At 42.3% G+C, this 232,647-nt stretch overlaps 4 protein-coding genes across 5 annotated transcripts; all 4 read left to right on the top strand.

Annotated features, from left to right (window-relative positions):
* Nucleotides 1–12,169: 12,169 nt before the first annotated feature.
* Nucleotides 12,170–53,274, top strand: LOC138649088 (mucin-5AC-like). Of its 2 annotated transcripts, XM_069739222.1 has the most exons (43): nucleotides 12,170–12,281; nucleotides 15,977–15,994; nucleotides 17,390–17,449; nucleotides 19,433–19,486; nucleotides 19,627–19,680; nucleotides 19,770–20,031; nucleotides 20,303–20,420; nucleotides 21,537–21,627; nucleotides 21,705–21,814; nucleotides 22,170–22,386; nucleotides 23,036–23,161; nucleotides 23,268–23,385; nucleotides 23,966–24,104; nucleotides 25,319–25,429; nucleotides 25,536–25,605; nucleotides 25,702–25,839; nucleotides 25,997–26,161; nucleotides 26,664–26,758; nucleotides 27,428–27,554; nucleotides 27,718–27,973; nucleotides 28,154–28,209; nucleotides 29,597–29,697; nucleotides 29,926–30,080; nucleotides 30,162–30,300; nucleotides 30,381–30,491; nucleotides 30,602–30,781; nucleotides 30,959–31,198; nucleotides 31,479–31,635; nucleotides 32,161–32,289; nucleotides 32,926–33,070; nucleotides 34,369–34,409; nucleotides 34,726–35,094; nucleotides 35,491–39,733; nucleotides 39,812–43,959; nucleotides 44,361–44,603; nucleotides 45,530–45,628; nucleotides 47,626–47,666; nucleotides 47,955–48,083; nucleotides 48,471–48,623; nucleotides 49,457–49,585; nucleotides 50,498–50,552; nucleotides 50,777–50,909; nucleotides 52,771–53,274. In XM_069739222.1, the coding sequence occupies exons 1-43, from the start codon at nucleotides 12,209–12,211 to the stop codon at nucleotides 53,009–53,011; spliced, it is 13,839 nt and encodes a 4,612-aa protein (XP_069595323.1). In that variant the 5' UTR covers nucleotides 12,170–12,208; the 3' UTR covers nucleotides 53,012–53,274. The 2 variants fall into 2 exon arrangements, with proteins under 2 accessions (XP_069595323.1, XP_069595322.1); XM_069739221.1 differs by having other exon boundaries at nucleotides 35,491–43,959.
* A 46,001-nt stretch (nucleotides 53,275–99,275) lies between these two features.
* On the top strand, nucleotides 99,276–100,127 carry LOC138648612 (integumentary mucin C.1-like). The gene has a single exon (XM_069738400.1). The coding sequence runs from the start codon at nucleotides 99,276–99,278 to the stop codon at nucleotides 100,125–100,127; it is 852 nt and encodes a 283-aa protein (XP_069594501.1).
* A 1,262-nt stretch (nucleotides 100,128–101,389) lies between these two features.
* Nucleotides 101,390–195,798, top strand: LOC138648611 (mucin-5AC-like). Its single transcript, XM_069738399.1, has 28 exons — nucleotides 101,390–101,424; nucleotides 101,873–102,054; nucleotides 102,527–102,788; nucleotides 103,357–103,471; nucleotides 108,315–108,405; nucleotides 109,784–109,890; nucleotides 117,985–118,201; nucleotides 118,399–118,524; nucleotides 119,275–119,392; nucleotides 138,625–138,763; nucleotides 140,523–140,633; nucleotides 140,736–140,805; nucleotides 155,447–155,584; nucleotides 156,232–156,396; nucleotides 157,644–157,738; nucleotides 158,872–158,998; nucleotides 161,358–161,613; nucleotides 171,684–171,733; nucleotides 172,856–172,956; nucleotides 175,793–175,944; nucleotides 178,992–179,130; nucleotides 179,218–179,328; nucleotides 179,706–179,885; nucleotides 180,019–180,258; nucleotides 180,890–181,046; nucleotides 190,997–191,125; nucleotides 192,427–192,577; nucleotides 195,705–195,798. Exons 1-28 carry the CDS (start codon nucleotides 101,390–101,392, stop codon nucleotides 195,796–195,798), a joined length of 3,858 nt encoding a protein of 1,285 aa, XP_069594500.1.
* A 214-nt stretch (nucleotides 195,799–196,012) lies between these two features.
* On the top strand, nucleotides 196,013–225,994 carry LOC138648610 (mucin-2-like). Its single transcript, XM_069738397.1, has 12 exons — nucleotides 196,013–196,190; nucleotides 197,459–197,707; nucleotides 199,501–207,963; nucleotides 210,558–210,929; nucleotides 211,078–211,176; nucleotides 211,386–211,426; nucleotides 213,788–213,916; nucleotides 216,037–217,074; nucleotides 217,312–217,440; nucleotides 221,712–221,766; nucleotides 223,227–223,359; nucleotides 225,624–225,994. The coding sequence occupies exons 1-12, from the start codon at nucleotides 196,013–196,015 to the stop codon at nucleotides 225,793–225,795; spliced, it is 11,058 nt and encodes a 3,685-aa protein (XP_069594498.1). The 3' UTR covers nucleotides 225,796–225,994.
* The last annotated feature ends 6,653 nt before the right edge of the window (nucleotides 225,995–232,647 follow it).

Raw genomic sequence — 232,647 nt, 5'->3', positions numbered from 1 at the left:
ATTATGAAGGCATCTGCAAAGCCAAATGCAGAGACCTTCTGCAGCATCTGACACACCCGTGACAACAAATCAATGAACTGCTTTGGACCTCAGCTATAGCTAAATAGTCAACATCAATCAGTGACACTACAAAAAGACGCAGTATGGCCCAGACCTCATAGAGATAATTCTACCAAATACAATCTAAAATGAACATTGTTGTATTCAAATGACTCCAGGGCATATCCCAACTCACTAAGTGTGTTCTTTAATCTCTCCGATCCTCTCCATGTCTTTTAACTGTTGTTGACGACACAACCCACCAACCTGATGATTCAGAACACCCCCCGATGAAGCTTGATGCAAAACTTGCATCGGGTGTGGTTTCCTAATAGGTAAAGTTTGCTTGATGCCACTGTGCATTCATATAACCATGTGACATCAATCCTTTATTCTAATCTCCCTTACATTTATATTGTCTGGATAGTATTGATTATTTTCAGTTTGTATTCTCTCTAGTATCCATGTCCAATGCTGAGACTGTGTATAATATATATCTGTACTGATTTATTCTACTATTTCCTGGGAGTGTGAAGTCATTGTTCACCTATCTATACTATTTTAAATGTCTGACTTTTACGTGTAGCTTATTGTTTTTAACTATTTTGTAATAAAATAAATATATATTTTTATTTATATGTTGAGCCTTACACATCTCTTTATATAGGTTTTCTTGATTCAAAGCACAGCTTAAGATTGGATCATGTATTGAACAAAAAATTATTTTTGCTGACAAAAGAGCAAGTACACATCACATGTGCTGGTATTCAGCTCATGAAAGAGTAACATTTTGCGGAGATCATGGATGAGGTTGACACAACATCCACAGAACATTGTCGCAGGGGCGGGCACAGACAGAAGACCCACCATATTGAAAAATTCTATCTACTTAGCTCGTAGGTCCCTGAAGGACTACACAGCTGGCACCGAAGTCATGTCCACCACTGTACTATAGTCTTCTATTGAGAGTTCTATGAAGATAGAAAAAATCTGTTCCGGTTGGACATTGCGGCAGTGGTTTATTGGGGGTATTCCTGATGACTCTTTCCCTTTTAAACTTAATTTTTCCTTTCATGTATTTACATAATACAGTAAATCAAATAGAAAGTCATCATGGACTTTGTGTACAGTTGGAGCTTATATGATACTTCAGATGTAGTGACGTTAACAGTTGTGGTCGAGAATTTTGTAACAATTTCCATGACTTCAATCTGATTTTTGCTTTTCTTTAGCAAATATCACGTTTATAGGAAATGTCAGCTTTTAGTTGACTTATTAAACATCAGAATTTTTTTCTCACGGTGAAAGTATAAACAGAATAAAAAAAGATAGTAGAATGAAACAGTCATATTTACAAGGAAATAAGATAAGAAAACTATATTTTGACCTACACTCATGGGAGAAAAATAGGGAAACTATTAACTATCAAAGTATAACTTTAAGCCAATAAAATCTCAGGGATATCAATCTGTTCAATTATTAAGCATAAGTATTGTGAATAAATTTCACCTGCTATGGTGCTAATGAGGGGGGACATAAGGAGCGCTGGAGAGGTGACAGCATGACAACTCTTAAAAAGAGAATGGTTTTCCAAGTGGTGTAAACTCTCTCCATTTTTTCTTAACTGATTCTTCTTTGTGTTTGCATTTTTTCTTGTATCCTTTTCAGTGCTGGTAGCATGAGAAAGTACATGTAGCCCATTCATATCGTATAGGTAAAGCCAAAGAAATGAGCCAGAACACATGTTGATGTAAGTGCAATGGGTGGGAGCACATTCACATTGTGGCCATTACCAAACATAACCTAGGATAAAAATAAAATTAGCAAATACCCTGCAGTAAAAAAAATAAATAAAGATGCATGTAAATAATATAGGGCACTTAGTTGACAATATTTTGATAAAAAGAGTGTAAAAGCCATAACACCGCGACAAGGTGCACCCATCAGGATGGTCCCTAGCTCTTGTAGGTCACCTTGCTATGTGTCAGCAGACCTCAAAATAGAAGGGGTCAGAGCAGGACTTGTCTGTTTTTGATCAATCTACTGTAGTGTCAGCTAATTACCCTATGTTATTTATCAACATTCATTTAATTAATGCAGGGAATTTGCTCATTTTGTTTTTACCCTAGCTTATGAAGGTTTTACATGTAGTCCAGCTCCTCCAGGATGGTACATCCATATGTGCCATTACAAAAAGAGTTCACTGTGTATCCCAACCCAGCCTCAAGAGCACGAAGCATATTCTAAGACATGGGCCATAACATAAAGGGAGATGGACAGGGCCATGCAAAATCGTCAACGCAGCAGAAAGATCGGTATCTATTCCTTTGTATAAGCAGGAACTGGAGGAGCACGCCATATCCCTACTTTATGATGACCTCCATTGGTCTACTGGTGTGTATGTTCCTGAGCAAACTGTCAGACACATACTCAAAGAGGGTGACATGAGAGCCTAGCATCTTGTAGTGAGATCTACATTCATAACCTACCACTTTTTAGTTGAATTGGAATTTGCCAAAGTACGCCACAATTGACAGGTCTGCCATTATTGGCCCATTAGCTTCATAGATAGCAGGTTTACATAGATGTGAAACAGATTGGCAATAGAGTGGTGAACAACACTATGCTGCCTGCAACTTTATCCAGCATGACCAGTTTAACAATGTGTCAGTGATGGTCTGTGGAAGTAGATTTTTGGAGAATTGCATGGTAATGGCAGTTGTCATTAAAGGAAATTGAAGGCACTGGCGCAATAAGATATCAGGATGAAATCCTCAGAGACACATTCAGACCTTCCTCTAGTGCAGGCCTGTGCAAAGTACGGCCCGAGGGCCACATCCGGCCCTCTGGCTATCTCAGTCCGGCCCGCGGACTGAGACAGCCGTTGGGCTTAAAACTCGAGATTCGCGGGCCGCACCATGCCCGCCCGCTCACTGTCTCCCGCAGTCAGCATTGGTGGAGCACAGGCCCTCTGGCCTGGAAAGCTCCCAGGCTCGAGTTCATATGAGGACATCCAGCAGAGGGCGCATCACCGCGAATGAAGGTAACTATAGGTCATTGATCTACATTACCTTCATCCCCCGGGGTTTTACAGGCACGAGCACAGCTGCATTATAGCAGAGCTCCTGCCTGTAAAATATTTTAACCCCTTCAGATGGATTTACAGCGTGGGACGTTACAGATCAACGGAAGGTATGTATATTGTTGGTTTATTACTTTTAATTTGTTACAGAACGAGGGTCTTCAGGTGGATTGAGAGAGCAATAAAATATTAAAACAACCTGTGTGTTTATTTCATTAAAATACTTTTTAATAATGTGTGTGTGTTTTTTTTAACCCTTTCATACAATTGGATTAATAATGGATAGGTGTCAGAATTGATGCCTCTCCATTATTAATCTGGTTTAATGTCACCTTACAATAGCAAGGTGACATTAACCCTTCATTACCCCATATCCCACCACTACACGGGAATGGGAAGAGAGTGGCCAAGTGCCAGAATAGGCGCATCTTACAGATGTGCCTTTTCTGGGGTGGCTGGGCTGGGGGCAGATGTTTTTAGCCAGGGGGGGGCCAATAACCATGGACCCTCTCCAGGCTATTGATATCTGCCCTCAGTCACTGGCTTTACTACTCTGGTGGAGAAAATTGCGCGGGAGCCCACGCCAATTTTTTCCACAATTTAACCCTTAAATTTAATAGCTAGAGCGCCAAAATTTTGCACATACACACTACTAACATTAGTAGTGTGTAATATGCAAAAAAAAAGGGGGGATATGACATGGTTTACTGTATGTAAACCATGTCTCATATCATGTCGGGTTTAGGCAGGAGAAATGAAAAGCCGGCAATTGAATTACCGGCTTTTCAACATTATCGTGCTGAAGTAAATATAAATATATATATATATGTGTCTCTATGATATATATATATATATATATATATATATATATATATATATATATATATATATATATATATAAAAACGAAACCTGACTTTGGAGTAAAGATCGCCGACCGCCGACCCGGTGGGATCGGGTCGGGTTTCACGAAACCCGACTTTGCTAAAAGTCGGCGACTTTTGAAAATTGCCGATATATTTCGCTCAACCCTAATGACCACTTATAAAATTTGTTCAAAGTGCTGCCCATTGCGTTGGATTGTCAATGCAACCCTCTTCTCCCACTTTTGACACACTAATAGCAACAAAGCAGAAGAAATGCTAGCACAGACTTTCAGTATCCGTTGTTTCAGATGCTGCACATCTCGTATCTTCACAGCATACACAATTGCCTTCTGATGACCCCATCTTGGTGGATGGAGCGAGACATGATGTCCCAGATGTGCTCAATCAGATTCAGAACAGGCGCATGGAGTCGATTGTGCAGACACATGCACATTTGTGGACTGCTGGATGTCATTTTGCAGGGCTCTGGCAGTGTTCTTCCTGTTCCTTCGTGCACAAAGGCAGAGGTAGCAGTCCTGCTGCTGAGTTGTTGCCCTCCTACGGCCCCCTCTACATCTCCTGGGTAATGGTCTGTCTCCCGGTAGCGCCTCCAGCCTCTGGACACTACGCTTACAGACACAGCAAACCTTCTTGCCACAGCTCGCATTAATGTGCCATCCTGGATGAGCTGCACTACCTGAGCCACTTGTGTGGGTTGTAGAGTCGGTCTCATGCTACCATGAGTGTGAAAGCACAACCAACATTCAAAAGTGACCAAAACATCGGCCAGAAAGCATTGGTAGTGAGATGTGGTCTGTGGTCCCCACCTGCAGAACCACTCCTTTATTGAGTGTGTCTTGATAATTAGCAATAATTTCCATCTATTGTCTATTCCGTTTGCACAATAGCATGTGAAATTGATTGTTAATCAATGTTGCTTCCTAAGTGGACAGTTTGATTTCACAGGCGTTTGATTTACTTGGAGATATATTCTGTTGTTTAAGTGTTCCCTTTATTTTTTTGAACAGTGTAGAATACAAAGGACAATTCCTACTGTGAGTATACAATGATGCAGTATTATCAAAAGGGTAACAACCACACCAGAATGGACAGAACCTGCAAACTAATCATAGCCCAACCAGTATGTAAATGATGTGATAAATATGCACCCTCATAACTGACAAAAATGTCACATAAACAACCGCACAGTATGTGCTGGTATAATCAGACACAATGAGAGTATTGAAAAACATACACTGCAATGTATGAAGCACTGTGAGCACACACTCCAGTAGTGTGGTACAGACATATTGAAGGGAATGCAGGGATAAGAAATAAGGTGCATTAAAGGAAGGATACCTCACAAGACATAAGTGGACCCATAGTCCCGCCTGAATAAGAAATGAAGTGCATCAGAAATGAGATACCTCACAAGACATAAGTGGGTGGGTACATGGTTCTGCCTGATTAGAAAAGTCACATGAAGAGGGCTGAGAAGATGTCCACTTATGTCTTGTGAGCTATCCTTCCTTTAATGCACCTTATTTCTATGGAGATATTCAGAGAGGCCAGGTTGGGCCCCTCCGGTCACTTGGACCCCATGGAGAAGTTTGGAGAAGCCAGATTGTGACCCTTCGGTCACCTGGCTGGCCCCGTGCCTCAATGAACTGTCAACTTCCTAAGCTTGTAATTACCTCTTCTATGGGGAAGTATGCCAAAAGCGGCGTGCCACAGATGGGGGTAGTCGGACATGGTGGGCCACAAAGTCACAGCTGCACTAATCCCGGTGAGTCAGCTGAAGGATGAGACTGTAATGAGAATGTAATTTTACACCATCTTGGGTATTTGACTGGGACTATTCTATATATTAGTGTCTTTTGGTAGTTCAATAAAGTATTGATTACCTTCACCCTGTATTGTATGAGTAGTGTTCTGCCCATGGAAAAGGAGAGCGGACATTCAGTGGGATGAGCCCTGGACCATGCGGTCTCGGGAGAGCGGATGAGAGCACCCATTGACCTTTGTATCTCCACAATCCACAATTGCAAAGTGAGCTGCCAGCAGCAGATTTTGATGATCTGTATGCTAAAGTTTATTCAACGTGGCAGAACATTCATCAGACAACTATTAACCTCACTGACGGTAGCCAAGGTATGTAAGTGCATGTGTGTCTGTACATGGCACTCATACTTGATACTGAATAAATCTAGATGTTTTGAAAATGTACTTTACATATTTTCATAATTTGCATATAATTAACACGACTCTCAATCCTGTAATTTCCATAATTTCACACCTTATCCTTTTTGGTAAAGCAATTTCAATGTTAAGGAATGTAAAAATAATATATACATTTATTTGTCTTAGTATAAGAAAAAAAGGCTGTGTCTACAGTTGCAAAATGTAGTCCATTAAATAAAAAAAGAAAGAAAGCAGATCTACTCAAACTACCGTATATACTTGAGTTTAAGCCGAGATTTTCAGCCCATTTTTTTGGGCTGAAACTCCCCCTCTCGGCTTATACTCGAGTCATACCAAGGGGTCGGCAGGGGAGGGGGAGCGGGGACTGTCTAATTATACTCACCTGCTCCTGCTGCGGTCCCTGCACGTCTTTTCCCCGACGCTGACAGCTTCTTCCTGTACTGAGCGGTCACATGGTACCGCTCATTACAGTAATGAATATGCGGCTCCACCTCCCATAGAGGTGGAGCCGCATATTCATTACTGTAATGAGCGGTAACGGTGATCGCTCAGTACAGGAAGAAGCTGCCGGTGCCGGGGAACGGACGTGCAGGGACCACACCAGGAGCAGGTGAGTATAACGGGGAGGGGAGCGCTGCGCTGCGCGATATTCACCTGCTCCTTGTTCCAGCGCTGCTCTGTCTTCACCGTCTTGTGCAGTGACGCTCAGGTCAGAGGGCGCGATGACATGGTTAGTGCGCGCCCTCTCCCTGAACGTCAATGCTGAAGATGGAGCTGCGCCAGAACGAAGTCAGGTGAATATTGAAAGTGCCGGGGGCCTGAGCGAGAGGTGAGTATGTGATTTTTTTTTTTTATCGTAGCAACAGCAAATGGGGCAAGTGTCTGTATGGAGCATCAATGGGGCCATAACGTTTGTGCAGCACTATATGGGGCCATAACGTTTGTGCAGCACTATATGGGTCCATAACGCTTGTACAGCACTATATGAGGCCATAACGTTTGTGCAGCACTATATGGGACCATAACGTTTGTGCAGCACTATATGGGGCCATAACGCTTGTGCAGCACTATATGAGGCCATAACGCTTGTGCAGCACTATATGGGGCCATAACGTTTGTGCAGCACTGTTTGGGGCCATAATGTTTGTGCAACACTGTATGGGGCCATAACGTTTGTGAAGCACTATATGGGGCCATAACATTTGTGCAGCATTATATGGGGCCATAACATTTGTGCAACACTGTATGGGGCCATAACGTTTGTGCAGCACTGTATGGGGTCATAACATTTGTGCAACACTGTATGGGGCCATAATGTTTGTGCAGCACTATATGGGGCCATAACATTTGTGCAGCACTATATGGGGCCATAAAGTTTGTGCAGCACTATATGGGGCCATAACGTTTGTGCAGCACTATATGGGGCCATAAAGTTTGTGCAGCACTATATGGGGCCATAACGTTTGTGCAGCACTGTATGGAGCCAAAACGTTTGTGCAGCACTATATGGGGCCATAACGTTTGTGAAGCACTATATGGGGCCATAACGTATGTGCAGCATTATATGGGGCCATAACGTTTGTGCAGCACTATATGGGGCAAGTGTCTGTATGGGGCCATAATGTTTATACAGCACTATATGGGGCAAGTGTCTCTATGGGGCCATAACGTTTATGCAGCACTATATGGGGCCATAACGTTTGTGCAGCACTATATGGGGCAAGTGTCTGTATGGGGCCATGATCAACGTTTGTGCAGCACTATATGGGGCAAATATCTTTATGGAGCATCTTATGGGGCCATAATCTACATTTGTGCAGCATTATATTGGGCAAATGTGTCTATGGAGCATCTTACGGGGCCATTATTAACCTTTAAGCAGGATTATATGGGGCATATTTTAATATGGAGCATCTTATGGGGCCCATCATAAACTTTATGGAGCATTATATGGGGCTCCTGATTCAATATGAATATTCAAAAACACTTAACCTACTGATGTCTCAATTAATTTGACTTTTATTGGTGTCTATTTTTACTTTTGACATTTAGCTGTGGCATTTCGCACCCTACGCTTATACTCAAGTCATTAAGTTTTCCCAGTTTTTTTTGTAGCAAAATTAGGGGTCGGCTTATACTCAGGTCGGCTTATACTCGAGTATATAAGGTACTTTAAAAACAGAAAATATAGTGACAGACCAGTTAGGGAAGATGTAAATGAAGAGAAGCAAAGCATATAAAGATTATTGTGTTAAAAATAAATATATTTGATGAATATGTCTAAGAACATGAAAAAACTTCTACTGTATAAATTTGTAGAACATCCATGTAAGAAGTGTTTAATTTTGGAGTAAGAACATGTTTAGGTAGTCAATGCTCCCTGGGAAAGAGGTCCAAGAACAGTCTTTCAAAGAGGAAGATAATAGTGTGCCGAGTTTGTCCACTAAGAAGAAAAAGGTATACCCGCACTGCTGCCTATGCGATCACCTATCTGCGTGCTGTAGAATGCTGTACCAGTACCTTTACCTCCTACTCAATTGCATGGGCACTGGGGGTGCATAACCAAAAGAGTGCATGACATCCAAAAAAGAAGAAAAAAAGTAGTTAGCACTCACCAAGCCCGTTGCTGTAAAAGTCTTTATTAGGACATGGACAGGGAGAACATGATGGTCCAGGGATGACAGCTGTTTCGCGCTACATGCGGGATCTGTGGAAGTGCATACTGTAATGAGGCTGTGGTGGACCATCATACTATGTTTGGTGACCATCGTACTGTGTGCGACAATGTGGGGGAGCCATAATTCTGTGTAAGGGGCTGTGGAGACCATCATACTGTGTAGGGGACTGTAGTGGACTCATCATACTTTGTGGAGGGCTGTAGAGACCATCATGCTGTGGGTTGACAATCATACTTTGTGGGGACCGTCATACTATTTGGTGAGATGTGGAAGGACCATCATAATATATGAAATGTTCAATCATACTTTATTGGGACAGCGTGAGAACCTTCATACTGTGTGTGGGCTGTGGATACCATCATACTGTGGAGGGAGCTTCATACTGTGTGAGGAGCTATAGTGAAAATTATACTGTGTGGGGATAACTAGTGGCAATCATAATTTTGTGGGGCTGTGTTGACTATCATAATAAGTGGGGGGCTGGGTGACCATCTTATTGTGTGAGGTTTGTGGGGCCATCATGCTGTGTAGGTGGATGAATGTTGGAATATCATTCTGTCTGGGGGGATTTTGGGGGAGCATCATACTCTATGGGGGCCATGGAAAGGGTGTCATAGAGGGTGAGAATTCTAAGGGGCTTCAGTAGGGGCAAAATAACTGTGTAAGTCCGGTAACACATTTCTCTCTCCATGTCTGAAACACTTGGAGGTATGATCTGTGACTGCGACTGTGTGCTGTCATAAGACTTTTGCAAAGGGCTCATGTATATATTATACGGAGATCGAGAAGGAGAGATGGATTTTTTGAAGGAGGCTCAGTGGGGAATCATTATCAGGAGGACACTGGAGGCATTATTATTATTATTACTACTACTATAATACTATATAGGACTTTGTCTTAGTATAAGGAGGTTCATGGTCTTTATTATAACATGTTAAAGAGGATTATTATATTATTATACGGAGGCATGGGAAATTATTATTATAAGGAGGCAAAGGAGGACATTATTTCTATAGGATGCTATATAACTATAAAGAGACACAGGGGAGCATTATTACCATGAAGTATTACAAAAGGAACATTATTACTGTGTCGGAGCACAGATGGGGCACTGTTATTGTGTGGGGCACAAAATGTGGGTACTATTACGGAGGGGGCATTATTACTGTTTAGTGCACTGGTTATAGTGCTATATGGTTTGTGCACAGGTGGTGGAATGTGAGGAGGGGGCTGGAAAAGCAGGAAGCCACAGATTTTGCTGTTACATTTTGCAGGGATGAGTTATGGATAGGAGAAGAGGTCATAGAGTTCTGGGCCATATGAAAAAGAAAAAAGAAGATGAATGACTATAGTCAGCAAGAACATCTCTGGTGACAATCTGCACAGTATACACATATATGGTCTGCAGAGCAATGGTTTAGGACTGATATTGCCATTATATGGTCACTATGGAACTAGAGGTAGTAGTAAATCTTGACGAGATCCCTGAAACTGCTGTCTGTAAATGGATAGCTTTTTCCTTTGGAGAAGATTATTGGTTTGGCTTTATAGCATAAGTCACGAGGCAAGACTTTTTAAGGGGTAAGATTAAATATATACTTCTTAAGTAGTTTGTAGTTACTAAAAAGAGTTGTTATTTATCTATGCTTCTATGTATATTTTTGTGGGCAGTAAAGCCCCCGTCACACATAGCGAGATCGCTAGCGAGATCGCTGCTGAGTCACAAGTTTTGTGATGCAACAGCGACCTCAGTAGCGATCTCGCTATGTGTGACACGTAGCAGCGACCAGGCCCCTGCTGTGAGATCGCTGGTCGTGTCGGAATGGCCTGGACCGTTTTTTGATCGTTGAGGTCCCGCTGGGTAGCACACATCGCTGTGTTTGACACCTTACCAACGACCTCGTTGACAGGACGTCCCATTGAATCATCATGAAATAGCATCGTTGTACAGGTCGCTACAGGTCGCCGCATCGCTGCTGCGTCGTTGGGGAGATCTCACTGTTTGACATCTCACCAGCGACCACATAGCGACGCAGCAACGATCCCTGACAGGTCGTATCGTTGTCGGGATCGCTTAAGCGTCGCTATGTGTGACGGGGCCTTAAGAACAAATTCTAAATACTAAAATTACCATCTCTGACTTCTTTTAGAAAAGAGAAATAAACCTAGCAGCAAACAGCAGCTTAAATACAAATATAGTTGAAAGTTACACACAATAACAAGTTGAACAAAACATGGACCATTTGCTTCACACTTATGAGTTGTCAAAGAGCTAAGTTGAGTTATTTCTATATATGTAATTGATTGGAATCCAAAAAGTAGAGTCACTGGAGCTGAGTATTAGCAGTTGTGTAATTTGAAAATGTTTTTTGCACATATCCTGCTATAAGTACATTCTGGTTCAGTGTTTCTCAACTCCAGTCCTCAAGACCCACCAACAGGTCATCTTTTCAGGATTTCCTTATAAGGCTGGGTTCACACTGTGTTCTGGCAGTCTGTTAGATGGACTACGTTACACCGCGGCATTAACGCGGTGTAACGTAGACCGTTAAGGCCGCCATTAATTCCTATGTCGGACGCATCGCTAGCGCATGCCCACAATGGGCGTGCGCTAGGGATGTGCCGTCATTGAGTGATGGACCCTGAGACACGGGCTCCAGCGTTTCCGGGTCTGTCACTGCTAGCGCAGATAGAGCTAGCAGATGCTCTATCTGTGCTAGCGCGATGGATAATGTCGGCACTTGCGTCAGCAGCCCGTTCACATATGTGTTGAACGGGCTGCTGTCTAACGCAATGTAAACCAGGCCTTAGTACTGCATAAGTGATAGAATTAATGCTTTAGCAGGTGATGAAATTATCACCTGTGCAATAGTAAGGAAATTCTGAAAACTTGACCTGTTGGTGGGTCGTGAGGACTGGAGTTGAGAAACATTGTTCTAGATAGAGGTGGTATTCTCAATGAGGTGATCTTTTTGGAGAGGTTTTACTGTATATGCCAAATACAAACGGTCATTACAAATGTACAAAGTCAAAAACAATGTAGATACATTTTCTTGTAAGGTTCATTAATTAGATTCAATATGTCTTTCATACCTTAAACAAACCACCTCCCGTAATACAAACATCTCTAGACAATTTCTCCGTAGTCATTATCCCCAACACGGTAAGACATCTCATACATTGGCAGTGCCAATATCCTCCACACTGACTCCACCCCGTTTTATACAAAAATATCCCCACCATATCTAAACTTACTCTATAAAAGGATCAGATAAGGCTCCTGTCATCTGTTCCTCCTACAACAACCCTCAGTTCGGTGTCCAGTAACCGAACTGCAATCAACATGGGGACAAATAGGAGGCTGCTGATATCGATAGGAAGCCTCCTGCTATTTCTTACCTGTATCCATGCAGAAGGTAAGTGTCCAGTGGTAACAGGAACTTGATACACGGTTTGCATGGTCCTTGTTTATGAGGTTTTTTTTCCCAAAGTCCAATGCCTATGTTGGAAATTAAAACATATTCGGGGAGATATAGAGGAATGATAACGCAACTGAATATCAAAAGTCAAGTTTCCACCTTTTAGAAGATGTATTGCCAAGAAACCAGTTCTACCTTTCAATTGTAAAAAAATATCACAGAAAGAATCGGAATTAGAAAAGAAGTCTTACACACAATAGGGATTAATGTCTTGCATTTTTCCAAACTAATTGCTCTAGGTAATATGTCAAAATTTCTATGCAAAATGGTTCCTTCTCTACTACAATAATGTTGACTGTGAGCTGCTGAACAATCTGTTATGTCTGTTGAGTCACATATTGGTAGAGGTTACGAATAATATATACTACATGGGGACATCTGTAAAGTCTACATTCAGTGTTCACCCCTAATTTAGGCAATTTAAAGTGACAACCATTCTGGGCCACCATTTTCTGAACACCTAAAGGGAAGTCACTCTGTTTTGATAATCAGGCAAATGAAGAGTGATAGTTAAAGGGATTGACCATTGGAAAGAAGTTACCAGGTATCCACAGAATAGGTGATAACTTACAGATCATTTAGGATATAACTGCGGGAATGCCCACTAATTGCCAGAAAGGGGCACTTCTGTTAGAAAGGATAAGCAGCTGACCACTACTCCATTTATTCTCTATAAATTGATGAGTGCTACACTTGGCTTTTCTGGCAGCCCCCTAGAGAATGAATGGAACGGGTGTTAAGCATGTGCTATGCTGTTTCATTCTAATGGAGATAAATTGTCCCGTTATGGTGATCTTTAGGCATCTGTCTAGTCAGACCCCAACAATTTACACATTTTCACCTATGCTGTGGATAAGTGATAGCAACTCTTCACTGGAAAGCCCATTTAACCTGCAACAGGAGTTTCTGGAAAGCCTTCAACGCTAGTTCTTGCCAGCCCTAGAGCTGGGCGACATCATCGCAAATTCCTTACATACATCTACAATTCAAAATTCTCTGATTATTAGACTTTATCTGCCTTTCCTTGCACATTGTAAAGACATAATCATGTCAAGTCAATATCAATGTTCCGGAAACTTTTATAAATCATTGATTTACTTATGTGTTTGGTCGTGCCACATATACAGAGAGGAAATAATTTTTAGAAAGAAATAAGAATATTTTCCATATTTCAAATTATTATTTGGTGGTCCAGTAACATGCAAAGCACAAACATCATCCAATTAGGTCCATTAGTCATAAATAAAGCAACATGTGTAGATGCTACTGGATCCAAAATATGTTTTACAGCAAAAACTCTATTTTTATGCTTTTGTCATGCAAAATAAGCAGATCGGGTGAAACATCAAATCATGTGTAGTCAGCTTTGGACATCCTTCGAATTGGAAAAGTAGATTAAAGAACTACTCCAGAGAGTGTTTTAGCTCACCTTCATTAACCATCAGCCCTGTATATACAGTATGTGTATTAAAGCACTCATTCCATCACCGTCTTCTTCCAATTTCAGTACTGCTCCGGTCATCTTCTGCACCGTGTGATCAAAGCTCTGTCTTGCTGGCGGCACAGCAAACCATTATTTCCTCTCTAAGGCCATGTTCACACGTTCAGTATCTGGTCAGTACTTTAGATCAGTATTTGTAAGCCAAAATTAGAAGTGGAACAATCAGAAAAATATAAGAGAAAAACGTGCACCACTTCAGCATATTTCACCCATTCCTGGTTTTGGCATAGAAATGTTGATGTAATAAACTGAAGAAATACTCAACGTGTACACGTGGACTTAAGGTACGTCTACGAGAGGCTTTGTCTTGAGTCTCATAGACTTATTTTGAGAAAGTGACTTCTGGTCCACATAGAGGATGGTGTATGAGCCGACCGGCCACAACTGAGGCACATGAAGCAGGAGAGGAGTGGAGCGGTGCTGTGGATGGCAGAAGACTGCGATGGGTAAGTATTTTCATGCACATTACTCTACATAGATTACTGATGGCTAATGGAGGAGGCAATAAAAAAAAGCAAGAGGGTGTTTTAAATGTGGTATAATTATGGAAAATATGAGATATCAAACTATGTAACCCATGGGATGAAATGAGCCATTACACCAATGCATGATAAAAACGATGATGAGATTGTAATAATGCTGGATTAGCAATGTTTAACTAGTCAAATCTCGTGTGGATTACATAGAAAGGCAAAGTTTGTTTTTTCCTTAGGCAAACTCCGATTTAAAAAGTTCAAAACCATCAGTAGATTGTCAAAGATGTTCCACTGCACTAAGTAAATATGCTAAGGATTACAGTGAGCTAACAGTGCGACAATCGGCTTATATTAAGGGATTACCTATGAGAATGTAACGCTAACGACAGTAATTAAAGCAACAGCAGATATAAAGCAATCTAATATCTTTATATCAGCCGGCAAAGAATATTTATACGGGATTGGGTGTACATGAAGGAAATGCAGACAAGCATTAGGAGAATTTACAGATTTCGTGCAGGTGTTGTTCAGGTCACATAGGGACCGGGAGAAAATTGCTGCAAGGATAAAGGTGCATCCAATTTTGCAAGCATTTTTTATTAGTGTTCCAATATAGATAAAATTAAAAAAATGAAATGACTAAATACATTTTTATAAAGTCACAGTAAATAAATATTCTACTGTTTTATGTCTACACCCTCTATGCAGAATGATGTTTAGTAGTGATGAGCGAGTGTGCTCGTTACTCGAGTTTTCCGAGCATGCTCGGGTGGTCTCCGAGTAATTTCGGCGTGCTCATAGATTATGTTTGTCTTCCCGCAGCTGCATGATTTGCGGCTGTTAGACATCCTGAACTCATGCAGGGATTGCATGTTTGGTAGGGAATTCCCACATGTATTCAGGCTGTCATGCAGCTGCGGCGACACAAACATAATCTATGAGCGCGCCCAAAATACTTGGAAAACACCCCAGCATGCTCGGAAAGCTCGAGTAACGAGCACACTCGCTCATCACTAATCTTTACGGTAAAAGACTATAAAACAAATGTTAATGTTGCAGTCATGTTCCCTTCCATCTGTGCCCCACTTCTTACATTCAGTACTTCACTAAGAAGTAATGAATACGTAAGTGGTGATGTGGCTACAAGATCAAACTAAATTGAGTTTGTGTGTAGGCTTCATAGAATCTGTAGACACAAAATGGAAAGTAATTTTCATATCTGTATTTCAAAAGTTACTGCATTTTTCATTTTAGATGCATTATTGCGCCAGTGGTGGTCATCATGCAATGATGATAGAGTATGGACACACTCAAAGAGATCGTCGTGATGTGGCGGGGCGCTCACCCATTTTGATCAATTTCTCAATTAAGAAGCTTGTCTTAATTATTTGAAAATTTTGTTTAACTGTTCTAGATCAATGTATAAAATAAGGACGTGCAGTCTATTTCTTTTTCTAAAGTTGAGTTGCAATGAAAAAATTGGTTGTGAAGTTAGAAGCATCGTTTAACAATTGAGCTAGTGGTTTTCATCAACCACTTTACTTAATAAATATTCAAACTGATCCCTAAAAATGATTTATTCTGTGATAATTTCACTAGTATACTTTATTTTTATTTACTTTCCTAATTTTTTTTTAATCTTGTTTATCCTACAGTTCAGACAAAGGTTTCAGGTGAGATATTTTAATTAGTTTTTTTATCTCTTTTTTGAATTCTTTCAAGGTGAAACATACATATTTATTTATAATATTTACCTTTGGACCATCCTTTATACAATGTTGGTTTCCATAAAAAAAAATCATTGTGCGTGGCTGCGCTGCTACACAATAATTCATAGAGAAAATTGGATCTAATTTGGAAACGACCCTTTGCTAGCCCACTATACTCTATATCAGTGGTCTCCAACTTGTCTTACCATGTGAGCCACATTCATCTCTGAACAATGGTCTTGAGCCACATTCAACCTCCCCCCTGAACTGACACCCAGAGCCCCCCATTATTGGCATATTGGCAATCAAAGCTTGACCACAGAAAACACAACAAGATCGTGTGCCCCCTCTCATATGGGCAGAATCCTAACATCTAGAGGTTCTTATTTTACCCCCATGGTATATTCTCTCGTCACGCACACAAGCGGCTCTGTAACAGGCGGTAGCATCCTATCTCAGTCTATAATTTTTAACCTACCACTGACCTCTGCGTTCATATGCACATTCAGATCGGCTCTTCTATGTGGGGCTACGCAAAAAAGTCACCATCTGAAGACCCTCCCTAATGCACACAGCAGTCAGACAGCCACGAGTCACAGATCATGGGCCCGCAAGCCACATATGGCTCCGAACCCAAGATTGGAGGTTATCTGAAGCATTATTTAACAGTTACTTCGTCCTATTTGCCTTTTAAGATATAGTTTTGGACAATTACCTTGGGAAATACTCTAGCTTTGGATATTATATAGATAAAACTATCCTTAACTACTCGATTAACATGCAAGTTCAGTGTGGTCATACATCGGTCAGATCAATATTTAGGGGGTAATATAAGAATATAAACTATAATAATGAAATGCGAGTTTCCCCGAATTTATAGAATAATGTCACAATAAGACTCATTGGCCAATCACTTTGACAATAAGTAAATATTAACATACTGTTTTCGGCATAATCTGTGCTGCTTTTCTTAATCAGATGTAATCAGATGTAAGCTAATAACCTAGGTTTGCATCTACGGCCTCTTTATATTGATCTAATTATTTATATGTTTGATCTGTATTTTCATTGCCAAGTCAAACAAAATAATCACTTGGCATTTATGGTTTTATTTACTTACATTGTGACACATTCCTCGATGTATTGATCCTTCCTGTTCTCTTTAGTTAATTGTAAGGACTGATTTAGAAAATGTGTCAAAAAGTAATAAAAGAGAAGTATTATTATCAATGCAATGATAGTAACAGCTGATATACAGATGGAAGAAATTATTTCTCTGCTCCCTCCAAGTACAGAAAAGATAAAGACTTTTCTGCAAGTCCTGTCTTAATATTTTTCTGTTATTTTTTTTTTTTTCAGAAGATTGGGATTCTTTTAGTCAAGAGTATGAGGATTTCAATGTGGAAGACTATGAATCATGTGAGTACTTTTTATTTCCCATTTGCCATATTTTCAATCATGATTTTGTAGATTGAGCTTAGATCCGAGCAGTATTGTAGAGAAGAGAGATATATGAATTTCTGATGATGGTGGATATAACACATTAAAAGATTGAACAATTATAAAAACTGCATTTTTGTATTTATCCGTGTAGAACATAGAAAAAAAATGAGTGAAAGGGGGTAACCCCCTTTGGGAAAGCCCTTTTGATTATATGTATTCCCTAAGTGTAAACTAATTATAGTATCTTCTGCTTTTGGGTTGCCCAGTGATCAGCTGTAATTCAGGGGGATTGTAGCAACGTTTATTCAATTTAACTGGATCGGAAGATCTCAGTACTTGCACAATGTCTAGTAAAGGGATTTTCACCATATATATCTATCACTTATACACAGAGCAAATGTATGTTCTCTGGTGGCCCCACAGCTATGCTCACCACAATCACAAGAATAGGGATCTTCGATTCGCCATAACTTCTCCCCATGGTCATGAGATTGCCATTGAGAGCTTGCATTCTAACGTTCTATGTGAACGAAATGGGGTTGATAGGAACATGCATACATTTCATTTTGCTTAATTTAAACGTCTCAACATGGTCAAGAGATTGTAGTTGACCCTTGTTCTAGTGATTGTGAGGGGTCACAGTGGTGGGATTCCTAGTAACTATTTATCTTCTATATTGTGGGAACTAAATGAGAAACCTATAGAATTCTCAAATAGAGAATTTGGAAATGAGTTTTCTTAATCAGGTCACTCCCTTTGATAGTGGAAGCATGACTAGTTACAGGTGGGAAAACTTTTTACTAGTTATCAAAGATCTGAAGATGCATTTTCTAATCATCATCATCTACAGCTATCTTTATAGCTTTATAGCGAGGACCTGTCAGCACAATTTAGCAATGTAAAGTATTGACATTCCCATGAAGGCACTGTTATGCATATTAAATTGATGTCTTTGGTGACAAAACTCACTTTATGGTTGTTTATTCAGCGTTTGAAGTTTTCTTATAATGAGATTTTGGTGCACAGGGGCTGAGCTGTGGGTAGGGTCTTCTCCTCATGCCCGGCATCTCTTCATGCCTCCTGTTTGAAATTTCGTGCATTGAAGTCAACAATTAAAAACAGGAAGAAGGTCACTGAAAAATCAGTGACCTGTCATTAAAACACAGGAGGCAGATGGAGGGGCCAAGGCAGGAGTGGAAGACCCTACTGACGGTACTGCACCGAAATCTCATTAGAGGAAAAGTGGAAACGCTGATTAAACAAGAACCATAAAGCGGATTTCTTCATCAAAGGTATCAATTTAATCAGTATAACAGCATCATTATGGCCATGTCTGCACTTAACATTGTTAAATTGTACTGACTGGTTCACTTTAAGTTGACATAAAAAAACAGACTTTGGTTGGCCAAAAAGTCATATTTATACCATCTTCTCCTACCTGTCAGAGGTTTTTTGAGATGCCAGCATTATAAATGCCTCTTGAATGCATATATATATCTGTCCAAGACTTGATTTAGCATGTCGGCTGCGTTACTTGAAAAACCAATCAAATCTAAAACCTCCATGAACAACCTTCACAGACCAGAATGGAAATTTAAAATCTGTAATGTACGGCCATCTTTACATGTAAGATCAATGCCTAGATGTAGGTACATACTGTAATGTTTAAGGATGAGCAATGTATTAGGGCGCAGTCAGACAGCTGAATAACAAGTATGATGACCCCATAGCAGTGCGCGGACTGACTGATGGCCTCCTCACCCAAGCGTGAAAGCTACCTAGAAATACATGCTGTCACGCTTGGGGCAGGAGAGCCATCGGCCAATCCGAGCATTGCGATGCAATCATCATCCGTGTTATATGGCAGTCTGACGACACCTTTTGAAATAAGACAACGATAAAGGGCTCAGACTGTTTATTAGCTATTATTGATAATGCCAATTTTTATTGTCTTTTTAGCCAATACGGAGCAGACTGTAGGTGAAGATTATGAAGATGTACAGCAGCAGTCAGGTGAGAAATTATCATATATCACATTGCATGCATGTATAAAGTAATTAATGGTCACTTTGTTCCTTTATTTCTTTGCCTTGTCATTTTTAGATTGTGTCACTTGTCAACTAAATACTGTCTATGATGCTTTTGTTTGACAGATGGCGGTCCTTCGCGAGTGAACATCATCACATCGCCTTCTCCGGTTTACCGAAGTACGTAAAAAGTAAAGTAGGTAGAAATACTATTGCCAATTATGAAAAATCTTTCCTATAATATTCTATCAACAAATTTATATCCACAGGTCTGAATCCATCTCACAACGAAAAAATTTGCAGCACCTTTGGTAACCACAACTACAAAACCTTTGATGGAGACATCTTCCATTTTAATGGGCATTGCAGTTACCAGTTTGTTCGTCACTGCAAGAGCAATTATGAGGACTTCTTTGTGGGAATCACCCGTGAGGTCAAGAAAAATATTCCTGTTATCTCTGGCATTACCATGAAAATTGAAGGTGTTGATATTTTTGTGGCTGAGAAGATTGTGACTGTGAGCAATAAAGAGTAAGTTATTGCGTTTATTTTTAATATTATTATTACTTATTATCAAGTCTAATGAAGAAATAGAACATTAGAAAGTAAATTAAGAATCTAATGTATCCAGTCCTTCTATACCTTTGACTTATATTTTTATTATTGCATTGTGGCGTTATATAAATATATTTTTCGGATGGCATAGGCATTGAATCATTTTGCAGTTGTTACATCGTGTGATCAATTACCTTTGAATGAATTTGAAATACTGTACTGTATAATGCATTTCATTCCCTCGCAGGGTGGATGAGCTGCCATTCAGTATTGGTACAACCCAAATCTCAAAGTCTGGTACTTACATAAAAATTACCTCTAAAATTGGATTTGAATTGTCCTGGAATGAAGAAGACTCCATCACGGTAATCAAAAAGAAGGCTATTTAGTCGTTTTTAACATTGTATTGTTATTATTATACATTTTTTCATGATTAGTTGAGCTTTACTTACGGTACATTATTTTCAGCTTCACGAAAGCACAACTCACATTTTATTTTATTTCTTCACTGGAATGGTGCTCCTAATCTAAGTTTCCTGATCCTAGTATTATCCTTACCTGCCGACATCTTCCGCTCTTCCCGGAGCACCACCATCTTGTGACCGCAACTTCTAACTGACCGGACGTCAGAGGTAACAGTCCCAAGCTCTCAGCGTAAGTCTATGAGGGCCTTGTTTGGGCCTCATTTTGGCTCTCATAGACTTACATTGAGCTGTGACTTCAGAAGCGATCCGACAGGTCACAACTGAAGCAGAGCTGATAAAAGAGGATATCAATGGCTGGTAAGAATATTATTAGGGGCAGGGCACTTTAATTGGTGGCACTACCCCAGCGCTGCAATAAAAACAAATGCTGGAATGTTGCTTTAATTTCCTATTAAAATTCCTTTGTGTTACCAAGAATGGTGGAATATTTAATCTCACAGTCTACTACTTGTTGCCTATGCAACTGCCTCTGCAGTCTATCAGCGGTGGCCGGTTTCCTAGGCAAGGAGTGCAATGCTGGATCCAGGCAGCTTCATTGCCCCTGTGTCCCTCCGATGCTGCACGGGCAAAGCTTCTGCTTCCAGCTTTGGTGAGTGTTCAGTTTTGACTAGCGTCTCAACCAACCTGCTGGTCTAAACTGTCAATCTTCAGAAGCTATCCCGGGCAAGCAGACAGCTCATAGGGTGGAGAGCTATGCACTCCTGAAAGAAAAAGAAAACCCCTTTGTGGTCAGTTTTGGAAACACAATGGAAAAGTTAAACACTGACAATATTTTAATGAAAGTCATACTATCAACATAAAAAGTATAGAACCAGTAAGACTTAGGAACTCTGTGTGAAAAGATCTTTGGTGACTTTCTCCAAGCATTTAAAATTCCATTATCTCTACTAAATTATTTAAGCTAAATCGTAGATTAAGGGATTTCTTCTACATTCTTTTAGACGTCTTCTTTACTAAGTCACGTTGTTAGCAATTCACTAATTTTCTACTTTGTAGCTGGAATTGAGCGCAAAATACGCCAACCAAACCTGTGGTCTTTGTGGTGACTATAATGGAATTCCATTCTACAATGAGTTTATCATGAATAGTAAGTAAAATACAAATATTGAATACACATTATATTTACTATATGTACTGGAAATCTAATTTTTTCCTTTTCTTTAGATGCCCATCTGACTCCTCTTCAGTATGGAAACCTTCATAAATACCATAATGCAGAAGAAGAAAAATGTGAAGACCCTAAGGAAGAAGCAGACACAGAATGCCCTATAAATGTAAGTTGCTAAACTTTTTAGAGTTTTCTGACAATTATAACAGAATATTTTTTTAATGGTTACTTTTTAATGTCTTCTAATGGAGATGTCCTTTAAGTGCTGTAAGGAATAGCAGCCAGTCAGGTTTAAACTTTTTTATCAGTTGAATAAAGGTTAATTCATATACTGTAATTATTACATATAGAGGAAATTTTACTAAGCTAAATCTGTCCGAACTTTGGCTTACTTGCCTTGTGCTATATATATATATATATATATATATATATATAAGATATATTTAAAACATGTGTAAAATTTAAGATTATGCTGTTTTCCCATGATATTGACTGAGAAATCTCACATTTTTATCTCTCAGAAACATATATGTAAATCCGTTTTGACTGGTGCAGCGTTTCAGGACTGCAATAAAATTGTGGAAGTTCAGCAATACATTGAACTCTGCGAGAAAGATATCTGCAGATGCACAGGAAATTCAACAGGGTTCTGTATTTGTAACATCTTTACTGAGTATTCCAGACAGTGTGCTCATGCCGGTGGTAAACCAAAGAACTGGAGAACATCTAACATCTGCCGTAAGTCACAATCTACTAAAATCAGAATTCTTGTTATTTAAGACTGAATAGGTTTTATAGTTCTCAAACATGTGTTTGTGTTTAGTTATCCTGAGTATCTGGTGGCATAAGAAATGTCAAGGGTCAACTGTGTGAGTCAAACCATGAGAAAAAGAAACTAGGGGGCGAGTGACTGGCTTCAAATATGGACAAATTAGCTCAAAATGTGGACTTTAAGGACAGATTATTACATTAGACCTTGGGTGCATTGGAGGCTCCTCTGGTGGCCCAGACTCTATATTGATAGAGTTCTGCTCAGTGCTTGGTCTGGACACAAATCTAATAATTCAGAGTAGTGATTGCTATCCCATGGCTCATTCCCCTGTCATCATGTTCTTGCTCAAGTTTTGCAAGAGTAGGTGAGTTGCAGGATTGAAACCAATGAAAATAAAAGATCATAGGCAACGTTTCCTTCCTGGTTTCCTAAAACAACACCTATCCATTTATAGGCAATTGTGTTACATGATATATAGTGCACAGTTAAGTTGCAGAATTTAATAAATGTATGGATATCGGGGTTATCAAACATTGTGGCATGACAGGACTACATATGATGGTCAATAAAATGTAATACTCCAAGAAATTAACATGCCAATTCTGCACTTTTTAGCTCTGAGATGTGCATTCAATCTACAATTCACGGAATGCGGCACTGCCTGTCCAGACACATGTACCAACTCTGAACGTTCTTCGGTCTGTGATGATCACTGCACAGATGGCTGTCGTTGCCCTGCAGGTAATATACTATAGTTTTCTACATTTTCGTACATGATACTCGCCCATCTGAAACATCAGCCTCTCCAAATAGAACTATCATTTGACGTTTTCTTTTCATTTTTAAGGACTGGTGTATGATGATATCAGAAAAACAGGTTGTATTCCAAAGGAGCAGTGTGCCTGCACCCATAATGAAGATGTTTACCCATCAGGAACAGGATATTCTGAGAAATGTCAAGATTGGTAACTACTACTAGATTAGCTACCTTTACTGTAAAACCTGGGCTCCCAACCAGTGGTACATTTACATCAGGGCCTTCATGGCATGCCTCAACTGGTATGCTCACAGCTTTTATCTTCATTTTTAGAATAATTATTAGTGATGAGCGAGTGTGCTCTTTACTCGAGTTTTCCGAGCATGCTCGGGTGTTCTCCGAGTATCTTGGGCATGCTCGTAGATTATATTTTTGTCTTCGCAGCTGTATGATTTGCATCTGTTAGACAACCTGAACACATGCCTGCTTGTTAGGGAATCCCCACATGTATTCAGGCTGTCTAGCAGCTGCAAATCATGCAACTGTGGGGACTCAAACATAATCTATGAGCACGCCAAAGATACTCGGAGAACACCCGAGCATTCTTGGAAATCTCGAGTAATGAGCACACTCACTCATCACTAATAATTATTGAATATTGCTTAACCAAGTTCAAGGAATTGCTAAAATTGTGTCTTCATTAAAATATTTTTCTATTCAAGACTAATAGGAGCAATGATTTTGGATTACAAAAATATTTTGTATCTGATTTTAACTTTCCTTAACAGCACATGCAAGGGAGGGAAGTGGAGCTGCGTGAAAAAGCCATGCTTTGGTGTTTGCGCACTTGAAGGAGGTTCTCACATTACCACTTTTGATCTTACCCGCTACAACTTCCATGGAGACTGTATGTACACACTAGCTAAGGTACTAAACAAGGACATATCATAGAATCAATAAATATACTAGTAAGTGCATAAACAGGAGATGAAGATAATGCACTCATCTATGGATGAAGACAAGGAGACATTAAACATTGAAATGCATTATGGCTGCATTCGCACTTATGTTTTGATATTCCTTTTGACTTTTTAAAAACAGACAAACGTAATTCATATCTAAAGTTAATCCATTGCCTAAATAATGCAATTGGAAGAAGTGAGACATCAGTGATTATCATGGGTTCATCTTGGTTTCTTTGTGTGGCTGTTTTCAGAACGAACAAAAAAGCTCATCATGTAGACCAGGGGTCTCAAACTGCATTCCTCGAGGGCCTCAAACCATGCGTGTTTTCAAGATTTCCTTAGCATTGCACAAGGTGCTGGAATCATTATCTGTGCAGGTGGTTAAATTATCACCTGTGTAATACAAGGAAATCCTGAAAACATGACCTGTTTGTGACCCTCGAGGAATGCAATTTGAGACCTCTGATGTAGACCTTTTACAATCTAAAAGTTGATACATAATAAAAACGAGACTGCACCTATAATCAAAGAGGTTCCTCTGCTTCCATTTGCAATAGCTATGCACATAATTTCTCTTTCCTTGCTGCTAAAAAAAGAAAAGAGATGTCAAAACACTGTAACCTTAGCCAAGGGTTTTATTGCTAGATTGTAAAATGAGCAATGCAATTTAGAAACCAATGGTCAAAAGAGGATTATGAAGCTTAGAAAGCTGTTACGACCAAGGACTTCCTACAAAGGAAACCAATGCCGCTACTATTGGATGTAGAAAAAGGTATTTCCATCCCAAATTGGACTTATTCATATGTTCATAAACCGCAAAACCTCCTCCTCTCCATAGTTTCTAACATATTAGAAAAGGGGGGAAAAATGTGATAAGATACAAAAGTGACATTTATGTCTAGCGATTGTGGATTTGTAAGAACAATATTAAGAAAAGGGCCCTGTTTTCTTAAGCTGGTGAATGTAGTAGTGTGAATCAACATTAAGGAAAGGTCTTAAATTTGATTTTTGCAATAAGACTGCAGAGCAGACCCTTCCAAGCACTAATATGCCATCTACTGTTACCTAAACGTGAACCTTTTAACAGCATTGGATTCATGTCAAATGTGCAATACTCTTTGAGTTTATGTGACGATATGTGAAGTAACTTTTACCAACTTTGTCTCTTATTTATAGACATGTGATTCCAACCAGTTTAGTCTTATGGCAGATCTTAACAAATGTGGGTATACAGACACAGAAACTTGCCTTAAGGGCATTACTCTAAGTTTGAATGGCGGAGATGAGGTAAGTATAGCACCTGTGGAAATTAAAACCCTACATGAATTGGAAAATGTAGACTTTACTGCAATTTTATTCAGAATATAACTATATGTGTAATCCTCCTATTCAGATAATCCTTGTGAAGAAATGCGGCAGTGTATATATTAACTCTGTCTATACCCAACTGCCAGTCTCAACCGGTATGTAGGATAAGTAAAGCTGTGGGTCATTCTATGGGTCAACTAAAAACTGCCATTTGTCATTCTCTATAATGTACATTTCTTTTGTTTTCACAGCATCTGTTACTATCTTCAGACCAACATCCTTTTACATCATGATACAAACTAAAATTGGCCTTCAGATTAAAACTCAACTGACGCCCAACATGCAAGTTTATACATCACTTGATCCAAAATACAAGGACAAAACTTGCGGTAAGACCACTTTTGTTTCTTTTGTGCAATGACCAAGATGAATATAGATTGTAAAGTCATTATTGATGCTTGGTTGACCATTCCATGACGTCCACCTGGTAGAATAACTTCATAAAGAGTAGATAACTGTTTTTTAAGCAAACTGATGTCTTTGCAGGTCTTTGTGGCAATTTCAATGACATTCAAGCTGATGATTTCAAATCTCCTGCTGGAGTTATAGAAGGAACTGGATCATCATTTGGTAACATGTGGAAGTCTCAGGTTGACTGTCCAAATGTCAGAAACAACTTTGAAGATCCTTGTGCCCTTATGGGTCAAAACGGTGAGTGACTACAAATACTTTAAGGAAATACTAATAACTTGAAATAAGCTAACCTGAACTTTTCAGGGTTTGTACCAGACACCTAGTCTCCAGTGCTGAACTCCGAACATGGACTTCTCGTGGAAGTCCCTTTCAGTGTTTGGAATTTGGGTGCTGAAAAGAGAATGAGACTTTTGCAGCCACCTAGCCCTTACTACGACCATTTTACAGCACTACATGTTGAGTTCCTATTGACTTCTATGGGATTTGGGTTCAAGCACAGGTAGAGCTCTGGTACCTGAACTGAATTTTGGACTTAAATTAGCTCAAACCTGAAAAACCAAAACATCCACGGGCCCTCTCATCTCTACTGATGACATAACACAACGACACAATTGACAATTGTTCTAGAAAATGATGATACAATCAACACTATCATTGAATGTGTATTTGGCATCCATTGAGTGAAGACTTTTCAAAGGTACATCTCACTAACTAAATGGACTGCACATTTTGTTTTTAGAGCAATATGCATCTCACAATTGCGATGTTCTGCTGGCCAGTGATGGACCCTTTGCCAGCTGCCACAAGACTGTTGACCCCGAAGCCTATCATAAGGTAAAACTAAAGATTTTATAATGTAATAATTCCAGATTAAAAATCACAAAAAGTTCATCTTTTTTTCTTTTAAATAATGACAGTAACCCATTAAAAAAGCATCAAAGTAACTAATTCAGTAACCAGAAATCCTCAGAAGGAGTCACACATAACGTATAAAAAATCGGTCCATTTTTCATGGACGAGAATTGCACAAATGGTCTCGAACAGTGATCTGTAGGTAATCCATATGCAATGCGATGATGCAATTTCCTCGCATCTATGTATCCGTGTGTCATCCATATGGCATCCGTATGACATGCTTATTTCTAAGTGCTTTTCCCCATTGAATTTAGTGGCTCAATGGGCTCAATGGGCTGAAATGAGGAAAATGTGTGTCCTTTTTTCGCAAGTCCCACTGATGGTCCGTGTGTTCTCCGTTTTTTCTCGTACACATAGACTTGTATTGGCGAGTCTCGGCTGCGATTTCCTCCGCATGTATAATACGGCCGAGAAAAAAATGGATGATGGGAGCTGTCCCATAGATTAACATTGGACCTAGTGCTATGTGATGTTTTCTCACATATCACTCGTCCGTATTCCTCCTAAGTGTGACTCCGGCCGAAGACAGAGATTCACATCTACAGTTACATTATAATTTTCATAATAATTTATGGACTCTCTCAACAGGGCTGTATGTTTGATGCCTGCAACTGTGATAAAAAAGAAGACTGTATGTGCACTGCTCTCTCATCCTATGTTACCGCCTGTTCCAGGCAAGGAGTTGACTTACGTGGATGGAGAACAAATATTTGCCGTAAGTTTTACAAAGTAGTACAACATATAATTTTTTTTTTACAAATGTATTTTCTAAAATTTTCTCATAAGTCCTTATCACAAAATAAGATATCTAGAAACATTAATATATTCAAATATTAATAAACAATTATAATATTTTTTATTGTATGCTTTACTTTTAGACTCATACACAACCAACTGCCAGCCTGGTCATACCTACAGCTACTCTGTCACTACTTGCATGCCTAGCTGCCGTTCTCTCAGTGAACCCGATGTCACCTGTGAATTTGATTTTGGCACTCTTGATGGTTGCATTTGTGAAGATGGAACATACCGAACTGACAATGGGGAGTGCGTCCTCCCTGCTCTTTGTCCGTGTTACTATAAGGGAACTGCCATGTCACCTGGAGAAACCTTTCATGAAAATGGGGCAATGTGGTAAGATCTTACTCTCAAATTCAAACCCTAGAGTACAAGGAACCAGCGTTTAATCTTACCACTCTCATTTACCGAATGTGAGATCACGAGACATTTTGTTACATATTAATTGTATTTTCATAAATTCTGGAGCATCGTTCTTAATAGAAGTTGTTAATTTTTTTGTCACCATTTTCGCAGCACCTGCACAAACGGAAAACTGGAATGTATGGGCGTAAATCAAGTGGTGCAAAAAGGTAACGTAAGATTTTTTGGCTTCTGTATGAATTGTTTTAGTAAGTATCAGAAATGCTCTATACAAATGTTCTATGTGGTTTTACTTGGGTTTTCATCAGGCCTTCAAGGTGTTGTCCGGTCAAAACTGATAAGTCTGCAGTCACAACAGTGGTCGTGGTCCGACTAGAGGGCGTGGCCTTGCTCCGTACAAGTGTATGGAGAGCGAAGCCGCACCCACTGGACGGAGGCATGTATAACTCATACATACCCTTCGGTTACGGGTCTGAAACCGGCAAATCCCAGCAGCTCACAGTGCAAGCGCTGAGGGGATTCATAAGTCTGCAGTTACACAGAGCGACTGCAGACTTATCGGTTTTAACCGGACAACTCCTTTAAGTGGCAAGGATAGCACAGGATACCAGATGCTAATACCCTAAAATAAGCTAAGGCCAACAGCATCTGTTTAGAGATTTGATCCTTTTCTTTAGTAATTATTTTATTATAGAGAAGAAACATAACGCAATACACCAATCCTTTCTACAGAGTAGCCATCATTTTAATTTTAATGTTGTAAATCAACAGTATACCATAAAATACACAACTTTGTAATATTTCTTGTAAGAAAAAACAGCTTCTTTCTCCTATTGGACTGATCATGTATTCTCAAATTATGGAAATCTATATTCAGTGAAGACAGACTTTCCCATTAATAGGTTAGAAAATGATGACAGTAGGTGGTTTTTTGGAGGGTTGATGGAGGAGGGAAGAGCTGCACGTTCTCCTGAAACATTAGCTACAGCTCTCCATAGAACTTTATTAACATTTACTATAATCTTTCAGCAAATGAGAACATCTATATCCACTATAGACAGATGTTACCCATAAATTGAGAATTTTGAGAATAAATGATCAGTACAAGGAGTTTGTATGTTCTCCCTGCGTTTGCATGGGTTTCCTCCAGGTTCTCCGGTTTTCTCCCACATTCCAAAGACCTACTAATAGGGAATCTAGATTGTCCAATGGGGACAGTGATGACAATATCTGTAAAGTGCTGTGAAATATTATGGCGCGATATAAGGGAAGCATAATTAAAACAAAAATCAGTCCATGAGGAGAAAGAAGAGCTTTTTCTGATATTTTACATTTCTAATTTTCACGTGTATTATTGATTTATGAAAAAAAATGAAAAACGATGGATACTCTTTTAAAGCTTTGATATATTATTTAATAATCTGATTACCAGTATTGATTCTATTCCTGTTATGTTTGTTATTTTCTTGCATCTGTTAATAATACATACTAATCACTCTCTGTTATTGCTAAGCCTCTCAATATTCTATTATTCTAGATTTCTAGATAAATGAAGTCATTTATCTGTGTACCATAACGATATATTTCTTTCGTCAGAATGTCAACACCCGATGGTCTACTTCGACTGTGACAATGCCACCACAGGTGCTAAAGGCTCCGAGTGTAAGAAAAGCTGTTCAACCTTTGAAAACGACTGTGTAAGTTGCTATGAATTTCTTATGTTTAAAAAGGTTTTTGGTGGCTAAAAAAAACGGTGGACTATCTTGAGGATGAGCTGCCAATGCGTGATCAGTTTGGGTCCTACCACCGTTGTCTACTTCTTGAGAAGAATCATTATTCTTTTTCATGGTATATATATCTGAGATATAGCTCAACCCCATAAGGTTTCAGTTTGTTTGATCAGTTTTTTTCTTAATATTTTACAGTATAGCTCTGGTTGTGTATCTGGCTGTGTATGTCCCGAAGGACTGGTTCTTGATGATGAAAGAAACATATGTATTGCTGAAGAAGACTGTCCTTGTCGACTCAATAATGATTACTATGCAGCAGGAGAAACAGTCCAGGTCAAATGTAACACTTGGTAAGATAATCAAGACCATGTTGGCTTTGTTTTTAGACTTTTTACAGGTTATTTTTATCTAATTGCGACCTTCTTGTACAGTACCTGTAAGAACAAAAATTGGGAGTGTACCACAGAAACATGCCTGGGGACTTGTGCTGTGTACGGAGATGGACACTACCTTACTTTTGACAACAGAAGATATCGCTTCAACGGAAATTGCGCTTACACCTTGGTTCAGGTACATGTTTTATATGTCTTTTTTGGTTGCAAAAATAATCACACTGCTGTCTCACAATTTGTTTCTCTGTTTATTTCTAGGATTATTGTTCTAACGACCCTAATGATGGTACTTTCCGAGTCATCACAGAAAATGTTCCTTGCGGTTCACAAGGCACCACATGCTCCAAATCCCTCAGACTTTTCCTTGGCGTAAGTGTTTTATTATTCAAAAATAATATGTAGTAACTACCCACTTTCTTGATTTTATTTAGTTATTTTTTTTATTACAAAAAGTTTTCCTCTTTCCTTTTCATTTCTAGAACTACGAGCTAATGCTTGATAATCAGAAGTTTGATGTGGTTAAGAGAGATTCTGGAAAATATGTACCCTTCAAAGTTCGGCAGATGGGCATCTACCTCGTGGTCGACACAGTACATGGTTTATCTTTGATTTGGGATAAGAAAACCACTATATTTATTAAGATGGATCCAGCATTTGAGGTGAAGATATAACTCATAGTAAAGTCCTTTAATTCCCAAACTATACAATAAGATTTCTTTTTATCATTTCGAAGTCTTAGCTTTGTCTTTTTGGAATAGCAAACTAATAAACTGTTCGCTAATTCCATAAAACCAAATAATGTCATATTACTCATTCTTTTTTTTCTAATCTTCCAGAGAAAAGTTTGTGGTCTCTGTGGTAACTATGATGGGAACTCTGCCAATGACTATATAACCAGAAGTCAGTCCGTAGTTGGAGATGTTACTGAATTTGGTAACAGCTGGAAACTTTATCCGAGTTGCCCAGATGCTGTGGAAATAAAAGATACATGTGCTTCCAACCCATACAGAAAAGCATGGTCCCAAAAACAATGTAGTATCATCACTAGTGGGGCATTTGTTTCTTGTCATGGTCTGGTAAGAGCTTTTTTTTTTAAGTTAAAAAATTAAGTCTACTTAATTTGTATTTTTCTGTTTCTATTTAACTGCTTTTATTTTGTTTTTTACCTTTAGAACTTTCTTATAGTTAAAAAATTTGGCGCACTTAATTTTTAGTATTTTTGTTTTTCTACTTAACTGTTTTAATTTTTTTTTACCTTGTACACACTGAAACCAAAATCTTGTCCAAAATAAACCTTAAAAAATAATGAGGTTTTCTTACACAATTCATAATTTTCTGGGTATTTTCTGTAATCAGGTGGACCCTGTGAAGTACTATGAAGCTTGCGTCAACGACGCTTGTTCTTGTGACAGTGGTGGAGACTGTGACTGCTTCTGTACTGCTGTAGCAGCTTATGCCCAGGCTTGTAGTGAGGCCGGACTGTGTATTCATTGGAGGACTCCAAATATTTGCCGTAAGTGATATGACAGCGTCAAATATTTTATTTATTTTATTATTATTATTATTATTACCGTTATATAAAAAACGATTATTATTAAGAATAATTATTAATAATAATAATAATAACAATTATTATTTCATTTATATAATAGAACAGTTATCTGTTAATAAAGATTTTTGCAGAACTAGTCTTGACCATGAATATTGTCAAGTATTGCTGCTTATTCCTCACTAAAGTGTATGAAGCTTAGCTGGCTTACTTGTCTCACCCTATAAAAAGTGTCACTGATTCTGGGGAAAAAAATCAGAATAGTTTTACCAATGAAAACCAACCCCCTTAAAACAACTGTATATGCAAAATAGAAATTAAGATAATTGGATTGGTTGATGCTTGCAGTAAGAGTTTTTTACTTTCCATTGATTAAATAGATGTCGGGAAAACTATACAGTATAGAAATGCAATTTATTTTCATTACTGCTTCCTTTTTCGAATACTGTGCACCAACTAAAACTGCTTTATTATTTCCACACTCTACAGCTGTATTTTGTGATTTCTACAACCAACAAGGACATTGTGAATGGCACTACCAAGCATGTGGTGCTCCGTGCATGAAGACTTGTATGAATCCAACTGGTGTTTGCTATAACAAACTCAATGGTTTGGAAGGTAAGTGTATCATTCAGTTCAATAATGGCGGTATAACTTGGACAAGGATCATAACGTAATGCTCGGACTAACCAGTGGCTCATCCAACCCGAACGTGACAGCATGTATTCCTATGCAGCTGTCACGCTCTGCTCGGGGGAGCCACTGGACAGTCTGAGCATTGCGTTGCGATCCAGGTCTGAATTATATGGTTGCCTGATTCTTCCCTTAAATTGACAAGTGGGCAGTTGAATGTCTAGAAATTTGTCCATATTATTATCAGCAATGCTTGCAAAACATGAACCTTCCCACAAATAATGCAATAAATGCAAAGAAATATTTGGGGAATAGAAAAAAGTTCACTCAAAAATATTAATGTTCATATGCCCTTAGAGTCATGAAAAAAGGTCCACGCGTATGAAAACATGCAGTTTAACAAAACTTTAATTGAATCTTTTATTATCTAAAGTTTGTAAGTTTTATAAAATATCTTATGTTGGTCACTGGTTAATGAGTTCCAACATTGTGCTGACAAACTGTGGTTTAGAAAAAAATAAAGTTAGTTTCATGTATCAATTTGCCAATAATTTATTATGTAGTAGAATAAGCATAACATGCTTATGTTTTATTACACCTATATTACCTTTTTCCCTGTAGGTTGCTACCCTACATGTCCTGAAGATAGACCATTCTTTAATGAAGAGTCAATGCAATGTGTTGCATCATGTAACTGTTATGATGAATATGGAGAGGAGTATAAACCAGGATCAAAGATGCCAGGTTCAACTAGATGTTCAGTTTGGTAAGGGTATTAACTCCTGTATAATTGAATATCAATAAATATATGCATAAATATTTGGTTTTACGTCTGATCTTTGATAGAACATCTGATTACAAATAAGCGAATCTATAACAGTTACATTTCATAGCTGAAATTAACAGATTTCTCTCTGAAACAGCCTAAGCTCAATGGTGACGCCATTGGGTTCCCAAGTCTTGTATGTACGTTAAACGGAAGGCAGCTTCAAAATCTTTGCTTCTTTATCTGGATTTTGGGTTCATGTGTTATGAATCATTGGTATATGACTACACTAAATAAAACAAAAAATTGTAACTAGAGATGACCAAATTTGTTTGCGTGGAATTGAATTCTCGTCAATTTTTTTTTAAAAAATCCATATTCTTTAAAATGCAGATTTTTTTTCTACAATTCACTCAATGTGAATTCTAAAAAATTGCATCCGGCTGTGACTGCCGATTTACTGAACCTTAGAGGTCTGGCAAATGGTTTAAATAAAGAAATATTACTCATCTCACTGATCACCTGCTTTGGCGACCCTGCAGCCCACCATCTAGTCCTCCGTATCTCTTCTTTTGCCATTACCATGTCTTGAGCCTTTTTCTTCAGCCTCTTTACTGTAGCCTGGAATTTACGACTCAACTAGGCTTTGGACATCACAACTTTTTGACTTGCGTCTCCCGATTGAGGGCACAACAGGATGTCTGAGCCATATTTGGGCCAGAAGAGAATAGGAAAAAGAAGAGATGCGCAGGAGTGGACTTTTGGCTGCCAAGGCAACGTGAAAGGTGAGTGGTTAGGTGAGTATTATATTTATTTTTTTTCCTACATCCTATGTATATTATGCTCTGGGGTCTGAAAAGAGCATAATTGTGAACATTAAATTCTCAGATAATAACTTATCTACAATTTAAATTTCAGTGTGAAATTTGCAAAATTTGTCGAATTTGATCTTGGCAAATTTGATCATCTCTAGTTGTAACTATTGTGTGTGCAGAATTATAAGAAGCTCTATCTGGTCCAGAAATCACTAGATTGTTTGATAAGTTAAAAGCAGCTGCATTTTAACCAAAAGTTATTGGTTATAATATGGTTTTCTTGTGTCAACCATGCACCTATTAAAAAAGGCATCAAAATCACACAAAAGATTTTCAACAAAGGGTTGTCTCAAGAACACCAGTGCATCTTTCATGATCTTCATGCTCTTCATGGCCTTCTAATATGACCATGTGAGCTTACCATAGCAATCACAATACCTAAGCATGTAACACGCCTATAGTAATACATGTGTTTTTTTATAGCACATGCACGAAAGACGGAAAAGAGTGTACCCAAGCGCCAGGTATGATGTATGACAATATATGCTATAAGCATCATACACTATATTTTGTATATACGTTCACCTATTTTTTTTTATAATGTTACATTTTCTAACATGAAACAATAAAATAATCCTGCTGCTGACATTTGAATTAATGTTCTATTTAATTACCCAGTCTACTCATCTTGGAAAGTTGTAGAGATATATGTCTGCATTTTTGAGTTATTACATCCAGCCGAAAGAGGCTACATTTATTTCTCGGAACACAATTTTTTTATGTAGTTGCTGAAGGACATGAATATAATATTTATATTTATTTTATTTTTTAAAAAACAAGCTTGCTGCGAATACCAAGGCAAAGAGTTTCTCCCTGGTGATGTAGTTTACTACACAACTGATGGAATTGGTGGCTGTTTAAATGCCATATGCTCAGAAAATTCAACAATAGAAAGGATGATTGGCATTTGCCCAACTACTGTAGCTCCAAAAACAACATTTGACTTCACTTCATCAAGTACACACGAAGGGCAATCAACACCATCAACTCCTCAAGAAGGTTCCACTACATCTTCTACACCAACTGAATCATCTCCTGATGCTACAAGTGGTGGAAAAAGCACAGAGCTACCAGTTACTTCCACTGCCAGTTCTGAAACTCCACCTTCTTCCACTGGTGATTCTAATACTTCAAAAGAATTACCAACAGGTATTTTGTCTACGGACATGAATGCTTTATACTACTTTCAACATGAATTCTGCTCTCTTGTTGATACACACTGTTTTTTTAAGTTAGTTTTATTAACTGCAAAATTGGCATAGAAACTATAAACTAATTTTGCTTTGAATCCATAGTTAAGCCTTATATAAACTGTAGAAGTGATTGATGTGTATTACTTTCTACTATGCTAAGATATACTTATTTACCCAATCTGTATTGTTTGCATGTACTGCAACCTTTCCATAGTGCAGTATCTTTTAATTTATCCATCTTGCACTGTTTAAAAGATTTTAGGAAATGTAGCAAATATTTTCTCATTATATTTACCGTATCTGGGTATATTTAATTGTAACTAGTTCTCCCACTTTTTATCATATTTTTCAGTTTCGCCCACTGCTTGTGTTGAGGCACATGATTGTACTTGGTCAGAGTGGTATGATGTAGGCAAACCAGAAAATAATGAAGGAGATTTTGAACGTTTTACGGATATTGAGAGCCAAGGTCACAAACTGTGTAAAAGTCCAAGGAATGTGCAATGTAGAGCAAAAGATTACCCTGACGTAGACCTTAAAGATTTAGGACAGGATGTAACATGCAGTCGAAGAACTGGCCTAATTTGCCTTAATAGCAAAAATCCAGAAATGTGCTACAATTATGAAATGAGAATAGAATGTTGTAAATACAGTGAATGCACAGCTACATCTTCATCAACAAGTACAGAACAGACATCATCTCAGACAAGTTCTGTTTCAATAGAACATTCGTCTCCCGCAACTAAAGAACAGCCAACATCTTCGCCTGTTCAGGTAACATCACAAACCCCCAGTACAAGTTCTACTTCTTCTGAAACATCCCATCCAACTGACACAGCAACATCATCTGAAATGACGCCTTCAGAAACATCAACACCTAGAACAAGTGGTGAAACAACCACACAACAGCCAGAACCCTCAAAATTTCCATCAACCACATCATCAGGTACACCTGCGACATCTAGCCCAGTGACTGACAAAACATCCAAATCAAAAGAGACCACAAAGATTCCTACACCCTCTCCAACAACACGTTGTGTGTACAAGATGGAATGTCGTTGGACTCCATGGTATGATAGTAATGAACGCAATACCAAAAGTGATGGAGGAGACACTGAAAAAATCGATGACATTAAAATGAAAGGTTATGAAGTTTGTACAAATCAGGAAGTTGAAAACAAGATTGAATGTGAAGCTATAAATGAAAAAGGACTTGCTATTGCTAATAACAATCAAAAATTCAGTTGTGATCTGAAAGATGGGCTAAAATGTAATAACAGAGATCAAAGTAATAAAGTAAAGTGTTATAACTATCAAATACGAATAGAATGTTGTCAAAAAGTTTGTGAAACTCCTGAAGTAATAACAACTGAAACTACAGAACCAGGAACCACCAGTATTGAAACGACAACTCAAGGGACAACTAGTCAAAAATCAGAACCTTCACAAGTTTCTACAAGACCTCCATCATCAACACCTTCCACACCATTAACAACTGAAAAACCATCTATTGAAGTCACACCATCACTACCAACTCTCTGTGTATATAACATGGAATGTCTCTGGACAGAATGGTTTGACGATAATATGCCTAACCTAAAAAGTGATGGTGGAGATGCTGAAAGCATATCAATGATTAAGTCTGATGGCAGGGAAGTTTGTAAAACCGGGGGAGTTGAAGACAAAGTTGAATGTGAAGCAATAGACAATAAAGGTGTACCCATTATTAATAATAATCAAAAATTTAATTGCAGTTTGAAGGATGGCGTTAGCTGTAAAAACAGAGACCAAGTAGGCAAAGCAAAATGTCATAACTACAGAGTAAGGGTTTTGTGCTGTGAAGAAGTTTGTGACGCTGTGCCAACACCTACAATATCAACAACTGAAATTACTGAACCTACAACTATTCCTGGTGAAATTACAACTCATGGGATATCTACCACAACACCACCTGAACCTGGGTCTACAGGTATATCATCTACCGAAAAGCCTGATATATCTTCCCCATCAGAAAGCACATCCCCTCCATCAACATCAACGTCATCTGAAGTTACAACCACATCAACAACAGCAACATGCATATACAAAATGGAATGCCGCTGGACTTCTTGGTATGATATAAATAAGCCTACAGATGAAAATGATGGTGGAGACAGTGAAAGTCCAGAAATTGTCAAATCAAAAGGATATGAGATATGTAAAAATGAAGAAGTGGAACATAACATAGAATGCGACGCTATAGATGAAGAAGGAGAAACAATTGCTAATAATCAACAATTACTAGCCTGTGCCCTGAACAGTGGATTAACTTGCAAGAATAAAGATCAGAAAAAAGGAGAAAAGTGTCATAATTACAGAATAAGAGTTTGGTGTTGTGAATCATATTGTGAATCAGATGTAACATCCACCAAATCAAGCCCTGTAACAACTCAATCATCTAGTGCTACCACAAGCTCATTTACTGAACCTACTTTGACTTCTCTAAAGGACTGTAACAATGAACGAGCACTAGAATGTAGGTGGACTCAGTGGTATAATGAAAATAAGCCATCTATAGAATTTAATGGTGAAGAAAATGAAAATTCTGATAAAATAAAATCTGTAGGACAGGAAATTTGTAAGCAGGGTGAAGTTCAAAATCAAATTGAGTGTAAAGATGAACAACATTCTGAAACAGCATCAGAACAATATCTAGCCCAAATAACTACTTGTAATGTGAAAGATGGCTTGAATTGTAAGAATCAAGATCAGTCTGGAGAAATCTGCCATGACTACAGTATAAGATATGAATGCTGTTCTGAGAACTTTGTGAAAACTTGCGGTGAATCCACAACACCTTCATCTACTGAAGTCACAAGTGTAACAACAACTGTTTCTGTAACCCAGCCTTCATCAGAAACTTTACCACATTCAACATCAGTTACTGCCACTAAAGTACCTGACACTTCCTCTGAAACTACATCAGGCAGTAATACTGAAGTACCCTCTTCTCCAAGTCCTGCCTCATCTGAAGTGACATCTGCCACAACATCGCCAACAACAAGTTGTATAAAAAAAATGGAATGCCGCTGGACATCATGGTATGACAACAATTCTCCGAGTTCAAAAAGTGATGGAGGAGATGCAGAAAATGCTGAAGATATAACCGCTAAAGGACTTCAGATTTGCGATCAACATGAAGCTAAGCACAACATTGAATGTGAGGCTATCAATAAAGAAGGTGAAGTAGTATCAGGCAATCAACAAAAAATGATTTGTGACCTGAAAAATGGATTGAGCTGTTTGAATAGAGACCAGAAAAAGAAAGAAAAATGCTATAATTATAGAATACGGTTTGAATGTTGTGCAGAGGTCTGCGATAAAGAAACACCCAAAACTACATTAGCTACAACAAGCTCAACAAGCAAAACTGAATTTACATCAGAAGAATCTACACCACCAGTTAGCACTGAATCTCCATCACCTAGTGATACAAAATCTCCAACCAGTAGCACAGGTGTTTCATCGACTCCAACAACATCTTCTACAACAAAAACAGAAACTACTTCTCCAACCTCTGCTACGTCTACTAGCTGTGAGAAATTCAGACAGAATGAATGTCGCTGGACAAAATGGCTTAACACAGGTAAACCTTCACCAGACATCAGTGGTGAAGACATTGAAAATTCTGAAAAGTTGAGATCTCTGGGAACTGAAGTTTGTGAAAATGACGAAGTTGAAAATAAAATTGAATGCAAAGCTGCTCAATATCCATATTCAAGTTATGAAAAAATTGGACAAAAGGCAACATGTAATTTAAAAGAAGGATTGGTTTGTAAAAACAATGAGCAATCAGGAGAAATAAAAGAATGTCTTGACTATGAAATCAGAATTGAATGCTGTTCTAAAAGGTTTATTGAAGTTTGTGGAGAACCAACACCTTACCCTACTTCACCCTCATCTAGTAAAGTTACAGAAAGTCCCTTAACAACATCAGTAACAGAAGCTGCTTCACACAGTTCTGGTGAATCTACAACAGGTCAGCCAACATTTTCTCAGAGACCAACAACTGGAGAGCAACCAATAATAGGCACAACACCTGGTCAGACCTCTCCTTCTGAAGGACAAACATCTGGTGAAAAACCAACCACAGGCACATCTGGCCAAACCTCCTCATCTGAAAGACCAACAACTGTTAAACAGCCAACAAGTGGTGAACAACCAATTACAATCAAAACAACTGGTCAAACCTCATCATCTGAGAGACCAACAACTGGTGAACATCCAAACAAAGGTACAACATCTGTTCAAACCTCATCACCTGAGAGAACAACCTCTGATGAACAACCAACCATAGTCACAACATCGAGTCAAAAGTCTTCCTCTGAGAAACCAACTGCTGAGGAACAACAATCTATTGGAGCAACAACTAGCCAACCCTCATCTTCTGAGAGACCAACCTCTGAAGAACAGTCAACAACTGGTGAGCAACCAACCAAAGGCACAACACCTGGTCAAACCTCATCTGAGAGACCAACCTCTGGAGAGCAGTCAACAACTGGTGAGCAGCCAACCAAAGGCACAACACCTGGTCAAACCTCATCTGAGAGACCAACCTCTGCTGAGCATTCAACAACTGGTGAGCAACCAACCAAAGGCACGACACTTGGTCAAGCGTCATCTGAGAGACCAACCTCTGGAGAACAGTCAACAACTGGAGAGCAACCAACCAAAGGCACGACTCCTGGTCAAACCTCATCTGAGAGACCAACCTCTGGTGAGCATTCAACAACTGGTGAGCAACCAACCAAAGGCACGACACCTGGTCAAACCTCAACTGAGAGACCAACCTCTGGTGAACAGTCAACAACTGGTGAGCAACCAACCAAAGGCACGACACCTGGTCAAACCTCATCTGAGAGACCAACCTCTGGTGAGCATTCAACAACTGGTGAGCAACCAACCAAAGGCACGACTCCTGGTCAAACCTCATCTGAGAGACCAACCTCTGGTGAGCATTCAACAACTGGTGAGCAACCAACCAAAGGCACGACACCTGGTCAAGCATCATCTGAGAGACCAACCTCTGGTGAACAGTCAACAACTGGTGAACAACCAACCAAAGGCACGACACCTGGTCAAACCTCATCTGAGAGACCAACCTCTGGAGAACAGTCAACAACTGTTGAGCAACCAACCAAAGGCACGACACCTGGTCAAACCTCATCTGAGAAACCAACCTCTGGAGAACAGTCAACAACTGGTGAGCAACCAACCAAAGGCACAACACCTGGTCAAACATCATCTGAGAGACCAACCTCTGGTGAACAGTCAACAACTGGAGAGCAACCAACCAAAGGCACGACACCTGGTCAAGCGTCATCTGAGAGACCAACCTCTGGAGAACAGCCAACAGCTGGTGAGCAACCAACCAAAGGCACGACACCTGGTCAAACCTCATCTGAGAGACCAACCTCTGAAGAACAGTCAACAACTGGTGAGCAACCAACCAAAGGCACGACACCTGGTCAAACCTCATCTGAGAAACCAACCTCTGGAGAACAGTCAACAACTGGAGAGCAACCAACCAAAGGCACGACACCTGGTCAAGCGTCATCTGAGAGACCAACCTCTGGTGAACAGCCAACAACTGGTGAGCAACCAACCAAAGGCACGACACCTGGTCAAACCTCATCTGAGAGACCAACCTCTGGAGAACAGTCAACAACTGGTGAGCAACCAACCAAAGGCACGACACCTGGTCAAACCTCATCTGAGAAACCAACCTCTGGAGAACAGTCAACAACTGGTGAGCAACCAACCAAAGGCACGACACCTGGTCAAACCTCATCTGAGAGACCAACCTCTGGTGAGCATTCAACAACTGGTGAGCAACCAACCAAAGGCACAACACCTGGTCAAACATCATCTGAGAGACCAACCTCTGGTGAACAGTCAACAACTGGAGAGCAACCAACCAAAGGCACGACACCTGGTCAAGTGTCATCTGAGAGACCAACCTCTGGAGAACAGCCAACAACTGGTGAGCAACCAACCAAAGGCACGACACCTGGTCAAACCTCATCTGAGAGACCAACCTCTGGAGAGCAGTCAACAACTGGTGAGCAACCAACCAAAGGCACGACACCTGGTCAAACCTCATCTGAGAAACCAACCTCTGGAGAACAGTCAACAACTGGAGAGCAACCAACCAAAGGCACGACACCTGGTCAAGCGTCATCTGAGAGACCAACCTCTGGTGAACAGCCAACAACTGGTGAGCAACCAACCAAAGGCACGACACCTGGTCAAACCTCATCTGAGAGACCAACCTCTGGAGAACAGTCAACAACTGGTGAGCAACCAACCAAAGGCACAACACCTGGTCAAACCTCATCTGAGAGACCAACCTCTGGAGAACAGTCAACAACTGGTGAGCAACCAACCAAAGGCACGACACCTGGTCAAACCTCATCTGAGAAACCAACCTCTGGAGAACAGTCAACAACTGGAGAGCAACCAACCAAAGGCACGACACCTGGTCAAGCGTCATCTGAGAGACCAACCTCTGGTGAACAGCCAACAACTGGTGAGCAACCAACCAAAGGCACGACACCTGGTCAAACCTCATCTGAGAGACCAACCTCTGGAGAACAGTCAACAACTGGTGAGCAACCAACCAAAGGCACAACACCTGGTCAAACCTCATCTGAGAGACCAACCTCTGGAGAACAGTCAACAACTGGTGAGCAACCAACCAAAGGCACGACACCTGGTCAAACCTCATCTGAGAAACCAACCTCTGGAGAACAGTCAACAACTGGAGAGCAACCAACCAAAGGCACGACACCTGGTCAAGCGTCATCTGAGAGACCAACCTCTGGTGAACAGCCAACATCTGGTGAGCAACCAACCAAAGGCACGACACCTGGTCAAACCTCATCTGAGAGACCAACCTCTGGAGAACAGTCAACAACTGGTGAGCAACCAACCAAAGGCACGACACCTGGTCAAGCATCATCTGAAAGACCAACCTCTGGTGAACAGTCAACAACTGGTGAACAACCAACCAAAGGCACGACACCTGGTCAAGCGTCATCTGAGAGACCAACCTCTGGTGAACAGCCAACAACTGGTGAGCAACCAACCAAAGGCACGACACCTGGTCAAACCTCATCTGAGAGACCAACCTCTGGAGAACAGTCAACAACTGGTGAGCAACCAACCAAAGGCACAACACCTGGTCAAACCTCATCTGAGAGACCAACCTCTGGAGAACAGTCAACAACTGGAGAGCAACCAACCAAAGGCACGACACCTGGTCAAGCGTCATCTGAGAGACCAACCTCTGGTGAACAGCCAACAACTGGTGAGCAACCAACCAAAGGCACGACACCTGGTCAAACCTCATCTGAGAGACCAACCTCTGGAGAACAGTCAACAACTGGTGAGCAACCAACCAAAGGCACGACACCTGGTCAAGCATCATCTGAAAGACCAACCTCTGGTGAACAGTCAACAACTGGTGAACAACCAACCAAAGGCACGACACCTGGTCAAGCGTCATCTGAGAGACCAACCTCTGGTGAACAGACAACAACTGGTGAGCAACCAACCAAAGGCACAACACCTGGTCAAACCTCATCTGAGAGACCAACCTCTGGTGAACAGTCAACAACTGGTGAGCAACCAACCAAAGGCACGACACCTGGTCAAACCTCATCTGAGAAACCAACCTCTGGAGAACAGTCAACAACTGGTGAGCAACCAACCAAAGGCACAACACCTGGTCAAGCATCATCTGAGAGACCAACCTCTGGTGAACAGTCAACAACTGGTGAGCAACCAACCAAAGGCACGACACCTGGTCAAACCTCATCTGAGAGACCAACCTCTGGAGAACAGTCAACAACTCGTGAGCAACCAACCAAAGGCACGACACCTGGTCAAATCTCATCTGAGAAACCAACCTCTGGAGAACAGTCAACAACTGGTGAGCAACCAACCAAAGGCACGACACCTGGTCAAGCGTCATCTGAGAGACCAACCTCTGGTGAACAGTCAACAACTGGTGAGCAACCAACCAAAGGCACGACACCTGGTCAAACCTCATCTGAGAGACCAACCTCTGGTGAGCATTCAACAACTGGTGAGCAACCAACCAAAGGCACGACACCTGGTCAAGCATCATCTGAGAGACCAACCTCTGGTGAGCATTCAACAACTGGTGAACAACCAACCAAAGGCACGACACCTGGTCAAACCTCATCTGAGAGACCAACCTCTGGTGAGCATTCAACAACTGGTGAGCAACCAACCAAAGGCACGACACCTGGTCAAGCATCATCTGAGAGACCAACCTCTGGTGAGCATTCAACAACTGGTGAACAACCAACCAAAGGCACGACACCTGGTCAAACCTCATCTGAGAGATCAACCTCTGGTGAGCATTCAACAACTGGTGAGCAACCAACCAAAGGCACGACACCTGGTCAAACCTCATCTGAGAGACCAACCTCTGGTGAGCATTCAACAACTGGTGAGCAACCAACCAAAGGCACGACACCTGGTGAAACCTCATCTGAGGGACCAACCTCTGGAGAACAGTCTACAACTGGTGAACAACCATCTACAGGCACAACACCTGTTCAAACCTCATCAGCTGAGAAATCAACCTCTGGTACAACAGCTCATCCCACCACAGTTGCTTCAACAACCAGTGGTATCTCAGAAGATTTTACAACAACTGTCTCATCAGACCACACATCTGAAACCTCAACTTCACAACCTCACAGCACAACAGGCTGTTTCTGCAAAGTGAACGATGAAATATATTATCCAGGTAAGACTGAATATTTTAATTGCCATAAAGTATTTGTTTTTATTTGCTTCTATACATAATGACATTTAGGATTGCGTTTACTTTTTTATTCCACTTTATTAATTTACATTTAATGCATGGTAAAATTATCCAAATTAACATCTAGACCTGGGTTAATCTGGAAAATTCAGCAATCTACCATCCATTTTTTGCCTTTTATTTGCACTAGAACAGTATCTCTTTACAAATGGTCTTTTCAAGACCGCTTTCTGCATAGGTCGATATATATAGCCTACTGGAAACATCACTTTAATTTATATCCATCCTTTTTTAGGTCTACCTACATAGTAAAGCTAGAAAAATTAAATGTAATGTGTTTGCACTTTTTACAATCTAAATGCTTTACAATTTATATGTTTCAGGTGAACATATTTACAAAATAAAAGATCATGAAGGCTGTGAATTCCACGCAGTTTGTAGCAGCGAATGTGATGTGGAATGGTCTTTAGGGGAATGTTCCACAAAAGAACCTGAACCCACCTCAGGAGAATTGACTTCAATAAAGGATGTCAGCAGTACTAAACCTTCAATGACTAGACCAAGCAGGAGACCTACTACTCATTCAAGTGGTACAAGTTATGAACCTGAAACATCAACAGAATCCAGTAAGTACAAACCTAATAACCTGACATTACCTGAATACCACTATGAATTGAAATTTTAATGCATGATAAAATTCTGTAGGCTCACAGACAAATGAAATGACTATCGGTTGTATGTGCTTAAATAAAATTTGGTAAGTTGGGTCCCTCCTATCAATGTCACACACTGCAAAAAAATATATAGCGTTAACCTGAATTTAATTAATTTTATTCTAACTGATAACTTGTATCTTCTCATAAGAAGACTAAGTAATATGTAAATCCACAATACAAGTATCATCCACAGTGCCAATATAAAAATCCCAGCCACAGCATCCATACTGTATGTTACTGCTAGCCATAGTGCTTGTCGTAATAGTGTTCTCCTGGTTAGGCCCCTCAATTTGGCCAGGAATAGAGGACCTGAAGTAATGTTGTCCTTAAGGGTAACCTGACATCATCAAAAACTCTATTAACCTGCAGATATTGGGTTGACCTGCAGATAAAAATATTATTATTATTATTATTATTATTATTAGATTCTGCAAATCACTACTCTGGCTGTTTTGACCAAATACAACATCACAACCAGTCGGAAGAAGATGTTATGAAATCAAAATTAATTAGGAAGACACATTTATTTTATTTGTTTCAAATTACTGTTCTTGAATATAGTGGCTTATATGAGTGTGTTACTTAGGACATGATCTGGTTAAAAATACTAACACTTTCCTTATACAGTAGGAAGTTTGTTTTAATAGTCCTCACCATAGATTTAGGCAAAGTCTTCATAAAAAGTCAAAAACACTATAGAAATTTCATTCCATGTGATCAACGGTGGCTAGTAAATTCGACACTAAGAAATTAAGACACTAAGATAGCTGTAAAAAACCTCTAAATGCTAACTTTTATCTAAACGTGTATTGAGAACATGTTTGTATCCTTTGCAGCATGTGGACCTTGTGAATGTCTAATGCCAAACTGTGGTACAGGATATCGTGTGGTGTCACATATGCCTCCTGGTGCTTGTTGTGCCAGTATCTCATGTGGTAAGTACTGTTTTACTTTTTACTATTTATCATGAAAGACAGTAAAAACATGACTAAAATTTTAGATAAAATTAGATATTAATTCCATTTACTACACAAGGCATGTTGGCAGAGTTAAAAAAAACCCTTAAAAGATACTTTTTATTAAATATGCATTAAAATACTACTCAAAAAAATTTCAAAAGAAAAAATATTATAAATTACCAACACCAGGACTGGGTAAAGTTGCCCAATGGGGTCAAAAATTATACAAAATGAGGGTGAAAATTCCTAGAGTGACCCTGAGGGGCTCCTAATAGACTCGCCCTTCCTGACAGTGGAGGTTGGCACCCTAAAATCGATATGGCGCCCCCACTCCTCGTCGGCTGTCCCTCCTAACCCTCAAAAATCCCTACCAACTACTCATGCCCAAACCCAACACCATTCACACACAGCTCTATCTAACTAGAACAAAGCTGTAAAAAATTGCAGGAAGAATACAATAAATATCATTACATATCACAGATATCAAACTCTGGTCTCAAAAAAGAATTTTTTGATGATTTGGTGATTGAAATAAAGTCACCCTAAATGCTTAGGCCAGTGAAAAAATATTAGGTTAGATAGAGACTAACTGCGTTAATATCACAATGACCATGACATAGCCCAATATCATTAGGGTCTCACTAAATGTTGAGATCATCATTAATATCACAAAAAAATATATTGGATGAATCAGCATCAATATCAGTGCATCATTAATCACGGTGCCCTAAATTGGTGACAAGATGATACCGCGCTATTGCGGAAAAATAGCTTGCTGAATAAGCCACAGAATCCCATTCATCTTAGGCTTAGTGTCCACATATCCAACAACAGGGCAGCCTGATACCATAGTATTCAAGTCATGGTTCATAATGCAGTGAATTAACTTGCAGAAAACCACCATAATGGCTCACTTATCTGGTCGTTTGTCTGATCATATCTGGTCACTTGTCCCAGTGTTCTTGTGCTGTCCCTAAGTGTTTCGCCCTCTCCCATGTGAGCTCCTCAGGGGACTGTAGATAGGAGCACGCTGAATTGACTATAATGATGAATGAACAGTGATCACTGATTTAGTAAGGGTGGATATAAGCAACTTTATAATATATCTTACTAGTGAATTCTGCTTCTTTCTCCACTTATGAGCCACTTCTGCCTCTCCACTTACTTCTTGAGCTCAAAATTCACTCTGAAAAACCAGCTCATCTCAGTTTTGCTCAGAAAAGATTGATTGCTAGCTCACTGTGATGTCGAGTTACATTTTCTACCATACTCTATGGACAGGACGAGGAGTGAGGAGCAGAGTGATGAAACAGGAAGAGGGAGACATAGGCAGATTGTGCTGAGCTTTCTAACAAGTCTTTTATTTCACCCCAGAGCTGAATTGACCTTCATTCAGCATTGCTGCATAATTTCCCTCATGCTGCTCCTGCTTCATTCTGTCTGCTTTCCACGGAAGATGAGCAGGAAGCTGTCTCTGTGTGCTGTGTATGTGAGACATTATAAAAACTAGTCTCCTCCCACTAGCTCAGAGTCAATTGCAAATTTCGAGATAGAGCCTACATAGGGGAAAATTGTTGGAAATACAAGTCTTATAATGGGCAGAAATAGAGTTATTCCTCATGTACATATATGCATGACAGACATTACGGATATAAAAAGTTACTTGAAAGTACAGTTAACTTTTAAATATTAGGAATGTTATAAATTAGTGGCAGAAAGCCTACTTTATGGTGATTTCCAGGTTGCAACATTTTTTTTTTATACCTACACTTCGAAGTTCAAATTGTGAAAAGTATGAACAATACAGTACAAAATGTCCTGTATTTTGTATGATGAAATGCTCCTTTTAATATTGCAAAATCTATAAGTGAAAATTATGCAATATGATAGGGACCTATTTACTTTTTACTAAATTTGGAAAATATGGGAGATCATTTATTTGAACAATCTTTATTTTTTTTTTTCCTTTCCAGAACCTGATGATGTCTGTGTAGCAGACAATACCATCTATAAGGTTTGCATACATCAAAAACGTACAACAACTATATCTTTCTATTAATGTTCTGGGAACAATTCGGCATAGTGTTGAAGACCTAAGCTGGGCATTGTTCACATTTTTATGTTTCCAGGACATTTATTTATTTTACTTTTAACCAAAGTTTGGTCTTTGTGGGTGATTTGTACAAGTGTCTGAGCTTGGAAACTGGTATGAATGCAGCCTAAATTCCCTCTGTAAGGGTTCGCCAATAGTAACACAACATTAGGACTATTTTCTTGACCTGAATTTTGTATTTTTGCACAGCCTGGATCCACCATCCCACAAGATAAGAATGCATGTCAGAAATGTGAGTGCTCCAAGGGTGAAAAAGATGAATCTGGTTTCTATGCAGTAAAATGTGAGGAGCTTGTCTGTGACAAGGCCTGCGAGAAGGTGAGTAAATATACTGTATTATTATGGTATATGCACAGCAGAGACTGGCATTGCATAGTAGGCTCCACACCATACGTTCAGACAAAAGGTCCATCAGTTCTAACCAATGTACCAGCCACCATACTATCCAACAAATCACAAGGTGACTAATGCATCCATAAAGTGCCATTAATAACTGCGACCATTAAAGTAGAGATAAACAATCAGGACCCCTACAATTTTCCCATTTTTACCCAAATCCAGTTTAATAAATGGAATATGTACAATATATGAGATATATGTTGATTTCGAGAACTTACACAAAAGTTCAGCTTTATTTTGCTCTTGCATCTCTTTCAAAAGATGACATTTACTTTAAAAGTTTGCTTTGATGGCTTTTTCATCTAGGGCTTTCAATATGCTGAAAAGGAAGGCGAGTGCTGTGGTGAATGCGTACCCAAGCAATGTACCATGAAGAAAAAGAACGTAGAGAGTGAAGAGAATACAGAGATTACCCAAAAGGGAGAAAGTGGAGAGGAAGACTCACAAATTCTAATCCAGGTACGTGAAAAATATCAAGCCTAGAACGAATGTATGCTGAACAAGAATTATAACTAGAATGTCCTATTAAGTTATAAGCATCTGGGGGCTAATTCATTAAGACTTGTGTTGTGCATGAAAATCTTAGTGGAAGGGCTCGATGGACTACGATGTGCCTAATCCATTACGAGGCTCACTCCTCTTAATGAATGAGGTTCTTCTCTGAACTGGTGCATGACTATTGCCAGAAATATACCCCAATCGAAGGCTAGAGTACATGTCTGGTGTAAGCTACTCTACTAAAGTGGCTTAACTTTCCATGAATTTGACCAACGGATGCTGCCAGATTAGCATAGCTGGCCTGGACTATTGTGTTAATGGCAAAAGTCCCACTATTTTGGTTCAGCTTCTGAGACTTCTGGCGTAAACACCTTAGTGAATAGATCTCTTAGTATCTTTTTTTGAAAAAGTATAGAAAGGAGACCTGGACAGCAAATCCAAAACATGCACATGCATCTATTGTGGTTAAGCAAAAATTTACAAAACTGATCACGAGGTTCTTAGTTAACTTTAAGATTAGAATTTATGATGCCTACTGCCATATCATGAAGAGCATCTTATTGGATCCCTAACCTTAAATGTGAGGTGCCATAAGGCAGCCAACGCCAAAATGATTTCGCAACAGCAAGGAGAGCGACCCAGATTCCCCACAACACCAATGCGGCAAGGCAAAGCCCCATAGCTCCGCGTAACACCACAGAAGCAATAGCTGCCATACAGTACCAACACCAAGTGAGTAGATATTTTTAATTTACCAGTATTTACCCCATTGCAAACTTTTTTTGTATTATTAGATTGGAGACACTTATCGTCCTGAAGGCAGCACTTGCAGCTATTATGAGTGTGATGAGGAAGATGGTATACCTGTTTTGACTAAAGTGAAGAAAGTTTGCCAAGAGCTGGATATCTCCAAATGCACCGAGGTAAGGTCATTTACATGCAATGTTGCAATCCATATGTATTGGAAGTTGTAATTGTATGTTAGGTGTGTAACATATTGTACATGTATTTTATTGTATCCTGACTCTTTCTGGATTCCCAAATTAAAATATTTTAAGAGCATCTCATATTAAGAAAAATGCTCACCTAGCCTTTGTGCCTGGTGGCTTCCGTTCTTCACTTTTCATGTAGGGTTGGCGAGAAATGGACAACAATGGTATCATCAGCATTTCTCCTATATCTCTATAGCTATGAGTTTGCTAGAATTAAAGAAGAATTTAACATTAATAGCCAATCCTTGGTGGTAGTCAAAAATATGACACTTATCACCAGGGTTCAGATTTTCAGACACGCATTTTTTGATGACCATTTTTTGAAGGACCATCATTTTTAAAAAGTGTCAAAAGGAGGAGCACACATTTTTATATAGCTACTGCAATTAAATGGCAGTCTGATGACATTGGAATAGCCATCACCTTAACTACTATGAACACGTAGCTAGAGCACCGTTCTACAAATTGTAGCGGGGGAGTTTAGAGTGTACCTTCTCAGGGATCCTGGGTGCCAACCCATACAAGAAACAACAATGGCAAAGTCTGTCTCAGAAAATAGACCTGTAGTAGCGCATAGCAGCCGTCGTCTGACACAAGACTCTCCTGCCTCTGTTTTTTAATGTGATTCCAAATAAAGGACATTTCACCGGGACGGTGAGTGCCACCCTTATTCCTATTTTTTGATACAGACCTTAACTACTATTGGGATCACACTAGTAGCTTTTCGTAACACAAAGACCCCTTTAACTTATTTCACAAAACTTTGAGATAGCTATTTGTTGTTATGAATACGTAGTCATAGACAAGATTTTAAAAAATGTATTTTTCCCTTTTTTCCCATAGGGCACAGTTAAATATGACGAAGATGGCTGCTGTCAGACATGCACATATGAGACAGGCAAGTAAAATAACGAAGCACATACAGTATAGCATATAACGACATGTTGATCTGATCACATCTTGAGACAATTTATATTGTAAAACCTACAAAACTCCTTAAAAAATCCTAACCACACAACAGTATACAGTAGTCCAAATCAAGAGTCACAATCGATAGTACCGTAAGAATGAGAATGGCTAGTGAATTTCTGCCTATAATTCCCATTTCTATTTCATTTGTAGAAGTTCAGATAGTAGAAAAACCAGTGGTTGAAAACTGCAGCTCTAGAAAGAACGTAACTGTACTGAAAGAAGGTGACTGCGAAGTTGAGGTGGAGCTCACATTCTGCGGAGGACCTTGTATGGGAACATCAATGTAAGTGACATGACCATGATACAGACATAGATTACCATATACGTTAATTATGCAAATTGTCTCTTCAGAGAGGAAGAGAGCTAGAACTCTAGCGCCACCATTTAGAAGGTAGCAATCCCACAAGTCAATGTTGACCCTTTATCGAACCTTGTCACATGACTTAGGATAATATCCAAACCAGAATCTCCTATAAGTTAAGACATGAATATTAGAGACAATATTTGTATGCACGTGATCACTATTCCAGGAATTTGTAATGAATTGTCTTTCTTAAAAAATGTAAAAGACCTCCAAGTAGTATAGATTCATATATACATATATCATTTTTTGGAATTTTTATTTTGCTTCCCTATAAAAAAAAATATGTTAGCTGTATGTAGCAGCAACATATCTGATTTGCCAGCATAACAAATAATCGGTGCAAAGGGAATCCGTCATTAGATTTTTGCTATTTAATCTCAATACGGCAAAATGGACAGAGAGACCCTGTGTGATGGCGGTGGGTTTGGACCCACTGGACCATTGGTTGGGCTTAAAATTCAAGGGCATGATTAAGTATCTACCTGGTTTTGGATAGAGCTTATGGTGGTGAGGATAGACTTGGTTGAAGGTAGTCATCAGGTGTCACTCCAGGGCAGTTCCCTGGCCTCCAGCAGCTGACCCATGGGTTAAAGCAGTAAAGCAGAGCAAAGAGGAGTGAAGACAGAAGCATAGTCAGATAGTCTGAGGTCAATGCAGGCAGCAGCGATTGCTGAAACTAAGCCGAGGTCAGGAGTGGAAAGGTCAAACAGAACGGGTAAACAAGCCGGGTCAGAAACTGGAGAAATGAGACAAAAACACTCAACTGAATGCTGGAGATGGCCACCTTAGTTCAGTCTGGGAACATGAGGAGGAGCAGCCTAATATATACCCTGCTGGCAGGGCATGAGATGGGGAAACCAAACCCTGCAGGACACAGCAGAGTTAAATTCCTGCAGGATCTGGCCGCGCCTCCCTATAGGCAGGTACAGACAGGAAAAATGTGCAGCAGATTTCTGTCTATGCACAGTGCACACAGAAAGCTGCCAATCAGTGGTGTGGGAGGAGCTATATAATGCACAGCATTCAGAAAACTGGTAGATCTGCAACGCGTAGTAATCAAAACTGCAGCACTCAGTAAAGTAAGTGATACAGCGCTAGAATCAGGGTCTCTGCCCTTACATTATGCTGCTTTCAAACAGAGCAGCAAAATCCTGGTAACAGATTCCCCATAAGGCTCAAATGACATGACTTTATTATGTCACAGTGTAGTTTAATGAGTCCCTACTATACTTCCATATACCTTAAATATCATACAGAATTATTTTTTTGTTGGACCCTATTACTCCTAAAGGAGAATATTAAATACAGTAGAACCATATGGGTGGATGCAGAATGCATGTGGCAATTATAGTCCAAGAGGTCTGTATTTAGTTTCTGGTGTCTAAATCGCTGCCCCACCTCTACAACTAATTGGAAGCCTACTAGAGTTAGTGCCAGTCGATTCACTTGTCCCAGTCCATCAGCCATGACAGTGGTCTGTTGCTGCTGTAAGGGAGTGGGAGAACCACCTCTTACCTGATGATGTCTGCGGCTCATCTTTTTATTAGTTGGCCTGGTGCAGTGTTGCATGTGGACCATGTCACAATTTTGATGGCCCACCATGCCGGCTAATCAAAAGATGAACCATGGATGCTTTCAGGTAAGAGTTGGTTCTTCTGCTCTAGTATAGCAGCCACAAACTACTGTCTTGGCTGATGGACTGGTAATCGTGAAACAAAGCCTACCAGTGGTAATTATGTGGCTATCTGACTGTAATAACATTGTGTATGTGACTTTTCAGGTACTCAATGGAATCACAAGGAATGGATCACAAGTGTTCCTGCTGCACAGAACTGGAGGTGGCTGAAAGACAAATAGAATTGCTATGTGCCAATGGTCAGCGCATAACCCACTATTACCAAGATGTGGTTCGCTGTGGCTGTTCAGTAGCGACCTGTGAACCAGTGACATCCGATGAAACTCAAGATTCACAGCAAGTAAATCAGAAATACCAATCCATCTCTAGACGAAGAAGAAGATGAACGAGAAACCAGAGAGCAAGACAGCAATAGAATGCTTTTTGAGTAGTCAACTTGACAAAAATTCCCTAATGATTTCCCTTCTAATGTATTCTTACTGCTACCCCATAGACTGATGCTGGATAGAAGGAAGCATGTGAAGGTCATACAAATCGATATGGACGTCCAGCATTTCTTGCAAAAAGCTTTATGCTGTTACTTGCTTTCTAATGCTTATCACTCCTTGTATATGTGTATGTCATTAAACTATACAAATCAATATGCAATCATTTGCAATCATTGTTTTACTGGAAAAAATTGGGGCTATTTATTCATATTTGTCAAAAATGACAGCTGGTTAACCAGTTCCTGACCAGGCACATTTTTATAGTACATGCGCATTTCATGGCGCTAAAATGTTTTCTCTTTGGACATTCAAATAATATTTGCCTCTTTTTCACAATATTTCACAATTTTAGTTGCTGATATTGGGGAAGAGTGTAAAGATAAATACTATATCCATGTCCATTTTACATTTTTATTCCTTTTGACAACCAAAAAGGACAGCTGAAAACATTTGAAATTGCATTCCTATTTCTTTAGAAATAGTTTTTTTTATATTGGGCATATTTTTGAAAGGGATGGGACTAGAAACGGCAATTCAGACTGGCAGTATCAGTATCACTTTTTTACTTACTTAATTTTTATTTGCATTTTTTTCCAATTTCATTTTTTTTTCATTTATTTGATATACTGTGCCCCCCATGAGGACCTTTTGGAGGGACATTTTAACATATTAATACACTCTGTTTTTGGTGATTTCTCTTGTAACTGTTGCTGATATATTAGCTAAGATTCAGCAGCAAAAGCTCCCTCCATACACCCAGCGATAACCTGATCACTGGGTCCGGAGGAGGAGGCACTGACAGTGGTTCATAATCTGTATGCTAAAAGCTCTGGTTCAGCTTCTGTATATAGACTGGAAAAGGAAATATGGTAACTAGTGATGGTCGTACCCGTGGATGTACAGGTCCGGCGGGTTTGCCAGTACAGTTAAAAAAAAGTTCCAGAACAGTACCTGAACTAGGACCCCTTTCATTTCAATAAGGGGCCCAAAGATTCAATGTTTGCCATTCTGTCATGTGCATGACAGTGTGGCAAACGCTGCCTCTGATCGGTGGTAAAATCACAACCGCCAGTAAGAGAGCCATGGCTCCCACGCTGTCAGTTGAGATCGGAGATAAAAAGTTTACCTCCAGTCACTGGCACTGGCTGAAAGGACTGCTACTCTGATCAACCTATGCCTGTTGCCACTAATAACAGCAACAGCAGGCGACAGTTGGTGGGAGTATTCATCAGCCAACGCCTGCGCTCTAAATAAATAGTTAAACAAAACTGGTATGGATTCCCATGTATTTTTTTGCACTGCAGCTCTTAGCTGTCAGCTTAAGCAAGGCTGGTTATAGAACAACATATGGATTGAGTTCAGTGGGTAAAATCCTGGATAAAGGCCATTTTGCATCAGTCAGATGCTTCTACAGGTCCAAGAATGGTGAGTATAACTGTGCTTATTATTTTTAAATAAACAAGTAAGTTTGTTTTTTTATTTCAAATAAAGGACTTTATTCTGGCTGTGTGTTTTTTTACATTATAACTATAGGATTAGTAATGGATAGGCGTCTTATAGACACCTCTCTATTACTGAACCTTGGGCTTGATGTCACCGGATAATACAAAGGTGACATCAGCCCCACAAATATGAACCCCATTTGCCACAGCCACACGGCAAGCGCCAAAACTGGTGCATCTAATACATACACCATTTAAGGGCAGCTACAGACTGCTATTTTTTAGGTTGGAATGGCAATATCCATGGCCCCTTACCAGCCCGAGAATACCAGCCCCAAGCTGTCTGCTTTAGATTGGCTGGTTGTCAAAAATCCTGGTGAAGTCTGTGATCGGTGTCCATGCTCAAGAGTATGGTAAGGATTCCTGACTTTATTGTTTGGGTTTGTCCATCTCTAATTGTAACAAACCATGCTTATCTTTTATATGGGGAGTCTGGCTGTCTCTGACAGTCAACTCACCACCCACACACTGCACAATCTTGTGCAAGCTGCTTATACAGCATTGATGCCTTACATCAGTGCAGAATAAAGTGTAGATCACCTGGACATTTATAGTCGATGGGGAATCCAGAAGTAGTTAAACATCTTACCAATGTTAGAATCTTAGGAAACGCTAAAGCAGTAGAAGTTCATTCCTTCACTTTTCTTTGAGAAATTTTTTTCGATTTCTGTGATTGTCAGGAACATGTGGTAACACACTGAACAAGATACTGGACTCTTATAGTGACACAATTCAGCTTTCTGAGATGCTCACGAGCGATATGGATAAGTTATATGGATATGGTTGGAATTTTGTCAGAGAAATTAAAGGCAGTGGGCTGAAATGCAGTATTAAAATATTTGGGTAGTACAGATTAAAAATGATTGGTAATGTATAATGAGTGTTTGCCAGTGGTTCATCATACCAGTCCAGAGTAGACATACGAGTAAATTGATCTTTTGAAATATTAATTCACCAACTTTTTTAAAAAATGTGACTCTCTGTGAATAAGTTTGCACTAATGTCAATACAGGAAAGCTTGTAATTGCTGTGAAAATGTACATGGATGATTGGAGAGAGAGAACCCCACTGAACATAAGATCTTACACTTTACAAGTGAGAGAGAGAGGACCCCACTGATCATAAGAGCTGACACTCTACAGGAGAGAGAGATGCAGAGCACCCGGCTGACCATAAGAATTACTTTTTGCAGGTGAAAGACAAAGATAAAGAGGACCCCACTGACCATAAGAGCTCACACTTTACGGGAGAGAGAGGACCATGCTGACCATGAGAGTTTACACTCTACAGAAAAGAGAGACAGAGAGAGGACCCTGCTGATTACAAGAGCTCACATTCTACAAGACAGAGAGAACCTTGCTGGCAATAAGAGCTTACTCTACAGGAGTGAGAAACAGAGTGAACCACATTAACCATAAGAGCTTACACTTTTCAGGTGAAAGACAAAGAGAGAAAGAGTGCCCCATTTATTATAGGAGCTTACAATTTACAGGAGACAGAGAGGATCATTCTGATTATAAGAGCTTACATTCTGCAGGAGAAAGACGACCTTGCTGGCCATAAGAGCTTACACTCTACAGGATTGAGAGACAGAGTGTACCCCATTGTTCATAAGAGCTTATACTTTACAGGTGAAAGAGAAAGGGAGAACCCCACTGATCATAAGAGCTTACACTCCACTGGAGAGCGAGAGAGGGGACCTAACTGACCTTAAGAGCTACACTTTACAGGTGAGAGACAGAGAGAGAGGACTCCGCTGACCATAAGAGCATACACTCTACAGGAGAGAGAGGACCTTGCTGGTCATAAGAGCTTACACTCTACAGGAGAGAGAGAGAGGACCCCGCTGACCATAAGAGCTTACACTCTACAGGAGAGAGAGGACCCCGCTGATCATAGCAGCTTACACTCTACAGGAGAGAGAGGACCCCGCTGACCATAAGAGCTTACACTCTACAGGAGAGAGAGAGAGGACCCCACTGACCATAAGAGCTTACACTCTACAGGAGAGAGAGGACCCCGCTGACCATAAGAGCTTACACTCTACAGGAGAGAGAGAGAGGACCCCGCTAACCATAAGAGCTTACATTCTACAACAGAGAGAGGACCCCGCTGACTATAAGAGTTTATATTCTACAGGAGAGAGAGGACACAACTGAGCATAAGAGCTTACCCTCTACAGGAGAGAGAGGACCCCACTGACCATAAGAGCTTACACTTTACAGGAGAGAGATGATGCCGCTGACCATAAGAGCTTACACTCTACAGGAGAGAGATGATGCCGCTGACCATAAGAGCTTACACTCTACAGGAGAGAGAGGACGGACCCCACTGACCATAAGAGCTTACACTCTACAGCAGAGAGAGGACCCCGCTGACCATAAAAGATTATATTCTACAGGAGAGAGAGGACACAACTGAGCATAAGAGCTTACACTCTACAGGAGAGAGAGAGGACCCCGCTGACCATAAGAGCTTACACTCTACAGGAGAGAGAGAGGACCCCACTGACCATAAGAGCTTACACTCTACAGGAGAGAGATGATACCGATGACCATAAGAGCTTACACTCTACAGGAGAGAGAGAGAGAGAGAGAACCCCACTGACCATAAGAGCTTACACTCTACAGGAGAGCGAGATGACCCTGCTGACCATAAGAGCTTACATTCTGCAGCAGAGAGAGGACCCCGCTGACCATTAGAGCTTACACTCTACAATAGAGAGAGGACCCCACTGACCATAAGAGCTTACACTCTACAGGAGAGAGAGGACCCCGCTGATCATAGCAGCTTACACTCTACAGGAGAGAGAGGACCCCGCTGACCAAAAGAGCTTACACTCTACAGGAGAGAGATGATGCCGCTGACCATAAGAGCTTACACTCTACAGGAGAGAGAGAGAGGACCCCACTGACCATAAGAGCTTACACTCTACAGGAGAGCGAGAGGACCCCGCTGACCATAAGAGCTTACATTCTACAGCAGAGAGAGGACCCCGCTGACTATAAGAGTTTATATTCTACAGGAGAGAGAGGACACAACTGAGCATAAGAGCTTACACTCTACAGGAGAGAGAGAGGACCCCACTGACCATAAGAGCTTGCACTCTACAGGAGATTGAGAGAACCCCGCTGACCATAAGAGCTTACATTCTACAGCAGAGAGAGGACCCCGCTGACCATAAGAGCTTACATTCTACAGCAGAGAGAGGAGCCCGCTGACCATAAAAGATTATATTCTACAGGAGAGAGAGGACACAACTGAGCATAAGAGCTTACACTCTACAGGAGAGAGAGGACCCCACTGACCATAAGAGCTTACACTCTACAGGAGAGAGATGATGCCGATGACCATAAGAGCTTACACTCTACAGGAGAGAGAGAGAGAACCCCACTGACCATAAGAGCTTACACTCTACAGGAGAGCGAGAGGACCCTGCTGACCATAAGAGCTTACATTCTACAGCAGAGAGAGGACCACACTGACCATAAGAGCTTACACTCTACAGGAGAGAGAGGACCCCACTGACCATAACAGCTTGCACTCTACGGGAGACAGATGACCCTGCTGACCATAAGAGCTTACACTTCACAGGAGAGAGATGACCCTGCTGCTCATAAGATCTTACACTCTACAGGAGAGAGAGGGCCTCGCTGATTATAAGACCTTACACTTTACAGGAGAGGGAGAGAGGACCCTACTGATTATAAGAGCTTACTCTCTATGAGCGAGTCACTATGTGGTGTGATATCATATGATAATCTGCTAGATTTTATAGCTGCAAGGCATTATGGGGAGGCCCGCATGGCAATGCAAAATTACATTAGCCCACTCTCTGCAGTGTGGAAAAAGGTAGGTGACCGGCAAGTTTTCTTTTTTTTAACTGCAAATCGAATCTCAAAGTGTTCAAATTTGTGCGAAACCATGAATTTTAGAGCGTTTGACTCAATCTTGATCCTCCGCAGATTACCAAATTTTGAACATTAAAATCACCATTTGGCCATGACTTGCTGACCCTTCTTCTATTGTATAAATCAATTTTATTATATAACAATTATGAAGGAGAGAGTAACATCATGATCAAAGCAATATCGAGGATGGCAGACACATGTTTGATTGTGATATTAAATGATCTTGGAAGAGAAGAAAAATAGGAGACAAAAGAGCAAATAGGGTCTTATCGGATGACAACAGAAGAGTACAAAAAGTGAGACCACTCACCTGGTGTAGTTGCATATTAGCAACATGAGATAAGCACGCAAACCTATACAATAAAATTCTATTGATTTTATCCTGCTATCGAGTTTTCATCAGCAGCGCATTGAATGACACCTCCTTCCTGCTCTTCACAAAATGATCTTACCATATTAAAGGTAGGGTCACACGAACGTATAAAAAAAATCATAAGCTTTTCCTCCAGAAAAGTGGGACAATTTGTTTCCCACTTGTCATCCATGTGCAATCTGTTTATTTTTTTACTGCTATTAATCCTTTACAGGACCATTTACAGTTTCCTATGTTACAGAATCTATCTACAGTATATAATCATCTAAGTGGTACTTCCGTCTGTCTGTCTGTAACGGAAATCCCGCGTTGTGACCAAGTTTTTACTATTGATGCTGCATATGCAGCATCAATAGTAAAAAGATCTAATGTTAAAAATAATAAAAACATTTAAAATCATTATATTCTCATCTTCCGTCGTCCACCGATGCGCGCGATGCTGCCGTCAGCTTCCGTTCCCAGAGATGCGTTGCGAAATTACCCAGATGACTTAGCGGTCTCGTGCGACCGCTAAGTTATCTGGGTAAATTCGCAATTCATCACTGGGAACGGAAGCTGGCGGCAGCATCGCGCACATCAGGACAGCTTCGGTACACGCCGGAGGGTGAGTATATAACTATTTTTTAGTTTAATTCTTTTTTTAACAGGGATATGGTGCCCACACTGCTATATAGTACTTGGGCTGTGTTATATACTGCGTGGGCTGTGTTATATACTGTGTGGGCTGTGTTATATACTATGTGGGCTGTGTTATATACTACGTGGGCTGTGCTAAATATTACGTGGACTGTGTTATATACTACATGGACTCTGTTATATACTGCGTGGGCTGTGTTATATACTACATGGGCTGTGTTATATACTGCGTGGGAAGTGTTATATACTGCGTGGGCTGTGTTATATACTGCATGGGCTGTGTTATATACTGCATGGGCTGTGCAATATACTGCATGGGCTGTGTTATATACTACGTGGGCTGTGTTATCTACTACGTGGGCTGTGTTATATACTGCGTGGGCTGTGTTATATACTATGTGGACAGTTATAGAAAAATAGGAGACAAAAAAAGCGCAAATAGGGTCTTATCCCCAGGATTGTTTCTAATCAATAGTGAGAGAACTGCTCACCTGGTGGTACACAGTACAAGCGTGTAGTTTGTCAGCTGCTGCAGATCCACAGGTCGGCGCTGCGACCTCTCAGAACCGTTATAATAGATGAAATGTGGATTACATCCGCGCTGCTGCCCAGATCTTAGAACAAAAAAAAAAAGTTCTAAGATCTGGGCAGCAGCGCGGATGTAATCCACATTTCATCTATTATAACGACTATGTGGACTGTGTTATATACTGCGTGGGCTGTGTTATATACTACATTGGCGGTGTTATTTACTACATGGGCTGTGTTATATACTACGTGGCTGTGTTATATACTGCATGGGCTGTGTTGTATATTACGTGGGCTGTGCTATATACTACGTGGCTGTGCTATATACTACATGGCTGCTATATACTATGTGGCTCCTATATACTACGTGGCTCCTATATACTACGTGGCTGTGCAATATACTACGTGGCTGTGCAATATACTACGTGGCTGTCTGTGTTACCTGGGCTGTGCTATATACTATGTGGCTGCTATATACATACATACATACATACATACATATTCTAGAATATCCGATGTGTTAGAATTGGGCCACCATCTAGTTTATACTATAACACATCAACACATCATAGTATGTTGCCAATCAAAAACATAGGGTTCCTAATACAAGCTATAGCGCTGAGGAATGTGTATGTGGCTCTAATATCGGGGGTCTACAATCCAATGATCTGAGGAGTTTGAGCAACTGCAAGTATTGAATTAATGGATAGGAAATCTGTACTGATGCTTGACAGTTGTTACCAATAGAGAGGAGCGAATCCAAACATGCCATATTCGTGCTGAATTTATGTTTGGTTACAAGTTGTAATTAGAGATGAATGAATATATTCAGAAAACGATCTCCAAACATAAATCCGGCACAAATATGGCACACTCGGATCCGGCGACCATTTTCCGAACATATTCGCTCATCTCTACTTACCAGACACATAAAATGAGAAGTAACTGAATTTTGAAGACTTTGGGTGCAGATACCATAAGCAAAATTCTACAGAAAATACAATTTTTGTGTACCCAGTCTAAACCTACTTATCCACCGTAAGTAACAGATGTGTTTTTGAATTTGCAGATTTGCTGCCGTATTTCTGAACCAATTAGCTAACTTAGGCAACTTGCGTTTTTTCATTGCTTTCCTGAGTATGTTTTATTACGTGTTTTAATCTATTTTTTTCAGCTGCAGTTTTCATCTCTTTTTACTATGTTATGTTTTAAATAAAGCTGTTTTGGATACTTCCTGTTGTTAGCTTTGATAAAACTTTATTGATAAAGTCACGTGTGGATTACATGCATTTTTAGTGCATTTCTGTTTATGGAAATGTAATAAAAATACATCTGTGCTTTTTCACTTGCAGATTTTTCCCATCTCATTCAAGTGTTTGGGAATAATGCACAAATAAAATGCATGTTTACATCAAGAGAAAACGATGTCGTCGATTTGAAAATCATACCGCAGGTCATTTTACCTGCTTACCATTTCTTACCATTCTTAATAATCTACAATCTTTAACTATATTTGTGGTTAAAGGTTTTTTTTAATGAGATATACAATGAGTGATTTAACAACACCCCCCTTAAACTTAGTTTGAGGTCTAATGTTCCTAGTTGTATTAGGAATCTGTATCACATGATCCCATATTGATTACTGAAATTTGAGGCAACTAGGACTCCAAGATACATAATGTCTGATTCATTAAGACCAATGTTGTTCACGTCAGTCTTAATGAAGGGGTGTGCCGGAGTAAGACGCACCGAATTCATTTAAGGGGTTGTCTGGGACTTTAACATTAATGGCCTATCTTTAAGGATAGGTCATCAGTGTCTGATCGGTGGGGGTTTGACACCCAACACCATCGCCGATCAGCTGTTCCCTGTTCTGGCAGCCATTGGAACTGTTCAGTAATGGAGCTTCCTTCCACCCCTATTGATTTGAATAGGGCACGGATATGCAATACCTGGCTTGGGCGACTATACAGTTGACGGAGTTCTGCAGCTCCATGATTCAGTTCCGCCTGCCGTCACCACCATAAGCATCTGATCAGCTGGGATGCCACGTTTTGCACCCCCACTGGTCAGATATTGATGACCTATCCTGAGGTTAATGTTAAAGACCCGGAAAACCTGAAGGGATCTAAAGGGATGTCAAAGTGTAGAGGTATCATCATTATTCTCATTTGCACATGGAAGCAACAGATGCAATGGAATAAAAGGCAAATGAAGAAAATAAAGAGTAGATATTAGAAAAAACTTTTTGACAGTGAGGGTGATCAATGCCACTAGAGGTGGTGAGTTCTCCTTCAATGGAAGTCTTCAAACAGAGGTTGGATGGACATCTGGTTGAGACGGTTTGGTTTAGTGAATCCTGCATTGAGCAGGGGGTTGGACACGATGACTCAGAAGGTCCCTTCCAACTCTAACGTTCTATGATTCTATGAACCCCTTTAAGAGGGGCATGCCACCGAACGAATTAAGTGCATCTTACAAATACTGTGCACCTCCATTCAGGGACTTGAGCGCATTTCTCGCGTATGACACAACACTAAAGTGGTGCAGATTTTAATTAAATAGATGGGTGTGATTAGCCACACCTTGTCCCATCGATGCTCCACCCATTTTTGAGGAGTTGGTTTGAACTAGTGTGAAAACATTAATAAAAGTTGCAAAGTTTTCTGAGTTGCACAGAAATTGTGCGACAATTGAAGGTGTTTTTCAACTGGAAACTGGGATTGACACCTTCATGAATTGGGCCCATGGTCCTTTCTGGCCAACATACTGTATACACTAACTTTACTGAATACATTGGAGCTACGTGTTCGCCTTACTGTATTTGGTTGCCATGCTTCACTTCCAGCATTTTGAAACAAATTGGAAAATAATGTCCTCAGCAACACAGAGTCACTGCCCATAGAGATGCTGTTGACTATATTACTATTTTAGGTCACCAGACTAAATCTCTGGAGATCATATGCTGTCTTGTGATAACAGTGACATTGCATTACCTCAGTGGAAAATCTTTCACATTTCGTGAAGAGTATGCCTGTTTATGAAAAGTGTCTCTTTGATTTGTCATGGGTGGTTTACAACAATATAAAGTATTAGTGGGAAACTAAAAAGTAATATGTCACCTAAAATGGACCTATCATCAAGATTGCCCGATGATGTGAATATAACCAGATGTTATACTTATCAATCAATTATATAATTCCTTAGCTGAATATAGGCTGTAACAGGAAATCCTAATCTGTCAATCACCAAAAATTTTGATCCACAGGGAAATCACTAAAGTTGTGATACCTTTCACTGCTGTATTATGTATTACCCCACTGTCCCCCCAATTGACTTCATCCAAGCACAACACAGTTCCTCAACCTGATATATCTAGAGTTGCCATTTGGTTAATTATATTTTTGATACAGTCGGTATATATAACTTAAAAAGGAGTCTGTCGGCCCACATAAACTGAGCTCGTATCATTATAGGGGATATCACCTCTAGAAAAATCCCACTTTTCATGTTCTCTGCCTTGACTCTGTAGAAGTTTAATCCAATGTGTTTATTAGGTGCTCAGTGCACCCTTGGTGTGGCCAAGAGACAAGAGGCTCAGTGCACCACTCCACCTACTGCCTCTGTCCCTGACATTACTGGCTTTCCTGAGCTTTCTATGCAGATAGCACTCGCATTATGCAAGCCAGCACTGTCAATCACAGGTAGTAGAGACAAGGGCATGTAAAATCAGTGGGCAGAAGGGTGCACTGAATCTTTTGGTCTTATCATGAATGCACCAAGATCCTAATTAGCATATTTAATTGAACTAACTACAGTTTCTACAGAAAGGAGGTAGCAATTGGAGCTGTAAACCTGCCATGTTGATCCGAGCTATATTCTGAAAAAAGACTACATTGTATTGTCAGTTTGTGCTGATGCACTCCCTTTAGTTTACCAACAAAAGCAAAGTACAGTCATATTTTTTCTGCTATAAAACAGTGCTTGTGAAGTTAAGTTTTTCCTATTTGACTCGAATCTTAGAGTTCACTTTAAACATTAGGGAAATCTCTCAGGGATTATATTTATTTCCCTCCAACAGGGGTGACAATCTCATTCACATAAGAACCACAAGGCTGACACGATCTACAGCAATGACCCTAACGAGAATGTTCGGTTCTGCTGGCTAGGCCACAAGGTCCTTCTTACCAAGTCTATTAAAGCAGGGTCTGACTAGCAATGGCTGACACACAGCAATCCATGTGGTACATCCAGCAGCTGGAGGGTAGGTTGGCGGCTCTCGAGTGCACAACCTCAGCTGTGGATGTTACCGCAGTTGCTGTTCAGGCTGCCAGCGTGGCTGCAGCAACCTTGTCCATTGCCACCCCTGTTCCGACTCTATCTCACCTCCCGCTGCCAGAAAAATTTTCTGGTGATAGTAAATCTTGTAGGGGTTTCGTGAGCCAGTGCTCTATACATCTTGAGCTTCTGGCCGCACGTTTCCCCACAGAGTGGGCTAAGGTGGGATTTATTGTGTCTCTCCTGTCGGACATTGCGTTGGAGTGGGCTACGCCGCTGTGGGAGCATGGCGATCATGTGGTGCAGAGTGCTCCATTGTTCCTGAGCACTCTGAAGCAGGTCTTTTTGGGACCTTGTGTCACCCATGATACGGTGCTCCAACTGTTGGTATTGACTCAGGGCTTGTCCTTGGTCAGCCATTTTGCCGTCCACTTTTGCACCCTAGCATCTGAGCTGGAGTGGTCGGATAAAGCCCTTATTCCGATATTTTGGAGGGGGCTGGCTGACCATGTGAAGGATGCTCTGGCCACTAGGGAGATTCCCGCCACACTGGAGGAGATAATAGCAGTGTCCACTCGTATTGACCTCCGTTTTCACGAGCGGAGTTTAGAGCGAGCCCAGTGTAGGCAGAGGTTTCAGCTGGCTCCCACCATCGCCAAACTTTTGTTTGGAATCTATAGTCCAGGCCCCTGAGTCACATGAGACCAATGAAGTGTCACGAGCGGAATCTAAGTCCCGGACCGCTTGTGCACTCCAGTTTTGTCATGTTTGCCAGCAGTCAGGACGTCTTGCCACCAGATGTTCCCAGCGGTCGAGGAATCGAGGAAACGTCAGCGTCTATAGGCTCATTTACCCACTCGGTAGAGCTGTGCGTGGATTCTGGGGCAGACGGCAATTTTATGTCTTCTGCCTTCACCCAATGTCACACAATTCCCCTGGTAATGTTAGCTCAACCAGTAACCGTACGAGTGGTAGATGGGTCGACACTGCCCTCACAGATAACACACCAGACCATCCCTTTTTCTCTGTCCAGGTCGCCATCTCATCAGGAAATTATATCTCTGCTTGTCATTCCTGAGGGAATTGATGAGGTCCTGCTAGGGATACCTTGGATACGGTACCACTCTCCTCATATTGAGTGGTCCACATGCAGAATTTTGAAATGGGGTGAAACTTGTGGGGGTAGATGTCAGAGGGAATGTGTTCAGGTTGCTACTACTGAATTATTCCAATGGGGACAGGGAGTTGCTAGCCCTGAAGTTGGCCTTCTCAGAGTGGAGACATCTCTTGGAGGGGGCTCGTTTTCCCTTCCATGTCTTCACAGACCACAAGAATTTGGTGTACTTGCAGACAGCCCAGTGGTTAAATTCTCGCCAGGTCAGATGGTCCTTGTTCTTCTCCCAGTTTCATTTCACCCTCCATTTTCTTTCAGTGGAGAAGAACATTCGTGCTGACGCTCTCTCTCGCTCCGTTGTATTATCTGAGGAGGAGGAAGAGGAGCCTCGGTTTATTGTCCCTTCCAAGAGCCTGATAACTGTGGCCCTGGTTTCGCTAGAGTCTGTGTCTCCAGGCAAGACTTTTGTACCATCCAGTCTGAGTCTGGAGGTTCTCTCTTGGGCTCACTCGTCCAGGGTGGGTGGACATTTTGGGTCCAATGGAAATCTGAGCTACTGGCAAGGACATACTGGTGGCGGCATATGGCTTGTGATGTCGCAGACTATGTTCGGGCGTGTGTCTCTTGTGCCAAGAACAAGTCTCCTTGGCAACAGACAGCTGGGTTGCTTTACCCCTGCCGGTGGCGGACAGGCCCTGGGAGATGGTCGGGATGGATTTTGTTGTGGGTTTACCCAAGTCTCGTAGCTGCACCATTATCTGGGTGATCACAGACCATTTTTCCAAAATGGTGCACTTGGTGCCTCTTCCACGGCTACCTTCTGCACGGGCTCTGGCAGCGTTGTTCATCAAGCATATCTTTTGCCTAGATGGTATACAGGACAAAATTGTCAGTGACCGGGGTCCCCAGTTTGCGTCTCGATTCTGGAGAGAGCTTTGTCGTCTACTCAGCATATCATCCCGAGACGAATGGGTTGGTTGAGAGGGCCAAGCAGACCCCGGTCATATATTTACGACATTTTGTTTCTGCTAGGCAGGATGACTGGGCATCCTTACTACCGTGGGCGGAGTTTGCGCTTAACAGCGACGTAGCCGACTCCACCGGTCAGACGCCATTCCTCCTAAATTACTGCCAGCATCCGCGTGTCCCTGTGCCCATGCCCGTGTCTTACGCTGACTCCAGGGTGGCAGACTGGGCTCTGGAGGCACGGAACATTTGGGACCGCACTCAGGATGCCATTCGGGCCTCCAAGGAGAGAATGAAGTCCTCCGCTGATGCACATCAGCGCCCTGCTCCGACTTTTGCTCCTGGCGACTTGATGTGGCTCTCCGCCCATAACATCAGGCTGCAAATTGAGTCTGCTAAGTTTGCACCTTGCTACTTGGGTCTCTTCAAGGTTCTCAAACAGGTTAACCCCGTGGTCTACCGTCTGGCCCTTCCTTCATGCCTAGGTATCATCGACACCTTTCATGTGTCCCTCTTGAAGCCTGTTTACATGTTCCAGTTTTCTGAGTCATCTACCGGAACATCGGGTTAATCTGCGGACAATTACGAGGTGAATGCTATTTTGGGGTGCATGGTGGTACGTGGCAAAAACTTCTATTTGGTGGACTGGAAGGGTTATGGCCCAGAGGACAGGTCCTGGGAGCCTGGTGAGCACATTCGAGCTCTGCAGCTCATTGCTGCTTTCGAGCGTAGTGAGGCCTAAGGAGGGGGTAATGTTAGAGGTCGAGTTCCCACCTCTGCACAGGGGGAATCTCGAACCATCTCCACTGCGGTCTCCCATTCTTCTCCAGCCGCAGTGGAGCCTGCTCAAGCGAAGACGTCGGTCCCAGCGTCAGGCTCAGCCTGATACTGTGCGGATGGTTACTGCTGCCTTTTCAGGCTCAGCCATTGTAGCCAGTACTGGTCAGCGGCGAGCAGACGTCTCTGGGACTAAGTCCTGCTTTTCCCCTTCTGAGCATGCCTGGGGTAAGACCTCTCATTGGAGGTCGGGGGTCACATGCTAAGGTACTGTGGCAGCTCCCATTGGTCCTTTAGGAAGGTCCTGAAGTTGCTCAGATACTGTAGCATCTCCTTTTGGTCCATTAGGAAGGTCCTGAAGTTGCTGCAGCTATAAAAGGTTCCCATGGCCGCATGGCCATGCGCAAGTATCAGCTTATGTTGTGAGCTTTTGCTACTCAGTGGTCTTGTTTGCTTATGGTCATGGTCTGGCTGAAATAAGCCACTAGAATACTGGCACCTCCGGTGAGGAGTTTGTATGGTGAATTCAGGGCTGGCGTAAAGCCATTAGAATTCTGGCTCCACCGGAGAAAAGGTGTTTGTGTGCTTGCTACTCCCTGGCCACTGATTGCTTTTGCTCTGTTAGGCAGCTGTGTTCCCCTGTGACGCTAATAGGGTACAGCATTTTCCCTTCTGTGCGACTCTGTGAAGTAACAGAGTTCGCTTCTACTGCCATATTGTGCCACTATTTTGCTAGCAGCAGATTGGTCTCCTGCACGGTAGACCCTGGGCTGCGAACGCACCAATAATAATATCTAAATATACTCGGTGCGTTCCGCCAGCCCTAACTGGGTGTGTTGGGGTTAGGGTTGTGGTTAGGGATGGGATTAGGGTTAAGGGTGTGTTGGGGTTAGGATTGTGGTTAGGTGTGTTGGGGTTAGAGTTGTGATTAAGGTCATGGTTAGAGTTGGGATTAGGGTTAGGGGTGTGTTGGGATTAGTGTTGGAGTTAGAATTGAGGGGTTTCCACTGTTTAGGCACATCAGGGGGTCTCCAAACGCGACATGGTGCCACCATTGATTCTAGCCAATCTTGCATTCAAAAAGTCAAATAGTTCTCCCTCCCTTCCGAGCCCCGACGTGTGCCCAAACAGTGGTTTACCCCCACATTTGGGGTACCAGCATATTCAGCACAAACTGGACAACAACTTTTGGGGTCCAATTTCTCCTGTTACCCTTGTAAAAATAAAAAATGGCGGGCTAAAAAATTATTTTTGAGGAAAGAAAAATGATTTTTTATGTTCACGGCTCTGCGTTATAAACTTCTGTGAAGCACTTGGGGGTTCAAAGTGCTCAACACACATCTAGATAAGTTCCTTAGGGGGTGTAGTTTTACAAAATAGAGCCACTTGTGGGGGTTTTCTACTGTTTATGCACATCAGGGGCTCTGCAAACGCAACGTGACACCAGCAGACCATTCCATCAAATTCTGAATTTCAAAACGTCACTACTTCCCTTCCGAGCCCCGACGTGTGCGCAAACAGTGGTTTACCCCCATATATGGGGTATCAGCGTACTCAGGACAAACTGGACAACAACTTTTGGCATCCAATTTCTCCTGCTACCCATGTGAAAATTAAAAAATTGAGGCTAAAAGAAAATTTTTGTGAAAAAAAGTACTTTTTCATTTTTACGAATCAATTTGTTAAGCACCTGAGGGTTTAAAGTGCTCACTATTCATCTAGATAAATTCTTTGGGGGGTTTAGTTTCCAAAGTGTGGTCACTTGTGGGGGAGCTCCAATTTTTAGGCACACAGTGTTAAGACTGGCGGAACGCACCAAGACAGATGGTATAGATGCGTTCGCAGTCCGGGGTCCACCGTGCAGGTGAAAACCTGCTGCTAGCAATTAGCCGACTATATGGCGGTACACTAGAGTATACACGCGTGGGTTAACCTCACCCAGCGTGAAAGAAGCAATCCTGTTAAGGCACAGGACCGCGGTACCGCACCTAAAGCGCGAGCAAGTAGTCAGCGAACTCAACCCCAACTGGGATTGAAGTCCGATTAGACCCTTGCTGGCGCAACACCGCAACTGGGTGTGAAATGAAACAGAAGAGCATGCAGTGCCGCACTGACGAACGCCACTAACCACCCAGGCTTGGGTAAGGAAAACACAGAGGAAGTGCACGGCGCCGTACTGGCGGTCACAGCAACTGGACGCTATAATGTGTGACTAGTGCTGTAGGATAAGTCGGGCGCTAGGTAGCAGCCATACACCTTCCGCGAACAGTCATACTATAGGGTAGGGGTATCCAAGGACGACTTGCACTCACAACATACACACATTAGCAATTGTTTGACAATACTAGCGCATGGCCGTGCAGTCATGCGCAGTTTATATAGCAGCAGCACAGGAAGTGGCCACAGCACTTTTGCCCTTCTAGGACCTGCCAAGAGGACCAATGGAATGTGCTGCAGAGCCTGAGCACATGACCCGCGATCTCCAACGGGAAACCTTACGCTGGGCATGCTCAGTACGTGCAGACAAGGACTTAGTCCCAGAGAAGTCCGCTCGCTGCTGACCAGCACAGACTTTAATAGCAGAGACTGGAGAAGCAGCAGTAACTCTCAGAACAGAGTGAGAATGAGCAAGACGCTGGGACCGACGTCCTTGCTGAGCAGACTCCACTGCAGCTGGACAAGAATGGGAGACCGCAGCAGAGGTGGCTCGAGATTCCCCCTGTGCAGAAGCGGGAACTCGACCCCTAACATTACCCCCCCTCCAAGGGCCCCCCCCTCCTTGGGCCTCGCTACGTTCGAAGGCAGCAATGAGCTGCGGAGCCCGAATGTGCTCAGCAGGCTCCCAGGACCTATCCTCAGGGCCGTAACCCTTCCAGTCCACCCAAAAAAATTTTTTGCCACATACCACCTTGCACCCCAAGATAGCGTTCACCTCGAAATCGTCCGTAGACGAACCCGATGTCCTGGCAGATGACTCAGAAAACCGAGACATGTATACGGACCTAAGGAGGGACACATGAAAGGTGTCGGTGATACCAAGGCGTGGAGGAAGGGCCAGACGGTAGACCACAGGATTAACCTGTTCGAGGACCTTGAAGGGACCCAAGTAGCGAGGAGCAAATTTAGTGGACTCAACTCGCAGCCTGATGTTACGGGCGGAGAGCCACACCAAGTCGCCAGGAGCAAAGGACGGGGCGGGGCACCGATGAGCATCGGCGGAGGACCTCATTCTCTCCTTAGAGGCCCGAATGGCATCCTGAGTGCGGTCCCAAATATCCCGTGCCTCCACAGCCCAGTCTGCCACCCTGGAGTCTGCGGAACACACGGGCATAGGCACAGGTACCCGTGGATGCTGACCATAGTTGAGGAGGAATGGGGTTTGTCCAGTGGAGTCGGCTACGGCGTTGTTCAGTGCAAACTCTGCCCATGATAGCAAGGATGCCCAGTCATCCTGCCTGGCTGAAACAAAATGTCGCAGGTATGTGACCAAGGTCTGGTTGGCCCTCTCTACCAACCCATTCGTCTTGGGATGATAAGCAGAAGAGAGATTCAACTCAATACTGAGAAGACGACACAGCTCTCTCCAGAACCGAGAAGCAAACTGGGGACCCCGGTCACTGACAATTTTGTCAGGCATACCATGTAGGCGGAAGATGTGCTTAATGAACAACGCAGCCAAGGCCCGTGCAGAAGGTAACCGTGGTAGCGGCACCAAATGCACCATTTTCGAGAAATGATCGGTGATGACCCAAATGATGGTACAGCCGCGAGACTTGGGTAAACCCACAACAAAGTCCATCCCGACCATCTCCCAGGGCCTATCTGCCACCAGCAAGGGATAGAGCAACCCAGCTGGCCTTTGACGCGGAGATTTATTTTTGGCGCAGGAGACACACGCCAGAATATAATCCCTGACATCCCGGACCATATGCGGCCACCAGTACGTCCTCGCCAGTAGCTCAGATGTCCTCTTTGTCCCAAAGTGTCCACCCACTCTGGACGAATGAGCCCAAGAGAGAACCTCCGGTCGCAAATTAATGGGCACAAAAGTCTTGCCCGGAGGCACAGACTCAAGCGAAACTGGCGCTACGGTTCTCAGGCTCTCAGAGGGAACAATAAGCCGAGGCTCCTCTTCCTCCTCTTCAGTTGACATAAGGGAGCGAGAGAGAGCATCAGCACGAATATTCTTCTCCCCGGCGAGAAAATGAAGAGAAAAGTGGAACCGGGAAAAGAACAAGGACCATCTGGCTTGGCGAGAATTTAGCCGCTGGGCTGTCTGTAAGTAGACCAAATTTTTGTGGTCAGTGTAAACCTGGAAGGGAAACCGCGCACCTTCCAGAAGATGTCTCCACTCTGAAAAGGCCAACTTCATTGCTAGCAGCTCCCTATCCCCGATGAAGTAGTTTCTCTCCGCTGGCGAGAAAGTCTTAGAGAAGAAGAAGCATGGATGCTTCCGACCTTGAGCATCCTTCTGGTAGAGGACTGCTCCAGCACCAACGGACGAGGCATCCACCTCCATTAGGAATGGCTTATCCACATCGGGACGATGTAAGATGGGAGCGCTAGCAAAGTGGGACTTAATAGAAGTGAAGGCCTTGGAGACCTCTTCCGACCACAATTTAGGATTCGCTCCCTTCTTGGTGAGGGCTACCAAGGGAGCTACCAGAGTTGAGAAGTGGGGAATGTACTGGCGGTAATAATTAATGAACCCCATAAAGCGCTGCACCGCTTTAAGAGAATGGGGCTCTTGCCAGTCCATCACAGCCTGTAGTTTGGCAGGATCCATAGCCAATCCCTGGGCGGAGATGATATAGCCCAGGAACGGCAAAGACTCCTGCTCAAACATACACTTCTCCAACTTAGCGTAAAGAGAGTTTGCCCGTAGGAGGTCGAAGACTCTGCCAACATCTCTCCGGTGGGAGTCAATATCTGGAGAAAAGATGAGAATATCATCCAGATAGACTACAACTGAGGTGGAAAGCATATCCCGGAAGATGCCGTTGACAAAGTCTTGAAAAACGGCTGGGGCATTACAGAGCCCGAAGGGCATCACCAGATACTCATAGTGCCCATCTCTGGTGTTAAACGCCGTTTTCCATTCGTCCCCCTCACGGATGCGAATCAGGTTGTAAGCACCCCGCAGATCTAATTTAGTAAATACCCTTGCTCCCCGAAGCCTATCGAAGAGCTCAGATATCAAGGGCAAAGGATACTTGTTCTTAACGGTGATAGCGTTAAGACCCCTGTAGTCTATGCATGGACGTAGCTCCCCATTCTTCTTCTGCACGAAGAAGAACCCTGCCCCAGCAGGTGACACTGACTTCCTGATAAACCCTCTTGCCAGATTCTCTTGAATGTACTGAGACATGGCCTCCGTCTCCGGGAGAGATAATGGATAAACTCGACCCCGGGGAGGCTCCGCACCAGGCAAGAGATCAATAGGACAGTCATAGGGGCGATGGGGCGGAAGGGTCTCCGCCGCCTTCTTGGAGAACATGTCTGCGTAAGACCAATATTGCTTTGGGAGAGAGGATAGATCTGCGGGTACCTCAGTAGTAGCAACCTGAACGCACTCTCGGTGACACCTACCCCCACATGATTCACCCCATCCCAGAATTCTGCCTGAGGACCACTCGATGTGAGGAGAGTGGTACCGTAGCCAAGGTATCCCCAACAGGACCTCATCAATACCCTCAGGAATGACGAGCAGAGAAATAATCTCCTGATGGGATGGCGACAGGGACAGAGTAACAGGGATGGTCTGATGTGTTATCTGTGTGGGGAGTGTCGACCCATTCACCACTCGTACCGTTACTGGTTGAGATAGCATAACCAGGGGTATTGCGTGACGTTGGGCGAAGGCAGAAGACATAAAATTGCCCTCCGCCCCAGAATCCACGCAGAGGTCTACCGAGTGGGAGGATGAGCCAAAGGTAATTGTCCCCTTAAAAGACAATTTGGAGGCAAACGTCGCAGTGTCTAGTGCACCTCCACCTACTACCACTAGACGCTGACGTTTCCTCGACCGCTGATGACATCTGGTGGCAAGATGTCCTGACTGTTGGCAAACATGGCAACCCTGGAGTGCACGAGCGGTCTGGGACTTAGATCCCGCTCGTGACACCACCTTAGGTTCCTGGAACTCAGGAGCCTGGACTGGAGATTCCAAAGGTTTGGCGAAGGTGGGAGCCAGCCGAAACCTCTGCCTACACTGGGCTCGCTCTAACCTCCGCTCGTGAAAACGGAGGTCAATGCGAGTAGATACTGCTATTAACTCCTCCAGTGTGGCGGGAATCTCCCTAGTGGCCAGAGCATCCTTAACGTGGTCAGCCAGCCCCCTCCAAAATATAGGGATAAGGGCTTTATCCGACCACTCCAGCTCAGATGCCAGAGTGCGGAAATGGACGGCAAAAAGGCTGACCAAGGACGAGCCCTGAGTCAGTGCCAACAGTTGGAGCGCCGTGTCATGGGTGACACGAGGTCCTAGAAAGACCTGTTTCAGAGTGCTCAGGAATAACGGAGCACTCTGAACCACATGATCGCCACGCTCCCACAGCGGCGTAGCCCACTGCAACGCCCTGTCCGACAATAAGGAAATTATAAAGCCCACCTTAGCCCGCTCTGTAGGGAAACGAGAGGCCAGAAGCTCGAGATGTATTGAGCACTGACTCACGAAACCCCTACAGGACTTACTGTCACCAGAAAATTTCTCTGGTAGCGGGAGGTGAGATAGCGTCGGTACAGGAGCGGCAGTGGACAAGGTAGCTGCAGCCACACTTGCAGCCTGAACAGCGACAGCAGTAACATCCTCAGCTGAGGTTGAACGCTCAAGAGCCGCCAACCTTCCCTCCAGCTGCTGGATGTACCGCTGTAAACGCTGGTCATCCGCCATTTTACTAGCCAGACCCTGGCGCTAGTATTCTGTTAGGACTGGCGGAACGCACCAAGACAGATGGTATAGATGCGTTCGCAGTCCGGCGTCCACCGTGCAGGTGAAAACCTGCTGCTAGCAATTAGCCGACTATATGGCGGTACACTAGAGTATACACGCGTGGGATAACCTCACCCAGCGTGAAAGAAGCAATCCTGTTAAGGCACAGGACCGCGGTACCGCACCTAAAGCGCGAGCAAGTAGTCAGCGAACTCAACCCCAACTGGGATTGAAGTCCGATTAGACCCTTGCTGGCGCAACACCGCAACTGGGTGTGAAATGAAACAGAAGAGCATGCAGTGCCGCACTGACGAACGCCACTAACCACCCAGGCTTGGGTAAGGAAAGCACAGAGGAAGTGCACGGCGCCGTACTGGCGGTCACAGCAACTGGACGCTATAATGTGTGACTAGTGCTGTAGGATAAGTCGGGCGCTAGGTAGCAGCCATACACCTTCCGCGAACAGTCATACTATAGGGTAGGGGTATCCAAGGACGACTTGCACTCATAACATACACACATTAGCAATTGTTTGACAATACTAGCGCATGGCCGTGCGGTCATGCGCAATTTATATAGCAGCAGCACAGGAAGTGGCCACAGCACTTTTGCCCTTCTAGGACCTGCCAAGAGGACCAATGGAATGTGCTGCAGAGCCTGAGCACATGACCCACGATCTCCAACGGGAAACCTTACGCTGGGCATGCTCAGTACGTGCAGACAAGGACTTAGTCCCAGAGAAGTCCGCTCGCTGCTGACCAGCACAGACTTTAATAGCAGAGACTGGAGAAGCAGCAGTAACTCTCAGAACAGAGTGAGAATGAGCAAGACGCTGGGACCGATGTCCTTGCTAAGCAGACTCTACTGCGGCTGGACAAGAATGGGAGACCGCAGCGGAGGTGGCTCGAGATTCCCCCTGTGCAGAAGCGGGAACTTGACCCCTAACACACAGGGGCTCTCCAAACACGACATGGTGTCCGCTAACGATTGGAGCAAATTTTTCATTCAAAAAGTCAAATGGCACTCCTTCCCTTCTGAGTCCTGTTGTGCACACCAACAGTGGTTCCCCCCACATATGGGGTATTAGCTTACTCTAGACGCATTGAACAAAAACTTTCGGGGTCCAGTTTCTCCTTTTACCCTTTTGAAAATAAAAAAATTGTTGCTAAAATATAATTTTTCAGACTAAAGAGTATAATGTTCTTTTTTTCCTTCCATGTTGCTTCTGCTGCTGTGAAACACCTGAAGGGTAAATACACTATTTGAATGTGTTCATGTGCACCTTGAGGGGTGCAGTTTTTAGAATGGTGTCACGTTTGGGTATTTTCAGCCATATAGACCCCTCAAACTGACTTCAAATGTGAGGTGGTCCCTAAAAAAATGGTTTTGTAAATTTTGTTGTAAAAATTAGAAATCGCTGGTCAAATTTTAACCCTTATAACTTCCTAGCAAAAAAAAATTTTACTTCCAAAATTGTGCTGATGTAAAGTAGACATAGACAATAGGAGAAAAAAGGAGCAAACTAATTACATCTAGTAAAATCAATCATTTCATTTTATTATTTCATTATATAGTAGAAAAATATATGTAAAATATCACAACAATACATGAAGTGCCATGAACAATGCAGATAGCTAAATCTCCCACCCTCACCATTCCTCCCACCCCAAATGTATGTCAGCCCCTTCAATAACCATAAAGGTCCAGTGACCCTAAGGGTACCGTTACACTAAACGACTTACCAACTATCACGACCAGCAATACGACCTGGCCGTGATCGTTGGTAAGTCGTTGTGTGGTCGCTATGGAGCTGTCACACAGACAGCTCTCCAGCGACCAACGATCAGGGGAAAGACTTTGGCATCGTTGAAACTGTCTTCAACGATGCCGAAGTCCCTGGGTAACCAGGGTAAATATTGGGTTACTAAGCGCAGGGCCGCGCTTAGTAACCTGATATTTACCCTGGTTACCATTGTAAAAGTTAAAAAAAAAAAAACAGTACATACTCACATTCCGATCTCTGTCACGTCTCCTGGCGTCAGCTTCCCGCACTGACTGTGACAGCGCCGGCCGTAAAGCAGAGCACAGCGCTGACGTCACCGCTGTGCTCTGCTTTACGGCCAGCGCTGACAGTCAGTGCAGGGAAGCTGACACCGGGGGACGTGACAGAAATCGGAATGTGAGTATGTACTGTTTTTTTTTTTAACTTTTACAATGGTAACCAGGGTAAATATCGGGTTACTAAGCGCGGCCCTGCGCTTAGTAACCCGATGTTTACCCTGGTCACAAGTGAACACATCGCTGGATCGGCGTCACACACGCCGATCCAGCGATGACAGCGGGTGATCAGCGACCAAAAAAAGGTCCTGATCATTCCCCAGTGACCAACGATCTCCCAGCAGGGGCCTGATCGTTGGTCGCTGTCACACATAATGAGATCGTTAGCGGGATCATTGCTACGTCACAAAAAGCGTGACGTTGCAACGATATCGTTAACAAAATCGTTATGTGTGAAGGTACCTTAAGAGGCAGAAGAGACAATGCATTCCAGATAAGCATCTAAAGGTCAGCATATTTAAATCAGATAACTGGGAAGAAAAACTCCCAATGTGTCTTATTATTTAAAGTGAGATAATAGTCAGAAAGTGTACCCAGTGAGTAGGTGGGGACGAGAGGTGTCGGATAGAGGATCCTGAGACATGCGTTTCGTGGCAACAGCTGTCTTACATAGTTACCTTTATAAAAAGACTCCTGTCCACAGACTCAATTAATCATTAAGACTCTAACCTTTACAACATGAGCAAGACTAAAGAGGATAAATAAGCATGTCAGGGACAAGATCATAAACCTGCACAAAGCTGGAATGGGCTACAAAACCATAAGTAAGATGCTGGCTGAGAAGGAGACAACTGTTGGTGCAATAGTAAAAAAAATGGAAGAAATACAAAATGACTGTCAATCGACATCGATCTGGGGCACCATGCAAAATCTCACCTCGTGGGGTATCCTTGATCTTGAGGAAAGTGAGAGATCAGCCTAAAACTACACTGAGGGAACGTCTTAATGACCTCAAGGTAGCTGGGACCACAGTTGCCAAGAAAACCATTGCTAATATATTATAGGTTTAAAATACTGCAGTGCCTGCAAGGTCCCCCTGCTCAAGAAGACTCATGTGCAGGCCTGTCTGAATTTTGCCAATGAACATCTGGATGATTCTGTGAGTGATTGGGAGAAGGTGCTGTGGTCATGTGAGACAAAAATTGAGGTATTTGGCATTAACTCAACTCACCGTATTTGGAGGAAGAGAAATGCTGCCTATGACCCAAAGAACACCTTCCCTGCTGTCAAGCATGGAGATGGAAACATTATGTTTTGGGGGTGTTTCTCTGTTAAGGGCACAGGACTTCTTCACCCCATCAAAGGGAGAATGGATGGTGCCATGTACTGTAAAATCCTGAGTGACAACCTCCTTCCTCCGTCAGGACATTAAAAATGGGACGTGGCTGGGTCTTCCAGCAAGACAATGACCCAAAACATACAGCCAAAGCAACAAAGGAGTGGCTCAAAAAGAAGCACATTAAAGCCATGGAGTGGCCTAGCCAGTCAACAGACCTTAATCCCATAGAAAACTTATGAAGGAGTTGTAGCTTATAGTTGCCAAGCGACAACCTCAAAATCTTAATGATTTAGAGATGATCAGCAAAGAGGAGTGGACAAAATTACTCCTGAAATGTGCGCAAACCCCATCATCAACTACAAAAACATACTGCCTAGGCAACAAAGGAGTGGCTCAAAAAGAAGCACATTAAAGCCATGGAGCGCCCTAGCCAGTCGACAGACCTTAATCTCATAGAAAACTTACAAAGGAGTTGTAGCTTCGAGTTACCAAGCGACAGCCTCAAAATCTTAATGATTTAGAGATGATCTGCAAAGAGGAGTGGACCAAAATTCCTCCTGACATGTGCGTCATCCTCATCATCAACTACAAAAAACATCTGACTGCTGTGCTTGCCAACAAGGGTTTTGCCACCAAGTATTAAGTCTTGTTTGCAAGAAGAATCAAATACTTATTTCTCACTGCAAATGCCAATAAATTTATATAATGTGTTTTTTTGGATTTTATTTTTGATATTCTATCTCTCAATGTTAAAATTAACCTACTCTTAAAATTATAGACTTTTCATGTCTTTGTCAGTGGGCAAACTTACAAAAGCAGCAAGGGATCAAATACTTATTTCCCCCACTGTATTGCGCCATCATATTCCACAGCGCTTTACAGACATTATCATCGCTGTCCCCATTAGGGCTCACAATCTATATTCTCTATCAGTATGTGTTTGGAGTGTGGGAGGAAACCGGAGAACCTGGAGGAAACCCACGCAAACACAGAGAGAACATACAAACTCTAGCGCAGCACAGAAACAGTGCTAACTACTATTCACCCCTTTTGCAGTAAAATTCTCCTTATGCTCTCACAAATATCAGCATTATCAACATCCCAGACATCATCCAGCAGGTGTTGCAAGTTAAAAGACGAGGCATGATTTATTAGTGGATCTTAGATGAAAAGTTAGTCTAGAGTCAAATGACTATTTTTCTCTTATGCGATAAAATTGGTTCAATTATCGTAATCACACTTTGATCAGACTCTGATCAGAGTTTGACTGAATTGTGATCCGATTTTCTCAGATATGGAGAAGAAATGAAAAATAAAAAGTTTCTCCATCTTCTCCATTCCATCTGTCCATGAAAATTGGACCTCACTTGAAAGTCATCCGAGTGTGGTCCATTTTTTTTAAATGGGCTCATTGACTGGAATGGCAAAGGAAGTTCTGATTATAGGAGGCAAAATGTGAACATCCCCATACAATAACATGGGGACGAGTGCTATACTTCAAAACAATGGATAGCACTCGCTTGATTTTTACTGTCATGTGCACAAGCACTTAGTATGAGGGCACACAATTAGATTTTTGGGGGGGATTTTGAACCAAAACCAGATGTGGATCATAAAGGGAGAGAAAGTATAAAAGATGAACAGTACTATTTTTTTTTTCTCATAATCGATTCCTGGTTTTACGTATCAGCATTTACTGTCTCAAAGGCTTAACACAAACCTGAACATTTGGCGACACCCTGGCTCATCTTTCATCTTAGAATAGAAGTGGATTTTTACACAAGTGAAGCTAAACATAGGCTTCTCATTTGTTATCCTTGTCATTCACAACGTCATTGACACATTGTCACCTCCAAGACTTTCCTTGTAAAAGTAAATTTCATCCATCCAACGAAGAGCAAACATCCTGGTCACAATTCTCCATGTTCACATAGGGTGAGAAACATGCTTGCTTCCATTGGTCTACACAAAAATCCACCCACAATGCATTTTACCACCCTGTTAAGTAATGATGACATAGGTAGGGCTAATTGTCTTCTATAAAAAGGCACTGAAGAAGAGTTGAGGAGCTTCCCCATCACTTGATATAGTCAAGTTTCTATATCTAATGTGTTGGCTGAACCCAACAGGAATGGGGACTTGGAGAAATATGAGGCTGGCAACATGCTTCATCCTTATAGCATTGCTAAGTCAGTTTAGTGTTCAAGGTGAGTGTATGTATTAACATCGTAATGAAGGCTCTACTTATCCTGGGCAAAAAAATTAAATTGCTGCGTTAATTTTATAACAAAACTTCTGGCCAATACAGTGTGGCTTGTTGGTGTCCCGACTGGCACTCAGCATCTTAGGCACATGTCCCGTCAGGAATGTCTGTTTTTTTTCCAAAGTGATTTTTATCCTTGGTTAATTGTTCAAAATTATTCTTTATGTTTTTCTTTTTTTTAAAGCAGGTATGATGTCATCTGACATTTCAGTGGAACAGATGTCTGGTAAGGATCCACTTTGATTTTAGTGCTTAGACAAAAATGTAAAAGAAAAGGAAAAAATTGAGTTGAGCAAATGTCTCCAAAGTTTGATAGATACAGATTTTCTCACTTCGGGGGTGAACTGGAATCATTTAGGAAGGGGCTAAATTATTTTTATAATCACCTCTTTAGAGTAATTTCCTTACTTGTCCTGCTGCCAACAGACCAATGATCAGCTCTTCTATCTTCTGTCTTCTATGTTCCTTCTGGCTAGGTCTCCATTAGGTCGAAATAGGGCACGATTCCTCACTTTGAAGTGCGTTGTGCCCCATGCTGTCACATGAGGTGCAAAGCTTGATGCTGACGTGTCTCAAGCCCCAGGTGACGTGGTGGGATTTAGAGAATGGGAGTCACTACGAGAAGGAAGAAAGAAGATATATTCACTCATTTCTCGTTATTCATCATCATTGTTTCCAGTTATATATAATGTGCAGATAACAAATGAATCTCAATTTGAATGGCCATTTATTCACCAAGTTCACCAAACTCAAATAATCGTCTCATATTTGAAATTGGAAGTCCGTTCTGTAGCTCTTGTTGACATTCCTAACTATAGGCAAATATCGGCTTTGTGTGCTCAACAGAACTGATTCAACAAAACATAATTAGAAGTATACAGAACACTTGGGTTCACACAACCCTATGCTGACAAAACAAGTGTTTACCGTGAAGATAACAGATTACGGTTTATTGACATTGCACTTTCTCCGGTCACTCAGTTATTACTCATGAATTGCAATTGTTTATTGATATTGAACTAGAACATAGCAAGGATTCTAGAAAGCCACCCTTTTCTTCAAAACAAAAATGAAAAATATATGAAATATGCTTGAGTTGTAAAGATAATTTAATACTCTGTTCATGGTAATGTCAAAGCTTCCATAATTATTGGGTCATGACCACTAGACCAGATCCATTTTACCAACTGCTACGAGCAAAAAAAAACTGTTTAGTTATTTTGTAATGGCAAGAATAGATATTGCGAATTCTTGCCATCAGTAATACTGAAAGCCTGATGAACCCTCTGAACACAATGGTATTATATTTAATGATATTTCTGGATTTATAAAAACATCAACTTGAGCAGTGACTATGTTACTTTCGAAAACTATACTCATCATTTCAATACCCTACTGCTCCAAAGGTGCTGTTCTGGATTTCTACCCCAGTCTCTACTGACTTCCTGCAGTAATCATGTCCTGTATATTATTCATGTAACCTCTGTAGCCAATCACTGACCTCAGTGGTCACATGTTGTACATGCTAGAAACCTAATTGAGGCCAGTGATTGGCTGCAATGATCACGGAAATGATGTACAACAAGGGATTCCTGCAGAAAGTAAGCAGAAAGGTCAACCGATATTAAAATTGTCAAAAGTATCTGTCTGGAGTGAGATGCACACAAATATCAATAAGTAGACCAACAAGAAAAAGAAACGGTGCTGAAAAATATCTCACACAAATATATACACCTTTGTTAAATATAAAATTATACAAGAATTTTGTTAAAAAAACTAAGTAACTCTGGAGGGCTAGCAACAAACCACCCAAGGCTGTACATAGTATATCATTGGTATAAGCGTATACCTCTTACAGTGCATTCCCTGGTGGTATCCCTAGTGGTAACTACATAAATCTATAAAAAGAGTATAGGGCACAAATTTACATTACAATGATGTGGAGCCCTGTGAGGTGAGTAGCCCTGTGCTCCAAGGATGGTTTCACCCAGCTTCATCAGAGAGCATCAAGAAAGTAAGCAGAGACTAACAGAGACCACAGAAAATACAGTACTGGAGTTATAGAAAATTAAAGAAATTAGAGAATATATATATTTTTTTTTTATGTGACCGATAGCTTGCTTTTGCCTTCATTTTATACATCCAAAAAAACTTTAAAAAAATGTTATTTACTTAGCATTTTATTAAGAGTAGAGGTTTTGATAGTATTTTACACCTTACATATGCTTTCAGTCTTTGTCATTCTAAAGTTCCGAAAAATGTTCAATCAACTAATGACTTCTGTGTTCCTTCTGTAGGCACACAAGTGACCCTTATTGGAACTACAGCTCCAGTAATGAGAAGTAAGTACATAATATCCTAAGAAGAATATTAAAATTTGATAGCACTAGCTATAAATATATGTGTCGTCACTGTACAAAGGACTGGCGCATGACTTATTGATACCAAGCACCACACTTAGGCCCAGTGGGCACTCATTACGGGTGGAAGAGAGGCGATTCCGACAGCTAAATAGGAAAGGGTTCTTTACAGATAGATCAGTCAGACTGTGGAATGCCGACCACAAGAGGTAGTAATGGCCGACACTATAACAGCTTTTCAAAAAGGGCTGGATGATTTCCCCAGTACACATAACATTGTGAGTTAACGATAATGTAATAGCAAAATGAATATTTGGTAGATAAAGGCTGAACTTGATGAACCTAGGTATTTATTCAACCTACGTAACTAAATATACACTTTCAAAATGAAGTGACCTCTACTAACCTCTCTAAAGAATGAAAAAAAACAGAACTTGAAATTTTCTTTTTGGAAATATCTGTATTTTGGCACAAATCGCAAATAGTCTAAGTGGCCGGTAAAGATGTGTATAATGCTATGAGGTCTCCTAGGCCTGCATCCAATCCTTTTCAAGCTCCTTTTCTCCTTCTTAACATATGTTGTACAAGTTACGTCATATGCCGGGTCCATGACTTTGATACGGGTTTGCAAGCCAAGCCCACGTGTTTCCCAGCAGATGATGACTGTGTTACTCAGCCATCAACTGTCTGTAAAAGCCACTGGAGGAGAGGCGCTCCATCCTTGGTTGTTAGCCTATTAAATGCAGCTGTCAATCTTCGTCAGCGGCATTTAAAGGGCATGTGATTCAATGAGCCCATTGGCGTGCCTCTGATGTGATCGCAGGGCAGCGATGGGTTGCCATGACAACCAGGGTTCTACTGAAGCCCTCCTTGCTTGTCATGACAGTACTCCTGTGAAAGCCAGCCTGTGCAATGTTCAATGATTCAAGTCCCAAACAAACAAGTACAGCAGACAGTGAAAAAAAATGTTTTTAAAATATGAAAAAAAAACCCATAAAAGTTCATATCACCCCCTTTCCCTCCTTTATAAATAAAGAAATAAAAAAATGAAAAACACATATTTGGCATTGCTACATCTGTGGAAGCCTGATCTATCAAAAATATAAAACAAAAAACTCTGATCGATAAATGGCGTAATGAGAACAATAATCAAATCACCACAATTATGTTTTTTTGGCCACCACAAAGCTGCCAGAAAATGTAATAAAAGGTGTTCTACCCCAAAATCAAACCAATAAAAACATCAGATCAGTGCATAAAAGATAAACCCTCACACATCCGCATCAACCAAAAATTAAAAAGGTTACAGATCTTGGAAAATGGCGACACATGAGAATTTTTTTTTTTTTTTAATTTTCAAATTTTTTTTTACCACTTAAAAAGAAACTCTGTATGTTTGTTATCTGCACAATCGTACTGACCTGGAGAATAATGTTGCTAGGTAATTTTTTCTGCATAGCGAACACAGTAAATAAAAACCTAAAAACTGATTGTGGAATTGCATTTTTTTTTGGCAATTTTGAAACACACTGAATTTTTTTCCGCTTTCCAGTGTGTCACATGATAAAATTAATAATGTCATTCAAAAGTGCAGCTTGTTTAGCCAAAACAATCCCCCATACGGTTATATGGACAGAAATATAAAAAAGTTATGGCTCTTGGAAGAAAGGAAGAAAAAAACGAAACAAAAAGAAAAAAAAACGGAAAATTGCCTGGTGATGGTTACAAGATTATTTCCACAATATTATTCATAGCTCAAAGGCTTAAAATGCTAATCATAAACCACTAATGGTTTGTCTCAATAAAGGGATTATGTAAGCTTGAGTTAAAAGTCTGCAGTCATTTTATAAAGCTGTCACGATTGGATAGTCTGCAGTGACAATGATGGGTTGTCCCAAACCTGGACTAACCCTGTAAAAGTAGGAATATGTCCATATCTATTTATATAATTACCTTAAATTGTCTGTCATGCATTTCTGTCTGGACGTCCTCGAATCCCACAATCCACCGCTCTGCACCACAAGTAAGCCGACCACAATTGGAATACCCAAATGATGGGTAATCCAATATGGCACCCGTTGGTTGGTACCAGGCCCTTGCACAGTACCACCAGCGGGTCATCACCGGACCCCCCGCTGCTGGCACTCCCCCACCACAAGAACTCCCTGCCGCAAGGACCCCTCCCCACCGCCCGCCGCTTGGATCCCAACCACCGCTGGGATCCTGACCACCGTTGGGATCCTGGCCTCCGCTAGGATCCAGACTGCCGCTGGGATCCACACCACCAGGGCACCCTCCTTGCTGGGCAGCAAAGCCTGCCCCCATCAGGACGTCACCACCCTCCCGATGTGATAGCATCGGGCCTCCATCTAGTTTGTTATAACGGACGCCTCCTACCCATTGATGCAATAGAAATACACCAAGGCTTTTAGCTACATTGGCTAAAACAGAAAGTGTCTTTGTTGCCTATAGCAACCAATCACAGCTTAGCTTTAATTTTTTAACAGCTCTGGCAAAATGAATTCTGCACTGTGATTGGTTGCTAAGGGGGAAAGCAAATGCATAAAATGAAGGATTAGAACATGGTATTGGGGACGAACAAGAATTACTTGCATTGATATGATACAAAAACTATGCACACAACCGTGTCTCAGCTCTGTCCTGGTGGCCACCAGCAGATTACAGAGCAGTTGGAGAAGTAGCTAAAGTCAGGGGTGTAACTATAATTGGTACAGGCATTGAAGTTGCACCTAGACCCTGGAGTCCATGGGGCCCAAAAGTATTTTTTGGCCCACATGAGATAAAGAATACTTTTAGAGACCAGTAATAGTTGAGAGCCCCATTTGAGGTTTTCCATTTGCTCCCAGAATCTTCAAGTTCCACCACTTGACTAAGGACACCTGTGTATCGGAGAGAGCAAGGAACTAGAGAAGAAACAGGGGTTTGTGGATGGGGAGCTTGAAAAAAAATTATAGATTCTGGAAAGGTCCCTTTACATGAAAAAATAGTAGCTGAACCAAAATCCTTGCAACATTTCATAATAAATGATGGAATTACAACATCTACAGATAGGTCTCTCTGGTCCGATATCACTTTTTCTTTATCACCATATACAAATTTTAAGTAAATAGAGAAGGGAACAGCACTGTAAGAAATCAATAGTTGGGTACAGTGATTTTAAAGAAAAGGTCACTCAATCAAAAAAAGAAAGAACAGCGCTTCAATACTTATCAGTGAGAATAATGGAATTTATTCACCCATTGTTCACAGAGCAGCAATATTTTAGCTCCTCCATAAATTGTAAGGTTGCAGTCCAGGACAGCTTAATATGCAACTTGAGATGGGTAGGGTAACTGGGAATGGGTAAGAAGGGTTTTTAAGAAATTATATCATTTTATAAACATTAAAAAATGTAAATTATTAAAAAATATTACAATATACAGTATATGCCTCATGTACCAGTACAAAAATAATCATGATAGTATACAATATATTTATGGATCCACTGCTTCTATACTTCTCAAATCGCTATTATAACGCATTCATGCCTCGTGATACAATTGGGTACCTTTCCTAGAAAAGTTATACAGCTGTGGCAAAAATTAAGAGACCAGTTCAGTTTGTCTGACTTTTCTCTTTATAGGTATATTTTTGAGTAAAATGTAAATGGTTCATTTATTCTATAAACTTCTGGCAACATGTCTCCGAATTTCCAACCAATAAATATTGTATTTTTTTCTGAGAAGGAGAATTGGTCAAATTAAAAAAAAAAAAACAGTGCTTTCAGACCTCAAATAATGCAAAGAAAACAAGTTCACAATCATTCAGAAACAACAATACTCATGTTTTAACTCAGGAAGAGTTCATAAATCAATATTTTGTGGAATAACCATGATTTTTAATCACAGCTTTCATGTGTCTTGGCATGCTTTCCACCAGTCTATCACACTGCTTCTGGTGCAAAAATGTAAGCAGTTCTTCTTTGTTTGATGGCTTGTGACTATCCATCATCCTCTTGATTACATACCAGAGGTTTTCAGTGGGGTTCAGGTCTGGAGATTGGGCTGCCCAGGACAGGGTTTTGATGTGGTAGTCTCTTAATTTTTGCCAGAGCTGTATACACATGTTAAACAGCAATAGCTAAGAACTTCCAACGATCTTAACCCCATCACCCCGAAGCCTCTTTTTCACCTTCCTGACAAGACCAATTGTTTCAATTCTGACCAGTGATTCTGAGAATGTCTTTTCATGACATATTGCACTTCATAATAGTGGTAAAATTTGTTTGATATGATTTGAGTTTATTTGTGAAAATGTCCAAAATTTGGCGAAGACTTTGAAAATTTTACAATTTTCAAACTTTTTTTTTGTCCTTAAACCTGAAAGTTACGTCATACAAAATAGTTAATAAACAAAATTTCTCACATCTGCTTTACATCTGCATCATTTTTGACACAATTTTTTTTGTTAGGAAGTTAAAAAGGTTAAAAGTTGATCAGCAGTCTCTCATTTTTCTAGCAAAATTTACAAAACCATTTTCTTAGGGACCACATCAGATTTGAATTGACTGTTAATGGCCTATTTGACAGAAAATACCCAAAAGTGACAACATACTAAAAACTGCACAATGCTCAAAACCACATTCAAGAATATTTTTAACTGTTCAGGTGCTTCACATGAAACAACACAGAAGGAAAAAAAAGAACAGTTTAATTTTTTTTCACAAAAATGTCACTTTAGCCCCAATTTTTTTTATTTTCACAATGGTAACAGGAGAAAATGGACCTCAAAATTTGTTGTGTAATTTCTCCTGAGTACACTGATTTCCCATAAGTGGGGGAAAACTACTGTTTGGCCACACAGCAGGTTTCAGAAGGGAAGGAGCACTGTTTGACTTTTTGAAATTGGTTGGAATCGAAAACAGACGCAATCTCAAGTTTGGTGTTCTCCTGATGTGCCTAAACAGTGGAAGAGTGACATTTTGAAGCGCTGACTTTGATGGAATGGTTTGCGGGTGCCATGTTGCGTTTGAAGAGCCACTGATAAACAGTGGAAATCCCCCCAAAAATGACAGCATTTTGAAAACTACACACCTCAAGGAATTTATCCAGATGTGTGGTGAGCACCTTGAACCCCAAGTGCTTCACAGAATTTTATAACTTTGTGTTAGGGCTAACGGAACGCACCAAATAATAAGACAGATGGAGTAAGGTGTGTTCGCAGCCCGGGATCCACCGTGCAGAGATGGAACCTGCTGCCAAGTAATGACGGACTATATGGCGGTACAATATGAATACACACATGGGTTAACCTCACCCTGTGTGAAGGAAGCAAACCCTGTTGCGTCACAGGACCGCAGTACCACACCAAAAGCGCAAGCAAGGAGTCTTAGAACTCAATCCCAAGACACAGGATTTGAGTACGTATAGACCTCATGCGCTCGACACCGCAACTGAGGTGTCAGAGTGACTGAAATAATTACAATAAAGAAGCACAAGAGTGCATGCGGTGCCGCACTGGCAAACGCCACTAACCACCCAGGCTTGGGTCAGGAAAGCGCTGTGAAAGTGCACGGCGCCGCACTGGTGGTCACAGCAATTAGAGGCTGTAATGTGTGTATCGTGCTGATGGTTAAGTCGGGCGCTAGGTAGCAATCATCCACCTTCTGCGAGCAGTCATACAATAGGGAGGGGATTTTAAAGAACGACTTTCATCCATCGACATACATCCATCAACACACACACATTATCAAGACTATACTAGCGCATGGCCGTGCGGCCATGCGAGCCTTAAATAGTTGCAGCACATTTAGGACCTTCAGAGAAGGACCAATTGAGTTGCTGCAGTACCTGAGCATGTGACCCCAGATCTCCACTGAGAGATCTTGCCCTGGGCATGCTCAGAGTGCAAAACAGGACTTAGTCCTAGCACCCACAAGGACCTTCCAAGAAGGACCAATGAGCTAGCTGCAGTATCTGATCATGTGACCCTCGATCTCCACTGAGAAATCTCACTCTGGGCATGCTCAGAATGTGAAAAGCAGGACTTAGACCCAAAAGCGTCTGCTCACCGCTGCCCAGCACTGACTACAATGGCAGAAGCAGGAAATGCAGGAGTAACTCTATTAACAGAGTGAGACTGAGCAAGATGCTGGGACTGACGTTTCTGCTGAGCAGACTCCACTGCGGCTGGAGAAGAATGGGAGACCGCAGCGGAGATGGTTCGAGATTCCCCCTGTGCAGAAGCGTGAACGCGACACCTAACATTTTGCGCTATGAAAATAAAAAAAATTTCATTTTTCCTCCAAAAAATGTTGTTTTAGCTCCAAATTTTTTATTTTTTACAAGGGTAATAAGAGAAAATGGACCTTAAAATTTGTTGTACAATGTCTCCTGAATACGCCGAAACCCCATGTGAGGTGGAAAGCTACTGTTTGAGCGAATGACAGGGCTCAAGGATTGATGTTTTGGACCGCAGACTTTAATGGAATGGTCTGAGGGTGCCATGTTGCATTTGGAGAGCCCCTCATTTTCTTAAACAGTGGAAATCCCCCTACAAATAACCCCATTTTGAAAACAAGACCCCTGAAGGAATTTATCTAGATACCTTGAACCCACAGGTGCTTTACAGAATTTTACAATGTTGAACTGTGAATAAGAAAAAACTATATTTTTCCCACAGAACAGTTTGATTTAGCTAAGAAAAAAAAAATCATTTTCACAAGGGTAATAAGTGACCCCATTTTTGGAGACTGTATCCCTCAAGAATTATCTAGTGGCATAGTTATAGTAATGGTTATAATGCTTTTGGCTTTACTGGTGTATGAATTTATAATGTGGTGGTATGTGTAAGTTGCGTGGAGTAAATCAGATTATAAAAGTGTTTGTGTCAGCAGTGTAAAACCAAATATTATCAATTTATGGATATGTGGTACTTTGAAGCAATCGCTAATGCAAAGGCCAGATTCCTTAGGGCAGGTTTCACAATGGAAAATTGTGTCTTTTTATATATCCCTCTTGGAGCATACTCTGAACCTTTTTTTATGTTCGTCCCTTCTTCATTGCTTGGGGAACCTCACCAGGAAAATGTTGACCTAGTACGGTATTGGCACCATCAGTTTCAGAAATACTGGGACCCTCACCTGCAGCGCACCAGAGATCTGGTATGACATATGCAGTATGACACTCTGCCACTAAGGGGAGTGATGGTACGTCTGATGGCACTGAAGGAATTCTACTGACCAGGTATCACCAGCACACATTACACTTCACACTCCGGCCACTAGGGGGAGCAAAAGGCTTTATTTATTGGGCCACTCCTCACACTGGTAAAACTAGGGGCTGGGGAGGAAGTTAGTCAGAAGCTGAATGGGTTGGATTCAGGCAACATCCCGTGGCAGGGGGTATTGCAGGGAGAAGACACAGGGGGGTCCCTGTCAGGCGTGGGAACCTGGCAGGTGCCTAGCGAACAGAGCAGAACGTAACGGAACCACGCCTGCACACCCCGCGGCGGTATCCTAAGAGAGAGACATGAAGGGAAGGATATTGTGGAACAGTGAGAAACGAGATCAAGCACAAAGGAGAACCAGTAGGAGTCGTGCCGTGAGACCGAGGCAACATCATACTGAGGCACGTAGCCGGTGGCCGGAACACCGCGGGAGTAACTGACTCTAGGCCTTACTTCGAACTCCGCAGGACAGTTAATTATAGGTTGGCTGTCTACCTTAAATTTCCTATGAAGACAAAGGGGGCAACGCGTGGAGAGGGGCGTCTCTAGGGTCCCGGAAGAGCTCCGAGCCTTCCCGTCATACGGGTGCGTCCTAGCCATAACATACTGGGGGATGAGAAACTGGTAACATCTGGAACAAGCGAGAGAGAATTAGAAAGAACGAACGAACGAGAACAGAAGTTGTGAGGACTATTCCGAATGCTCATCAGGTTAGGACTACAACACACAGGCGCTAGTGGTAGGCACTGATTTCCACCTGCAAAGGGAACTCTGGAAGTGCCCATCGGACCGGCCGGTCTCAGATAGCCCTGTTAAGCGTGCTCTGGATTGAGGATCCTGAAGTCTTCAGTAAAGAGGTAAAGAGACTGCAACCTTGTGTCCTCGTTATTGACTGCACCTCACACCATCACCATCCACCTTACTGGGAAGCCCTGGGGACATACTTCACCTGTGGGAAGGTATACCATCCAGCTGCCATTCCATCACCCCAGCGGACCCCACAGCAGCGTCGGTCACCCTGACCGAACACCACAGTTGGCGTCACGGAACCTTGACAGACTCCTATCACCTTTTATTGGACGCCCCTTAGCAGGGTCACGGACCGGGTCTAGCCACCGTGACAGCCTCAGAACCGAATCAGAGAGGCCCGTTACCGAGATCTCGTAGCCCTGTGTCTGGGGGCGCTCCACACCATTTCAAAGTGTACCAAACATTAGGGCCTTGATGACTGCCCCCTGACACTGAAGGTTGATCTCCATATTGAGTGCTCACTGAAATGACACAAAACCAATTGTACAATGTGCATGGTCAATTTTTCCTACCATACTTTACGTTTTCACAGGGCACAGTACAGTTTAAGGACCTGATCTGGGAAATCTACACCACATTAGTTTATTATAATCCAGTAATCCAGGATGCAATCTCGTTTTGGGACGTCTGTTGTGGTACACTCGGACAGTGACAGGTGACCTGTTGTCACTTTTTGGTCAACATAAGGACATTCCTTTTGTCCTTATACTTGACCACCAGCATGTTGTCACTGCATTGATCTCTGCAGTTGCCCAAATTAGTGGCTTAGGGAGGCCTCTCTGACTTCTATGCACTATCCCACATGCAACTGTACCTCTGACAGAGAGGCTCTTAAAGAGCTGCTAGTGTAAAAGTTATTTACATATAGGTGATAATAACCCTTATCCAGCAGTGGGTGCAGAAATTCCCACACAATTTTCCCACTCACTCTCAGGACAAGGAGGCATTCAGACATGTCAATCTGGTTGTCCCTCCCTTCATAGACCCAAAATCTGTGGGTGTACCCTGAAGTATTGTTACACAGCTTGCACAGTTTAATTCCATACCTTGCCCTCCTACTGGGAAGGTATTGTCGAAATTTTCGCCTCCCTTTGAAATTAACTATAGATTAATCTACACAGATCTCCCTTATGGGGGTTGTATGCCTCAGCAAATTTTCTGATGAAGTGGTTAACTACTAGCCAAATTTTATATAGGCGTTCAAAGTTAGGATCATCTCAAGGAGGACATTGGGCATTATTGCTATAATATAAACATTTTTGGATTGCTTCAAATTGTGTCGTTTTCATGGCCATTCGGAAAACTGGTGTGCTGTAAAGTAGTTTTTGACTATGCCCATATTCAGTATAATCCCTCAAAATGTCATAAATACTGCAGGATTTACAGGGGTCCATCTGGCATGTGATAATGTGGGATTTTGTGCAAAAAATGAATGGGCATAAAAATTTGTCTGGACCACCATAAGATTTATTATATCCTCGCTGAAAAATAATTTGAAGTCAATTTTAGTGAGGCCTATAGCATCAAATTGGATTCCTGAGCTGCCCATGATATCCAGAAAAACAGGTTGATAATTTTCAGGGGATGGAGTCCAAATGGGATTGATTGCTGAAGTGACGCCTTACTGGGGGTCCCTCCTCAGTAGTTGAGGAGAAGGAAGAGAAATAGAGGAATGTGGGATCTTCCTTATTGCCTGGATCCGTGTTGGAGGCGAGGAAAGCGTATGCCTCCTCTGGTGAATAGCGTCTTCTTGACGAATGGGTCATTTTTATTTTATTTTTCAAAACACTGGGGATGTGTGTGTAAGTCTTGCTTTTACATGTGTATTGTGTGGGGCGTGTGTAAAGAGTACTTTTTGTTATTGAATTTACTAAAAAAAAAGTAGAGAAAAAAGGTAAAGAAAAAGTAGAGAAAAAAGAAGTAAAAAGGAAAAATTTAGAAGAAACATTTAGAAGAAAAAAAAGAAAGGAAATATCAGAAGAAGTAAAAAAAAGTTTCTTTAAAAAAAATTACAGTGACGTTAACTACACTAATGCCCTACCTATTTTTTGTGCAAAAGAAAAAACGGATGACACTAACACTGTGACATACACTCCTCTAAAGCGCTATCTAAGAAGTTACCCGATGCCATTATTATTTTCCTGCAAGAGAAAAATGGACGTCACTAACACTGCATACAAATAATAAAAGACTGACTGCCACTTCCAAACAGAAAACCTGTGTGCACAAATACGTACTAAGAATACTCATCTCTATGCACAACTCACAAGTAAAGTTGTTCTCTGCAGTGCTATAGCATGTAAACATGATGAAATATATGAAATTTGAATTGCAGCAGAATCCTCCTATCTACCGATGTAAATGATGGCTTCAGCCTAGGAGAGGATTCACATCAGGTGAGTTCCCAGCAACAGGAGATCGCCTTGTCGTTGGCTGCTAGGCATGCATTAATTGGTCAAATGATGTGCTAGGAATCTGAATTTTTTCCTATTATCTAGAGCAGTAACGCTATTAAAATTTCATATGTTTAATGTACACATGCTGTAGCACTACAGAATACAGCTTTATTTGTTAGTCACTAACACTGCAGCATACGCTCCCCTAATGCGCTGCCTCCCTACCTATAAAGCTACTCTGTACTAATTTAATGCGCTACCTCCCTACATATAAAGCTACTCTGCAGTAACTATAGTCTGTTATAGTAACTATAGTATGCAGTAAGTCTGTAAACACAGACTTGTTCACTGTGCAAGTAGCCCATGTGTTCCTGTTTCCATAATTGTTCTCTTGTGTCTACAAGACTGGGGAGTTCCACCACTCCTCTTGGGCTATCTGCACAAAAGCTGTTCTACCCTGTATGCACACATGGATTTTTCCTCTCTGAACCCTGTTCACACAGGTAATATACAGATGATCAGGTTTTTAAATACATCAGATAGGGATTGCATACATTAGTTAGGACTGCTCTGATAAGGGTATACCGTGAAGATTGGTAGAGCAGCTTAGTATACATTTTTTGCAAAAAACGTATCAACCAAATACCCTGTTATTTACATCTTTTACTAGCACTTGCGGATTACTGCAAAAAAATTTTCAAACTGAGTGTTTTTGGTTTTACTATTCTCTTTTGTGTCTTCAGGTTTCTTGGTGGTGTGTGAACATGTTCTTACAGACTTGTTCACTGTGCAAGTAGCCCATGTGTTCCTGTTTCTGCAGTAACTATGTAACTTTTTTATACAAGAAAATCTGACTTCATTTACACTGCAACATCCGCTGAATTACCTAGTTAAAAAAAGAAAAAGTCCCTTGGCGCAGACTCTGATCAGCAGCGATAATGATTAGGCTACGTTCACATTTGCGTTGGTGGGCGTTGCGTCGGCGACGTAATGCACAACGCATGCAAAACGCATGCAAAAACACATTGTTTTGTGACACATGCGTCCATTTTTGGTTTGATTTTGGACACAAAAAAATGCAACTTGCTGCGTCCTCTGCGCCCTGACGCTTGCGCCAAAAATTATGCATGCGTCACAAAATGCAAGACAACGCATGTCCATGCGCCCCCATGTTAAATATAGGGGCGCATGATGCATGCGTCGCCGAACCTGCGCCTGACGCAACGCAAATGTGAACGTAGCCTTAGAGAGCTGCAAACACAAGAACAGCACAAATGCTGAGCGCAGGACACTGTGCACACACTAAAGGCGTAAAAAAAGTGCACCACAAAATACAATTGGGGAGTGGGGTGATTGGGGTGGGGGAAGCTGGAACAGAAATTTTGTAACTGTTACTGCTGTGATCACAGATCTGTCCCACAGAGAGCACACTGCAAAGGGTCGCAGGAGACAGATTGCACTGGCCATCAATACAAATTCCTTATTTTATTTAACAGAAGATCTACACAACCACTCTGCGTTCCAGATCTGAGGAAAAGATGGTGTGCAGAGTGGTGTTCACTATTTTAAATCCACCCTTTGGGCGCCGATTGGTTAGTAACTATTGTTCAACCAATCGGCGCCAAAATGGTTAATCAACAGAGGTCACGTTGCGATCACCCAATTCATTTTGCTTGGATTGTTGCGGTCTCAGATAGTACCAATCACAGCTTGTCACATTGATTTTTTACTGTCACATCGCTGTGATTGGCTGGTCAGACTTGATTGGCTAAGCACAGCAAGCACCGATGCTGGGGAGCGGTACAGAAACTATCTTAATTCGGTCACTGCACGATGCAGCATGGTGACCTTACATGTACGGCAGTTTGTGAGAACGCACTTCCCGCAGTTCCGTGCATTTCGTGAAGGGGTTAAAGGGGTATTCCCATCTCCAAGATCCTATCCAAATATGTAGTAGGTGTAAAAATAATAATAATAATGTTAGTTAATACCTCCAAATAGAAATGTAATGTAGTTCTTCTGACATGCTATGCTACCCAATGTGGAGCACATTGTAGTAGCTTAGGTATCCATGCTTACGACCACTAACAACTAACTAACTCTCACTATATGAGTGTTCGTAACCATGGATACTTAAACTACTGCAATACCCTGCACATGGGGTAAACGACATAGCTTATCAGAAGAACTACTATGTTACTAATTCTAAGTATTTGCTTATATTATTAATATTACACCTACTACATATTGAGATATAATCTTGAAGATGGGAATATCCCTTTAAGTTTTTGGTCATATTAACCAATGAACAATACATAAAATATATATCAAAATACACAATGCGTACAAGGAACAGCAAACATAAATGTTCACACAAATTTTGAAATATAGTGACACTGTGCAAGAGACAGGAGCCGGTCCAGGATGTAAAACATTAAAGCAATTATTGGACTAGGTAAGCTATTCTTTCCATAGGTCAACATGACATATAAAGGTCCAAATTATTTATTGTAAAATATTAATTCAAAATGATATCCAAAATAATTTTGAAAAATTAACCACGATAGCCTTGGAAATTAAAACATTTCACAGATCACAAAGCAAATGTATAACTATCGAGTTAGATTGAAATTTAGGCTAAGTTCAGATCACTGAAACAGATAAGGCAGCACTCTGTAGCGCCATAGCATGCAAACATAAAAAATGAAAATCGAATTGCATTACTGCACTAGAAATATGAAAAATAGAGAGGGCTTAGTGCATAAATTGGTCAATTCATGCGTACTTGGCATCCACATTACAGCGATTCTCATTGCCAGGACATAATCCCAATCCTCTCTTAGACAGTCTACGTCTCTCTGGGAACCTAATGTGAATCCTCTCTTGGACTGAAGTCTATATCAGAGATATAAACTTCAGTCCAAGAGAGGATTCACATTAGGTTTCCAGAGAGATGTAGACTGTCTAAGAGAGGAATGGCATTGTTAGGTCCCGGCAATGAGCATCGCCTTTACGTGGCCAATTTATACACTAAGCAGTTTTTTATATTTTTAGAGCAGTAATGCAATTTAATTTTCATATTTCATATTTGCATGCTATAGTGCTACAGAGTGCTGCCTTATCTGTTTCATTGTATATGAGTTGGCGACTCTAGGTAAGCATCTGTTCATACCTGATTTATGTTTGGATGTGACGGTCAGTTTTTTTGATATTTGTATGTTCAGATCACTGTCATGGCTTGTATCCTTAACGGGAACGTGTTAGCTACAAAAATGATAGTTACTTGCAGATATAGTTGTAATCTGCAAGTAAAGAGCATGTAAATCCTATATATTTAGTTTACTAAAGCATGAAATTTCATTTTCCCTGCAGCTGCTCGCTTCCAGTCATTGGGGTGGTGCAGGGAGCAGTTACAGTCACCGCTCACTATACAGTGAGCACAGTTGTCATTACTCCCCAGCACTTTTATAGGTAACTTGCTCAGAAACCTTTGTGTGCAAAGCAGGTTGTCAATCAAAATCCACAGGAGTGATGACAGTGCACTCAGTGTACAGTGAGTGGTGACCGTAACAGCTCCCTGCACCACCCTGATGACTCGGAGGGACTTGCTGCAGAGAGAATAGAACCTAATTTTTTCCCTGTAGACCATAGATGTCAAACTCAGGCCCACAGACAAAATCTGGACCGCAGTATAATTATATTTGTCCTGTGAGAAAATACCAAATGTCTACTTGAGCTGGCCCGCCGGTAGCACTCACCACTAATGCTACAAATCCAGCACACTCCCTGGTTACTATGAGGCTGTTTATAACACACCCCGTAGTAATGCGCTCCACAGCTATGACGCACTTCCTACATCAGCGCACACTCCCCTTGTTCTCTCCCATACAACTCAGTGCACATAGCCCCTATTACCCCATATCTCCTCCATGAGTTCAGCACAGGTATGCTATTGAGCCGGTGCGCTTATGCCATGATTTATTGTATTTCACTACTTATTCTTTCTTTTTTTGTGTGCATTGTTACCATTTCCCTATGCATTGAGAGCTTACCCTTTTTTTCACTCGCTACCATCCTGACTCTGTGAATATTATTGTTTTCAGTGTTGTTAATGTACTTCTAATATTCTTTAGTTCCCTGTATTGCCTTCTATTGAGTCACCATACCCTATTCATTCCCCGTATACTGCTATCTACCATCCCCACAACCCTAACTCCCCCTGTAGTGTTGGGGTTCTCTCTACCCTAAGCGGATTACTCCAACCTATTTTTTCTCCCTCCTTCCTTTTTGTCTGTTGCGATTAATGTTGTAAATATCAAGGTTGGCCGTGACTTGTCCACATTCTAATTTTGGCCCACTTTGTATTTGAGTTTAACATCCCTGCTGTGGATGCTGCTCTAGTAAGCTACAGTAGCTAGACAGAATTGAAATGCATTTTTTGAAGTAAATAGCATTTTTGGAGGTGATAGGCTCCTGTTAACAGAGTTTCTATGTGACTGACCCATTTAGTGTGAACATAGTAATTCCCGTTACTACTACAGCTACCAAATATTAGTCCTAAAAGTATTCCAATTTTTTTTTCTGCTGCTACTACTACAACTATTACTTATACTACTACCACTATTACTACTTTTAGTAATATTACTACTTTTACTACAACTACTAATACTAGATCTACTATAACTACTACTTGCACTACTACTGCTATTACTACTACAACTAAGGCCGGGTTTCACCAAGCAGACACAAAATTTAACCTGACGATTTTTCATTGGTATGCAAGGTGTATGGCATCCGTTTTTACATGAACAAGTTCATAAATCATAAAGGACAAAAATACTTTCCTATTTTTAAAATTGTTGGTTATACAGGTCCTTCTCAAAAAATTAGCATATAGTGTTAAATTTCATTATTTACCATAATGTAATGATTACAATTAAACTTTCATATATTATAGATTCATTATCCACCAACTGAAATTTGTCAGGTCTTTTATTGTTTTAATACTGATGATTTTGGCATACAACTCCTGATAACCCAAAAAACCTGTCTCAATAAATTAGCATATCAAGAAAAGGTTCTCTAAACGACCTATTACCCTAATCTTCTGAATCAACTAATTAACTCTAAACACATGCAAAAGATACCTGAGGCTTTTATAAACTCCCTGCCTGGTTCATTACTCAAAACCCCCATCATGGGTAAGACTAGCGATCTGACAGATGTCAAGAAGGCCATCATTGACACCCTCAAGCAAGAGGGTAAGACCCAGAAAGAAATTTCTCAACAAATAGGCTGTTCCCAGAGTGCTGTATCAAGGCACCTCAATGGTAAGTCTGTTGGAAGGAAACAATGTGGCAGAAAACGCTGTACAACGAGAAGAGGAGACCGGACCCTGAGGAAGATTGTGGAGAAGGACCGATTCCAGACCTTGGGGAACCTGAGGAAGCAGTGGACTGAGTCTGGTGTGGAAACATCCAGAGCCACCGTGCACAGGCGTGTGCAGGAAATGGGCTACAGGTGCCGCATTCCCCAGGTAAAGCCACTTTTGAGCTACGGAGAAGCAGCACTGGACTGTTGCTAAGTGGTCCCAAGTACTTTTTTCTGATGAAAGCAAATTTTGCATGTCATTCGGAAATCAAGGTGCCAGAGTCTGGAGGAAGACTGGGGAGAAGGAAATGCCAAAATGCCTGAAGTCCAGTGTCAAGTACCGACAGTCAGTGATGGTGTGGGGTGCCATGTCAGCTGCTGGTGTTGGTCCACTGTGTTTCATCAAGGGCAGGGTCAATGCAGATAGCTATCAGGAGATTTTGGAGCACTTCATGCTTCCATCGGCTGAAATGCTTTATGGAGATGAAGATTTCATTTTTCAGCACGACCTGGCACCTGCTCACAGTGCCAAAACCACTGGTAAATGGTTTACTGACCATGGTATTACTGTGCTCAATTGGCCTGCCAACTCTCCTGACCTGAACCCCATAGAGAATCTGTGGGATATTGTGAAGAGAAAGTTGAGAGACGCAAGACCCAACACTCTGGATGAGCTTAAGGCCGCTATTGAAGCATCCTGGGCCTCCATAACATCTCAGCAGTGTCACAGGCTGATTGCCTCCATGCCACGCCGCATTGAAGCAGTCATTTCTGCCAAAGGATTCCCGACCAAGTATTGAGTGCATAACTGAACATTATTATTTGTTGGTTTTTTTGTTTGTTATTAAAAAACACTTTTATTTGATTGGATGGGTGAAATATGCTAATTTATTGAGACAGGTTTTTTGGGTTATCAGGAGTTGTATGCCAAAATCATCAGTATTAAAACAATAAAAGACCTGACAAATTTCAGTTGGTGGATAATGAATCTATAATATATGAAAGTTTAATTGTAATCATTACATTATGGTAAATAATGAAATTTAACACTATATGCTAATTTTTTGAGAAGGACCTGTATATCAACAAAAAATGCATGCCATCCTGATGGTAACCTGTATCTGATCTGTTTTTTACTCACCTTTTGACATATTAATGGGTGAGTCTGATCCAGAATACAGGTCAATGTACTGTGTGCTGTGATTATTTACACGCAGACCATTGGTACATGTTTTAAAACATTCATTTGAACTACCACATTGACTTGCATTGGTAGCTGTTCTGTGTGTATGCTATCAGTTTTGCATACGGACAGCACATGGATGCTTAATACGTTGAGCCTTTATGCTACTCCATCTATTGCAACTTCTACTAATACTTCTACTACTATGACTACTACTACTAGTTTTACTACTTCTACAACTTCTACTACTACTATGACTACTACTTCTACTTCTAATATTACTACTTCTACTACTTCTACTACTACTATGACTACTACTTCTACTACTAGTATTACTACTTCTACTACTGCTTCTACTACTACTATGACTACTACTTCTACTTCTAATATTACTGCATCTACTACTTCTACTACTACTTCTACTACTACTATGACTACTACTTCTACTACTAGTATTACCACTTCTACTACTTCTACTACTGCTTCTACTACTACTATGACTACTACTTCTACTTCTAATATTACTGCATCTACTACTTCTACTACTACTTCTACTACTACTATGACTACTACTTCTACTACTAGTATTACTACTTCTACTACTTCTACTACTACTTCTACTACTACTATGACTACTACTTCTACTACTAGTATTACTACTTCTACTACTGCTTCTTCTACTACTATGACTACTACTACTATTTCTACTACTAGTACTACTACTTCTACTACTACTTCTACTACTAGTATTACTACTTTTACTACTACTTCTACTACTACTTCTACTACTAGTATTACTACCTCTACTACTTCTACTACTACTTCTACTACTAGTATTACTACCTCTACTACTAATTCTACTACTACTATTACTACTTCTACTACTACTTCTACTACTACTATGACTACTACTAGTATTACTACTTCTACTATAGAATGTAAGTCTGCAAGGACAGGGTCCTCTCCCCTCTGTACCAGTCTGTCACTGTAAACTTGTTTACTGTAAATGATATCTATAACTCTGTATGTAACCCCTTTCTCATGTACAGCACTATGAAATTAATGGTGCTATATAAATACATAATAATAATAATAATACTATGACTAGTATACTACTTCTACTACTACTATTACTACTTCTACTACTACTTCTACTACCTCTACTATGTCTACTACTACTTCTACTACTACTACTTCTACTACTAGTATTACTACTTCTACTACTACTACTGCTACTAGTACTACTACTTCTACTAGTACTACTACTTCTACTACTACTATTACTAATTCTTCTACTACTACTTCTACTAGTACTATTACTTCTACTAGTATTACTACCTCTACTACTTCTACTACTACTTCTACTACTAGTATTACTACCTCTACTACTAATTCTACTACTAGTATTACTACTTCTACTACTACTTCTACTACTACTATGACTACTACAAGTATTACTACTTCTACTATAGAATGTAAGTCCGCAAGGTCAGAGTCCTCTCCCCTCTGTACCAGTCCGTCACTGTAAACTTGTTTACTGTAAACGATATATATAACCCTGTATGTAACCCCTTTCTCATGTGCAGCACCATGGAATTAATGGTGCTATATAAACAAATAATAATAATAATAATAATAATACTATGACTACTACTTCTACTACTACTATTACTACTTCTACTACTACTTCTACTACTTCTACTATGTCTACTACTACTTCTACTACTACTATGACTACTACTTCTACTACTAGTATTACTACTTCTACTACTACTACTTCTACTACTACTTCTACTACTACTTCTACTACTACGATTACTAATTCTTCTACTACTACTGCTACTAGTACTATAACTTCTACTTGTACTACTACTTATACTACTAGTATTACTACTTCTACTACTATGACTACTACGTTTACTACTAGTATTACTACTACAACTTCTACAAATATTACTACTACTACTGCTGCTACTATTTCTACTACTACTTCTACTACTACTACTACTGCTACTAGTACTACTACTTCTACTAGTACTACTACTTCTACTACTACGATTACTAATTCTTCTACTACTACTGCTACTAGTACTATTACTTCTACTAGTACTACTACTTCTACTACTACATAGACGCTTGAAAAACGATGATCCAAAGGCAATGGTTTCATATAAAAGCCAAAATTTTATTAATACATAAATTGAATCGAGGCCCCTTGAAAAAGGAGTTCGAAACGCGCGTCGGGGCAGACGCATGGTGTCCAGCAGTGGGGACCCCTTTTCCATACGGTAATTACCATGTTCCCTTCTATTATTTAGGCCTATGATAGGTTCGATAGGGGTGGTGCTAGGGGGTATGCATATTGGCTCAATTAGTGGCACATTGAGGCAGGTATCGGCCGGTATTCTGTCTATATGTACTATCGCTGGATATTGTTATCCATAATTTAAGTATGCTGGAGCACTATGCGTGGACATTGGTGTTGGTGTGATGTTTGTCGGTTGTTCTGTTTCCCCAATGATTGGCAGAATGTGTCTTTTAAATCAATTTATGTATTAATAAAATTTTGGCTTTTATATGAAACCATTGCCTTTGGATCATCGTTTTTCAAGCGTCTATGTAGTAGTTGATGATAGGCTATAGTAATCCGTTATTTACATGGTGACTAATTTATGAATGATTATTATATTACCATGTTTTTTTGTCATATATCTTTGGTGATACTTCTACTACTAGTATTACTACTTCTACTACTACTACTGCTACTAGTACTACTACTTCTACTAGTACTACTACTTCTACTACTACTATTACTAATTCTTCTACTACTACTGCTACTAGTACTACTACTTCTATTACTAGTATTACTACGTCTACTACTATAACTACTACGTCTACTACTACTACAACTTCTACAAGTATTACTACTACTACTGCTGCTACTACTTCTACTACTACTACTACTTTTACTACCACTACCAGTAGTACCGCTACTACTTCCACTATTACTGTTACTACTATTACTGCTACTACTACTGTTACTATTATTACTACTACTACTACTACTACTGCTACAACTTCACAACTGCTACTAAGGCTATTACTATTACTACTTACGACTATTTCTTTTCTACTTTTTCAACTACAACTTCTACTAATTATGCTATAACTACAACTACTACTAAGGCTATTGCTACTACTACTAATTACCACTACTATTTTTCTACTTATACAACTACTCCTATAGCAACTACTATTTATAATATTAATATTTTTAGAAACTTATGATTTATTAGTTTACATTTTTTAGGAAATTACCTTTATTTTTGCATACGGCTATTATAAATGTCAGATGAATATTATATATAGACTCTTTTCTATTTTCAACAGGCACAGTTTCTGCTCACAATGGACAAGTTTGCAGTACGTGGGGCAATTACTATTTTAAGACCTTTGACGGTGATATATTTTATTTCCCGGGAACATGCAACTATCTGTATGCATCAAACTGCAAGAGCAACTTTGAGGACTTTAACATCCAGATAAGGCGGGAAATCAAAAATAGCCTTCCAACTATCAGCCATATCAGTGTAAAGATTGATGGAGTTTATATAGAATTACAAAATGGCACTATAGCTATTAATGGACAACCGTGAGTATATATCATGATACAAGTTTACAGTTGTATTATCAATATTTGCTTAATTAGACAGCGCTGTCCGGGATACAATTTTTATCTAATGCTTTCAGCCTTTGAAAAGAATTAACTCAGCTGTACCCACATTCCATCGCCCCAATTTTACCTCTCCGCCGCTGCTCCATTCTTTGTAGACAGGCTGCAACGGTGAAATCACCATTACAACAAATGTGACCGCTGCAGCTAATCTCTGCATTGAGTGGCTCTACCAATAATAACAATGATTGGCAATAATATTTTATTGATTGTTTGGGCAGCAGAAATATAGAATTAGAACATAATAAGTACAGCTTAATGGATACGTCAACCTTTGGAATAATGTTTGCATTGCTCAGTTCTATTAAAAATTGAAACGCGACCTTGTAAATTCTCTTGATTAAAAAGTATCACACTGATTTGTGTGTACAATTCCTGTACAATCAGGTGTATACAGCTCCTGCGCCAATAATTTAATAAAATGTAGGAAAGATTCTTGTATATTTATTTCTTGAATTTACTAACCTTTGTGTTATGCCTTGTGCAGGGTAGATCTTCCCTACAGCTTTTCTGGAGTCCAGATTGGCAGGAGTGGCATTTACATTAAAATTGCTACACGTTTAGGTTTTCAGTTTATGTGGAATGAAGATGACGCTCTTTTGGTAATTATCACAGTTTATTTGTGCAGCACATGTAGAAACATTATTAGAAACAGGAATGTTTTTTATTAAAAAAAGTCATCATCCATCTTCAGTGTGTTAAACATTAAAGGGGTTATCCTGGACTACTGTAGTTAATTATTTTTTACTATGGGCCTAAGAGCTGACAGGCAGGTAGTTGTTAACTAGCTGCCTATTGTGTCCGGTGCCAATCTCTGCTAGCACAGAGTGGTCACAAACAGCTCATACGTCATGCCGATTGACTGCCGACTCCCCGCCATCAATCAGCATGATGTTGACAGTCATGCCCCATCAACAGAGCAGCATGGAAGAAGAACTGTCGCTCTGTTGATGCGGAGCAGCTGAATCGCTGGCAGGAGTGGTCAATGAAAAAGCAGGTAGGTACTTCCCTCTCTTACCAACTATCTGCTTCCTACTTTTTATGCCGATAGTAAAAAAAAAAAGGTCTTGGATAACCTATTTAAGGAAATCATTCATCTGCAATTAGGGAGATCAGGACTTTCCAGACAGAAGTCAGAGATGGTATACTACACTTAAGAATGGAGTAAAGTGGTCCAGCCTTGTCAATGACTAACGTTCATATGGTCACATTTTCTTACAAACTTTTTAAAGTAAAATTTCAAGAAAGGATGAAAGGAATGTAAATTAAGTTCAAAACCTAGGGGAGTTCTTATTACATGAAAACTCCTCCTGTTAACAGTTCACATTTAGGTGGAGCTTACTAAATACTGCTTCAGATGCATTAGAGCAGTGTTCCCCAACCTTTCTGACCTTGATAGCCACATCCAGCTCTGCGAGAGGGTCATAAGCCACATCCAGCTCTGAGAGAGACTCGTGAGCCATATTCAGCTCTATCCCAGCTTCCAGTAGTGGCAATCAAAGCCCCCATTACGGGTATAATGATAACCAAAGCTTTTCCACAGAAATCACCCCGAAGCAGTACACCAAGATCCAAGGGTTCCAACAATATCCCCATTAGGTATTCTCCCTTCAAGCACTACCTACACACTGTCGTGTCCAGCTTCAAGCACCTCCACTAACAGGTAGTATGATCCTGTCTCCAGCGTTCCATACTTAAATTATCTCTAAACCCCTAAGATCAGTATATGTGCATCCAAATCTGATCTTCTGTTTGCTAGACCTGTAACTTTTAAACAATGAGTGTTAGTAACTTTGCAATTTAACAGTAGAAGGAATAACAACAAGTTTAGAATAAACAAGGAAGTCTTTCCCTACTTAATTTTAGAGTTCTTTTCACTAAGGTGGAGTGCCCAGTGTTGGGAGTCACCACGTGAGTTCTCACTCGAAGCCCTGGCCCTAGCAGGGGTCACCGAGTTTTCCTACTTGGCCTCAAGTCTCTCACTGCCGTAGTCTATTACAGCCCGTTGAACCTCCCATGCACCAACCATCCCCCTCCCAACCTGAACTCCCATTCCCAGCCGACCCCGGTACCATTGATGATAGCCGGAAGTGGCCAAACCTATCACAAATATATATATATATATATATGTATATATATATATATATACATATTGGAGATGGCATGCAAGACAGCTTCTGTAACCTGATAGGCTCAGTTCTATGTCGCATATAGTTCTAATACAGTCACCATACAATGGTCACACTCTATCCTGCTGCATCCCCAATTTATTTTTCAGTTCCTTACACCAAGTTCCTTGGCACCCTATAAAGTAATTTTTACCCCAACAAACAGTAATTATTCCAATATTGTCTCTACCATTAGTAAGTAACAACACAATTCTTTTTGCTCTCTCGCAGTAATATGCCCTATGTGCTCTCCACTCAGTAAAAAGTTGCAACTTTCTATCATGCTTCTGAGTCGCCCGCCAGGGCAGTGGGGTACTCGGTACCGGGTCCGGTACTTAAATGGTATGTCACGGTGGCTGCAACACGGTCCATGGCCCTGCGCGCTCAAGTAAAAGGGGAAAGGTCTTTAAAAGGGGATTTTGTAATAAAGTTTGTGTTCGTGACGCCACCTGTTTTTCTTGGTCAGAGGTGACCGATGCTGCTTAAAGGGGTCCTCTGAGGTGATGTTACTGCAGCAAAGATGGGCTCCCAAGGTATATGGCAAGGCTGGTGTAGTGGATTCTGGCAAATAAATGGATGATACAAAGTTGTAACGTCTTTACCTGGTTTACTGGTGGTAGCAAGTCACAGTCCAGGGTACCAGGAATAGGTGGTGATAAGGTCCGGCCGGCCTGGAGGCAAAGTTGATCCATCTCCCAGGTGAGGTATGTAAGCCTTCCTACTCGCGCTCGTATGCAAGGTCCTTGCTGCCTGTGGCTTGCTGACAAAGTCCTCTCTCTCCTTTCCTGGGACAGTTACCCGTATGTTGGGCAGTGTGAGACTTTTATAGGGTCTCTATCATGACCCGGCCTCTTCGTGTACTGCTACACCTTCAAGTGTGGGTGTGGGAAAATTACATAAAGTCTTTTACCTTCCGGTTCTACCATGTGATCTGGAGTACAACACAGCCTCAGTCTCCCGATGCGTGGTTCCTGCGCTTCGGCTTAGAGGGTGCCCAGTCACAGTTCCCCTCTAAGCCTTTTCCTTCTCCGGTGCTTCTTTCCTCAGATGCTCCCTACATTCCAACCCTTCAGGGTCCGGTACTTAAATGGTATGTCACGGTCGCTGCGACATGGTCCATGGCCCTGGGCGCTCAAGTAAAAGGGGAAAGGTCTTTAAAAGGGGAATTTGTAATAAAGTTTGTGTTCGTGACGCCACCTGTGGTGCTTGGTCAGAGGTGACCGACGCTGCTTAAAGGGGTCCTCTGGGGTGATGTTACTGCAGCAAAGATGGGCTCCCAAGGTATATGGCAAGGCTGGTGTAGTGGATTCTGGCAAATAAATGGAGGACACAAGGTTGTAACGTCTTTACCTGGTTTACTGGTGGTAGCAAGCCACAGTCCAGGGTACCAGGAATAGGTGGTGATATGGCCCGTCCGGCCTGGAGGCAAAGTTGATCCCTCTCCCAGGTGAGGTATGTAAGCCTTCCTACTCACGCTCGTATGCGAGGTCCATGCTGCCTGTGGCTTGCTGACAAAGTCCTCTCTCTCCTGTCTTGGGACAGTTACCTGTTTGTTGGGCAGTGTGAGACTTTTTATAGGGTCTCTATCATGACCCGGCCTCTTTGTGTACTGCTACACCTTCAAGTGTGGGTGTGGGCAAATTACATAAAGTCCTTTACCTTCCGATTCTACCATGTGATCTGGTGTACAACACAGCCTCGGGCTCCCGATGCGCGGTTCCTGCTCTTCGGCTTAGAGGGTGCCCAGTCACAGTTCCCCTCTAAGCCCTTTCCTTCTCCTGTGCTTCTTTCCTCAGATGCTCCCTACATTCCAACCCTTCAGGTTATCTTCCTTTCCTGGAGCTGCAGCTCACACGTGGCTGCATTGCCCCACTCTCTGCTCTCTCTTCCACTGTCTGCTCCCGACTGTCCTCCTTGGTCTCCCTGGACCAACTGTCTGACTCCGCCTCCAGACCAGAATACAGAAAGTTGGGGAAGCTCCCATGAATCCGGGTTCAGAGATCCCCCTTCTGGCCTGGATTCAGAATGTGTTGCATGTAGTTATCTGGTAAAGGGAATCCTTACCTCCAAGCATGATGTTACCCTTCCCGAAGGGAAGCAACATCACTGTAACAACCGGTTACCTGGGGTATTATACTTCCTTATAGTAATAATATCCATTTGTACCCCTCACGTGACAATATTGCACCCTTTGAATCTTGTAAGGCCACATCAAGGACTCATGAGTCTTCCATGGTTTTCTTAAACGAGTGCTTTCCTTTGTATTCACGGATAGCACTCATATCTATGATATTCTCCTGGATTGTGCACATGGCCAATTTTTCCTTGGACCAAGCGGAAAAAACATGTCCAATTTTGATCCAAATGTTGGATCAAAATCAGCAATGCAAGTCTATGGGTCTGTGAAAATAATCGGACAACACTTGGATGACGAGTGCAGTCTGATCTTCACGGAATGACAGAATGGAGAAGGTGAAAAAACTCTTTTTTTTGTCTTTTCACGTCCATGCAAAACTGATGCCAATCTGATAAAAGCTTAAACAGAACAGTTGAACTGTTTTTCTTGGTTGTGGAGAAAATGATCGTGAGATCCTACCCTTACAATGCCTTTCTTTGTATTCTGAAACAGTATGTATTAACATTTTTTGCCTTTCACAAATTAATCCTCCACTGTGTTGCACCCATAAAGTCATAGTGTCCCCTTTGTGCACCCATAGTAATAATCTTCCTATGTACCCACACAAAATTATAGGGCCCCATCCATGCCCTACTGTATTACAAGGCCAATATCTCCTTTCCTTTGCTCACCCCTTGTATTTACCACACAATAGCAGAGAGTGGCTAAAATCTCATGTCACCAGCCTTTGATCGGCATGCTCGGTGCAGGCTGCATGATGCAGTTACACTATGTCTCTCTCTACTTTGGACCTGTGGAGCTTATGCCCTAGATTCCTGGTTCTAGAATCGCCCCTATACTGATTATTCGATGCAATGAGCTCTCCTTGCAGTAATGGACACATAGCATTTGAAGCTGCGCCATAGGCACCAATGCATTCAAAAACGCCTCTTAAAAGGTCGAAAAGAAGTGGCTCATAAGTGGAGAAAGTAGCACAATTTTTTATAAAACATAGTGCAACATTTTTTATATTCACTTTTAAAATTGCTTTATGCAAAATTTGTTGAACAGACAGTGAAGTTTTAAGAAGGCCTCATCATTTTTTCCAGGAAAAAAAAAAACCCTCAAATTTAATTGTATATCTGATATTCTACATTTTAGTTGGAGCTGGATCCAAAATTTGCCAACCAGACATGTGGTCTCTGTGGAGATTTCAATGGAATTCCAATTTATAATGAGTTCATCACCAACAGTAAGTTATCAGTAATATGACACACGCATCATTCATACAACATTTTGGAAGGGGTTACTGAGGTGTCACAAATTTAACCCCTTCACTATCTTTGACATGCTTGTACTTAGTGTCTCTGCCTTTCATGCGGGCTCATATGCTAAACCTGCATATTTCCCAGACACTTGCCTCTAATGGCGCTAACAACCGCGGGTGGATCGGTGCTCCGCCACGGCTGTTAACCAGTTAAATGCTGCCGTCAATTAGTGACAGCGGGATTTAACACGTGCTGGTCGGAAGCACTGCATTCATCCCTCCCATCGGCACGCCCATCACGTGATCGCGGGGTGCGGATGGGTTGTCATAACAGCCAGAGGTCTGCTGATGACCCTCATACCTGCCATTACGATCCTCCTGTGAATGCCGGCCTGTGACCGGCTTTCATACTAGATCATGATTTCTGCTATACAGAGCAGGACTGAAGCGCTGCTATGTCTAGCACCGGCAATCAGACAATTGCAACTTCAAGTCTCCTATGTGGACTATTAAATATATTGGAATCAATGGTGCTATATAAATAAATAAATATTATAGTAATAATAATATAGCAAAAATTAAAAAAAAGGTTTTCAAATTTGAAAACAAAAATCAAATACACAAAAGTTCAAATCACCCCCTTTCACCGCATTAAAATAAAACAATTAAAAAAGAAAATAAAATTAGACACATTTCGGTATCGTTGTGTTGGGAAATCTCTGATCTATCAAAATATAAACAGAATAACGAGAAAGAAAAATCAAAACGGCAGAATTATGCTATTAAAAATGCAATAAGAGGCAATGAAAATATCATATCTACCCCAAAATGGCATGATTCAAAATATCAGCTCATGGCACAAAAAATAAGCCCAAACGCAGACCCATATCCCAAAACTTAAAATGTTAAGGGTCTTAGAAAATGGCGACAAAAGCAAAATTATTTTTCTTACCAATTTCCTAATGTTTTTTCACCACATAAATATAAAAAAAAACTATAGATATTTGGTATCTGCGTATTCATACTGGTAAATAAAAAACAAAAAACAATTATGGAATTGCACTTTTTTTTGCTATTTCAATGCACTTTTTCCTTTTCCAATACACTATATGGTAAAATGAATGGTGTCATTGAAAAGTTCAACTCGTCACGCAAAAAACAAACCCTCATATGGATACCTGGTCAACATTATAAAAAGTTATGCGTCTTGGAAGAAGGGGAGGAAAAAATGAAAGCGAAAAAAATGGCAGTAGCTAAAGGGGTTATACAGCGCCAAGTTGTCAAATTGGTGTTTTTCCAATGTATATAATCAGGTATTTTATGACACTAATGAAAAATCTCATAATTATATTATTTTTAACAGATGTTCAAGTGTCTTCTAATCAGTTTGGAAACATGCAGAAACTAAATGGACCCCAGGAAGCTTGCCAGGATGTGACAGAAGTGCGCCAGAGTAACTGCAAAGACTCCGTAAGTAAAAATGACAAATTGTGGCAAGATTATAAAAAGGTGCGTACAGGAGGGTGGATACCGACCCAGCGAAAATCTCTCTCTTGTGAGTTTTTCTCTTGGCTCCTGCCTGCCATCTGCAGGTGAAAAGTCAACATCAGATGTGAGATTTATAACTTTTATATAGAACTTTCACTAGTAAATGGCCGGCAGTATTACATAAATGTGTGTTTGTGCGTGTGTGAGTATATAAACTATGTGCATTAGTTTATATATATATATCTATATATAGGTATTTAGATATATATATATATTTAAATATATATTTATGTATATATAGTGGGTGAAATAAGTATTGAAAGCTTATATAATATATGTATTTATTTAAATATAGATTTATATATATAGTGGGTGAAATAAGTATTGAACATGTCACCAATTTTCCAGGTAAATATATTTCTAAAGCTGCTATGAACATGAAATTCTCACCAGAGGTGGTAACAACCCATCCAATCAACACGGGCAAATAAATGAAACCATAGATGTCCATAAATTAAGTTACAGAATATGTATGAAGCTACAGACATAAATGATCAACTACGTATTATATGTAGACTTTCAGTCCTACAGCACTTGGCACTTCCGTTTCTAGACAGGCGTCCTGCCATGCATATACACTTGTAGCATAAATGGATAGGGTTAGCCTAAACGAGGCATCCCACTTAATTTAAAGGGGTGCGATAATCTTTTGCCTTCAGGAGCACACCGCTCCCCCTGCCTCCTGGCTTCTTGGTAGGGCTCCTAAAGATTGACAGTTTGGACCATAGGCAAATAGCTTACAAGCGTACGTCCCTTTCCTGCACGACCAGCCAATCTGAAGTAGTCGGAAAGGCTAGCAACAGGCTGTATACAATACAGCTAAAAATTACTGAGCATGGAGAAGATTTTTTTAATAAGATTTTGCACTTTGCAATTATATCCTTCAGTGAACGTGAGGAATCCCTTTGATCTTGGCTTCTTGAAAAGCTTTCATACTCCATCAGAGCTGAAAAATTCAAGCTGATCCAAACAAAATAAATGTCAGTAGCTTCAATGGTTCAGTTTGACAGTATCTCTTATTTAATATTTAAGGGGTTTTCAAGGACTGCACTATTCACAACCTATCCTTAGGTCATCAATATCGGATTGGTCTTTCATCTAATCCTCCCTGTTGTGAATTCTGTTGTCAAGCTCCCTCCTGTGGTCATGAATGGTACTTCGGCTGGTTCTGTCCATGGGCTTCCTCTGGTGGATGTGAGTGGGGCTGCGGCTTCTGAGTTTCCTTCCACAGGTGACGAGGTTAAGTCGTTAGGTGCTGCTCTATTTAACTCCACTTAGATCTCTGCTCCAGGCCACCAGTCAATGTTCTAGTATTGGTCTTGCTCTCTCCTGGATCGTTCTTGTGACCTGTCTTCCCTGCATAAGCTAAGTTCTGCTTGTGTTTCTTTTGTTTGCTATTTTTCTGTCCAGCTTGCTATTTTGAATTTTCTTGCTTGCTGGAAGCTCTGGGACGCTGAGGGAGCGCCTCCGCACCGTGAGTCGGTGCGGAGGGTCTTTTTGCACCCTCGGCGTGGTCTTTTTGTAGTATTTTGTGCTGACCGCAAAGTTACCTTTCCTATCCTCAGTCTGTTCAGTAAGTCGGGCCTCACTTTGCTAAATCTATTTCATCTCTGAGTTTGTGATTTCATCTTTACTCACAGTCATTATATGTGGGGGGCTGCCTTTTCCTTTGGGGAATATCTCTGAGGCCAGGTAGGCTTTATATTTCTTTCTTTAGGGCTAGCTAGTTTCTCAGGCTGTGTCGAGTTGCATAGGGAGCGTTAGGAGCAATCCACGGCTGTTTCTAGTGTGTGTGATAGGATTAGGGATTGCGGTCAGCAGAGTTCCCACGTCTCAGAGCTTGTCCTATGTTATTAGTAACTATCAGGTCATTTTGTGTGCTCTTAACCACCAGGTCCATTATTGTTCTAACCACCAGGTCATGACAGTACTGGTGGCCCAAAGTACTAATGCTTCTCAATAGAGGGAAAAGAGAAGTTCTGAGACCATTTTTTTTTCTTTGCACTGTGTTTTGTCTTTCTTTTCCCCTAGACATTTAGGTGGTTCAGGACACAGGTGTAGTGATGGACATTAAAGGTCTGTCCTCTTGTGTGGATCATCTCACTGCAAGAGTACAAAACATTCAAGACTTTGTGTTTCAGAATCCTATGTTAGAACCTAGAATTCCTATTCCTGATTTATTTTCTGGAGATAGAGCTAAGTTTCTGAATTTCAAAAATAATTGTAAACTGTTTCTAGCTTTGAAACCCCGCTCCTCTGGTGATCCAGTTCAACAAGTAAAAATCATTATTTCCTTGTTGCGTGGTGACCCTCAAGACTGGGCATTTTCCCTTGCGCCAGGAGATCCTGCATTGCGTGATGTTGATGCGTTTTTTCTGGCGCTCGGATTGCTTTATGATTAACCAAATTCAGTGGATCAGGCAGAGAAAATCTTGCTGGCTCTGTGTCAGGGTCAGGATGAGGTAGAGATATATTGTCAGAAGTTTAGGAAGTGGTCTGTGCTCACTCAGTGGAATGAATGTGCTCTGGCAGCAATCTTCAGAAAGGGTCTCTCTGAAGCCCTTAAGGTTGTCATGGTGGGATTTCCCATGCCTGCTGGTCTGAATGAGTCTATGTCTTTGGCCATTCAGATCGATCGGCGCTTACGTGAGCGTAAAACTGTGCACCATTTGGCGGTATTATCTGAGCATAAACCAGAGCCTATGCAATGTGATAGGACTTTGACCAGAGCTGAACGGCAAGAACACAGACGTCGGAATGGGCTGTGTTTTTACTGTGGTGATTCCACTCATGCTATCTCCAATTGTCCTAAGCGCACTAAGCGTTTCGCTAGGTCTGCCACCATTGGTATGGTACAGTCGAAATTTCTTTTGTCCGTTACTCTGATTTGCTCTTTGTCATCCTATTCTGTTATGGCATTTGTGGATTCAGGCGCTGCCCTGAATTTGATGGACTTGGAGTTTGCTAGGCGTTGTGGTTTTTTCTTGGAGCCCTTGCAGTATCCTATTCCATTAAGAGGAATTGATGCTACGCCTTTGGCCAAGAATAAGCCTCAGTACTGGACCCAACTGACCATGTGCATGGCTCCTGCACATCAGGAGGATATTCGCTTTTTGGTGTTGCATAATCTGCATGATGTGGTCGTTTTGGGGTTGCCATGGCTACAGGTCCATAACCCAGTATTGGATTGGAAATCTATGTCTGTGTCCAGCTGGGGTTGTCAGGGGATACATGGTGATGTTCCATTTCTGTCTATTTCATCATCCACCCCTTCTGAAGTCCCAGAGTTCTTGTCGGATTACCGGGATGTATTTGATGAGCCCAAATCCAGTGCCCTACATCCTCATAGGGATGGCGATTGTGCTATTGATTTGATTCCTGGTAGTAAGTTTCCTAAAGGTCGACTGTTCAATTTGTCTGTGCCTGAGCACGCCGCTATGCGGAGTTATGTAAAGGAATCCTTGGAGAAGGGTCATATTCGCCTGTCGTCGTCGCCATTGGGAGCGGGGTTCTTTTTTGTGGCCAAGAAGGATGGTTCGTTGAGACCTTGTATTGATTACCGCCTTCTTAATAAAATCACAGTCAAATTTCAGTACCCCTTGCCGCTGCTGTCTGATTTGTTTGCTCGGATTAAGGGGGCTAGTTGGTTCACCAAGATAGATCTTCGTGGTGCGTATAATCTTGTGCGTATTAAACAGGGCGATGAATGGAAAACAGCATTTAATACGCCCGAGGGCCATTTTGAGTACCTGGTTATGCCATTCGGGCTTTCCAATGCTCCATCAGTATTTCAGTCCTTTATGCATGACATCTTCTGAGAGTACCTGGATAAATTCCTGATTGTATACTTGGATGATATTTTGGTCTTCTCGGATGATTGGGAGTCTCACGTGAAGCAGGTCAGAATGGTGTTCCAGGTCCTTCGTGCGAATTCTTTGTTTGTGAAGGGGTCAAAGTGTCTCTTTGGAGTTCAGAAGGTTTCATTTTTGGGTTTCATTTTTTCCCCTTCTACTATCGAGATGGACCCTGTTAAAGTCCAGGCCATTTATGATTGGACTCAGCCAACATCTCTGAAGAGTCTGCAAAAGTTCCTGGGCTTTGCTAATTTTTATCGTCGCTTCATCAGTAATTTTTCTAGTGTTGCTAAACCGTTGACTGATTTAACCAAGAAGGGTGCTGATGTGGTCAATTGGTCTTCTGCTGCTGTGGAAGCTTTTCAGGAGTTGAAGCATCGTTTTTCTTCTGCCCCTGTGTTGTGCCAGCCAGATGTTTTGCTCCCGTTTCAGGTCGAGGTTGATGCTTCTGAGATTGGAGCAGGGGCTGTTTTGTCGCAAAGAGGTTCTGATGGCTCGGTGATGAAACCATGTGCCTTCTTTTCCAGGAAGTTTTCGCCTGCTGAGCCATGAAGTGGGCATTCGAGGAGTGGCGTCATTGGCTTGAAGGAGCAAAGCATCGTGTGGGGGTCTTGACTGATCACAAGAATTTGACTTATCTCGAGTCTGCCAAACGGTTGAATCCTAGACAGGCTCGTTGGTGGCTGTTTTTCTCCCATTTTGACTTTGTGGTTTCGTACCTTCCAGGCTCTAAGAATGTGAAGGCTGATGCCCTGTCTAGGAGTTTTGTGCCCGACTCTCCGGGTTTGCCTGAGCCGGCGGGTATTCTCAAAGAGGGGGTAATTTTGTCTGCCATCTCCCCTGATTTGCGGCGGGTGCTGCAAAAATTTCAGGCTAATAGACCTGACCGTTGCCCAGCGGAGAAACTGTTTGTCCCTGATAAATGGACGAGTAGAGTTATCTCTGAGGTTCATTGTTCGGTGTTGGCTGGTCATCCTGGAATCTTTGGTACCAGAGATTTGGTGGCTAGATCCTTTTGGTGGCCGTCTCTGTTGCGGGATGTGCGTTCTTTTGTGCAGTCCTGTGGGACTTGTGCTCGGGCTAAGCCCTGCTGTTCTCGTGCCAGTGGGTTGCTTTTGCCCTTGCCGGTCCCGAAGAGGCCCTGGACGCATATCTCTATGGATATTATTTCGGATCTCCCTGTCTCTCAAAAGATGTCGGTCATTTGGGTGGTTTGTGATCGCTTCTCTAAGATGGTCCATTTGGTACCCTTGTCTAAATTGCCTTCATCCTCTGATTTGGTGCCATTGTTTTTCCAGCATGTGGTTCGTTTACATGGCATTCCGGAGAACATCGTTTCCGACAGAGGTTCCCAGTTTGTTTCGAGGTTTTGGCGAGCCTTTTGTGCTAGGATGGGCATTGATTTGTCTTTTTCCTCGGCTTTCCATCCTCAGACAAATGGCCAAACTGAACGAACCAATCAGACTTTGGAAACATATCTGAGATGCTTTGTTTCTGCTGATCAGGATGATTGGGTGTCCTTTTTGCCTTTGGCTGAGTTCGCCCTTAATAATCGGGCCAGCTCGGCTACTTTGGTTTCTCTGTTTTTCTGCAAATCTGGTTTCCATCCTCGTTTCTCTTCAGGGCAGGTTGAGTCTTCGGACTGTCCTGGTGTAGATACTGTGGTGGATAGGTTGCAGAAGATTTGGACTCATGTGGTGGACAATTTGACATTGTCCCAGGAGAAGGCTCAACGTTTCGCTAACCACCGGCGCTGTGTGGGTCCCCAACTTCGTTTTGGGGATTTGGTTTGGTTGTCGTCTCGTTATATTCCTATGAAGGTTTCCTCTCCTAAGTTTAAGCCTCGTTTCATTGGTCCGTATAAGATTTCTGAGGTTCTTAATCCTGTGTCGTTTCGTTTGACCCTTCCAGCTTCTTTTTCCATCCATAATGTATTCCATAGGTCATTGTTGCGGAGATACGTGGCACCTGTGGTTCCATCCGTTGATCCTCCTGCCCCGGTGTTGGTTGAGGGGGAGTTGGAGTATGTGGTGGAGAAGATTTTGGATTCTCGTATTTCGAGACGGAAACTCCAGTACCTGGTTAAGTGGAAGGGTTATGGTAAGGAAGATAATTCCTGGGTCTTTGCCTCCGATGTTCATGCTGCCGATTTGGTTTGTGCCTTTCATTTGGCTCGTCCTGGTCGGCCTGGGGGCTCTGGTGAGGGTTCGGTGACCCCTCCTCAAGGGGGGGGTACTGTTGTGAATTCTGTTGTCAAGCTCCCTCCTGTGGTCATGAATGGTACTTCGGCTGGTTCTGTCCATGGGCTTCCTCTGGTGGATGTGAGTGGGGCTGCGGCTTCTGAGTTTCCTTCCACAGGTGACGAGGTTAAGTTGTTAGGTGCTGCTCTAGTTAACTCCACTTAGATCTTTGCTCCAGGCCACCAGTCAATGTTCCAGTATTGGTCTTGCTCTCTCCTGGATCGTTCTTGTGACCTGTCTTCCCTGCATAAGCTAAGTTCTGCTTGTGTTTCTTTTGTTTGCTATTTTTCTGTCCAGCTTGCTATTTTGAATTTTCTTGCTTGCTGGAAGCTCTGGGACGCTGAGGGAGCGCCTCCGCACCGTGAGTCGGTGCGGAGGGTCTTTTTGCACCCTCGGCGTGGTCTTTTTGTAGTATTTTGTGCTGACCGCAAAGTTACCTTTCCTATCCTCAGTCTGTTCAGTAAGTCGGGCCTCACTTTGCTAAATCTATTTCATCTCTGAGTTTGTGATTTCATCTTTACTCACAGTCATTATATGTGGGGGGCTGCCTTTTCCTTTGGGGAATTTCTCTGAGGCAAGGTAGGCTTTATATTTCTTTCTTTAGGGCTAGCTAGTTTCTCAGGCTGTGTCGAGTTGCATAGGGAGCGTTAGGAGCAATCCACGGCTGCTTCTAGTGTGTGTGATAGGATTAGGGATTGCGGTCAGCAGAGTTCCCACGTCTCAGAACTCGTCCTATGTTATTAGTAACTATCAGGTCATTTTGTGTGCTCTTAACCACCAGGTCCATTATTGTTCTAACCACCAGGTCATGACAGTACTGGTGGCCCAAAGTACTAATGCTTCTCAATAGAGGGAAAAGAGAAGTTCTGAGACCATTTTTTTTTCTTTGCACTGTGTTTTGTCTTTCTTTTCCCCTAGACATTTTGGTGGTTCATGACACCTCCCCCAGTCAAGTGAATGGGACTGTGTTACATTAACAGGGACAGGCACTTGTAAAATAATGGATTTCAAACAACAAAAAGCACATGGAGCTAGCTCGAGTGATGTGGTCAGGTATTTAGTGGAGGTCCTGAGAGTCCCACGCCCATGGATAGGGAGTGTTGTACCACATTGGCAATAAATTACAGCTTGCTTTACTATGGAAGCTTGTTTGCCTCAAACAGTTTTTTTTTCAGTCCTCGGAGACATATTTCAAATTATAATTGATCTGTTAAAAAAGTTGTTAAAATTTGTTTATCCATAGTTAAAGTTTGAAACTTTCATTCTCATGCTGGACAGCTTTTATCTTACATAGTGCACAGCTTGTTTCCAAGAAGCTCAAAGAGCCTGGTTGAGTATGATTAGGGGGTACATTCCAGGCGAGGAGTTAACTCCTAACCTCCTAGCCACCACTTCCCAGCCTATAGATTTCTATGCAGCAGTTAACTGTTCACCTCCCTCCCCTTACTTCTCAGCTGCCTTGCTCTTACTAGTCCTCTAAAATCTTGTAGCCCACTACATTGGCATCTTCCAAAGCAGTTCTCCTAATCACTGCTCTTACTTTCCTAAGCCATGTGTTTCTTCAAATGCTCTGTTAACTCTATATGCAAATATAGTGATAACCATGAAGACTCAGAATAAACACTGACTGACTGTTACTGTGTGGTAGCAGGATGAAGGTCCTGAACAGAACTGTCTTTCAAAAAAAAGTTCTTCCCTTTCCCTAAACAGAAAATGTAGAGACTGCAGAGCTGCTCATGAGATAATTTGAGAATACCTCTTAGTATTCAAATATGACCAAATTTACCCCAATCCAAGCCCTTATGGACATAAACTGTAAATACACCTCCGGACATTTCAGTACACGCAGCAGATTCTGATGGCGTTATGAGTTGGTGCCTTATCATGCCATACTCCTATTGTGTCTGTATTTTTCTCAACAGGGTAGAATATGCGAGATGGTCTTGAGAGGCACAGCCTTTACACAATGTAACTCTATGGTGGATCCAGCTCAGTATATTGATGCCTGTGTCCAGGATCTGTGTAGATGTGCAGAAGATGACTTAGGCTTTTGCTTATGTAACACGTTTTCTGAATATTCCCGTCAATGTACCCATGCTGGTGGAGTTCCAGAAAATTGGAGAACTGCTCAACTCTGTCGTAAGTGGCATTACATTCACTTTCTAGATCAATTTAAAATGACACAGAGACTAATTAAACTTGCCGAAATAATAATACATAGTTGATAAGGATGATATGCTGATTTTTGTTTTTTATTTTTTATTTTTTTTCTGGGGGTTTATTGAGGTTTAGTAAATTAACTACCATTCAGACTGATCATGCTTTTCTTTTCATAGCATTGTCATGTAACTATAACATGGAGTACAGGGAATGTGACAGTGCCTGTCCCAATACTTGCACCAATCCTGAGCGGTCACTAGTTTGTGACAGTCATTGTACAGATGGATGCTTCTGCCCAGCAGGTAGGTTCCTGTGCATTGATTAGCATTTACTATCAAAAGATATAATCATTCTATGCCATACACATAAACATTAGGTTAGTAAAAGTATTAAATAAACCAAGAAGTGACCTTTCTTTTACAATGGAGATGGGATGGAGGTGTCATACAAAGTGCTTCTGATGAAGGATCCAAAACGAAATATAGTTAGAAGGATTGAATGTGCAGGGTTTAAGACTAAACGCGTTTCGAGGTCATGCATGACCTCTTCATCAGGACAAAAATCTAAGTCCTGCGTGACCTCGAAACGCATTGACTCTTAAACCCTACACATTAAATTCTTGCAAGTATATGTCGCTTTGAATCCATCATCAGCAGCACTTTGTACGACACCTCCATCCGGTCTTCATTTTCAAGTTGGTCCTTCTGCGACCGGTGTCCAGCAGCAGCTGATATACATTTGTTTTAACGTTCCTCTGTGCAACCTTATCAGGTGAGTTGTTTTCACTTTTCTAATAATCCTGTTACATCAGATAAGACTCTATTGCGCTTTCTCGTTCCCAAGTTCTTTCTTCCAACTTTGTTTTAAATTGTGGTTTTAGCATCTATATGCATCTATTCTATGGCTCCGGCTACAAGTAGCACACGACCATCGCAGTCAAAATCATTACATTGACTTCAAATTTTGAAATTGTTATCTAATTTTTAAAAACTGAAATTCTAGACTGCAAAAACTAATTTAATCTTGATACTGATATTCCTTTTCTCTTTCAGGAATGGTTTTTGATGACATAAACAACTCTGGATGTGTTCCTGTACAGCAGTGTTCTTGTACTTACAATGGACAGGTTTACGCATCTGGCGCCGGATACTCAGCCCAGTGTCGCTCCTGGTAAATTATATTTAGTTTCTTCTAGTTATTAATCTATTACTGTATCTTAATCTGTGGAAGAAAAATTCATGGAGTTATTTAAATCACGGGATGGGTAGACTTGTTACTGATATGCAAATGGTGAAGAAATGGGAACAAAGTTTTCAAAACATCTTGAATTATTCAGTATGGAGTATGAGCACCACGTACACAAATCCCCACACTTACACAACTTGGCTGCTATCAATTAGGTTATTAATGGTTATCTCTGAAATGTTCTGCTACACTGAATGAACTTGGGAAAATCATCAAGATTTGCTGCTGGCAGTTCCCTATGCAATTGCTGACCAATGACATCCTGTGCTTGATGGCAGACAAATCAGGAAACGCCGCTGCAGGCTTTGAGTAGCATGTTTAACCCACATAGCTGCTCACAGTAACAATATACGACCTGACATTGTAGTGTTGAAAAACCTCTGTTGGGAGACTTTGCATAAGTGGCTGTACCATTGTGTCCACAACCAAACCAGTGTAAATGCTGATTGACTACTGTACATTATGCCATATCATCCCGACAATAAGGTCAGTGTGATGTTCCCTCGTAAAGGTTTCCTCATGGAGTTACCCATGAAGTCTCCAGACCAATCTTCAGCTACCATTACCTTCAAGTCAAAAGTGGGACTCATCATTTTCATGTCATTAACATGTCTATTGAACCTGTGATTTTCATAATTCAACTGATTTCCCTTCTCGGTATATTGATATAGCAACATATATATTGTAGGGATTCACACTCACCTGTTGTCACTTAGCACAGACAAGAGTCTTGGTGCAAAGCTAGGTAAGGTTTTTTGCACTCCTCTGTATTCCAAATGAAAATGCTTATTCTAGCGTAGGAAAAAAACATAATAGCTTTTCTTCAGTCTAAATTGTATAATAAACCACACTGACCTTTTCTCAAAGTAGGCATAGTACATTAATACAGTTGTACTCACAACACAGTATGGACATTAGTTGCTGCACAGCTTCACTACCACAGAAAAGTGTTCACTCCCTAGACAGCTAATATTTCCCTGTCACTCAGCAGGTACAACACACAGACTGCTCAGCTGACTGACTAACCATTGACACAGTGTTAGGGTTGGCAGAACGCACCGAGTATATATATATATGTATTATTAGGTATGTTCGCAACCCGGGGTCCACCGTGCAGGAGAGGAACCTGCTGCTGGCAAATGGCAGCACTATATCACAGTATAAGCGAACTCTGTTAACTCCACAGAGTAGCTAGGAACAAGATGTTGTGCCCTGTTAACCTCACAGAGGTACACAGCTACCAACCAGAGAAAACTGTGGTCATGCAGTCAGAGAAAACAGACAAACAACTCCTCACCAGAGGTGCCGGTATTCTAGCGGCTTATTTCAGCCAAGGCCCTGAACACACTCATACAAACTCCTCACCGGAGGTGCCGGTATTCTAGGGGCTTATTTCAGCCAAACCCTAACCGCATCCAGACATGACCACACAGTCGCTGAGCTCATAGACATTGGATTGATACTAGTGCATAGCCGTGCGGCCATGCGAACCTTTTATAACTGCAACAACTTCAGGACCTTCCTAGAGGACCAATGGGAGCTGCATCAGTACCTGAGCAACTTAGGACCTTCCTAGAGGACCAATGGGAGCTGCTGCAGTATCTGAGCATGTGACCCCGACCTCCAATGAGAGGTCTTACCCTGGGCATGCTCAGAAGGGGAAAAGCAGGACTTAGTCCCAGAGATGTCTGCTCGCCGCTGAGTAGTACTGGCTACAAAGGCAGAGCCTGGAAGAACAGTAGTAACCAGTCACCCAGTATCAGCCTGAGCCAGATGCTGGGACCGACGTCTCCACTGAGCAGGCTCCTGTTATGGCTTGTAATTCAGTACCACAATGGACATAGACGTCAGTGCACATACAGTGACCTGGCAATAACCCAAAAAATAAGAACGAGCTCTGAGACGTGGGAACTCTGTTGACCGCAATCCCTAATCCTCTCCAACACAACTAGAGGCAGCCGTGGATTACGCCTAACGCTGCCTATGCAACTCGGCACGGCCTGAGAAACTAGCTAGCCTGAAGATGGAAAATAAGCCTACCTTGCCTCAGAGAAATACCCCAAAGGAAAAGGCAGCCCCCACATATAATGACTGTGAGTTAAGATGAAAAGACAAACGTAGAGATGAAATAGATTTAGCAAAGTGAGGCCCAACTTCCTGAACAGAGCGAGGATAGAAAAGGCAACTTTGCGGTCAACGCAAAACCCTACAAAATCCACGCAAAGGGGGCAAAAAGACCCTCCGTACCGAACTAACGGCACGGAGGTACACCCTCTGCGTCCCAGAGCTTCCAGCTAGCAGAAAAAACAAACAGACAAGCTGGAATAGAAAAAACAGCAAACAAATAGCAAAGAAGAACTTAGCCATGCAGATCAGCAGGCCACAGGAACACTCCAGGAGGAAACAGGTCCAACAGTAGAACATTGACTGGAAGCCAGGATCAAAGCACTAGGTGGAGTTAAATAGGGTAGCACCTAACGACTTCCCCATATCACCTGAGGAAGGAAACTCAGAAGCCGCAGTACCACTTTCCTCCACAAACGGAAGCTCACAGAGAGAATCAGCCGAAGTACCACCCGTGACCACAAGAGGGAGCTCTGCCACAGAATTCACAACAGTACCCCCCCTTGATGAGGGGTCACCGAACCCTCACCAGAGCTCCCAGGACGACCAGAATGAGCCATATGAAAGGCACGAACAAGATCGGGAGCATGGACATCTGTTGTGAATTCTGTGGCAGAGTTCACTCCTGTGGTCACAAGTGGTACTTCGGCTGATTCTCTCTGGGAGCTTCCGTTTGTGGAGGAAAGTGGTACTGCAGCTTCTGAGTTTCCTCCCTCAGGTGATCTGGTGAGCTCGTTAGCTGCTTCTCTACTTAACTCCACCTAATGCTTTGATCCATGCTTCCTGTCAATGTTCCAGTGTTGGACTTGTGTATCTCTGGATCATTCCTGTGGCCTGCTGCTCTGCATAGCTAAGTGCTTCTTTGCTATTTGTTGCTATTTTTTCTGTCCAGCTTGTCTATTTGTTTTGCTGGAAGCTCTGGGACGCAAGGGGTGTACCTCCGTGCCGTTAGTTCGGTACGGAGGGTCTTTTTGCCCCCTTTGCGTGGTTTTCTTTAGGGTTTTGTGTAGACCGCAAAGTTATCTTTCCTATCCTCGTTCTGTCTAGAATATCGGGCCTCACTTTGCTGAATCTATTTCATCCCTACGTTTGTCTTTTCATCTTACTCACAGTCATTATATGTGGGGGGCTGCCTTTTCCTTTGGGGTATTTCTCTGAGGCAAGGTAGGCTTATTTTTCTATCTTCAGGCTAGTTAGTTTCTCAGGCTGTGCCGAGTTGCATAGGTAGCGTTAGGCGCAATCCACAGCTGCCTCTAGTTGTGTTTGGAGAGGATCAGGGATTGCGATCTGCAGAGTTCCCACGTCTCAGAGCTCGTTCGATTATTTTGCGTAATTGTCAGATCACTGTATGTGCTCTGATCGCTATGCACATTGTGTTCCTGAATTGCCTATCACAACAGTACAGGAAGCCCAAACTACTAATGATTCTCAATAGAGGGAAAAAGAAGTTCTGAGACCATTTTTTTTCCTTTGCACTGTGATTTGTCTTTTTTTCCCCTAGACATTTGGGTGCTTCAGGACACAGGTGTTACAATGGACATTAAAGGTCTGTCTTCATGTGTAGATCAGCTCACGGCAAGAGTTCAAGATATTCAAAATTTTGTGGTTCAGAATTCTTTGTTAGAACCGAGAATTCCTATTCCAGATTTGTTTTTTGGAGATAGAACTAAATTTCTGAGTTTCAAGAATAATTGTAAACTGTTTCTGGCTTTGAAACCTCGCTCTTCTGGTGACCCAGCGCAACAGGTTAGGATCGTCATTTCTTTTTTGCGTGGTGACCCTCAGGACTGGGCATTTTCTCTTGCGTCAGGAGATCCTGCCTTAAGTAATATCGATGCGTTTTTCCTGGCGCTTGGATTGCTGTACGATGAGCCTAATTCAGTAGATCAGGCAGAAAAGAATTTGCTGGCTCTTTGTCAGGCTCAGGATGAGATAGAGCTATATTGCCAGAAATTTAGAAAATGGTCCGTGCTCACTCAATGGAATGAATCTGCGCTTGCAGCCATTTTCAGAAAGGGTCTCTCTGAAGCCATTAAGGATGTCATGGTGGGATTTCCTATGCCCGCTGGTTTGAATGAGTCTATGTCTTTGGCCATTCAGATCGGTCGACGCTTGCGTGAGCATAAATCTGTGCACCATTTGGCGGTATTACCTGAGATTAAACCTGAGCCTATGCAGTGCGATAGGACTATGACCAGAGTTGAACGGCAAGAACACAGACGTCTGAATGGGCTGTGTTTCTACTGTGGTGATTCCACTCATGCTATCTCTGATTGTCCTAAGTGCACTAAGCGGTTCGCTAGGTCTGCCGCCATTGGTACTGTACAGTCAAAATTTCTTCTGTCCGTTACCTTGATATGCTCCTTGTCGTCGTATTCTGTCATGGCGTTTGTGGATTCAAGCGCTGCCCTGAATTTGATGGACTTGGATTATGCTAAACGTTGTGGGTTTTTCTTGGAGCCCTTGCAGTGTCCTATTCCATTGAGAGGAATTGATGCTACACCTTTGGCCAAGAATAAACCTCAATACTGGACCCAGCTGACCATGTGCATGGCTCCTGCACATCAGGAGGTTATTCGCTTTCTGGTGTTGCATAATCTGCATGATGTGGTCGTGTTGGGGTTGCCATGGCTACAAGCCCATAATCCAGTATTGGATTGGAATTCCATGTTGGTGTCCAGCTGGGGTTGTCAGGGGGTACATGGTGATGTTCCATTTCTGTCAATTTCGTCATCCACCCCTTCTGAGGTTCCAGAGTTCTTGTCTGATTACCGGGATGTATTTGATGAGCCCAAGTCCGATGCCCTACCTCCGCATAGGGATTGTGATTGTGCTATCAATTTGATTCCTGGTAGTAAATTCCCAAAAGGTTGACTGTTTAATTTATCCGTGCCTGAGCACACCGCTATGCGCAGTTATGTGAAGGAATCCCTGGAGAAGGGGCATATTCGCCCGTCATCGTCGCCATTAGGAGCAGGGTTCTTTTTTGTAGCCAAGAAGGATGGTTCGCTGAGACCGTGTATAGATTATCGCCTTCTTAATAAGATCACTGTTAAATTTCAGTACCCCTTGCCATTGTTATCTGATTTGTTTGCTCGGATTAAGGGGGCTAGTTGGTTCACTAAGATAGATCTTCGTGGTGCGTATAATCTGGTGAGAATCAGGCAAGGCGATGAATGGAAAACTGCATTTAATACGCCCGAGGGTCATTTTGAGTATCTAGTGATGCCGTTCGGACTTGCCAATGCTCCATCAGTGTTTCAATCCTTTATGCATGACATCTTCCGTGAGTACCTGGATAAATTCCTGATTGTGTACTTGGATGACATTTTGATCTTCTCGGATGATTGGGAGTCTCATGTGAAGCAGGTCAGAACGGTTTTTCAGGTCCTGCGTGCTAATTCTTTGTTTGTGAAGGGATCAAAGTGTATCTTTGGTGTCCAGAAGGTTTCATTTTTGGGGTTCATCTTTTCCCCTTCTACTATCGAGATGGATCCGGTTAAAGTGCAAGCCATCCATGATTGGACTCAGCCGACATCTCTGAAAAGTCTGCAAAAGTTCCTGGGCTTTGCTAATTTTTATCGTCGCTTCATCTGCAATTTTTCTAGTGTTGCCAAACCATTGACCGATTTGACCAAGAAGGGTGCTGATTTGGTCAATTGGTCTTCTGCTGCTGTGGAGGCTTTTCAGGAGTTGAAGCGTCGTTTTTCTTCTGCCCCTGTGTTGTGTCAACCAGATGTTTCTCTTCCGTTCCAGGTCGAGGTTGATGCTTCTGAGATTGGAGCAGGGGCTGTTTTGTCACAGAGAGGTTCTGGTTGCTCAGTGATGAAACCATGCGCTTTCTTTTCCAGGAAGTTTTCGCCTACTGAGCGAAATTATGATGTGGGCAACCGAGAGTTGCTGGCCATGAAGTGGGCTTTCGAGGAGTGGCGTCATTGGCTTAAAGGAGCTAAGCATCGCGTGGTGGTATTGACTGATCATAAGAACTTGACTTATTTCGAGTCTGCCAAGCGCTTGAATCCTAGACAAGCTCGTTGGTCATTGTTTTTTGCCCGTTTTGACTTTGTGATTTCGTACCTTCTGGGCTCTAAAAATGTGAAGGCGGATGCTCTGTCTAGGAGTTTTGTGCCCGACTCTCCGGGTTTATCTGAGCCGGCGGGTATCCTCAAGGAAGGAGTAATTGTGTCTGCCATCTCCCCTGATTTGCGTCGGGTGCTGCAAAAATTTCAGGCTAATAAACCTGATCGTTGCCCAGCGGAGAAACTGTTTGTCCCTGATAGGTGGACGAATAGAGTTATCTCTGAACTTCATTGTTCGGTGTTGGCTGGTCATCCTGGAATCTTTGGTACCAGAGAGTTAGTGGCTAGATCCTTTTGGTGGCCGTCTCTGTCGCGGGATGTGCGTACTTTTGTGCAGTCCTGTGGGATTTGTGCTCGGGCTAAGCCCTGCTGTTCTCGTGCCAGTGGGTTGCTTTTGCCCTTGCCGGTCCCGAAGAGGCCTTGGACACATATCTCTATGGATTTTATTTCTGACCTTCCCGTTTCTCAAAAGATGTCAGTCATTTGGGTGGTCTGTGATCGCTTTTCTAAGATGGTCCATCTGGCACCCTTGTCTAAATTGCCTTCCTCCTCTGATTTGGTGCCTTTGTTCTTCCAGCATGTGGTTCGTTTGCATGGCATTCCAGAGAATATTGTTTCTGACAGGGGTTCCCAGTTTGTTTCGAGGTTTTGGCGAGCCTTTTGTGGTAGGATGGGCATTGACTTGTCTTTTTCCTCAGCTTTCCATCCTCAGACTAATGGCCAGACCGAACGAACCAATCAGACCTTGGAAACATATCTGAGATGCTTTGTTTCTGCTGATCAGGATGACTGGGTGTCCTTTTTGCCTTTGGCTGAGTTCGCCCTTAATAATCGGGCCAGCTCGGCTACCTTGGTTTCGCCGTTTTTCTGCAATTCTGGGTTCCATCCTCGTTTCTCTTCGGGACAGGTTGAGTCTTCGGACTGTCCTGGTGTGGATACTGTGGTGGACAGGTTGCAGCAGATTTGGACTCAGGTAGTGGACAATTTGACCTTGTCCCAGGAGAAGGCTCAACTTTTCGCTAATCGCAGACGCCGTGTGGGTCCCCTACTTCGTGTTGGGGATCTGGTTTGGTTATCTTCTCGTCATATTCCTATAAAGGTTTCCTCTCCTAAGTTTAAACCTCGTTTTATTGGTCCGTATAGGATTTCTGAGGTTCTTAATCCTGTGTCTTTTCGTCTGACCCTCCCAGATTATTTTTCCATACATAACGTATTCCATAGGTCATTGTTGCGGAGATACGTGGCACCTATGGTTCCATCTGTTGAGCCTCCTGCCCCGATTTTGGTGGAGGGGGAATTGGAGTATATTGTGGAGAAGACTTTGGATTCTCGTGTTTCTAGACGGAAACTCCAGTATCTGGTTAAATGGAAGGGTTATGCTCAGGAAGATAATTCCTGGGTTTTTGCTTCTGATGTCCATGCTCCCGATCTTGTTCGTGCCTTTCATGTGGCTCATCCTGGTCGGCCTGGGGGATCTGGTGAGGGTTCGGTGACCCCTCCTCAAGGGGGGGTACTGTTGTGAATTCTGTGGCAGAGTTCACTCCTGTGGTCACAAGTGGTACTTCGGCTGATTCTCTCTGGGAGCTTCCGTTTGTGGAGGAAAGTGGTACTGCAGCTTCTGAGTTTCCTCCCTCAGGTGATCTGGTGAGCTCGTTAGCTGCTTCTCTACTTAACTCCACCTAATGCTTTGATCCATGCTTCCTGTCAATGTTCCAGTGTTGGACTTGTGTATCTCTGGATCATTCCTGTGGCCTGCTGCTCTGCATAGCTAAGTGCTTCTTTGCTATTTGTTGCTATTTTTTCTGTCCAGCTTGTCTATTTGTTTTGCTGGAAGCTCTGGGACGCAAGGGGTGTACCTCCGTGCCGTTAGTTCGGTACGGAGGGTCTTTTTGCCCCCTTTGCGTGGTTTTCTTTAGGGTTTTGTGTAGACCGCAAAGTTATCTTTCCTATCCTCGTTCTGTCTAGAATATCGGGCCTCACTTTGCTGAATCTATTTCATCCCTATGTTTGTCTTTTCATCTTACTCACAGTCATTATACGTGGGGGGCTGCCTTTTCCTTTGGGGTATTTTTCTGAGGCAAGGTAGGCTTATTTTTCAATCTTCAGGCTAGTTAGTTTCTCAGGCTGTGCCGAGTTGCATAGGTAGCGTTAGGCGCAATCCACAGCTGCCTCTAGTTGTGTTTGGAGAGGATCAGGGATTGCGGTCTGCAGAGTTCCCACGTCTCAGAGCTCGTTCGATTATTTTGGGTTATTGTCAGATCACTGTATGTGCTCTGATCGCTATGCACATTGTGTTCCTGAATTGCCTATCACAACAGACATCAGAGGCAAAGACCCAGGATTTATCTTCCTTAGCATAACCCTTCCACTTAACCAGATACTGGAGTTCCCGTCTAGAAACACGAGAATCCAAAATCTTCTCCACAATATACTCCAACTCCCCCTCCACCAAAACCGGGGCAGGAGGATCAACAGATGGAACCACGGGTGCCACGTATCTCCGCAACAATGACCTATGGAATACGTTATGTATGGAAAAAGAATCTGGAAGGGTCAGACGAAAAGACACAGGATTAAGAACCTCAGAAATCCTATACGGACCAATAAAACGAGGTTTAAACTTAGGAGAGGAAATCTTCATAGGAATATGACGAGAAGATAACCAAACCAAGTCCCCAACCCGAAGTCGGGGACCCACACAGCGTCTGCGATTAGCGAAACGTTGAGCCTTCTCCTGGGACAAGGTCAAATTGTCCACTACATGAGTCCAAATCTGCTGCAACCTGTCCACCACAGTATCCACACCAGGACAGTCCGAAGACTCAACCTGCCCTGAAGAGAAACGAGGATGGAACCCAGAGTTGCAGAAAAACGGTGAAACCAAGGTAGCCGAGCTGGCCCGATTATTAAGGGCGAACTCAGCCAAAGGCAAAAAGGACACCCAGTCATCCTGATCAGCAGAAACAAAGCATCTCAGATATGTTTCCAAGGTCTGATTGGTTCGTTCGGTCTGGCCATTAGTCTGAGGATGGAAAGCCGAGGAAAAAGACAAGTCAATGCCCATCCTACCACAAAAGGCTCGCCAAAACCTCGAAACAAACTGGGAACCTCTGTCAGAAACGATATTCTCTGGAATGCCATGTAAACGAACCACATGCTGGAAAAACAATGGCACCAAATCAGAGGAGGAAGGCAATTTAGACAAGGGTACCAAATGAACCATCTTAGAGAAGCGATCACAGACCACCCAAATGACTGACATCTTTTGAGAGACGGGAAGATCTGAAATAAAATCCATAGAGATATGTGTCCAAGGTCTCTTCGGGACCGGCAAGGGCAAAAGCAACCCACTGGCACGAGAACAGCAGGGCTTAGCCCGAGCACAAATCCCACAGGACTGCACAAAAGCACGCACATCCCGCGACAGAGATGGCCACCAAAAGGATCTAGCCACTAACTCTCTGGTACCAAAGATTCCAGGATGATCAGCCAACACCGAACAATGAACCTCAGCGATAACTTTATTCGTCCACCTATCAGGGACAAACAGTTTCTCCGCTGGGCAACGATCAGGTTTATCAGCCTGAAATTTTTGCAGCACCCGCCGCAAATCAGGGGAGATAGCAGACACAATTACTCCCTCTTTGAGGATACCCACCGGCTCAGATACACCCGGAGAGTCGGGCACAAAACTCCTAGACAGGGCATCCGCCTTCACATTTTTAGAGCCCGGAAGATACGAAATCACAAAGTCAAAACGGGCAAAAAACAACGACCAACGAGCTTGTCTAGGATTCAAGCGCTTGGCAGATTTGAGATAAGTCAAGTTCTTATGAACAGTCAAGACCACCACGCGATGCTTAGCTCCTTCAAGCCAATGACGCCACTCCTCGAATGCCCACTTCATGGCCAGCAACTCTGGATTGCCCACATCATAATTTCGCTCAGCAGGCGAAAACTTCCTGGAAAAGAAGGCGCATGGTTTCATCACTGAGCAATCAGAACTTCTCTGCGACAAAACGGCCCCTGCTCCAATCTCAGAAGCATCAACCTCAACCTGGAACGGAAGCGAAACATCTGGTTGACACAACACAGGGGCAGAAGAAAAACGACGCTTCAACTCTTGAAAAGCTTCCACAGCAGCAGAAGACCAATTGACCACATCAGCGCCTTTCTTGGTCAAATCGGTCAATGGTTTAGCAATACTAGAAAAATTGCAGATGAAGCGACGATAAAAATTAGCAAAGCCCAGGAACTTTTGCAGACTTTTCAGAGATGTCGGCTGAGTCCAATTATGGATGGCTTGGACCTTAACAGGGTCCATCTCGATAGTAGAAGGGGAAAAGATGAACCCCAAAAATGAAACCTTCTGGACACCAAAGATACACTTTGATCCCTTCACAAACAAAGAATTAGCACGCAGAACCTGAAACACCCTTCTGACCTGCTTCACATGAGACTCCCAATCATCCGAGAAGATCAAAATGTCATCTAAGTACACAATCAGGAATTTATCCAGGTACTCTCGGAAGATGTCATGCATAAAGGACTGAAACACTGATGGAGCATTGGCAAGTCCGAATGGCATTACAAGATACTCAAAATGGCCCTCGGGCGTATTAAATGCAGTTTTCCACTCATCGCCTCGCTTTATACGCACAAGATTATACGCACCACGAAGATCTATGTTGGTGAACCAACTAGCCCCCTTAATGCGAGCAAACAAATCAGATAATAATGGCAAGGGGTACTGAAATTTAACCGTGATCTTATTTAGAAGGCGGTAATCTATACAAGGTCTCAGTGAACCATCCTTCTTGGCTACAAAAAAGAACCCTGCTCCTAATGGCGACGATGACGGGCGAATATGCCCCTTCTCCAAGGACTCCTTCACATAACTCCGCATAGCGGTGTGCTCAGGCACCGATAGATTAAACAGTCGACCTTTTGGGAATTTACTACCAAGAATCAAATCGATAGCACAATCACAATCCCTATGCGGAGGTAGGGCATCGGACTTGGGCTCATCAAATACATCCCGGTAATCAGACAAGAACTCAGGAACCTCAGAAGGGGTGGATGAGGAAATAGTCAGAAATGGGACATCACCATGTACCCCCTGACAACCCCAGCTGGACACAGACATGGATTTCCAATCTAATACTGGATTATGGACTTGTAGCCATGGCAACCCCAACACGACCACATCATGCAGATTATGCAACACCAGAAAGCGAATAACCTCCTAATGTGCAGGAGCCATGCACATGGTCAACTGGGTCCAGTACTGAGGCTTATTCTTGGCCAAAGGCGAAGCATCAATTCCTCTCAATGGAATAGGACACAGCAAGGGCTCCAAGAAAAACCCACAACGCCTAGCATACTCCAAGTCCATCAAATTCAGAGCAGCGCCTGAGTCCACAAATGCCATGACAGAATACGATGACAAAGAGCAGATCAAGGTAACGGACAGAAGAAATTTTGACTGTACCATACCAATGGTGGCAGACCTAGCGAACCGCTTAGTGCGCTTAGGACAATCAGAGATAGCATGAGTGGAATCACCATAGTAGAAACACAGCCCATTCAGACGTCTATGTTCTTGCCGTTCAACTCTGGTCCAAGTCCTATCGCACTGCATAGGCTCAGATTTAAGCTCAGGTAATACCGCCAAATGGTGCACAGATCTACGCTCGCGCAAGCGTCGACCAATCTGAATGGCCAAAGACATAGACTCATTCAGACCAGCAGGCATAGGAAATCCCACCATGACATCCTTAAGGGCTTCAGAGAGACCTTTTCTGAAAATATCTGCGAGCGCACCTTCATTCCACTGAGTGAGTACAGACCACTTTCTAAATTTCTGACAATATACCTCTATATCATCCTGACCCTGACACAGAGCCAGCAAATTCTTCTCTGCCTGATCCACTGAATTAGGCTCATCGTACAGCAATCCGAGCGCCAGAAAAAACGCATCAATATTACTCAATGCAGGATCCCCTGGCGCCAGGGAAAATGCCCAGTCCTGAGGATCGCCACGCAAAAAAGAAATAACAATCCTCACTTGTTGAACTGGATCACCAGAAGAGCGAGGTTTCAAGGCCAGATACAGTTTGCAATTATTTTTGAAATTCACAAACTTCGCTCTATCACCATAAAACAAATCAGGAATAGGAATTCTTGGTTCTAACATAGGCTTCTGAACCACCAAATCTTGAACCTTTTGTACATTTATAATGAGATTATCCAATGAAGAGCATAGACCCTGAATATCCATGTCCACACCTGTGTCCTGAATTACCCAAATGTCTAGGGGAAAAAAAAGGCAAAACACAGTGCACAAAAGAAAAAAAAATGGTCTCAGAACTTTTTTCCCTCTATTGGGAATCATTAGTACTTTTGGCTTCCAGTACTGTTATGGCTTGTAATTCAGTACCACAATGGACATAGAGGTCAGTGCACATACAGTGACCTGGCAATAACACAAAAAATAAGAACGAGCTCTGAGACGTGGGAACTCTGTTGACTGCAATCCCTAATCCTCTCCAACACAACTAGAGGCAGCCGTGGATTGCGCCTAACGCTGCCTATGCAACTCGGCACGGCCTGAGAAACTAGCTAGCCTGAAGATGGAAAATAAGCCTACCTTGCCTCAGAGAAATACCCCAAAGGAAAAGGCAGCCCCCACATATAATGACTGTGAGTTAAGATGAAAAGACAAACGTAGAGATGAAATAGATTTAGCAAAGTGAGGCCCAACTTCCTGAACAGAGCGAGGATAGAAAAGGCAACTTTGCGGTCAACACAAAACCCTACAAAATCCACGCAAAGGGGGCAAAAAGACCCTCCGTACCGAACTAACGGCATGGAGGTACACCCTCTGCGTCCCAGAGCTTCCAGCTAGCAGAAAAAACAAACAGACAAGCTGGAATAGAAAAAACAGCAAACAAATAGCAAAGAAGAACTTAGCCATGCAGATCAGCAGGCCACAGGAACACTCCAGGAGGAAACAGGTCCAACACTAGAACATTGACTGGAAGCCAGGATCAAAGCACTAGGTGGAGTTAAATAGGGTAGCACCTAACAACTTCCCCATATCACCTGAGGAAGGAAACTCAGAAGCCGCAGTACCACTTTCCTCCACAAACGGAAGCTCACAGAGAGAATCAGCCGAAGTACCACCCGTGACCACAAGAGGGAGCTCTGCCACAGATTTCACAACAGGCTCCACTGCGGCTGGAGAAAAATGGGAGACCACAGCAGAGGTGGTTCGAGATCCCCCCTGTGCAGAGGGGGGAACTCGACACCTAACACACAGGGCCTGGCTCTAGACATAGCCAGCCAGGTGCACATAATCAGAACCTCTAGTGATAGTATTTAAAATGCATAAAAGCACAGTTTGACAGTTTTGTGCAACTCTGAAAAGAAGGACACCACTGAACAGATGCCAGATGGAGTCCAGAGTAACTCTACTGCCTCATGAAAGTGAATGGATCCCTTGGGGGGTTTATCTGAATCACATCACTCAAGAGATTTAGATGGAAACCCCAAAGTAAAGTGCTCACTATAGAATGCAGGATATATGTGATCCCAAATGTTATGTAAAATGTTCCCAATAAAATCATCAACTCAATCCACAAAAAAAACAAGTCCCCACCCAGGTCCATCATTTATTAACAGAAATATAGTGGGCTTTCACATTACTGGTAGTACAAAGGCTCTGTAAAAGTGCTATGTCTCCTCACCCCTAAAAAAATGCAGCAAATTCTTCACTCCCAAGTCCAAACACTTCTCCCTTCTGAGCCCCATGGTGTGCCAATACCACATTTGGCATTTCTGTAGCAATAAGAGCATGCCTAATTTACTGGTGCATGTCTCCAGAAGCATGAGCTGTGCATAACGTACTTGTCACTGCAATGTACTGGTCCCTTCAACGACAGTTTGCAATTTTCACTCTGCAACATCAGCTGCTGCTTGTTTCTGGAAAACACTTATGGAGTCAAAATCATCACTACACCTGTAGATAAATTCGCAAAGGAGTGCAATCTCCACAATGGGGTCACTCATGGGGGGATTCTGCTCTTCTGACATTTATGGGCTCTGTATATGGAGTCCGAAAATTATTCTACAATACTTTGTTCTCCAAGAATAGGGCTTCATCCCTCTCGAGTGTCTAAGCAATGTAGCTAAGCAGTACTGAACAGCCACATATAGGGTATTGTCACATTCAGCAGAAATTGTGTGATACATGTTGGCACCATTTTTACCAATTTCTCCATGAAAATGTAAAATCTGAGGCTAAAACAATTTTTTTGTTGTAAAAATGTAATTATTTTTTCTTTACTACCCAAAGGTATAAAATTCTGCGACCGACCTGTGGTGTCAATATAACAACTGCACCCCTAGATGAATTTATTGAGAGGTGTAGTTAATAAAATAGGGTCACTCATGTGGTTTTCTGCTGTTCTGGAACCCCAGGGCTCTGCCAATGTAACATGGCCCCCTCCAACTAGTGCAGCAACATCTGCAGTGTAATATGGCACTCTTTCCCTTTTGAGCTTTGCACTCTGCCTCAAAAAAGTTTTCAACCAAATATGAGATATTGATATACTCAAGAGAAATTGCATAACAAATTGTAATGTTCGTTTTCTCCTATTACCCCTTTTGAAAATTGCAAACGTGGGGTCAAAGCAACATGTTAGTGGAAAAAATAGTAATATTTCATCTACTTAGCTCAATTTTATACAAGTTTGTGAATCGCCTGAGGTTTAAAAATACTCACTGATCACCTGTTAGGATTTCTGCTGTTTTGGCATCTCAGGAACTCTTCAAATATGACATGGTATTCGCAACCTATTCAAGTCAAAATAGAGTTCATTCACTTTCCAGCCCTACCATGTGCCCAAGCAGTAGTTTTCTGTTTTTTTTTGTTTTAAATTGATGCTAAAACAACATTTTTGTGGGAAAAATTTGATGTTTTATTCTCATGGCTCAACCTTATACATTTCTGTGAACTACCTGGAGGTTCACCACATACCTGGATAAATTCCTTGAGTGGCGTAGTTTACAAAATGGGGTAATTTGAGGGAGTTTCCACTGTTTAGGCACCTCAGAGAATTTTCATATGCGATATGGCGGCCACTATCGATTCCAGCCAATTTTGGAATTCTAAAAGTCAAATGGTGCTCCTTCCCTTCCAAGCCCTGCCGTGTGCCCAAACAGTAGTTTTCCTCCACATATGTGGTATTGGTGCATTGAGTACAAATTGCTCAACTGATTTTGGGGTCCATTTTTTGTTGTTACCCTTGTGAAAAAAAATTGGGGCTAAAATAACTTTTTGTTGGAAAAATGTGTTTTTTAATTTTCACAATTCAACGTTATACAATTATGTGAAGCCTCTGAGGGTTCAAGGTGCTCAAAACACATGTAGATAAATTCCTTGAGGGGTCTAGTTTCCAAAATGGGGTAATTTTTGGGGGTTTCCACTGTTTAGGCACATCGCGGCCCTACAAACGCGACATCGCATCCGCTATCGATTCCAGACAATTTCCAAAACTCAAACGGTGCTCCTACCCTTCCGCGCTCTGCTGTGCATTCAAACAATAGTTTTCCACCACATATGGGATATTGGCGTATTCAGGAGAAATCGCACAAAAAACTTTTTGGTGTCTTTTCTCCTGTTACCCTTGTGAAAATGAAAAATTTGGGGCTAAAGTAAAATTTTTGTGGGAAAAAGTTAAATGTTCATTTTTTTCCTTCCACATTCCATTAATTTATGTGAAGCACCTGAAGGGTTAATAAACTTTTTGAATGTGGTTTTGAGCACCTTGAGGGGTGCAGTTTTTAGAATGCTGTCATTTTTGGGTACTTTCTGTCATATAGGCCCCTCAAAGTCACTTCAGTAAAAAAATGGTTTTGTTATGAGAAATGAGAAATTGCTGATCAACTTCTAACTATGCAAAAAAAACATTAAGTTTAAAAAATTGTGCTGATGTAAAGTAGACATGTGGGAAATATTATTTATCAACTATTTTACGTGACATAACTCTCTGGTTTAAGGGCAAAAAAAGATTAAAAGTTTGAAAAATGTGAAATATTCTAAATTTTATCCAAATTTTCAATATTTTCAGAAATTAATGCAAGCTATACAGAACAAATGTTACCATTATCATGAAGTACAATATATCATGAAAAGCAATCTCAGAATCACTGTGATACGTTGAAGTGTTCCAGAGTTATTACCGCATAAAGTGACGTTGGTCAGAGTTGTAAAAATTGGCCTGGTTTACAAAGCCAAAAACAGGCTCTGGTGGAAAAGGGTTTCAATTCCCGGCATTTATATCTTATACTATGGGGCCGTGGAAAAGTCTGATATTTTTCTCGGGCAAAGCCAGTCTGGGGAAAAATTGCTGCATTCACGAGTTATGTCCGATATTTGAATAGCACTCGGTTATGAAAGTCAATGAGTGCGTGGAAAACATCGAACTGCGCACAAATGTCATCTGAGGGTGGTCCGATTTCCACAGACTGACAAAATTGAGAAGATGGAGGAATTAATTTTTCCATCTTCTCCCCATCCAGGAGAGTCAGATCACCCGATCAGAGTTTTAGTAGAGTGTGATGTGCATAATTAACTTGATTGTCTCTGATGAGAGAATATACAGCAGTGTGGCTCTAGCAATAAGAGAAGTCTGGCAACAGAGAGAAAATTAAGTTTTATTTTCCCTGCAGCCACCCGCCTGCAGTCATGGGGTGGAGCAGGGAGCAACTACAGTTATTGCACACACGCTGCAGAGCAATCTGTCAGTCAATATGCTAGGAAGTGGTTATAGCAACTGCTCACTGTGTAGTGAGCAATCATTGTAGCTGCTCTCTCCATTGCCCCAGTGATTGGAAGCAAGTGGCTTCTGGGAGAATAAAACTTCATTTTCTACTTCTAGAATGCCGATCTACTAGTGTTTAAATGCTATTTACGTGCAGGTCAACCCAATATCTGCAGATAAATAGTGTTTCTCTAAGTGAAGGGTTCTCTGGAAATAATGATGGTCAAACAACCTGCAGTTTCCACTAGAGGGAGTGTTCCTCATACTATAGAAAAATTATCTCCATCATGAAATATATATGGTATGCGGTAATCATGTTGGTGGCTGCAAGTAGCCAGAATGTAATATCTTAGCAGGATATTTGGAGCTTTGTTTCAGATAAACAATGCTCAAACAATTATAAAGGTTTACTAAGAAAGCCTTTCCATACAACACTGTACTGGTCAAAGTTTTACATTCATGTTAAAGAGGTTTCCCCATGAACAAAGTACACTTTAATCAATTGATCTTGGAATAATAAAAAGTTCCACAATTGGATGTGTTTAAAAAAGTTCCTGTGCTGAGATAATCTTATAAATGTGCCCCTTCTGTGTACTGTATAATGGCTAGGTCTGACCGTACAGGATCATCATAGCCTGATCATACCACAACTTCTGGGCAGGGGAGAGAGAAAGAGTATAGAGACACGACAGCATAGGATCACAGCTGATTCTTTCTGTGAGGTAACACAATGTGCAAAAACAGGCAGTGAAATGTTTTACCTCACAGAGAGAATGAACTGTGACCCCATGCTGTCCTGTCTGTGGAGCGCCCCCATGGGGCCGTGGGGCACTCGGTAGCGGGTCCTTCGGTTCACAGGGGGTATGTCACGGTGGCTGACCCGGTCCGTGGCCCTGGGACGTCCGTCTAAAAGGGAAAGGTCTTTAAAGGGATAAAGTTTGTGTTTGTGACGCCACCTGTGGTATTCGATCAGGGTGACCGACACTGCTTTAAGGGGTCCACTGGGGTGATGTTATGGCAGCTAGATGGTATACCTTCCCACAGGTGAAGTATGTTCCCAGGGCTTCCCAGTGTGTAGATGGTAGTATGGTGAGAGGCGCAGAGAAGAACGAGGACAGAAGGTTGCAGTCTCTTTACCTCTACTGAAGACTTCAGCATCCACAGTCCAGGGCACGAGATTACAGGGCAGGCAGATTCCGGTATCGGTGTTATGTCTCTCTCTCTGTCCCCCGGATAAGATAGGGCAAACCCGTATGTGGCTTGAGGCGGTTTATAGGAACTCTATCATTCCCCAGCCACTAAGGGGTGCCAACTTGGCTCCTGGGTGTAGGGCGGACAGGTAACGTGAAATTAGCTGTCCTGCCGGTCTCTGGAGCAAGGCATAAAGGGTCATTGCTCCCTCGGTGTTCCGGGTACCGGGATTAGGCGCCTCAGAAGGAGGCAGCCTGTGTAGGGCTGGTACCCTTCTGATATCCACTCCTTTGCTACGACTTCTTTGCACGCTCGCTGCAATACAGTTCTGCCTTCGATGTCTCTTTCTAGGAGCTGCAGCTCTGAGGGCATGCACAGCTCCATGTCCTTCTGTCTCGATCTTTGACAGGATCCCACCCCTGCCAGGGACTAACTACCTGAGCGAAGCTCAGCCAGCAACTAACTAGCTTTCCCTACAGGTCACCAGTTTTATCTAAGTGTGGGGAGTGACCTAATAAATAGGAGTAAGAGCTCCCCCTGGTGGCCTGGAGTGTGAAATGTGTTGCATGTTTGTGATACCTGGATGCAGTTGTCCAAACGTAACATCACTCTCCCCTAGAGGAGAATGATATTACTGCAACAACCAGGACCCTGGGGCACTGCATCTGTATACTCTTTTCGGCCCTTCACTGTCCAGGAGATGTGGTATTATCAAACCATGTCCATGTATGATCAGACACAGCCATTACACAATACACAGCAGGGGACACATTTATAAGATTATCTCAGGAGAGGAACATTTTTTTAACACATCCAATTGTGGAAGTTATCATTATTACAAGACCTATTGATTAAAATGAACTTTGGTTATGGGACAATCCCTTTAAGTGTTTTGGATTGTAAGAGACAGTATAAAATGCTGTTGTTTTCCCATCAGCACTTGCTCAGCTGGCAAATGGAGCTGCTTAGAAAAGGCTTGTCCAGGATCCTGCTCAGTTGAGGGAGGATCTCATATCACCTCTTTTGATTTTACACATTACACATTTCACGGAGACTGCAGCTATGTTCTATCTAAGGTAAGGAAGAAATTATCAAAATTCAAGATTATGTAATTATGCATTAAAGGATCACCAGAAAATAAAAATAAAGGTTGATGGGCCTTCGGATCAACACAATGATGACTTACAGAAGCACCCCTTGTCTCATCAATTTTTTTTATCCTCTTGATATAGTTCAGTCATAAACAGCACTGTGTTCTTACAATTGCTCTTTTTTGCCTTTCTACCCAGTTAAGTCTTCTCTTTTCTATTAAGTCTATGACATCACGTGATTAAAAACTGATTAGCTGAATCCTTCTAAGCTCTATTCAGAAACAGGAGGTCAATATTGTCTGCACAAGTCAAGTGTCACGGCAACAGTTTATGACAAGGGGAGGGATAAACTGGTTCAGAAGTGAAAGAGGGGAATAACAAATGCAGGAACAAGATATTTCCTGTTTCTAAATAGAGCAAAAAAAATAGATTATCTGGGTAGAAAGACAAAATGAGCAATTGTGAGTACACAGATGGGGATGTCGAGAAACACATTGGTAGATCAGTAGAGCAGAGTTTATTTTCCCTTGAATGGAGTTGAGTACAAGGCAAAATGTACAAATAATCTTTTGTGCCTGAACACGCAAGAGGCCACAGAAATCCTAGATGTACCATGGCTTCTTAGTTCTCCTGATCAGTTGGAGTCCTCAGGTCAATTGGGCACGTCAGTAGTCTCTGGCCACTGGGCAGCAGATTTATGAATCTCCTAACTTCTAGAATTCCTGGCACGGCTTTTCATTAGCCAGGCTGGTGCGACTTCAGAAAATAAAAAATTCACAAGCTCCCTTCCAGTGACCAGAGGACCTTGCCAATGGAAAGGAATTCCGCAAATCGATCTGCCTATCTCTACTTGGACATTACATGACTATAATCACTATGGTTAAGGGCAGACCTGAGCAAACTACAGTTTCTGGTCCACATGCGGAGATTTGGCTGTTCATGACTGACCAATAGACCAGGAGAGCCAAAGGGTGGAAGATCAAAGATAAAATGTAGCTATAAGCAGCAGTGCAGCTCCTCATCATAACAGTGCATTCCTGACCTCCGTAGACACATACACCTAACCCTTAGACACTGGTCAGGTGGGTATATCGCATTGAACGACAATGGAAAAGGCAAGAGAAGAGGGTGAGAATGGAATCAAAACAAAAGGCGGGAAAAAGATGGTGGGATTGTGACAAAAAAATAGATAGAGAAAAGAATCAGGACTGTGGTAGAGAACACGGGAAAGATCATAGTAACTATCACATCTGATCAAGGTACATCTATATATATGATTTATATGATACCTAAAGGGGCCATTTTATCTCAAATGTAATTCATTCCTCACTGCAATTTGTTTGTAAAAAAACAAACCACGCTGTACTCAACGTCCGGGGATCCACTGGAGAGTCTCTGCTACTCCTGATATGTGGCATTAGCTGCCGCAACAATGTCATCTTGACAGCACAGCAGCCAATCAATGAGCTAAGTGGGACATTCCCATAGAAGGATTGTCGAGCTCTGAGTGGCTGAGATCATTGATTGGCTACCGCGATGTTGACGTGATGCCAGGACCAGGCACTGAGACCTACTAGTGGATCCAGGGAAGGTGAGAACAGTGGGTTTTTTTACAAAATGCTGCAACAAATTATGTTTGAAAGTGAGCAAATCCTTTAAGATTATGAATTATATTGTTTTAACCAAGTTTCTTGTGTACACCACATCTTCATCCTCGGTGCTTTGAGTATTTCTCTCTCGTTAGACATGTTATAACAGCTCATTCAGTGTGTTGGGAGAACTTCGCAAGTGTGGTCTGACAGACACCGAGACCTGCCTGAAGAGTGTGACCCTCATCTTAAATTACGGGAAAGATGTAAGTTGAGCTAGTCTACATAATAGTGTAAAATTAAAGATTAATGGAAATTCTTATTAATTGTATTTTTTGTACAATAACATTTATACTCTGTTGTTGCAGTTGATTTATGTAAAGCCCTGTGGCAGTGTATATGTGAATTCACTCTACACACAGTTGCCAATCTCATCAGGTATGTTGGACCTCTGTTCCAATGCCCAGGCAGACACTTACTGAATAGAGACCATACTCTCAAATAAGAATATGTTTAAAAGACTTGTCTCAGAACAAGCATTCATGGCATGGAGCTTGGATATTTTATTTATTTTACTTATAATATAGTTCCATCATATTTCAGAGCACTTTACAAACAGTTTGACTGTCCCTATCAGGGCTCGCAATCTAAATTCCCTATGAGAAGGGTTGGACTGGCCTACAGGAGAAGAGGTTAATCCTCTGGTGGGCCCCTATACAGAAATGGGCCTTTTACTTATTTTTTATAAGTAGTAGTTGGCACAATAAATTTATTCACTATAAACAGACATTAGCAGCATTTCTTCTTCATCATCATTATCATCATCATTATTATTATTAGCATTTATTTTTAGAGCACCATTGGTTTCATGAGAACCAACGGTGCTGTACAACAGAAGGGGGTTACATTCAGCATACAAATATAAATTACAATGAATAAATTAGCAATGACAGACTGGTAAAGAGGGGGAGAGGACCCTGCCCTTGAGGGATTTCAGTCTACAGAGTAATGGGGAAGGAGACAGTAGGTAGGGGGTTGCGGCAGCTCCATTGGTGGTGAGGTGACAGAGAGGTCACTGCAGGCGGCAAGCTTTTTGGAAGAGATGGGATTTCAAGTTCCATCTGAAGGTTCCACATATGGTAGATAATCCGACATAATTCCAGAAGATGGTGGATATTCGAGAGAAGTCTCGGAAGTAGAGTTGAGCGACCTTGACCTTTTTAGAGTCGAGCCGGGTTTTGCGAAACCCGACTATGTCCAAAGTCGGGTCGAGTGAAATCGGCCGATTATGACGTAAAGTCGGGATCGACCGAAACACGAAACCCAATGCAAGTCAATGGGGCAGCATAGTCGGCAGTGAGTGGGGGCCAGGAAAACACCTAGAGTGGCCATTTTAATGTCAAAACCATCCATTCTTCTTAATGAAGCTTGTCAAGCGTAATTTACCTTATAATAATTGGAAGGCATTTGAAATTGGGGGTCATTTGGCTAAAGTTGTGGGGGGTAGGGCTGGTTCAAGTAATTAGTGGGCCCAGGAAATCTGGACCACGTCACGGCAGTGGAGCAGGGAGAGGTAAGTATTTCAACTTTGCAAGTGCTGTGAACCTGAGCAAGCAGGGGGGGCCCACTCGTTGGCATTGGCACTGGCACAGGGCCCCTCAAAGTACAGCGGTGTGTTTGCACGGCGGGGGCGCCTCCCACCGGCAGCAACACTTTTGCGTACTATGAGAGGCCCTGTGCCAGTGACGTCGCCAACTAGTATTCCTCCCCCCACCTGATGAAGGAACCTGCACTTTCATCTGCACCTTCCTCTTTGTCCCCGTGTAAGGTGGTATGGTATGCGGGAAGAGCAACCTGACTTTCAGCAGGGTCACAATGTTGTTGTGTAGCGTGCACGGGGAATGTTGCGTTATGGGTCAATGTACCAGCAGACTCATCTATCACTGGCTGGGCAATGGGCACGATGAAGTGGAAACACAGATATAGGCCCAAAGAAGAAAGTGGGCTAAATGCAGTTCAAAATTGGTAACACAGGAATAACCAGGGGGCATTGCAGTGGAGGACAACTGGAATGAGAGGCTGACACAGAGAGTAGGGCCAAATCAGTAAGTAGTCGAAATGCAGTTCAAAATTGGCAACCGTAGTAAACAGGCGGCACAGCTTTGTTCAGTGGAGGAGAACAGCAAGGAGTGGCAGACACCGATAGTAGGCCCCAAACCAACTAGTACGCCAAATGCAGTTGTTCCATTTAACCACAATTTAATGAGAGCCTGAAGATAGAAGCTCAGGAAAGGCAACCTGGGGAACACCTTGGAGTGTAACACACCATCTCTCTCCACCCCATACCCATTTTGTATGGCCTAATGCAGTGTACTTTTCTACAACTACTAAACGAGAGTCGGAAGACCGAAGCAATGGCAAGGAAACCTAGGGAACACCTTAGAGTGTAACACACCCTCTCTCTACACCCCATACCCAATTTGAAGGCCTAATGCAGTGTAGTTTCCAAGAACTACTAAACGAGAGCCGGAAGATCGAAGCTCAGGAAAGGCAACCTGGGGAACACCTTGGAGTGTAACACACCCTCTCGCTACACCCCATACCCAATTTGAAGGCCTAATGCAGCGTAGTTTCCAACAACTACTAAACGAGAGCCGGAAGATCGAAGCTCAGGAAAGGCAACCTGGGGAACACCTTGGAGTGTAACAAACCCTCTCTCTACACCCCATACCCAATTTGTAGGCCTAATGCAGCGTAGTTTCCGACAACTACTAAACGAGAGCATGAAGATCGAAGCTCAGGAAAGGCAACCTGGGGAACACCTTGGAGTGTAACACACCCTCTCTCTACACCCCATACCCAATTTGTAGGCCTAATGCAGCGTAGTTTCCGACAACTACTAAACGAGAGCCGGAATATCGAAGCTCAGGAAAGGCAACCTGGGGAACACCTTGGAGTGTAACACACCCTCTCTCTACGCCCCATACCCAATTTGTAGGCCTAATGCAGCGTAGTTTCCGACAACTACTAAACGAGAGCCGGAATATCGAAGCTCAGGAAAGGCAACCTGGGGAACACCTTGGAGTGTAACACACCCTCTCTCTACACCCCATACCCAATTTGAAGGCCTAATGCAGTGTAGTTTCCAAGAACTACTAAACGAGAGCCGGAAGATCGAAGCTCAGGAAAGGCAACCTGGGGAACACCTTGGAGTGTAACACACCCTCTCGCTACACCCCATACCCAATTTGAAGGCCTAATGCAGCGTAGTTTCCAACAACTACTAAACGAGAGCCGGAAGATCGAAGCTCAGGAAAGGCAACCTGGGGAACACCTTGGAGTGGAACACACCATCTCTCTACACCCCATACCCAATTTGAAGGCCTAATGCAGAGTAGTTTCCAAGAACTACTAAACGAGAGCCGGAAGATCGAAGCTCAGGAAAGGCAACCTGGGGAACACCTTGGAGTGTAACACAACGTCTCTCTACACGACGGAAGGGCTGATTCTTAGGAAGGAAGGCTGTTGGAAATAAGCATTGCGCGTCCGAGGGTGATTATATTCTTATTAGGTATATACTCACCCTCGGACGCGCCCTGCTTCTTTATTTGGAATGAATGTTTATTTGCAATGTGGTGTTGACTTTCTCTATTATTTTGGTAATTAATGATTTTATTATTTTCATTATTTTGCATCTTCTCGGCAATAATATAAAGAAGACGCGACAGGACAACACTCGGTGGATGCCATATGTGTGTTTTCAATTTAAAAAAACTTTCAGTTAACTACTTGCAGGAGAAAGTAATTGTAGCTGGTGGCCATTTTTAGTACTGTACCAGATTAGAGTTGTGTGTTTGTTTTTAATGTTAAAATGTCTGCATTTGATATCTCACCAGTATTTTCTTTTTTATAAGCAAAATACTTATTTTTATATTTTCTGATGTTGGTTCCAGGGGTACACGGCCAGCAGTGCCCTGGTCAGTGTAGTAGTAGTTGAAAGAATGGACCGCAGACAGGCATCGAAGGCCTAAAATAATAACACATGGCTGTAGGCAATTTTAAATTGGTTCCAGGGGTACACGGACAGCAGTGGTGTGGTCAGTGGAGGCCTAGTGGAAGGAGTGACCGCAGACAGGCATCGAAGGCCTAAAATAATAACACATGGCTGTAGGCAATTTTAAATTGGTTCCAGGGGTACACGGGCAGCAGTGACCTGGTCAGTGTAGTAGTAGTTGAAAGAATGGACCGCAGACAGGCATCGAAGGCCTAAAATAAAAAAATTGGGCTGGCTGTAGGCAATTTTAAATTGGTTCCAGGGGTACACGGGCAGCAGTGGTGTGGTCAGTGGAGGCCTAGTGGAAGGAGTGACCGCAGACAGGCATCGAAGGCCTAAAATAATAACACATGGCTGTAGGCAATTTTAAATTGGTTCCAGGGGTACACGGGCAGCAGTGACCTGGTCAGTGTAGTAGTAGTTGAAAAAATGGACCGCAGACAGGCATCGAATGCCTAAAATAATAACACATGGCTGTAGGCAATTTTAAATTGGTTACAGGGGTACACGGACAGCAGTGACCTGGTCAGTGTAGTAGTAGTTGAAAGAATGGACCGCAGACAGGCATCGAAGGCCTAAAATAAAAAAATTGGGCTGGCTGTAGGCAATTTTAAATTGGTTCCAGGGGTACACGGACAGCAGTGGTGTGGTCAGTGGAGGCCTAGTGGAAGGAGTGACCGCAGACAGGCATCGAAGGCCTAAAATAATAACACATGGCTGTAGGCAATTTTAAATTGGTTCCAGGGGTACACGGACAGCAGTGACCTGGTCAGTGTAGTAGTAGTTGAAAGAATGGACCGCAGACAGGCATCGAAGGCCTAAAATAAAAAAATTGGGCTGGCTGTAGGCAATTTTAAATTGGTTCCAGGGGTACACGGGCAGCAGTGACCTGGTCAGTGTAGTAGTAGTTGAAAGAATGGACCGCAGACAGGCTTAGAAGGCCTAACATAACAAACTTGGGCTGGCTGTAGGCACTTTTAAATTGGTTCCAGGGGTACACGGGCAGCAGTGGTCTGGTCAGTGGAAGTCTAGTGGAAGGAGTGACCGCAGACAGGCTTCCAAGGCCTAACATAACAAACTTGGGCTGGCTGTAGGCACTTTTAAATTGGTTCCAGGGGTACACGGGCAGCAGTGGTCTGGTCAGTGGAAGTCTAGTGGAAGGAGTGACCGCAGACAGGCTTCCAAGGCCTAACATAACAAACTTGGGCTGGCTGTAGGCACTTTTAAATTGGTTCCAGGGGTACACGGGCAGCAGTGGTCTGGTCAGTGGAAGTCTAGTGGAAGGAGTGACCGCAGACAGGCTTCCAAGGCCTAACATAACAAACTTGGGCTGGCTGTAGGCACTTTTAAATTGGTTCCAGGGGTACACGGGCAGCAGTGGTCTGGTCAGTGGAAGTCTAGTGGAAGGAGTGACCGCAGACAGGCTTCGAAGGCCTAACATAACAAAATTGGGCTGGCTGTAGGCACTTTAAATTGGTTCCAGGGGTACATGGGCAGCAGTGTATGGTCAGTGGAAGTCTAGTGGAAGGAGTGACGGCAGACAGTCTTCGAAGGCCTAACATAACAAAATTGGGCTGACTGTAGGCACTTTTAAATTGGTTCCAGGGTAACACGGCCAGCAGTGGCCTGGTCAGTGTAGTAGTTGTAGAAAGAAGGGACCGCAGACAGGCTTCGAAGGCCTAACATAACAAAAATGTCAAAACAATGGTATTGTCAGTGCCAGGCATTGAAGGATGTCAGCGGCTAGACTACACATTGGTGAAGCTGTGAGAGATAATTTTGCTAGTGGTAGAGCACTGTTTGAGCTGGGGGGGGGAACTGTCTTGTGGCCGGCGGTACAGGCACAGGGCCCCTCATATTACAACGGTGTGTCTGACGTTGGGTGCGCACCACCACCGCCAGAGACACTTTATTGTACTATGAGGGACCCAGTGGCAGTGCCGTCGACCAAAAGCGGCCACACCCACCTCTTCAGACAAACAGCACTCTCAAGGGTCCAAGCGCAAAGTGGCGATAGCACGGCCCCGTGTGGGGAGTTTGGCCATTTCGTGAGGTGGAAACATGTCGTATGCTGGACAATCAGGTGAAGAAAATTACGAGATTGGAAAAGTCATTCAGAATAGTCCACAGGCAAGACCTTTTCATAGGAAAGCTAGGTGTCAGCCGGGCAGGGTGGGGCAAAAGATTTTGAAATCCAGTTGTGGTTCATTTTAATGAAGGTTAGATCATCTACATTTTGGGTAGCCAGACGAGTCCTTTTTTCTGTTAGTATTGAACCTGCAGCACTGAATACTCTTTCTGATAGGACACTAGCTGCCGGGCAAGCAAGCTCCTGCAATGCATATTCTGCCAATTCTGGCCAGGTGTCTAATTTGGATGCCCAGTAATCAAATGGGAATGACGGTTGAGGGAGAACGTCGATAAGGGATGAAAAATAGTTTGTAACCATACTGGACAAATGTTGTCTCCTGTCACTTTGAATTGATGCTGCAGTACCTGTCCTGTCTGCGGTCATAGAAAAATCACTCCACAACCTGGTCAGAAAACCCCTCTGTCCAACGCCACTTCTGATTTCTGCCCCTCTAACACCTCTGGTCTGCTGGCCCCTGGAGCTCGTGTGAGAACGATCACGGGCGCTGTGTGCAGGGAATGCCAGAAGCAAACGGTCAACAAGAGTTGATTGTTTTGTTGCTAATATTAGTTCCAAGTTCTCATGTGGCATAATATTTTGCAATTTGCCTTTATAGCGAGGATCAAGGAGGCAGGCCAACCAGTAATCGTCATCGTTCATCATTTTTGTAATGCGTGTGTCCCTTTTGAGGATACGCAAGGCATAATCCGCCATGTGGGCCAAAGTTCCCGTTGTCAAATCTGCGGTTGTGCTTGGTTGAGGGGCAGTTGCAGGCAAATCTACGTCACTTGTGTCCCTCAAAAAACCAGAACCCGGCCTTGCCACGCCACCAATTTCCCGTGCCCCCGGGAAAGCTTCCTCATTAAAAATATACTCATCCCCATCATCCTCCTCATCCTCCACCTCCTCTTCGCCCGGTACCTCGTCATGTACACTGCCCTGACCAGACAATCGCTGACTGTCATCAAGGCTTTCCTCTTCCTCTGGTGCAGACGCCTGATCCTTTATGTGCGTCAAACTTTGCATCAGCAGACGCATTAGGGGGATGCTCATGCTTATTATGGCGTTGTCTGCACTAACCAGCCGTGTGCATTCCTCAAAACACTGAAGGACTTGACACATGTCTTGAATCTTCGACCACTGCACACCTGACAACTCCATGTCTGCCATCCTACTGCCTGCCCGTGTATGTGTATCCTCCCACAAAAACATAACAGCCCGCCTCTGTTCGCACAGTCTCTGAAGCATGTGCAGTGTTGAGTTCCACCTTGTTGCAACGTCTATGATTAGGCGATGCTGGGGAAGGTTCAAAGAACGCTGATAGGTCTGCATACGGCTGGAGTGTACAGGCGAACGGCGGATATGTGCGCAAAGTCCACGCACTTTGAGGAGCAGGTCGGATAACCCCGGATAACTTTTCAGGAAGCACTGCACCACCAGGTTTAAGGTGTGAGCCAGGCAAGGAATGTGTTTCAGTTGGGAAAGGGAGATGGCAGCCATGAAATTCCTTCCGTTATCACTCACTACCTTGCCTGCCTCAAGATCTACAGTGCCCAGCCACGACTGCGTTTCTTGCTGCAAGAACTCGGACAGAACTTCCGCGGTGTGTCTATTGTCGCCCAAACACTTCATAGCCAATACAGCCTGCTGACGTATGCCAGTAGCTGCCCCATAATGGGAGACCTGGTGTGCAACAGTGGCAGGTGCGGATGGAGTGTTTGTGCGACTGCGGTCTGTGGACGAGCTCTTGCTTCTGCAGGAGGACGAGGAGGAGGAGGAGGAGGGGGTGCGAACGGCTACAGACAACTGTTTACTAGACCGTGGGCTAGGCAGAACTGTCCCAAACTTGCTGTCCCCTGTGGACCCTGAATCCACCACATTTACCCAGTGTGCCGTGATGGACACGTAACGTCCCTGGCCATGCCTACTGGTCCATGCATCTGTTGTCAGGTGCACCTTTGTGCTCACAGATTGCCTGAGTGCATGGACGATGCGCTCTTTAACATGCTGGTGGAGGGCTGGGATGGCTTTTCTGGAAAAAAAGTGTCGACTGGGTAGCTCGTAGCGTGGTACAGCGTAGTCCATCAGGTCTTTGAAAGCTTCGCTTTCAACTAACCGGTAGGGCATCATCTCTAACGAGATTAGTCTAGCTATGTGGGCGTTCAAACCCTGTGTACGCGGATGCGAGGCTAAGTATTTCCTTTTTCTAACCATAGTCTCATGTAGGGTGAGCTGGACTGGAGAGCTGGAGATCGTGGAACTAGCGGGGGTGCCGGTGGACATGGCAGACTGAGAGACGGTGGGAGATGGTATTGTTGCCGCCGGTGCCCTAGATGCAGTGTTTCCTACTACGAAACTGGTGATTCCCTGACCCTGACTGCTTTGGCCTGGCAAAGATACCTGCACAGATACAGCAGGTGGTGCGCTAAATGGTGGTCCTACACTGCCGGAAGGGATGTTGCGTTGATGACTAGCTTCATTGGCCGAGGGTGCAACAACCTTAAGGGACGTTTGGTAGTTAGTCCAAGCTTTCAAATGCATGGTGGTTAAATGTCTATGCATGCAACTAGTATTGAGACTTTTCAGATTCTGACCTCTGCTTAAGGAAGTAGAACATTTTTGACAGATGACTTTGCGCTGATCAATTGGATGTTGTTTAAAAAAATGCCAGACTGCACTCTTTCTAGCATCGGATACCTTTTCAGGCATTGCAGACTGAGCTTTAACCGGATGGCCACGCTGTCCTCCACCAGGTTTTGGCTTTGCCACGCGTTTTGGGCAAGATACGGGCCCGGCAGATGGAACCTGTGGCGATGTTGATGCCTGCTGCGGCCCCTCCTCCTCCTCTGCTTCAGAACTGCTGCCGCCTGCACCCTGTTCCCCCAATGGCTGCCAATCGGGGTCAAGAACTGGGTCATCTAATAACTCTTCTTGTACCTCCTGCGCAACTTCGTCTGTGTCACCGTGTCGTTCGGTGGTATAGCGTTCGTGATGGGGCAACATAGTCTCATCAGGGTCTGATTCTTGATCAGCACCCTGCGAGGGCAATGTTGTGGTCTGAGTCAAAGGACCAGCATAGTAGTCTGGCTGTGGCTGTGCGTCAGTGCACTCCATGTCAGATTCAATTTGTAATGGGCATGGACTGTTAACTGCTTCACTTTCTAAGCCAGGGACGGTATGTGTAAAGAGCTCCATGGAGTAACCCGTTGTGTCGCCTGCTGCATTCTTCTCTGTTGTTGTTTTTGCTGAAGAGGACAAGGAAGTGACTTGTCCCTGACCGTGAACATCCACTAACGACGCGCTGCTTTTACTTTTACCAGTTTCACGAGATGAGGCAAAAGAGCTAGAGGCTGAGTCAGCAAGATAAGCCAAAACTTGCTCTTGCTGCTCCGGCTTTAAAAGCGGTTTTCCTAATCCCAGAAAAGGGAGCGTTCGAGGCCTTGTGTAGCCGGACGACGAACCTGGCTCCACAGCTCCAGACTTAGGTGCAATATTTTTTCCCCCACGACCACCTGATGCTCCACCACTACCACTACCCTCATTACCAGCTGACAATGAACGCCCCCGGCCACGACCTCTTCCACTAGACTTCCTCATTGTTTTAAAAACGTAACCAAACTAACGTTATTTGTTGCAGTCACACAACTTACACGGTGAGCTATAACTTCAGTATGATTTAGCTACCCCTTTACAGGTTGGTGAGACCACAGCGAAAATCAGGCCCAATGTTACACACTCTTTTTTTGGTGGCTGCAAATTAGAGAGATGCCCCACACGCAGGACTGTCACTGAAGCACAAATGTTAATATTAATGTCACACTATTATTTTTTTTTTATTTTTATTTTTTTCAGGAACACTTTAGAAACCCCCCAAAAAAAAAAAAATAGATTTTTGCAGGGAGAATTTAGAAAACAAATGTAACAAACTATATGCTTTCTATGGGCCACTGAGTGAGAGATGACGCACACAGGAATCAGGAGTGGCACACAAGCCCAGAGGCCAATATTTTTCTACCAATGATTGATGGAGTTATTTTCTCTGGTAGATTTTGGAACCCAAATCAAGGAAAAAAAATGTAGGCTTTCTATGGACCACAATTGGAGAGAGAGAGAGAGAGAGATGGCACACCCAGGAGTCAAGACTGGCACACAAGCAGAAAGGCCAATATTAATCTCCCACTGTTTTTTTTTTGTTTTTTTGTTTTTGTTTTTTTTTCAGGGAGACTTTAGAAAAAAAAATAATAAAAAAAATATGATTTTATCAGGAAGAATTTAGAAACCAAATAAAATAAAATGATTTTTTCAGGGAGAATTTATAAAACAAATAAAAACAAAAATAGGCGTTCTATGGCCCACTGACTGAGAGATGACGCACACAGGAGTCAGGAGTGGCACACAAACCCAGAGGCCAATATTTTTCTACCAATGATTGATGTAGTTATTTTCTCTGGTAGATTTTAGAACCCAAATCAAGGAAAAAAAATATAGGCTTTCTATGGACCACAATTGGAGAGAGAGAGAGAGAGAGAGAGAGAGAGAGAGAGAGAGAGAGAGAGATGGCACACCCAGGAGTCAAGACTGGCACACAAGCAGAAAGGCCAATATTAATCTCCCACTGTTTTTTTTGGTTGTTTTTTTTTTTTTTTTTTCAGGGAGACTTTAGAAAAAAAAATAATAAAAAAAATATGATTTTATCAGGAAGAATTTAGAAACCAAATAAAATAAAATTATTTTTTCAGGGAGAATTTATAAAACAAATAAAACCAAAAATAGGCGTTCTATGGCCCACTGACTGAGAGATGACGCACCCAGGAGTCAAGACTGGCACACAAGCAGAAAGGCCAATATTAATCTCCCACTGTTTTTTTTGGTTGTTTTTTTTTTTTTTTTTTCAGGGAGACTTTAGAAAAAAAAATAATAAAAAAAATATGATTTTATCAGGAAGAATTTAGAAACCAAATAAAATAAAATGATTTTTTCAGGGAGAATTTATAAAACAAATAAAACCAAAAATAGGCGTTCTATGGCCCACTGACTGAGAGATGACGCACCCAGGAGTCAAGACTGGCACACAAGCAGAAAGGCCAATATTAATCTCCCACTGTTTTTTTTTTTTTTTTTCAGGGAGACTTTAGAAAAAAAAATAATAAAAAAAATATGATTTTATCAGGAAGAATTTAGAAACCAAATAAAATAAAATGATTTTTTCAGGGAGAATTTAGAAAACAAATAAAACCAAAAATAGGCGTTCTATGGCCCACTGACTGAGAGATGACGCACACAGGAGTCAGGAGTGGCACACAAACCCAGAGGCCAATATTTTTCTACCAATGATTGATGTAGTTATTTTCTCTGGTAGATTTTAGAACCCAAATCAAGGAAAAAAAATATAGGCTTTCTATGGACCACAATTGGAGAGAGAGAGAGAGAGAGAGAGAGAGAGAGAGAGAGAGATGGCACACCCAGGAGTCAAGACTGGCACACAAGCAGAAAGGCCAATATTAATCTCCCACTGTTTTTTTGGTTGTTTTTTTTTTTTTTTTTTCAGGGAGACTTTAGAAATAAAAATAATAAAAAAAATATGATTTTATCAGGAAGAATTTAGAAACCAAATAAAATAAAATGATTTTTTCAGGGAGAATTTAGAAAACAAATAAAACCAAAAATATGCGTTCTATGGCCCACTGACTGAGAGAGAGAGAGAGATGGAACGCTTAGTACTGGCACACAAGCCCAAAGGGCAATATTAATCTCCCTTTTTTTTTCCAGGGAGAATTTCTGAAACCCAAAAAAAAAATAAAATAGGCTTTCTATGGCCCACTATTTGTGAGAGAGATGGGACGCTCAGGACTGGCACAGATGGCACGCTCAGGACTGGCACAGAAGCCCAGAGGCCAATATTAATCTCCCTTTTTTTCTGGGAGAATTTATAAAACCAAAAAAATATTTAAATAGGCTTTCTATGGCCCACTATTTGTGAGAGAGATGGCACGCTCAGGACTGGCACAGATGGCACGCTCACAACTGGCACACAAGCCCAGAGGCCAATATTAATCTCCCTTTTTTCAGGGAAAATTGATAAAACAAAAAAAAAAATTAAATAGGCTTTCTATGGCCCACTATTTGTGAGAGAGATGGCACGCTCAGGGCTGGCTGGCACAGATGGCACGCTCAGGACTGGCACACAAGCCCAGAGGCCAATATTAATCTCCCTTTTTTTCTGGGAGAATTTATAAAACCAAAAAAATATTTAAATAGGCTTTCTATGGCCCACTATTTGTGAGAGAGATGGCACGCTCAGGACTGGCACAGATGGCACGCTCACAACTGGCACACAAGCCCAGAGGCCAATATTAATCTCCCTTTTTTCAGGGAAAATTGATAAAACAAAAAAAAAAATTAAATAGGCTTTCTATGGCCCACTATTTGTGAGAGAGATGGCACGCTCAGGGCTGGCACAGATGGCACGCTCAGGACTGGCACACAAGCCCAGAGGCCAATATTAATCTCCCTTTTTTTCAGGGAGAATTTATAAAACCAAAAAAAAAAATAAATAGGCTTTCTATGGCCCACTATTTGTGAGAGAGATGGCACACTCAGGACTGGCACACAAGCCCAAAGGCCAATATTAATCTCCCACTGTATTTTTATCAGGGAGAATTTATACACCCCACAAAAAAAAATACAGAAAAATGAAAAGGCTTTCTATGGCCCACTATGTGAGAGAGATGGCACACACAGGGATGGCACTCTAGCAGAAATGCCAAATTGCCAATCTTAATCTCCCACCAAAAAAAAAAAAAACAGGGAATGTCCTACAATTACTATCTCCCTGCCTGCAGTAATCTCAGCCAGGTATGGCAGGCAGCTACTATCTCCCTGCCTGCAGTAATCTCAGCCAGGTATGGCAGGCAGCAATAAGGAGTGGACTGATGCACAAATGAAATAAAAAGTGTGGACAAACAAAAAAGATAGCTGTGCAGAAAGGAAGGAACAAGAGGATTTGTGCTTTGAAAAAAGCAGTTGGTTTGCACAGCGGCGTACACACAGCAATGCAGCTATCAGGGAGCCTTCTAGGGCAGCCCAATGAGCTACAGCGCTGAGGGGAAAAAAAAAAAAAAAAAAACTTCCACTGTCCCTGCACACCGAGGGTGGTGTTGGACAGTGCAAATCGCTGCAGCACAAGCGGTTTTGTGGTTAATGGACCCTGCCTAACGCTATCCCTGCTTCTGACAAAGCGGCAGCAACCTCTCCCTAAGCTCAGATCAGCAGCAGTAAGATGGCGGTCGGCGGGAACGCCTCTTTATAGCCCCTGTGACGTCGCAGACAGCAAGCCAATCACTGCAATGCCCTTCTCTAAGATGGTGGGGACCAGGACCTATGTCATCACGCTGCCCACACTCTGCGTTTACCTTCATTGGCTGAGAAATGGCGCTTTTCGCGTCATTGAAACGCGACTTTGGCGCGAAAGTCGCGTACCGCATGGCCGACCCCGCACAGGGGTCGGATCGGGTTTCATGAAACCCCGACTTAGCCAAAAGTCGGCGACTTTTGAAAATGTTCGACCCGTTTCGCTCAACCCTACTCGGAAGTGATTGGGTGAGGAATGTACGAGTGTGGAAAAGAGAGGGATGTCTGGAGAGTATGTGTGTGAAGATATCGGGAGTAGATATGGGAAACTAGGAAAAACAATAGTGCAATAGGGTCTTAACTGATAACACAACAAGGTGCAGAGAAAAAAGGAATCTGCTCACCTGATGAAGTTGCACCTAAGCAACATGTTTCGCAAATATCCGCAGACAGGTCCATAAGGAAAGAGTGGCACAGGATCCGGGTGAAGTGTCAGTGGATGCGCTGCTGATGAATATATTCAGATAGTCGATGATAGTTTCAAAAGCTTTATTGGACAGGTTTCAGGTCAACCTATGTTTTGTCCTGATGAAGAGGTATAGACGACTTCAAAACACGTTGACCTGAAGCCTGTCCAATAAAGCTTTTGAAAATATCATCGACTATCTGAAAATATTCATCAGCAATGCATCCACTGACAAGCTATCGGGAGATTAATTCAGAGATATATGGAGAGGATAGATTATGGATGGGCTCGTAGGTCAATGTGAGTCGTTTGAACTGAATTCTTTGCAAATGAACGGATTTGTACAGGAGCGAAGTGGAGGAGTAGTGAGGAGAGAGTTGAGTTAATCAGGTGTTAATCAGGCATTAACCTCATCATTTTCTTAACAAACTGCCGGAGTATTATTATATAAATTTGTGAGTGAGGAGAGTATAGTATCTGATTATAGCTGAACAGTGGGCACCCAAGGTCATGTTACTGTTAGGAACTTGGCGCTCCAGCTCGACACACAAACCCACACAAAGTCGGGAAGGACATACAAACTCCTTGCAGATGTTGTACTTGGTGGGATTAGGACTAAAGACCCCAGTACTACACAAAAATAATGGTAACCACTGAGCCACCATTCTGCCTGCCAATGGCTATCTCGAAGAGAACCTCTGCTGTTAGCCCCACCAATCATTCAAACAAAGTGAAACATTATGCCCTTTCATCTCCTGTAGGTATTTTGCAGGTGGCCTCGTGGTTGGCCACCTCCTTATCTTCCAGAACAAGCTGAGTGTATTTGAGTAGCGATAAAGTGGTCAGAATCTCAACAGTAGGATATTTGTGACATATTCTAGCCATATGCCCCTTATGTCTATTTTGGGACAAACTTTTAAAAGATATATCCATCATCTTGCTGGTTTCACTGCTACCGTAGTAGAGAACTATAGTAACTGACTCTATTAATTCAGAAGTTCAGTTCTTGCAGAACCACCATGTTTCCAGCAGGAGGCGATGTTGCCAAGCTTATTTTTTTTCTTTTCTTGGTTCACAGCCAGTGTTACAGTCTTCAAACCTTCGACATTCTTCATCATCGTGCAAACCACCTTTGGCTTACAGCTACAGATCCAGCTTGTGCCCACTATGCAGCTCTACATCAATCTGGATCCATCTTATAGAAATGAAGTTTGTGGTAATTATAAATGTATTATCTTATACAGTCCTAAAACTGTGCATCATGTGTGACAACACCGTATCACAGCCTCGGAAAGAGCGAGTGCCGACACCGTGGGAACGACGCCGGCACAGGAGGTGAGTATAGGCTTTATTATTTTATCAGGGCCGAACATGTAGTCTAAGAAGGGGTTGTCCTAGTAGTGGACAATCCCTTTAATTCAAATAGTGCCTCCTTTAGAAAGTACCAATGCACCAATTAAAAAGTAATGATGCTCCTTGAGCGAATCCTCCAAAGTAATGAAGCCTCTTTTGTGTCAATCCATGAAAAAAAATAAAGTTTATACTCGCCTGATCAGGCAGACTGAGTCGTCTTCTCCCCATCACAAGCAGCACAATGGAGTGCTACTGACATCTCCTAGGACCTATCCTCTAGGTCTAGAATCTAGGCCAAGGCCGGGGCCTAAATGACGGAGAATGGTGGAGCAGGAAGCCCATGGCTCCATTCAACCACGTGACCCAACTGCATTGGCGTAATGTTGATGCTTAAGTGACTCTCGCCCAGAGATCGTCAACACTCCGCCCGCAGTCTGGGACATGTGCGTTATTTTACATTAGATACAAGATGAAGTAATGGTAGTTTCTTACTAATTCCTCGATTTACAGGTCTTTGTGGGAACTTTAATGACATACAGGCTGATGACTTCAGAGTTCTTAGCGGTGTGATTGAAGGAACAGGATCTTCTTTTGCCAACACTTGGATAACCCAAGCAGACTGCCCGGTGGTTTCAAACAGCTTTGAGAATCCATGTGCCCTCAGCATTGAAAATGGTAAGCTACTAACGGAACAAATATGGGAGAGCTTAAATATAAAACTATTCATCAAACACATCAAATTAATAGTCATTACCTCCATAAATAATGATCGATATTTGTGTGCTACAAAACTGGTTATACATAAAAAGGTTTGGAGTTGGGAACCTGTCTCTTTGTGCATACTGTCCTAGCTATGGGCCGCATACTACGGTATAGCACAGAAAAAGTAGAACAAATTGATGTAAAGTTTTATAGAAAAAGTTTCAGTATGATTATAATCTATGTACATTTTTACATTTTAGGAGTCCAGTGGGCGGTCCTACATGGTTGTTGACCGCTAATGATTTTTGTGCAGTCATGCAAGAAAGACCGTTAATCACTGAATAGGACCGCCCACTGGACCCCTACGCATAGTAGGGATTTAAGGGGCAATCATTAAATAGAACCGCCCACTGGACCCTGATGCATAGTAAGGAATGAAGGGGTAATCACTGAATAGGACCACCCACTGGACCCTTACGCATAATAGGAATTTAAGGGGCAATCATTAAATAGAACCGCCCACTGGACCCTGATGCATATTAAAGATTTAAGGGGCAATCATTAAATAGAACCGCCCACTGGACCCTGATGCATAGTAAGGATTTAAGGGGCAATCATTAAATAGAACCGCCCACTGGACCCTGATGCATAGTAAGGATTTAAGGGGTAATCACTGAATAGGACCGCCCACTGGACCCTGATGCATAGTAAGGATTTAAGGGGCAATCATTAAATAGAACCGCCCACTGGACCCTGATGCATAGTAAGGAATGAAGGGGTAATCACTGAATAGGACCACCCACTGGACCCTTACGTATAATAGGAATTTAAGGGGCAATCATTAAATAGAACCGCCCACTGGACCCTGATGCATAGTAAGGAATGAAGGGGTAATCACTGAATCGGACCTCCCACTGGACCCTGATGCATAGTAAGGATTTAAGGGGTAATCACTGAATAGGACCGCCCACTGGACCCTTACGCAAAGTAGGGATTTTAGGGTTTTTCTGTTTTTAAAATGTAATATCTCAAAGTAAAAATGTTATTTTCAACTAGATCAAGGCTTTAGCCGAAGCTCTTTAAATGCATGAAATGAAAATACAAGTTATCCTAAATCTTTTCCCAAAAATACATTCATATGAATAATTTAATTTCCAGTAATCCATCTATAAAGATGCATACGTTTGTTTAGATGTAACATTCTGTATTTTTCTTCCTAGAACTTTACGCTAAACATTGGTGTTCAATGCTAAGTGATGACGCAGGACCCTTTGCAGAATGCCATCCGAAAGTTAATCCAGATATTTACACTCAGGTAAATGTATAATTCATCACAAAATGTAGAAGGGAAATACAAAAATACCTTAATACAGGGCTGTACATACAGTAATACAGTAAGTGCATTGTACAGCGTTACTTAGGGGTAACAGTGTGTCAATAGGCTGGAGTTTTCTTTTACACACAGAGCCATCTATTATTATAGATTATTGGCCATCTATTATTATAGATTATTGGCAATCTATTATTATACTGAGCCCGCACAAAGTCATATCGTGCCAGTAGTGTCCGCTCAGCGCCATATTTGCCCAAATGATGCACACCGTACACATTCAATGTAAAATAATGCATCACTATGTGTGTCTAGCACGGAGTTTGCATTAAAGGGGTATTTTCATCTCTAAAATCCTATCCCAAAGTGTAGCAAGTGTAATGATAATAACATTAGCAAATGCCTCCAATTAGAAATGTAGTATAGTTCTTCTGATTACCCCATGTGCAGGGGATTACAGTAGCTTAGGTATCCATGGTTACCATCACTCATATAATGACAATGAATAAGTTAGCTGTTAGTGGTCATACCATGGATACCCAAGCTACTGCAATGACTGCACATGGTGTAAGCGACATAGTGCATCAGAAGAACTATACTACATTTCTAATTGGAAATATTTGCTAATATTATTATTAATACACATATTGAGATAGGATCTTGGAGATGGGAATACCCCTTTAAGTTACTTCTTTTATGTTCCTATGTTGAGGAAATGTGTGCGCAGCGGCCAATACTTGACATGGCTGTGATTGAGCCTGATGTGCCCACAGAGTGTTCGGACTGCCGAACTCGAACAGTATCATGGACTTTCTGGAGAAGTCGGGGTCCATGCTCGGACACTAGGTGTTCGGTACGGACCGGGAGGCGAAAGTGTCTTATAAGTAGAGCAGATTTCTTTGATGAGATACATTACAAATCGTCTTATATTTGCATGTACTATTTATTGATGCAAAATTTGATGACAGTGATAATTTGATAACTCAGCATGATAAGGAAATGAATCCCACCAAAGATCCAATATTAATTGAGGACAAGACTTGGGCCACGTCATGCTTACATTGTAAATACAAAGGTTGGCTATTATGCTCAGTGTTTGTTATTTACTTTTTTTCTAGAACTGTATGTTTGATTCCTGCAACTGTGCCAAGAGCGAGGAGTGCATGTGTGCCGCTCTGTCCTCCTATGTGTACGCCTGCGCTAGCAAGGGGATTATTTTAAAAGGATGGCGTCAAAATGTCTGCAGTAAGTAAAATGCTATTCTCACAAAGAGAAGTATAAGATATTCATATTATTGCTTGAATCAATTAGTCAGTAAACGACCTTCATAAAATAATTGCTATACAAAATTGCATTTATGCTTTTATTTATGCCTACTTTTCAGTTCTAAGCTAACCGTATAAATTGCGACATATAGAGCGGCCAAACATCTCAATATCCTGCACCGTATACTGTACCATAATATATGTGACTGTGATTGCAGTGTAAACAACAAGTTGCAAAAAATCCTTTATTTGTTGTTTGTTTTTGGCAACTTGCTTATGCTCGCGACAACTTGCTGCTCATAAAGAGCCACATTCACGTAGGTCAGGGATCAACAACCTTTTTCTATACATTACGCCTATTTAAAGAAAAAAAAAAAGAAAAATCGAAGATGAAGCAGTCAATGAGCCAAACAAGTGAAAAGTCCTAGAAAACAATCTGTTACGGGAATTACAGGCATGGGTGTAATTATAGCCAAAGCTGACCTAGAAACTGTTACGTGGCCTAGAGGTTGACGAGGCTCGCTCAGGAGCATAAACACTGTACCTTTTTAAAGGTATTAACATTATGGAGCACAGATGATAACATTGATTTGCAGGACCCTGGTCAAGCAACCATGAAGACCAGATCCCTGAAAACTTCCTTCTACCTGCCGAGATCCCCAGGGGCTCATCTGACTTGTAGGCCTGGCAACATGTTATTTAGCAGCGCTTGCTGTTTCCTCCATTTTTTGGACACCTGAAGGATGTTGGGTCTTTAGAGTGATAGAATGTGAAGTCTTAAATGGATTTCATAGCTCGGGCATATCCATATCAGTTAGGCCCTATATATAGTTGCTTAGTAAAGAAGAAACGTAGCGCTCAGTGGCGGTCATGCTGTGAGGCACAGAATCCCTTCATGAATGAGCGCTGCACACCTTAGCAGCACAGACTCAGACACAAGTGTCTAATACATTACCTTGGCATTTTATTATTAAAGAGAACCTGTCAGCTGATACTTGGTGCCCAAACCGTAGACAGCATGTATCGCCAGTGGCTGTAGTATCCCAGACATGTATGTTTGTCTCTGAAATGTTGGGGCATTTCAGAGAAAAACATAATTTTCACAGCTGCCCGGGACCGGGCTGCACTGTGCACTAGTCATACAGGCTCCTCCCCTCCCACCGATAGCCAATGAAAAACCTCTGCCTATACACATCACGGTTTTCATTACTGTTACAGGGTTCTTTTTTATTTTATTCCCTTATGCTTATTTATATTTTAAGCTTATATAGCACGATTAATTCCACATCGCTTTACAGACATCATCACCATCTCTGTTCGCCCAATAAGTCTTTCTAGGGTAGGAGGAAACCCCCACAATCGTGGGGAGGACATACAAACTCCTTGCAGATGTTGTCCTTGGTAGGATATGAACACAAGGCTCCAGCACTGTAATGCAACAATGCTATAGCCACTGAGCCACCGTGCTTCCATGGGTGGCCTTTGCCTATGCTCACCAATTTGCTTTTCTGTCCGTGAAGGGGAGCATACACAGTATTTAGGAGTCTACCAGTATTTCACTGTGATTACTTCCAACATGCATTGCATCTCTCTCGTAAGGGGAGCAAGGACTGGGTTATGTCGCTCCGAACTATGACAAGCAGAAGAATAATAGCTATTATTCTTTACAAGCATAAAACGCTGACCTAGTAATAGAATATCAAAACCTCATAAATCATCACACGGGCGGACAAAAAGAGTTTATTACAGAAATTATTAACTCAGAGATTTATTAACTCAGGAAAGATGTTGGACATGGTAGCAGTGATCTACCCACGACACAATCTGTCTCTGCAGCTCTGTGGTTAAAGATGGATTTACCTTAACAACGGGCAACATACTGCAGAGTTGATAGGAAGGGAAACACCTTGTGGTACAACTACTTTAGAGAGGTTTTTCAGAGTTAAAAATGCAAAGTGTGTAATAAAAGTGAGTAATAGCTTTTTATAGACATCAAATGAGAAAATGTTGTTCGAAATGACTATCTAAAGAACAGGAAATCCCCTTTACGGTGATTTTCTTTAAATCTTCAGATAAAATGCAGGATTACATTAACTAGCTTAATTGTTCGGAATATACCTAAAAGTTCCCTGCAGAAGAAGGCTTGTTGGATTGTGGCCAAATGTTTTTGTATATTTGGCAAGTTTCATACAATGATCATTTGTGTGTGTCATGTGTGACCCATTTGTCTCATTTATGGGTAGACATTAATTAAAGTTTGAAGGCCAAAATACATTTGTTCTTCTGCTAAGAAATTGTTTTAAAAACATTCGTTGACATTTTCTACTTCTATATCCCAGGTTCATTTATGTCTACGTGTCCTGCATCCTTGTCCTACAGTTATTCAATAAGCACCTGCCAGCCAACTTGTCGCTCTCTCAGTAGTCATGATATTACTTGTGACATCTCCTTTGTCCCGATTGATGGGTGCATATGTCAGAATGGAACCTATCTGGATGATAGCAGTAGATGCGTGCTACCATCAGCTTGTTCTTGCTACTACAAAGGTACAGCAGTGCCACCTGGAGAAGTGGTTCACGACAATGGAGCTATATGGTGAGTGCCCTCTAATAGTTTTATTAGAATACAGAAAACCTTCTCTGAGTATTGTTTAGTCTATAGTAGTGATGGATGGGCCCATGGATCTTCGGGTCCATCGGGTTCGCCCAAACATTTTTAAAAAGTTTCATTCGGGTACCAGAACAGTACCTGTACTTGAACCTGAACCTGGACCTTATTCAAATTAATAGGGTGCCCAATCATCCAGCATTTTCCATGCGGTCATCTGTGTGACAGTGCGGGAACACCAGCTATGATCGATGGTAAGTTTGTTACCGCCAACAAGAGCGCTGTGGTTCCCATGTTGTCACACAGATGGTTGTGTGCATGCCAGTAGCTCTGAATGGTGGTGAAAAGTTTACCACCGGTCATAGGCATCGGCTGATGAGAATACTACTCTCATCATTGCATGCTTGATTTCGCTGATAGCAACGGGTGTACGATGCTGAGACTATTCATCAGCCGGCACCTGTGCAATAAGTAATTAAATAAAACAAAAAAATTACGTGTGGTCCCCTCTGTTTTTGCTAAGCAGTGTATATAAAGCTGACAGCTTCAGGCTAGAGCCCCCAGGTTGTTAGCTTTATATTGACTGGCTGGTTATCAAGAATAAAGGGGTCCTACGCAGTTTATTTTTTTATTGATTCTTGCACTTTGCCTGGCTATTCCCAATTAGCCTGGTGCGGAGGCAGGTGGGGTAATATTTATGGGGTTGATGTCCGCTTTGTGTTGTCAGCTGACATCAAGCCCATGGGTTAGTAATCCAAAGGTGTCTATAAGACGCCCCCATTACTAACTCCATAGTGAAAATTAAAGGGAACCTGTCACCCCCAAAATCGAAGGTGAGCTAAGCTTACCGGCATCAGGGGCTTATCTACAGCATTCTGTAATGCTGTAGATAAGCCCCCGATGTAACCTGAAAGATGAGAAAAAGAGGTTAGATTATACTCACCTGGGCAGGCGGTCAGATCCGATGGGCGTCGCGGTCCGTCCAGCGCCTCTCATCTTCTTACGATGACGTCCTCTTCTTGTCTTCATGCTGCCTCTCTGACCTTTCCCCGAGCCTGCGCACTGCAGTATTTTGCTCTGCCCTCAACAGTGCAGACGAAGTACGCCTGCGCCGGAGCTGCAGCATGAAGACAAGAAGAGGACGTCATCGTAAGAAGATGGGAGGCGCTGGACCGGACCGCGACACCCATCGGACCAGACCGCAGCGGGAACGCCCCTGGGTGAGTATAATCTAACCTCTTTTTCTCATCTTTCAGGATACTTCGGGGGCTTATCTACAGCATTACAGAATGCTGTAGATAAGCCCCTGATGCCGGTGGGCTTAGCTCACCTTCGATTTTGGGGGTGACAGGTTCCCTTTAAATAAAGACGCACAAAGAAAAACTCCTTTATTTGAAATGAACACTCCCCAATCTCTTTTACCCATTTAGTAATATAAAGCTAAAAATAATAAAACACCATTATCCTCAACTTTTCCGACGACAGTCCATTTATCCCACAAAGAGAAAAACTCTGCTTCATTTGGACTGCATGGATGAGCGGTGACATGATTTCACCGCTCAGCCATGTGGATTCGCTGAGCTGAGCCTGAGAATTGCTGCCTGTGATTGGTGGTAGCCTCAATGATGTCATCACAGGTCACTGAAGCTGCACTCAGGCTCAGCTCAGTGTCTTCTGGATTCACAGTTGAGCGGCTGCATCATGCCAATGCTCAGCCATGCAATCCAGATGAAGCAAAATTGGCCTCTTTGTGGGACAAAGTAAATGGGTAAAAGAGGGTGGGGAGTGTGTATTTCAAAAAAAGGATTTTTTTTGTGTGTTTTGTTCAATTAGAAGGCTTTTTCATGTGTGTGTCTTCTTTATTTAATTTTCACAAAGGGGTTAGTAATCAGGGTGTCTTATAAATGCTTCTCCATTACTAAGCCCTGGGCTTTCTGTCAGATGACAAAAAACAGTTGACATCGATCTCAAAACTCTTACCCCACTTGCCACCGCACCAGGGCAAGTGGGAAGAGCTGAGGCTAAGCTCCAGATTTGGCGCATCTAATGGATGAACCTAATCTGAGGCTCTTGATGACTGGTCTTTCTAGTCTAGATGGGGGCCAACATCCATGGCCCCTTCCCAACCTATTAGTATTAACCTATAGCTGTCTGTTAAGCCCTTGCATTTTTTTGGCATTTCTTTGGGTGGTCATTACTTTACTAACTAGTAAAGGCTACGCAGATAGCTGTGAGCTGATTTTAATAGCCTTAGAAGCTTCATGGATATTGGCTTCTTCCGAGAATAATAACACTAGCCCCAGCTGTTGGCTTTCCGTTAGCTTCTCCGGAAAATTAAGGGTGACCACACACCATTTTTTTCAATTATTTATTCTTTTTATACATGTACAGTAAGCTCCAGCTCAGTATGTAAAAAAATTGTTAAAAAAAGACATGGGGTCTCCTCTGTTTTTCACAGCCAGCAAAGGTTAAGCTAACAGCTGTGGGCTGCAGTCTCCAGCTGTCAGCATTATATTGGCTGGTTAGCAAAAATAAGGGCGTTACATGGCATTTAAAAAAAATGATTTAAATAAATAATTTTAAAAAATGACTTGAGGTCAACCCCATGTTTGACAACCAGCCAAGCTAAAGCAGACAGCTGGGGGCTGGTATTCTTAGGCTGAGAAGGGTCCATGGATATTGGCCCTTCTCAGCCTAAAAATAGCACCCCACAGCCGCCCCAGAAAAGGTTCATTTATTAGATGTGCTAATACTGGTTTTTTGCCCAGCTCTTCTCACTTGGCCTGGTGCGATGGCAAGAGAGACAAGGCAAATGATGATAACAGTAGCACTCTCTTTAGCTGTCACCTGTGACCAGTGGTAACCTTTTTACCGCTGGTCACAGCTGCTGGCTCACACACTGTAATCTGTATGACAGCGTGGGAACCACAGCGCTCTGATAGTCGGTAACAAACTTACCACCAATCAGAGCCAGCACAGATGACAACTTGGGAAATGCCAGATGTTTAGGGAGAATTTCATGTTCAGGGTCCATGCATGGACACTAGGTTTTTGGTACGTACCCCAAACTTTACCATTCGGGTTTGCCAATCCCATGTCTTTACCATTCATACTGTTGCTTTGATGAAACTGATATGTACAAAGAAAGTTATGTGTCATGATCCCAATGGCAGGGGATCACAAAAGGACAAGCACACAAAAAACAGAACAAGCTCTAGGGTGATGGAAACTGAGCTGACCGCGATCCTGAACCTAATTCACAACACTAGCAGTAGCCGGGGAACGTGCCTACAATGATTCTAGACGTCTCGCGCCAGCCGAAGGACTAGCTTCCCCTATTAGAAGAAACAAAGACCTCTCTTGCCTCCAGAGAAACACCCCACAGAAATAGCAGCCCCCCACATGTAATGACGGTGAAATGAGAGGAAAGCACATACGTAGTAATGAAAACAGATTCAGCAAAATGAGGCCCGCTAAAACTAGATAGCAGAGGATACAAAAGTGAACTGCGCGGTCAGCGAAAAACCCTACAAAAAAACCATCCTGAAATTACCTGAACTCATGTGCCAACTCATGGAACATGAGGAGTAATATCAGCCCACTAGAGCAACCAGCAACAAGGAATCAAATAACTGCAAGCTGGACTAAAACAAAAATAAAGCAAAACGTGGAACAGGAAAATCAAAAACTTAGCTTGTCCTGAAGATTACAGAAGCGGAAAGCAGAGGTAACAAGACACACTGATTACATTGATCGCCGGCGAGGAAATGACAAGAAAGCCAAGTTAAATAGGAAACTCCCATATCCTGATAGAACAGGTGGACACCAGAGACCGCAGAGAACACAAGTCACCCAGTACCATCTGTAACCACCAGAGGGAGCCCAAAAACAGAATCCACAACAGTACCCCCCCCTTGAGGAGGGGTCACCGAACCCTCACGAGAACCACCAGGGCGACCAGGATGAGCCCTATGAAATGCACGGACCAAATCAGCAGCATGAACATCAGAGGCAACCACCCAAGAATTATCCTCCTGACCATAACCCTTCCACTTGACCAAATACTGAAGTTTCCGTCTGGAAACACGAGAATCCAAGATCTTCTCCACAACATACTCCAATTCTCCCTCCACCAGCACCGGAGCAGGAGGCTCAAGAGAAGGAACAACAGGTACCTCATACTTCCGCAACAACGACCGATGGAACACATTATGAATAGCAAACGATGCCGGGAGATCCAAACGAAACGACACAGGGTTAAGAATTTCCAAGATCCTATAGGGACCGATAAACCGAGGCTTGAACTTAGGAGAAGAGACCTTCATAGGAACAAAACGAGAAGACAACCACACCAAGTCCCCAACACGAAGTCGAGGACCCACGCGGCGACGGCGATTAGCAAACTGCTGAGCCCTCTCCTGGGACAACTTCAAATTGTCCACCACATGACTCCAAATCTGATGCAACCTATCCACCACCATGTCCACTCCAGGACAATCAGAAGGCTCCACCTGACCAGAGGAAAAACGAGGATGAAACCCCGAATTACAAAAGAAAGGAGAAACCAAGGTAGCAGAACTAGCCCGATTATTAAGGGCAAATTCGGCAAGCGGCAAAAAGGTAACCCAGTCATCCTGATCAGCAGAAACAAAACACCTTAAATAAGTTTCCAAGGTCTGATTAGTTCGTTCCGTCTGGCCATTCGTCTGAGGATGGAATGCAGACGAAAAGGACAAATCAATGCCCATCTTAGCACAGAACGTCCGCCAAAATCTAGACACAAACTGGGATCCCCTGTCAGAAGCAATGTTTTCCGGAATCCCATGCAAACGAACCACGTTCTGAAAAAACAGAGGGACCAACTCAGAGGAGGAAGGTAACTTAGGCAAGGGGACCAGATGAACCATCTTAGAAAAGCGGTCACACACAACCCAGATGACGGACATTTTTTGAGAGACAGGGAGATCCGAAATAAAGTCCATGGAAATGTGCGTCCAAGGCCTCTTCGGGATAGGCAAAGGTGACAACAATCCACTGGCCCGAGAACAGCAAGGCTTAGCCCGAGCGCAAACTTCACAAGACTGCACAAAAGAACGCACATCCCTCGACAAGGAAGGCCACCAAAAAGACCTGGCCACCAAGTCTCTAGTACCAAATATTCCAGGATGACCTGCCAACGCAGAAGAATGGACCTCGGAGATGACTCTACTGGTCCAATTATCCGGAACAAACAGTATTTCAGGCGGACAACGATCAAGTTTATCCGCCTGAAACTCCTGCAAAGCACGTCGCAAGTCTGGGAAGACAGCCGACAAAATCACCCCATCCCTAAGGATACCATTGGGCTCAGAATTTCCAGGGGAATCAGGCACAAAACTCCTAGAAAGAGCATCCGCCTTCACATTCTTTGAACCTGGCAGATATGAAACCACAAAATCGAAACGGGAGAAAAACAGTGACCAACGAGCCTGTCTAGGATTCAGACGCTTGGCAGACTCAAGGTAAATCAGATTTTTGTGATCAGTCAAGACCACCACACGATGTCTAGCACCCTCAAGCCAATGACGCCACTCCTCAAATGCCCACTTCATGGCCAAAAGCTCCCGATTACCAACATCATAATTCCGCTCAGTGGGCGAAAACTTTCTAGAAAAGAACGCACATGGCTTCATCACCGAGCAATCGGAGCTTCTCTGTGACAAAACCGCCCCCGCTCCAATCTCAGAAGCATCAACCTCAACCTGAAAAGGAAGCGAAACATCTGGCTGACGCAACACAGGAGCAGAAGAAAACCGGCGCTTAAGTTCCTGAAAGGCCTCCACAGCCGCAGGAGACCAATCAGCAACATCAGCACCCTTCTTAGTCAGATCCGTCAAAGGCTTAACAACACTAGAAAAATTAGTTATGAAACGACGATAAAAATTAGCAAAGCCCAAGAACTTCTGTAGACTCTTAAGAGATGTAGGCTGCGTCCAGTCACAAATAGCTTGAACCTTGACGTGATCCATCTCAATAGTAGAAGGGGAAAAAATATACCCCAAAAAAGAAATCTTCTGGACTCTAAAGAGACACTTTGAACCTTTTACAAACAAAGAATTGGCCCGCAGAACCTGAAACACCTTCCTGACCTGCTGAACATGGGACTCCCAGTCATCAGAAAAAACCAAAACATCATCCAAATAGACAATCATAAATTTATCCAGATATTCACGGAAAATATCGTGCATAAAGGACTGGAAGACAGAAGGAGCATTAGAAAGTCCAAAAGGCATCACTAAATACTCAAAATGGCCCTCAGGCGTATTAAATGCAGTTTTCCACTCATCACCCTGCTTAATCCGCACAAGATTATACGCACCCCGAAGATCAATCTTAGTGAACCATTTAGCCCCCTTAATGCGAGCGAACAAATCAGTCAACAATGGCAAAGGATACTGATATTTGACCGTAATCTTATTCAAAAGACGGTAATCTATACAAGGCCTCAAGGAACCATCTTTTTTGGCCACGAAAAAAAAACCTGCTCCCAAAGGAAATGAAGATGGACAGATATGTCCCTTTTCCAAGGACTCCTTAACATAATCCCGCATAGCAGTATGCTCTGGCACTGACAGATTGAACAAACGACCTTTAGGAAATTTACTGCCAGGAATCAAATCTATAGCACAATCGCAATCCCTGTGAGGAGGAAGCGAATTGAGCTTAGGCTCCTCAAAAACATCCCGATAATCAGACAAAAATACAGGAACCTCAGAAGGAGTAGATGAAGCGATAGAAATCGGAGGTGCATCATCATGAACCCCCTGACATCCCCAGCTTAACACAGACATCGTTTTCCAGTCCAAGACTGGGTTATGAGTTTGTAACCATGGCAGACCAAGCACTAAGACATCATGTAAATTATACAGTACCAGGAAGCGAATCACCTCCTGATGAACGGGAGTCATACGCATGGTCACGTGTGTCCACTACTGAGGTTTATTCATAGCCAAAGGTGTAGAGTCAATTCCTTTCAAAGGAATAGGGACTTCCAGAGGCTCCAGACTAAGCCCACAGCGGTTGGCAAATGACCAATCCATAAGACTCAGGGCAGCGCCTGAATCCACATAGGCATCGACGGAAATGGCTGATAATGAACAAATCAGAGTCACAGACAGAATGAACTTAGACTGTAAAGTACTAATGGCAACAGACTTATCAACCTTTTTTGTGCGTTTAGAGCATGCTGATATAACATGAGCTGAATCACCACAATAAAAACACAACCCATTTTTCCGCCTATAGTTTTGCCGTTCACTTCTGGACTGAATTCTATCACATTGCATTGTCTCAGGTGCCTGTTCAGAAGACACCGCCAAATGGTGCACAGGTTTGCGCTCCCGTAAACGCCGATCAATCTGAATAGCCATAGTCATAGACTCATTCAGACCTGTAGGCGCCGGGAACCCCACCATAACATCTTTAATGGCCTCAGAAAGGCCATCTCTGAATTTTGCAGCCAGAGCGCACTCATTCCACTGAGTAAGCACCGACCATTTCCGAAATTTCTGACAATATATTTCTGCTTCATCTTGCCCCTGAGAGAGAGCCAATAAAGCTTTTTCAGCCTGAATCTCTAGGTTAGGTTCCTCATAGAGCAAACCCAATGCCAGAAAAAACGCATCCACATTGAGCAACGCAGGATCCCCTGGTGCCAATGCAAATGCCCAATTCTGAGGGTCACCCCGCAGGAAAGATATTACAATTTTGACTTGCTGAGCAGGGTCTCCAGAGGAGCGAGAAAGAAACAACTTGCAATTGTTCCTAAAATTCAGAAAACTAGATCTATCTCCAGAAAAAAACTCTGGGATAGGAATTCTAGGTTCAGACATAGGAGCATGTACAACAAAATCTTGTATATTTTGAACCTTAGCAGCAAGATTATTCAGGCTGGAAGCCAAACTCTGGACGTCCATGATAAACAGCTGAGGTCGGAGCCATTCAAGGATTAAGAGGAGGTAAGACGCAGCCAGGCAGCAATTAAGGCTAGGCAGCAAACTCTGAGGGAAGGAAAAAAAAAAAAAAAAAAACTTCCTCAGACTACTTTTCCTCCTACTTCAGCCAATACGATTACCACTTTTCGGGCCGGCGATACTGTCATGATCCCAATGGCAGGGGATCACAAAAGGACAAGCACACAAAAAACAGAACAAGCTCTAGGGTGATGGAAACTGAGCTGACCGCGATCCTGAACCTAATTCACAACACTAGCAGTAGCCGAGGAACGTGCCTACGATGATTCTAGACGTCTCGCGCCAGCCGAAGGACTAGCTTCCCCTATTAGAAGAAACAAAGACCTCTCTTGCCTCCAGAGAAACACCCCACAGAAATAGCAGCCCCCCACATGTAATGACGGTGAAATGAGAGGAAAGCACATACGTAGTAATGAAAACAGATTCAGCAAAATGAGGCCCGCTAAAACTAGATAGCAGAGGATACAAAAGTGAACTGCGCGGTCAGCGAAAAACCCTACAAAAAAACCATCCTGAAATTACCTGAACTCATGTGCCAACTCATGGAACATGAGGAGTAATATCAGCCCACTAGAGCAACCAGCAACAAGGAATCAAATAACTGCAAGCTGGACTAAAACAAAAATAAAGCAAAACGTGGAACAGGAAAATCAAAAACTTAGCTTGTCCTGAAGATTACAGAAGCGGAAAGCAGAGGTAACAAGACACACTGATTACATTGATCGCCGGCGAGGAAATGACAAGAAAGCCAGGTTAAATAGGAAACTCCCATATCCTGATAGAACAGGTGGACACCAGAGACCGCAGAGAACACAAGTCACCCAGTACCATCTGTAACCACCAGAGGGAGCCCAAAAACAGAATCCACAACAGTTATGTACACATGTAAAAAAACAAAAGCTACCTTCACCCTTGCTTCCATGTTTCCTGAAATTACCACTTGGAAGCTACATTTTAACAATCAAAATGTCTTAAACATTAGGCTTCAAACATTATTTGTTAGTTACATCTTTAAAAAAAACAAACTTTAAGGGGTTATCCAAGAATATTTTTTTTTTGTACTATGAGCCTAGTAACTAACATGCAGGTAGTTAATACTTACCTGCCTGTTGTGCCTGGCACCAATCTCTGATGGCACAAAGCAATTACTGACCGCTCTTACAGACGACTCAGTGGCTTCTGCTGATGTCACTTTGACAGGGCAGCAGCTACTCTTATGCTCTGCTCTGTTGATGGGGTGTCACTGCTGACATTATGCTGACTGACAGCAAGCTCACTGTTACCTACCTGTTGGGAGCTTAGTGTCAATCAGCATGACGTCGGCATTCATGTCCTGTAGAACAGAGCAGCCTGGGAGAAGAAGAGCTGCTCTATTAATGTGCAGCAGCTGAATTGCCAGGTAACACCAGGTAAAACAGGCAGGTAGTTTACTCTGTTAGCTACAACCTACCTGTTAGTTTTTAGGTGCATATTGAAAAAAATGAAATCATTCTGGTCAACCCCTTTAAAGCGAGACTGACAATATGAAATGTCTGTGGAAAACAAGCACAGGTGCTAGATGCACCCTTGATAGGGCCAGAAGTTTAGTGCATCTACTCATTTACTTGTTTCTCATCTCCCTCGACCCTCTTCTTCTTTAACTGACAGCTCTGTCTTTAAAGGAACAAGAGAAGTGATGCAATGAAAAATAAGAAGGTGAGAAGGTCTTCTGAAATGTTTGGCGAATCCAAGGCTGCACCCATTGCCTGTGCTTGGTGCGAAAAGTTATCTGGCTTTAACAAACTTTCTTTAAGAACCTCTGTAAGGAGCTAATCTAGAATTAGAAAAAAGGTCAGCTTGTTGTACAGAAATAATAGCACCAAACCTGTTCATGGGCTGTATCTTAGATTTATCCCAATGAATAGGGTTGAGTTGTGGTAACAGGTACAACCCATGGACAAGTGTGGAGTTGTTTATGAAAAACTAAAGCAGTTCCCCTGTTTGTTATCACCCTACAATGCCCCATAGATGACTCCTTGCATGCTCATACATACATATATTTTTCAGCACCTGCTCTTCTGGAAAACTAGACTGTATTGGAAGAACAGAACAAACAGGTGTGTATTCACCATTTCCTAGAAGGTGAAAAACAAACAAAGGATTGAGTGCATGTCAAAGAGAGGACAATAGAACGTACTGTGTGTTCTTCCTTTGTTAAATATAAAAGCTGTTAAAGGAATCTTACACCAGAATAAAATGGTACACCAGAGGTGTTCTACTGAGTCAAAGAAAATGTACATTAGAGGTCTTCTACTGATTCAAAGAAAATGGTGCACCAGAGGTCTTCTACTAATTCAAAGAAAATGGTGCATTAGAGGTCTTCTACTGATTCAAAGACAATGGTGCACCAGAGGTCTTCTACTGATTCAAAGAAAATGATGCGTTAGAGGTCTTCTACTGATTCAAAGACAATGGTGCACCAGAGGTCTTCTACTGATTCAAAGAAAATGGTGCACCAGAGGTCTTCTACTGATTCAAAGAAAATGGTGCACCAGAGGTCTTCTACTAATTCAAAGAAAATGGTGCACCAGAGGTCTTCTACTGATTCAAAGAAAATGGTGCACCAGAGGTCTTCTACTGATTCAAACAGAATGGTGCATTACTTAGAGGTCTTCTACTGATTAAAAGAAAATGGTGCACCAGTGGTCTTCTACTGATTCAAAGAAAATGGTGCATTAGAGGTCTTCTACTGATTCAAAGAAAATGGTGCTTTAGAGGTCTTCTACTTATCCAAAGACAATGGTGCACCAGAGGTCTTCTACTGATTCAAAGAAAATGGTGCATTAGAGGTCTTCTACTGATTCAAAGAAAATGGTGCTTTACAGGTCTTCTACTTATCCAAAGACAATGGTGCACCAGAGGTCTTCTACTGATTCAAAGTAACCCCAACTTTGTGACAGCATCCCCAGCATCTGACATATGGCAGCACAGATTCTCAAGTCGTAGATACATAGGGAAAAAGTCTGAATATTGAGCCATTAGGGATGCAGGGTAGTCTACTTTTTTGCTAATCTGAGAGAAATCATTAATTTTCCTAAGAATGTCCTTGAAAGTTCACTTACATACTTGTTGGCCAATAATGTAATTTTAAATGATTTTTTTTATATTTATTGTTCTATTCTTACAATTATTTTGCCTGCTTTTCATAAACTAATTTTTATTTTTTATGTATTTTATAGTGTGTGCTGCTCCTAAAGTTTACTTTGACTGCACAAACAAGACAGCAGACACTAAGGGGGCAGAATGTCAGAAGAGTTGCCAGACTTTAGATATGCAGTGTGTAAGTTTTTTTTTAATTTTATTAGAAAATATTGCAAGTCCATTCAAGGTGTTGAGCAAAATTAAGATGCTGATGTCATATCCTTAAGATTGGTCAACACGCTTTAATTGGTGGGCACTATTGATGAGCGAGTGTGCTCGTTACTCGAGTTTTCCGAGCACTCTTGGGTGTTCTCCGAGTATCTTGGATGTGCTCGTAGATTATGTTTGTGTCTCTGCAGCTGCAATACCCACATGTATTCAGGCTGTCTAGCAGCTGCAAATCATGCAGCTGCGAAGACTCAAACATAATCTCTGAGCATGCTCAAAATACTCGGAGAACACCCAAGCATGCTCGGAAATCTCGAGTAACGAGCACACTCGCTCATCATTAGTGGGCACCAAAACCAATCAGCTGTTATCAAGTCCTGTGGCCACTAAAATGATGCACTGCATGAAGAAAAAGTATGGCAGCTTCTTACACTGAGTAGTGGCTGACTTGGGGTACTGCAGCTTAGTTCCCATTGAAGCGAATGGCAGCTCGGTTTCAGGACCCCCAAACGGCTACAACAATATGTAAGGAGCTACGATTCGGTGCTTCTTGTTAGACTCCCAGCAAGCTGATATTTTTGACCTGTCCTAAGGAAACTGCTCGATGAATCAGGGTCAAGATGTTGTCGCATATCAGAAATTTGAGAGGAAAGTGGCCAACCCCTTTACATTTATACCTGTATGATTTCAAATACAAGACTAATGTTAGTCAATAGTAGAGATGATTGGATCCAAACAAAGCAAATCGAGTTTGAGTCAAATTTCCTGAAATTCTTCTCTCATTCTACTCTCTTCTCCTTCTCACCTATCCAAGGCAATAGCAATAAACTATACAACATTTTAACAATGAAACAGATTAAATACATTATTGAGTGTGGCCAAAGAGTTTTATACACCATTCAATTGGACTACTTGAGATTTCCCGAGAAAAAATTTGCATACAGCTTGCTCTAGTCAATGGAGCTACTCACACTGGCGTCGTTTTATACAGCTGTGTCTTTATGCCCAATAAAAATTCCTAAAAACTCCTAAATATTAAGAATGCTGTGCTGGAAGTCATGTAATGTCCAGTTGTTCATTATTGGTATCGGTGGTTCCTCAAAAAAAACAAAAACTACATTCACATCATATTCATATTAGATCCTTGGTTTTATCTATTATATTGGAGAAAATACACCTAACAGTACAGATAAAGCAAAATAAGACAATCCAACGATATACTTTATAGTGGTGCCGTCTGCCTTCATTGTGGTTTAAGTGGGCTTTACTGTTGTCATTGCAGTGGAAATGTTGAAATTTACAGTAGTCTCATCGGCTTTTACTCTTGTCCTACTTGTATGCAATGATGTGAAACTGTGAAGTGGTTGTCATTTATGAACATTTGCTTTCCATCATTTTGCCTCTAGCAGTATTTGCAGTAGTCTTAGCTTGCTTGTTTTCATTCTTATAGGCAATGAAGTGAAGCTGTACATGGCATTGTTAAAGTTGTAAGTGGAGGCCATATGTAAAATGACTGTACTTTGTACAATAGTTGAAATTATTATTCTAGCCACTTATTTTGGCATTACCAAGGCGAATACAGTGATGTTACTCTTCACTGCTGTGCAGTGGTGTAACTAGGATCCGATGGGCGCTGGTAAAAAATTTGGACCTTGGCTTCCACCTCCATGTTGGTCAGATGTAAGGACCTTTGTAGCGCTCTAGATCCTATAAAGACAAGCAGTACATGTTCAGCCTCCAAGTAATGATGTCCCCATCCTGGCACCTTTCTCTAATATTGTCCCCCATCTGTAATAATGGACCCATTTCTGGAATAATGTCTCCCATCCTAGCCCTATCCTGTAATAATGTCCCTCATCTTGGATGCCTTCCTGGAATAATGTCCCCTATCTTAGGACTCTTCTTGTTATAGTGTCCCCCATCCTAGCCTCTTCTTGGTACTGGGCTCCTTCCTTATATAATGTCCCCAACCCTTGTATAATGCTCCCCCTCACTCAAGACAGTCACACCGATGTCAGCTACAAGCCTGTGATTGGCCATCAACATCTATTGCAGTGCAGGGAGCTGGGGGATCTCTACACTGAAATACACTACAGCTGAATGTGGGTCTTCGGTGTTGGTGGGCCTCCCTCTCCTATGGGCCTAGTTGCACCCTCTGTGGTCATGGTCATTATGCCCCTTCTGCTATGCTGCGGAAGTGTGAGTGCCACTACTGGTCTGACCTTCTTTTAAGTACTCCAGGTGTCACTACGGTTTTCAATAAGCTATACCCTCCGGAAGTGATAGAGTTGGAAACTACCATACTCTTCAGACAGGTCTATCTGAAATGGACTCGGTGACCTTGTTAGTTTGTTCCTTTAGCTTTCCCTTTCCAGATTGCTCAGCTTAGAGATAATACTGGGTGTCCTCAGAGTAGAAGTGTACAGCATTAAAGAAAGGAAACATGTCCAGCATAATTTTCCGTGGAAATGTTCCATCCTTGTTTGCACGCTTATCTTAGAGCAAACACAAGATGAAGCTTCAGAAGAACATTTCCATCTTCAAGACTCCTTCTCATATATCTGCTGTACGTTCATGGCCTTCTGATCAGTCATAGCTACTCCCAAATCTGTTTGTTTTGTACAGTGGACGCTAAACACCCATGACAGTTAGGCTTGAATGAGGTTCTTACCACCAGTGATTTGTAGTATTAGGACACATTTGTGCTGTGTCACGCAAACCGTAGGTTAATTAAAGTTCAGTTTTAGAACATTGAAGATAATTAGGAAACTAAGACTTTTACATTAATATCTCCATGGCTTTTACAGTACAGTACCCAGTGCTTATCTGGCTGTGTTTGTCCTGATGGCCTTATATCTGATGGGAGCGGATCGTGCGTGTCAGCGGAGCAGTGTCCATGTATACACAATAATGAAGTCTACACACCAGGCTCAAAAATAAAAATGCTCTGCAACAGCTGGTGAGTGCTTCAGCCTCAATGTATCATTGTTATTATTTATTGTTATAGCGCCATTTATTCCATGGCGCTTTACATGTGAGGAGGGGTATACATAATAAAAACAGGTACAATAATCTTGAACAATACAAGTCACAACTGGTACAGGAGGAGAGAGGACTCTGCCTGCGAGGGCTCACAATCTACAAGGGATGGGTGAGGATACAGTAGGTGAGGATAGAGCTGGTTGAGTAGCGGTTTGGTCAATCGGTGGTTACTGCAGGTTGTAGGCTTGTCGGAAGAGGTAGGTCTTCAGGTTCTTTTTGAAGGTTTCGATGGTAGGTGAGAGTCTGATGTGTTGTGGTAGAAGGTTCCAGAGTAGGGGTGATACGCGAGAGAAATCTTGTATACGATTGTGGGAAGAGGAGATAAGAGGGGAGTAGAGAAGGAGATCTTGTGAGGATCGGAGGTTGCGTGTAGGTAAGTACCGGGAGACGAGGTCACAGATGTATGGAGGAGACAGGTTATGGATGGCTTTGTATGTCGTGGTTAGGGTTTTGTAGTGGAGTCTCTGGGTAATGGGGAGCTAGTGAAGGGATTGACAGAGGGGAGAGGCCAGGGAATAGCAGGGGGACAGGTGGATTAGTCGGGCAGCAGAGTTTAGAATAGATTGGAGGGGTGCGAGAGTGTTCGAGGGGAGGCCACAGAGCAGGAGGTTGCAGTAGTCAAGGCGAGAGATGATGAGGGCATGGACTAGGGTTTTTGTTGTCATGCAAATTAATCTTTGTAATCAAATGTTATTGTCACATAAAATTGTTCCCTAACAATAAGCCAAGTTAAAGCATATGGATAAAATACAGGATAACTCTCCATTAGCCAAAGTGGTGAACCCCAGTAGCCGTGGCATATTTTTGCAAATTTACTTTTCCATTGCAGGAGAAATAATTACTTAAAGTGGTTGTCAATGATTACAGTATAGAACAAAGCTATTCTTCTATAGAAACTTTACTTTTAATCGTAAACTACCTTATTAGAGGAGTTGCTCAAACTTGGGCTTAAGTCTACAGTTACTCTATGTGACTGCAGACTTGAGAATTCTCACAGCCCACACAGTGCACACTCTCAGGATTCACCTGTGATGGCGCTGGAAGCGGGCGCTCTTGTGTGCAAATGTGGGAATTGCATACTTCCAGTTCCAGCCACAAACCTACTAGACTGTCTCCGGCCTCACTCACTTCACTTGTAGTGAGCGAGGCCAGGCATGTCTAGTCTGCATGTGACCACACGCCTCCTGAGGAAGCGACATTAACGCAAAACGTTTCACAGGATCTACAAACACTATGGGTGATTACTCTTGTAATTGATTGCACCCTATCCTAATACATTGCGTGCAGCATATTTTCATTGACATTTCATGATAGACATCGTATCACAGCTCCTCTGTTGGATTTTTTTCTATTATCATTATGCACATAGCAGTAACTGAAATTGAGAGTATCAGCTGACATAGATGTCTACTGTGAATTCTTGCTTGACAGATTATTTTTCCTGCTCTCACATTGTCACTTTTTTCTTTATTAATTCTCCAGCCTTTTTATTCACCTATAAATCAAACTATATTGTACCCATAAAAATCTAAGATTACTTATGTAGTTTTCTGCAATTTTGTGCAACATTAATAAAATCTTTACATTTTTTAGTATATCTTGACTCTGTTTCTCCTTGTCTTGAATATTGTTATGAGTCATTAACTGTATGCGTACATTAATATTTTGGAACTGGTATTTCTGTTTACACTGTTTTACATAGAATTAGTAAGTTCTGTTTTTGTTGCTTGTGCAAAATTGCCTGCAATTTTGCAATAATTGCAGAAGGGGTCCCCATTTAATTTTAGCTGTAAGGCACACCCTCTTTGTGTATGCCGTGAAAAGTAGAGAATCTGTAACCAGGTTTTTGCTACCACATCTGAGAGCGACATTTCACTGTTTTATCATCTGCAGATCTATCAGTTAACTGAATTTTTAGGTTTGTATAACTTCACCCACACCACTGATTAGAAGCTTTCTGCCTATGCACAGTGTACACAGAAAGCCGCTCATCGTTGGTGGGGGTGGGGCTATAGAGATTTCATGAATATGGAGGACTACCTGGCAACAGATTTACTAGTCATCTAGTGATAATCTCCTGCTGACAAAACAGTGATTTTATCAAAACTACAGCAAGCAGCCCAATAAGTGACACATTGCTGGATTCAGTGTATCGTCCCCTTCATTATACTGCTCTCAATTTAGGTGGCAAAAGCCTAGTGACAGATACCCTTTAAGAACATGTGTATATACCCGCTTATAACTCCAGGTGTTCAGGTTACTATCTAAAGGGCTTCCCTATTTGATTGATAGAAGTTTGGGGTGTAATGCAACTGTAAGGCAGTTGCATGTAACCGCCACCAGGGGACGCAGGTAAGGGGAAAAAGGTAGCACTCACCGTGTAGCACCACAGAGCAAAGCGCAGAGCGCCACTAGGAGGCGGCAGAGTAGTCAGACAGGCCGGTCAGCAACAAACAGGAAGACAAAGTACCAGAGGTCACAGAAATGCACGTGCTCCGAGACAAGCCAGGAGTCGGAACCAGACGGGAGCGCGGGATCCAAAACATGAGACAGAAGATGTAGTCGGGGTACAAGCCAGAGAGTCAACGACAGAAAGGAAACATAGTAACAGAGGCGGAAAGCAGGAGGCAACGTTCAAAATACAAACCAAGTCATACACTGTAGGAAACCATCAAACACACACTAAGTCAGGGACAGGGAACGCGTTAGGCACAAATACGGGTAGTCAGAGGCAGAAGGATCACTAGGGTATACGGGTCATCTGCACAAGCCAGAGACTGGAACTATCACTGACAAATGCTATAAGGAGTGGCACTAATAAATAGCCACCCACAAACCAAAGAGAGGCAGGAAAGGTTAATCCTCCATGACCAGGACGGGGAAGGAAAAGCAAGAAGCAAACCCTGACCTGGATCACGACGGGGTTTGTAAAATGTTATGACTACTTGTTATTTGTCCCTGCAGTACTTGTTTGAACAGAAACTGGGAATGCACTAGCGATGAATGTATGGGAACCTGCACTGTATACGGGGACGGTAATTACATCACATTTGACACTAAGAGATATGTCTTCAGCGGTGACTGCGAATACACCCTGGTTCAAGTGAGTGCTGGTTTTTACCGAACTACAAAACCTAATAGTCTCCATTCATAAAACGATACTTACAAATTATTTTTTTTGGATATCCAGGATTACTGTAGTGATGATTCCTCCAAAGGAACATTCCGGGTTAACACAGAAAATATTCCATGTGGATCCACAGGTACCACCTGCTCCAAAGCAATCAAGGTCTTCCTTGGCGTAAGTGAAGTTTTATACAATTAGGGCAGAGACAGACTGTGCGAGAATCGCATTGCACTGAATGGACTGTCCGGCTCCTCTCCTGACCTGAGCAAGACGGCGTGATGGATTACTATGCGACTGTCAAGCTCGGGTCAGGAGGATTACTATGCGGCTGTCAAGCTCGGGTCAGGAGGATTACTATGCGGCTGTCAAGCTCGGGTCAGGAGAGCCGACAGCCAGTACGTTGTTTTACAATGCGATTCTCACACGAGAAATACAGCAGTGTGTCTCTGCCCTTAAACCTGCAACATTTCGGAAAATGCATTTGATGCTCAAACAAAATGCAATGAAGGTAAATGTCTCTTGTAATGAATTACACTTTTTTGTTTCTTTAGAATTATCAGCTAATTCTAAGCGATGAGAAATTTGAGGTTGTAAAGCTTGATGTTGGAGTGTATGTCCCTTACAAGGTGCGGCAGATGGGCATCTACATGGTTATTGAAGCCCTCAATGGATTGGTTTTGGTATGGGACACAAAGACTACCATTTTTATCAAGCTAGAGCCAAGTTTTCAGGTACCTTAGAAGAATATTTGTAAAATGTAACAGCTCTTGTCTGTAGACAAATTGTCTCAACTATATTCAGTATATCTGTTTTTTAGTCTATTTAGTGGTTTGATATTAATTTATTTGGTATCTGTAACTACAGGGTCAAGTGTGCGGATTGTGTGGTAATTATGATGGAAATGCAGTCAATGATTTCACTACTAGAAGTCTTTCAGTAGTAGGAAATGTGGTTGAGTTTGGAAACAGCTGGAAGCTATCATCAAGTTGCCCAAATGCAATGACCCTCAAGGATCCTTGTTCCCTCAACCCTTACCGGAAATCATGGGCCCAAAGACAATGTAGTGTCATCACTAGCTCCACATTTGGTGCTTGTCACGCTCTGGTAAGACTTTCTGAAATATGTATTTTTTTATGAAAAATTAAATTAATAGTTTTAACTGAAACTGTAATCATTCGGTAAGTGTCTTTAAAGCAGTGTTCCCCAACTCCAGTCCTTTAGAGCCATCCACAGATCGTATTTTCAGGATTTCCTTTGTATTGCCCAGGAGATGAAATTATTGCCTGTGGAATACTAAGGAAATCCTGCAAACATGATGCGTTGGTGGCGCTTAACAATTGTTGTTGGAGAACCTTCTTTAGACCTCCTTCACACGTCCTTTAAAAACTGGTAAAACCATACTGGTGAGATCTGTGGTCAGTGTCCATGTGACGTCCATGTGACATCCGTGTGAAAAACCTGACATGTGCGCACCACCATTGAATAATATGTGTGTCACCTATTTGTGGTCCTTAAAAAAATGGACCAGATCCGCACATAAAAAATAGATGTGTGAAGAAGGCCTTAGAGTCTACTGGGTAAGCTATGAATCAATGTGCTTGGCTCCTTCTCTTAAAACGTGATACCCATCGATCAGACTGGATGGTCAACATGACAGGTTCCCTTACAACAGGAAAAAATATCTGACGTTCACAAAGCTGAACACTGACCTACACGGATTTTTATTTTTATTTAGGTGGATCCCCTAAAGTATTATGATGCATGTGTCAGCGATGCTTGTGCCTGTGACACTGGCGGAGATTGTGAGTGCTTCTGTACCGCGGTGGCATCATACGCCCAAGCCTGTAGTGAAGCCGGAACTTGCGTCAGCTGGAGAACCCCAACAATGTGCCGTGAGTTGGACCTTACCCTATGCTGCTTCCCATGTAGAAAAAAAGGATTCAACTTTTATTCAGAATTTGGAGTGGTTGTCTTAATGCAACAACCCCTCTTTATTAGCACTATTTTGGCTTATACTCATTACTAGCTATTGAACCCGTTCTACGCCCGGGTGGCGAGCATTTATATTGGTATATGGTCTCCATCCTGGTATGTGCTGCTCCATCCTGCGCCCCCATCCTGTCATGTGCTGCTCCCATCCTGCGCCCCCGTTCTGTCATGTGCTGCTCCCATCCTGCGCCTCCATTCTGTCATTTGCTGCTCCCATCCTGTCATTTGCTGCTCCCATCCTGCGCCCGTTCTGTCATTTGCTGCTCCCATCCTGCGTCCCCGTTCTGTCATTTGCTGCTGCCATCCTGCGCCCGTTCTGTCATGTGCTGCTGCCATCCTGCGCCCGTTCTGTCATGTGCTGCTGCCATCCTGCGCCCGTTCTGTCATGTGCTGCTGCCATCCTGCGCCCGTTCTGTCATGTGCTGCTGCCATCCTGCGCCCGTTCTGTCATGTGCTGCTGCCATCCTGCGCCCGTTCTGTCATGTGCTGCTGCCATCCTGCGCCCGTTCTGTCATGTGCTGCTGCCATCCTGCGCCCGTTCTGTCATGTGCTGCTGCCATCCTGCGCCCGTTCTGTCATGTGCTGCTCCCATCCTGCGCCCGTTCTGTCATGTGCTGCTGCCATCCTGCGCCCGTTCTGTCATGTGCTGCTGCCATCCTGCGCCCGTTCTGTCATGTGCTGCTGCCATCCTTCGCCCGTTCTGTCATGTGCTGCTGCCATCCTGCGCCCGTTCTGTCATGTGCTGCTGCCATCCTGCGCCCGTTCTGTCATGTGCTGCGGCCATCCTGCGCCCGTTCTGTCATGTGCTGCGGCCATCCTGCGCCCGTTCTGTCATGTGTTGCGGCCATCCTGCGCCCGTTCTGTCATGTGCTGCTGCCATCCTGCGCCCGTTCTGTCATGTGCTGCGGCCATCCTGCGCCCGTTCTGACATGTGCTGCTGCCATCCTGCGCCCGTCCTGTCATGTGCTGCTGCCATCCTGCGCCCGTTCTGTCATGTGCTGCTGCCATCCTGCGCCCGTTCTGTCATGTGCTGCTGCCATCCTGCGCCCGTTCTGTCATGTGCTGCTGCCATCCTGCGCCCGTTCTGTCATGTGCTGCTGCCATCCTGCGCCCGTTCTGTCATGTGCTGCTCCCATCCTGCGCCACCATTGTATTATATGCCCCCCGCTCCAGTGTGTATGCCCCCGAATGCTGCTGCCATATAAAAAAAAAAATAAATACCATACTCACCTATCGTCCGGCTCCACTGCAGGTATGTCTTCAAGAAAATGGCGCCGGAAAGCGGGGACTGCGCAGGCGCCGATTCCGGCAGCAGGAATCGGCGCCTGCGCAGTCCGCGCCCTCTGGAGCCGGGAGCAGAGGAGTCGGGAGACGGAGCCGCAAGCAGCGCTGGAACCGGGAAAGGTGAGTATACTTACCCTCCCTCCTGGCGGTCCCTGACTCTCCGGTGGAGATGGCGGTATGCGTTCAGTGCTTACGCATACCGCGATCTCCCGGGAGCGTCGCTCTGTGAGGCCCAGACTGCGCCGGCGCTTGCGCTTGCGCAGTCTATAGAGGCTTCGGACAGAGTGACGCTCCCAGCGTTATATTATAGATACCAGGGGTCCCATCCTCATATTCGCCTCTATTTGCCAGAACAGGGTATTGATAACAAAGGGAAGCTTTCACTCTAGTAGGCCATGTCCAACCACATATTGGAAAGTAGCAGCTTCCACAGCAATATAAGCTGGCTTCATTAGTCAACATAAGCTGATCAGCTGATCACTAGGTGGATTTCATTTGAAAAAAAAAACCAATAACAATTAAAACATTAATAATTAAAAGAAAACACAATTAAGTGGTTTAGGTAGTTTCAAAATGTGTCCCAACCCTTGTCTTAACGCCTAAAATTTTTTAAGTTCCATCTAGCCTTACCCTCTCAACAAGTGCAGTTCTTAAAAGGAATCTGTCAGCAGGTTTTTGTTATGTAATCTGAAGACATCAGGGGATTGGGGCCGAATCACAGAATTCAACGATATGTCACTTATCAAGCTGTCTTCTGTTGTTTACTTATAATAAAGGTTTTCTCACTATGAGATTATCATTGCCAGGTTTGATTTTTATGTGACTACAAAGTCAACTGCGCCCCCTCCTGTGATAAGCACATTATTATCAATATACTTTGTACACATAAAGCCTGGTGTGGGCGGGGGAAGCTTTGTCAGCTCTGCTTTACATTTGAAAACCCTGTCTCATTGTCAGGAGATGGATATACTGCCCATGTTCCCCCTTGAAGACATGCGTATTGTTGTAATATGTTATGCATATTGGGACATGTGTTATCAGTGACAGTGTTTTATTTTGCTCAAGTGTAGGGATGGTTAAGGTTAATGATTTGGACTAGCCCAGAGTAGGAGGGGATAAAGTGAAAAGACAGAGACAGTTTCCTGTCAGGAAGTCAGATAGGGCCCAGCCTGTAACAGAAGCAGACCTATGGTCTGACAAGTGAGCAGAGTCATATGATGTGGGTGTCTTGAAGTGAGCAGAGACTGAAGGAATAGGTAACATGATGAGGAAAGGAAGGAACATCCAGATATTGAACCTTGTAAAAACCCTTTTTTTATTGTAAATCCATAAAAACTCCAGACATAAAGTAAGCGCAGACGCATTTCAGACTAACCTTCCATAGTCATTGCATACAGTACATATGGAGAGTGTGATTCTGAGTAGAGAAAGGAAAAGTGACAGAAGGTGGATTGTTATGAACAGGTAATTCAGAACCACAATGGACCTTGAAGTTCAGAGCACACAAAGTGACCTGACAATTACCAAAAACATAGGACGAGCTCTGAGACGTGGGAACTCTGCTGACCGCAATCCCTAATCCTATCCAACCACACTAGAGGTAGCCGTGGAGCGCTCCTGACCAGTCCTATGCGCCTCGAACACAGCCTGAGAAACTAGCTAGCCCTAAGAAAGAAAAATAAGCCTAACTTGCCTCAGAGAAATACCCCAAAGGAAAAGGCAGCCCCCCACATATAATGACTGTGATTTAAGATGAAAATACAAACGCAGAGATGAAATAGATTTAGCAAAGTGAGGCCCAACTTACTGAACAGACCGAAGATAGGAAAGATTGCTTTGCGATCAACACAAAACCCTACAAACAACCACGCAGAGGGGGCAAAAAGACCCTCCGCACCGACTAACGGTACGGAGGTGCTCCCTCTGCGTCCCAGAGCTTCCAGCAAGCAAGAAAAACCAATATAGCAAGCTGGACAGAAAAAATAGCAAACAAAAATAACACAAGCAAAACTTAGCTTATGCAGGAAGACAGGCCACAGGAACGATCCAGGAGAAGGCAAGACCAATACTAGAACATTGACTGGAGGCCAAGATCAAAGCACTAGGTGGAGTTAAATAGAGCAGCACCTAACGACTTAACCTCATAACCTGAGGAAGGAAACTCAGAAGCCGCAGTACCACTCTCATCCACCAAAGGAAGCTCGTAGACAGAACCAGCCGAAGTACCACTCACGACCACAGGAGGGAGCTTGGCCACAGAATTCACAACAGTACCCCCCCTTGAGGAGGGGTCACCGAACCCTCACCAGAGCCCCCAGGCCGACCAGGATGAGCCACATGAAAGGCACGAACCAGATCGGCAGCATGGACATCAGAGGCAAAGACCCAGGAATTATCTTCCTGACCATAACCTTTCCACTTAACCAGATACTGGAGTTTCCGTCTCGAAACACGAGAATCCAAAATCTTCTCCACTATATACTCCAACTCCCCTTCAACCAAAACCGGAGCAGGAGGATCAATGGATGGAACCACAGGTGCCACGTATCTCCACAACAATGACCTATGGAACACGTTATGGATGGAAAAAGAAGCTGGAAGAGTCAAACGAAAAGACACAGGATTAAGAACCTCAGAAATCCTATATGGACCAATGAAACGAGGCTTAAACTTAGGAGAGGAAACCTTCATAGGAATATAACGCGATGACAACCAAACCAAATCCCCAACACGAAGTCGGGGACCCACACAGCGCCTGCGGTTAGCGAAACGTTGAGCCTTCTCCTGGGACAAAGTCAAATTGTCCACTACATGAGTCCAAATCTGCTGCAACCTATCCACCACAGTATCCACACCAGGACAGTCCGAAGACTCAACCTGCCCTGAAGAGAAACGAGGGTGGAACCCAGAATTGCAGAAAAACGGCATAACCAAAGTAGCCGAGCTGGCCCGATTATTAAGGGCGAACTCAGCCAAAGGCAAAAAGGACACCCAATCATCCTGATCAGCAGAAACAAAACATCTCAGATATGTTTTCAAGGTAAGATTGGTTCGTTCAGTCTGGACATTTGTCTGAGGATGGAAAACCGAGGAAAAAGACAAATCAATGCCCATCCTAGCACAAAAGGCTCGCCAAAACCTCGAAACAAACTGGGAACCTCTGTCAGAAACGATGTTCTCTGGAATGCCATGTAAACGAACCACATGCTGGAAAAACAATGGCACCAAATCAGAGGAGGAAGGCAATTTAGACAAGGGCACCAAATGGACCATCTTAGAGAAGCGATCACAAACCACCCAAATGACCGACATTCTTTGAGAGACGGGGAGATCTGAAATAAAATCCATAGAGATATGTGTCCAAGGCCTCTTCGGGACCGGCAAGGGCAAAAGCAACCCACTGGCACGAGAACAGCAGGGCTTAGCCCGAGCACAAATCCCACAGGACTGCACGAAAGAACGCACATCCCGCGACAGAGACGGCCACCAAAGGGATCTAGCCACCAAATCTCTGGTATCAAAGATTCCAGGATGACCAGCCAACACCGAACAATGAACCTCAGAGGTAACTTTATTCGTCCACCTATCAGGGACAAACAGTTTCTCCGCTGGGCAACGGTCAGGTTTTTTAGCCTGAAATTTTTGCAGCACCCGCCGCAAATCAGGGGAGATGGCAGACAAAATTACCCCCTCTTTGAGAATACCCGCCGACTCAGGCAAACCCGGAGAATCGGGCACAAAACTCCTAGACAGAGCATCCGCCTTCACATTTTTACAGCCCGGAAGGTACGAAACCACAAAGTCAAAACGGGAGAAAAACAGCGACCAACGAGCCTGTCTAGGATTCAACCGTTTGGCAGACTTGAGATAAGTCAAGTTCTTGTGATCAGTCAAGACCACCACGCGATGCTTAGCTCCTTCAAGCCAATGACGCCACTCCTCGAATGCCCACTTCATGGCTAGGAACTCTCGATTGCCAACATCATAATTTCGCTCAGCAGGCGAAAATTTCCTGGAAAAGAAGGCGCATGGTTTCATCACCGAGCAATCAGAACTTCTCTGCGACAAAACAGCCCCTGCTCCAATTTCAGAAGCATCAACCTCGACCTGGAACGGAAGCGAAACATCTGGTTGGCACAACACAGGGGCAGAAGAAAAACGACGCTTCAACTCCTGAAAAGCTTCCACAGCAGCAGAAGACCAATTGACCACATCAGCACCCTTCTTGGTTAAATCAGTCAACGGTTTAGCAATACTAGAAAAATTATTGATGAAGCGACGATAAAAATTAGCAAAGCACAGGAACTTCTGCAGACTCTTCAGAGATGTTGGCTGAGTCCAATCATAAATGGCCTGAACTTTAACAGGGTCCATCTCGATAGTAGAAGGAGAAAAAATGAACCCCAAAATTGAAACCTTCTGAACACCAAAGAGACACTTTGACCCCTTCACAAACAAAGAATTAGCACGCAGGACCTGGAACACCATTCTGACCTGCTTCACATGAGACTCCCAATCATCCGAGAAGACCAAAATATCATCCAAGTATACAATCAGGAATTTATCCAGGTACTCCCGGAAGATGTCATGCATAAAGGACTGAAACACTGATGGAGCATTAGAAAGCCCGAATGGCATAACCAGGTGCTCAAAATGGCCTTCGGGCGTATTAAATGCTGTTTTCCATTCATCGCCCCGTTTAATACGCACAAGATTATATGCACCACGAAGATCTATCTTGGTGAACCAACTAGCCCCCTTAATCTGAGCAAACAAATCAGACAGCAGCGGCAAGGGGTACTGAAATTTGACCGTAATTTTATTTAGAAGGCGGGAATCAATACAAGGTCTCAGCGAACCATCCTTCTTGGCCACAAAAAAGAACCCCGCTCCCAATGGCGACGATGACGGGCGAATATGACCCTTCTCCAAAGACTCCTTCACGTAACTCCGCATAGCGGCGTGCTCAGGTACAGATAAATTAAACAGTCGACCCTTAGGAAACTTACTACCAGGAATCAAATCGATAGCACAATCACAATCCCTATGCGGAGGTAGGGCATTGGACTTGGGCTCATCGAATACATCCCGGTAATCAGACAAGAACTCTGGGACCTCAGAAGGGGTGGATGATGAGATAGACAGAAATGGAACATCACCATGTACCCCCTGACAACCCCAGCTGGACACAGACATTGATTTCCAATCTAATACTGGGTTATGGACTTGTAGCCATGGCAACCCCAAAACGACCACATCATGCAGATTATGCAACACCAGAAAGCGAATATCCTCCTGGTGCGCAGGAGCCATGCACATGGTCAGCTGGGTCCAATACTGAGGCTTATTCTTGGCCAAAGGCGTAGCATCAATTCCTCTCAATGGAATAGGACACTGCAAGGGCTCCAAGACAAACCCACAGCGCCTAGCAAACTCCAAGTCCATCAAATTCAGGGCAGCGCCTGAATCCACAAATGCCATGACAGAATAGGAAGACAAAGAGCAGATCAAAGTAACGGACAAAAGAAATTTTGACTGTACCGTACCAATGGTGGCAGACCTAGCGAACCGCTTAGTGCGCTTAGGACAATCAGAGATAGCATGAGTGGAATCACCACAGTAGAAACACAGCCCATTCTGACGTCTGTGTTCTTGCCTTTCAGCTCTGGTCAAAGTCCTATCGCACTTCATAGGCTCAGGTCTATGCTCAGATAATACCGCCAAATGGTGCACAGATTTACGCTCACGCAAGCATCGACCGATCTGAATGGCCAAAGACATAGACTCATTCAGACCAGCAGGCATAGGAAATCCCACCATGACATCCTTAAGGGCTTCAGAGAGACCTTTTCTGAAAATAGCTGCCAGCGCACATTCATTCCATTGAGTGAGCACGGACCACTTTCTAGACTTCTGACAATAAATCTCTATCTCATCCTGAACCTGACACAGAGCCAGCAAATTTTTCTCTGCCCGATCCACTGAATTAGGTTCATCGTACAGCAATCCGAGCGCCAGAAAAAACGCATCAATATTACATAATGCAGGATCTCCTGGCGCAAGGGAAAATGCCCAGTCTTGAGGGTCGCCACGTAATAAAGAAATAATGATCTTAACTTGTTGAACTGGGTCACCAGAGGAGCGGGGTTTCAAAGCCAGAAATAGTTTACAATTATTTTTAAAATTCAAAAACTTAGCTCTATCTCCAGAAAATAACTCAGGAATAGGAATTTTAGGTTCTAACATAGGATTCTGAACCACTAAATCTTGAATATTCTGTACATTTATAGCGAGATTATCCATCAAAGAGAACAGACCCTGAATGTCCATGTCCACACCTGTGTTCTGAACCACCCTGATGTAAAGGGGAAAAGAAAGACAGAACACAGTGCAAAGAAAAAAAAAATGGTCTCAGAACTTCTCTTTTCCCTCTATTGAGAAGCATTAGTACTTTGGGCCTCCAGTACTGTTATGAACAGGTAATTCAGAACCTCAATGGACCTTGAAGTTCAGAGCACACAAAGTGACCTGACAATTACCAAAAACATAGGACGAGCTCTGAGACGTGGGAACTCTGCTGACCGCAATCCCTAATCCTATCCAACCACACTAGAGGTAGCCGTGGAGCGCTCCTGACCAGTCCTATGCGCCTCGAGCACAGCCTGAGAAACTAGCTAGCCCTAAGAAAGAAAAATAAGCCTAGCTTGCCTCAGAGAAATACCCCAAAGGAAAAGGCAGCCCCCCACATATAATGACTGTGAGTTAAGATGAAAATACAAACGCAGAGATGAAATAGATTTAGCAAAGTGAGACCCAACTTACTGAACAGACCGAAGATAGGAAAGATTGCTTTGCGGTCAACACAAAACCCTACAAACAACCACGCAGAGGGGGCAAAAAGACCCTCCGCACCGACTAACGGTACGAAGGTGCTCCCTCTGCGTCCCAGAGCTTCCAGCAAGCAAGAAAAACCAATATAGCAAGCTAGACAGAAAAAATAGCAAACAAAAATAACACAAGCAAAACTTAGCTTATGCAGGAAGACAGGCCACAGGAACGATCCAGGAGAAGGCAAGACCTATACTAGAACATTGACTGGAGGCCAGGATCAAAGCACTAGGTGGAGTTAAATAGAGCAGCACCTAACGACTTAACCTCATAACCTGAGGAAGGAAACTCAGAAGCCGCAGTACCACTCTCATCCACCAAAGGAAGCTCGTAGACAGAACCAGCCAAAGTACCACTCACGACCACAGGAGGGAGCTTGGCCACAGAATTCACAAAAGTGGATGCACTGAGGCGAGTCTTAGGATTGAACGCCTAGTAGTACAGGCCTGAGTCCACACAAAAGGTAATGGTCCAGTACAGAGCAGGGAACATGTGAGGAAGAGATGAAGAGAGTGCCCCGGCGGCAGTTCCATGGCTTCAGCAAGCCAAGAAGTTAAAGGGACTCTGTCACCTGAATTTGGAGGGAACAATTTTCAGCCATAGAGGCGGGGTTTTCGGGTGTTTGATTCACCCTTTCCTTACCCGCCGGCTGCAATATTGAATTGAAGTTCATTCTCTGTCCTCCATAGTAAACGCCTGCGCAAGGCAAGATTGCGCAGGCGTGTACTATGGAGGACAGAGAATGAACTTCAATCCAATATTGCAGCCAGCATGCAGCCAGTGGGTAAGGAAAGGGTGAATCAAAAACCCCCAAAACCCCGCCTCCATGGCTGAAGATTGTTCCCTCCAAATTCAGGTGACAGAGTCCCTTTAAGTAATGGCCATAGTGGCAGAAGTAGCATCCCTAAGGGGTAAAGGACGCTGAATCGCGAGTTGAAGTATAGGACTCTCATCTACTGGACTGTTACACCAGGGAAGCTCCTGAAGGTCTGTGCTGGATTGTGGTGAAGGCAGAGGAACTAGTTGAGGCAGAAACAAGTGAGCCTGGAGAAGAAAAGAGAGAATGTGTTTGAAAATGCTCCATGAACTAAAGGGAACATTTGTGCAGTTATGCACCCGCTATCTCTTATACATCATTTCCACCAAATTGTTGTTTAGTAAAAGACTGTTTACGTTCGATTGGTGGTCTCCCTCCTTGACCCTCTGGTCTTCATCAACATCTGGTCCTGGCCAACCGAAATCTCTGGTATCATGTGGCCTGCAAGGGCTTATTACCTCCATAGATGAAGCCTACACACCCATCCAGGACCCCCAACTTCATGTAGGGTGCTTGGGCATGAAATATAAGTACCTCACTCACAGCTGCTGCCCCTCGCCACATTACATCACAACTGCTGCACCCAGTAAACTAAGTGAAACATCATTGGAATCAGGGTCCCTTTTCTTGCATCATGCTGCTCTCAGATTAAGTGGCAAAAACCTGGTAACAGATTCTCTTTAATTCAGAACCAACCACTATACAAAGTAACTGTAATATATATTTACAACTAACTTAAACTTCTAAACATCTCTTTTGGTTGTATATTTTTTTTTTAATTGAAAAATTGCGTCAACTCCATATTGGCGCCCTATGCATCCACCGACGCCATGTTATTAATCATTTCTATTACTTTTAAAACAGCTGTGTTTTGTGATTTCTACAACCAAGAAGGGCACTGTGAGTGGCACTACAAAGCCTGCGGTGCCCCATGTATGAAAACCTGTAGGAACCTGGGAGGAACCTGTTACCATAATCTTCCTGGTTTAGAAGGTGAGACATTGACTTAAAGGTACAATATTTGCAAAATGTACAGTACTTGGTTTTAAAATCTGGTGGACTGCGCGCAAGAAGTTATTATTTTATATAATTGTATTACTGGCTAGTGCAAAAAGTAATCGCACAAATATATATATATATATATATATATATATATTGTTTTACTTTATAGACCTGTAGACATGCTAATGATTAAATAGGTTGTCCCGCTAATGAAAAAGAAACTCCCACAATGCTGTGAAAGAATGCAATAAGTCATCATACTCACTTTATCAAGCAACTGTTGCTTCACTTCCGGGGATTCCTCAGTTTCCCTTTCTACACTTCCTACTCCACCAGGATGGCGTGTGACTGCCGCTGCAGCCACTTGTCAGTCTGAACAGAGCAGGCGGTATGGTGACCGGCAATGAGGGGGAAGGTGTTGGATCGAGAGTTGCAGGGAAGGTATTACTTGTTTATTTTGCAGCATTCTTAGGGTTCTTTCTTTAAACCTTTTTCTGTGGCCGAATAACACTTTAACCTGTTGGTTAGAGCTTATTATCAACCAGACGTACCTGCGGTCGTGAAGCATGAAGATCTTAAATTGTCCTGCTTCCCTCCAACTACAGGAGAACGCTAGTGCCATGAACCACAAATATACCCCACATTTAAGTATGTGATTTGCACACATCCGGACACATTCTGACTACACGTGTCCGCCCTCCATCAAATTTTTTGTGTTCATTGAGGTTGCACACGTCTAGTAAGCTTGTGACCGCATGTAGGCATTTTAGAGGTCACACGCCCGCCCGCTCCTGGCTTCGGCACCAGATAATCCTGACAGTGCACATTGTGCGCCGTGAGGATTCACAAGTCGGAGGTCATAGAATGACTGCTGACTTGAAGCTTTGGTAGCCCCTTTAAATAGGTAGCTAAGCACATTTACTGTGTAGAAGATGCAAGTAGAGCTGATTAAAATATGAAAAAAGTCAAGTTTAAAAAAGCTGTTAGCACAGCTGTTGACGCATTTCAAGCTGCACTAGCTCTTAATCCTGAGAACCATGGTTCACTTGCTCAGGAAACCAGCCTGAAGCCTCCATGCGCCATATCCTCCATTTCAGGCATTTCTCAACCTGGTGAGCTGATGGTTGCTTCATTGTGTTTTTCTTACTGACAGCTGAGTGTTATACATATCATACCACAAAATAAATGGTAAAAACAGACAAGTAAAGTATATGGCATCCAAGTGACCAGACATGGACATGATCAAAAATGTATCTCTTCCCACTGACTGTGATTATGTTCTAACTATATAGGTTGCTACCCGAACTGTCCCGAGGATAACCCTTACTATAATGAAGAGACGAGGCAGTGCGTCCCAGAATGTGACTGTTACGACGAATATGACAACAGATATCCCATAGGATACATAATGCCGTCTTACAGCAATGACACTTGCACAGTCTGGTGAGTATTCTCATACAGAATCTTGAAGATGGAACAGACTTACCATCACAACTTAACCTCATGCAAGCAGAATTACCATTTTGTCTTGGATGAGCAGCTTTTATTAGACAGTCCCACCAAAAGTCCTATGATCGCATATTGGTAATGGTGTAAGGGGAGCCAGGGCCATAGTTGTGGCTGAAAGTATTTGTTTATACGCGCCCTGGTCTCCCGCCACATGAAAACAATGTCCCTTTGTCTCTCCATTCTCCGAACCATCAGGGTCTCCTCTGGTCTGCTGCAGGCTCCTGTTGTGAATTCTGCTCTTGGGCTCCCTCCGGTGGTTATGAGTGGTAGTGCTGCGGTAGTTGGATCGCAGCATTTATCAGGTGTATCCATTTTTTGCAATTTGGGCTGGGCTATTTAAGTCCTGCTTTATCCTTTAGTCAGTTCCAGCTGTACATTGTTTTTGGAGGATTCACATCCATACTTGGTCTCTCCTGGTCTGCTGTTCATTTCTTCAAAGATAAGTTCTGGCCTTGTTTTTTGCTGTCCACCTGCTGTGGACCTTATAGTCTGTGCATTTTCTTGTTTTGTTTTGTCCAGCTTTGTCTGTGAAGGATTTTTTGCAGCCTAGCTGTGTCTCTGGAGATGCAGATATACCCTCCATGTCTTTAGTCAGATGTGGTGTTTTGTATTTTCTGTGGTGGATATTTTCTAGTGTTTTAATACTGACCGCATAGTACTCTGTCCTATTCTTCCTTTTTAGCTAGTATGGCCTCCTATGCTAAATCCTGATTTCATGTCTGCATATGTTATTTCCCTCTCCTTTCACAGTCAATATTTGTGGGCGGCTGTCTATCCTTTGGGGATTTTCTCTGAGGCAAGATAGGTTTCCTGTTTCTGTCTTTAGGGGTAGTTAGTTCTTAGGCTGTGTCGAGGGGTCTAGGGAGTGTTAGGTACCCCCCACGGCTACTTCTAGTTGCGCTGCTAGTTCAGGGTTTGCGGTCAGTAAAGGTGCCACCTTCTCCAGAGTACGTCTCATGCTGCTCCTAGGCCACCAGATCATAACAGGCTCCCTCCCGATGATGGCACACAAATATCTTTGCAACCCCCTTACACTGGCAGAAAGGCTTCTTAACTTTCCATGCTCAACTTTCCTTAACTATTCAATGCATCAAACTTGTTTTTCCCTCAACTTTTCTCTGTGGGAGATGTAACCTTTGCCAGGATTTGCTTAGTCCTATTTTTCAGTCTTTTGAAAAGATTTTTTATAGATGAAGTCTGCATCACAAAATAGAAAGTATAAAGTTCCAGCTATTTAAAGAGTGAATTTATGACAAGGGTTGTGAGGAGCAATGAATTATAGAGAATCTGTCAAAAGGTTTCTCCTACCTCATCTGAGAGCAGCATAATGTAGGACAAGAGACCCTGATTCTAGAGATGTATCATTTAGTTTACTAAGTGCAGCAGTTGTGACAGAGTTTTTAGTTTTAGCCTTTAGAAGAGCTCAGAAAGCTGCCTCAACCCACACCAGGCTCTCTGTGCACACCGTATACTGACATTAAGATGCTAATCAATTCTTGTGGTGTGGCCAGACTATTTGGCACGTGGGAGCTAGTCTGGCAGAGAAATCTCCTGCTGATAAAACTTTCATTGTATTGAAACAACAGCACACAGCTTAACCCCTTTCTGGCATCGGGTGTAAATGTACGCCGATGTCGGACTCCCCCTGTTTGGCGCAGGCTCTGGCACTGAGCTTGCACCTTTCTAGGCACATGTCAGCTGATTTATACAGCTGACATGGGCCCACAACAGCCGCGGGTGGAATCGCGGTCCAACCAATGTTGTTAAACTGTTAAATTCAGCGGTCAATGTCTGACACTCGCACTTCCGGCAAGAGTGGCAGAAATCCCGCCCATCGGTGACCTTGTCACATGATCGCGGGTCACCGATGGGTCGGCATGACAACCAGAGGTCTCCAGTAGACCTCTATGGTTGTCACTGCCGGATTGCTATGAGCGTTGCCCGGTGGTCGTTGCTCCTAGCAAGTCAGCAATTTTGCTACATACAGGCGATCTGATCATCGCCTGTATGTAGCAGTGCCGATCGAGTAATGGCAGCTTCTAGTCTCCCATGGAGACTATTGACGCATGCCAAAAGTAAAAAAAAATGTTTTTAAAAATATAAAAAAAATATATATGAAAGTTCAAATCACCCCCTTTTCGCACCATGCAAAATAAAACAATTAAAAAATCAAACATACACATATTTGGTATCACCGCTTTCAGAATCACCCGATCTATCAATAAAAAAACAAATTAACCCGATCGTTAAACAGGGTAACGAGAAAAAAAGTAAAAACTCCAGAATTACATTTTTTTTGTCGCTGCAACATTGCATTAAAATGCAATAACGAACGATTAAAAGATCGTATCTGCACCAAAATGGCATCAATAAAAATGTCAGCTCGGCATGCAAAAAAATAAGCCCTTATCCAACCCAAGATCATGCAAAATGGAGACGCTACGGATATCGGAAAATGGCGCATTTTTTTAATCAAACTTTGGAATTTTTTTTTTTCACCACTTAAATGAAAAAGAACCTAGACACGTTTGGTGCCTATGAACTCGCTCGTAATGACCTGGAGAATCATAATGGCAGGTCAGTTTTAGCATTAGTGAACATGGTAAAAATAAAAAAAACTCCCAAAAAACAACTGTGGGATTGCACTTTTTTTATAATTTCACCCAGCTTTCCAGTAAATTATATGTTATAACCAATGATGTCATTCAAAAGTACAACTTGTCCTGCTAAAACCAATTCCTCTCATTGTCATATTGACAGAAAAATAAAAAAGTTATGGCTCAGAATTTTTAGGAACTATTCACATTGAGTGTGAAGTTTTTTTTTTTCTACAAATCACTGCGAATTGGTGAGTGTTGTTTTTATATACAATTAACCTGCTCGTAATAGAGGGAAATTGTGATGAAGTGTAAGGCTGTAGTATGATCCTTTGGGCAGAGTGGTCCTGCTGATTTATAGACTATATTTAATAGATCATCCAATTATGCTAAATCGCTTACCATGCTATCATAGGCCCGTTTCAATATTCATAGTCTCTTTCCATTTTTTTTTTCTTATACAGCAACTGTACAAAAGAAGGCAAAACATGTTACAACCTTAACGGTAAGCAAGTCGAAATGTCCCGTTTTACAGTGTTACAGATACATACTGTGTGAAAGCGCATTCCCATGAAGATCTATTACACTTTATATTCCCCTTTTATGGCATATGGACATCATAAAGTAGGGTTCCTCACTCTGGAGCCAAAAATGGGAAATACTCTCTGAGAGCCGCATTCATTCTTACAGACTCAAAGTATACTTGTATTACACGGATGGCTATTCATCTATATCAGAGGTCTCCAACGGACCTTGAGAGCCACATTCAGCTATGAAAGAGCGTTTCGAGCAACATGCAGCTCCTGCCCCACTCATAGTAGTGACACTCAGAGCCTCATATTACCAACACAATGACAGCCAAAGCTTTTCCACTGAAATCACACCAAAGGAGTATGCGAAGCTGAAGGGTTTCCTATCTTACCTCCATCCAGATCTGCTCTTCTGTGCAGGTCTACACACAAAAGTCTAGAGATCTACTCTAAACAGCTGTTTGCTACACCTGGTGCTAATGCACCAAGCTGGCAGGCACATATGGCTGTCGAGCTACAGGTTAGGGTCACCTTGTAATCTTACTTGGGAAATGCCTGGCTCCTGGCTAGCCAACATTTGAGGTGCCTATATTCTGAATAGGGTTGTCTATGAAGGGACAACCCCACTTTAATGTCTCGGACAATCCCTTCTAAATACATCTTTTAAGACAACCTCTCAAGAAGAATAATCCCAATCTCTCAATCAACTTGAGCTGAAATGCTTAGTCTACAACTCCTCAGCTGTCTGGCATCCTGAAATTGAATGTTTAAATGAGTAGTAACTCAGTGTTTGGCTCACCTAGTGAGGTGGATCTACTAAGTCTCAGATCAGGGAGGGCACATGGAACCCAGCCGCTGGTGTAGCAGGCAGGAAGGCAGAGTAATGACTTGGCGCACTGAAGACCACAGGAGAACAGGCATGGAGAAATTACAGGCAAGTCGAAAACAACAAAGGCAGCAGATATGCAGGGTCCCAAGGCAGATGCAGACCTGGAGTTGATAGAGGAGCACAGCAAACAAACAGAACACAGGACAAGGAGTCTTAATAGCGAGACACAGGTGAATGCCTTAGTGAACTTCAAATAGGCCTAGGCAGATAAAGTTATGGAGGCACGCCGAGCCTCTTGTAAAACCCAACGTGGATCACAGCAAAGGGCAGCAACCAAAGAGGAAGGAGGTGAAGTCATGTCAAGCCAAGGCAGGTGCGTAACACTCCGAGGAACACATTGTTCTGGTGCTGTGCTCTCACAGGAAACTCTGTCCTATGAGGAGCACAGTACCAGAAGTGCAGGGGCAGTGACCCAAGACCAGACCAGTTACGAGAGGAGAGGGACACTAACCACTATTAGATTAATTTATAGAATTTACCAATTTAAGCTGCCTGAAAACCTCTAACGACTATAGAGTTGTAGTTTATTAATCAGTATACTAACGCTGATTGATGCAATTTTACTGCCATAACTAGATGGATTTTCAGCTGTACCGCAGCCACACTGTCTAGCCATACCTTAACCGCTGCACAGGTAAAAGATACTTCAGTAGTAAAGATGCAAGCTTACTTGTACAGTATTGCTGTAGAAAACAATTTTGCAGAAAAATATCACGTTATACAATCATAAAACAAGTCAGGGAAAGTATAATGTTTCAAAATACACAATATTGATTAACCTTATTCTGTTTTCCAACAGATTGCTGCCTGTATGCTGGAAAGATGTATAAGAATAACGACACAATCTACAACACTACTGATGGCATTGGAGGTTGCATCACAGCCATATGTTACAATGGAGAGGTCTCCAGAATAATTGAGCCTTGCAGTACAGTGACAACACCACCCTCTACAACATTCCTATTCTCTACGACATCACCAGTAACAACAACAGTCAGCTCTACTACCCCAATAGTCACCACTCCAAGCACAACCACAGTGACAACTGGTGAGTTACCCTTATGTCAACAATTTCAATTTACATTGAAATCACTACGAACGGGTTCTATGTTCCTACCTGGCACATCCACCCTTCATGATCTCGCTATACAAAATGTGAATGTCCACCTTTTGCCACCATGTGACACTTTGTGATGATTTTATGGTCTGATCATTAAAAAAATATATTTTGATTTCCTAATATAATTATAAAAAAAAGTTACTAGTAGAGATGAGAGTAAGTGAAAAAATTAAAATTTGCCAATTTGGGCAGATTTTTCCAGGAAAGTTGATTCGCTCTGTGAAATGAATGTCCCTTATTATGCTCTCCAGACACCAGAGCATGAAAACCGTAAGATGTAAACACCAATAAAAACCTCGGACTCACTTCACCATTTACCTCTCTTGCCCCTACGTTGCTCACTGCCCACCATCCAGTCCTCATGTCATATTCTTTGCCCCATCGCAAGCCACTTCTCCCAGCCTGTTCACTCCAGGCTTCTGCTGACTACCAGACCTCTTAGGTCGATGTGTGTCGCACGTCATTGTCTCTATTTTCAATCATCATCTCCCATCCTGTGTTAGGCAGTTCCATGTCCAGGGTTTTGCTTGACAAAGGAAATCATTTTCTGTGTTGGCATATCCTCTATGAAGTGTATGAAGGGGGTTGGCCAACTGGCTCATTTCAATAACTAACGTAAGGCCGGTTTCACATTTGCGTTTGTGTCCGCAGCGTTTCTTCCTCAATTATCCACATGCGTTGTGTATTCCTATACAGTAGGGACGCATGTGTCTGTGATCGGTTGCGTTTTGCCGCGTTTGACGATGCATGCGTCGTTTCGTCATCTGCGGTTTGGTGCGGTAAATGCAGCATGTAGTAATTTTAGAGGCTTCAATTTGCTGCCTAGAAACGTATGCAGTTGTTAGGAATGCGGCAAAAAAACGCATTACTGTCTATGGGAATGCATACGTACACATGTCTTTGCATACGCATGAGTTTGATGCGCTTGCGTACTTCGGACTGCACATGACCAGGAACTGATTTAGACATGCCCATTAAAGACACACCCTCCTGGAAATACGAAACGCATGCGCATAAAAAGCGCAAACACATGTAAAACGCATGCAAACACTGCATTTTTTTTACAATCATGTGTAAGCTGATGCGGATAATAAACGCTGCGTTACCAGACGTTTGCATGCGTTTGTGCATGCGTTTGCGGTTGCGGACGATAGGCTGCGGACTTAACCGCAAATGTGAAACTAGCCTAAGCCAGTTCTCTTCTTTGCCACGAGCATTGCATAGATGAAAAAGGAGGTTTTCATTGGCTATGGAAATAAGCCAGTCAGGTAGCCCCCTTAGCATACAGCGCTGATAATGTACTGACACTGAAAAAGTTCTGCTACGTTAACAGGTGCGGCCTAATAAAGGACTGAATTGATATTTGAAGGTAGAGACACATTTGAAAAAAAAAGTATATTCGTAGGTTCTATATAATTACCGCATATTAGGAACAATTCTAAAATATTTTTTTCTTGAAGTGTACAACCAATTTACTTTTTACTTTTGTTGTTTTCTGTGCTTTTTTTGCATGAGGACAATATGCACTTTACTGCATATTGTTTTATTATTCATGTTGATATATATATATATGCAATAATGTTCCCCAGCACCTCTCCAAGTGGTCGTGGCATGTTGCATGTGCTATCATATAGCGAATTAGTCTTCTAAGTATTTCAGACTTATTAATATGATCACTGCACTTTTTATATCTGATTCTAATGTATTATTTTGCCTTTCAGTGTATGCAAAATGTGCTTGGTCACAGTGGTATGATGTAACATATCCAATTTTCCAGTCTGGAAAAACTGACACTGGAGACTTTGAAACCTTTGACAACATCAGAAAAGCTGGCTATAGTATTTGCGACTCACCAAACAATGTCAGATGTCGAGCAAAGGCATTTCCAGAAAGTGACCTAAAGGATCTGGGACAAAAAGTAACATGCAGCAAGGATATTGGCTTGATTTGTTATAACTCTTACAACCTACCAATCTGCTATAACTATGAAATAAGTATAGAATGCTGCGACTCTCTAACTACTGAAAGTCCAACGACAACCAGTCATCCAACCTCAGCCACCGAGCTACCTACAACCACACCAACTGCTCTGCCCTGCACAAAAATGGATTGCAGATACACCGAATGGTTTGATTTACATGCACCTACTTCAAATATTAATGATGGTGATAAGGAAAGCTTGGAAGAAATTAAGACGAAAGGTTATGAGGTTTGCACCGCTGATGAGACTGAGACAAGCATCCAATGTCAAGCTATAGTACTTGGTGTACCAAGTAGTAAAGTCTCAAATCAGACATACCAATGTGACCTCAAAAATGGCCTAGTATGCAATAATTATGATCAAAGTGACTCACAAGTGTGCTTTAATTATAGAGTACAATTTGAGTGTTGCTCTAAGTTTTGTGAAAAAACAACTCCATTTACAACCAGCTCAACTAAAATAACAACTACTGAATCCATTCCTACAACGTCTGGACCAAATACAGCTATAACTGTAACTGAGACAACTACACCAACAAGCACTGTTTTATCTACTCCTACGAAATCCACTACAGTAACTATTTCAGAGACAACACCAGCAATTGTTGAAACAACTACTCCAACTACTTTGACTACATCTTCTACAACATGTGCATATGAAATGACCTGTCGTTATACCAACTGGTTTGATTTGCATGCCCCTACCTCTGACATCAATGATGGAGACATTGAAACCATCGAACATATTAAATCAAAAGGATATTCCGTTTGTACCGAACAAGAGATGGAAAACAACATAGAATGCAAAGCCTTTGTCTATGGAGCACGAGATAGTGATTTCAACAAACAGGTTTATCAATGCGACCTAAAGAGTGGATTGATTTGTAACAACAGGGACCAAGATAATGCATTTCAAATGTGTTTTAACTATCGAATAAGAATACAGTGTTGTTCTCAAGTCTGTAAAAGTGAAACAACACCTTTCCATACAACAGCTGTAGTAACAAATGCAGAAACAACCCCTACTACTATCATCATATCAACCACAACGCCAGTTTCTTCAACACCAGAATCAACTACACTTTCAAGTTCCAAGACCACAACAGAATCGACATCGACCAACATAGTAACCAGTACACCAACGTGCTCGTATATGGACTGTCGTTATACTCCGTGGTTTGATTTAAATACACCATTACCTGGCATTAGTGGCAGCGAAACCGAAACCTTAGAAAATATTAAATCAAATCAACTAGAAATATGCACACAGGAAGAAATAGAAAAAAATATACAGTGTCAAGCTACAGATAACAGCATAGTTAACAAACAAACATATCAATGTGACCTGCAGAATGGCTTGGTGTGTAAAAACAGGGAACAAATATATTTTCAGACATGTTATAACTACCAAATAAGATTTGAATGCTGTTCTAAAGTTTGTAAGCAAACAAATGAAACAACAACTCGTAGCACTGCCTCCACAACTTCAAAAACGACAACTCCTATCAGCACTGTCTCAACAAGTTTAGTAACTTTATCATTAATTACTAAAACAGAAACAACTACACCAACTATATCTGTCTCAAGTTCTCCAATATCTACTATAGTCACTGTGACGGAAACAGGAACACCCTCTAGAACGGTCTCAACAACTTCAGTGACTCCATCATCAACTACTAAAACTGTATCAGAGACAACTACACCAACTAGCATTATTTCAACTTCTCCAACATCTACTTCAGTCATTTTGACAGAAACAACTCCCACCAGCACTGTCTCAACTACTTCAGTGACTCCACCAATGAGTAAAACTGTAACAGAGACAACTACACCCACTAGCACTGTCTCAACTACTGCAATGACATCTATAGTCACTATAACAGAAACAGGAACTCCATCTAGCACTTTGTCAACAACTTCAGTGACTCCATCATCAACTACTATACCTGTAACAGAGACAGTTGCAACCACTAGCAAAATCTCAACTACTCCAACATCATCAATAGTCACTGTAACAGAAACAGGACTTCCCTATAGCACTGTCTCAACAACTTCAGTGACTCCTCAGGCAACAACAAAAACTGTAACAGAGACGACTACACCAACTAGTTCTGTCTCATCTATTCCAACAATACCTATAGTCACTGTTACAGAAACAGGAACTCCCTCTAGCACGGTTGCAACAACTGTAATTTTAACAGAAACAACTCCTACCAGCAATGTCTCAAAAACTTCAGTGACTCCACCAACAGCTACTAAATCTGTGACAGAGACAACAACACCCTCTAGCACTGTCTCAACAACTTCAGTGACTCCATCTTCAACTACTTCAACATCTACTACAGTCATTTCAACAGAAACAACTCCCCCCAGTACTGTTTCAACAACTTCAGTGACTCCAACAACAACAACTAATAAATCTGTACCAGAGACAACTACACCCACTAGTACTCTCGCAACTTCTCCAACAACATCTATAGTCACTGTAACAGAAACAGGAATTCCCTCTAGCATTGTTTCAACAACTTCAGTGACTCCAACAACAACTGCTAAAAATGTAACAGAGATAGCTATGCCCAGTAGCACTGTCTCATCGACTACAACATCTTTAGTCACTGTAACAGAAACTCCTTCTAGTACGGTCTCAACCACTTCAGTGACTCCAACAACTACTAAAAATGTAACAGAGACAGCTATACCCAGTAGCACTGTCTCATCGACTACAAAATCTATAGTCACTGTAACAGAAACTCCTTCTAGTACGGTCTCAACAACTTCAGTGACTCCATCATCAACTACTAAAACTGTATCAGAGACAACTGCACCCACTACTAGTGTTTCAACAACGTCAACATCTACTTCATTCATTGTGACAGAAATAACTCCCACCAGCACTGCCTCAACAACTTTAGTGACTGCACCAATTAGTGAAACAGTGACACAAACAGCTATACTCACTAGCACTATCTCATCTAATCCAACAACATCTATGGTCACTATAACAGAAACAGGAACTCCCTCAAGCACTGTGTCAACAACTTCAGTGACTCCATCATCAACTACTAAAACTGTGTCAGAGACAACTACACCAACTAGCACTGTTTCAACTACTTCAGCAACTACTACCGTTGTTTTAACAGACACAGCTCCCACCAGCACTGTCTCAGCAACTTCAGTGACTCCACCAATAACAAGTAAAACTGTGACAGAGACAACTACACCCTCTAGCACTGTCTCAACAACTTCAGTGCCTCCATCATCAATTACTTCAACTTCTACTATAGTCATTTTGACAGAAACAACTGCCACCAGTTCTGCTTCAACAACTTCATTGATGTTACCAACAACTACTAAAACTGTACCAGAGACAAATACACCCACTGGCACTCTCTCAAATACTCCAACAACATCTATTGTCACTGTAACAGAAACAGTAACTCCCTTTAGCACTGTCTCAACAACTTCAGTGACTCCATCAGCAACTACTAAAACTGTGTCAGAAACAACTACACCAACTAGCACTGTTTCAACTACTTCAGCAGCTACTACCATCATTTTGACAGAAACAACTCCCATGAGCACTGTCTTAACAACTTCAGTGACTCCAACAACTACTAAAATTATAACAGAGAAAAATACAACCACTAGCACTGTCTCATCTACTCCAACAACATCTATAGTGACTGTACCAGAAACAGGAACTCCCTCTAGCACTGTTTCATCAACTTCAGTGACTCCACCAATTAGTAAAACAGTGACAGAGACAAATACACCCATTAGCACTCTTTCAGTTACTCCAACAACATCTGTAGTAATGGTAACAGAAACTGGAACTCCCTCTAGCACCGTCTCAACAACTTCAGTGACTCCATCATCAACTACTAAAACTGTGTCAGAAACAATTACACCAACTGGCACTGTTTCAGCTACTTCAGCAACTACTACAGTTATTTTAACAGAAACAACTCCCACCAGCACTGTCTCAACAACTTCAGTGACTCCACCAACTGCTAAAACTGTAACAGAGACAACTACACCCACTAGCACTGTCTCATCTACTCCAACGTCTATTTTCACTGTAACAGAAACAGGAACTCCCTCTAGCACTGTCTCAACAACTTCAGTGACTCCATCATCAACTACTTCAACACCTACTATAATCATTTTGACAGAAACAATTCCTACCATCACTGCCACAACAACTTCAGTGACTCCAGCAACTACTAAAACTGTACCAGAGACAACTACACCCACTAGCACTCTTTCAACTACTCCAGCAACATCTATAGTCACTGTAACAGAAACAGGAACGTCCTCTAGCACTGTCTCAACAACTTCATTGACTCCATCATCAACTACTAAAACTGTGTCAGAAACAACTGCACCAACTACTTCAGCAACTACTGCAGTTATTTTAACAGAAACAACTCCCACCAGCACTGTATCAAAAACTTCAGTGACAACTGCACCCACTACTAGTGTTTCAACAACGTCAACATCTACTTCATTCATTGTGACAGAAATAACTCCCACCAGCACTGTCTCAACAACTTCAGTGACTGCACCAATTAGTGAAACAGTGACTCAAACAGCTACACTCACTAGCACTATCTCATCTAATCCAACATCATCTATGGTCACTGTAACAGAAACAGGAACTCCCTCTAGCACTGTCTCAACAGCTTCAGTGACTCCATCATCAACTACTAAAACTGTGTCAGAAACAACTACACCAACTAGCACTCTTTCACCTACTTCAGCAACTGCTACAGTCATTTTGACAGAAACAACTCCCACCAGCACTGTCTCAACAGCTTCAATAATAGAGACAACTACACCCACAAGCACTGTCTCATCTATTCCAACAACTTCTGCAGTCACTGCAACAGAAAGTCCCTCTAGCACAACAACTTCAGTGATTTTATCATCAACTACTAAAACCTTTTCAGAAGCAACTACACCCACTACCGGTGTTTCAACATCTTCAACATTAACTTCATTCATTGTGACAGAAATAACTCCCACCAGCACTGTCTCAACAACTTCAGTGACTCCACCAATTAGTAAAATAGTAACAGACACGACTCCACCAATAACTACTAAAACTGTACCAGAGACATCTACACCCACTAGCACTCTTTCAACTAAGCCAACATCTATAGTCACTGGAACAGAAACAGGAACTCCTTCTAGCATTGTCTCAACAACTTCAGTGACTCCATCATCAAGTACTAAACCTGTATCAGAGAAAACTACACCAACTAGCACTGTTTCAACTACTTCAGCAACTATTACCATCATTTTGACAGAAATAACTCCCACCAGCACTGTCTCAACAACTTCAGTGACTCCACTAACAACTACTAAAACTGTAACAGAGACAATTACACCCACTAGCACTGTCTCATCTACTCCAACAACATCTATAGTCACTGTAACAGAAACAGGACCTCCCTCTAGCACAGTTGCAATAACTTCAGTGGCTCCACCATCAACTACTTCAACATCTACTACACTAATTTTGACAGAAACAACTCCTACCAGCAGTGTCTCAACAATTTCAGTGACTCCATCATCAACTACTAAACCCGTGTCAGAGACAACTACACCAACCAGCACTATTTCAACTACTTCAGCAACTACTGCAGGCAATGTGACAGAAATCACTCCCAGCAGCACTGTCTCAACAATTTCATTGACTCCGAGAACAAGTAAAGTTGTAACAGAGACAACTACGTCCACTAGCACTGCATCATCTATACCAACAGCATCTATAATTACTGTAACAGAAACTCCCTCTAGCATGGTCTCAACAACTTCAGTAACTCCATCATCAACTACTAAAACTGTATCAGAGACAGCTATACCCACTACCAGTATTTCAACAACTTCATCATCTACTTCATTCATTGTGACAGAAATAACTCCCACCAGCACTGTCTCAACAAATTCAGTGACTCCACCAACAACTAGTAAAACTGTAACAGAGACACCTACACTCACTCGCACTGTCTCATCTACTCCAACAACTTCTATAGTCACTGTAACAGAAATAGGACCTCCCTCTAGCACTGTTACAACAACTTCAGTGACTCCATCGTCAACTACTTCAACATCTACTACAATCATTTTGACAGAAACATCTCCCACCAGTACTGTTTCAACAACTTCATTTACCCCAACAACTACTAAATCTGTAACAGAGACAACTACTCTCTCTAGCACTGTCTCATCTACTCCAATAACATCTATAGTCACTGTAACAGAAACTCCCACCAGCACTGTCTCAACAACTTCTTTGACTCCACCAATTAGTAAAACAGTGACAGAGACAACTACACTCACTAGCACTCTCTCAAATAATCCAACAACAACTATAGTCTCTGTAACAGAAACAGGAACTCCCTCTCGCACTGTCTCAACAACTTCAGTAACTCCATCATCAACTACTAAAACTGTATCAGAGACAGCTACACCCACTACCAGTGTGTCAACTACTTCAGCAACTACTGCAGTCATTTTGACAGAAACGACTCCTACTAGCACTGTCTCAACAACTTCAGTGACTCCACCAACAACTAGTAAAACTGTAACAGAGACACCTACACTCACTAGCACTGTCTCATCTACTCCAACAACTTCTGTCGTCACTGTAACAGAAACAGGACCTCCCTCTAGCACGGTCGCAACAACTTCAGTGACTCCATCGTCAACTACTTCAACATCTACTACAATCATTTTGACAGAAACAACTCCCACCAGTACTGTTTCAACAACTTCATTTACCCCAACAACTACTAAATCAGTAACAGAGACAACTACCCTCTCTAGCACTCTCTCAAATAATCCAACAACATCTATAGTCACTGTAACAGAAACAGGAACTCCCTCTAGCACTGTTTCATCAACTTCATTGACTCCACCAATTAGTAAAACGGTGACAGAGACAACTACACTCACTAGCACTATCTCAACTAATCCAACAACATCTATAGTCACTGTAACAGAAACAGGAACTCCCTCTAGCACTGTTTCATCAACTTCAGTGACTCCATCAGCAACTACTAAAACTGTGTCAGAGACAAGTACACCAACAAGCACTGCTTCAACTACTTCAGCAACCACTACAGTCATTTCAACAGAAACAGCTCTCACCAGCATTGTCTCAACATCTTCAGTGACTCCACCAACATCTAGTAAAACAGAGACAACTACATCTACTAGCACTGTCTCATCTACTCCAACAACTTCTATAGTCACTGTAACAGAAACTCCCTCTATCATGGTCTCAACAAGTTCAGTAACTCCATCATCAAGTACTAAAACTGTATCCGAGACAGCTACACCCCCTACCAATGTTTCAACAACTTCAACATCTACTTCCTTTATTTTGACTGAAACAACTCCCACCAGCACTGTCTCAACATCTTCACTGACTCCACCAATTAGTAAAACAGTGACAGAGACAACTACACCCACTAGCACTCTCTCAACTAATCCAACATCTATAGTCACTGTAACAGAAACAGGAACATCGTCTAGCACATTCGCAACAACTGCTACAACTGTGACAGATACAACTACTTCCTCTAGCACTGTCTCAACAAATTCAGTGACTCCATCATCAACTACTTCAAAGTCTACTACAGTCATTTTGTCTGAAACAACTCCTAGCAGCACGGTTTCAACAACTTCAGTGACTCCACCAAAAACGACTAAAACTGTAACGGAGACCACTACACCCATTAGCAGTGTCTCTTCTTCTCCAGCAACATCTATAGTCACTTGGACAGAAACAGGCACTCCCTCTAGCACATTCTTAACAACCTCAGGGTCTTTATTATCAACTACTGGAACTATAACAGAAACAACCACACCAACTAGCACTGGTTCAACAAATCCATCATCTCCTTCCAGCACTGTAACTTTGAGTGAGAAAACCTCTACTAGCACATATTCTACAACTCTAACTTCTTCACCTATTGTTACTGTTACGTCAACCTCTGGAACTACAATTTCTCCAACTCCTACTAAAACTGTCTTAACTTCCTCTACTTCATCAACTACAAGGTTCACGACACTAACAACTAGCGTTTCTTCAACCAAAGAATCCACTACACCTGTATCGTCAACCTTCACAGAATCTTCAACATCCAGCACAACATCCTGTTTCTGCAAAGTGAACAATGAGTTATTCTCACCAGGTAAGCAACAGTGCAATCAACAGATAATCACTGTAACATTCTAAAAATGTCAAGCAGAACAAAACATTACAGTATATCCTCTTCAGGATGTAAAATTTGTTTGTTTAGTTGCATAATTACATAGTTAAAGGGTTATCTAAGATTTTGCTTATTTTTCCCTGTGAGCCAAAGAACTGACAGGCAAGTAGTTGCCAACTACCTGACTGTTCTGCCTGGCAACAATCTCTACCCACCAGTTCAGAGATGGACTGCTCCTGTTGGTGATTCTGCAGCCTCATTTGACTTCACATCAGCAGAGCAACTCTTTCTCTTATGATCTACCCTGTCGATGGGGTGTCACTGCTGCCATCATTCTGATTGACAGCTGGCTCCCGCTGCCTAGCTATGGGGAACCGGCTGTTAATTAGCATGATGTGGGCAATAATGTCCTGCCAACAGAGGAGATCAGAAGATAAGTTGCTGATTTGTTGCTGTGACATAATGAGAGACCGCAGAATTGCCGCTAGGAGCTGTCCTTTAGCTTTCTGAGCCAGTATCCAGTTCTTAGTCCAATAAGATAAAAAGTAAGCAAAATCTTGGAAAACCCCTTTAAAATTGTAAAGTTAGGAAACAGTATTCTATTTGAATATAGCCAAAATAATCAATGCATTAGAGATGAAATGAAATATTAAACACTAATTTCCATTAAGATAAACAAAATTAAATGAAATTGTGAATGTATCAAATCTACTACCATAGGTTTAATTGTTCACAAAATAAAGAAAACTTTAATGAAGGCGTTTAGCAACTCTGCCTACATTTTTTTTTCAGATTTATTACAGAAAATCAAGTTTGTAAAGTTAAAGATATAGTGGCGATACAGTAAAGTGTTTATTCTAGAAATCTTGTGACATGCCAATCCCAGCTAGATATGCCAATGTGGGCATGGTAAGGGCGGCACATGGGTGTAACTGGGCATTGTCACACCCGCCCATCAAATTCACCCTGAGTTATACCACTCTTATGGCATAACTTACTTAAGAAATTTATGCCAGCCCCTGGCGGCTCTACATATCTGCTAAAGACGCAAGCTGGGTATCAGATGCATCTGATTCATTAAACATCCCTTAATGAATCAAGTCATTATGCGCTTCATTAATACTGGTGTGTGCTATGCCAGTCTTAGATGGGTGGTCTGAAGTCAGACTAAATTCCATTCTAAATCCCTATCTAATTAATTCCATAACCTATGTTGTTTTCTAATACACTAGTATTAAAACTTCCCTTTCCTTTTCTTACTACAATATCAAACAGCTTTTCTATTTTTTTCCTATTTCCTGTGTGATGATGCTTCATTTGAGAATCCCAGTGAATGCTGGGATGCTCAAACAAAGCATCATCATAGCAAGGGGCAGAACATGTGGTCACTGTCACAACCACTGTCTCCTCCCTGAAATGAAGCATCATCATAGCATTGGGAAGAGGTTGCAGTCACTGTCACAACCTGTGTCTCCTCTGTTATGACCTGGTGGTTAGGACAATAATGGACCTGGTGGTTAAGAGCACACGGAATGACCTGATAGTTACTAATAATACAGGACAAGCTCTGGGACGTGGGAACTCTGCTGACCGCAATCCCTAATCCTATCACACACACTAGAAATAGCCGTGGATTGCTCCTAACGCTCCCTATGCAACTCGTCACAGCCTAAGGAACTAGCTAGCCCTAAAGATAGAAAAATAAAGCCTACCTTGCCTCAGAGAAATTCCCCAAAGGAAAAGGCAGCCACCCACATATAATGACTGTGAGTTAAGATGAAAATTACAAACACAGAGATGAAATAGATATAGCAAAGAGAGGCCCGACTTACTGAACAGACAGAGGATAGGAAAGGTAACTGTCTCTTCCCTGAAGCAAAGCATCATCAGAGCATTGGGAAGAGGCTGCGGTCACTGTCTGTCTCCTACCTTAAATGAAGTATCATCATAGTATTGGGAGGAGGCTGCGGTCACAGTCACAACCTCTGTCTCCTCCCTGAAACGAAGCATCATCAAAGCATTGGAAGAGGCTGCGGTCTCTGTCACAACCGCTTTCTCCTCCCTGAAATGAAGCACCATCAGAGCATTGGGAAGAGGCTGTGGTCACTGTCACAACCGCTTTCTCCTCCCTGAAATGAAGCATCATCACAGCATTGGGAAGAGGCTGTAGTCACTATCACAACCGCTTTCTCCTCCTTGAACTGAAGCACCATCAGAGCATTGGGAAGAGGCAGCGGTCACTGTCACAACCTCTGTCTCCTCCCTGAAATGAAGCATCATCAGAGCATTGGGAAGAGTCTGCGGTCACTGTCACAACCGCTTTCTCCTCCCTGAACTGAAGCACCATCAGAGCAGGGAGCAGAGGCTAGCAAGGCTCGTTAAATAGTTGATATTGACTTTTAGCATTGCTGTTTCTTAGATTTAGAATTTAATACAGAAATTTATGTGAAAAATTCTATTAGTTTTCATGACAATTGTTTTTGCAGTTATATGTCTTATAAATAAATTACTAAATTAACTATGATATATTTTAACTCATAAGATCTGATTATTAATCATACTGGACTAAATTACAGGTGAATTCATCTATAGAACCGCAGATGCTGATGGCTGTGAATATTACGCAATCTGCAATTCTGTGTGCGTCACAGATAGACATACTGGACCATGTTCAACTACAACTGGTGGTCCAACATCAACTTCCAGTATTTCATCAACTTCAACTACTACAGGAACAACTGCAACATCATCAACCACAGCCATCGAATCCACTCCCTTTACATTGTCAGAAACAACTTCAACACCATCATCAACAGCAACTGGAACTTTTACAACCCCAGTGTCCACAGAAATCACATCAACCATATCATCACCAACTGAATCCACCCTGTCAACAACCACATATACTACAACTCCATCAACAACTCCAAATGTTTCCAGCACCACACGTATGTGTAATTCTTTAATTTTCTCAAACTATAATCGGCACTACCATATAATATATCATAAATAATTTGTAAAACATTACTTAAATAAATGCAATATATATTTTTGGGATTTTTGCATTGTTTAAAAGTTTAACTTTTTTTCTCGCAGCATGTGGACTCTGTCAGTGTCAAATGCCCAAATGTGACCCGGGCTTCAAAGTGGCTACCTTTACTCCTCCAGGTGCCTGCTGTCCGAACATCACTTGTGGTAAGAATGATTTATATAGTTGGAAACCTTGGTAGTGCCAATTTAGAAACTATAAGCATCAAATAACTAAATATTATTCAAAATCATATAACTATGAAACATAGTTGAAGTTTTGGGGGGTCGTAAGTATTGTGAATATTTGAAATGGACAAATTTTAGTCCTATGTAAGTTTACTAAAGCATGAAATAACTAATATGCTATTTTATAGTACCTGAATCTGTCTGTGTGGTGGGAAATGAGATATACCAGGTAAGAATTCTGTTTTTCACTATCTATCTATCTATCTATCTATCTATCATCCATCATGTTTACCTATAATACAAACTGAAATTGAAAAGAGAAGTCAAAAACAAGATGTATTTATAAACCCAAGAACCATAACTTTTCTATTTTTTATCTATATAGCCGTATAAAGGCTTGTTTTTGAGGGATGAGTTGTAGTTTTGAATGACCATCCATTTTGCCACACAACGTACCAAAAAAACAGGAACAATATTCCAAGTGGAATGAAATAGTGAAAAAGTATAATTCCGCAATTTTTTTTAGTTTTATTGTAGGACATTTATTGTATGGTAAAAATTACCAAAAAACATGATTCTTCGAGTCAGTGTGCCTCCTTTGAAACCGTACTTGCCTATAAGGAAGTCACATTTGTATTGATATGTGTGGGGCTGCTTCACACCCTTTATTTTCCTTTGGCATCCCTCCTCATTTTTTTCTGCAGTATTCTCTTTGTCAATATTTATATTCTTTACGTATTTATTCATCCATTGCTATATTACTTATTAGTATATTTTATCTTTTTCATTTACTATCTTGCACCTTCTTGCGTTACACATGAAGATAATCGAATATCGAGTGGAATTGAACTCTACTTGAGTTTTACAAAAATCTGCCAAAATGTGGATACACATAAAAACACCTTACCCATCTGGTCCTCCCCATCACCCGTCTTGTCCTCATTGCACTTTTATCATCACAACTCGCACTGAAGGCCCAGGAGGTTTCTGTGCATGCGCACATATGGTTACTCACGATGTGATGATTATAAGGATTTTTTTTTTTTTACAGCTTATGTTTATTATGTTCTTGGGTTTGCAAACTGAATGTTAGGAGTCGAGTTTCCTCTGCTGCACAGGGGGAATCTCGATCCGTCTCCGCTGCGGTCTCCCATTCTCCTCCAGCCGCAGTGGAGTCTGCTCAGCAGGGACGTCGCTCCCAGCGTCTCGCTCAGTCTGACTCTGTGCGAAGAGTTGCTGCTGCTTCTCCAGTCTCTGCCATTAAAGTCAGTGCTGGTCAGCAGCGAGCGGACTTCTCTGGGACTAAGTCCTTGTCTGCACGTACTGAGCATGCCCAGGGTAAGATCTCCCGTTGGAGATCGAGGGTCAGGTGCTCAGGCTCTGCGGCACATTCCATTGGTCCTCTTGGCAGGTCTTGGAAGGGCAAAAGTGCTGTAGCCACTTCCTGTGCTGCAACTATATAAACTGCGCATGACCGCACGGCCATGCGCTAGTATTGTCTCATAACGTTATATGTGTGTGTGTAGATGAATGTATGTCGATGGATGAAAGCTCCTAAATATCCCTCCCTAGAGTTGTTGTCTGCTCGCGGATGTTGGTAGCTATCTAGCGCCCGACTAATCATCTACACGATACACACATTACAGCGTCCTCTTGCTGTGTCCGCCTGTATGGCGCCGTGCGCTTGCCTTGCACTTTCCATACCCAAGCCAGTGTGGTTGGTGGCGTCCATCTGTGCAGCATTGCTCGCACTCCTGTGCATTTATATATTTAAACTTAGTTTCCTAACACACCCAGTTGTGGTGTAGTGCCAGCGAGGGTCTAATCGGACTTCAATCCCAGTTGGGGTTAAGTACGCTGACTACTCGCTCGCGCTTTAGGTGCGGTACCGCGATCCTGTGACGCAACAGGATTGCTCCCTTCACGCTGGGTGAGGTTGAACCCACGTGTATATACTTTAGTGTACCGCCATATAGTCTGTATTTACTAGCAGCAGGTTTTCACCTGCACGGTGGACCCCGGACTGCGAACGCATCTATATCACCTTTCTTGGTGCGTTCCGCCAGTCCTAACACTGAAGTTCCTCGGAAAATCTCCGCCGATAGACGAATTAAAATTTTAGACTAGACTTTTACCCGGCCTTACCAAATATGATTTTTGTTAATTATTTCTTTATATTTAATAGAATGTGATGCCACTTTTTATATTTTTTTACCTACTTTTTATTTTTCTAGAAACTTTGTTTTTTGTGATTAACAGAAGAAATGGTATTGTTCATTGTTGGAGAGCAGGATTAAAGGGCCTTAACAGTTCATGATCTATGAGGCCTCAAAATGTCTAAATGCCCCCCTTCTTTTAATTCAATAGAGATTTGGATCTCTATTCGATCACTACCTGTAAACTGTAGGGTCTTCAGCTTTTTGTATTAAAATTGTTTGAGAATAATATACTGATGAGCCAAATGAAAGACTACTTCCCTTATATATAAACTTCCACAATGTGTGAGAATCAACTGTATATTATAATGGTTAGGATACATACTAGTCTTTTCTGCTAAACAGTAGACTGATATAATGTTTTTTTTCCTCAGCGTGGCTCAATTATTCCACAACCAAAGGGTTCCTGCCAGAAATGCACATGTTCTTATAACATGGACAGCAATTCCCAGTTTTATGCCGTTGACTGCCAGCCGATCAAATGTCAGACAAATTGTCAGAGTGTAAGTACATTGCCTTACTCTTTCGTAGTTTGAGCCGAATGTCATTGTGATCCGATTCTTTTGCATGATGAGATGTTTCACTCGCAGCCACAGACATGGATGGGTGACTGCGATCCGATTATCTGAGAAAATAATTGCAGAACTGTAATGCCCCATAGTCATAGTGGAAAGTCTTTACAAACCCAGAACTATGCAGGACCCTTGAGCCATGAATTGAGAAACCAATGGTGGTCTTCATATACACAGAATTGTGCTAGCCTAAAATGCATTTTGAGAGGCATGACCGTTCGAGAGTACATTAGAGTCCTAATAAAGTTTATACAAAAAATATATGATTTCAAACGGCACAGTATTTGTAACTGCAATTTTACATTTACTAAATCTTGCCTAGAGATGCATACTTTACTTCATCTCTTCAACCTATCACTAACAACTGGTGTTTTCCCCTCAAGCTTTAAACATGCCTCCATCACACCTATCCTCAAAAAGCCCTCTCTTGACCCATCCTCTGTATCTAGCTATCGCCCTATATATCACTTCTCCCCTATGCCTCCAAGCTACTGGAACAACACGTTTACCTTGAACTGTCCTCCCATCTCTCTTCTTGCTCCCTCTTTGACCGCTTACAATCAGGCTTCCAGTCACAGCATTCCACTGAAACTGCCCTAACTAAGTTCACCAATGACCTCTTAACCGCCAAGAGCAAACGACACTACTCTGTCCTCCTCTTCCTGGACCTGTCGGCTGCCTTTGACACAGTGGACCATTCCCTATTATTACAGACCCTCTCATCCCTTGGCATCACAGACTTGGCCCTATCCTGGATCTCATCATACCTAACAGACTGGACATTCAGCGTCTCCCACTCACACACCACCTCCCCACCTCGCTCCCTATCTGTCGGAGTCCCACAAGGTACAGTCCTTGGGCCCCTGCTCTTCTCCATTTACATGGCTTTCAGTATTATCTCTATGCTGATGACACACAGATCTACATCTCTGGACCAGATATCACCTCCCTACTAACCAGAATCCCTGAATGTCTGTCCACTATTTCATCCTTCTTCTCCGCTGGATTTCTCAAACGTAACATGGACAAAACAGAATTCATCATCTTTCCCCATCTCACGCGACCCCCCGACGAACCTATCCATTACAGTAAATGGCTGCCCACTCTCCCCAGTCCCACAAGCTCGCTGCCTCGGGGTAATCCTTGACGCTGATCTCTCCTTCAAACCACATATCCAAGCCCTTTCCACTTCCTGCTGACTTCAACTCAAAAATATTTCACGAATCCGTTCATTCCTCAACCAAGAATCTGCAAAACCCCTAGTCCATGCCCTCATCATCTCTCGCCTTGACTACTGCAACCTCCCGCTCTGTGGCCTCCCCTCTAACACTCTCGCACCCCTCCAATCTATTCTAAACCCTGCTGCCCGACTAATGCACTTTATTAATTCTTAATACAAAACCTAAAATATATTAAATAATCGACATCACACCAACAAGAAGAAAAACACCCAGGGGGGGTGCCTGCCCCTGGACTGGCCTATCTCAACCTACCTTTTTGCGGAGGTTGGCACCCTAGACCTGCGCAGTGGCGCCCCCGCTCCTCGAAGGCTCTCCCTGCTCACCCTGCTGGGCCCTATAGTGGCAGGGAGTGAGGAAGATGGTGAATGAGTAGGTGAGAAAGAAAAAGAGGTATGTATGCAGTCTTATGGACTTTTTGTTTCTGTACAGGCGACTGGAACAGTTATCCTATGCTCGTTTAGCTAGATAGATACTCTGATGGTTCAAGCTATGATTCAAACTGTCCTCAGTTATATTAGATGTTGCCAGTATCTCTCTAAAACTACAACTATTCAGCTAGATGCTATAATATGATCAAGGATGTCTTGACTTGTTTTTATTATGTATACCCCATCTCACATGTAAAGCACCATGGAATAAATGGCGCTATAACAATAAATAATAATAATAATAATAATAATAAATAATAATTGTAGTTTAAATGTTAGCTTATGTATTATATTAGTTGCAAATTGGCATAATTAGTATTTAATATATTTGGAAATAGTTTGTAATATTTGAAGTTCTGTAGTAAATTTTATTTCAATGTAGGGATACACATATAAAGCTCGAGTTGGAGAATGCTGTGGAGAATGTATTCCACTACAATGCACTATGACTATAAGCAGTACTAGTACGGGATCAACAAGTGGCTCCTCAACCAGCTCTTCAGGAGGCTCAGCAAGTGGCTCCTCAGGCAGCTCTACAGGAGGCTCAGCAAGTGGCTCCTCAGGCAGCTCTACAGGAGGCTCAGCAAGTGGCTCCTCAGGCAGCTCTACAGGAGGCTCAGCAAGTGGCTCCTCAGGCAGCTCTACAGGAGGTTCAGCAAGTGGCTCCTCAGGCAGCTCTACAGGAGGCTCAGCAAGTGGCTCCTCAGGCAGCTCTACAGGAGGCTCAGCAAGTGGCTCCTCAGGCAGCTCTACAGGAGGCTCAGCAAGTGGCTCCTCAGGCAGCTCTACAGGAGGCTCAGCAAGTGGCTCCTCAGGCAGCTCTACAGGAGGCTCAGCAAGTGGCTCCTCAGGCAGCTCTACAGGAGGCTCGGCAAGTGGCTCCTCAGGCAGCTCTACAGGAGGCTCAGCAAGTGGCTCCTCAGGCAGCTCTACAGGAGGCTCGGCAAATGGCTCCTCAGGCAGCTCTACAGGAGGCTCGGCAAGTGGCTCCTCAGGCAGCTCTACAGGAGGTTCCAAAGACAGTGCAACAGGTAGCTCAGCAAGTGGCTCCACAGGCAGCTCTACAGGTGGCTCAGCAAGTGGCTCCATAGGCAGCTCTACAGGTGGCTCAGCAAATGGCTCCACAGACAGCGCAACAGGTGGCTCTACAGGCAGCTCTTCAGGTGGCTCAGCAAGTGGCTTACCAAGTGACTCAACAAATGGATCATTGGGTGGTACACCAAGGAACACAACAAGTGGCTCAACAAGTGCTTCATCAGGTGCATCATCAATTAACTCAACAAGTGTTTCAAATAACAATTTGAGTGGATCAACAAGTGGATCAACATCAGAATCAAGTGGCTCATCAAGTGGATCAACAAGTGGTTCATCCAGCAACACACCAGTGATCTCAGCTGATGGCACCACTGTTAATATTCCAGTAAGTAAACTCAATAAAAAAACATATATAATACCCTAATAGAAAAATAAGCTCGCCAATTAAAATAATATGTTTAGAAATAGCCATAGAATTTCTATATTAGTTTACATTATGTGAAATTATTTTTAGGGGGTGTGGTGCATGGTGGGTATGAAGATATCATTTAACTTTGAGAACAATAGAAATTTGATAAATGTTTAGACATTGTGTTACAGTGTGCGCCTCTTTGTTTCACAGATCGGAGCTATATTTCATGTACCAAACAACAGCTGCATCTACTATGAATGCAATGAGGAAAATGGTGTGCCTGTGCTGACAAAAGTGCAGAAATTCTGCCAGACACTGGATTTAGCTAATTGTGAACAGGTATAGTTATTTTTTTGTTTTTGTTTTCAGTATGTATCCTGATTTTTATAGTATTGCAGTAGAACAATCAAGAAACACCCTAAAGTTGTCCCAGTCCATTAGTCTCCCCACTAGCTAGTTAGTAGATCATCAATGTATGGATAGTATATGCTTCTTTATATTTGTAAGCAGAATCTACAAAAAGACTAATAACTGAGAGCTAATTTGTAAAAACTTTCTAAATCATAGTATAAAAACAAGAAAAAGAAGCGCACATAGAGTAATACCTTCAGGTGTCGCAATCACGTGGACCCCCACAAAACAGACTCACCTGGTCTGGTTGTGACAGGTCACAACTCCCTTGGATCAGCACGTATGGTCGCAGCAAGCTCCCGGCAAGCAGAACAAATCCACATGGAGAGAAGTAGAACCGGAGAATAGAAGCCGCGCAGACCACAATAAAGGTATCAGAGTTACACACACACTCTGTTTATTAGCCTACGCGTTTCGTGGCCAACAGGCCACTTCATCAGGGCATCAAGATTCATCAGTAAAAACAGGTATATATACCTACAAATACAATCAAAAAAATATACAAACATGTATAAACCCCACCTTCTTACGACATCACTTCTGGTGAGAACGCCCACTTTAAATCAAAAATTTATAAATACACCCATAACATTAATTACAAAACATTAAAATACATAAAACACAATAATCAATCTTTAGAACTACAAATATTAATCAATAAATAATGAAAACAAATATATATAAACATTTCTGGTATCTAGATCAACCAGGATCAGAACTCACATATGAAGAAACCTAAAAACTATCCTCCAGAGAATAAACCTCCGTCTTATACCACTACACCACCTGGTGGTCTTAGGTGAGGGCAACTATTTATCCTGGATCCACCAGTTAAACCCATTCAAGACGCTATCATATGTTGACCCATAATAAAGGAAAAACAAACAAAGGGCCCATCACAAAGGAATAAGCACTACAAAGAGACTATGGACCTCAGTGCTCCCCATTTTTCATGAACTCCGGTGGTTAACTGGTTTGAGGTGCTGCTTATTCCTTTGTAGTGTTTGTAGACCTCTAGATCATATGGGTTCATATCCGAAAAGAGTTGTGGAAATTGAGCATATGGGAACCCATTCTTTCCCTTACTTTTTTACTTCATATTATGTGATGTTGTTACCTTATATGAGCCCTTTGTTTGTTTTTCCTTTATTATGGGTCAACATATGATAGCGTCTTGAATGGGTTTAAATGGTGGATCCAGGATAAATAGTTGCCCTCACCTAAGACCACCAGGTGGTGTAGTGGTATAAGACGGAGGTTTATTCTCTGGAGGATAGTTTTTAGGTTTCTTCATATGTGAGTTCTGATCCTGGTTGATCTAGATACCAGAAATGTTTATATATATTTGTTTTCATTATTTATTGATTAATATTTGTAGTTCTAAAGATTGATTATTGTGTTTTATGTATTTTAATGTTTTGTAATTAATGTTATGGGTGTATTTATAAATTTTTGATTTAAAGTGGGCGTTCTCACCAGAAGTGATGTCGTAAGAAGGTGGGGTTTATACATGTTTGTATATTTTTTTGATTGTATTTGTAGGTATATATACCTGTTTTTACTGATGAATCTTGATGCCCTGATGAAGTGGCCTGTTGGCCACGAAACGCGTAGGCTAATAAACAGAGTGTGTGTAACTCTGATACCTTTATTGTGGTCTGCGCGGCTTCTATTCTCCGGTTCTACTTCTCTCCATGTGGATTAAATCATAGTATAGACAGTATTTCATCATTGCAGAAGTAAATGCAGACTGCTCACATGACCATACCGTGCCTATCACTATGTTGGTAGATGTGCAGAAGGTTTTACTGTAATTTAGATAATATTTTATCACCTATAGCTACAGAGGAAAACTGGCCTATTAATTCCATTTCTGTTATAAAAACAGAAACAAAATATTTTGTGCAGGAGCCAGACTAGTGAAATTACAGACAGGAATGGTTAATTTTAAGCCTACGTTCCCAAGAAGTGTCTGAACTGTGGACCTCCCATCCTGCTAATCTCAAAACAGCTCCTATCAACTAATGCTGCAGATATATTTGTATCATGTTCATGAGATTTCTTTGCATCTCATACTCTATTCTGACATTGTAAAATTTATGCAAGCAAATATGTAGTAGAAAATCCAATGTGTATTTGCACAATGGAAACTTAACCTAAAGGGAGTAAATAGCTTTCTGTCATTTTAATGGAAAAATAGCTTGACATGTCCTGCCCCCTCCAGGGCCACCCAATTTTTTGGCATGGTTTTGTCGAACTCCAACCCCTTTATGGTCTGGTTCCTGACATTGCCCTCCGAAAATCAACCTTTTGCAAGTTATGTATATATATATATATATATATATATATATATATACAGTATATATATATATATATATATATATACATATACTGTATATATATATATATATATATATAAAACACATCTTCTCATTTAAAGATTTTTCTGTATTTTCATGTCATGACTATGAAAATTGTTTATTCACACTGAAGGCATCAAAACTATGAATTAACACATGTGGAATTATATACTTAACAAAAACGTGTGAAACAACTGAAATTATGTCTTATATTCTAGGTTCTTCAAAGTAGCCACCTTTTGCTTTGATGACTGCTTTGCACACTCTTGGCATTTTCTTGATGAGCTTCAAGAGGTAGTCACTGGGAATGGTTTTCACTTCACAGGTGTGCCCTGTCAGGTTTAATAAGTGGGATTTCTTGCCTTATAAATGGGGTTGGGATCATCAGTTGTGTTGTGCAGAAGTCTGGTGGATATACAGCTGATAGTCCTACTGAATAGACTGTTAGAATTTGTATTATGGCAAGAAAAAAACAGCTAAGTAATGAAAAACAAGTGGCCATCATTACTTTAAGAAATGAAGGTCAGTCAGTCCGAAAAATTGGGCAAACTTTGAAAGTGTCCCCAAGTGCAGTGGCAAAAACCATCAAGCGCTACAAAGAAACTGGCTCACATGAGGTCCGCCCCAGGAAAGGAAGACCAAGAGTCACCTCTGCTTCTGAAGATAAGTTTATCCGAGTCACCAGCCTCAGAAATCGCAGGTTAACAGCAGCTCAGATTAGAGACCAGATCAAGACCACTCAGAGTTCTAGCAGCAGACACATCTCTACAACAACTGTAAAGAGGAGACTTTGTGCAGCAGGCCTTCATGGTAAAGTAGCTGCTCGGAAACCACTGCTAAGGACAGGCAACAAGCAGAAGAGACTTGTTTGGGCTAAAAAACACAAGGAATGGACACTAGACCAGTGGAAATCTGTGCTTTGGTCTGATGAGTCCAAATTTGAGATCTTTGGTTACAACCACAGTGTCTATGCGATGCAGAAAAGGTGAACGGATGGACTCTGCATGCCTGGTTTCCACCGTGAAGCATGGAGGAGGAGGTGTGATGGTGTGGGGGGGCTTTGCTTGTCACACTGTTGGGGATTTATTCAAAATTGAAGGCATACAGAACCAGCATGGCTACCACAGCATCTTGCAGCGGCATGCTATTCCATGCGGTTTGTGTTTAGTTGGACCATCATTTACTTTTCAACAGGACAATGACCACAAACACACCTCCAGGCTGTGTAAGGGCTATTTGACCAAGAAGGAGAGTGATGGGGTGCTACACCAGATGACCTGGCCTCCACAGTCACCAGACCTGAACCTAATTGAGATGGTTTGGGGTGAGCTGGACCGCAGAGTGAAGGCAAAAGGGCCAACAAGTGCTAAGCATCTCTGGGAACTCCTTCAAGATTGTTGGAAGACCATTCCCGGTGATTACCTCTTGAAGCTCATCAAGAGAATGCCAAGAGTGTGCAAAGCAGTCATCAAAGCAAAAGGTGGCTACTTCGAACAACCTAGAATATAAGACATAATTTCAGTTTTTTCACACTTTTTTGTTAAGTATATAATTCCACATGTGTTAATTCATAGTTTTGATGCCTTCAGTGTGATTGAAAAATCTTTATATGAGAAGGTGTGTCCAAAGTTTGGTCTGTAGTGTATATACTGTATATGTATATATATATATATATATATATATATATCAAGAAAAATGAAGGCTGCATACCAATGCATGAAAAAATTGTTCCCAAGTGTGGACCTTTCTCGAGCTTTTGACACGCTTGGGACCGAAATTTCGTACATGGGCCAATAAACTGCAGTTTACATTTTACCATCTGCACCCTTTCTTTTTCAGGGTACTATTAAATATGAAGCTGACGGTTGCTGTCAGACATGTACTCCTAAGCAAGGTAAGAAGCCATTATTTGTTCATGAATATAGGATTATTATGTATTAGTATTAAAAATGAAAATAAATGGAAATTTTAAAAAAATTAAACACCAAAGTATTGTAAATACCTCTACTGACAGTAAAAGACCACTACCAGCATTGTAGATATAGAACACTTGTAAGAGAGAGATCAACCATCAGTCAAAATGTTTACTACTTTAGTATTGATGATGACATATCCTAAGGATAGGTCATTAATGTCTGATCTGTCGGGGTCCGACACCTCACTGATCAGCTGTTATCGGTGGTGGCAGTGGCTCCAGGCTGGAAGTACTCACTTGCTCCGTCTTCTGCTAGTGGCCAAGGCTTGGTACTACACATCTGCCACCTATTCAAATCAACAGAAGGTGGATGTGTAGTCCTCTGCGGTGGCCTTTATCAGAAGATGACAAGCTTTGCAAGTGAGTACTTCTGGCTGCCGTCACAGCTGATCGGCAGAGGTGCCGGGTGTCAATCCCCTGACCAATCAGACATTGATGACCTATCTTACTGATAAGTCATTATCAATGCTAAAGTAGTGGGCAACCTCTTTAATTTGGTAGAACTTGTGGAGACCGCAGAAGTTGCAAAGACATCTACTACTGTACTTACAATAAGTGATTTTATGGAAAAAGTCAAGAAAACTTGCAATTCATACCGATAATAAAGTATAACATTTTTAGAACAATTTTTTCTATCCAGATCTTAATTGTAACCAAGATTTCCTTGTTACCTCATTTTGAATTCCCCAGAACACAACGACAGCAAGAGCTGTGACTTTAAGGTGAATCAGTCACCAGTTGTTTGCTACCTACCCCATCTGAGAGCAGAATGACGTAGGGGCAGTGATCCTGATTCCAGCGATATGTCACTTACTGGGCTGCTTGCTGCAGTTTTGATCAAAACACTATTTTCTCTGCTGCAGATTTAGCAGTTCTCCGAATGCTGGGCCCTCTATAGCCCCGCCCACATCACTGATTGACAGCTTCATGTGTACCCTGTACATAGGCAGAAAGCTGCCAATCACTGGGGATGGGGGTGGATATACACAGCTCATGAATATGGAGGACTACATGGCAGCAGGTTTACTAGTCCTTCATGCTGCTCTCAAATTAGGTGGAAAAAACCTGCTGATGGATTTTCTTTAAGGACACGTTCATAGAAATTACTTATCTATTTATGCAAGTAGTCCGGATGAAACATTCTAGTACTGCATGTGCCCCTGCCCTTAGTTATTTCCAATACCCCTGTTAAACTTCATGGATATGTTTCTTTCTGTATCCGTAATAACTACGTATGTAACTATGTGAGATATTTAGTAAAACAATTATTCTGCACATTTTTCCAGTATACTCTTCCTATAATTGGAAGTGCATTGTTACATTCAATATAAATGTAATTTAATGTAAAATATTTAAATTGTTGTTTATTATTTTTGCAGATGAAGTAGTAAATGTCACCACTGTAGTGGGAGACTGCAGTGCTCGAAAGAATGAGACAGTCTTGAAGGATGAAGATTGTGAGCTGCTTGTGGACCTTACATACTGCGCAGGGCCGTGCATGGGGTCTTCTATGTATGTATTTCATAGACACAAATCTTCAGAGTGGGAAAGGAGGTGGGGGTCCCAAATCAATCCTAGTTATAAATCTTCCCTAGCTGAGGTTTTTGCCAACCTTGACATTCAGAATTATTCTATTACTTATCTATCTATTATCTATCTATCTATCTATCTATCTATCTATCTATCTATCTATCTATCTATCTATCTATCTATCCTCTATTATCTATCTATTTATCTATCTATCTATCTATCTATCTATCTATCTATCTATCTATCTATCTATCTATCTATCTATCTATCTATCTATCTATCCTCTATTATCTATCTATTTATCTATCTATCTATCTATCTATTATCTATCTATCTATTTATCTATTACACTGGTCAACAGCATTTTTGGTGCCAAAGATATTTCATCGAATTTAGGGTAACTTTGGGGTGCTGATTCTGAATATGTCATCAGTTTTGCCAGATTGGCTCAAGTTTTTGAGATTTTTGGTATCTTATTTATAGCACTTGTTGGTAAATGCGACGCATCATCTCATTAATTTCTTTGGATTAGTACTTGAACTGAGCAGTTCTCAATATAGTTTTGTGTTAATTAGTGTTCTAAAAGTTTGTTCATAGCTTGATTTTTGCACTAACTTTATGTTGTTGTCTGTTTTCCAGTGAAAAGCATGAACTCATCAAGAAGAAGTTGTCTTAACGATCCAGACTCATTCTGTTACATTTGTGGTGAATACACACTGCCAAAACATAGAAGAAACATAACAGACTTCGTAAAAAAAAGTGTATTTTGCCTATTTTGGGGTTATGCTTGGGGACCAAGACAAGTTTTGGGCACCACACATAGTGTGCAAAGCATGTATCGAATTATTACGAAAATGGAGCAAAGGACAAAGAAAAAGCTTCAAATTTGGTGTTCCAATGGTGTGGAGAGAGCAAAAAACTCATCATGATGACTGTTATTTCTGTGCAGTGCAAGTGCAAGGATTCAATAAGCATAAGAAACGAAAATGGGAGTAACCTAACATGGAATCTGCAAGAAGGCCTGTCCCTCATTGTGAAGATGTGCCTGTACCTGTGGTTACCATGTTACCTGACCTTCCCCCACCTGATGATGATGAAGTGTGTATTGGCAGTGTGTATTCACCACAAATGTAACAGAATGAGTCTGGATCGTTAAGACAACTTCTTCTTGATGAGTTCATGCTTTTCACTGGAAAACAGACAACAACATAAAGTTAGTGCAAAAATCAAGCTATGAACAAACTTTTAGAACACTAATTAACACAAAACTATATTGAGAACTGCTCAGTTCAAGTACTAATCCAAAGAAATTAATGAGATGATGCGTCGCATTTACCAACAAGTGCTATAAATAAGATACCAAAAATCTCAAAAACTTGAGCCAATCTGGCAAAACTGATGACATATTCAGAATCAGCACCCCAAAGTTACCCTAAATTCATTAAAATATTTTGGACACCAGAAAAATTTTTTTTTTTGTTGACCTGTGTTATCTATCTATCTATTATCTATCTATCTATTATCTATCTATTATCTATCTATCTATCTATCTATCTATCTATCTAATATCTATCTATCTATCAATCATCTATCTATCTATTATCTATCTATCTATTTATCTCTCTATTATCTATCTATCTATCTATCTATCTATCTATTATCTATCTATCTATCCATCTATCTATCAATCATCTATCTATCTATTATCTATCTATCTATTTATCTCTCTATTATCTATCTATCTATCTATCTATCTATCTATCTATCTATCTATCTATCATCTATTTATCTATTATCTATCTATCTATCTATCTATCTATCTATCTATCTATCATCTATTTATCTATTATCTATCTATCTATCTATTTATCTCTCTATTATCTATCTATCTATTTATCTCTCTATTATCTATCTATTTATCTATCTATCTATCTATCTATCTATCTATCTATCTATTATCTATCTATCTACCTATCTATTATCTATCTATCTATCTATCTATCTATCTATCTATCTATCTATCATCTATCTATCTATTATCTAGCTATCAATCATCTATCTACTGTATCTATCTATCTATCTATCTATTATCTATCTAATATCTGTCTATCAATCTATCTATCATTTATCATCTATCTATCTATCTATCTATCTATCTATCTATCTATCTATCTATCTATCTATCTATCTATCTATCTATCTATCTATTATCTATATATCTGATATCTCTGTGTCTTTCCTTCTAGATATTCCATGGGACTACAAGCAATGAATCATCAATGTTCTTGCTGTTCAGAGCTGGAAGTACAGGATAAGACGGTCCAACTGTTGTGTAAAGATGGAACTTACAAGAGCTTTACCTACCCCGACGTGGTCAGTTGTGGATGTGTTGGAGCGTTTTGCAAACCTTCCGCGTAATAATCAGAAATTCACTACAAGACAACTGAAAAGCTAAAGCAACATGACTTGCATAACTGTAACCTGTCTATGTAACTAGATAATTGTGGCTTTCACTAAATATTTATCTCGTAGTTTATATCATAGATTCTTAGTGTAACTTGTAGTATTAGACTTTAATTTAGAATAACGTAAAGTTACTGCAATTAGAAAAGTCTATGATCAGGATGATAACCCAACTTTACCTGTAGTGTAATTTTTAGTCACTGTTTTACAAAGATAAGGACTCTACTAGTCATTGCATTAACCATTGACGTGTTAATGAGAATAAATATTTAGAGAATGTCTCCAAATGTTGATACTTTTTAATTGTTATTATAGACAGTAATAAACTTTAGAGTTAAAAGCATTTATATCTACTTGATTCATTTATGGTTATGGCCCGGTTCACAAATACAAACCTTCTTACACACCCTATGCTTTGGAGGACAATGAATATCAATGCCTTATACTGAAACCCCTTCCATTTCAGTGGAGAATATGTAATGCTACATTTCCCCAGCGGGGGCGATGCAGTGGATAGTAAAAGGAAGTCCACCTGTGCGCAACCTAAGTGTCACACAGTATATACACTTTACCTTTTCTGAAAGACCACAAAGGCTGCAACACAATTAAGTAAGAAAAAAAAGTTAAAAAAAAACAATTAAGTAAGAGGCGCCACTAACCAAACACCATTAGGACCAAATAGATCTCCAAGCAAGTCATGGACAAAGTCGTTGAGAAGGTAAGTCACGGTTAGGGTATGAAAAAAAACCCAATCTCTCATGATCTCCCGAAGCACCATCAAATCCATTATCATCAAATGGAAAGAATATATTATCACAAAAAATCTGCCAAGAGATGACCGCCCACCAAAATTCTCAGCCCGGGCAAGGAGTGCATTAATCAGAGAGGCATAAAGGAGACCAAAGGTAACCCTGATGGAGCTGCAGAGTTCTCAACAAGGGACTGGAATATCTGTCCATACAATCACAATAGGATGTACATTCCATTGAGGTGACATTTTGAGTTTGCCAAAAGACACGTGGGAGACTCCCCAAATGTATGGAGGAATGTGCATCTGATTTTTCATTTCATTTTTTTCTTTTCTACATTTTAAATCTCTACTTTTTTTCTCTCTGTTTTATTATAATAAAGAGTACCCTATACACAAGCCCCACACATTACACGTGTAAAAGCACCACTTACACACACATCCCCAGGGTTTGGGGAAAAAAAAATAAAAATGGCCCATTCGTCAACAAGGCGCTATTCACCAGAGGAGGCTTACGCCATCCTTGCGTCCGGATTCATTCCGGATTTCAGCAGCAGCTCAGGAATCCAGTTTGACACCATTGGCCTCACTGAAATTGACTTCTTCAAATTCTTTTTCAGTGATGAAATAATAAATCTTATGGTGGCCCAGATGAACCTGTATGTCCAACAATTTTTCACCTAAAATCCCACGTCATCATTCGCCAGATGGACCCCCGTAAATGCAGCAGAGATGATGACATTTTTGGGAATTTTTCTGCATATAGGCATAATAAAGAAAACAGAGATTTGTCAATACTGGAGTACTGATATTCTTTACAGTACACCGGTATTCCGCATGGCCATGACAAGGAAAAGCTTTGAAGGGATCCATAAATTTTTGCATTATAATGATAATGCTTAGTGTCCTCCCCGAGACGATCCTAACTTTGATCATCAATATAAAATTCGGCCAGTGGTTGAACATTTCAGCAGAAAATTTGCTGAGGCGTACATACCCCTGAGGGACATCGTTATTGAGGAATCTCTCGTTCACTTCAAAGGGAGGCTAAAATTCCGACAATACCTGCCCAGTAAGAGCTCCAGGTATGGAATAAAGCTGTACAAACTGTGTGAGAGTACCTCAGGGTACACCCAGAGATTTAGGGTCTATGAGGGGAAGGACACCCAAATTAACCCCCTGAATGCCTCCCCCGTCCTGTGGGTGAGTGGGAAAATTGTGTGGGAATTGCTGCACCCACTGCTGGATAAGGGTTATCACCTCTACATTGATAATTTTTACACCAGCGTCCAACTCTTCAAAGCCCTCTCTGCCAGAGGTACAGATGCACGTGGCACCATGCGAAAAAAATCAGCGAGGCCTCCCTAAGTCGCTATTTGGGCAAACACTGAAAATAGGGGAAAACAGAGCCCAATGCAACAACAACATGCTGGTGGTCAAGTATAAGGACAAAAGGGATCTCTTTATCCTGACCACCATACGCCGTGACAACAGCACCCTTGTCACTGTTCGTGGGACCACAACACAAGTGCCAAAGCCAGATTGTATCTTGGATTACAATCAGTACATGGGGAGGTGTGGATGTTAGGGCTAGCGGAACGCACCAAATAATAAGATAGGTAGAATAAGGTGCGTTCGCAGCCCGGAGTCCACCATGCAGAGATGGAACCTGCTGCCAAGTAATGACAGACTATATGGCGGTACAATATGAATACAAACGGGTTAACTTCACCCTGTGTGAAGGAAGCGAACCCTATTAAGTCACAGGGCCGCGGTACCTCACACAAGAGCGCAAGGAAGGAGTCTCCGAGCTCAGTCCTAAGACTTGGGATCTGAGTCTGTGTAGACTACTTGCGGTCGACACCGCAACTGGGGTGTCAGCGTAACCAAAATAATAACAAAGGAATGCACGAGAGTGCGTGCGGTGCCACACTGGTGGACGCCACTAACCACCCAGGCTTGGGTCAGGAAAGCGCTGTGAAAGCGCATGGCGCCGCACTGGCGGACACAGCAACTAGACGCTGTAATAGTGTGTAACGTGCTGTTGGATACGTCGGGCGCTAGATAGCAATCACACCTTCCGCGAACAGTCATCCAATAGGGAGGGTTATTTAAAGAGCGACTTTCACTCACAACACACACACGTTTACAAATGTACACTAGCGCATGGCCATGCGAGCCTTAAATAGCTGCAGCATGTATAGGACCTTTCAAAAGAAGGACCAATGGAATTGCTGCAGTACCTGAGCATGTGACCCTAGATCTCCACTGAGAGATCTTGCCCTGGGCATGCTCAGTGTGCAAAGCAGAACTTAGTCCTAGTACCTACAGGACCTTCAGTGAGAAGGACCAATGGAAGTCGCTGCAGTACCTGAGCATGTGACCCTAGATCTCCACTGAGAGATCTTGCCCTGGGCATGCTCAGTGTGTGCAAAGTGGGACTTAGTCTCAGAAGCATCTGCTCGCCACTGCCCAGCACTGGCTTCAATGGCAGAAGCTGGAAAAGCAGCAGCAGCAACCCTATGCACAGAGTGAGACTGAGCAAGACGCTGGGACCGACATCTCCGCTGAGCAGACTCCACTGCGGCTGGAGAAGAATGGGAGACCGCAGCAGAGATGGTTCGAGATTCCCCCTGTGCAGAGGCAGGAACTCAACACCTAACAGTGGATCTCTCAGATCAGGTCCTCCAACCATGCAGTGCCATGCAAAAAGCCAAAGTGTGGCACAAAAAAACTGGCAGTGCACATTGTACAGATGGCAATGTACAATGCTTTTGTGCTGTTCCGCTCTGCAGGCAATACGGGGACCTTCCTTCAGTTTCAGGAGGTAGTCATCAAGGCCCTAATGTTTGACACTCAGGGAGGTGAGGGTCCCAGTACTTCTGAATCTGCTAGTGCCAGTATTGTCCCAGGTCAACATTTTCCAGGACAGGTTCCCCAAACAGCGAGGACAGGACGATCACAAAAACGGTGCAGAGTATGCTCCAAGAGGGGAATCCGAAAGGACACAATTTACCATTGTGAAACCTGCCCTGAGAAACCTGACCTTTGCATTAAGGATTGCTTCAAAGCATACCACATGTCCACAAATTATTAAAATTTGTTTATACCATGTTGACACAACACACTTTTATAAATCTGATGTACCCCACACATCTTACATATAACACCACATTATAAATTCATACACCAGTAAAACAAAAAGCATTATAATATTACAATAAAACTATGCCTCTAGATAAATTCCTTCAGGGTTGTAGATTCCAAAATTTTTTATTTTCACAGCTCTACGTTCTAAACTTCTGTGAAGCACCTGGCAGTTCAAAGTGCGCACCACACAGCTAGATAAGTTCCTTGAAGGCTCTAGTTTCCAAAACGGGGTCACTTGTGAGGGGTTTCCACTGTTTAGGCACATCAGGGGCTCTGCAAAGGCAACATGACGCCTGCAGACAATTACATCAAAATCTGCAATCCAAAACGTCACTCTTTCCCTTCTGAGCCCTGCAATGCACCCAAACAGTGGTTTTCCCCCACATATGTGGTATTAGCGTACTCATGAGAAATTGCACAACAGAACATCCTTTGTGGTCCATTTTCACTTTTTACACCAGTGAAAAAAAATCGTTGCTGAAAAAACAATTTTGTGGAAAAAATGTGATTTTTTATTTTCACAGCTCTACGTTCAAAACTTCTGTGAAGCACCTGGGGGTTCAAAGTGCTCACCACACAGCTAGATAAGTTCCTTGAAGGGTCTAGTTTCAAAAATGGGGTCACTTGTGAAGGTTTTCCAATGTTTAGGCACATCAGGGGCTCTCCAAACGCAACAAGGCATCCGCTATCAATTCCTACCAAATTTGAGTTCAAAAAGTCAAACGGTGCTCCTTCCCTTCCGAGCCCTACTGTGTGCCCAAACAGTGGTTTTCCCCCACATATGGGGTATCGGCGTACTCAGGAGAAATTGCACAACAACGATTGTAATTCATTTTCTCCTTTTACACTTGTGAAAATAAAAAAAATGATGCTGAAAAATAATTTTTGTGGAAAAAATGTGATTTTTTATTTTCACGGCTCTACGTTCTAAACTTCCGTGAAGCTCCTGGGAGTTCAAAATGCTCACCACACAGCTAAATAAGTTCCTTGAAGAATCTAGTTTCCAAAATGGGGTCACCTGTGAGGGTTTTCCAATATTTAGGCACATTAGGGGCTCTTCAAATGCGACATGGCGTCCGCTATCAATTCCAACAAATTTTGCGCTCAAAAATTCAAAATGTGCTCCTTCCCTTCCGAGCTCTGCCGTGCACCCAAACAGTGATTCCCCCCCTCCCCTACATGTGGGGTATCAGCGTACTCAGGAGAAATTGCACAACAACTTTTGTGGTCCATTTTCTCCTTTTACAATTGTGAAAATAAAAAAAATTGTTGCTAAAAGATCATTTTTGCTACTAAAAAGTTAAATGTTCATTTTTTCTTTCCACGTTCCTTTAGCTGTGAAGCACCTGAAGGGTTAAAAAACTTCTTAAATGTTGTTTTGATCAGCGTGAGGAGTGCAGTTTTTAGAATAATGTCACTTTTGGGTATTTTCTATCATATATACCCCTGAAAGTGACTTCAAATGTAATGTGGTCCCTAAAAAAAATGGTTTTGTAAAATTTGTTGAAAAAATGGGAAATCGCTGGTCAACTTTTAACTCTTATAACTTTCTAACAAAAAAAAATTTTGGTTCCAGAACTGTGCTGATGTAAAGTAGGCATGTGGGACATATTATTTATTAGCTATCTTGTGTGATATGACTCTCTGATTTAAATGCATACAATTAAAAGTTTAAAAATTGCAAAATGTTCACAATTTTGCCAAATTTCCATTTTTTTCACTAATAAACGCAAGTCACATTGTGGACATTTTACTGCTATCATAAAGTACAATATGTCACGAGAAAATAATCTCAGAATCAGTGAGATCTGTTGAAGCATCCCAGAGTTATTACCTCATAAAGTGACAGTGGTCAAAAGTGTAAAAATTGGCAGGGTCAGAAAGGTGAAAACAGGCTTTGTCTTGAAGGGGTTAAACATGTTTTTCTGAATAAAGATATTAGATTTTAACCCCTTTCTGACATGGGACGTACTATCTCGTCGAGGTGGGGTGGGCCCCCATGACCATGGACGGGATAGTACGTCCAGCGCGATCGGCGGCGCTCACGGGGGGAGCGCCGCCGATTGCGGCCGGGTGTCAGCTGTTTATCGCAGCGGACATCCGGCACTATGTGCCAGGAGCGGTCACGGACCGCCCCCGGCACATTAACCCCTGGCACACCGCGATCAAAGATGATCGCGATGTGCCGGCGGTATAGGGAAGCTTCCCGCAGGGAGGGGGCTCCCTTCGGGCTTCCCTGAGCCCCCCGCAGCAACGCGATGTGATCGCGTTGCTGTGAGGGTCTCACCTCCCTCCCTGCTTCCTCCAGCCCCGGATCCAAGATCGCCGCGGATCCGGGTCCTGCAGGGAGGGAGGTGGCTTCACAGAGCCTGCTCAGAGCAGGCACTGTGAAGGCTGCAGCGCTGCATGTCAGATCAGTGATCTGACAGAGTGCTGTGCACACTGTCAGATCACTGATCTGTGATGTCCCCCCCTGGGACAATTTTAAAAAGTAAAAATAAAAATTTCAAAATGTGTAAAAAAAAATAAAAAAAAATATTCCTAAATAATAATAAAAAAATATATATATATATTATTCCCCTAAATACATTTCTTTATCTAAATAAAAAAAAAAACAATAAAAGTACACATATTTAGTATCGCCGCGTCCGTAACGGCCCGACCTATAAAACTGGCCCACTAGTTAACCCCTTCAGTAAACACCGTAAGAAAAAAAAAAAAAAACGAGACAAAAAACAACGCTTTATCATACAGCCGAAGAAAAAGTGTAATAACACGCGATCAAAAAGACAGATATAAATAACCATAATACCGCTGAAAGCGTCATCTTGTCCCGCAAAAAACGAGCCGCCATACAGCATCATCAGCAAAAAAAAAAAAAGTTATAGTCCTGAGAATAAAGCGATGCA

The sequence above is a fragment of the Ranitomeya imitator genome, chromosome 9, assembly GCF_032444005.1.
Source record: "Ranitomeya imitator isolate aRanImi1 chromosome 9, aRanImi1.pri, whole genome shotgun sequence".
NCBI lineage: Eukaryota > Metazoa > Chordata > Amphibia > Anura > Dendrobatidae > Ranitomeya > Ranitomeya imitator.
This window is presented reverse-complemented; position numbering and strand designations above follow the sequence as displayed.

Coding starts and splice junctions, on each gene's coding strand:
- LOC138649088 (XM_069739221.1), top strand. CDS start 12,209: ATGGGGACAAATAGGAGGCTGCTGATATCGATAGGAAGCCTCCTGCTA. Junction 30,081..30,161: donor CAGGTCAAATGTAACACTTG/GTAAGATAATCA, acceptor CTTCTTGTACAG/TACCTGTAAGAACAAAAATT. Junction 35,095..35,490: donor TTCAAAAGAATTACCAACAG/GTATTTTGTCTA, acceptor CATATTTTTCAG/TTTCGCCCACTGCTTGTGTT.
- LOC138648612 (XM_069738400.1), top strand. CDS start 99,276: ATGCTTAATACGTTGAGCCTTTATGCTACTCCATCTATTGCAACTTCT.
- LOC138648611 (XM_069738399.1), top strand. CDS start 101,390: ATGGTGTCCAGCAGTGGGGACCCCTTTTCCATACG. Junction 140,634..140,735: donor TCTTAAATTACGGGAAAGAT/GTAAGTTGAGCT, acceptor CTGTTGTTGCAG/TTGATTTATGTAAAGCCCTG. Junction 158,999..161,357: donor ATGGCGTCAAAATGTCTGCA/GTAAGTAAAATG, acceptor TCTATATCCCAG/GTTCATTTATGTCTACGTGT.
- LOC138648610 (XM_069738397.1), top strand. CDS start 196,013: ATGAAAGAGCGTTTCGAGCAACATGCAGCTCCTGCCCCACTCATAGTA. Junction 211,427..213,787: donor TGGGAAATGAGATATACCAG/GTAAGAATTCTG, acceptor TTTTTTCCTCAG/CGTGGCTCAATTATTCCACA. Junction 213,917..216,036: donor GTCAGACAAATTGTCAGAGT/GTAAGTACATTG, acceptor ATTTCAATGTAG/GGATACACATATAAAGCTCG.